This window comes from Gorilla gorilla, chromosome 8, assembly GCF_029281585.2.
Source record: "Gorilla gorilla gorilla isolate KB3781 chromosome 8, NHGRI_mGorGor1-v2.1_pri, whole genome shotgun sequence".
Classification (NCBI taxonomy): domain Eukaryota; kingdom Metazoa; phylum Chordata; class Mammalia; order Primates; family Hominidae; genus Gorilla; species Gorilla gorilla.
In genome coordinates this window covers 128362656-128613098 of record NC_073232.2, presented here as the reverse complement: position 1 = coordinate 128613098, position 250443 = coordinate 128362656, and the positions used below count along the sequence as shown (strand labels likewise).

General features: G+C 43.5%; 1 protein-coding gene across 12 annotated transcripts; it reads left to right on the top strand.

Moving 5' to 3' along the window:
- Positions 1-38141: 38141 nt before the first annotated feature.
- On the top strand, positions 38142-249784 carry GFRA1 (GDNF family receptor alpha 1). 12 transcript variants are annotated; one of them, XM_063710530.1, is made up of 11 exons: positions 38142-38387; positions 39328-39449; positions 40338-40626; positions 41502-41795; positions 43034-43117; positions 186712-187048; positions 215405-215514; positions 218339-218473; positions 222169-222350; positions 246431-246484; positions 247574-249784. In XM_063710530.1, exons 3-11 carry the CDS (start codon positions 40587-40589, stop codon positions 247724-247726), a joined length of 1389 nt encoding a protein of 462 aa, XP_063566600.1. In that variant the 5' UTR covers positions 38142-38387; positions 39328-39449; positions 40338-40586; the 3' UTR covers positions 247727-249784. The 12 variants fall into 12 exon arrangements, with proteins under 12 accessions (XP_063566600.1, XP_055208039.1, XP_063566602.1 ...); XM_063710532.1 differs by lacking the exon at positions 38142-38387 and adding an exon at positions 38432-38586; XM_063710531.1 differs by lacking the exon at positions 38142-38387 and adding an exon at positions 38452-38559.
- The last annotated feature ends 659 nt before the right edge of the window (positions 249785-250443 follow it).

The following is a 250443-nucleotide window of genomic DNA, read 5'->3' as shown; positions in this document are numbered from 1 at the left end:
GAGCAAATGCTGATAAAATATAGAGATTCCCAGTCCCCAAGCCCCCGCCACTCCTACATCCCACCCACCTTGGAATACAGGCACCATTAGTACATCCCTCAGCTTATTGAGAGCCTAAAACTGTAGTAAAATGATTTGATTTCCAGGTCTTTTAGTCAGAGTGTAACGGGTAAGCCCATGCTTTGACATCATCTTCTTCCCTTAAACTGCAATGATGTATTTGTCCTGTCCCAAGATGAGACAATATCCTTTGTAACCAGGGAAGCCTCAGCTTTGGCATTGCTGGAAATGCAATCTAAGTGTTTGCAATCACTGTGCAATGTCAGTACTCAGCAGGAGAGAGGGGAATGGCCTCTTCTGATTCTCTGAATTCCCCACAGTGGCTAGCAGAATGCTGATCACACAGGAGGGGTATGATGAATTCTGTGGCTTGATGTTCAAACTTGAGGGATGCAGTTATTGGCGATGGTCCCACACTGCTGCCTTGCCTCTTCCAGTAGTTGTGGCATTCCCAAGGGAGTGTAACACCGGGAGAAGTGCTCAACACAAATGGCAAGAGGGGCAGCAAAATTTCCAGCAGGCAAGGCTGCTTTTGTGTCCCTCCACAGTTGGGAACAGGTTAAATTCTAGGGCCTTAATGTTCTGGCTTGAAGAATTGTGTTTAGCAATAAAGGGATATTAAAATTGACATGGTTTGTGGCAATGGTTCTTGTCTTAGTTTCCTGTTGTTGCTGTCACAAACTGCTACACACTTAGGGGCTTAAAACAAGACACATGTATTCTCTTACAGTTCTAAAGGGGTCAGAAGTTGAAAATCAGTTTCACTGGGCTGACGTCAAGGTATTAGCAGGGCTGCTTCCTTCTGGAGGCTCTGGAAGAGAATCTTTTTCCTTGCATTTTCACACTTTAAAGTCTACCTATATCCATTGGCTCATGGGCTCTTCCTCCATCTTCAAAGTCAACTTCATAGCATCCTGCATCTATCATCACTTTGCCTTCTTCTTCCACAGTCAAATCTTTCTCTGCCTCCCTCTTGTACACTTTGATTACATTTAGGGCCCACCCAGATAATCCAGGATAACCCCTCCATCCCAAGATTCTTCGTGTAATCACATCTGCAACCTCCTTTTTGCCGTGTAAGGTATTTTGCCATTCACAGGTTCCAGGATTTAGAACACAGGTATCTTTGGAGACCATTGTTCAACCTACAACAGTTCCCAAACTTGGATGATCACCACTTGGAAAGCTTTTCAAAAATAGATTACCCAGCCCTGCATTAGATGCGTCCTATCAGAATTTCTTAGGAGGATGGGGGACCTGGGAATCTCTGTTTAAGACTCTCCCAGGAGATTCTGTTGAAAACCTTTGTTAAGAGTTTTTTCAGGCTCCTTCCCAAACAGGTGCAGTGATGATTTAGTGACACTGTGATTTTGTTCTGTGTATCATGTTCAGGGTCAGTGAATGTGTAGGGGAGGTTTTGAAAAGGCATTTATTTAGAAGCTTGGAAGGTCATACCGTCATCCTCTGAGGTTTACAACACTCCCACAGAATAGCTTCGGCAAATGACTGCGTCACGTGAACTGAGCCTAGCAACCCTTCAATTTAATGGTAAGGATACCAAAATTGTTTGCTAATGCCTCCCTAGACCTTCAACCATATGAAATATGCATCTTGATAGCTGGGATCAGCTGGCATTTCTTTTCCTCATGGAGACTTTTCCATATACTGCCTTGGACCATTCTTCTCCTTCGTAGATGGTTCTCTGTCGCTCTCAGAGCCCTTGAAGTTGCCTATTTTGCCTACTTCAAGAAAAATGGCTGTGGCAGAGGAAAAAATCCATACAGTATCTTTAGAAAAACTGTAAATATTTTATCATTTCTTACTAAACATACATTATTTACTCTGTAATGTAAATATTTTATGGCCTGCAACTAGCAATTTTGGAATATTGGTATGTTTGGAGAATTGCGGTTCAGTTAAAAATCCTACACCACACACCCAGCTCATATTTAAATTACACAACTCTTTAAAAAGCATTTAACTCTCAGAAATGGGGGAGTAATAAAATCTTATTTTTCAAAGAAGGCTTAGGGACCTGACTCAGACCTGAGACAGCATGTTTGTGTGAAAAAGAAAGTTGGAGCTGCAGCAGCCTGGGACTTCCATCCTCTGTGGGCTGACAAGATACAGTTACCTACGCCTAAGTGTCTAATTTCATCGAGTGACGAGAAGGGGCAAACATGCCCATAACCAGCTCATTAGAGAAGAGTTTCACCACACACAAAAGGCAGAAAAGCTTCCCCAGCTTTAGGAAAAGCACGTGGAGTTGTACATAGGACAAGAAAATTCTTTCATTAAATAAAATGGCTACGTATCAGAACATTTAAACCAGGTTTTCAAATATAGACCTCAACTGTTTGGAGAATTTTTTCTGTTTTAATCCCAGTGACTCTCTAATACAGAGGTCATAGAAGCTGCCATCATCCTAAATTACAGCCCATTTTAGAGGTTGGCTGTAATCCAAGAGGTTGCATTATTCCAAACTGCCTGTCAAAAACTGTCAAAACACTGCCATTTTCCAAAAGTAGTCCTTTTAAATAATTTTCTCACTCTTTTCTCTGAAACTTTACTGGCATTGAGCTTTAATATCATAGCTTATAGGCATAGTAAGTGAAAGCCTTTCAAATGAGAAATGGCAAAAAAAAATACCCATATTCTAGGCATATAACAACATACAAAATTCTAGGTGGAAAATTGAGTCCAATTTGCAGATGCTTTCTGCCCCCAAAGCAATAGCCATTGCTAATCTACATGTGAAATGGTAACCAAAGAATAAAGAAAATATGAGTCCTAGCAGTATTACTGATTTTTCACATTTAGCATGTGGAAAGAATTCTATAGTTGCTAGAGTCCATATTTTTTCTTTTTGTTCTTTCCTTCTATACCAAATTTCTAATGAAAAATGTTTTATCTCACAGTTTACTGATGTCTATTTTCTTCATTTTATAAATGAAGAAACTGACACCTGGACAGCCGCCTGCCTGATTTCCCCAAGGCTTCATGGTGAATCTGAACCTAAATCCTTCACTCTTTTTCCCCAGCTTTATTGGCATATATTAGACAAATAAAAATTGTGTATATTTAAGGTGAACAACCTGATAATTGTGTTCACATTTGATAATGTGATGTGATTACCACAATCAAGCTTGTTGACATATCCATCACTTTCCATAGGCACCTTTTGCATATGTGTGGTCTGAACACTTAAGATCTACCCTCAAAGCAAATATTAAGTATGTAATACAGTGTTATTAACTATAGTCACTATGCTGCACATTAGATCTCCTGAATTTATTCATCCTGCACAACTGAAATTTTGTACCCTTTGACTATCATCTTCCATTTCTGAAATGCCCAGCCAACTGGCAACTACCATTCTACTGTGTTTTTATGATTTTGACTTTTTTAGATTCCATATATGAGTAAGATCATGTGGTATTTGTTTTTCTACCTTTGGCTTATTTCACTTAACATAATGTCCTTCAGATTCATGCATATTGACACAAATGGTAAGATTTCCTCCTTTTTAAGACTGAATAATATTCCATTTGTGTATATTCTTTACCCATTCATCCGTTGATGGACACTTAGGTTGTTTTCATCTCTTGAATATTGTGAATAATACTGCAAAGAACATATTGTAAATCGGTACAGACATTATGGAAAACAGCATGGATGGATCCTCAAAAAATTAAAAATAGGACTACCATATGATCCAGCAATTCCACTTCTGGGTATATATCCAAAGGAAATGAGATCAGTATCTTCCAGAGAGACTTGCACTCCTTGTACTCTTTTTAATATGCATTCCAGCTCTCTTTTTGACTTGGAAATTCATCTCCTTTATCTTATCTTTTTTACATCAGACTTAACTCCAGAATTTTATGCTACCTGGATTAGAAACACCTCCCTCAAAAAGAAAAATTCCTGCCACCTACATTTTCTCAAATATAGACCTTGAATTTAAAACTTCAGTTCTACAAAGAATTTCAGCAACCACTCCACTTAAGACAATTTATCTTCCAAACAGTATAAGATAACAAAATATTATAAAGAGGCTGCTCTTATTTTGAGGCATTACAATTCAAACAACAAATTAGGAAATCAACAGGATCATTCAGTCCTACAATCACTGTGACAGTTGTATTTGTCAACAACTAGTTTTCAGAAGAAATAGAACTCAAAGAAAATGCATATCTTCCAAATGCCAACAAAGAGATATGTAGAAATACTTTTTAAGACTATCAATAGTTTATTTATAATGAAAAATTAACTCACAGGTGAAGTCTTTTCACAGAAAGACAATGCTTTGAACAAATGTAGCATAAAGATGTTTCAAAATAGAACTGCAGCATCTGAAGATACTAGTAATATATGTAATGTTGCTTGATGTCATTAGCAAGCAACTCAAACTCTTCAGCTACCATAAAATACAAACCACAATCAGCACATTCTCAGGAGCAGTAGATCTGTCTGACCTGACTTCTGCTCTGCAGTTAACAATTTTGTTTTAATTCATAAAAAAGAAATTCTTATCACCTCTAAATTGTGCAACTGGGTTCCCAAAAGATCACACTTAAGTCCAATTTCCACGTTCCGTGTTGTTCTGTGTCTACAGCAATCTCTACGGCTTGGAAAATGTTAAATCACTGACAAGCCATAATTAACTCATTATCAATGAAGACAACCCCACGGTCTTCCAGTGAAGGATGTAAAATTCTAAGAAATCCCCTTCCCAAAGAGTATTTTATTGAATAACTGTGGTTCTTTACCATCCTGTTATGAAAAATGTGCCAGGCTAAAATATCTGAAGTTGAGAAAAATCACATAAAGAAAGATTTTCCTAGATGTGGCTTAAAGAATGCCTAATATTCCTCAAGATTTTCATATTTTCTTTAAAAACAAAAACAGTGATTCCGTGTGAAAACAAGTTGGGAAACTGCATTCTTTAGTCCCCCTGGGGACTCACAATGCACACTGGTTTATTAAAAGTTCTGAGATATCCTGCAATAAAGAAACCTGATTCATTCCATTTAATACGATCTTCCCAAATTTATTTGGCCATAAAGCCCTTTATTTCATGAAGCATCCTTAACCATGTTTGGATCAATGATGTTCTGCAAAATACGATTTGTTTTTCAAACCCTGGTCTGGATTTCTGTTTAGGCTGCTACTGAGGCCTTGGTCACAGGCCATTTAGCTTCCCTCTGGCCAAAAGTTCCAAAATGTGGGATTCAGGTCTAGGCTAGCACTCTGCTAAACTGTTGGCCATCATAGGGACAGACCATGAGTGCATGTCACTATTTTACAGATCAGGAAACTGAAGTTCTAATTTGCTCAAATGCAGAAGTGACAGAACTGGCTCTAGACTCAAAAGCCCCCACTTTATAATGGGCCTTTTCTGAACTGAGAAGCCTAAAAATATATAGCATCTTTGTCCATTTAGAAAAATTCCCTCAATTTCACGATTTTAAGGAAGATGAGAACTCAGTGTAATCATAGCCAAAGACTATTGTAATGTCACATGGAAAATTGACCTAAGAAACCAGTATTTAACTATGAATAGAAATCACGGGTTTTACCCGTTGTGCATAGTCATCCTTACTTGATTTTGTAAAATTGAACATATCTTTTATGATTTTCCAGTCAAATATTTTTCCTCAAATTTCATTGTGAATACAAATCATAATGTGACCCATTCTATTATTCCAACTTCATGCTGCTCTTTTTCTAAACTATAACTTCCTTTATGCTTAATGTTCATTTGGAATGATAGATAAATAGAAGGATCCATATTTTGCAACCATTCAGATGTTTCAGTAACTCATAGTCAACACATCCCTTTAGTGTACATATCCAGCAAAGAGTGAATTTAAATGGCAGGTATGTGAACAAAGTCATGGGGAATTCTGCCCACAGTGTATACAGTCCTAAGTGCTTCCTTCCAAGTATTTATTTTAATTTTATGTCTCTAATCATGCATACCTTATTCCTTGTATAGTAAATGAGATAAATTATGAATATGTTGGAAGAATTTGCTATAAAAATAAGGTACAAGAAGGTTTATTTACTAGGCAGCTTACAGAAAATTGTCATGACTCCTGTTTCTACCTAAATTCATATGTTAGCTCATTTGTAATAAATAAATTCCAAGTCAAAAGCCCAATGGGCAAATACAGTTTAAGGACATGCAACACTGAATTACGTACTTACTTCTTATGTGCAACAGAAAGGGAATGTTCATATTTATTTTTGAACTATAGACACCACCACTGTTACCCACACTACAGTTCAGCAGGAAGCTTAGACTTCCTTCTACTTATAAAGAGAATACAAAACTCAAGGCCAATGTCAAACATTAGCTAATTCTCAAACTTAATGCCCATAAGATGATGTGTTATATCTGAGGTATATTTTCAGATACCAGAAGTTTTGCCATGGGGTAGGGAAAAGGTCTGTATCATGGCCTTTTGGACCAAGTGTTAATATCATATTAGGACTCCTTCCTTTTCTCTTAAGAATCAAACTCTTGTACTGCCAAATGGCCAAGGTTTTCAGGGAAGGGAGACCAATGCCTCCCCCGCTTTTATTCTCTGTAAATAACAGGAGGGTCAAAAGCACTGGCAGTCATTCCTTGGACCTTGGATGGTATCCAACATGGATCAATGTCATAATAGCAGTCTCCAAATCATGTTAATATCAACATTTTGGTGAAGGAACAAAAATGGTGAAGATGGGATCAATGGTATCCAATTACAATCTTGAGATAACGTCTGCTCTGTGGTTAGTACCAATGGTGGAACAATTTTTTGTACAGGCACATGTTGTTTTACTGTACTTCACTTTACTGGGTTTCCCAGATATTGTGCTTTTTACAAAATGAAGGTTTGTGGCAACCCTGCATTAAGCAATTCTACTGGTGTCATTTTTCCAACACCACAGGCTCACTTCATGCCTCTGTGTCATATTTTGGTAATTCTTGCAATATATCAAACTTTCAAATTATTATATCTGTGATGGTGATCTGTGACCAGTAATTTTTGGTGTTATTATTGTAATTGTTTGTGAGCACCATGACTAATGCCTATATAAAACAGTGAACTTAAGCTATCAACATTGTGTATGTTCCGACTGCTCCAACCACCAACTAGTCCCCTGTCTCTCTTCCCCTCCTCAGGCCTCCCTATTGCTTGAGACACAATAATATTAACATTAGGCCAATTAATAACCATACAATGGCTTCTAAGTGTTCAAGTGAAAGGAAGAATCTCACATCTCCCACTTTAAATACAAAGCTAGAAATGATTAAGATTTTTGAGAAAGGCATACCAAAAGTTAAGCCAAAAGCCAGATCTCTTGCACCAAACAGTTAGCTAAGTTGTGAATGCAAAGGAAAAGTTCTTGAAGGAAGTTAAAAATGCTACTCCAGTGAACACTTGAATGATAAGAATGAAGAAAAAAAAACCCAAAAAAGCCTTTTTTGCTGACGTAGAGAAAGCTTTAGTGGTCTGGATAGAAGATCAAACCAGCCACAACATTCTCTTAAGCCAAAGTCTAATCCAGGGCAAGGCCTTAACTCTCTCCAATTCTGTGAAGGCTAAGACAGGTGAGAAAGCTACAGGAGAATAGTTTGAAGCTAGCAGAGTTTGGTTCATGAAGTTTTAGGAAGAAGTCATCTCTGTAAAATAAAAGTGCAAGGTGAAGTGCTGATGGAGAGGCTGCAGCGAGTTATCCAGAAGACCTAGCTAAGATAATTGATGAAAGTGGCAACATTAATCAACTGATTTTCAATGTAGACAAAACAGTCTTATATGGGAAGCAGATGCCATTTAGAATTTACATAGCTATGGAGGAAAAGTCAATACCTGACTTCAAGACTTCAAAGGACAGGCTGATTCTTGTTAATGCAGCTGGCCACTTTAAGTTCACGCCAATGCTTACTTACATTCCAAAAATTCTTGGCCCCTTAAGAATTATGTTAAAGTTACTCTGCTTGTGCTTTTAAAGTGGAAAAACAAAGCCTAGATGACGGCATATCTGTTTATAATATGGTTTACGGAATATTTTAAGCCCAATGTTGAAATCTACTCCTCAGAAAAAAAAAAATTCTTTTCAAAGTATTACTGCTCATTTTCAATGCACCTTATTACCCAAGAGCCTTGATGGAGATGTACAAAGAGATGAATGTTGTTTTCATGCCTGATAACAAAACATCTATTCTGTAGTCCACAGATCAAGGAGTAATTTTGACTCTCAAGTCTTAACTGCTCGAGAGATACATTTTATAAAGTTATAGCTGCCATAGAGAGTGATTCCTCTGATGGATCTGGGCAAAGTAAATTGAAAACCTTCTGGATTGGTTTCAAGTCTTTGCTATTGTGAATAGTGCCACAATAAACATCCATGTGCATGTGTCTTTATAGCAGAATGATTTATAATCCTTTGGGTATATACCCAGTAATGGGATCACTGGGTCAAATGGTATTTCTAGTTCTAGATCCTTGAGGAATCACCACACTGTCTTCCACAATGGTTGAAGTAGTTTACAGTCCCACCAACAGTGTAAAAGTGTTCCTATTTCTCCACATCCTCTCCAGCACCTGTTGTTTCCTGACTTTTTAATGATCGCCATTCTAACTGGTGTGAGATTGTATCTCATTGTGGTTTTGATTTGCATTTCTCTGATGGCCAGTGGTGATGAGCATTTTTTTATGTGTCTGTTGGCTGCATAAATGTCTTCTTTTGAGAAGTGTCTGTTCATATCCTTCGCCCACTTTTTGATGGGGTTGTTTGATTTTTTTTCTTGTAAATTTGTTTAAGTTCTTTGTAGATTCTGGATATTAGCCCTTTGTCAGATGAGTAGATTGCAAACATTTTCTCCCATTCTATAGGTTGCCTGTTCACTCTGATGGTAGTTTCTTTTGCTGTGCAGAAGCTCTTTAGTTTAATCAGATCCCATTTGTCTATTTTGGCTTTTGTTGCCATTGCTTTTGGTGTCCATGATAGACTGGATTAAGAAAATGTGGCACATATACACCATGGAATACTATGCAGCCTTAAAAAAGGATGAGTTCATGCCCTTTGTAGGGACATGGATGAAGCTGGAAACCATCATTCTGAGCAAACTATTGCAAGGACAGAAAACCAAACACCGCATGTTCTCACTCATAGGTGGGAATTGAACAATGAGAACACTTGGACACAGGGCAGGGAACATCACACACCGGGGCCTGTTGTGGGGTTGGGGGAGGGGCAGGGATAGCATTAAGAGAAATACCTAATGTAAATGACAAGTTAATGGGTGCAGCACACCAACATGGCACATGTATACATATGTGACAAACCTGCACATTGTGCACATGTACCCTAGAACTTAAAGTATAATAATAATAATAAAAAGAAAAAGAAAACCTTCTGGAAAGGATTCACCATTCTAGATGCCACTGAGGACATTTGTGATTCATGGGAGAAGTCAAAATATCAACAGTAACAGGAGTTTAGAAGAAGTTGATTCCAACATTCATGGATGACTTGAAGGGGTTCAAGACTTTAGTGGAGGGAGTTACTATGGATATTGTGGGAAAAGCAAAAGAAGTAGAATTAGAAGTGAAGCCTGAAGATGGGACTGAATTGCTGCAATCTTATGAGAAAACTTGAACGGATGAGGGTTGCTTCGTATGCATGAGTAAAGAAACTGGTTTCTTGAAATGAAGTCTACTCCTGGTAAAAATGCCATGAACATTGTTGAAATGGCAGCAAAAGATGTAGTAGAATATTCCATAAATTTAGTTGATCAAGCAGAGGCGGAGTTTGAGAGGATTGATTCCAATTTTGAAAAAAGTTCTACTACAGGTAAAATGCTACCAAACAGTACAACACACTACAGAGAAATCTTTCCTGAAAGGAAGAGTCAATTGATGCAGCAAAGTTCATTGCTGTCATATTTTAAGAAATTGTCACAGCCACCCCAACCTTCAGCAGCTACCACCCTGATCATTCAGCAGCCATCAACGTTAGAGAAAGACCAATCAGGAAAAAGATTTTGACTCACTGAAGGCTCAGATAATTGTTAGCATTTTTTAGCAATAAAGTATTTTTAAATTAAGGTACTTACATGTTTTAGACATAACGCTATTGCACACTTAATAGACTATAGAATAGTATAAACACAACTTTTTTTTTTTTTTTTTTGAGACGGAGTCTCACTCTCTCACCCAGGCTGGAGTACAGTGGAGCAATCTCGGCTCACTGCAACCTCCGCCTCCCGGGTTCAAGCTATTCTCCTGCCTCAGTCTTCCAGGTAGCTGGGACTATAGGCAAGCGCCACCATGCCTGGCTAATTTTTGTATTTTTAGTAGAGATGGGGTTTCACCATGTTGGCCAGGCTGGTCTTCAACTCCTTACCTCAGGTGATCCACCCGCTAAACATAACTTTTATATGCATTGGGAAACCAAAAAAACATTAATGTAACTTGCTTTATTGTGGTGGTCTGGAACAGAATCTGCAATATCTCAGATGTATGCGTGCATGCCATTGCTCTGCTGATTTTAAGATAAAATTGTGGGCCGGGAACTGTGTGAATCATTTTTGCATGATTATTCCTTTCAATCCTCAAAACAACCCTATGCTGTAGGCACTGTCATTATCCCCATTTTAAAACTGAGATTTAAAGAGGTGAAGCGACTGTCCAAAGCTAAACAGTTCAGAAATCATAGGGCCGAAACTCAAACTGAGTTCCATTTGGTATCTCTGCATTTGCAATGCATTTTGTGGATTTTAAGCTGGAATTTCTCCCTCCGTCATGTTTCTACATGCCTTTCTACCAATGTCTTGTTTCATAAAAATTTATAGTCTCTTTCTTGCAAGACAAACATTTAATGTTATTTAATCTTCAAATCTTATTCAAATCTTATTGCATGCTAACAAGCTTCCCAGACATTTGGGGAGATAGGATAATGGAGAAGAGAGTATGGGGAACAATTCCTGGAGTCGCTCTTCATTTTGATTTTGATTTTGATGTGTGTGTGTGTGTGTGTGTGTGTGTGTGTGTACTTTTTTTTCTTTTTTTTGAAATGGAGCCTCACTTTGTCGCCCAGGCTGGAATGCACTGGCGCTGATCTTAGGTCACTGCAACCTCCACCTCCCGTATTCAAGCGATTTGCCTGCCTCAGCCTCCTGAGTAGCTGGGACTACAGGTGCATACCACCACACCTGGCTAATTTTTGTATTTTTAATAGAGATGGGGTTTCATCATGTTTGCCAGGCTGGTCTCGAACTCCTGACATCAGGTGATCCACCTGCCTTGGCCTCCCAAAGTGCTGGGATTACAGGCATGAGCCACCATACCTGGCCCATGCTAGTATATTCTTGAAAAAATATTTGAATAATTACATCATCCTACTACAAGTATTTACTAAGCTTTTGCAAAGCAGAAAATGTATATATACATATGGTTCTTGCTCAATGAACTTGCTATCTCAAGTCAAACTCCCCCCTAACATAAAAAAAAGGAAAAGGGAAGAATGAATTGAGAGACAAAGACAGAGAAAGATGAGAAAGCTTTTTGTTTTCCTTTCTCACAAAATCTAGTTTTCCCAGTTGAATTCAGGTGCTGTGGTTTTTCTCCATTCTGTCTAAAAAATAATTTTTCTATCACTTAATATTGTGTGGTCTCTGAAATCAAGACTCTTTCTCTTACAAAAGTGCAGCAGTGGCCAAATTTCCACAGCCAGGAGAAAAGGGAAGATTGAGACAGTTTTCTCAATAATTGCTTCAATCCTCCCCCTGGTCTTGGAAACTTGGCCAGCAACTACTAAAAAGATGTGGGATTGATTTTCACCCCTCCTTTTTGTTACTGTTTCCTCTGCCTGAAATGCTGTTCTCCTGCTTCTAAGTTTTCACACTCCCTCTCATTCTTCAGGTCATATGCCACCTCCTCTGGGAACTTCCACTGGTGCCCCGCAATCCCACTGTCCTGATGGTGTTAATTCCCTCCACCCCTGGAAAAATGAATCACTCCTCTCTCTGCTCCTTTAACACTTTGTTAGACCATTCTCATAGCACTAATCACATTGTGTTGTAGTTAGCAGTTTGCTTTTCTGTGATCCCCTACATTTGTGAATTTCCTGAAGGCAGGGAATTTTTTTTTTTTTTTTTGAGATGGACTCTTGCTCTGTCCCCCAGGCTGGAGTGCAGTGGTATGATCTTGGCTCACTGCAACCTCCACCTCCCAGGTTCAAGCGATTCTCCTGCCTCAGCCTCCCGAGTAGCTGGGATTACAGGCACACACCTCCATGCCCGGCTAATTTTTGTATTTTTAGTAGAGACAGGGTTTCACCATGTTGGCCAGGATGGACTCGACCTCCTGACTTCGTGATCCACCCACCTCAGCCTCCCAAAGTGTTTGGATTACAGGCGTGAGCCACCGCGCCTGGCCGGGAATTTTTTTAAAAAAATTCAAGACTATGTCCCCATATTGCCTGATACGTAGAGATGCTCAGTGCATCTTTATTTGACGAGGTTTGTACCAGAATTGCCATATTCACTACCTTAGCCGGATTCCAAGGTAAGAGAATTTTCCCCATGCTGAAGCCTCCTCTCTTGTCCTGCCATAACCACCGGCTTCACTACCCCAAAGCTGGGTGCCCTGTCCACATGTTGAAGCCTAGGTACACACGCAAGTTTGAGCAACATATTACCAGTGAGGTTGGATCTAATGCCACAGCATGAGGAAGAAACAAGCCTTCTTTTCCCCATTTAGCTCCTAGCAAGGGTTTTCAGATTCGACTCATTTCAACTGATTTTATGGCTCTCAGCTAGGCCAGAAATCTAGACTCACGGAAAATCACATAAAACAGAAAGTCCTGATTCTTCCCAATGGTTTCAATAGTTGAGGTGGAGTTTGTTTCTTGTTTGTGTAAGGTAGAACACTTCTTTTTGAGCATTGCTCCCCTTACCCTAATTGTGTGTGTAATTGGTGAGGCTGTATCAAAGTAGACTCTACTTCCCATGGAGATGAGCATGTCCTAGGCCTACTAGAATATTCCACCTTGCCAGGCATAGTGATTGGCCAGAGTTAGGGATACCCAATCAGAGTCAGTGGGTGTAATGCCTTGAAATTTGATATAAATTGGGAGGGGCATGGGAAAGAGACAGACAGACAGAGACAGAGACAGAGACAGTTGCCTAGTGAAATCATAAGTGCAGGACCATGCAAGCCTATGAGCTAGGCCAAGGAGGGGATGGAGTTGGGAGCATGTGTGTTTGGAGGAAGAAGGGGATAGGAAGATAGTACCTGTTACTGGGAGACAGAGTCCAAAGGAGTGTTCTGAACTCCAGTGTAAAGATCAATATAAAGTCAGTTGTAAAGATTGTTTTAAACCAGTTAACCCTTGCTGGAAATGCCTGAAGACAAAACTTTCCTCCAGATCTGCACCAGCTCTCAGCAGCCCTACCTGTTAAGTGTTCTCCACTGGCTACAGCCAGTTTGGGAATGAATCCGTTACAGAGGAAGCACAGCTGAGAGATGGGAAGAAACAGACACATTCCTGAGGACATCATCTGAATCCCTAGATCCAGCCTAATTTGCACTTTCTGATAAGCTGCTACAATAAATTGTCTTTTTGGCCTGAGCTGGTTTGAGTTTGGTTTCTGTCGCTTGCAACTAGAAAAGTTCTGACCAATAGATCTTTTCTAATACACAAATCTGCTTCTTATTTTCTGGTGTTGGAAGGAGCACTTCAAGTGCAACGATGCAGGATTGCTGACTTAATTTTGATGCCGTACTCAACTCTTACTTGTGGGAAGATGTTACCTAAGAACGATTTTGAAGGAGTGGGCAGGTTGAGAGAGCTCAGATTCACACTCTGTTAGAGAACAAGTCTCACCTATACATCAGAAGTTAGTCCCCGAGAAAAATTCTTGCCTGCAGAAATACAGTCTTAGTCCCTCAAGAGTGATTGCTCTGGCCTGCTAGGATTTCCATTAAGGGATGTCATTGACTATTGATTTTGCCCAAATGTGCACTTCTTCTAATGCAAAGTGAGTTTATATTCTGGCTGAACATCTTGGTACTTTTCAAACTACAACAAAGGTGCTTGGTAAAAAAAGGTTTGAAGTTAATGAGATTTCATTTAGTTTGCATTGTATTTTCTATAACCTAAAAAAACCCACCCCAAAAACTTAATAATTTAAAATGACCATTGACCAGTCAAATAGTCCCCATATTTTCAATTTTCCCATAATAGATCATGTCTCTGTTGAAGTGGACTATTATAGCTGCCTGAAAAAGTATTGTTTGATGTCTGTAAGCACAGTCAGCAATCAATAATTTGAAATTTGTACCATTTGTACCTTTAAGTCCTGGCACATCATTTTTTATTTCATTCAATCTGCTTACTGTTGAAGAAAAAGAATTTTGAACTATTGCCACAAAGCACATTTATGTGTGAAACAGAGTTCATTTATATGGCAGGAAGTATATCATTTTGACGTTTATTTGCAATATTAATTGTATATATTGATTTCATTTTTTCAGAAATTGTAAATTTATTATAAATACTACCACTGATGACCTTATTTTGGTGACACTATTCTTCTGCAGAACTTGAAAAGATTTGGCATCTTCATGGCTTTTTAAATTCAGAAAGACAACATATGCTGTAATATTAAATTAAAATTCCGTAATCGGTTGTTAGTTCAAGGACAAACTTCAGTAGGAAGTGCATCTTTTTTCAATGTTGCCTCTTAGCTGTTAGATGAAGAATGAATGACCTTTCATGATCAGCTCATATTTACTTGTCTCTCTAACTCATTTCTCGTGTTTGATCTTAGCCCAAATATAAATATAGTGTGGAAAGTTATCTTTAGCCATTTCTAAGTATCACCAGTGTTTTCAGTTGGTAATCATAAGAGCAGCCTATGATTACTTTCAAAACCTTTCTCTGCCCTCATCAAATATACCGTCCTCTCCACAAACACACAGGGATAGTATTTTTTTTAAAAAAAAAACCTTCTTCCCTACAGGTTTGGGGTTTGAAATAACTGAGTACTCTGAGTAATGAATCCTTACAAAGGACAGCTGAGTTTAGCATGCCCAAGGGAAAAAGAAGGTCAAAGTGTTGCCACCCAAGAATCCTGGGAGCTTCTGCAAAGAAAGGAAGGAAGACCTTAGACTCTTCATGAGGGATGAGATGTTCTCAGGCTTTTCAAGAGGATACAGGATTTAGGCTGGACAGGCCAACTTATCTGTAATAATTGCTGCCTGAAAGAGAGGAACACCCTTCTAAAAGGATGACTACACTTTGGGAGACAGAAAGGTAGTCTGGAGTCTGTTCTTTCACTGACTCGAAAGTACAGTTCAATTACTTTACTTTGCAGACATCATTTTTAAAAATCACATTGAGCAATTTAGTGTTCACATTTTAATTGAGGACCTAGTGTATGATGATGTGATAGACAAGTGAAAGGGGCATTTGAGTTGGATCTTGAAAGATGGGTAAAGACAGATGGAGAAAAGAACGTGAAGCAAAGGGAATAACATAGACAAAAGGTAGAAACATAGATAGATATACAGGAAGCAGTGGAGTGAGTAGTCCAGTACATGTGGCATATCAGATATATGGAGTAGAGAAGTTGAAGTTAGGACTGGAAAAGTTGGAGCCAAACAGAATTTGAACTTTCCTCTACAGACAACCAGAAGCCACTGAATGTTCTCTGGTAGGAGAGCCAGAATCCTAGTTTGAGTCTAGGAAGGTCATCCCCGCAATGAGGGTAGGGGCCAACTGGAGGGAAAAGGCCAGGAGGAAGGGAGTGAGGGCATGATTGGAGTGGGCAGGTGGAAGGAAAAGAAGGGGAGCAATAAAGGAGGAGTGGCGGAAGTGAAACTGTCAGGCTCAGCAGCTGCCTGAGTGGGGGATGCAGTAGACACAAGAGGGCTGAGCCTGGGTAATAAGAGGATGGCCGGAGGCAATGAATTCGATTCTGGACATCATGACTTAAAGTTTCTGGTGTGACATTTACAAGAGTCTGGCAGACAGCTGAAAATTTAGACCTGGACTTTGGAAGAGAAGACGGAGAGAAGATAAAGATCTGGGAGTCAAAGACGAGGAGGTGAGAGTTGAAGCCGTCAAAATGGATGAGATCATCAAGGAAAAACCATATGGAGGGAGGACAGAGGTTGAGCACACAGGAAGCTGAACCAGGACGGAAACAAGAAAATAAAAAAGAAGTACTTTGAAAGGCTAGGGAGTGCCAGAGAAATGCTATGTAATGATCAGGACTTGGAGAATAAAACACGAGGAGGTAGAGGGGCCAAGATTTGAGTCCAGGCTCTCTGGCTCCAAAGTCTTTAAACATTACACTATGCCATGTCTCTAAGAAAAAGCTCCATAAATGTCACTGCTATTAATGTTCTTATAAATAATACAGAAAAAGAGGACAGGCCTGGGAAAGGGAGCTGGGAGGACAGGGAATAGCTTTACCTACTTCTCAGTTTGAGCTAAGGGCAGCCCAGAACCCAGCTGTTGGCCAGCTGTAATGTAACCTTTTTTGAGTCTCTGCCTCCTGTCAAATGTAAAGATTGGACCTGTCACTGGCTGGGTGTGGTGGCTCATGCCTGTAACCCCAGCACTTTAGGAGGCCAAGGTGGGCAGATCACCTGAGGTCAGGAGTTTGAGACCAGCATGGCCAATATGGCTAAACTCCGTCTCTACTAAAAATACAAAAATTAGGCCGGGCACAGTGGCTCACGCCTGTAATCCCAGCACTTGGGGAGGCCGAGGCAGGTGGATCACGAGGTCATGAGATGGAGACCATCCTGGCTAACACGGTGAAACCCCGTCTCTACTAAAAATACAAAAAGTTAGCCGGGCGTGGTGGCGGGCGCCTGTAGTCCCAGCTACTCGGGAGGCTGAGGCAGGAGAATAGCATGAACCCGGGAGGCACAGCTTGCAGTGAGCAAAGATAGCGCCACTGCACTCCAGCCTGGGCGAAAGAGCAAGACTCCCTCTCAAAATAAATAAATAAATAAATAAAAATACAAAAATTATCCGGGCATGGTCACGCACCCCTGTAGTCCCAGCTACTCGGGAGGCTGAGGCAGGAGAATCACTGGAACCCCGGAGGCAGGGGTTGCAGTGAGCCGAGATCACACCACTGCACTCCAGCCTAGGTGACAGAGTGAGACTCTGTCTCAGAAAAAAAAGAATAAATAAATAAATAAACAAAGATTGGACCTGTTGATCACTAAGGTCTCTTTCAGCATAAGTTGAGGGATAATATTAGAACCTACCTCAAAAGATTGAATAAAATAAAGTATATAAACTACTTAGCAAAGTATGTGGACACAGTACACACTCAATAGATAGTGGTAGCTGTTTTTACCATGTAATGATGAATAATTATATAATACCTAAATGGGTAGATAGTTGAACTCTCTGATGTTTTTGGTAGTTAACAGTGTTTGTCCTATACAAATAGCAACCGCATAAGGTTCAACTTACAACTAATATGATAATTAGAATATTAGATTGAACCATATGAAACTGCCATTTGGGAGATCAAAAATGGTCAAGTGTTGGCAATTTCATGTGGTTCAAATTAATCAAAACAATATGTTCTTGGCAACACTGAATTAATCCAAAGAGCTGAGTAATTAACAATTGTTATATTGGGTAATCACTTCACATGGGCAATTGCTTGCTTCACAAATTAGAAGGCTCTCCCTAATTATGTGTCATACAATAATCTGCATAATATCATCGCACTCCATTCCACAAACAGTTATGAAGCTTCCCTATTGTGCCAGGTATGGAGAGATGAATAAGAGACCAGATGCCTGCCACAGCATGGACTTGCTTCAGAGCAGAGTGCTCTGGTGACTGAATCCGCACCTCAGGTTGTGTCCTTTTAGAAACAAGAAATCACTGGAAGTAGATTGCTGCACATGATCATTTTCTTATGTTGATAATTCCCAGATTTTTAAAAAATTCATATTTTAGCAGAGCCAGTGACATACCAGGAATGATATATGAGGTAGCATCAGACAGTGGAGGGAAGTTGTTGCATTGCTGGCTTTAGTCCTGGTTCCATAAGATGCAGCCCAGAACAAGCTGAAATGAAGCCTTTGCACTTGATTTTGATTTTCTGACATACACTGTAAACCCATTCTGTCCAGACTTCTCGAGTCAGCCCCATAAAATGACAGGATTTAAAAATTTATATAGCATTATACTCACCAGAAACAATATGGTTTAAGTTACAGTACATCAGCCAAATTTCATTTTTGCATTTGGGGAGAATCACAGGACTTTGCAAACTCTTTTCTCTGTCTTTCCAAGTCTTCTCTCTTGACTTCTTAGCCTCTCCCTTCACTTTGCTATTTCTGCTTCCCCTAGTTTACAAAGAATTTGACTTCAACTGAAGTTTCTCTAAAAGTAAGTGTTCCAATTAAATGTAGGCCAAAAAACTGGGAATCACTGGGCCATTATGTGTCATACAATAATCTGCATAATATCATCACACTCCCAGGAAGTCAGTTCCCAAGAATCTATAGAAATAAACAGATTCAAAATTTTTCTTGAATTCCTTCCCATGAAAGCCAGCGAAGCAAGTAACTGGGACATGATTTAGCTCTCGGAAATGGTAGATGGGAGATAAGCAGGTATATGTGAGCTTCAACATAAACAACTTTGGTTGCAAGAATTTTCTCCCCAAAATGACCAAATATGAAATTATTTTCAAAAAGGTTATTCCAGAAGAAGATGTTTCAAAGTCATTGAAAATAATAGTTTAAGGCTCATCTTTTGTTTTACTGACTGCTTTGTTTAAGTCATGCTCTTTCTCTGGAAGAGAAGGGAAAGAAAGAGCCTTTCAAATTTAAGTTAAAACTTCCTCCTTCCTTTTCCTCTGCATCCCTTGTTTTCTACCCTCTTCCTCTCTCCTTACCTACCCCTGAAGAAAGCACTCATTAGGTGTCAATCTGAGTCACTGGGCTTGTCAACGCACAAACTACAAAAAATGTCTACTAGTCTTCTTGGATTCCATAGCCCACACCAAGCAGTCTCTGTTTTCCAAGCAGCACAGGGTATTCAACTTCTCTCTGCCTGGTATTTAATCTGGTTTGCCCTTCCAGATCGGAGTACTCACACTTCTGAGAAGGGCTTTTTCTGAAGAATGAACGACAAGCTTCTCAAAGCTTTTTGAAACTCCTTTCCTTTGAAAATAAAGTAAATGTTTTATCTGCAGTATTTTGTTTTTATATTAAATCATCATTTTGCCACCTACTTGCTCTGACACAGAAGTGTGTTTATTTTAAGCAAATGGTAACTCATGTTTGCTTCTTTCCAAATTGCTCTTCCATGAATCATGTTCATTTATTTGTCCAATCATTGAATGTTTATTGGGTATCTATTTTACTATGTAGTGTTCGGTACATGATATACTGTGAGTTATTCAATGCTGGAGGTTACTCAGCGCTAATGCTGAGAGGTATTCAAAGATAAAGATTAAGAAATGGTTCCTACCTTCAAGAAACTTGTACTCTGATAAGGTAAAATAATAATTTTAATACAAGGTAGACTATGATATCAGCTACGTTAAGTGATGTAAATATTCAGAAAAGTGTTCTCCTGAATTTCTTTGAGACCTCTGCAGTCTAAACCTTTTATCTTTGACTTGCACTTTAAAATTATGTATCATTAGACATTCTTTTCATAGTATCAGGCTTTTAAAAAGTAATTTAGTCATAAATGACTTCCTCTATCTTCCCTCTCAAAGAACCACAGCTTTCTATCAACGTGTCAAGATAACTCTTACAGCTTTGATGAACTTTGGTAAATATGCAAGTCATCCTTAAACATGGAAACCCAGAAATCAATGGTAGCAAAAAGATAGATTAACAGTTGAAATAAAGAATGCCTTAAAAACTCAGCAATGATCACCAGTGATAAATTCCATCACTTAGAGCGGAGGAAAAAGAATTCTCATGTCATTAGTTCAGGAGCCTACGGATAAGTGTGTAAGTATTAATTATTTGATGTTCTTAGGGATCAGCACAGAGAAAAATTATTGACAAGTGATATATGTGGATTTTGTAAAACAATTAACAAAATTATATAGTACAACAATTCCTGTAAGTTTTCAACACCTAGCACATCACCTGGCTCACTGTAAGTAAATGGATAAATGGATACATGATATTTCTTATACCTAACAAGGTGCCTGACATATAGGAGACACTTAGCACATAATTATTAAGAGTAATTGATTAGGGACACTTGTTTTAGTTATTCAACTAAGTTATGACACACATTTGCAAACCTCGGTGCTGATGAATGTTCCTGTGGCAATTCCAATATCTCAGTATTTCAGGCAAAGTTCAAAATCTACATTTTCAGGTTTCCAGGATCCGTGCTGTTACCTCCCCTAAATTGGGCAACTCCTATACATGATTTGAGACTCAGTTTCAAGGTCAACTTCTCAGAGAGACTTTCCCTGACTCTTAGATCATCATTTATCAAAGTCTGGCTCACGACCCACCTGTATAAGATTCACCTGGGTTATTGGTAAAAGTGCAGATTCCTCAGCAAAAGAAACTGACATCAGAGTGAACAGACAACCTACAGAATGGGAGAAAATATTTGCAATGTATCAATCTGACAAAGGTCTGATGGACGGGCGCGGTGGCTCATGCCTGTAATCCCAGCACTTTGGGAGGCCGAGGCAGGTGGATCACAAGGTCAGGAGATTGAGACCATCCTGGCTAACACGGTGAAACCTCATCTCTCTAAAAATACAAAACATTAGCTGGGCATGGTGGCAGACGCCGGTAGTCCCAAGTACTCGGGGGGCTGAGACAGGAGAATGGCGTGAACCCGGGAGGCGGAGTTTGCAGTGAGCCAAGGTCACGCCACTGCACTCCAGCCTGGGTGACAGAGCCAGACTCCATCTCAAAAAAAAAGAAAAAGAAAAAGTCTGATATCCAGAATCTACAAGGAACTTAAACAAATTTACAAGAAAAAAAACAAACAACCACATTAAAAAGTGGGGAAAGAACATGAACAGGCACTTCTTGAAAGAAGACATTTATACACCCAACAAACATATGAACAAAAACTCAACATTACTGATCATTAGAGAAATGTAAATCAAAACCACAATGAGATACCATCTCACACCTGTCAGAATGGCAATTATAAAAAGTCAAGAAACAACAGATGCTGGCGAGGCTGTGGAGAAATAGGAACACTTTTACACTGTTGGTGGGGATGTAAATTAGTTCAACCATTGTAGAAGACAGTGTGGTTCATTCCTCAAAGACCTAGAACCAGAAACACCATTTGACCCAGCAATTCCATTACTGGGTATATACCCAAAGGAATATAAATCATCCTACCATAAAGACACATGCATGCATATGTTTATTGCAACACTATTCACAATAGCAAAGACATAGAATGAATCTAAATGCCCATCAATGATAGACTGGATAAAGAAAATGTGGTACATATACACCATGAAATACTATGCATCCATAAAAAAGAATGAGATCACGCCCTTTGCAGGGACATGGATGGAGCTGGAGGCCATTATCCTGCAAATTAACACAGGAACAGAAAACCAAATGCCGCATGTTCTCACTTATAAGCGGGAGCTAAATGATGAGAACATACGGACACAAAGAGGGGAACAACACACTGGGGCATGAGGAGTGGGATTGCGGGGGTAGGGAAAGCATCAGGATAAATAGCTACTGCATAGTAGGCTTAATACCTAAGTGATGGGTTGATAGGTGCCGCAAACCACCATGGCACATGTTTATCTATGCAACAAACCTGCACATCCTGCACATGTAACCCAGAACTTAAAATAAAATTAAAGAAATTCCTAAAAAAGAAAAACAAAGTGTAGACTCCTACTTGAACTGGTATTTCTACACCCATGTTCATAGCAACATTATTCACAGCAGTGCACATCAAGAGATGAATGGATAAAACTTGGCATATACATACAATTGAATATTATCCAGCCTTAAAAAGGAAGGAAATTCTGATACTTGCTACAACCTGGATGAACTTTGAGACATTATGCTGCTGGCAGGCATGAAAATGGGGAGTTTTACGGTGTTTCAGATTCAGAAGAAATTTCAGAAGATCTAGTAAAAGGTTCTAGAGCTGGATGAACATTGAGACATTATGCTGCTGGCAGGCGTGGAAATGGGGAGTTTTATGGTGTTTCAGATTCAGAAGAAGTTTCAGAAGATCTAGAAAAAGGTTCTAGAGATGGTTGGTGCTGATGGCTGCACAACAATGTGAGTGTACTTAATGCTGTTGAATTGCACACTTAAAAATGTCTACGGGGTAAATTTTTTGTTATCTATACTTTACCATAATTTTGAAAAGTACAGATTCCTGGCCACCCAAGCCTAGGTAATCAGAAAACAGAGAGAGAGAGAGAGAGAGAAAGAGAGAGAAGGAGACAGGGAAGCAGGAAGGGAGAGGGAGAGAAGGCAGAAGGCAGGAGAGAGGAAAGGAAGGGAGGGAGGGAGAGAGAGAGGGAGGGAGAGAGAGTGGGGAGGAGGAAGGGAGAGGGAGAGAGAGAAGGAAGGAGGAAGGGAGAGAGAGGGAAAGAGAGAAGGAAGGAGGAAGGCAGAGGGAGAGAGAAGAAAGGAGTGAGACAGAAGGAAGGAGGAAGGGAGAGAGAGGGAGAGAGAGAAGGAAGGAGGAAGGCAGAGGGAGAGAGAAGAAAGGAGGAAGAGAGAGAGGGAGACAGAGAAGGAAGGAGGAAGGGAGAGAGAGGGAAAGAAAGAAGGAAGGAGGAAGGGAGAGAGGGAGAGAGAGAAGGAAGGAGGAAGGGAGAGGGAGAGAGAGAAATGGAACAGGTAGGGATGCAGCTGGAACCTGCAAGCTCTCCGAATGACTCTAATATAAAAATGTGAGGACATTGATACATACCACATTAGATCCCCACTGCTTTATACCTTCACAGCAATCTATACGTTTACTTTGTAACCATGCTTGTAATTCAACTGTAAATTCCATGAGGGCAGGGGCTCTGGCTGCCTTGTTCAGCATTTCATACCCAATGTTTAGTACAATACCTGGGTCAGGGTGGTGCTTTTTTTTTTTTTTTTTTTTTTTGAGACAGAATCTCGCTCTTTCGCCCAGGCCAGAGTGCAGTGGCCTATCTCGGCTCACTGCAAGCTCCGCCTCCCGGGTTCACGCCATTCTCTTGCCTCAGCCTCCCGAGCAGCTGGGACTACAGGCGCCCGCCACCGCACCTGGCTAATTTTTTGTATTTTTTTAGTAGAGATGGGGTTTCACCGTGTTAGCCAGGATGCTCTCGATCTCCTGACCTCGTGATCTGCCTGCCTCGGCCTCCCAAAGTGCTGGGATTACAGGCGTGAGCCACCGCGCCCGGCCAGGGTGGTGCTTTTTATATATTTTTTGAATTATTTAATTTGAACATAAATCTCATATTTTTGTTTACAAAATAAATAATTGTCTCGAATGCTTGATATGAAGACTTGAGACACTGCACACAAAACACCTTCCACTGTGCCTGACTCATAGTAAGTGTTTAATCACTAGAAGCTTGACTATTATTAGTAGTAGGAGGAGGAATAAAATTATTCACAGTTTAGACTAGGAGTTACAGACATAGTTGCCTACAGGCTCCAAGCAGGTTATGTAATTGCACTCAGCATGCTGGTTTTATATTATCCAATATGAAGTGGTGGGAACCGTGGTGGACTAAACTTTTATTCATCATATAAAGTAGATCACCACTACTTAGCCTATCAGTACTGTACGAGTACTCGGGTCCCGAGTTACCAGATCTTTTGATTTTTCAAGAGAAGCTGGAAATATGAATTTTCATCAAAAACTTTCCAGTGTATGTAAATTGCCTTTAAAGAGAACTATGTAAGCTATTTAAAGGTTTTAAAAGCTCTGTGCAAACCAAACAAAACACATTTGTCCATGGGCTGAGAGTTTGTGGCCTCTCATTCATCCCAAGGCTCAGAACTTTCCAGGTTCCTGGGATAGACTCTCCTTCTACCAAAAATGGAATTGAAATGTCTACCTTGATTGAACTCATTGCACTTCTGAGTTTGAGAGACCATCTAGTTCAAACCAATCAAAACAATAGGGTGATAATGGTGTCCTTACAATTGATCTGTCAAGAAGCTCAGGGTGGTGGGGGTGAGGGCCCAGGACAGATGTCTGTGGATGCTCACAGCTGCGCTGACATTGCCACCAGCCTGAAAGGTGGGACAGTAGTGGAGGATCATGTTGTATGCTCTTGTTTAATTGTGTTCCACTAGATTTCTTGGTGTGCTACTTACTGCCTTTGCAATTAGGTTATTTATCTATACCTAGGAGGACGGAATTCTTTCCAGCAGCTAGGGGGCTCTAGCAGTCCATCTTTCAGACACAAATTTGCTAGAATTTGCAAGTCTAAATATGAATGACTCTTTTCACAGTTATCTCTAAATATTACTAGATTAATATAATCTAAACATTTTAAAAATTCATATGCAAAATTACTGATATTCTTGGTCAAAAATTATTCTCTTTATTTCACCTTTTTTCTCCTTTTCATTAAAAGTTCTTTTCCATATAAAATTAAGCTTTCTTGATTTTATGTTCAAAGTGTTCTAAAAATCTAAATTAGAAAGTAAATTTCTACTCATGGGGGAAATTATTGACATGCCTGGTAATCATACTAAGCATTTAGGTTGGTACATATACATATATATATATATATATATACTCCATCTCCCAGGCTCAAGGTATTCTCCTGCCTCAGCCTCCCGAGTAACGGGGATTAGAGGCACCTGCCACCACAACTGGCCTATTTTTGTATTTTTAGTAGAGACGGGATTTCACCATGTTAGCCAGGCTGGTCTTGAACTCCTGACCTCAAATGTGCCTTGGCCTCCCAAAGTGCTAGAATTAAAGGCATAAGCCACCACGCCCAGCTAGGTTGATATAGTTTAACCCAATATTTATCTAGCACATCTAGGGAAAAACCGTTCATTGATACTAATATGATAACTAGCAAAATAAATTCTCGCTCCATAAAAATTATATAATTTGACCACTTAAAAACCAGAACAATGTTTCAGCTTTTTGGGATGCTCAACAGAAGATTTAAGTGGAGCATCTGAAGTTGTATCTGCTTGCCACTCCTGCTATTTTTTCTGACATTTCCACTGTCAAGACATTTAAAAGTAATAATTTCGCTTTAATTCCCAGTTTCTCTTTCTTGTGCCCTGCATTCTGCTCTAGGACATGTTTTGAAAGCACTTAGAGGAACTTAATGGACAGATCTAGCAAAATCTTCATCCTGTTTCCACAGCTCAGTCGCATACAAAAGACTGAATAAACTCTTTCCTCCTCGCGCCTTCATCTCTTAAAAGTATTGATTGTGGTCAAGGGGAGAGGCAGAGGGAGGGAGATTTCTCTTGTCTCAAAGCTACACCAAAAAAAAAAAAATTGTGTTGTTGTTGAATTGGTTCTTTTCAGCTGCTAAATGCCCACTTCCGGTTTCTTATCAGCCACTTTGGTGTAGGATTGGAAATAACGTTACTTAAATAAGTACCCGCCCGTATTTTCAGTGTCTTGAATATCTCAAACATCACCGTTTCCCAAGTATACTGACTTCAGGAAAATAGAAAAGGGATTTTATTCCAAACCCTTTTTTCCAATTTGCAAACCCAAGAGAGTTCAAGGGAAATGCAATCCACATGTTTCTGACCATTTCTATGCAAATATCTAAAGTTTTTTTTTTAATGAAAGTGATTTGATGTCTACAAAGCTTTTAAAATAAATCTTGGTTATCCCCCCATTTTTCTCTAAGAAAGAAGTTTCTTTGGATAAGATTAAGTTAATATGAATCCCTTAAAATCTGACTTTGTCTTTAAATTAAAAAATCATGGCCGGGCACAGTGGCTCACGCCTATAATCCCAGCACTTTGGGAAGCCCAGATGGAAGGATCACGAGGTCAAGAGATTGAGATCATCCTAGCCAACATGGTGAAGCCCCATCTCTACTAAAACTATAAAAAATTAGCTGGGCTTGGTGGTGCGTGCCTGTAGTCCCAGCTAACTTGGGAGGCTGAGGTAGGAGGATCATTTGAACCTAGGAGGCGGAGGTTGCAGTGAGCCAAGATCACGCCACTGTGCTCCAGCCTGGAGACAGAGAGAGACTCTGTCAGAGAGAGACTCTGTCTCAAAAATAAATAAATAAATACATAAATTAATAAAAATTTAAAAAACTCATTTCAGTAAGGGTAGGTTCTAAACTCACTTCTAAATGTATCATGTTATCTAGCCCCTCATCTATTTTTATTGTTTCCTTTATTACATTCTTTCAAGTCCCTTTTATATAGTAAATCATTCATTCATTCAACAGATACAAATGCCTATCTGTCCCAGGCTGTGCTAGGTTCTGGGGATACAACAAGGACATGGTAGACATGCTCCCTGCCTTCATGGCACATAGAGTCCAGCAGAGAAGAAAGAGATTGAACAAGGGTTTGCACATCTGATGAGAGAATGCCAGGATAATAGAGAAGGCTTTCCAAAGGAAGCATCTCGCATACAGCAATCCTCACCCAAGCAAAACGGGGACCATGTCAAAAGCGAGACCAAGGGAACAGCAGGTGCAAAGCTCTGGGGTGGAACACAAAGAAGGTCTATAGGGCTGGAGCTTAAGAAAGTGAGCAGGGAGGGGTGCAGGATGAGGCTGGGGAAGACCATGCAAGACCCTGTTTGCCCATCTGCCTCTTAGAATTCATAGCACACTCAAGGCCACTAACGGGGACAAAACAGGATCTTCCTAGCCTGACACACCTCCAGACTAGCCCTCCGTGAGCATTTCACCCAAACACAGAGTCTGTACTATGTTAATGTACATCCCCAAATCACCAGCAAGGCAAAGCAGCCTCCTCCTCTGAGATTCTTTTAATTATATGGGGATATAGAGATAGATCTTTATTATATATACATATCTATGCATAGATGCGTATCTTAGGTTGGTGCAAAAGTAATTAAACCTCAGTTAATTGTGCACCAAGCTAAGCTAATATGTGGCTATGAATGTGTGTGCACATCTTTTGCATTTTCTACCTTTCAGGCTGAGCCCTCCTTCCTCGCCACGGCCATTACTTTGGCTCAGGCTTCCTTTTCTTCCCTCCGCCAGATATTGAAATGGCCTCTCAGTCTTCCTGCCTCCAGTCTCTCACCTCTCCAATCTCCGAGCTGTGTGCCTCATTTCATAATGCCACTTCCCTCTTAGAAATTCCTGAGAAGTCCTGTGTAAACCTCTGATGAATCTGCTTTGCCCAGAGTACAGAATCTGGAGTAGTTTCTGGCCCAAACCAACCTCAGTGGCCTACCTCCCACCCCTCCTCTCTCCATCTTTCCCCACCTCCCCAACCCTGTACTGCAGCCCCCGCAGCCACATGGACTTTCCTCGCTTCATCTGATGGAGGATCTCTGGTTCTATGCTGTGAAACATTGGTTGCATGAGATATTAATGGTAGTTAGGCCAACCCCCCATAGTCAAATGTGTTGGGAAAATATAATAAAGTTGAATTGTGTCACCCCTAATGTATATGTTGAAATCTTAACCCCCAGTAGCTCAGAATGTGACCTTATTCAGAAATGGGTCTTTACAGAGGTCATCAAGTTAAAATGAGGTCATTAGGGTGGGCCCAGGTCCAATGCCACTGGTGTTCTTATAAAAAGGAAAAGTGGGACACCGACACACACACACACACACACACACACACACACACACACACACGGAAAAGCCCAGGTAAACATGAAGGCACAGATCAGAGCAATCATCTACAAACCAAGAACACCAAAGATTGCCAGCAATCCACCAGGAGAGAGGCATGGAACAGATTCTCCCTCACAGCCCTCAGGAGAGACCAACCCTGCCAACACTGGCCTCCGGAACTGGAACAGTAAATTTCTGTTGTTTAAACCACCCAGTTTATGGCACTTTGCTATGGCAGCCCTGGGAAACGAATACAAAGTTAAACACCTTATTTCAGTGCAAGACTTTTCCGAGTGCGTACTAAGCTCATGTGCCCTAAATCTCCAAGACGGGACAGAGCATCCCAAGCCTACTTGACAACAACATCCCCTCCCCACTTGCATCTCACAAGGATTATTATTCTAAAGAACAGACTTTGGGAAGTACTGACCCAGGATTCTGAACTCAGCTAAGGGTTAAGGACTAGAATATGCAGGGAGGGAATGAGTAAACAGGTTCACCCTAAGTTGTGAATAAGTGACAGCCATTTAACCTTCCTGGGACATTCTCCTCCACAAAGCGAATCTATAATGGGTAGATTTTAGGCCCTGTGGAAAGGTGAGTGAAGAATTCCCAGCAAAGACAGTGTTAGCATCTGAGGCAGTAAGACGTTCCACTCTTTTATCTCTAAGTATCACCATGACTGGGCATCAGTTTTATAATTTGCAGGACCCAGTGCAAAGTGAAAATGCAGGACCCTTTGTTCATAGCTTATTAAGGATTTCAAAATGGTGACAGCAGGGCATGAAACCAAGCTCAGGGACCTTCTAAGCATGGGATGCTGTGTGACTGCACAGGTCTCACGTGTATAAAGCCAGCTACACTCTGGTCAGTCCAACATAATCCTTTACAATCGTACACCGCTGTTTGTTTATTTTATGAACCTTATTAAGAATATTTCTGCATTGTGTGTCCCAAGACCACCCCGAGATTTGATGATTCTCTGGGAGGACTCGCAGGAGTTGGTGTATAGTTATATTGATGGCTATGATTTATTACAGGGAAAGTAGCAAAGCAAGCTCCGCAGAGGAAAGGGCTCATGGAGCAAGGTCCAGGGGAAACCAGGCGCACGCTTCCAAGATGAGTCGTTCCCCCAGCAAGGCGTTTTGGCAACATGTAAAATATTATCTACCGAGGACACTCATTAGAGATTCAGTGTCCAGGCTTTCTACTGGTGGCTGGTCACAGAGTCACCCTGTGCCTGGCATGTGCCAAAATTCTAATTGTGCTCCTCAGTGTTTACACTAACAAGAAATAGCCAGTTCAGGCACAAAACAGCTTCTCTGACACTTTCTCCTGCTCAGGCTCAGTGGATGCACTCAATCAATTCAGATTTCTTCTGTTCAACAATTTAAGGTGATTCTTCTAGAAGGCTTGTAAAAGATGATACACAATGGCATTTCAATTATTTGGCAAAGAAACCTTTCTATCTCTGCTTCTAGAATATACTTTGGCATGAAGTGGAAGTGAATGTTCAATGTACCTTTATTAGAAGTGCTACTTGGAGCATTCGGGTGCTGTGAGACGTGGCTCTTGCACACCAACCCAAGCCTGACCACCAGTTTCCAGAAATGAGTCTCTTTCAGGGAGCTCAGAGCTCATCCACTCTAGAGCATCATGTATGATGGTGCTGTAGCCCTTTCTCCTTCCAACAAAGAGGCTAGAAGCTCGTTCATGCTAAAGTGCTAATAACCAAAAATGCTTCTGCATTAATCGTCCCAAGGATGATTATGTTTTGGCAGGTGACACTAATTATACCAACGTTTTAAAGATAGACCCTCAGTCTGCAAGGTAGGGAGTCATTTTGGTAGGACAATCATTGGGTCAGCCCCTCAACGGACACTCACTGTGGAACCGGAACCACTCAACAGAAGTCTTAGTTAAGTCCATTGAAAGGCTGTAATTGATCTGACATTCTAAATTATGTCCTAGTCTTCACTGTAATTACAGTAAGAATAACTCAGGTTAAGTCAAATATCTACCAATATATTGGAGAGGCAGGAGGGAAAGGGTCTGTGATAACTCTCTAAATTATCCAGATTTCTATTTATATAGATCATGTTTGGTTTTGATCAACCCATATGTAAAAGGTTCCTACCTTAGACTTTCATGAAGACAACAATTAGAGAATTCACCAATAATTTTTCCAAAGATAAATTATTATTTATTTAACATTTATTAATCCAATGTGCTAGCTAGGGGATATGGAATATACAAACTTGGCTTTTGCTTTTCAGGATATTGAGACTCCTGGACATACAGTGTGGCACACAGAAAGGGACCCTGGACTTGGAATTTGGCTCCTTGACTAAGAAGCTGGGTGGCCTTGGGCAAGTAAGTAGACAACTCTGGGCTTCAGTTTCCTCATCTGCTCAATGAAGAAAGTAACCTCTCCTTCATCACAGAGTAGGTATAAAGATCAATAATGTAACTGGATTCATATGAAAGTGGTTGATAAACTATATGTCGTCTGTGTGTGTGTATGGGTGGGTGGGTGGGTGTGGGGGTGTGTGCATGCTTAAAGAATAAGGGAAAACTGCATTTAAGAAAACCAGCACATTTAATAAATGATGGCAATAACCCAGCCCCATTATGGGGAGCAGTTACTGTCATCGTCTGGATCACTGATGGCACAATTAACTGAATTAACACATACCTCTGTGGCAAGTCTGCTGAAATAACACTTTTCCTTTGAACATACCTGAGCCTTGCCAGCAAGGCTTCTCCGAGTCATGCATCTTCCAAGGAGGGAGGCCGCGTGTCAAATGGCTTTTAGCAGGTATGCAGAAAACTGAATTCCAGAATATCCACATCATTAGCAGCTCACATTATTTAGAGAAGTATTAGAAGCCTCACCAAAGTCTTGTAGAAAAGGGCAAAGGCCAGTGTATCCTCAAGCAGAGGTGTGTCTGGGTAGACGAGTATGACCCCATGAGGAAGCCATTCTCACCAAATCCAGAGTGACTTCCCACAGAGAAAGCATCCTCTTCTGCATAAGATTCTGACGAAGGAGGCTTGGGACTTTGGTCTGTCGTGGTGGTGACAGGGTTTTTGACAAGTGAGCATGAGTCCATGTCTAGGTGAAGAGCATGCCTATAGATTCCAGCTTTGCCATAGCATGGACTCCTGCTGATCACCTCGGTTGAGTACTGTTTAGGGCTGGAAAGGGGAGACCTGGGATAAAGCGATGTACCCCTTCTATTTTGGAGGCCTTCAATTTGGTTTAGCTGTCAGGAATGTTCCTCCTACTCTATTACTCTCTCTTTTCCCCTTCTCTCAATGGCATGACTCCATTTCATTTTCTACCTTTCTTCCTATCTCCTCTGACTGTTATTTTTATTTCCACTCATGTTGACAATTATTCCTACACTTCTTTACAATATGGTTTGATTATTTCAGATATGCAGCTCATCTCCCCAGTGAAATTACACTTTCCTTCAGAGTCAATATTCTTCTGTATTTCCCATAGCAGCCTAACAGAGGGCTGGTCCATGATAGATATTCAATGAACAATTGTCTTTTGAATTTATTTTCCTTTACTTCTCTTTCATTATCATTTGGGTGCATGAGTTCTACAAAGACTGTTTGCATGTATCAAAGACCCAATATAATACTGGCTTAAATATGACAAGTTTATTTGTCTCTCACATTATAGTATGTGACACACGGCCCTGAGCAGGCAGACAGCTGTGCTCCAGGCAGTCATCCTGGGACTCAGGCCTCTTCTATCTTGTTGCTCCGCCATCCTTGGTGTGTTGTTCTTGCATGCCTGGTCCGGCGCAGCACAAGGATGCAGGATGGTGGGAACATGTAGAGGGAGGGCACCTCCTCAGAGCTTCTTCGCATCCTTTCTGCCACATCTGATTCATCAGATCTGGCCACATGACCATAACTGGCTGCAGTGGAGGATGGGAAATGTAGCCTTAATATTGAGTGGCAAACGTTTAAATAAAAAATCAGAGTACCATTAATAAAATGCAGTAGCTTTCAAAATTTTAAAACCATGATTCATAATAATAAATATATTTTACCTAATGACTCAATACAGGCACCATGAACACATAGAAAACTTTTATAAAACAATACTTACCACTACTTTGAGTGATGCATTTAATATTTTTATTATTAATTAATTTATTTATTTGAGACAGGGTCTCTCTTTATCGCAGGCTGGAGTGCAGTGGCACCATCTTGGCTCATTGCAACCTCTACTTCCTGGGTTCAAGTGATTCTCGTGCCTCAGCCTTTTGAGTAGCTGGGATTACAGGTGCCTGCCACCATGCCCTGTTAATTTTTGTATTTTTAGTAGAGACGGGGTTTCATCATGTCGGACAGGCTGGTCTCAAACTCCTGGCCTCAAGTGATCTGCCCACCTTGACCTCCCAAAATGCTGGGATTACAGGCATGGGCCATGATGCTTGGCCAACATTTAATATTTTTATAGTTTATAAAATAAATGTTGTTTGTGACCAACAAATGGGGGATGCCTGCAATTTGAAAGGCGCTACTACAGAAGGATGAAAGAAGAAATCGAGAGAGTAACTAGGGGTCTCTACCATGGAGAAGGGAGTACTTGAGCATAGGGAAGATAATTTACCTAAATTCCTTGCAGTGCACATCACAGTATTAGACACTGGACAGATACAAGAAAACAGTCAACCAAAGCAATCAGTCCATAAATCAAACAATCAACGAAATATTATCCAGCAGAGGTGGAGTCTTTACTGATAGTTCAGACAAAAAAAAAAAAATGAAGGCCAGAGGGGCCTTTACAAAGAGATCCTCTAGGGATGTGAGCAGAAGAAATTCTCCTTGTCTCTTAATGTGAGTTGTGTGTAGAAAAAATACGCACAAAAACATCCATCCCATTGATCCTTCTGTACTTTAAGCTTAACAGATAATTCAGATCAAAACCAAATTGATCTAATTTTAATTCTTTGTCATGGCCTCAAATTTACGAAATGCGTCAAGCGCAACCTCATGTATGTATTGTGATAGTGTGTCTCCTAGACTTTCCTAATTCGCTTTTGTGCTAGAAAAATCTATAAAACAGATTTGTCATTCCTTCTATAGACTTCAAATTTGAGGAAAATCTCATATGGTGTGATGTTTTTCCTTGACAGTTTCAACTGACTTTTGTCAGATTTTTGACAGCAGAAAATAAAACCAACAACTCTAAGAACATTATACTGCATTTGTTTTCAGAGGAATAGTTTTGGAGTTTGGAGGAGTTTGAAATGACTTCTAAATGATGTCACAATTGATGCTTTAAAACAGGCCCCAATCTTTTGTGCTACAAGCACCACTGGCTTAATTAGTTCTGGCGGGGGCATCATCATTAACTGCAAGTTAATTGTGTTAGCGGGCTCATACTATAGCGCTTCCAGAGGTTTTGGTTTCGGTAAACAGTGCATTTCCATGGCATTTCTTGAAAGATGCTGGGGTAAGTGGCATGACAAGAACAGTGCTGTGTTACAGAGCCTTCATTGTTGCAGAGGGGCCTAGGGGTCACTTATCCCCACGTCTTTGGTGATCTCTGCTTCTTCTCTTGCTTCATCAGCGGTGGGAGAGGCCCCATCCCACCACTTAGACCAAACGTGCATCAATGGAAATAAGAGGTTGTTGCTGTCTTGGAGGCTGCTAAAAGGCTTCTGAAGAAGTGAGTCAGTGTTTTCAGTCTTGTTTTCATTCCACGTCCCAAAGCTCATCCGGATTGGCATCTGTGTTTGCTGCCTCCAGAGAGAGAGAGGCTAATTACTGGACAAAGCTGGGGATTAAGCTTCCCTCTTGCCCTTATGAAGGAACAATCCCATTGGAACAGGGTTTAGGGCTTATTAGGAGAGTGGTGGAGAGAAAAGATGTTTTCTCCGTGCAGGCGTTCCCCATCCTTCCTGGATGAAGAAGACTGAAATGTACAGGGCTTTTAATCCAACACCTTTGGCAATCACGAGAAAACCCTTGCAAGTCCCCCGAAGATGGGGTATCTTTTGCCATATATTCAGGCAATAAGACATGACAGGCACTTTATTTCATCAGGGCTACACACCTTGAATGCATTTTGTGGCATAAGGCCAAAGTACAAATGACTTCAACTCTCACAAAATGCAATATCCTTCCACAAAGGCATTAAAATCATTGCACTGGCTTATTAGTATAAGAAATAAAAATTACTTGAAAACTAAGGAGGAAGAAAGATTTCCTAAGATAGGTTCCTGGGGGTCAGGCACCCAGATTGCCAATAAGAATCTTTCATTTGCAAATAATGTTCAAAAGACACTTCTTAATATAGTCAGCCTGGAAAAGGGCTCTGAAATCTGAGAGCAACTGGTTCTTCTTGTATTGCCAGAGGGCAAATGTCAAAGTACAGCATTAGAAGGTGAGATCTGTGTCAGCATATAGACCCTTACACCAACTTTCTGGGTGTAGACGATTCCTATTTTCTCATTTCTCCTAAAAGATTGCAAGAGGACTTGTGTGTTTATAAAAGAGTTTTTAACACTTTGGGACCAATTTGCCTTTTAAAAATTTGCCTTTGTGAATGAATGCTCCAGGGTAGTCATAATCTAGCCCTTCTAAATCCCTGCCTCCCAGCCAGAAAGAGGCACATTTCTAGATGATTAGAGAACTTCAGGTGGGAACGTTACTCTGCTTCTGGCTTTATGCCTTAAAATATGACCTAAGGCAAGCTATCATTTCCCAGAAATGAAATATGTCATATGTTACTATTAAAGTGAACCAGAAAAAGAGCACTCTATTACAATAATGGGTTTTGTTTAAAAAAATTCAAATGTCAAATCCCCAAAGGAATAATACATATTTGATACTATTATTAGAACAGCAATACCAGTAATTGTATGAGGTACTTATATTTTGCATTGTTCATCCAGTAAAGGGATTTTATGTAAACCTTTCAGTAAAATTATTGTGTCAGAGGAAAATGAGGAACAGCATCACTCATTATTCATGCAATCAATATACATTTATTGGGGGTGACTGTGTGTTGGTTATCAGTCTAAATGCTGGGGATGAAAAAAAAGACTAGGACAGCTTCCTGCCTTCAAGGAGCACACATTCCAGATGAGGAGACAGATATAGCAACTAACTACAATGCAATGTTACAATAGACATGGTGGAGGCTTCAGTGAGGCCGTGGAGTATACTACAGGGAGCTATGAATTCTGACCAAAGAGGTCCATATTATTGTAGTGTCCTGTTTGAGCTGAGCTGAACCTTGAAATATCAGGATGAAGCACGCATTAGGCAGATGGAAATGAATGGGCAAAGGTATAGCAGTCAAAAATGTCATGGCACACTTAGAGACTGGTGAATAGTTTTTTATTTTTTTTGTAACTACCGCGGTAAATCTGTCAAGCTGTCTGATGTCAAATGTTGAACTTTCATGGACTAGAATGAGTTAAAAAAATCTGAATGCTTTTTAAGCAGTAGAATTTTACAAAATGAAGGGCCAAGGAAGGCAATGAGAGAAACAGACAAAATGCTGCATGGAATAAAACTGTCATTCTCATCCTGACTCATCTGTTAACTTATGAAAATACACTTACATCAAGAAATGCCAGAAAATTGCTCACTTCACGTGCTTATGGGTAGATTGAACCTAATTTTGTGGCATTAAAACCAATTTTCTGCTGAGCAAACATGTCACAGAGGATTACATGAACCTTTATAATTATTAATAATATTTGATACTTTGATGTCACCTTTCATCCTGAGATCAGTCTCATACACACAGGAACAGATAAGCTCCAAGGAAACAGAGATGATATTAATACATTAAGTCACAATGCTTTTCTGTCTTCGATATTCCAAGGGCTTTCTGGCCGTGTGTTTCTCTCACCTTTAGAAGTTAGTGGATGTAGGCTGGGCGCGGTGGCTCACGCCTGTAATCCCAGCACTTTGGGAGGCTGAGGTGGGTGGATCACAAGGTTAGGAGTTTGAGACCAGCCTGGCCAACATACTGAAATCCCGTCTCTACTAAAAATACAAAAAAAAATTAGTTGGTTGTGGTGGTGGGTGCCTGTAATCCCAGCTACTTAGGAGGCTGAGACAGGAGAATTGCTTGAACCCAGGAGGCAGAGGTTGCAGTGAGCTGAGATCACACCACTGCACTCCAGCCACTGCACTCCAGCCCAGGCGACAGTTCGAGACTCTGTCTCAAAAAAAAAAAAGAAAAAAAGAAAAAAAGAGTTAATGGATGTAGTTGTAAAGCAGTGATTTTTTTAATTATTATTAGCTCCTACTGCGAGAAGTCTTAGGCTACAGTATGCGCCACATCTTTCTGTTCATGGCTTTCCTTGGAAGATCAGCTTTTGACATATAGATTCTCCCACTCCCTGGCTTCCTTGCCTGCTGATCTCATCCTGACATACCAGAAGTGGGCTGTGTCTTCATGGATTCTTTGACTTCTACAGGAGACTAACAAGACATCATCATCTTTAGCAACATCATCATCATCATCATCATCATCATCGTTATCATTATCCTTCGAACTACAACCCCCAGTACTGCTGCTGCTTATGAAGTAAGCACTCTATGCACTATTCTACTATTCTAAAAACTTTATATATGTGTATATACCACATTAACTAATTCCACACCAACATTATAGGGTAGTGCTGTCCAGTAGAGCTTGCTGCAATGATGGAAATGTTCTATATTTGTGTTGTCCAATATGGTAGCCACCAGCCACATGTAGCTATTGAGCACTTGAAATATGGTTAATGCTACTGAGGAACTGCATTTTTCTTTTATTTAATTTTAATTAATTTCATTGACATAGCCACATGGCTAGTGACTATTGTATTGGACAACACAGTTACAGCCTCTGGGGGTTTATTGTTACCTTTTTAAAAACAAAGCTCTGTATTCATCAGCAGCACAAACTTAATAAGGACAAGTGTGAGTGAATGGTTCAGAAATACATTATTGAAGCTAAAAATACAGATGATGCTTGACTTCCAATGAGGCTTATGCTCTGATAAACTCATCATAAGTTGAAAACATCATAGGTTGAAAATGCATTTAATACACTTAAACTACCAAGCATCACAGCCTAGCCTAGCCTACTTTAAACATGCTCAAAACACTTACATTAGCTGGCAGTTGGGGAAAAATATCTAACACAAAGCTATTTTATAGTAAAGTGTTGACTATCTCATGAAACTTATTCAATACTAACCTGACAGTGAAAAACAGAATGATTGTATGGTCCATAGTCAAAATACAGTTTCTACTGAATGTATATGGCTTTTGCACCATGGTAAAGTCTAAAAATATAAGTAGAAGCATCATAAGTTGGAGATCATCTGTATTTTAAAAAGGAGTCCCATATTCTACACTGGGAGAGCTTTTAGTTCACCCTTCCCCCACCCTGTTAAAATTTGATTCAAAAGAATTCTGTGGAATATATAGGGTAACATGAAGTCATTTCTAAACAAAGAACATTTACAAAAGATGTGGATGATGTCTTAAACCTCATTGTAATCCAACTATCCCAAGTAATCAGCACCGGTAAGCACTAGTCCCTCTATTGAAAATTGAAATTCCAATTACTGATTTTCCAAAAGAAGACATTCTCCTCCACTTACGAAATGGAACAATGAAAGAGGATTTTCTGTTTGGGGTGACCGGGGAGAAACGGAGTCTTCACACAAAGTCTTACTTCATATTCAGCCCTACTTTCCCTGAAACCACATCCCCAGGATTTATCTGGTTTGTTTGTGAAAATATGGGAAAACATTTTAAGTCGAAGAAACTGATCAGATGACTTAATTACATTTCTGCTTAGTTCAGCCTGTAACTTAGACTGTTAGAGAGAGAGAACTTAAGTAGCCCTTGGTTTGAACCATCTGTCGCGAAAATGTGACATATGTTTGCTTTGTTTACTCAACAACCAAGTGTAAACTGATACACTGAACTAGAGGATCCCTGAATGGTGTGGCTATGGGTGTGTGTGTGTGTGTTGGAGGAGGGGTGTCTGATGAGGGCGTCCGTCTCCTCATACTTACCCTGGAGGAACACGCGTACAGCACAAGAGAAGTGCGGATCCGTAGGATGTCCCCCGGGTTTGGGGCGTGCCCCGAGGCGCAGACCCTCTTTGGCGACTCCACACAATGTGCAGCCCGCCTGCAAGCAGCCGCTGCAGCCGAGGGGCGCGCCTGGCTGATGTGTGATTGAATGGAGAGCGGCCCAACCCTCCTCCTTCCTCCTCTTCTTCTCCCCGCCCTGACACCCGGGCCTCAAACTTCAACCAAAGCCCGTGCCCTTTTCAATTTACGCCCCTCGATCAAAATGAGCCATTCTTTTCTGTCCTCCGCGGCTGCCCATTGTCTGGCGTGATAGATTTGCAGATTTGACAGCTGGGCGCACACAGATTTGATTCAAACTCGGTCTCCCCGAGAGATGAACTTGGACATCAGCAAAGATCCCGAGCACTGCCGGCTGGCTCCTAGACCAGTCTCCGGACCCAGTGTAGACTTCGGTGCCCCGGGCGCCCCCCGGCGTGCGGGAAGGGGAGCGTGTGTCAGGGGTGGGGGGCGGGGGTTGAGCAGCACGACTGGGAACAGCGGTCCCAGGGGTTGGAGCGAAGGGCTGTGTACATGTTAGGCTTTTTTTGTTGTTGTTAATTTACTCTCGAAACAGCCAAGATGGAGGTCAGCTTATAAATTTCCTAAAGCCAGGTCTGGCCGGGTTTAAATGCAGTGGGCTGGGGGCTCCGCTTTTGTCTCCTTGTCGGAGCTCCAGGAGAGAGGTAGAGACTGCGTGTGCATGTGTGCGTGTGAGTGTGAGTGTGCACGCGCTGGCGTGGACGAACGGGTGGGCGCATCCCAGGATCGCCGCTCCGGCGTCCTGGGTCTGAGTGTGTCTTGAACGCACCAAGTCTTGAATCACAGCCACTAGTGACGTGGGGGAAAACTTTGTGTTCCGAAGAAGGGTCTGGCTCGATTGCCCTAAGAAGAAAGAGCCCTTGTGCCCGTGTGTGTATGTATGTGTGTGTGTGTGTGTGAGAGAGAGACAGAGAGACAGAGAGAGAGAGAGAGAGACAGAGAGAGAGAGAGTGTGTGTGTGTCTGGCAGCACCCGCGGCCGGCTGCAGAACACTGCGTGTCCTGTGCGCGCGTGCGGGTCCGGCCGCGGGTCCCACCGCAAGCGGGCGTGTGCAGTTGCGGCTGCCTGGCGGGCGAGCTTAGGAGGGAGCTGGAGCTGCGGGGCGGCGGGAACGGGAGCAGGCCGAGGTCCTCTGGCCGGAAGAAATCTGGCCTCGGAACACGCCATTCTCCGCGCCGCTTCCAATAACCACTAATATCCCTAACGAGCATCCGAGTCGAGGGCTCTGCTCGGAAATCGTCCTGGCCCAACTCGGCCCTTCGAGCTCTCGAAGATTACCGCATCTATTTTTTTTTCTTTTTTTTCTTTTCCTAGCGCAGATAAAGTGAGCCCGGAAAGGGAAGGAGGGGGCGGGGACACCATTCCCCCGAAAGAATAAATAAGTAAATAAACAAACTGGCTCTTCGCCGCAGCTGGACGCGGTCGGTTGAGTCCAGGTTGGTGGCATTTGGAGTTTTTTTCGTTCTGTTTGGGAACCCATTGCCGCTTCCCGTCCCTCTTCCCCACTCCTTCTTCCCCCCTCCTCCGGCCACCCCTTTCCTTTTTGCTGGCGTCTCCCAACTTTAGGGCCCGGGGGGCGCTCGTGGCGCCGGGCTGCACCTGCCGGGGCGCGCCGGGACTGCGGGCCGGCGCGCTCGCCCTGGGCTGGGGTGCGGAAGCGCCCGAGTCCTGGGCACCAGGCGAGGGTGTGAGAGGAGCGGACGCCCAGGAGGGAGCCGAGGACGCGCGGAGGGTAGGGGGTAGGGGCGCAGGAACCGGGTTTCAGCCCCAGTCGGGACATCGGTTCCCCCTGGCTTGGCGGCCTCTGGAGGGAGACGAGTCCCGGGGAGAGGGAGGGCGGCGACTGGGGCTAGGGATTGGCGATCGGAGTGGGGAGGGCCGGCGGCTGAGCGAGCTCGCTGGCTGACGCGAGGAGAGGGAGGCCAACTTCCCGGGAGAAGGGGCTCTTTCGGCGCCAGGGCTGGCTAGGGAGCTGCCGCCGCCGCCGCCGAGGGCTCGGACTCCAGGCAGCTGCAGGCTCCGCTCGCGACGCTCGGAAAGTACCGTTTATTTATTTATTTGCTTGCGTTCAGCGTCTCGGGTTGAACCCAACAGACACCCCCTTGGACTTTAGGAACCCTCTTCAGACCTCTCCAGCCCTCACCCCCATCCCCGTGTCAGCGGCCCCTGGAATACACGCACATGCACTCCGACCTGGGTGGGGGTGGGTCCTCACCCCGGCGTTGGAAATTCCCCAAAGGCGGGAACGGGGGAGGGGAGAGGGTTCTGTGGGGGGAGTCTCCGGCGCTCTCCGCTCTCATCTCAAAGCGCGCCCTCCCTTCCAGGTTGGGTCGGACCTGAACCCCTAAAAGCGGAACCGCCTCCCGCCCTCGCCATCCCGGAGCTGAGTCGCCGGCGGTGGTGGCGGCTGCCAGACCCGGAGTTTCCTCTTTCACTGGATGGAGCTGAACTTTGGGCGGCCAGAGCAGCACAGCTGTCCGGGGATCGCTGCATGCTGAGCTCCCTCGGCAAGACCCAGCGGCGGCTCGGGATTTTTTTGGGGGGGTGGCGGGGACCAGCCCCGCGCCGGCACCATGTTCCTGGCGACCCTGTACTTCGCGCTGCCGCTCTTGGGTAAGTCGAGGCCCGCCGCGGGCGCTTTCTTACCCGCTGAGTCTTTCCTAGGGTCGCTTGCAGCAGCCCACCCCGCCCTCCGCACCAAAATTGGGGCGCGGGTGTGGTGGATGTGGAAGGAAGAAGTTTCGTTTTGGGGAATGGGATCGCGAATCCCCGGGTTAGGGAGGCGGTGGCGGCGCGGCGCTGCCTGAAGCTTTTCGGGCTTGGTTTTGATTTCCTGTGGTTTTTAATGACCCAACTTGGCGGCGGACTAAGAAGCCCTCCAGCCCAGGGCCCTGCACCCCCAGAGAGTCTCTGGGAGCTCGCGGAGCCGCGGCGGGCAGGTGGAGTTGGGGAGCATTGGGGCCGGGAGAGCAAACTTGGAAGAGAAAAGTTTTTCTCGAGTAGCTTCTGGGCGCTCTCCGCCCGGCGGACCGCTGACCACGGCTGGCCTGCCCCGCGCCCAGCGCGCGCCCGGTGCCCATTCCGCCGCCGCACTTCTCCTCGGAAAGCGCCTGAGTTTCAGCCGGGCGGAGCGACTGGCTGGAGCCGGGGGTGGCCCAGGAGCCCGGGTCGTTGCTCAGGCCAGGATGCCCCGGGGCGGAGGGCCGACGTGCGCGGTGGGCAGCGCAGGCTCTGGAGCAAACCCTTGAAGCCCGCGGGCTGAGCCTGCGCCACCCTTCCTTGCGGGCCCGGGAGGAGGAGAGAGGAGCTGGAGTTCCAGGGGGCGGGAAAATGGACTCCCAGATGGTCGAGAGGTGGACCCGTCCCAGAGCAGGGCGCCCCCGAAGGCTGGTCAAGCATCCCTGACCCGGGCGCGCGCCCTCGCCCGGAGCAGGGACGGCCGGGGTCCCCGCCCGCCGCACTCAGGCTCCCTCCCCTCTGCCCCGCAGACTTGCTCCTGTCGGCCGAAGTGAGCGGCGGAGACCGCCTGGATTGCGTGAAAGCCAGTGATCAGTGCCTGAAGGAGCAGAGCTGCAGCACCAAGTACCGCACGCTAAGGCAGTGCGTGGCGGGCAAGGAGACCAACTTCAGCCTGGCATCCGGCCTGGAGGCCAAGGATGAGTGCCGCAGCGCCATGGAGGCCCTGAAGCAGAAGTCGCTCTACAACTGCCGCTGCAAGCGGGGTATGAAGAAGGAGAAGAACTGCCTGCGCATTTACTGGAGCATGTACCAGAGCCTGCAGGGTACGCGTGGAACCTCCCCACCCCACCCCGTGTCCCTCCCCGAAGGCAGGCGGGCCTTTCGTCCCCGGGCCAGCTGATCTCATCCTCCACTCACTTCTCCCCAGCTGCAGAGTGAGGACCTTTCATTGGCCCCCAGGGACAACGGCAGCTGGTGTTTGCTGGGCTGACCAGCATTGTTGGGCCTGTTGTTGGAAAACCCATGAGGAGGTCGGGGGCTGGGGGGAGGGCCACCCCCGGGACCCCGCTGACCTCTCTGAAACCTGGTCGGAGCATGGGAGGAGGATCCCACTAAAGGGCCCCAAGGAACCCACAACTTCTTTCCAAGGAGAGCCAGCCTGGGGCTTTCGCTGGCCTCTCAATAGTAATAGGAAGGCTTGCCCTGCATCTGGTCTGGACTTTCCCCCTGTCTTGTTCCCTTTAACCTGCTCTGATGTAAGATGAAGTATTGTAAAAGGTCCAGGAGAATCCAGTCTATCTTCACCCTCCCCACCTAACGTGATCAAAGGCAGACGTGTGAAAATCCATTTGTCATCTTAGATTAGCTGAGTCTTGAACCAGCTGGTGTGGCTCAACCTTGGTTATCACAGAAGTAGCTCAGGGAGAGAAAGATCCACTGGTCACAACCATCCAGTCCAATGGGAGTGTTTTGGTCCTCGTAAGCCAGAGGGGGCTTATGTTTGTAAACCTAACACAAACATCTTGTGTGTTCATTCTCGACTGAGACTCACACTGGAGATTTGTATTATACAGATTTGACCTGTCAGCGGTCACTTCCTCCAGAGTCTATTAATGAAAACCTGTTTCAGAGGTGGGCTGTTTAATAGCCATGGTACCTGCTTTCCAACCGTATGCCAGGTTTTGGGAGCAAGCAGAAGTAAGGGTCTTTCCTGGGTCACCTTTCTTCCATTGGCTCCTGGAGGCAAGCAGGGCTCGTGACGTCACCGGCTCTTTCCTCTCTGATTTCTGTTCCTTTTGCAAAGAGTGGGAGAGTTTTCTGGCAAGATCGGGTTGGGTTGTTCTCCAATATTTTCATGGCACTCTGGGGAGAACAAGGACAACAAAGGCGGAGGGAATGAAAAGAAATAACCATAGTGAAAGAGATGCATTTGAAATCTTTCAAAGTTTCAGCGTCTTTTTGTTATACAATCATAACATAATTAGAATTCAGATTCAGCAGGAAAAACCTGCTTGAAATATATGTTTTTCTGATCTGAGCCCAATCTTTCTGTTGTTTTCAGGAAATGATCTGCTGGAGGATTCCCCATATGAACCAGTTAACAGCAGATTGTCAGATATATTCCGGGTGGTCCCATTCATATCAGGTAAGCAGATTTATACTTCCATGCTGATGCCTTTGTGTGCTTGAATTCGTTGGCTTGCATTCTCTTTGGCTCTCAAAGAGCGTATAAGTAGATAGTTGAATGGCACAGTGTTTCTGGGAAATTAGAAATAGGATGATGATAATGAAGAGGCATAATGCCTAGAGATGATTGTATGACTTGAAAGTAATTCTAAATGAAGTAATGTGGTGTGGTGGTTTGGAAGAGGTTCGAGGGAGGTGACTTGGTTGAGTTTTTTTTTTTTTTCCACATTAAAATATGATTGGCCATCTCTTGCAAAGGGAGTGCCACTTCTGTCTGTAGGTGGCAATCGTATTCTCTTCTTGCTGCATACCTTACATAGTGCCTCCCTGGAAATGGGATCTGTTCAGATTATGCCACTTTACAAGACGCCCAAAGATAATCTTAGATTGTTGAAAAATTTGGGATGAATTCACTTGTCTGCCTTTGATTTAAAAGATTAAGCTCTGCCATTTGTTAACAATTCTTTTGCTTCTATTTTTTCCTGAGCAAGTGTGTGCATTTATGAGAGAATGTACTCCTGCCCCAATGGCCCTTTTAAATGTAGTCTCGCTTCCCATGGTTTGTTTTGTCTCTCTTTGCAGTTCTACGTGTGGTTTGGAAATGAACTTAGTTTTAGAATTAAGTTTTTTGAAACATCTGCATTCAGACAGCCCATAAATAAGCAAGGCAGTAATTTATCTTTATGACATACAGATTCCAGACTAATGTTGTCTTTATTTATTTACAGTTTAGACATTTTCTCAAGTATATATAGCCACCACAAATTATATGTCTCTCAGTGGTTAAACGTGATGATTAATGTTGAATTTGATTCTATGAGATTATGGTTTGTAACTGGTGAGAGTGTCTCGGTGTTCTAAATGTTTTGTGTTTTTTTGCAGAAAAGCCACAGAATCAAGGGAGTGTATAAATACTGATATTTTATTTGGGTGTGTTATACATGCATTCATCCATTGACCAAACATCCATTGAGAACCTACTGTGTTCTAGCTATTGCGGTTTGGGCAGTGAGCCAGTCATCACCTTGCCTTCATGAATCTTAGAGATAGCCAGGAACTGACATTTATTAAGTCTTATTATTTGCCAAGCAATGTGTTAACAGTGTTACATCATTAACTTAGGTAATCATCAAGTGCTTCCTAGGTATTATTATTTCCATTTTATAGATGATTAAATTGAGGCATAGTGAAGTTAGGGAAACAGCCCCAAATCACAAAAGTCTTAAATGGTAGAACCAGAATTGAAACTCAAATTTGTTTGATTCTAAGCTTTTGTAACATCTACCCTTTGCTACTCAGAGTGTGGTTCTTATACTGGCATCATTGACATTGCCAGGGAATTCATTAGAAATACAGGATCTCATTTGAACTACTGAATCAGAATACACATTTTAACAAGATCCCTGGGCTGGGTGCTTCATATGTACATGAAGCTTGAGAAGCATTTCTCTACATTATTCTGTCTTTTCCTTCAGAGGAAAAGTGTGTGTGTGTGTGTGTGTGTGTGTGCGTGCGTGTGTGTGTGCGTGCGTGCGTGTGTGTGTGCGTGTGTGTGTGTGTGTGCGTGTTAGTCTGTCAGTCTGTTTTGGCATAAGATATAAGGATACGAGTTTAGTATAAGAGGAATTCAAATGTTTCTCTGAGTAATGCCAATAATTTCCACTCCATGTCACTTCTAGTGCTTTCTGTCCCTTTGATCCAGCCAGGACAATGGTTTAAGCAGTGGAGAGATGTACAGACAAACGTATGTGACCACCTAAGCTCTCCTGGGAGCGGATCTGTAGAAACTGGGATGGGGTGTTGCCAGTGGAGTGCTAGGTGCCAGAGGCAAACCTGACCTTCATCCTGCTTTTGAGGGACAATGCCTGTTACCTACTGTCTGCCCTGTGGACTCCTCCTTTGTACTGATGCCTGGAAGGGTATGAACCTCTCCATGGTCATTGATAGTGAGAAAGCAGGCAAGGAAGAAGGGCCATTGGGTTTTAATTTCAGAATTTCTATGAGCAATGGTTTTTGTTTGTTTGTTTGTTTGAGACGAAGACTTGCTTTGCCACCCAGGGCTCAGGCTGGAGTGCAGTGGCATGATCTCGGCACAATGCTACCTTTGCCTCCCGTGTTCAAGTGATTCTCCTGCCTCAGCCTCCCGAGTAGCTGGGATTACCTGCGCCTGCCACCATGCCTGGATAATTTTTGTATGTTTAGTAGAGAAATACATGTCACCATGTTGGCCAGGCTGGTCTTGAACACCTGACCTCAAGAGATCCGCCTGCTTCGGCCTCCCAAACTGCTGGGATTACAGGTGTGAGCCACCATGCCTGGCCGCGATGGAGTTTGTATTATTTTTTTAAAAACTTTTCTTTTTAGAGACAGGATCTTGATCTGTTGCCTAGGCTAGAGTGCAGTGGCCTGATCACAGGTCACTGTTGCCCCAAACTCCTGGGCTCAAGCGATCCTCCTATCTTAGTCTCCCGAGTAGCTGGGACTACAGATATGCCACTACACTGGCTAGCAATGGAGTTTTTTTACACTCATTTTCCCTCTCAGAGTTGCTCTTTCATTTGTATAATGAGGCAATTGGAGTAAATAATCTCTAATCGTTACAGTCCATGGATCTGAGAAAAGGTTGGGCTCATCTCTAGAATTCTTCCACGGTTCTCTTACATCACCTTCTCTACCCTTGCAATCATTTCAACTGTTAAGGAGGCATGGTCATTCTCAGATACCACTGGTTTGTCTGAATTTATGAGTATTGGACATTCTTCTGCACGGGCCAAGTTTCACTTATGCATTCCTTGGATCCCATTCGCAGGCCAGCTTTCTTTTCATAGCAAGTATGATCTGGAGTTTGTGAGCCCTGTCCTGTCTAGAACCCAGAAATCATAATGAATTAGCCAGAGCCAGAAAGGCCTTGTCTAGAGCTCCATTTTCTATCTCAAGGGCATTGGCTTTAGGTTCCAGCACTAATGAGATTTGACCTCTGACAGTGACTGTGTTCCCTAAGTGGGATAGTAAAGCCAAATGGAGACTTGAGAGGCTTTAAGTCATTGAATAATGCATATTATCCAGTTTGGCCTTCGCAGGATGGAAAAGGATGGAGGAAAAGGATGATAAATGTTGCTTTTCATGGTTTGAATCTGAGCTTTCTAGAACATCTCTTCTGTCTTGAAAATTTATCTGAGGAAGCCAGGACAACAGTGTCTCTGCTTTTCACAGATGTGGTAGCAATCAGAGTTTCCATATTTGGATTTCTCTGCCCAACATGAAGAGCATGTTTATCCACATACACTAAGGGTGAGCTGAATCCTCCCAAGGAACAAGACACGTTTGACATTCTTGTGTTTCCATTTTCCTTGGATTCCTCAAACCCACAGTCATTTTAGCCATTGTTTGCTTGCTAACCACATAAAAGGCCTTGCTGAGGTATTATCAGTGGCCCGTTGGGAACAAGGAGAAAAAAAATAAGGTGGAATCTAAAAACCGTCCTGTTTTCAAGCTTGAAATGCAGAAGGGAAACCAAGTAGCCGAGTCAGGAGAGAACTGCAGAGGGAGGGTGGAGGGCTGCTTTCCAGAAACCTGAGAGCGGAAGCCTTTGGCCCCTGGGGCACGATTAAGGGCTTGAGGAGGTGTGTTTCCTGTGGGGTGAGGCTAGTGTGGGTTTTAGGGGCCTGGAACATGAAGTGAGCGGGAGGACACACAGGAAAAAGTGAGCCGGTGCAAGAGGATGTCGGAGGAGAGGCAGGAACACAGAAGTGTCCTAGGATCCCAGAGGGCAGAGCTGTGTGGGCGCTCAGAGGCTCAGAGGCAGAAGCCACCATGCACAATGCACTGTTTAGCATCTGCATCTCTCCCGGCCAAGATCTCTGCTCTTGCAGCTCTGTTCTGCCCCTGCTTTTCTTCCTCAGAAAAGTTCAAGACACAGAAGTAAATAGGGATTTGAAAGGATGATGAACCTGTTGGCAATTTTTTTTTGGACTCTCTGGAGTGGGAGAGCAAAGCAGTGAGAAATTTTGAAAATACAGTGAGTGCTAAGAAAAGCCTGAGGATGGGGAACAGAGGGAGGACAGAAGCACCTCTTTGGCAGCAAGGTTTAAAACTATTGATTGGGAGACTGGATTTTTGTACAGAAGTCAGGAGATGCCAGGCCTTCCTTAAAATACAATCACAGTTGATGATATTGCATGCAAAAATCAAGTGGATAGGTGGTAGGGAAAGAGTAATGTTAGGTTTTGAACATCCTGATTTGCTGGAAGAAAAAGTCCCAGCTTCTGGCGCTCATCATTTTCCTACCAAGTGCTAGGAGTGGCTTTGACCTTTCTGGGAAGCCTTAGGATCTCCAGATTCGTTCCCAAGTAATTGGAAGTGGTCTGCTCCAGGATGAGATGCACCTAAACTCTCTTTTGAGTCTTGCCTCTTTTTTTCTGAGTGATTCTGTGAATAATTAGTCATGTTTAGCATTTCTGTTCAAATGCACCATCATATTTAAGTCATTATTTTTTAAAAAGTTATCACAAAGTCTACATGTTGGAGAAGAGCCTTGTAATATCACCTGCTTTCTTGTCAGGTCATGACGAGAGAAAACCTTGTAAATACCAGCTGTTAGGGGGCGTGGTGGTCCTTTTCTTGCACTCAGCTCTCTAATCCTGGTGTTCCTATATTTGAGAACCCCCATTCGTTTCCTGTTATTTACTCTGGCATATGGTAAACTCCTTAGTGGGCCAGTGAAGGCCCTGCTCTCCATCTTGAAGCCCCACACCCCCTCTCCACTCAAGCTCACTGAGCCAAACAATTCCCCAAGTATTTCATATGCATTCACTTTCCTGTGCCTTTGCACATGGCCTTGCCTTTACTTAGAAAACTTCTATCAGTTCTTTAAGACCAAGATCAAATTTCGCCTCTGAAGGCCTTTGCTGGAATCCCCCCAAACAGGCAATTCTACTCAGGGCTCCCTCATGCTCCATCGTGCTCTTGCCTTTATGGTAGCTATTAATCACAGCATATCGAGAGGACTTATTTATGTGTCTGTTTTTCCCACTGGAAAGTCGGAGACTTGCTTGTTATGCCAGGTGTCAACTCAGCACCAAGCATCTTTCTTGATCCTGGGCCAGCATTCTGTCAATCACGAGTGGTTGAATGTTAGAGAAGAAGGGTCCCTAGAGATCTAGTCCAGTACTCTGTTTTTATAGACTTGAAGCTCAGAGAGGGGAGGGGATTGGACAGAGTCACAGTGCTTGAGGGTGGGCTTGGGGACCTTTGCCAGATCATGGCACTGGTGTAGGGGGAGCCAGTGTTGGTTCCTTTCTGTCTGCATACTCTCTGGACCAGCCTCATTCATTCTGGAGACCTCAGCCACCACTTACATTGATGACTCAGAGCCTTCCTTCCTACTGAAGCCTCTCTTGAGCGCTAAACCAGCATTTCCAGCTGAGTTCTGGACGACTCCATCTGGCGGTGTCTCAGTTAACTCAAACTTAGCATGTCCAGAATGGATCTCACCATCTCTCCTTTGCTCCTTACCCTCTCTCTTCCTGGATCTCCAGTTTTATTTAATAGCATTATTGTCTTCCTAGTGATCTGCACTGTAAGCTGTGGAGTCATCTCCGTCCCTTCCATTGTCTTCAACCCCTTCAGCCTGACCCATCACCAAGTCCTGCTGAAATTACCTGCTGTCTTTTGAATGCTCCCCTCTTTCCACATCATGGATGTAACTGTCTTATCTCTCACTTGAACTCTGCATGGGCTTTCCAGCTGACTTCCCTAGCTTCTCCCAGTCCAACCTGACCTTCTCATTCCCAGGTCTTGTGTACCTTGGTGACTTCCAGTAACACTCTGGCTTCGGTCTTCCTTCACTCTTTTACTAACTGGCTTTTGATCTCGCCCCAGCCACCATGTATCATAGACAAGACAGGTTGAGCAGCTGCCATTCTGCCAGCACTCTGGGCAGCTTCTTCCCTCCATACCTTTGCACCTGCTTGTGCTAGGAGAAAGAACACATGCTCTGGAGTTCCACCAACCTGGGTGAATGAATCCCAGCTCTGCCATTCACCTTATCTTGAGCTCACTGTGCCTCAGGTTCCATGGGTGTAAAATGGGATGATGATAATGCCTACTGTATAGGTTCTTTTGGATTAAAGATGTTATATGTAAAATATCCAGTATAGTGCCTGAAACATACTTGGTCCTCAATAAATCTCAGTCCTTTTTAAAGCTACACTAAGGCGATGTTGGCTTGCTCCTGACTCAAGACTGGGACTCTTTTCAGCAGACCACATTGCCCCATCAGAGAATGATGATTCTATGTCTTGCAAAGGGTAGCAAACCTGAGCCTTCAGGAAGGCTGCTTATAAACTACCTTGGACAAGCAATGAAAAATCTATCCTCTATCCAAAAGGCCCTAGAGCAAAGTCCTGTCTCTTAATCACCCGGCCTGAGGCTTAGCTACCCTGTGGGGAAGGTCTTCCTTATTCCTGCACTGAGTCTCTCCTTTTCCCTTGGACCCCTGTCCTTATGCTCTGTGGTCGGAAGTGAGTTGGTTGCAGCTGGTGATCACCTGGGGTGGGAGCTTTTCCTGTGCTTAAGGATTCTTGTGATCAGCCTTCCCTTCCAAGCTTGGCTGATTCCTATTCCTCTAACCTCTCCCCATAAATCTTTCCAGTACCCTTCATAGCGGCAAGAATTACTGCTCCCTGAGAAGGGCATGCCTTAAACCTAGGAGATGCTTCCGTCTGCAAAGGCTTTGCTAAGTACACTTACATTTCACTTTCACAGACCACTACTTTTGGTTTTTATTCTCTCCCTGTCCTGCCCCTCAGCAATCCATTTTTATTATAGAACAATAGGAAATTGCAAACAGGTAAAAAAGGAAAAGAAATTTCAATCACCCAGCATCCTACCACCCCAAAATAACTGCTGTAAACATGCTAATAGGAGCCTTTTCCAATTTTTCCTATATATATGTAAATATGCATAGATGTGTATGTACATACATGTGTACATATTTTTTTTTACAAAAATGGTGTCATAATCTACATCTACCCTCTGATTACCTGCTTAATGATCTGAAAAACCTATGTCTTTCTGTCTCACTGACCACTTCCTAAAGGCAAGATTTTATTATTTAGATTAAATGTCAACCTCAAGAAGGTCCATGAATACAGGACATGCTAGTATCTGTACACTTGTGGAAAAGACCCAAATGTTCCAGTGAAGGCTGTGAAGGTACAGACAGTTAAATATTTTGCATAGAGTTACTGTAGGTCCTGTTACCAGAAGAAGGGAGATAAAATATCAGTGAGTGACAGATAATTGCATGAACTGAAGATTGTTACAAGGTGCAAATTATTTATAGCCAATATGTCTGTCCTCATTCCTTCTTCTTAGTCCTCTGCAGTATTTCTTTTTGCCATCTCTTGATTTTTCTGCTGTCGAAGCTTGTTCTTTCCAAGGGATGTCCTTTTTGTTTTTTGTTCTCTGGGACACAGTAGCAAATTCTCAAGAAGAGGTATCAAATTGGGGCTTGTTTGGTAAAAGAGTATGGATCCAGGAGTCAGGAGATCTGTGTTCTGCTTCTAGCATCGTTTACCCCTAACTAGCTGGGTGACCTTGGGCCAGTGTCTGCAGGTCCTGAGAGTCATCTGCTCCTTTTGTAATTTGAGGGCAGTGGCCTAGAGTGATCTTTAACATATTAGGTTGGTGCAAAAGTAATTGCTGTTTTTACCATGACTTTTAATATTTTCCTTCCTTTTTGAAGGGCCCGTATATTGAATCTTGCATAGTTATTCAGCAACTATTTTTCTTTCTAGCATTTTATTCATGCCAAGGAAACTTGTGATCTTGGCATATGTCTTTCATGTTCATAACCTTTATAAAGTATGATTTATTCAATGTATACCTTACTTTGAACTAGAATGTATTTAAGGCATCTTATTTGAATACATGGAAGAAGATAAAGTACAAAAGAAAATAAGTAAATGCAGAAAACAGGGGAAAAGAGAAAATGGGAGTAGGAAAGAGAAAATGAAGCCAGGAGTGAGCTCAGTAGACAAATACATGCTACAAAATTATATTTCAATAAATTAAATAATTGGAAGTGCGGCATTTGTTTCACAAAGGGATAAATAAAACCACTGGATTTGTAGAAGCAGTAGGATGTTTGGAGGTCATTCTAGTCCCGTCCCCGTATTTGACTGATAAGAAAGCAGAATTCCATAAATTGATAGGACAATGCAACATAAATTGTCTAGGACAGTGATGACAAGTAAAATTAGGTGTTTGCTTGTAAATGGGTATTTGAAACTCTCCATATCGTGGCATTTCCCCATCTCAGTTCAGTTGTCTTTCACCTGTTCAAATCTGTGCTCCCCCCTTAGGATACTACACTTTATTTTCTTTGTTTCTTTTAGCATGAGAGCCACAGCCATTGACTTTAGTTAAGGAGGTAGTTGTTCATTGTTTTGGAACAAGGGTTAATTAATAGGTCTCTGGCAACAAGAACTAGTGGCTGGAATGTTAATTTTCATATTTCTTGGCACCCTTCAGGGTTGTCTGTAAGGAAAAGTGAGAAATTATTTGTTGCGTTAAGCCCTCAGATTTTTTTTAAAGATAATCTTTCATTCAGAGTTTTTTGTTAAAGGAGCTAACCACTTCCTGTAATTTAGAGACTCAACTAGCTGGGTCAGTGATGAAAATGAATGAGTAATTTGCATAAGAGGCTAATTTATTATGTCTCCTGGGCATTTCTTTCATCTCTCTTTCCATTCTAACTAATGTTCTAAGAGGGTCTATCGCCATATCAGAAATTAGGGGTGAAAGCAGCTATTGTTAACCTTTATTATTATGATTTTTTATCTTCTGTAATCTTTTAACCATTTTCTTTTCATATCCAGGATTTACATAGACAGGGCTGTGGGGTATGTGGAGAGATTTTAGAGGTATACTCTTTTACGATCTTTCTTCAAATAGTAGGCTGTTGTAAAAATAAAAATGACTCAGGATAGCTCTCCAGCCACGGGAGGATTTTCAAAACATATAGAACTATGCAGCCATGGTGGCAGAATTGTTTCTAAATACAAGCTCTCAAAAACATCTTTATAAACATGTATACAGACACATAGGCATACATACATTTGTATATCTGCCTGCTCACATGTGCATATTTTTGTAGAGTGTGTTAAGTGTGGATATGATAAAATATTTTGCCTCAAAAAGATCTTCCTTGACACGTGTTTCAGTTGGTCCTGGCTGTGACAAAGGCAGCTGTGTGTGCGAGTGTGACACAGCTGAGGAAAGGCAAGAGAACAAGCAATTTCTTCGAAAATCAATTGCAATTTACTCCTACTAAATTAGCCGAGGGTCCGCCCCATCCACGCATTAGCATATGACAGACTTTTAATCATTTGGTCAAGTGGCCTATTTTTGGTCAAACTGCAGTTCCCTTTGGAACTCTGCCTATCCCAGAACTGTGTATTCTCCTCATTGAATCCTCAGTCTCTTTAAAGGGGAGGTGAGTGAGCAAAGAGGAGTCCCGCTGGGGAAGCCCCTACCTTGTGTCCCCTTCCCCTGCCGTGTGTCCTGCACTAAGCTGCCTTTTCACAGACTTACGTTCTTCTGGTCCCCCACCATGCTAAAAGGTACGTATTGTGCCCTCTCATTTCTGAGGAGAAAAGCTGGGATCAGAGAGGTTGAGTAACTTTCTTAAGGCCACACAGCTGATACCTGGAAGAGCTCAGATTCACTTCTTGTTCCTGTGACTCCAAAATCTGTGCTCTTTCTACTGTTAGGTGATGAAATTTTAAGCACAGACCAGGATCCTTTATTTAGAAGGCGCTATCTACTCCCTTTTCTCCCTCTTTAATTCCCAGCTTTCTCCTTGTTCTTCCACCCTAAAACACTGTTTGACAAAAGGCCTTTGAAGTTGCAATATACACCACTACCTATTATTTTAATATTTGGACCTGCAGTCTGATGGGTTCTTAATTGACAACCAAAATCCAGAACACGTGTGCTATTAAAACCATTCCTGCGGAACTGCAGAAATATTAACCAAAGAAGCAATTTCTGGATTGTATCTTTTTTCATTTCGGTGTGAGATGGAAGGCTTCTAAAGTGGAGCAGAATGCCTAGGGCCATTTTTTGTCATGTTGTCGTATAAATAGCATTACACAGTGGTTAAAAAAAAAAAAAGGAATACATAGTTTAGTCCCACTTTAAGGTGACCTAATGTGCTATTCATTTGCCTTCCACCATGCTGGTGCCACTTTAGGTCCCTGTGAACTGTGTAAGGAGCACCATGCCAACTGTGATTTCTGTTGTCCTTTGCACATGATTGTTTTGTGTACAGTTAATAATGTATGAAAATAAGTATTGATTGCATTCTTTGTAGGAGAAGGCCAGCAGGTTTCTTAAAGCACATGTTTATGAAATGTTTCATTGATTTCTGTTACTACGCATTTTGAATAAAACACTTGATGAGGAAGATACCAGGAGATCCCTGAATTCCAGAGAGTTCTCAATGGAACCACTATATATATTCTTCTTAGCTTGGGAACGGCAAGTGGCATTTGAATGGCAAAAGAAGTGATCAGGCTGAACATACTCCCAATTCGAAATGGTTGCATTCCCCACGATACTTAAAGAGAAGTAAAAATAATAATTACAGCAGCTGTGAGTTGCAGCGAGCTAGGTGTTTTATATGTCATAACTTGCTTAAGCCTTGTTCAGTTAGAGGTACTCTTAGCCCCATTTGGTTGGTGGATAAGGGAACTGGGGCTCAAGTGAGAAACTTGTCTTGAGGGCACATACTTAATAAGTGGTAGACCCAGCATTCTCATCCAGGAAGGCTGGCTTCAGAACTCATGCAGTAGCACCCATTTCCATGTATATAACATGCATGGGAGAAATAGCCCATGAAAATATCCCATGAAAGTGAAGTGCACGAACTGCATAAAGGATTATTAGATATTTTTTACTGAGTGATACATATGTGGATATATGATGCATATAATATATATAACATATTACATTATATATGTTACATATATTACATATATACATTATATATTACATATTATTTTATTAATTTTATGTTTATTTTATTTAATATATATTATTTTATTAATTAATGTAATATATTATATATTATTTTATTATTATATATTATATATGTTACATTTATACTTATTTTAGAATGAAGAGAAGAAGAGGTAAGTTTTTATAGTCTCTATCAGTTTTCAGTTTTTCAGTATGATAGAATTCCATTTCTGCCAAATTCATTCATCAGATATTTATTAAGAACTTATTATGAGCACAGTGGGAGGCCCAGATGATTCAGAGGTAAATAGGAATTGTCCTCTAAGAATTCCCTTTTTTGCTTTAGAGATGGATATAAACAAGATACATTATGATGTATGAGTAGAACCCATAGAAAGCTCACATATGGCACTATGGTGGGAATAACGGACTGGATGGTGTTGTGGGTCAGAGAAGGCTTGCAAAAGGGGACTTTTAAGCTGGCTTTTGTGGAATGGATAGGAGTTTGGTGAGTAGAGCTGACTGGCGAGAGCATTCCAGGCAGAGGCAACAGCCTGGGCAAAGGCACAGTGTGTCCAGGGTTTGCTGTGGCTGGAGCAGCAGGTATGAGGAGTGGTGTGAGAAGAACTGAGCAGAGAGGCAGGTTTGTCACACTCAGGGGCTTGGCCTTTGTCATCGAAGATGGGAAAGGAAGATGGCTAATTTGTCTCAGCATTGCTGAAATTTTTAGATTGAATCGCATGAAATTGCCATTTTAGTAGGTCAACATGGTAGAATAGCAACAATTTCAAACAGTTCAACTTAATATAGTTTTGTGTCATAAAAGCACACACAGGGGCTCTGGATGCTTCTCGACCAGAGAAGGACATAAGACCTGCTGTGGGTGAGTAACCCCTCATCATAGAAGGCACCTTCTGGGAAAACAAAAAATGAGGCCAGGAGCACTGTGCTATTAGCCTCAGCTCCAGGTGGAAATGGAGCAAGAGCAAGTGTGCGTCAAGTTCAAGCTCCTCCCTTCCAGTTGCACCTTCTTGAGGAGAAAGCATGCACAAGCTCGGAAGGCAAAGGCCAAGTGCACAGAGCCCAGCATTTAGGTGCCGAGGGCAGGGAGGATAGAGGGGCAGGAGTCTCTGAGGCAGGCTGGCTGCATCTCCCTGGGTGGTCCTGGGAAGGTGTGGTGGGGACGGGGTGGGGGGGGGGGGGGTACAGGTAAGCAGAAAGACAGCAGAGCAGACAGGGGCCAGCAGGAATCAATCCAGGAAGCTGGGTCATCCTGAAGGGGCTTGGCTGCTAGGAGGCATTTTGGCTTGTGGTAGGAGAAAGAGGTGGTCTCTGACAACAGTTCATTGGGACCCTGTGGATACTGAGTGGCATGGCTGGTGTTAGGAGGCCACCCCTGGTGGACAGTGGGGATGTGCACAGTATGGGTCCCTGAGAGGATGGCTCCCATCTGCCTTTCTGCAGGGTCCCAGCCCCAACCCCAGCACTGCCCTTTGTCCTGGGCTCAGGGTGGACTTCTGCTCTCTTACTTGGGAGCAGTGGCTCAGGTGTGGATGCCTGGCTCCCTAGGCAGTGTTGTCCTCCTGCCTGGGAGGGATGTGCTGTCCAGCCTTTCTTGGACCTCTGGAACCCTGCTGGGTAGCACCCGTTTGAAGGACTTTGAGGTATGGGCTTGTTTATTCATTTATTTTGTATTCACTGTTTTCTTCCTCTGACTCCCCAGTCTTCTGCCTCGCCTAGCTGTTTTCTGTGCCAAATTCTCAACTCGATTCAGAACATTTTGCAAGAGAATGTCTCAATGAAAACTCAAGTGTTCTAAATGAAGGAAGTTGTGTTAATTGAAAGCAGTGCCCACTCACCCCAGGGAGCACCTGCTTGAGGGGAGAGGATGGGGAGGAAGGGAGGGAGGGCTGGGAGTGCCTATGCAGCTCACAGAGCTGGCTCCTAAGACGCTACTGAACCCTCTCTGTGTGTCCTACCCTGCACCCATGCTGTGTTATGACATTGTTTTTATGACATCAATGGGGCTGGGGTGGGAAGAGGTGGTGCTGCCCTTTTTAGCTGCTGGTGATCCCTGGGAGGAAGGGCAACATGTTCCCAGGGCAGGACCTACCGGGTGGACCCTCTGTATTCATCCCAGAGATAGGGCTGGCAACGGGGAGGGGCAGGGGATGAGGTCATGGTGATCCCAAAAAATATATGTGCTGCAGAGTAGCACGGTGGCAAGGAGCAAAAGCCTTGGAGTTGAGCACACTTGGGTTTGAATTCCATGTTCCAGCACTTAGTAGCTGTGAGACCACAGGTAAATAGTTACTTGCAACGTTCTAGGTCCTGTATGTGTAAATGGGGCCAATAATAGTATCCAGTTCATAAGGTTGCTAGAAGTAACACTTAGGGAATGTTTCATTTGTTTTTCGCCCTCCTGAGCTGTGCAGGAAGCAGGGGTGGGTAGGTGGATGACTGCCAGCGCCTTCCTTTCCTACGCATTCTCACTCCCTTTCTCCTCCTCCCTCAATATATTAGCATGAAACAGGAATAGTAGATGATTTGAGTGCATGCAGATCTCTTCTGCTCTGAAAAGAAAAACAACAATAGCCATACCCGAAATTCCAATTACCAGTCAGTCCAAAACACTGATTTTCTACTCTACACTTAAGCAGTAACTCAGGTTTTTTGCGAACTTACTGTGTGCCAGGGAATGTGCTAGCTGCTGGGGAGATGGTGGTGAGCCAGAAAGTGCAGAGTGCAATGCCATGTAAAGAAGGGGAGAAGGAGAGAGGAAGAGAACGAGGATGCAGGAAGGAAAGTTCTGGAAGGGGATGGCAGAGGCCGGAATGTGGGGATGTGGGGAGTGGATTCCAGGTGAGCTAACACATCAGTGGAAAAGGAAAGGGCGTGTACCCAGCCAGCAGAGAAAATTAATACTGAATATGCTAGTCCTGTGTTGAGTGGATGTGAACATGGTGGAAACCTAGTGTTTTTTTTGTTGTTGTTTTTTTCCTGATGATTCTCAAGAATGTTTAAAAAAATTCAATGTTTGCAAACAAAGTAGAAACAGTTGAAGCATTGTTTTCTATTAGCAGTATAAGATTCACTGGCTACGGGTATTTTTTCCTTCTTGCTTTCCAAATTGTAATTTTAAAAGATGAGGCATTTCATATTCAGGAGTTTCCTTTGTCTGAAATAAATTATTCATTTCTACTCAGTTTCAGAAACAATGAACATAATACTTAATGCATCACAATTAAGCGGGTGCAGCTTCACATAAAATTATGTTCCATGCATTTTGGTGGCAAACAGAGCAGCATATCCTATATCTTGTCGACATTTGTTCCTCATAAGCAAAATATAAAGAAGTCGAAGCCCAGAAATGTGTTTTCTTTCCTCTCATGGTGGAGGGGGGTAACTTTAGACCTAGGCAGCCTTGTTTTTGACATTCCACAGCTGTTGGTGGCTTTGTCAGTCTGTAGAGAAAGTGAACTTACTGCAACTGTCTTGTTCGTGGGGTCAGGTGAGGGTCAGAATTCTTGAGCACCACACATTTATCTCAGTCTTCTTTGTCTGGGTTTGAGATCTGTCTAGAATCCTCTTATGGAAGGGCATTGCCTGGAAATGACTTCCTTTGGGGTTTGGTGGCAGCTGTTTTTTTGAATACTGGCTGGTTGGTCATGTGGCGGTTTTCTGAGGATCTGGCCCTGAGATATTCTTCCTGTGACAAGGTTTCTCTTTAGGAAAATAGGCATTGCCAGCAAGGATCAAGATGTCCGTGGACGTCCACTTTAGTCTTGAAGATTTAGCTATACTGGTTCCCAGGAGCATTTTTTGGGATGCCTCTGACTTAAGTCCCAGCCCTGAGGTCAGAGTGAAAGCTGGCTCTGGTTGCCAAAGGGCAGTTGTCAAAGGACATTAATTGTGAAATGTCTGCTGGCCTCCCATCAGTAGGGCAGGAGATGCTTTCTTTCTTTTTTTCTTCTTCTTCTTTTTTTTTTAATAGAGTCAGGGTCTCACTATGCTGCTTAGGATGGTCTCGAACTTCTGTTTCAAGCAATCCTCCTGCCTTGGCCTCTCAAAGTGTTGGGATTATAGGCATAAGCCACCATGTCTAACCAGGAGATGCTTTCATAGGCTATTTCTTTTTTCTTTTCTTTTCTTTCTTTCTTTTTTTTTTTTTTGACAGAGGCTCTCTTTGTTGCTCAGGCTGGAATGCAGTGGCACGATCTTGGCTCACTGCAGCCTCTGCCTCCCAGGTTCACGAAATTATCCTGCCTCAGCCTCCTGAGTAGCTGGGATTACAGGCACCTGCCACCACACCTAGCTAATTTTTTTTATTTTTAGTAGAGACGGGGTTTCACCATTTTGGCCAGGCTGGTCTCAAACTCCTGACCTCAGGTGATCTGCCTGCTTCGGCCTCCCAAAGTACTGGGATTACAGGCATGAGCCATTGCACCCGGTCTCATAGGCTATTTCATTTAATCTTCATAAAAGCCTGAGTGTTAGCCTTGAGTATGCGTGAGGGGCATTATTCACATTTTGCATAAGAGGAAACCAAAACTCATAGAAGTCCAGTGACCTGCCTAAGGCCACATAGCTAGTTGGTGGCAAATCCTGAATTCAAGCCAAGTTTGTCCAGCTGCAAAGGCCTAGCCCTTTGCATGCTACCCCTGCTTATTGCCTTTTTGATTGTCAAGAACAAAAGTAGCTAGATGCAACATGGATCCTCAGCTACCTCTGGCCTAAGCACCCTTTGTATTTGAACAGAAAAAAAAGTACATGCTTTTTATTTTAGAGAGGCTTAGGAAGAAGGCCCTGGACTTGGCCAGAAGTTTTCCTGGATGCCTCCCTGTCCTTGACCCTGGTTTCTTTCTTATTTTTTTTTTTTTCTCTTGTGAGAGAGAGTCTCACTCTCTCACCCAGGCTGCAGTGCAGTGGTGCGATCTTGGCTCACTGCAACCTCAGCCTCCCAGGTTCACACGATTCTCCTGCCTCAGCCTCCCCAGTAGTGGGACTACAGGCATGCACCCCAACACCTGGCTAATTTTTTTATTTTTAGTAGAGATGGGATTTCACCATGTTGGTCAGGCTGCTTTTGAACTCCTGACTTCAAATGATTCACCCATCTTGGCTTCCTAAAGTGCTGGGTTTACAGGCATGAGCCACCGCAACTGGTCTTGACCCTGGTTTCTGTCCGGTGCCTGCCCTGGCTGACTGGACTCCCTGCAGAGCCCTCCAGGTATCCTGGCGCTCTGTGCTTCCACTTAGGTGTCCATGACCTCCAGTTCTGCAGTTTCTGTGGCATCTCTTGCTCTGGTATTTCCTATGTGGCAAAGGCCCTGGGGAATTGGTGGATGAACTCTGATTTTTGCGATGCCCTCCTTTAGAATAGGTCCATCCAGCTGCCTGCTGGGTAGTCCCATCTAGATATCCTGGCCATAACTCAAACATGGTCTGTATTGAACTTGCTTTCTCTTTTAATCTTGTGGCCTGAGGAAGAGGCACATTAGAACCTTAGGGAGATATTTTTATATTGGCCGGGGGGTGCAGTGCTATAGTAGAAAGGATGTAGATTTGGAGTCAGACTAAGTTTGCATCCTGACTTCATCCTTTCATAACTTAGGCAGGTTGTTTAATACCTTTAAGCCTCAGTTTCCTGATTTGTAAAATGTAGACAGTATCTGCTGTGCCGTGTCATTGTAAGGACTGGATCTGTGTTATGAGACAGCATGTTGAAGCCTTTCCCCCAGTCACAGTGATAGAAGTTCTTAGTTAAAGACGAGAATCTGTTTACTGGCCTCGAGACATTGCACTGCACCTGGGAAGGGCAGGTAGTCCGTGTGCTCGTCCTTCCAGCTTTCCAGGGCGGAAGTGGTGAGGGTGCGTTTCTGACTTCGTGGCTGCTCTCTGGAGACTGCTCAGTATATTTGCACATGCCACCCTGAGATGCATGACCACTGATAGCCTGGTTTGCCTGTAAGACAAAGCAGCCCCACCATGCGGTAGGCGCCAGCTGTATACCTCACTTGGTATCACCTGCAGCCTTGCCTTAGGGTTACTACATTTTCCCACACTTTCTCGCAGCCTGGCGGAGCTGAGGCAGATGCACCTGAGTGTGAGGGCGGCAATTGACCTGTTCCTCCACGTGCCCTGTTCCTACCACCTGAAGGGTAACTTCATTAAGTTCCTACCTGTTCCTACCACGTGAAGGGTAACTTCATTAAGAGAAAGTGCAGTCGAGGTAGATAGAAACAGCCTCTCAGAAATGGCTCTCATGCGGATCCGGCTTGCTGCTCGTATTGTGGGCGAGCCTTGGAGACTGAGGGAAGGTGAGTACTTGTGAGTTCCTAGGCAGAGTGAGTACCCTGCGTTGAATGTAGAATTTTCTTATTAAGAGCAGAACAAAACAGGTTTTTAGATAAGCACTCTGACGTGGGCTGGAAATGCCTGGCAAATATTTACCCTAGATGTAAAACACTGACAAAGTCAAATGTTGTTTAGAAAACCCTAAAATAGAAAACTTTTACTCAGGGTTTTATATTTGGTAATTGTAAAAAAAAAAAAAAAAAAAAAAAAAGAGGCCTATTGTCGTCTGTGTCCTCTAAGCTGGCTTTTACAACATGGAATGACGACAAAGCCTCCTTTGCCCTCCCTCCTGCCCACTTCTGCAACTCTGCCCTTACTCAGCCTCATGACTGCATTCCCAGCCCCTTTTCAGATGTGTACCTCCTCCGCCCATCCAGGTGACTGTGGCGTGTTTTGTTTGGTAAGCCCTGACTCTGGGCCTGGCACCATTTCACCTGCTTCTCCTCTTGAAACTGAGCCTGGGATGCTGGAATTGACAGATTTGCCTCCCCAGCAGCTCCCAGGAGTAAAGGAACTCTACTGGCTGAAGTGTTTAAACTCCTGGAAGGCTGGCATTGGACTTGAGATATCCTTTGTATGCATCAGACACCTGAGTTAGAGTCTCTGAATGTCCCATTATACGTTTTTTGCTAGACCCTTCTGTTCCTCTCTGGTAAAGCAGAGTGTTTGGACCATACCAGTGGTTCTAACCTGGCAACCTCACACATTTTGTGCATCAGTGTCTCGTGGGGGAGGTGTATGATATTCTGATACATCCACCCCCACTCTTACGCCAGATGTGCTGTCTTGGGTGAAAATTGCTGTGCTATGGTGGATGATTTCCCCAGGAACTTTCTGGCTCTGACCTGCCATGTGCTCTTCGGAGCTTTGTCAAGATTCTTTGGATGACTTCTTCCTTTGGTCCATCAACAAATGTCTACTGAGCCAACTTTTGTGGACTGGACATTGTGCTAGGGTCCTAGGGACATTGGCATGGACAGGATGAACTCATGAAACTTATAGTCTAGTACAGGAGGCATATGAATTAAAATGCACGTGTTTTGATAGCAGTCAGTACTCTGAAGAAGAAAACTGACCAATATGATACAGAAGGGAACAGAGGGGAGAAGGGGACCCTTTTACACGTGGAAGTCAGAATGTGCCTCTCTGAGGAGGTGACTTTGAGCTGGGACCTAAATGACAAGGGGGAACTGGCTATTCTGAGCACCTGCTGAAGAGCATTGTGGCAGAGCTCCGAGGACCCCAGGCGGGGCAAGCCTGGTGCATTCCCCAGAAACAGTGGAGCTAGTAAGGTGGGAGCCTGGTCCCTTTTTACCAGTGATTATCTCCTTCCACTGCCCTGTGCAGAGGGGCCAGCAATGGGACCAGGCCACCACCAGGGCTCAGGAGGGAGCTATGGCCAGGGGTCCTGAGGACACCAGGAAGCTTCAAATCCATGGCACCTGCTTTTTGGGTGGTGGGACTCATGAACTGTACCCAGAAAAGTATCTGGCTGCGTTTCACTATCCTAGAATTCTGAGACATGAGCAAAACAGCCATCTGGACCAGAGACTTTGTGCTCGAGTGTGACTTGGAGGGGCCAGCTTTGCCCTGTTGCACTTCGGATGTACGCTTTGAAAATGTAATCCTTAAATGATAGCACTCCTCTAGTGCTAGGCTCATGTTTTATATTGATTTATCTCATTCTTTTAAAAAAGGAAGATAATTATAGAATCCTGATGTTGAAAGAGTCTTTTGTGATCCCCAAGTTCATCATCAAGTCCTTACTTGATGGATGGATAACAGAATTAAAGACCAGAATGGTTGAGGCCTGTGTTAGGAGAAAAAATGGGGCTAGAGTGGGGACTTAGCGCCCTGGGTCCTCTCTCCTTAGTTGACATACGTAGTGTCCACGTAGGACAGGCCCGAAGAATGGCGATGCCCTAGGAGATGAAGGTTCAACCTGTGAACACATCTGTACTATTGTCAGAGAAATTCTTAAAGAATCAGGTCCTTGCCCACTTTTCTGGCCTCATCGAGCCCCATTTCCCATGATGGGTCATAGATCTGAAGACACTCTGCCTTTCTCCTCCCTAGCACACACATCGCTCTTGTTCTGCCTCGAAGCCTTTGCCCTTGCCTTCCCCCGTCATCTGGAATGTTCTCTATGATCTTCACTTAGCTGGCTCCTCTTTGTCATTTTCAACCAGAGGTCTTCCATAAAAAGGAGACCACTTCGCTAAATATCACTCCCTCCTCGTTCATTCTGTATTACATTTCCTGTTTCGTTATCTGCACAGACCCTACCACTGTCCTCAGCTATTTTGTAGATTTACTTGTGTTGTGTGTCTGTTTCTCTAATGTTAGGTTGTGTACAAGCAAGGACACCATCTGGCTTGTTCAATTCTCTGCACTTGGGTAGTTTTCCCAAGAAAACTATGTAGTAGGTGCTGAGTAGACATTTGTTGAATGAATGAATGAATGAACAAATGCATAGTAAGTGAGAGCTAGGTAGGTAGAAGATGCTTACTAAATAGCTATTTGGTGCCCAGCACTTAGTTGAAGCAGGGCAGAGGTGTACAGGTCATGACATGAGGGAGCCTACGGTCTTGCCAGGGAGGTACATCTGTCAGGAGTCTTTCTTTCATGAAGGACAGAAAACTCATCTCAAGCAGACTTGGATGACAAAGAAAATTTGTCAGCACTTAGGACGTATCAGAAGGCCAGAAGTAGGACAGGATTCTGGCAAATTGCTGTTACCAGGACCATGCCTCCTGGACCTCCAGTTCTTGGATGTGCTGTTTGTGTTGGGGGCGACATCCGCAGTGCCAACAGGGTGGGACCTCCCAACAGCGCCACACTCATCTCTTGTGTTCAGAAATGGACCCAAGCAATTGCAGGCCTCACAGCCTCATGTACACCATCCTGGACTGAGTACTTGGCTGTAGAATGGTGACCAAAGTCAGATTGGCCCCTCCCCCATGGAGCTTATAGTCAAGCAGAGGTGAGAGACACAAATACATAGAAAATCCAAGTGTAAAAAGTGATCCCAAAGAGAAGCAGATGATGCTCTGAGCACCGGTGATGAGGCTTAAGGTGGGAAGAATGTTCCAGCAAAGGAAAGGCCAAGGTTGTGTGGGGCGAAGGGGCGGGCCAGAGTGGTCAGTGTGAGATGAGACCGGACATGTCATCTTTAGCTGGTTAGGAACTGGGGGAAGGAGTGGGGCCATGTGGCAGCCCTGGAGCTGGCCTGCAGACTCAGCCTGGATGCCTAAATCTTGGAATTCACCGTGGCAGGAATTGCAGGGTGTGCATGGTTTTCTCAGCCCACTGTCGTCATTGTCACATTTGAGAAGGACCAACTACACCCATCTGGGGAAAAGAGGCCCTTGGAGCATTAGTGCTGGTATGCTAGAGATTTAATTCGCTGCTTTTCAAACAGACCCAATGCTCTTGGGCCAGCCCTTTAACTGCCCCCACCAGCCTCAGTTTTCTCAACTGTGAACTGGGGTTATGGACTTGGTGCAGGCCTACAGGAGTTGACACATAACAAAGTGCTTTGCAAACTCCACAGTTCTAAAGCAAGTCACTTTCGGTTGTTTTGATTTTCCTTCAACTGTGGGAAGAGAATGAATTCAAGATAATTAGAAACAATGAGCCCTAGCACTTTGGAACTGGAAGAAGCCTGAGGGACCTTCTAGTGAAAGTGCAGAAGGTGAGTTGTGACTCGTTGTGGGGCCTGTTGGAGATTTGAAGTTGTCTGGAGATCAGCTGCTTCTCCTCCCTGAGCATCCCCTTCATGCCCTGTAAGGCTCCAGGGAAAGGAACAGCGCTCCCTTTCCCACCTGATTGCATTGAGCCTGGCATGGTGGAGGCGCAGCTCAGGTCTAGTGGGTGCAGGCCTCTATAAGACTTGGCCCAGCCTCATAGCAAGTGGCAGGCAAAGCCCCATGAGCCTGTGATCTCCAGCTCTGAGGCTGCTCCCTTGCTCTCACCTTTTGCCCTTGCCACACCCAGGCCACATTCTGCAAGAAGTTCAGGGCCACAGATCTGGTCGGATTCAGCCTGTGGAACACACAGTCGGCTCTCCAGTTGGCAGGGAATTTTGGTCTCATGTCAAATACCCAGAAAGTCAAGAGGACAGCAAACCCCTGTGTACCCACCACCCAGAATGAACCAATGTAACCATTTGCCTTTTAAAACCATATCATTTTAAAACAGAAACTATTACAGGGAAAGCTGAAGTCTACTTAAAGTATCATGGCATAAGTGATTCATTCTACAAGTATTTTCAGAGTGCCTTCTGTGGGCTGAGTATATTGGAGATACGATGGGGAACCAGCCATTAAAAGCCTTCACCCTCAAGGAGGCTGCATTCTGTCTAGAGCAGGGCAGATGATACATGAATATATAATGAAGGTAAATAGGAGGAGGGTAGGGGGTAGAGAGTGATAGGAGTGGGTACTATTTTAGATAGGGGAAGTCTTCTCTGCTGAGACATTTGACACAGTGAAATGAAGGTCCCAAGCTTGTGAAGTCTCAGAAAGAGGCTTTGAGACGGAGGGACCAGTCAGTGCCCAGCCTCAGAGGTGGGAAGAGGCTGGTGAGTCCAAGGAGCAAGCTGAGCAGTGGAAATGCACTCCAGTAAGTCAGGGCTGGGAGAGCCAGCCAGGGGCCCCAGCACATGGCCACAGGGCCTTAGAGACCACGGGATAAGGACTCTGGGGTTTGTTCCAAAACTAGTGAGAAGCTCTTTGAAGGACTGGGGGTTTTGAAGAAGACAATGTCATGATCTCACTTATGTTTTAGAAGAATCTCTTAACTGTAAATAGGCAAGAGGAGAAACAGCAAAAGAAGTTTGTTGTAGCATCAGCTCCAGAACTGTTAGGGGCTTACACTTGGGTTAGTGATGAGAAGCAGTTAGATTCAGGGGACCCACAGGTCATACTGATGAATTGAGGACATGGAGTGAGAGAAGGAGAGAAACCAGGGATGGCTTCTAGGAATTTTGATGTTGTCATTTACCTGGGTGAATGACAGTGCCATTTTCTGAGATGGGGCAGGGGTCGGGGACCAGAACTATTTTTGCATATAGGGGTGTAGACTTAGAGTTCCGTTTTGGACACATTGAAATACTTTTTGTAAATCTGAACATCTTTGCCTCTGCAGAGCTGTTGTTCATGCTATCCTCATTTTATCTTTTACCATGTACACTTCCACGAACAATATTCCACTCTTGATGGGCATTCCTTGTTTTTGAAATTACAAATAATACTGCTGTTTTTATTCTGGTTTCTCTGTGCATATCGAGGAAATTGATAATTAGAAATAGGACTACTGGGTTATGAGGCATGCACATTTTATTTTATTTTTTTTTGGTAACAGCTTTATTGAGATATAATTCACATACCATATAAGGGGATATGCATTTTCACCTTGTTTTGAAATCCTTCAAAATTCACTTTTGCTATTAAGTAGTCAAGTCATCTTTTAATTTACTAATTGCTATTTTGCTTTTAAGTTACTATTTTATTAACCTGTTTCTTTGCTTATGGCTCCGTGTTGAGTGTCCTTTTTGCTGATGCATATCTTTTAATAGTCCATTCAGTGTCTAGGGACAGTAATCACTGTCTTTTTCTTTTCCTTTTCATTTTTTTCTAATTACTAGCCTATGTTATATAGAACAGTTTTAAATCTACAGAAAAATTGATCAGGTAGTACTCAGTGTTCTCATATACTGTCTGACCCAACAGTTTCTCTATTTATTTATTTAGAGATGGAGTCTTGCTCTTGTTGCCCAGGCTGGAGTGCAATGGCGCAACCTCGTCTCACTGCAACCTCTGCCTCCCAGGTTCAAGCGATTCTCCTGCCTCAGTCTCCTGAGTACCTGGGATTACAGGTGCCCACCACCATGCCTGGCTAGTTTTTTGTATTTTTAGTAGAGACAGGATTTCACTGTGTTGGCCAGGCTGGTCTTGAACTCCTGACTTCAGGTGATCGGCCTCCCAAAGTGCTGGGATTACAGGCATGAACCAACATGCCCAGTTCTTCCTATTATTAACATGTCTCTTTAGTGTGGTGCATTTGTTACAATTAATGAGTCATTGATGCATTATCATTAACCAAAGTTCATAGTTTACAGTAGTGTTCCCTCTTTATGTTAAACAGTTCTATGAGTTTTGACAAATGTACAGTGCCATGTATCCACCATTACAGTATCACACAGAAGAGTGTCACTGCCCTAAAACCTCCTGGGCTTCCCCTGTTTATCCCTCCTCTTCTCCTAAGCCTCTGGCAGCCACTGATCTTTTTACTGTCTTCATAGTTTTCTTTTTCCAGAATGTGATATGGTTGGAATCATAGAACCCTACAGACAGGTTTCTTTCATCTAGTAATATGCACTTAAGGTTTCTCTGTCTTTTTGTGGCTTGATAGTTCACTTTTTTCAACTGCTGAATAATTGTGTTCCATTGTATGGATGGACCACACTTTGTTTATCCATTCACTTACTGAAGGATGTCTTCTTTCCAGTTTTGGCTGTTGTCCGTTTTATTATGAATAAAGCTATAAACATTTGTGTTTCGTTTTTTGTGTGGACCTAACTTTTCAACTCAGTTGGGTAAGTACCTAAGAGTGTGATTGCTGGATCATATTTAAAGTCTATGTTTAGCTTTGTAAAAACTGTCCAAACTGTCTTGCAAAGCGGCTGTACCATTTTGCATTCCCACTAGCCTTGAGGGAAAGTCCCTGGTGCTCTGTGCCCTCATCAGCATTTGGTGTTGTCAGGCTTTTGGATTTTAGCCATTCTAATAGGTGTGTAGGGGTATTTCATGGTTGTTTTTATTTTACTTTGTAAGTCCCTCATGGCATATGGTGTGAAACATCTTTTCATATGCTTATTTGCCATCTGTGTATCTTCTTTGGTGAGATGTCTGTTCAGATCTCTTACTCATTTTAAAAATTGAGTCGTTTTCTTAATGTCACATTTTAAGAGTTCTTTGTATATTTTGGATACAAACTCATTTTCAGATACGTATTTCACTGGGTCTTTTCAGTTTGAAAATGTCTCCATTTGGTCTTCATTCTTGAATAATTATTTACTTGGGTGTAATATTCTAGTTTGGCAATTATTTTCTTTTAGCATTTTTACAATATTATTCCACTGCCAGCTGGCATCTGTAGTTGCTGGTAGAGTCTAGAATGTCTAACTATTGTTTCTTTAAGCTCTCTTTTTAGCTTTCTTTCTCATACTTTAAGGTTTCCCTGTTGGCTTATGTTTACTGATTTCACTGGTATTTAGGTGTGATTTTTAAAAACATTCCTCAGTTTTGGCATTAGGTATGATTTTATTTTTCCTATGTGAATACGTGTATTTTTGTTTACTTCTGGAAAATTTTGCAATTACCCTCTTCTAATACTTCTCTATTCTTTCACTTCTCTTCCTTTTGAACTTCTGTCAGACAAAGCTTCTTCCTCTTTCCTCTATTTCCCTCAACTTTGGAATCCTATTTTCAATTTCCTTATTTCTCTGACATACATCTGGGGTCAGGTGTTCAGGTCTGTCCTCCTAGTCACTAATCCTCTCTCCTTCTATGTTTTGTTGAACCCATATATTGAATTTTTAAAATTTTAACGCCTGTATATTTTAGTTTTAGAATTCCTATATATTTTTATATATAGGATTATATATTAAATTGTTATTAAAATTTATTATATATTAAAATTAAATTAAATTAAATTAAAATTATTAAAATTAAATGAAATAAAATTAAATTTTAATTATTAAAATTATATATTATATATTATAATTTTTCTTCTTTTTGATGAGATAAGTTTCTATAGTTTCTATTCTTTTATATCACTGAAAATATTTACTATAAGGCAGTTTTTCAGATTGATCTGTAATAAATCTGTAATAGATCAATAGATCCGTAATAGATCAATCGGAAAGATTCTCCCATATCTTGTTCATGTAGGCTCTTTCATGACTGTTTTTTTCTTGTGTGTTTTATTATTTCAACAATAGGTTCATCTTTAGTAACAGTGATTTTCTCTAGTGTTCCTACATAGAGTCTTTAAGGCAACCTTATGCAGTCATCTATATTTTCTTTGCTGGGCCTTTCATGGATGCTGGGCCATTTTTAAGTTAATTCCTCACTCCATGGAGGAATATCTTTGGGACCCCACTCTTACAAGCTTCATGTTTCTTTATGTTTCTTGTCCCCAGGCCAGTGAGCAGAGATACTCTGAGCCTATTTTCAAGATATGTGTCTTCTGGGCTGCTGGTTTTATGCAGGGAGCTCTGTGAGAGTTTCCTTGACCAGGGCCTGTGGCCATAGTGGCTACTCTCTCAAGGCCTTGTCACAGTGGTTCTCAGGACAGGCTGTACACTGGAATCAAATGGCAGCTCCAGTGCCCTGATACCTGAACCCCACTCCCAGATATATATTTTTTAAAGCTCCTAGGTGATTCTAAATGTGCAGCCCAGCTTGAAAATTATTGCCTTATAGACACGTGCCCAGTTTCCCAGTTTTTTTTCTTAAAAAAAAAAAAAAACAAAAACCCTTTTTGTTATATCACATTTACTATTCTCTATTTTTTCTTTTCTTTTTCTCTTTTTTGGGGGGCAGGGTTGGGGGAAGATTGTCTATATACCTGTATCATTTCCGGTTACCATACTGACCAGAAGAAATGAGAAGTACCAAATTCTAACCAGCATGCTTAGATAAAAGGATTCAAATGGAAGGTTTCTACATGCCTTCTTGGGTTATTGAATACTTCCTGTGATTTTTAATTTCTCTGTAAAAGATAACTCTTTTTTTTGGCATCCTCCCTCCCCACTTCATTTCTTTCAGCATGGGTGCTTATCAAATATCTTTAATTAAAATGAATTTATAGTTTGGGGCTGCATTGGAGTTAGTGGCATTCTCTGCTTCTCCTTTGTGATACAAATATTTGAATATATTCTATAGCTGGAGAATATATTCAAAAATAAGTTAAATTTGAGACACATAAATGTAGTAAGATTTTAAATGCAATATAAGAAATGACGTAAATATTTTCCTTGGTGGGGATAACGTAGATCATTCAAAAGTGAAGCTGAAAAGAAGTGGTATTTGGAAGGGAGGTAGTTTTTCTAGCTGATTTGAGAAAACAGATGGATATATTAATTTGGTTGACTGTTGTAGGAATTTCACTATGTTTATGCATATCAAAACATCATGTTGTACACCTTAAATATAAAAAAGAAAGAAAACATATTTGACGGAAATGTGGTTTCTGAAGCCAAAAGGGGCCAATTTGGGTAAGGACTCTGTTATTAAAAATTCTGTTTTTGGCCAGGCGCAGTGCCTTATGCCTGTAATCCCAGCACTTTGGGAGGCTGAGGCAGGCGGATCACCTGAGGTCAGGAGTTCAAGACCAGCCTGGCCAACATAGTGAAACCCCATCTCTACTAAAAGTACAAAAATTAGCTAGGCGTGGAGGCGGGCACCTGTAGTCTCAGCTACTTGGGAGGCTGAGGCAGAAGAATTGCTTGAACCTGGGAGTCAGAGGTTGCAGTGAGCCAAGACCGCACCACTGCACTCCAGCCTGGGCGACACACCACGATTCTGTTTAAAAAAAAAAAAAAAAAATATTTTTATGGATACCTTCTCTTCTCAAAATCAAAATAGGACAGTTTTAAGGAAATGATTTAGTGTATATTGTTTAGCTTTTTGGGAACAAATTATCGTTACCTGCTTATGTGACTTTTTATAGAATATTGCATTTAAAAAGAAGTATCTCTGCTTATGGTCACATTTTCAAAACAGGCTTCCAAAACTTTAAAGTTGAAGCCAGTCTCTGCTGAGTTACATCTGCACATAATTGTAACCAGAGACACTTGTCTCCCTAAATATGCGCATCTGCAAATAATTGTGCTTTCAATTGCCAACGCACAAGGTTTCAGACTGTGTCTAAACAAGAATAGTGGAGAGATGAAGCAGTTATCTGAATAATTCCAGCCGAAAAATAAGAATGCCCCCATATTATATCTTCAATTTTCTGGGTATTTCAGTTGAGGGGATGTTTTGATTAAAATCATCTGGGTAACTGCCTGAGTTTTCTACTTCATTTTGTATGTGTAAACACAGCTGTTTTATGATTGACAACTTTTTTTTAATAGCTGCCTTTTGGAAATGACCATTTTTTCAAGACCACAACTCTTGCTTAGGGTTTGGCAGCTCACTTTTAGGATCCTTGGCTACTATGTGCTGCCTTCCAGTAAGAATGGCTGGGTAGCAAGTTGATTCTCCTATTCTTAGTGTTGAAACTTCCTTCTGCATCTAGTGATATTTCTAGCTAGCCTGCAGAACAAATACATCAGTAGTCCAGCCAGTGCAGCCCAATCCTGTACATAACAACAAAAGCGTCAGTCTCCACCTGTGTCTGAAAATCACAAGTAGCATGGCAAATGCTTCCATGTTTAGAAAAATATCCAATTTGACCATCCTATCAGTTTCAGATGAACCTCTGTTTCCTGCCAAAGTGGAACTTCAGCCAATGCATTTTATTTCCATTCCCAAACTCATCTGCATCATGTGGCAATACGTATTAATGCCCATCGAGCTACCACTTGGATCAGGTGAGGATGCTCACGTTGGGAAGGAAGACATTGCAGAGACACTCAGCTGAGAGGCTTCTGAGACCACGCATTTTTATGTCAGGATGAACGAAGCAGCACACGAACTGTGAAGTTGTGTGGTTGAGATTTGTTTTGACAGATTCGGTTCTCCAAAGCCTCTCTGTTTTCTCAGCTTCTTCCAGGAAATTTGAAATGCTTGCAAGATAGTTGGACGAAAGTATGGGGACCATGAACCTCTTGGTGACAGGTTCTTGGACATGTGTGAATTGGTTTTCTCCCCATGTTGTTGGTTTTTAAAGTTCCTTAAGTTCTGGCAAAACACACTATCACTATTACTGGCTTGCAAAAACACACATGTTTTAGAAATCTAATGTATTATGAAATTCTAAATTATCCACTATGTGAAAATACATGAATCTTAACTAAGGGTTTGTTTTTGAGGATTGAGATTCATCTGTTATGCACTTTAGTACATTGGTTGAGAGCTTAAGGTCTAGAGCAGATGATTTGGTTTCAGATGTCAACTCTGCAAGTCTTAGCTGGGTAACCGCGCAAGCCTCAGTTTCATTCTCTGTAAAATGGGATGATCATAACTACAGCTACCTGTTAGGATTGTTTTGAAGATTAAAATTCTCAGTATCATCCCTCACAAAGAGTGCGCACCCTGTGTGTTAGCTGCTATTCATTCGTTTATTCCTTTCAGTCTGCAGATGTTTGTCGAGACAGCCCACTCTATGCCAAGCACTGTGTGGAATGCCAGGTGGCTAAGATGCGTACGGTTTAGTTTCCCTCCTTCATCCAGCAGTTGAGGGGCGGGTGAATGGGTTAGAGAGTTAACTGTGATGCCATGTTGGAGGGCAGATCATGCTGGAGTTCTTAAGACATAATCCTTTCTAGTCATTTCCCACATATTTAAGGGCCTTCGTTTCACTCCGCCCAAGTAAAAAGTTCAAAATGATTCATTTTCTCTTTAGATGCTTTGGTTTTTGAGAAATGGTAGGACTCACACCCTTCAAAAGAAATCCATCTCTAGAAAATACTTCTTTGCAAATGTGATTTTGTTACAGCTTATGAGAAAGAAACTAGTCAGTGGGTGCCAAGGATTCGGTCTTAATTTTCACTGCATAGGGAGATGGGTGGAGCGCCAGCTGAGCTACAGGAAGGGTGATGCTAGGATGAAGTTCAGCCATGGAGCACGGTGTTGAGAGGTCATCTCCTCCAGCAAGAACTCAAGCCGTGGAGTAGTTGGGTCACCATAATGGGAGTAGGAGGCTGGTGCCTTAGGTCAGCCTGTGGAACAACAGTGGGGGCTTTGTCCTGAGGATTTAAGATTATACCAGCTGCTTCCTAAAGCTCAACAGTCACTTGAATTTTCTTGGTGGCTTGATGAACCAGATATGAAATTTGAAAATGCAATGATTTCCGTTTTTTTAATAATACATCATAGAGAAATCGACGAACACCTGCTTGTAGATATCCTTTCTCCCTCTGTGAATTGCTGTGATTTCCTGGGTCCAGTTAAGTTCTGAGGGACACGTTGTAACCTTTCAGTCTGATGAACCTCCACTGGTGTAACAAGGAGCTATGTTAACAGGGCACTATTGTGAACATGTTCAAAATTGCTTTGATAGTTTTGCTCAAATTTAACTCTCAAAAATTTTGGTAAATCCTAGGAGACTCAGTTATCAGCTTAAGGCTTTTGTTGTTAAATTTTTTAAAAACCCAAGTATAAATTATCTTTTAATGAAGATCAGCAACCTCCTTTTGTTGAAGATGATACGTGTCTATCACAAGATAAATAATAATTTTAATTATTACTGTGGCATGGGAAACTACTTTTTAAAAAGAATTTCATTCTAAATGTATGACAGACAAAATTAGTGTTTAGGAAGTACTGAAAGGAATTCATTGTTAAGTTACGTTCTTATCTTCCATTTTATCTGGCTTTCTTTATTTAATTGAATGTTATTATTTTGGACCTCATAATATTTGCTGTGGGTAGAATAACAATAACTCATTAGATTCACTGCCTCTGCGTGAGATCAATAACAAAATTTCCATTATTTATTTTCCCAAAAGACCTTTAGACACTGCACTTCCAGCATGGTATAAAGGAAAGGGATTTTCTAATGATTTACTTTAAAAAGATTTTTACTTCTGATATATATCCGGCAAAGCCCCGCTGGAATTTCACTGTTATAATAATAATTATAAAACAAAAATGTCAAGGAATTGTTCCATCATGATCTGTATTTTGACTATATATGAGAAATACAAGTCATGAAATGCCTAACAGTGTTTAGACACCAGCTTTGAACAGAATTTATCAATGTGTTAGGAAGAACCAAAAATATAAACATTTTAAATGAAAACTCACAAATGAAGATGAGATTTTTGTTCGTTAGTTGGCTAGCTGATGTCTTTTTCTCTGTCTCTGGTCACCTTGGGAAAAATGCATGTTCCTATTTGCTTCCAATATAGCTGGACATGGCTGATGATACTCTTGCTTTGAGATTTCTATTTCACGTATTTCAGTGTGAACCCAGACGAGGGAACTGAAAAACAAACATACAAGCTTTAAAATTTTCTCACTTCAGGGGAATTGCAAATGCTATGCTAATCCTATAGCTAATAAGCCAGCCTTCAACGTGGGCAAAAATTAGATTTTTTTTGGCATTGTAGCATTTAAAAAAAATGACCATTTGTTTTGCATGTCAATAGTTGAAAGTTAAACATGGAGGAAGAGATTTAAATATTCTCTCTTGGAGAAATCTGTAATATCCCATAGATTTTAGATTAAATGGATTAGATTGGAATAATTGCAGAGGACATTATTGCTTCATTGAGCGGATTACAACCAATTAAGTCGTAATTCTGAGGCCTTGTTAAATAAATATTGCTTATTATCCATCAAGAAAGCAAAACATCAGAGGAAAGATGGGTGTGCATTTTCCGATCAGTCCCTTGTTCTCTAGAAATTCCATATATATGGAACATTCACAGACAATGTGGACAGGGAATGGTGTATGTTGAGTGTGTAAATATATGTGACGTGCACATTCTGAGTTGTTTTAAGTCTGGCCCTTCGGAAGGCAGGACTTCCATGTCTTTTGAGGGTCTTGGAGGCTGAATGCAGATGGTAAAGTTTGCAATGTTCTTCTAACACTTAGAAGTCAGATGAAGTAAACCTTTCTGATACCTTGCGAGGTCACTGGGAGGTTACCTGGCAGGCGGCGTTTCCCAGGGCCTGCCACATTGAAAGACACGGCTTTCCTGTTGTCAAACGCTGCACCTTCCCGGCAGCTGCGCACAAAAGAGCCTGTGAAGAAATCAGCTGGGTTTGCGTGCACTTAAAGTTGTATATAATTCCGGTGTTAAATTTATTGGAAGACTGAGCGTAATATAAAACACAGAGTAAAAACGAGGCTCCGTGTGTCAGCTTTACGGCGCATTTGGAAGCAGTTGAAGGTTTTCAGAATGTCTGCTTGGTCGAGGAAGAGCTGTGCTGCAAGCCCCCAAGAAAGGAGTGAAAGTTGGCTGTCTAATCAGCGCTGATGCTCAGCTTGGATGTGTCCCTGTGATGCCTGGAGGTGGAAGCACAGGTGTTGTTTGCCCCTAGGAACCCTTTTTCCCACTTCCTTGTGACCTTTTTGCGCAGAGCTTTGGTGCTTTTGGCCAGCAAAGGCAAAGCTTGCGTACATTCTGGGATGTCCTTTATCCAGGGCTTAGTTGGGATTAAATAAGTATGGAAAATCAGTAGGACCCAGGTCTTTGCAGGATGACAAATGGCTGAAAACTTTGTTCTACTGCTTTGATAATACACGGGGGGTGGGTGCTTGTGGATGTAGCTATCTAGAGAGGAAGAACAGGAAGTACCGAAGAAAGAGAGCAGAGTCGTTCTTCTTGCCTTTTTTTTTTTTGCCTTTAGTTTATTGGTTCATTAATCTATTCGAGTATGTACTCAGTGTCTGCTGCATAACAGGCATCATGCCAGGCAGTAAATATAGCAAATTGCTTAAGAGCTTTGGCTGGAATCTAACCCACTTCAGCCTCAATCCTTCCTCTGCCACATAGCAGCTGTGTGACTTTGCACAAGACACTTAACCTCTCTGAGCCTCATTTTTCTCATCTGTAAATTACAGTAACAGAAGAACTCATGTGTTCATCATCAAGAGGTGTGGTTAAATGTTTTATGGTTCAACCACAGAGCTGAATGCTACACAGCTGTATAAAGGTATGAGATAGCTGTCTATGTAAAGACCTTCAAGATAAGTGAACATTTCAAAGTGCAGAGCAGTTTGTATAGCTTGCTACCTTTTGTAAATAAAAAAGACGCTTATGTATACACAAAGAAACTATGGATGGATTCATAAGACACTAATAATAATAGTAATTGTATGTGAAGGCAGTGTGGGAACCTGGCGTATGTATAGTACATATATTACATGTAGTGCATATACATATATTACTTCTTATAAAATAATAATAGCACAGTTTTGCAAGTTTGTTGTGACTATTCAATGAGATAATGCACTTTCTTATTTGAAGGCCTGGCTCAAAAATAAGCATCAGGGTTACATTTTTGCTATTATTGTTGTCCTGGTAGTATTGAAACAAAGTTGCATATAAGAAGTAATATTTTCCTGTTTAATGGAGAAGACAGATAATCACAGGATCTCACCAAGGCGGTTGCAGAGGAAGGTACAAAATGCTGGGGGAGCCCAGATGAGGTTGTACCCCAGCTTTTGGGGGGAAGACAGGAAATCTTTCTGTGAGGTGGTGAACTTCCATTCTCCTTCTTCAACCCCATTCTTGGTTAAATAAATATGTTCTTTAATCCTAACAGTTACCCCTTCCCTCATGTGAGAGACACATGGTGTATGTTTAATTTGTATATACATTAGGGGTTTATCCAATATTTTTTCATCAGTTGCCTGCTTCTAATCTTTTTCTCTTTTTTCTGGGTCTGTTTTTTCTCAGATCGCCTGCTTCCTGGGAGGCAGGGACCGTATTAATTTAGCTCTTATTCACAGTGTTTTGTTCTTTCTGGGTGATTTTTATAAATATGGAACTTTTCTCCTTTTGCATCTGAGAAAGTCCTGGTAACCTTTTTGAGCATGGAGGGGAAATTTTCCACCTCAGGCACCTTTCTCTGCTGAAAGGGGGTTGTTGTTTCCAGTTCTGTGGTTCCTGGCAGAGGCAGTGTCTTCAGGGCCTATAGGAAGTGATTTGGGCAGAGCAAAGCTGGCGAGGCATGGAAGGGAGTGCAGGTCCCCCTTGGGCACCACGGGCTGGGGTTGTTATCCTCAGAGGGCACTAGGGGTTGTCCATGTTCAGGGCCAGTTGGTTATGTGCTTGTAGCAATCGCCAAAGCAAGGGTGAATTTTAGTCAGAACAGTGGTGGCACCTTTGTTGTTCCCATCCTTGAATTCTTCTGTCATTGTGCTGAGGGTAGTGACAAGGCTCACAGAGATAGGCTGTGTCTTAGTCTGTGCAGGCTGCCATAACAAAGTACCATAAACTGGGTGGCTAAAACAATGGAAAATTATTTCTCATAGTTTTGGAGGCTGGAAGTCCAAGATCAGTGTGCCAGCAAGGCGAATTTCATTCTGAGGCCTTTCCTACAAGATGGCGGCCACCATCTTGCTGTGTGCTCACATGACCTCTTATTCATGTGGACTCAGAAAATGAGAGATAAGTCAAGCTCTCTGGTATCCAATCTTGACGGCCACACCCTTATGACCCCATCTAACTCTAAATGCTGCCGAAAGGCTCCACTTCCAAATACCATCACATTAGGGTTAGGGCTTCAACATATGACTTAAAAGGGGGAACACAGACCTCCAGTCTGTGACAGGAGGGATGGGGATTTGTCAGCTTTAGGGAGGGGCATTTGCTGGAGCTGAATTATGGTGGACCACCCCCCACAGTCTCAACCCAATGTGGGGCAGTCACAGGCAGAATCTTCCAGGGGTTGGGGGTGGGTGATGGTGGTGGGTGGTGATGATGGGTGATTTCTTGGTGCTTAGAGGGGCAGCAGCTTTGGTGCAGGACTTTAGCAAGGCATTTGGATATCCAATCAGATATTGTCAATACCGTTTTATTCATTGTTAGGCGAAGAGAGAATAGGCACCTCAAGATTCGTTTCCTGTGAAAGGAAACTCATAGGTCAGAAACCCAAACTTCAACAGCCTAAAAATACTCTAGCTAACCATAAGTTTTGGGCAAGCCACAGTGGCCATTTCAACCACATGTGTCTTCCCTCTGTCTGGCCTTGGCAAACCAGTTTCAGGGATATCCCTGGGTTTGGTTGCTCGCTGAGAGAGGCACAGATATTCCTGACTCAGTCGATCTGGTGCCGCATTAGTCCATTCTCACAGTGCTAATAAAAACATACCTGCGACTGAGTAATTTATAAAGAAAAGATTTAATTGACTCACAGTTCGACATGGCTGGGGAGGCCTCAGGAAACTTACAATCATGACAGAAGGGGAAGCAAATACGTTCTTCTTCACATGGCAACAGCAAGGAGAAGTGCCGAACAAAAGGGGAAAAAGCCTCGTATAAAACCATCAGATCTTATGAGAACTCACTCACTATCATGAGAATAGCATGAGGGAACCCCCCCACCCATGATTAAATTACCTCCCATCGGGTCCCTCCCATGAAATGTGGGGATTATGGGAACTACAATTCAAGATGAGATTTGGGTAGGGACACAGCCAAACCATATCAGGTGCTCACATATTGAGAGTGTCCCAGTTCTACTCCAGATTAGTGGCACAGGTCTATGTTCCACCCCAGAGCTCTGTTCAGTAGCCCTGAGTAGTACATTTTTTGTATATATGTAATGTAATTTACATTATAGAATGTTCGTATATACTAGAGAAACATTAAGAGGCCAAATGTGCTGCCCAAGGCCACGGAGTGATCCACCGGAGGGCCATGACTAGGTTTACAGTCCCACGTCTGTGATGAGTTGGCTAAATTGGATCCAAATGAATGGACCTTCTTTGAGTGAGGTCTCTTTTGCTGTGTATCCTAAGTTGAAGCTATATTCTATGGATTCAAAAACACCTGTTCCAGGTGAAAAACACTGGCTGCATTTTAGGATTCTAGGCCCTGTTTCCCCTCACCAGCTGGAGCTGGTTTCTTCTTTACACTTGTCCCTTCATTTCACTGGATCCCCAAGATGCTGTCCAGTTAAGAGTAGGTTTGACCCAAGCCAGATGAGAATTGAATAGGTTTCCATATCTAGTTTTTCCAGGGACTTTAAAAGTTTCACTGAAGGGGAAAAAAAGGCAAACTATTATAGGTATTTTCCTTAAAAAGGTAACAACAACAACAACAAAGACAGTTGAATAGCTGAGCTCTGTTCTGATTTAGCACAAAAAACCTGCATTTATCAGGGTTGTAAACATAAGTACAGTTCAGCCGTCTCCCAAAAAGTAGAGATAATTTGAAATGCTCATTCAACCCAGGGGCTGAGGAAAGAGAAAAAAGGAACCATATCCAAAAGTGAATCGATTTGCAGCTGCCTGTTCCCGATATCCCTGGCAAGAAGCATCAATTATAGTAAATGACAGAGTCTTTCCCAAAGCCATATTCAGTGGAGTCTAAGGAAAATCATTGGTTTTTTTCCCTTTTATGTAAGATGGGCCTTTAGACATAATTTGTATTGGGGGGAAACATCAAGTGTGTTTGTTAAAAGGAATCAGGCAAAGTATTTAGATCGCCCAGTTTTGAAAGAATAAGCCAGTTGAGCAGAACAGATGACCTTGAAAGAGGAAGATCCTGATAGATGGGGAGCACCTGATGAGTCACAGCACTGCGGGGAGCTGGGACAGCTGACTGAGGGAAGTAGGCAGGCTCTGCCTCCAGGGAGCTTCTAGTCTACCAGGCCACAAGGAGAGTGTTGGGGAGAGGGCCATGGGTTGTGGGTGCTCAAAACAAGGGGCCTTGCATCCAGGCTGGACCAGGCCAGGCTGCAATAGTATCTGCCTAGGGTGTCTGTGCAGGAAATCATAAACTTGATTGCTCTGAGATGCTGGGAATTAATCCTGAGAACTCCCTAAGGCAGGGAATCCTTATATTTTAATATGCTTACACATTTCCAAGTGTACTCAGAAAGCTGATTAACTCAATTAAAATTTTTTTTTTTTTTTTTTTTTTTTTTTTGAGATGGAGTCTCACTCTGTCACCCAGGCTGGTGTGCCGTGGTGCAATCTTGGCTCACTGCAACATCTGCCTCCCAGGTTCAAGGGATGCTCCTGCCTCAGCCTCCTGAGTAGCTGGGATTACAGGTGTGCACCACCATTCCCAGCTAATTTTTTGTATTTTAAGTAGAGACAGGGTTTTGCCATGTTGACCAGGCTGGTCTCGAACTCCTGACCGCAAGTGATCTGCCTGCCTCGGCCTCCTACAGTGCTGGAATTACAGATGTGAGCCACTGCTCCTGGCCCAAACATACCTTTTAAATAACAAGAAAGAAGTAAAGGTGGCTTGTTAGAATCCTGATTTAGGCCTGCACTTAAAATAACTTGTTCTTTGGCCTGAACTAGCAATCTATATTTAATTAAAGGTCAGAGATCTCTGTGCCCCCCATTAAGTGTTCCCAAAGCAGAAAAACACATGAGAAGTGGGCTTCCCTGCAGTTATCTCTGAATGGGCTTATCAAAGGCGGGGCCTCAGCCTGGCAACAGTGCTTAGCTGGAGACCCTGGCAAGATCTGAGGTTTTGGAGCCCTGGAATTGGAGGTTATCACATAACAATTCTGATTGCTTTTTAACACCTCTGAGGAGTTTAATGATTAAAATATGTTCTACTTCAGAAAACTTCAGAACAAGCTGTAAAAAGTAATTTGCAATTCTCCTTTTCTCTCTATCTATGCCGAATGTGGTGTTTAATTACTCCATAATAGCTTTTTGTTCTGGTGATTTGTTACAAAATTAGACAAGCCCTTTATCATCATTAAACACCAGGATTAGTATTTTTTTTTTTTTGTATGAGGAAACATTCAAGTATCTTAAAAGGTTCAAAGAAAAATGGCCGAGAACTTTTTTTAGGTATAAAAATATAAACACAATGCCTTGATATTTACAATAAATGGATTCATTCAAATGGTGTATATTTAAAGGAAGTCGAGGCACTAAAATACTCATCTTTTAAGATCACCCAACTGCTATCTCTGAGACAAGATTCTGGAGGGATGCCAAATTACACCCTGTAAGGCATATTCCTTGGGAGGATGAAATCACTGGTGTTTTTGCTCACATTAATTCTGAGTAGTATGGAATATGTTTAATTTTTAACATGTTTGTTTTAGTAGGTTGCAGAGTCCAACTATCCAAGTACGGATGGTTTGACATAAAAGGGTGGCACTCTTACCTGAAACTCTCACCAGTCTGAATTATCAGATTTTTTTGTTGGAGAGAAGAGAATGTAAGCCATGGAGGAAGAAGAAGATGATCAGTTTGCTTCTCCTTTCTTTCTCTCCTTTTTGCCCTCTCCATACTGCGCTCTTGATTTGATCCCAGGAATAACATCTACTTGTTCAACTCTAGACAGGGCCATATTTTAAGGAGATTCTTCTGCGATAGTCCTACTTGCCGAAGGAAGTGCAGTTGATTCACAACTTGGTTGAATTCATTTTAAATAAGCTTGTGTGCCCAGGTCTTGATTTAGGTGTTGTGGAAATGTGAAGTAATGCCTGTCACAGAGCATTAGCTTTTATATTGTAGTTAGAATTTAAATTTATGGTGTATTACAACAGATTATTTTTCTTCACTAAGCAGGTGAATCTGGAAAAGGCTGGCAGCTGTTTTTAGTTAAAACAAAAGACAAAGGTCTAGAATTTGGGAAAAGGAAAAGGAGAATGCTTTTTAAGAATGGAAAGCATTGTTTAATCTAAATCTAATGTAGAATTCAGAAAAAAAGCTTTACCTTGTATTTACCTAACATAGGCACACTTTAAAAAATGCTTTGTATCGATTATATAATTTGAATTCAAAATGAGATTCAAGTAATTTTAGGAATACTTATCCCCATGCCTTATATGAGGTCATTTCTCTGTCTTGTGTATAAATTTATGACTTTTAATTATAATATTTTGGAGGAAGACATGATTTGAGCCACTATTTAGTTTAACCTTATCATGTAAGACATGAAGAAACTGAGTCTCAGGAAATTCATATAACTGAATTCATGACACAGAGCCAGCCTAGAAACCTAGGTCGTCTGTCAGACCTGGCTGACTCCTGGGACAAAGTCATTAGGACAGGTCTTGTGCCTGGTTGGTCGTCTTCTCGGGGACCCATCTGCCCCTGCCAATCCCTGCATCTGTTTCAGGCATCGGCTTAAAGCCCAGCTGTGAACATTTCACTTCTCTGCTAAGAAGTGTTCATGACCCCTCATGACATGAATTCAAAATATGTAGTAATGTTTTTTAAATAGAAAATAAAGTCTCAGCTTTCCTTAACATGATATTCAAAGCCCTTTTCCCCATCAGTAAGCTAGCCCTGTCCTACCCACCTTTCCAGATTCCTCCTCATTCTCTTCTCTCCTAAGAACACTAGGATGCTCCACCCATCCAGAGATGTTCTGTCTTTCCACAGCCACATATTTTCCTTCTGCTTCTACTTTGAGTGTTCCTCCTCTCTGGAACTTATTGAAATAATTGCCATGGTTGCTACTTATTTCCATAACAGTTTACTCATTGATAGCTTTGATAAAGCACTTATTGTTTTTCTTGTGTTAAATTGTCTGTGTGTGTGTGTGTGTGTGTGTGTGTGTGTGTGTGTCCACATGTGCCTAGTTTCTTTAATAGAAGGGGGCACTGGCCTGTTTGTACGTATGGCCTCTGTCTAACAGTTACTCAATAAATACTTTCAGAGTTGAAACCAGTCTTGTTTATATCATCAAGAACTCTTCCCTACACTAGCTGGAAAAGCTAGATTTCTACTGAGAATCGACTTGTAACAGCCTTTATATCTATATATGTGTGTGTCTTCACTGTAGCACGTTCCCAGGAACTTACGAGGAGCAGATAATTTCCATCTTGGAAAGCCACTCAACATAGTGAGAAGAGCTTGGCCTTTGGCATGAGAGAGACTAATTTGGAATCCAGCTCCTTCATTTGCTATCACTGTGATCTTGAACAAGTTGTCAGCATCAGTTTCCTCAGCTCTAAAATGAGATAACAGTACTCATCTTTCAGGCATAGCATAAGAATTACATCAGAAAAATACACGGGAGGTGCTTGGAATAGAGGAGCCACTAAGGCCATCACGATGTATCAGGTATCCTTTTGGTTAGGAACCATACTTTGGACAGATTTCCAAGTCCTCAGATACCCTGTTTCTTTTTTGATGATGCCCTTTGGGTTGATGAGATTAAACACTGCTGAGACCTTCAGAAAGTGGTCAAATGGGTGGGTGATTACGCTCTTGGATGGATGCTATGGTAAAATAGAAAAGGGTAACAAGAAGCTCTTTGGGAAGCTTGAATCAAAGACACAGCAGGGATTTGCTCAGGTAACAACCCAGGGAAACCCATGGAGAAGGCAGCTCCCCAAAGGGTGCCTGGTAGGAATACGTGACACCGCAGGGCAGTCTCCTTTCCAACACGACTGCCTGTACCAAGTGAGAGCTGGTTAAAATAAACTATTTTCTCATCTGTCAGTAAAAGGAAGGAGAAGGAGGCCCAGCCATCCCTCCCACCACCCAGCCTTCCATCATTGACTGAGTCCCAACAGTGTAACATATTTCCTTAAAATGTGGATGTATTAGGGGAAGGGCAGCCCTACAGCTGACTGTCCATACGGAAGCATCATAGGTCTGTTTTAACCTAGCAGGGGAGCCACCTCCTCACCTTCATGTGCTCCAAATACCTGTTCTTCACAGAACATCATGCAGCTCCTAAGGAGGGGTGGGAAGAGTTGCACTCTTAGGAATAAGATTCTGGGAACATCATCCTTCATTTCCCTTATCTCCTTCCACCTGAGAGAAGAGTTCTTGCTGATGCTATTGTTGGTATTGGGTGAGCCCCAAATGAAGGAGGACTGAGGATTCCGTAGGGCCTACAAGAACAAACAGAATTTCAGTGGCCCCGTGCTTTGATGTAATTTGTACTTGCACTCTCATCTTAGACTGGGTCATTCTATAGAAATACTTGAGTTTTCTTTTGGATAAAATTGACTAGTTAGTTAAGATGGCTGTTTTTCTGTGTAATCACTTTCCTTGTCACTTGCCCTCATTGCCTGACCACCCCACTGTTTGGTTGTGTGTAACCAGTGTATTAATTTCCTACTGCTTCTGCAGCAAATTACCCTAAATGCAGTGGCTTAACCAATACAAATTTATTAGTGTATAGTTCTGTAGGCCAGAGGTCCAACATGGGTCTCACTAGACTAAACTCGAGGAGTCGGCAAGACTGTGTTCCTTCTGGAGGCCCTGGTGGAGAATCTGTCTCCTTGCCTTTTCCGTTTTCTAGAAGCCACCTGCCTTTCTTTCTTTCTTTCTTTCTTTTTTTTTTTTTTTTTGAGATGGAGTCTTGGTCTGTCATCAAGTCTGGAGTGCAGTGGCGCGATCTTGGCTCACTGCAACCTGCATCTCCCGGGTTCAAGCAATTCTCTGCCTCAGCCTCTTGAGTAGCTGGGATTACAGGTGCTCACCACCACTCCTGGCTAATTGTTTGTATTTTTAGTAGAGATGGGGTTTCACCATCTTGGCCAGGCTGGTCTTGAACTCCTGACCTCGTGATCTGCCCACCTTGGCCTCCCAAAGTGTTAGGATTACAGGCGTGAGCCACCGTGCCCGGCCCCACCTGCCTTTCTTGACTTGTGGCTTCCCTCCCCATCTTCAAAGTCAGCAACACAGCACCTCTCTGACCCTTTTTTCACCATTATAACTCTCTGGGGGAAGATTATCCAACTTTAGGGATTCATTTGATTAGGCTGGGCCCACCTAAGTAATACAGGAAAACATCCTCATCTCCAGATCCTTAATTTAATCGTATCTGCAAAGTCTCATTTGCCATGTAAAGTAACCTCTTCACAGATTCCAGGGATTAGAACATGGGCATCTTGGGCAGGGGGCATTGGTCTGCCCACCATAGCCAGAAATAGAGAGTGGGTTAGACTTCCTGGCCATCTTTTGGAGCAATCCTGGCTGTCTTCTTAGGCATCTCCAGCTGGAAGATGATGAAGACACCTTTAAACTTCTTTATCAGAAGCCTCCAGACTTTTGGTGGTTTGCAGTGACATTTTCATCATAATTCCCTTAACTTTCCAAATCACACCATGCGGGCATGCAAAGCCAGCCAATTGCTTACTGACTACCAGGCCCGGGAGATAATGGGGTGGTGGGAGGAGAGTGGAAAATGAGGGCTTTGATTACCCAAGCCCTGAACAAGTCCATCTAGAAATAGCCATGTTCCAGCCAGTTCTTTTGAAACGCGAAGTCAGGTACATTTTGTAACAACTGCTATAATTTGAAGATGCCTCAAGCCACAAACTGGCTCCAGAAATGAGCTTTGTTCTTTACAGCACACTTTGTCCAAAACATAGGCACTTTAAAATAACTTGATAGCCTCTAACTGAGGAACATTCCAGAGGGCAGAGATTGTGGTATATCATCTTTGGATATGCCCAGTACTGAGCAGGTTGCATGGCCCATTCTAAGTGCCACAACAAGCATGATACTTGGTACACTCTCTCATTTATGAGCATGTGGAGAAAATGGATCTGACATGACAGGAGATGGAATTAAGCTCTGTTTCCCACCTGCACCCACTGTGTGTCCAGAAGAGATTAAGAACTCTTAGATATCTTGTCTGTGTTTCCATAATACACAGAACAGAGATGAGCAAATGACACTGCCTTCTACTTCAGTTTACTGGAGATGCTGAACAAAAGTAGATACAGGAATTTAAGAGTGTCTCATTTGAGAAGGCAGGATGCTAGTTGATATAAATCGCTCTAATCTTCTATTCCCACAGCACCCAGCAGGGAATAATGTTTGTAGAAGGAAATAATGACAATATAGCTCTGTGCTTATTAAAGGCATTAGCTTTGGGATCAGGCAAATCCAAGTTTGAATCATGGCTGTGCCACTTGCCAGCACCATGACTCTGGCCACATTACTTCATCTCCACTTCTTTCTTAGCTCCAAAGAATAAGTTTGAAAAAGGCAGTAAACATAGTCCCCTGGGCATTGGCTGGCTACAGAAGCAACCTGACAGTTTGGTAGGGGTTCTTGGCCCAGCTACTTAATGATAACAGTTTGATCCCTAGAGCCTGCCACATCTAAGGTCCATTTCTGTTTCCTCTCTTTGGGTACAGACATACCTGTGGATTCTTTATAAAGTTCCAGCTGGGCCAGAGGTTTAGAGCTTGCTGCTGCCTATAGGCCCTGTTTGCCTTGCCCTGGACATGTGGCTCAAAGAGTAATTTAGAGCAGGAGTTCCCAACCCTGGACAGTAGGAACTGGGCTGCAGAGCAGGAGGTGAGTAGCAGGCAAGTGAGTGAAGCTTCATCTGTATTTACAGCTGCTCCCCATTGCTCACATTACCGCCTGAGCTCTGCCACCTGTCAGATTAGAGGCAGCATTAGATTCTCATAGGAGCGCGAACCCTTTTGTGAACTGCGCATGAGAGGGATCTATGTTGCGTGCTCCTTATGAGAATCGAATACCTGATGATGTGTCACTGTCTCCCATCACTCCCAGGTAGGACCCTCTAGTTGCAGGAAAACAAGGTCAGGGCTCCCACTGGTTCTATAATACATTATGGTGAGTTGTATAACTATTTCATTATATATTACAATGTAGTAATAATAGAAATAAAGTGCACAATAAATGTAATGCACTTTATCACCCAGAACCATCCCCCCACTCACATACACCCCCTGCCTGTGGAAAAATTGTCTTCCATGAAACCAGTCCCTGGTGCCAAAAAGGTTTGGGACTGCTGATCTAGAGAAGGAGAAGCAAAAGCCCCTCTGAACCATACAGAGCTCACAAATGCGGAGCTAAAGGGGGATGCCCTCACAGATGACATGCAAAGCCCCTTGTCAATGAAATCCCTTTTAGAAGAACTTTCCTTTCTGTGAATAGTGGTCTGTCATCTTAGCCTCATCTTTCATCATTTTCAAAAGGCAGCCCTTTGATCGTGACTCTTCGAGGGTACAGTCATCGTTTTCTGGGCCTGGCTTATTTGGGAAACATTAGTGCTTTGTAAGGACTTGGGGCATGCCAGTATTTAAAAGGCCATGCCGACCATCTTCTACCCTAGTTCAAGGATCCAGTTGGCAGAGGGCAGCAAACAAGGGACTGTTTGTGCCTCTGTAATCACAGAGCAGAGGGCATTTTATAACTGCTGAGTGGACTTCAAAGTTAATTACCATTGAGAAGTCTGAATAAAGTACCCCTCCAAAACCTTGGGGATCAAGAACATTTCATTTATTTATTTTTAAAGATCAGTACTAGATCTGAAAGTACTTTAAAGATCACTACTAGACCAGCACTGTCCAATAGAAACATAATATGAGCCACATCTGTAACTGGACATTTTCCAGTACCACATTCAAAATATAGCAACAGCACAGGTGAAATTAATTTTAATGATAATATTTAATTTCGGTCGGGTGCAGTGACTCATGCCTGTAATCCCAGCACTTTGGGAGGCTGAGGCAGGTGGATCACTTGAAGCCAGGAGTTTGAGACCAGGCTGGCCAACATGGTGAAACCCCATATCTACTAAAAATATAAAATTAGCTGGGTGTGGTGGTGGGCGCCTGTAATCCCAGCTACTTGGGGAGCTGAGGCAGGAGAATTGCTTCAAGTTGGGAGGCAGAGGCTGCTATGAGCCGAGATCACACCACTGCATTCCAGCCTGGACAATAGAGCAAGACTCCATCTCAAAAAAAAATTAATTTCACCCAGCTCATTCAAAATATCATTTTACTTTTTTTTTTTTTTTTTTTTTTTTTTGAGACAGACTCTTGCTCTGTCACCAGGCTGGAGTGCAGTGGCATGATCTTGGCTCTTTGCAACCTCCCCCTCCCAGGTTCAAGCAGTTCTCATGCCTCAGCCTCCCGAGTAGCAGGGACTATAAGTGTGTGCCACCACACCCAGCTAATTTTTGTGTTTTTAGTAGAGACAGTGTTTCACCTCGCTGGCCAGGATGGTCTCGATCTCATGACCTCGTGTTCCGCTTGCCTCGGCCTCCCAAAGTGCTGGGATTACAGGTGTGAGCCACCACGCCTGGCCCCAAAATATCATTTTAGCATGTAATTTAATATAAAAAATTATGAACAAGCAATTTTACCTTTTTTGGTGACCTAAGTTTTTGTAATCTGGTGTCTGAGTTTTACTTAGATCATATTACAATTCCCACTCACCACTTTTCAAGGGCTGAGTGGGTACATGTGGCTGGGGGCTACTGTATTAAACAGCACAGATGTCCATAGAGGCACCAGGCTGTGACCCCCTGAGGAGAGGAGATGCTGTCTTTCATCTGAGCATAGTTTTCTCTAGCTATAGTGTCTAGCATCTGAGTGTGTTCTTCAGATGTGTTCATAGGATAAAGAGCTGGATGCATTTGTGAGACTGGCTTGCCTAGCTGTGGCTCAGAGAGGCAGGGGTTGTCATTCCTAGTCATTTGAAATGTATTCACAACCCAGGACTTCACACACTGTACAATTCACCCATTTAAAGTGTACAGTTAAATGGATTTTAGTATATTCAGAGTTTTCTATTCATCATACAGTCAATTTTGGAGTGTTTCGTTACCTCCTTAAAAATCTGGCACATCCTTAGCTGTCACCCCCTCATCCCCTTCACCTCTAGGCAACCATTACTCTATTTTCTGTCTCTTGATTTACCAATTCTGGATATTTCATATAAATAGAACCACACAATACGTGGTCTTTGTGTCTGGCTTCTTTCACTTAGGATCATGCTTTCAAGGTTCATCCATGTTGTAGCATGTATCAATACTTCATGTCTTCCTATTGCCAAATATTATTTCATTGTGTGGATGTGCTACATTTTATTTATCCATTCGTCAGTTGATGGACATTTGTATTATTTCCACTTTTTGGTTATTATGACTAATGCTTCTATGAACTCTTGTGTACAGATTTTTGCATGGACATGTTTTCATTTCTCTCGGGTATATACCCAGGAGTGGAATTGCTGGATCATATGATAAACTCTATACGTAACTATTTGAGGACCTGCCAGACTGTTTTCCAAAGTGGCTATACCATTTGACAGTCCCATTAGCAGTGTATGTGCTTCCAGTTTCTCTACATAATCACCAGCACTTGTCATTATCTTTTTGAGTATAGCCATCTCTCTTTGTTTGTGCTGCTATAACAAAATACCCAAGGCTGGGTAATTTACAAAGAACAGAGACTTATTTTCTCACAGTTCTGGAGGCTGAGAGGTTCAAGATTGAGGAGCCAGCAGGTGCGATTGCCTAGTGAGCGATGCTCTGTTTCCAAGATGGCACCCCTTATTGCCATATTCTCCTGAGGGAAGGAACGCTGTGTCCACTGTGATGCTTGAAGAAATATATATATATAAAGGAAAATTAACATTTTTTAAGCTCTGTAAGATGCTGGAATCCCTTTTTTTCAGGGAACTCCTGGCAAGCCTGCCACCTAAATTCTTCATGAAAATGACATTTACATTTCATGATTGTGTTGAGTCAGTGAATGATATCATACAGATTTAAAAGAATCTTAAACTGCCAGATGAACTTTCCCGTCTATTTTGCAAAGGCACTCAGTGGGGTATGAACTGTGGTAATCACATTTACTGCTTGCTGACTGTTCTTCACAAGGAGGGAAACATTTTTTCTGGTGGTCCTCCCTGTGTACAGCTGCCAAGGTTTTTGCAAGGTGTTCTCAGCTCTCTGGTTACTCTCCATTTCTGAAATGCTTGGCTTCAATGTAGAGGAGCCCAGCCCAGTGTGCGGTCCTGCCATGCACAGCCATGACATGGGACGATGGAGAGAGAGGAGCCACATAGGCTATCTAAGCCTGTAAGTGGGTGACTCTAGAAAATGTACTACCTTCTGGCAGAAAGGCCTGTGCTCTGAAAGATTGATGAAATACCTGTAGTTCACATTTAATTACTTGCTTCCAACTACCTCTGAAAAATACTAGCATTTATGTGATATAGAGTGTAGGATAATATGTCTAGTTTTAGTATTTGTTCACATGGTAAACATTGATCCTGCTTCCAGAGAAACAAATATGACTAGGAGAATATGAATGTTCTATTGCTAGAGATGTTCTCTCACATTTTTTTCCTGGATGACGTCATTCCATGCTGGGGGGCTGGTGGGTAGAGGGAGTGGGCTGTGATATTTTGCTGCACACCTCTGATTTTTTATTTTTGAGTTTTAGAATCCAGGCAAGTATAGTCATTCCTCGGTATCCACGGGCTATTGATTCCAGGACCCCTTATATAAAATGGTGTGGGATTTGCATTTAATTACTTGCATATGCACATCCTTCTGTATACAGTTAATTTAAATAATCTATAGGTTACCTATAATACATGATACAGTGTAAATACTATGTAAATGTTGTTATACTTTATTGTTTTTAGTTTGTATTATTTTTATTACAGTATTATTAATTTTACTTTTTATTTTTTCAAATATTTTCAATCCGTGGTTGGTTGAATCTGTGGATGCAAAACTTGTGGATATGGAGGTCTGACTGTATATTTTATTCATCAGGACAAGCACAGTTGCCAGCATGCCAAAGAATTTGGTTGATCTTGATGATATCCTGCAACTAGATTTCTTATAAATCTCTGTCTAATTGCCTGCTTCTGTGAAGTGCCTTCTATGTGTCAGGCGCTGTGTGAAGTCTTTATTAGCTTGATTTCCTGTAATCTTCACAACAGCCCCATATCACTGTTGCCCCACTCAATCAAATGGAGATGTTGAGGCTTAGAGCAGAAAGATTGCTTTCCCAGTGGCAGAGCCAGGATCAAAATGCAATGCATGGCTGGGAACGGTGGTTCACGCCTGTAATCCCAGCACTTTGGGAGCCTGAAGGGGGCGGATCACCTGAGGTCAGGAGTTTGTGACCAGCCTGGCCAACATGGCAAAATCCCCTCTCTACTAAAAATACAAAAATTAGCCAGGTGTGGTGGCGGGCACCTGTAATCTCAGCTACTTTGGAGGCTGAGGCAGGAGAATAGCTTGAACCTAGAAGACGGAGGTTGCAGTGAGCCGAGATCACGCCGCTGCACTCCAGCCTGGGCGACAGGGCAAGACTTTATCTCCAAAAAAAAAAATAATAAATAAATAAAGAAGAAGAAAAGAAAGCCCTCTGGCTGCTGCACCTATATGTGCATTGCCTGCACTGCATTACCTCCCACCTGGCTCTTTCCCCTTCTACCACCTCTCATACCGTCCTTTTCATAAACCCAAGTAGGACGGCCCTGGATCAGGGCAGCTGCATAGATCTTTGCAGCTCGGTCATATTTCCTTGTATTGTATTGTTCTCCCCTTCCTTACTCTCTTCTTGGAATTCTCATTTTTTAATCCAGCAGGACGTCCTTTCCCCATGTCCTTACCTTACCTTAACAATTGCCATAAACCTATTGAAACAGTTGCAATATTTTAGAAAAAGAATTTGTAAAGTTTTAAAAAAGTGAATGTGTATCTAGGCAGTTTCTGCAATTGGACCCAAAATCCACAGATAGAAAAGTTATAGAAAAAAATGTGGCTGGGGATCGAGAAACATGGGGATTATTATATTAAAAGTATTATGAACACAGACCAGGTGCGGTGATTCACACCTGTAATCCCAGCACTTTGAGAGGCCAGGGTGGGCAGATCACCTGAGGTCAGGAGTTCGAGACCAGCCTGGCCAACATAGTGAAACCACATCTCTGCTAAAATCACAAAAATTAGCTGGGCGTGGTGGCACCTGCCAGTAATGCCAGCTACTTGGGAGGCTGAGACATAAGAACTGCTTGAACCTGGGAGAGAGAGGTTGCAGTGAGCTGAGATCGCACCCCTGCACTCCAGCCTAGGCAACAGAGTGAGACTCTGTCTTTAAAAAAAGGTATTATGAACATGAATTCTCTTCTCTCTCTGGGGTGTCTTAGAAGGGACGAGGCCTATTTATTTGTTCCTTCTTCCTTCCACATGTCTATCAATGGTGTGTTCATTGAGAGACAGTGTAGCAAAGTGGTTAAGAGTTTGGATTCTGAAGCCAGACTGCTTGGGTTGAATTCCAGCTCACTTGCTTCCCTTTGACCTTTGGCAGCTTTAGTTAACCTTTGTGGGCCTGTGTTTCTTTATCTGTAAAATGAGGATAATGAGAATAGCTACCTTTTAGGGTGATTGAGAGGATTCAGGCAGTCTATGTGAAGTATTTAAAATAGTGCCTGATGTACAGAAAACTCTGAAAGCATATTAGTTATTATTAATATTAATAAGTATCTTTTATGCTCTAATATTCTGCCCTGGGCTGTGGGACTACAGTGGACAGAATGTCCCTGACATCATGGTCCTTTCAGCTTAGTTAGAGAGAAAGAGAGAGAAAGAAAATAACAGGTGTATGTTAGGGCACCAAGTTGATTTGGGAGCATATAGCAGGGAGTTCTAATGAAAGGTCCTGGTAGTGTTCATTACAGTTTTAGAACTGGAAAAGATTGCAGCTATTTTCTTGTCAATCGCTCCTTTGAAACCCAAAGTGCTTAAATGATTTGTTTAAGTTCCTTCAGGTGATTTATAGCAGAGCCAGGCCAGAACCTGTACCTCCTAAAACTGAGGTCAAGCTAGAGTGTATTACATCATCAAAGCTCCTCCTAGGAGCCTTGGGCCCATTTCATGATGATCAACAATGCTTGATTTTAGAACAGCTTCTTAGAATTCAAGCTTGAATTGTCTCTGACTCCTGGGAGCTGTCCTGATGGTTATTTGTGCCAAGCATCAAGTAATGATGATAATCATTGTCTTCTGTTTACTTTAAAGTTGTCCATCCTGATAATGATCTCCTGGTAAAGAGAGAGATTTATTCTGCTGGACATTTGTAAACATCCAGTTTGAATTTTGGAAACTGGGTAACCAACCTGATTAAAACCTGGATCACACAGAGCTGGCTGAGGAATACATGTGCGTTAAAATGTATCATTTGACTTGGAAATGGAGATGAAAAAGCATCTTTCAGGAAGTGTATGTTGGGTGGGTGGGTCGGGGGATTAAAACTTGATTCAAGAAGGTAATAGAAACTTAAAGATTTCAGATGGCTTATAATTTATCTGTAATGGGAAAAATAGTTTAAAACTGAGATAATATCTTGGAATAAATTTGAAATCACAGGCTGTATTATGGATGTGTTTGTGGATGTATGTGAATTGCAAAGAATGAAATTTTTTTGTGAATGTAATTTAGCATGCATAATATTACAAATAAGCTATGTGCAGTAAGAGTCCATTTGATACAATGTGTGTAATTTTAAACTTAAAAACATCGTGCTTTAGAACTGGAAGGGACCTTAGAGATCATCTAGTAGAAATCATTTTGCAAATGGAAGAATGGAATCCCAGGGAAGGTGAATGGCTTTGCCTGCACTGCAAACTAGAATCCAGATGTTTACACAACTGTGTTTGGAGACTTTTTAAAATGTAAAGCTTGATATCCAGGGGGTCACTTTTAGTATTTTACCAGTAGTAGTGTTACGTCATTGCTAATCACAGCTATAATGTAATTTCTTCTGGAAGATGGACCATCTCTTCAGCCCTTTGCATATATGGATGCTTAATACAAATACTTTTTGTGACTCCTAATTAACACTCCAATTAATACCCAATGATAGAAGTTTAGGAAAATTAAAGCAATGTTACTTGTCAACTTCTTTTGTTTAGGCTTTTAATGTGGCTTCTTCTGATTTCTCAGCTGATTCAAAAGAATTCAGAGAAGGTCATGTATGCGGCTCTTTTCAAAGGAAAACACTGGTTGCTAGAGGGATCGATTTTAATATAGTTTCATATCATAGAGATTTTAATAATGCAGTCTAAAATATTTGTACATGAATTCATTAAGCCCAGATTAGTCTTATTATAATTACTCAAAAAGTAATCCAATTTAAGAGAAAACATTTTAAATGGATATAAAATACACTGTGAGCTGGGAAGCCATACTGTTCTACTTTATCAGTTCTATAAAGTACTAGCAGACTGGAACATAACTTTCATAGTATACAGAATGCAATCATAAAAAGTATTATTCCTAAATCTATTTTTTTATGTTCTTTCAGTAGTTAAGAGCTTTATCCCTCTGTGCTAGGAATGAGATATACTAGGGATAGGATGTCGTAAAAATGATAGGGGCTCACCAGCTCATGTCTCTTGCACTGCTTTTCCAAGTCAGCGCAGGCCGATGGGTTATAAGCACACAGCCCAAGATTGATGTTGGTAGCACATTCCCTAGTAAATGTAGCAGGAAGATTCTTCGAGGCTTTTTAAAAATTTTTTTCTTATCCACAAATAAAAGACATTTACTGAGCACTGTGTGCCTTCAGAGGTACAACAGTGACAGGCAAAGTATTGGTCTTCATTTCTAATATGACAAAAGGTGAAGGGAGGCCAGCAGCAATGAAAACGAGAGAACTTTCTCCGGCCTACATCCAAACCCAGGTAGAGAAGAAAAGGCAGAGTGAGATAAAAGATCTTGCAGCATTAAAGAGCGGTTGTCATTTTTGGCTTAGAAGGCTGGAGATGCGGAGTGAGGCCTTCCAGTTAGTCCTTAAAGCTATTACCAAGCCTCACCGGGGCTCTGTTCAGTTTGAGCAACCTTATTGTGCCTGGAGGAAGCAGGAGGGTCATGAATATTGGCCGTGTGGCTACACGGTTGCCTGAGCTGTCTGGCTTTGGAGACACAGAAAACTAATCACAGTCCCTATGTGGTGCCACTGAGGCTGAGCGGGGACTCTGGAGGAGCTCTGGACTCTGGCCATGCTCCGGGAGAGACAGACCTGCACCTGGGCAGGAAGGGGCTCTGCTTCAGTGGTTTGTTGTGCTCAAACTTTATTTAATAAAGCAATGGAACCCTTTTCTCAGGCAAATTCTCCGTAGAACCCCGCTATAGAGAACAGAACAGCTCTCTTTGCAGTGCTGCCAATTCAGCTGCCCCCATACAGTTCTACCTCTTTTGACCCTTACCCACCAGGGAGTGTGGCTTGAGATGCTGATCAAAGCCCAGGACAGGGCTAGCTGAGCCCCCTAAATGGTGGTCTTGAGAAACGAAGGCAGGTCCAGAGGAGACGGGCAGTGTTAAAGGAATGAGTGGTACCTGAAACAAAGGTCAGGCCTTGGGTTTCTGGCACCTATGGGTTCTAACCACAACCTCTTAGATCACTGGTGTTTGAAGGTAGGATACCATTGGATCACTGATGTCAAGGCTTAAAAATAATTCATTCATAGGTAATATCTGAAAATTGATTTGGGGCTTCTGAATGGCATATAGCTACAGGATGACAAGAAGGAATTAGAAGGATCATTTTATTCTCATGAATTTTCCTCTCATGATTCCTTTACAATCCTATGCAAGTCGCAGAGGTTTTTCAAATAGTAGACAATCAATAACTGTTTTTTGAATAATAATACTATAATTTATAGAAGACTTTCTGGGTACCAGTTATCGTGTTCTCTTATAGGCAATCTCTCATTCAGTCTCCATAGCAAATTTTGTCCCCGCAAAAATTACCTATTGTTACTGGCATGTTGCTGATGAGAAAATCAAGGCTTGGGGAGATAAAATAATTTGCCCAAGATCACACAGGCAGACATAGGACCAGCTCTGACTTCAGAACCTGAGTTTTTATGACCCTGTTTCTATTGCTTATTATTATACCATTGACTTTCACCTATTGAACATGCAGCATAAACCAGCCACCATGTGCTAAGTGCTTTACATATATGCTTTTGACTGTCCTCCTAGGCATTCTGCAAGATAAATTTTATTATCCTCATTTTACAAGTGAGGAAATGAAGACTCATAGAGTTTAAATAGCTAGTCCAGTATGGCTAGGATGCTGGCCTTTGCCAGGATTGAACAAATATTATTTGACTACAAAGTACTTGTGTCCTGTGCTGATTAAATTATCCCACTTGATCCTCATGATATTCCTATGGTAGGGAAAAAGCTTATCCCTACTGTTGCCATTTTATAGATAGGAATGTAAGCTACAATATGTTGAGTGATTACTCCGGGTGTCCACTTGGTAAGGGGTTGGGACTTGATCCCAGGTCGTTGAGATCCGGTGGGCATAATCCTTTGGTGCCACAGCACTGGATCATATAAGGACGCATCCTGTCACCTTTGGAGAGCCCACCTGCAGGTCTGGACCTGGGCTTTGTCAACTGAAAACAGAACTGCCCTGGAGTGCCGCGGGTACTCAACAAGTAGGGAGGCATTAATGGGCCCCACTTTTCAACATAAAAAGAAAAAATTCACTCCATTCACAGAGATTTGCAGAAGAAATGTACCAACTGAATTCTTGTTACTCTTCATGTCTATGTACAGAGCTTGCTGGTTTTTTAACCTTGGTGAGGGGGCAGCTCAGCTGATTGTGAAATTGACTTTGGTTAATGGTGAACTGACTCCATTCAAGAAAACCACGTTCATTCCAGCTGTTCCCTTCCTTGGCCCTCGTTAGTTAGGTCCCAGTAAAATTCGCAGTGCTTTACTGTAAAAGCACTTGTACTTGAAAGAGAATTTTCTTTCTGTAGCTCAAACCACAGGAGGACTCGCAAGACAGCTGTCTCCCCAGGTGAGACTTCTTAAATGGGAGTTAAGTGCATGCATTTCAAGAAACTAAACTCCCCTCATATATAATTTAACCTAGAAAAGAAAGCAAAATTGAGAGAGTAGTATGATTACATTGTTTGAGAACTAATAACTTTACCTCCCCCAGTTTTATGAAAGTCACGCACAGTTTCACTGTTTGCCATACCTTTAATACTGTGGGGTGTGGGCTAAGTGTGATATTGTAATAATAGTGAGGGTTTCTCTAACCATAGTTATGGACTATGGATTGAAATAGTAAATTATTCCTAGCAGACTGAATGGGCAATAAGACTGCCATCCAGTTCTCCTCATAAAACAAAGCAATAGATAAATAAAGCAGAGCCAACTCACTTAACCTGCGTGGCTCTGTGCACTGCTAATTACTAACCCAGGCGCAAGAGAGGGGTTCACCCAGAGTGTAGTTAAGTCATTTTTAATCGAGGTAAACACTAGTCATGTGGATGAGTAGCACTCAAGAAAGTTTAATCAGCAACATTTAGGAATCACCCAGCCTAATTGCCATAACTTATTAATAATAATAAATAATCGAGTCTTTTTATGGCCCCTGTCTCTGGAGGACTCAGTGCATTAAAGATCTCTAGGGTGTGAATCTCTTAGTAGCTGTGGGGGAAGGGGCAAGTATCCTCGATGCTCATTCCTAACTGAAGAAATTGGACAGCAGGGCTAAGAAAGGCAATCTGAGTCCCTTCTTTCTTATTTTCTTCCTCCCACATCTGAATCACCAACTTATACATGCCCTTTCATCTATCTATAGGACCAGAATGGTTCCAGGGGCTGGTGGGGAGAGGGGGCGGTGGTGGGCAGGAGAACAGGCTTTCCTTTGTCCATGTGAATGACTGGGGTTGGGGTTTTCTCCCTTGGGAAGTGAGTATGAGCAGAGCTTTGTCTGAAGGAGTTCATTTCCTCTTTACAAGTGTCTCTGGTGCCCTTTGGGCTCAACCTGATTGTGGCTAGAGCGGCCACTGGCAATTCCCCACTCCATACTGGCATGATTTCCAATTCCTGCAAGAGCAGAAAAGATGGCCCCGAGTCTTATTCTCAGAGTAATTCCCCACAGCAACCAATGGAATGGGAAAACATTTGTATAAATCATCTAACTTTACCTTCTCAGCCCCGTGACAGGGGTATTAGAATATGCCTGGGTTTTCAGCAAGGAAACTCAAGCTCAGCAGGTGTAATAGATTGACTCCTGACTTTGTGGTTGGTTAGATTGAAAGGAGAATATCACACTCAAATTTGAGGCCTTTTGATTTGTGTAAATGACTACTCCCTATAGTTTAGGAGATGGAGGTGGCGGACAGGAACACCAGGGTAGCGAATGGTAGGAATATCTCAATGGCTAATATCCTTTGACATCCACAATTTGGGAGAGGAAGTTAAAATGTAGCCAACAGAACAGAAACCACCTTCTTCTCCTTTATTTCCCGTTTGTCTGTCCATGAATCATTTGTGCCTGAGCTACGATCGCTGTTTCATTCTGGAAAAGTGAAATTTTAAAGAAGGTACCCAAACCATTATTACACCAAAAAGATAAATAATAATAAGAATGGAATGATTTATACCTCAGACCACAAAAGACATAAACTTCGAGTGTTCCAAGATAATTCATGTGCAAAATTGTTGCAATATTTGTGCTAGTATTTATTAAAATTTACATTTGAATAAAATGGTGCAAAATGTAAACGAAGCTGAAAAAGAGTTTTTGGAAAAATCTAAAATAGCTACTGTGAGTTTTTGGAATCGAAGATACAAATAGTTACTCCATGTATATTTGTCTGCTAAAGTGTGAAATATACAATGGAAGTGGACAGAATAAGGTCACTAAATCCCTGCCCGAATTTCCATCCTCCCTGTCCACTGATACTTTTCAGTGATTCAAATCAGTACTGAATTTTGAAGGAAGTGCTCCTCGTCAAAACCACGCAGAGGAGGTTGAGGATTCTGGACGGATGTCGAGACTGAATCCGTATTTCAAAGACTAATCTTATTTCACTAATGTTTTCAGGGTTGGAAATTTTTGTCTGTATTCATTAGAGGGGAATGATAAATCTCTAATATGTACTTTGCTAATAATAGTGATGAGCTTTTGTGCTTCATTAAGGTTAAATGAATCTCACGTGGTCTGGCTCAGCCTTTAACTCCATGTGTGATCTTGAGAAAAATCTCTGAACTGTCTGGGACTCAGTTTCCTCACCTGTAAAATGAGGGGGTTGGATTGGATGAGTGCTAGGACAGACCAGCCCTCTTTCCCTCCCTCGCAGGTAGGAGCTTGCCATGGCCAGGAAGGTAGGACCCACAAAGGTGATTAAGAGACACTGCTCTTGTCCTCAGGAGCTCATGGTCTATATAAATAACTCATTATAATATGAGCTATAATTGCAACATGCACAAATTACTCCAGGAGCACAGAAGTGGAAACAGTGAATTCCCTCTCTGTGGGAATAAACTTCACAGTGGCTGTGACATTTGAAGGCTGAGTAGGAGGGCTCCTCCAGGTGTGCCGGCTGGTCAGAGGGTGGTTGGTGCAGACTATGGGTTCCAGGAAGCAAGCGCATGTGAAAGTGGTATATTTAGGGAGCTGCACACGGTTCTCACAGTCTCTGGGCAGTGGCATCCCATACACTGCTGGATCAGAATTTGTACTAATGATGAATTACTGAGGTTAGAGCCTACTGTATAGTGTGTATCAATTAGAGCAGAGTCAAGGTTTCCTTTAGTGGGACTGATAGGACCCATTTACATCCCAGTTGGCTTTGCTGAGTGTAAAAGAAATGGTGATGTTTTTGCCAATTCCCTGGGAATTATGAGCCTGCAATCTGTTTTACCTGCACCACAACCACTGGCCTCAGTGTGCCCTTGGGAGTATGAACGACTCCCTGTGGGGTCATATGTGCCCAAGTGGAGTGAAAACTGCCACCATAGATCTTCTCTTCTTGCGGTCTGTTAACCTATGAGGTGCATGTCTCAGCCACACCACTGATGGACCCTTGGTTCTTTGTGGTTTTGTAGGAGCTGATGTTTCTGGTGATGACAGAGAACAAAATTAGATGTTGATGATATAGTTCCTACTTAGTTTTTAAGATGAAAATAACTTTAGTTTTAAAATTTGGGTTGCAAATGTAAGGCGTGTTCATTGCTAAAAATTAATACAGAAATGCTTGCATAAAATGTAAAAAGGTGACCCTGAATTCCATCTCCTGAAAATAAGCAATATTTCTGTGACCATTGTCACAGTTCTGTCTTCATACAGGGGGCACAAATGGGCTCAGGATTATATGTGCCATTTTGCTATCTGATATTTTCATTCAAAATAATCAAGGTCTTTATATAGCCATTTAAAACAGCTGCACAATAATCCACTGTGTGAGATATATTATATTTGGCTTGATTCCTTATTGCCAAACAATCAGGCAACATCCAGTGTTTTGCCAGTATAAACAATGCTATGATGAACATTCGTGTAGATTTCTTTTATACATTTCATTATTTCATTAGATTAGAGTCCTAGAAGTGGTATTGTTGGGTCAAGGAATGCATATTTAATCTTTTTTTATATACCATCAAACTATCTTCTAGAAGTTTCATTCCTTTTTACAATCCTACCGTCAGAGCAGGAACTGGCTCACATCTGAGTGGTACTGTCTGTATCTCTGCTGGTCTTTTGTCTTTAAGTTATTGAGTGAGAAAGCATGAGCAAATGAGCGTACTTTTGTAGTGAGTGGGAGGCGGTATAAGCAGGGTGAACCTGAATCCATGTGGGAGATGTCAAAAAGTACTTGGCATTTGTACATAAGTTTGTGAAACGATATGTATGAAAATGTTCATCACAATTCCTAATTGCCAAACGTGGAGAAAAACCCAATGTCCAGCAACATTCGAGTGGAGAAATAAACTGTAGTATAACCCCACAGTGAAATACTACATGGCAGTGAGAATGAATGAGCTACCGTGTGCTACAGTATGGATGACTCCAAAAGAAGCCAAGAAAAGAATTCATGTTGTATCAGTCCATTTACATAAAATTCAAAACCAGGCCATTGAATTTCTGGTGGGGGTGGTAGTTAGTGACTGCTTGTTTATTTTTTTAACTAGATGTGTGTGTGTGTGTGTGTGCGTGTGTGTGTGTTTTGAGACGGAATTTTGCTCTTGTTGCCCAGGCTGGAGTGCAATGGAGCGATCTCGGCTTACTGCAACCTCCTCCTCCTGGGTTCAAGTGATTCTCCTGCCTCAGCCTCCCGAGTAGCTGGGATTACAGGCACCCACCACTGCATCTGGCTAATTTTTGTATTTTTAGTAGAGATGGGGTTTCACCATGTTAGCCAGGCTGGTCTTGAACTCCTGACCTCAGGTGATCCGCCTGCCTCAGCCTCTCAAAGTGCTGGGATTACAGGCATGAGCCACCGTGCCTGGCCCTAGATGTGTGTTTCCTGGTGTCAGTGTAATTGGCATTTAGGGTATTTAGTAGCTTCTCAATATTTGTTGAAAAAAATACATTAATTTTTTTAACCTTTCTAACACACTTTGACCATGCTTGTTCCTCTGTGGCCTTGAATGAGTTATTTAACTTTCTGGATCCTCAGTTTCCCCATCTATAAAATGAGAACTATAATAAAACTTACTTTATAAGATTGTTGTGAAAGTAGTATTAATATAAATAATAGCTGCTGATTTTTCTATGTTTACTATGTACTGGGCACTGGTCTAAGCTCTTAAAATGCATGACATTATTTGTTTAATTTTTCCCGTACTTAGATCTATTTTGTGGTTTAGGGAACTGTAAGTCACAGAGTTAGTAAGTGTGAGGCCAGGATTGAAATGCAAGCAGCCTCATTCCAGAGCTTGAGCTCTTAAGCACTGCCTCCTCAGTTAAAGGAAATATGCATAGAGTGCTTAGCAAAGTCAGCATATGTCATCATCATACTGTCCTTTTCAACATTATTATTAATATTTTTTCTCCTCTCTTTCTCCCCTCTCCCCTCCCCTGTTTTTCTTCTTTCTTGGCAGATGTTTTTCAGCAAGGTAAGTTCACTGTTTCCTGCCTGCTTTTTCACTGGCTGTGCTCTTTGGGGAACATGGGTATGGTCTGTGTACAGAGGGTTATGGGGTTTCCCATTCTCTATGGACATGTCATTTGGGCCCTCAGGGACACCATGAGGACAGTGGCTTAAAGTGCCATCAGCCTCCCTGGGCCTCTGCTGTCCAACCTCTGCTTCTTCCTCTGAACCATGCTTGGGGGTAGGATGTAGACTGGACAGCTGGGCAGGGACGCTTGGAGAGGGGTCTGTGGCTGGGCCCTGGAAGGAGAGAGGGATCCTGTGGGCCTGGTGAGGACTGATACTCTGGAGGGGAGTCTTGGGGAAGGCCACTGTCCGTTGGGGCTCCTGCATCCAGCTCAGCTGCTGCTCCTTATACCAGTGCCAGTGGAGATTCCTTTGCCAAGCAAACATGCCACTGTTGTAGAGGTGTGGCAAGGCCATGGATGGCTGGTCACTTCATGCTTTTCAACCTCGCCAGCTGGGTCTGACTGAGATAGTGTCACCCAGGTGAGGGTGTGCAGTGTCATCTGTTTTACCAGGCAAGGTCATGTGCTCTGAGGAGCTGGAGGTGAAATCCTAACCCCACATTGGCCCATGTTTTAGTTCCCACTTAGGATGCAGAGCAGTTGTGCTCTGGGTTGCAGCAGGAGACTCATGGGTCATGGCCTCCTTGAACCTTCTGGATATACGTCAAGGGGGAATTGGCTTTTTATCACAGCTTGACACTACTGGGTAAAAGTAGCAGGGCATCACTGTTTGTAGTCAAGCTGGGAAATATGTTGGTAGCACACATCTGCTGTGTCTTTCTGGAATCTAAGGCTGGCTTTACAATAAAAGAGACTGGTTTAAAAATACACCCAGGCATTCCATAAATAGCTTCCAAATAATCTTACAGGCTTGGTATTTTCACAACTGTTATTTCACCCCAAACATGCAGCGTGTGTTATGGAGAATATCTGCTTTCTCTGATAGAAGTGTAGTTGTGGATAACAATGAGGGTACTGTCGTATTGTCTTTTAAGAGTCTGGAGTCATAGACTTACTTTTATAAATAATTCATAAATCCCAACAAGCTATAAGTAATAAGTTCCATTTGGCTAGAGACTAAGCGATGAGCAAAATTGAAAAGGTGTCGTGACTGTTCGTGTAATGAAAGTGCTGCTGTCAGGGCCTGTTGCTGCAGTGAGTTTTCTTCCTTGACAAACTGGGGGGTCAGTGGGGCACTCTAGGCAGATCATTTTTTTTCTGTGAACTAGAATGTAAGCAACCCCACACTGAATTGCATTTTTCCTCTTGAAACACAAAACATTTGAGTTTGGAAAGTCTTTCTGGAACATGTGTGTTGAGGTTACTGGAGAATGGGGAGAGGGGAGGCTGGTGTCAGATCTGGCTTTTCTACACACAATGGTGAGCGTTCATGGTGGTTGTAATTGGCAGAAAAAAATGGCTTACCAGACTGCCTCTGTCAAGTTTGCCTTCTTTTTTAATCAGTCATGCCATTCGATTGATGGGATTTGCCTGTCAGTAACAATGATATGCAGAGCAAAAGTTATAATCATCTACAAATCACTGGCTATCGAGACTTAATAACATCTGCCAGAGATGGAAGCTGCTAGCTACCCATTGCTCTGTGTGTCAGTGGGCGGCAGCTCCCTTATAAGGTATTACTTGGATTTCAAATGGAAGGAACTGAACTTGCTTTTGTGAATTATTTACATGGCTCTGGCCATATTGGACCATTTTGTATGGAGACATATTCTCTAAAATAATGGCAAAGAACTCGCCTGCTGGTACCCCCTCCTTACCTTTGTTTCTGGCCATCCTGCTTATGAAAATATTGCTCCGTAAAATGTTCAACTGGTGACAGTTACATCAGCTCTGTGTCTTACAGACGGAATCTAAAACCGTGATCTCCACAAGGTCTTCTGTGGTTGAAACTCAGGGCCAGAATTGTACCATTAAGTTGAAATATGGGGATGATAAATTGTGCTAGAAATCAACAAGCAGAAAACGACTTAGCTTCAAGTGAACAGACGCCACTGCGTTGTCTGAGGCCCATGCACACAATGGCAACATTGAGTAGCCCTGCCTTCCTGGACATGCCATGGGCATCCAGGCCCTGCTTGCTTTGACTTGGCCAAGAAGTCATGGGCAATTGGGGGAACACCACTTGATAAATGTGTGCTTCTGTCAGTGAGGGAGGGAGGACTCTGCCCAGTGGAGTCCCTGCCTGTTTGGGCTGCTGTGCATTGTGGCAGGCAGAAGAGGGAAGCAGGCTTGCAGTTGACAACATCAGACGTTCTCAGAGGAAACAGAAGTTATTTCCTCTGGATTGCATTACCTTATATTTCACTACAGATCAATCTTGTTATAGTAGGTGACAGCACAGCAGTTATTGCTGGGTTTTTCTCTGCTGTGTCTGTGGCATGTGCACGTGAGAGTGTGCGTCTACCCTGCTCTCATGTCATTTTATAGCTGCTTTCTGTTCTTTCATCTGTAAATGCCACTTGCTGTGATGCTTAGACCACAGAGTCTGAGGACAGTCAAGGACCGGTGGGCTTGCAGCTGGGCCTTCTTACATACGAGTTCCAGGGCCACGGGGCCATGTTTTCAAGGAGCCTTAATTGACCTACATTCCCTGTTGTCCACAGAGACATTGGGTAGCTCTCAGGAATTCCAAAGTGCCATAGAATTGCTCTTCACAATTTCAAATGCAATTGAAAATTCTGTATGTGCATGTGTGTCTAGGGTCTTGAGTTTTAGGGTACTTTAATACCAATCATTTACTAATGATGAAGTCAGGACCACACAAACACACATGCACGCCTCATTTGAGGCACGTTTTGAATGCTCATCCGTTGCCTCAACCTTGATTCTGAAATCGAACAGAAACTGAGCAAGCCGCTTGGAAATCACAACAATACCACTCAGCAGAGCATTTTAAAGCGTAAGTGGGTGCAGTATAAAGATTTCACCATTTAGTTAATTCTCCCTGCGCTGTCAACTGAAGTCCCTTGAAGACTCTGAGCCCAGAGACGGTATAGCCTTTCCTCCTCCTTTGTTCTCATCTGGAGCCAGGATCTTGTTAATGGAGAGATTTTTCTTCTGACTCCAGTAATTTGCCATACCCCTCAAACACAGGGCATGACATGTTTATTCTGCAGCCAGTACATATGTGCAGGGCACTTTCTAGACCTTGAGAATAAGTGAAAAAGACAGCAAAGGGTCCTGTTTTCGTGGAACTTATAGTCTAGCTTGAGGGGCATTCTGTAGTCAAGTTTACAAATAAGGTGAATTCAAACAGGGATGAATGAAGAAAATATCTCAGGGTGATGTGCTAGTGGCTACTAGGGCCACTGCAGAAGGAGTGGCCAGAGAATGACAAGTAGGGTCAGTTATTGAAGTATCTGGGGGAGGACAGAAGGATTTACAAGGTAGGAACACCCCCATGTTCCAGGTTCAGAAGAAAGCCTGGGGTGTGTCTGGAGCTCGTGAGTGAAGGAGAAAGTTGTGTGAAATGAGCAAGGAGAAAAGGGCATCTAGGGAGCTGAGAGAAAGGGAGTCAGAGGTGAATTTTAAACAGGAGAATGGCATGGTCTTATTCACATTTAAAAATGACCACTCTGGATGCTGTGAAAACACACAGAACAGTACATGAGAAGTGCAGATCAGGACCAGCGCTGAGGGCTGAGTGGGAGGCTCTAACTGCCGTGCTTCGTGAGTCTAAGCTGTCTCGGGCAGTGAGAACGAGTAGCCCCATTCTTAGCCAGCTCACCTCTGCTGAGTGCTCACTTTCTGCTCGCTTTGCCTGAAGAGGGTCTTGTGCCTATGACTTACATCTGCTGTCCTTAAGGCTGGCAAATTATGCTCATCAAGACATTATTAAAATATTCCTATATGTGTCTTCAGATTTTAAAAAGCCACTTTTCTGCAACACATACATACATGTGTGTATCATATGTATTACAGGCATATGATATATATATATCAATCATATATTTTTAAGCCTCAGCTGAGTACGATGCAGAGGAAAGACACCAAATTCGAAGGTCTCCAGGACCACTGGCAAGAAAGAAAAAGGGGGTTTTTGTAGGACTGTGTCTCCCTCGACACCACATGCCCATTTGCCATGGGTGGCTACTCCCCAGCTCTGCAGAGTGAGGCCAGGCAGGAATTTGGACCCACAATTGCCACATAGCCAGGATTTTCTAGAGAAGCCAGGAATCTAGAATGGTGTGCCGGACCTTACAATGTTTAAGCTTTTAGTTAAAGGTTAAACAAACAAACTGAACTCATCTATGGCCAGAATGGCCTCTGATCTCAGATTGGTGACAGGTGATTAGGAAACCTCAGTTTTTCTCCAGCAGGGTTGCAACCTTTGCAGGGGGAGTTTGGCCAGGTGCTTTGGCCTCTGTCCTCAGTTTTCTCATCTGTAAAATGAGAGAATTGGAGAGATCCCTGACCCTGTTTGTCTTTCTGTAGATGCTCTATCTTGAGAAGTTTTAAGTGGACTTGAGTTAATAAAGTACAGTAATATCCCTTGTGCAGGTTTTGGCTATGCACTAGATAACCTGGCTGAAAGCAGAGGCTTCTCTCATGGTGGTGAATTAAGGTTAAAAGAATGTGGTTTCAGGCCGGGTGCGGTGGTTCACGCCTGTAATCCCAGCACTTTGGGAGGCCGAGGCAGGTGGATCACGAGGTCAGGAGATCGAGACCATTCTGGCTAGCACAGTGAAACCCCATCTCTACTAAAAATACAAAAAATTAGCCGGGCGTCGTGGCAGGCGCCTGTAGTCCCAGCTACTCGGGAGGCTGAGGCAGGAGAATGGCGTGAACCCGGGAGGCGGAGCTTGCAGTGAGCCGAGATCGCGCCACTGCACTCCAGCCCAGCCTGGGCGACAGAGTGAGACTACGTCTCAAAAAAAAAAAAAAAAAAAAAAAAAGAATGTGGTTTCAGAAGTGTAACCTGTTCACATGGCCATTTTGAAACATCAGCTCTTTCCCATATGGATAAATACTGGAATCCACAATGGATGGCATTGCTTTTATTAATTTGAAGAGAACAATAAATCATAGTTTGGTTTCTGGCAGCCGAGCCAAGCCTGTTAATTGTTGGGGTGGGCTTGTGGTGACGGGCCCACTGCCATTTATCAGGAGCTTGACTTGAGCTCTTTTGTGTATTTCAAACTTATGGGTCAAACTGCTCGGCCTTCGTCTTAGGTTTACTCAGCCACTTCTGAAAACCCATCTATTATAAAGCTGCGACCCCTTAGCCATGAATTATGCTCCCCCTGATAATGTCTTACATTATGAAAGATTGTTTTCTTTATGAGTGTGGGATTTGAGTGAATAAATGAAATCTATTTTTACCACTTCCAGGTAAACATTCCAAGTCGTTATGTGATGGCAAACTAGGAAATGAGAAAAATGCATGAACACTTTTATGGTGGAAACTGGTTGGCTCCCCAGTCACACTCCTCTGTGCAAATGTTTCAGTAGAATCAGTAAAATATTCGAAGTCATGTAGAAAATGCATCCATCTTTCCGGCACAAACGGAACAACATTACCATTTAATTTTGCATAGATTCACTGTGTGTGTGTGTGTGTGTGTCTGTGATGTATGAGAAAAATGATAACCAGATTTAAATAATCACTTTCTCTGAGATGTTGTATCGCATTCTACGGGGGCTGTGCGAGGCTGCCTCTTCCCTGCCAGGTGACCTTGGGGTGGAGCTTTCCTTGTCACAGGTTCATTGTGTGCCCACTCCCATCTGAGAGCATGAGTTTGGGGTGAGGTTTTAAAGGGTCTCCCACCGCTAACTTGTCTTTCAAAATTCCTTATCAGGAAAGAAGGAAACTTTTAGATTTTTTTGTTGAGGTCGTGGCTATAAAAGAAGAGCAGTTTGTCCTTTTAAAGAATATATATATATATATATATATTTTTTCTTTCTTTCTTTCTTTTTTGAGATGAAGTCTAGCTCTGTCGCCAGGCTGGAGTGCAGTGGTGCATTCTCGGCTCACTGCAACCTCTGCCTCCCAGGTTCAAGCAATTCTCCTGCCTCAGCCTCCTGAGTATCTGGGATTACAGGCATGGGCTGCTACGCCCAGCTAATTTTTTTATTTTTACTAGAAATGGGGTTTCACCTTGTTGGCGAGATGGTCTTGATCTCCTGACCTCGTGATCCACCCACCTTGGCCTTCTAAAGTGTTGGGATTACAGGTGTGAGTCACCGTGCCCGGCCCCTTTTAAAATTTTTATTGGGATAATAATAATGCTAGTATTTGTGTGCCCCTGTATTCCAGACATTGAGCTAAGTATTTTGCACACATTTCCTCACTGAATCTGCCCCCAAACTTTATAAGGTACAGTCGTGTGCTACATGACAGTGGTTCAGTCAATGACAGCATTAAATGATGGTGGTCCCATAAGATTATAATATTGGATTTTTTAATGCATTTTCTATGTTTATATATACTTAGATTCTTACCATTGTGTCACATCATATCAAGGGCACATTCTATCAATGTGATTTATGACAGCTGATGTTGATCTTGATCACTTGGCTGAAATAGTGTGTGTCAAGTTTCTCCACTGGTGTGGTTACTTTCCTCCTCCTTTCCATACTATACTCTTTGGAAGGAAATCTATGCACAGCCTACCTTTAAGGAGTGAGGAGTTATGCTCCACCTCATTGAGGGTCGCCTGTCTACATAAATTATTCTTCTGCACTGGAGACTTGCCACTTATCCCTCATGTATGTATTTATTCAATAACTTACATCAATATGAACTCATAGGTATTTATGTTATGCTTTGAGTTCTAACCTATTACTATTTTATTTATTTTGTTGCTCAAATTGTTCCCGTTTTGGCCACTTGGAGCTCTTTCAGCTGGCTTCTATGCCCCTTTGACATATTCCTTAACAAAAGTAACCTTTTGAGCACTTCTGTAATACTTATGGCACTAGAAGACGCTCCAGGCTCATCATTTATATTTCCCACCACAATCCCACAATCAATACGACTGTACAATCACTTCTCCAAGGAGTTCTGGTTCTGATCATTGAAGAATGATACGAGAAACCAAGATCTGGGTGTTAGGTGTGCTTATTGCTACCGGGGTGTCCTTTCTTTTAGGCCCTCCTAGCTGACAGAGCAAATAAGTATATGCATGTACACTGACCCGTGCATATACACATATCTGTAAATATTTATATATATAACCAGGTGTATAAATATTAAATTAAGCATGAGTTCCTCTTGATGTGTTCAACTCTAACCCATCACCACATGGATCATTCTAGCCTCCTCTCACTGGTTATTTGTAAATTCCCACTCCCATGGTAAGACACCTGGACCAGGATTTTGACTTCAGGTCAGTCTACCTGGGTTCAGTCTGCTTTCTTGACACCTAGAGAAGGGCTTTCATCTACCCACAGTGGGACAGAGTCACAGATCCTTGACACTTTCCAAGGCCAGACATGACTGCTCAGATGTAGAAGTACAAGTTTATTGCATGCCCTTCTGCTTCTACGCCAGACCCAGGCTTGTTCTCAGGACTTCTCAGCCAGTTCTAGCTTTGCTAGTTTCTCAGTGGGTTTGCCTTATCTAGAGCAGAGGCCAATTGCATAGTGTCTTGTTTCTATGCAAAGGCATTTGTGCTTTTCCCATAGCGTAGGCAAGCCAGGGACAAAACAACAGAACTGTTTACAATACTCCAGCTGTTGAGTGCTTAAACCCTCTGTACCTTCCCTAATTGATTGAGTGCTTAAACCCTCTGTACCTTTTTCCCAATTGAGATTGTTGCTCACTGGGGACCAGGATAGAGCCATCTTTTAAGTCTCTATGAGTTTGTCCTCGGGCTAGATTATGAGGCTTCTGGGAATCTCCTGCTTGGGCAGGAGGGTGGTCGTGTTCATGAATGGTTGAGCATGTTTGTCTGTTTGGGCTGGTGCCCATGTGCCAACTTCCCCCAGCTGCCTCTCTCTGATGTCCCTTCCCAGATGCCTGTGCTGGTGCACAGTCCCCTCTAGCCAGAGCTGTTATTATTTGGAGACCTGCTGTGAAGGCTGCATCTATCAGCCAGCTGACGGGTGCCTGTGGAGATATGTGGAGCCTATTTTCTGATTCTTTCTGCAGCCTCTGATGCACCTGGTTCCCTTCAGCCCAGCAGTCAGAGAGTGGGGGCTGCTTGAACCCCTGATGTCTGGGAGCACCACTCGCATTGTTTTTGGAGTCTGGCTTGCTGGAAGTCACAGAGAATTACAAACGATTGTAGTTGATTCATACGAATTTTTTGTTAGCAGCTGAAGTGATCTTTTGGAATGCAATTTGTGAGTTCATAGAAATGTGTTCTTTACACTTGACAGTAGGTTTGGTAATGTTCTGCTGATGGCTGGGTGTGGCCACTCATTGACAAGTGGCTTTCTTCTAGGGGATACTGGGCCAGACCTCCTCGAGCCCTGATACCTGCCTTCATTTCTAGCACCCCTCCCCCATCTCACCCCATTCATCTCCATAAGGCTTGGACAGATTGATCCCTGTTCTTCAAAATGCTCATCCACGGCTGCCCCTATGCCTTTGGATGGATTGATTCCTCTACCTGGAGTTCTTTTACCTCTTTTCAGCACCCCATCCTCAGAAAAGTAGCCAGGGTCTGCCATGAAGGGGGCTGGCCCAGCTGGGGATGTAACATGATTTGGATTTGTGTCCTCCCCTTAATCCCAAATCTCATATCAAATTGGAGGGGGGGCCTGGTGGGAGGTGATTAGATCATGAGGGTGGATTTCCCCATTGCTGTTCTCATGATAGTGAGTAAGTTCTCACGAGATCTAATGGTTTAAAAGAGTGTGGCATGTCCCCCTTAGCTCTCTCTCTCTCCTGCTCCACCATGGTAAGACATGCTTGCTTCCCCTTCCACCATGATAGTAAGTTTCCTAAAGCCTCCCAGCCATGCTTCCTGTTAAGCCTGTGGGTCAATGAAAGTCTTTTCTTTATGAATTACCCAGTCTCGGTTAGTTCTTTATAGCAGGGTGAGAATGGACCAATACAAGGTGCTTGTCTCTGGTGTGTGTGGGGAGAGGCAGACTCTCATTTCCACACGGTCTTCTACTGTCTTATTATGACCATATTCACAGCCACTGTGACATCTTCCTTTGAAATCTTTGAGAAGGTGCCGCCCAATGCCCCTTATAGATATACTGCTGCTTTTGCTTATTCTTCAAAACTCAGCCCAAATCCTTTCTGCTGGAAGTCAGGTTGCCTCTGACTCACCCCACCCCTCAAGTGGGAGTTCTGCCTACCCTTCTGTTAGCACTTTTCTCCCACTGTCAGAATGATCTGTCTACACATCTGGCTTCCCACACCCAATTGAGCTCCTAGAGAGGATGGAGCTTGTCTTTTATTTTGAATCCCTGGCATCCAGTGCAGTGTTGAGCACATAGTAGGGGCTCAATAGATGTTTGATGAATGAAAGTGGAAAAGAGGACAAAGCTCGGAGGAATTGGTGTTTTGTGTGGACTGAGTGTATGTACATGCTTCTCGTATGTTCGTATTTGATAGCCTAGGTCCTTTTATGAGGTTGAGGCAGAACTCTGGTAGTGTAATCAATGATCATGTTGACAGTGAATCCAAATCTTACCTTATTCTTGAATCCAAAAATCTTTCTCTCTTTTGTTCCCTCACTACCATTCTTTGGAGTAGGTGGCAGAGGTGAGGGGGGTGGGGACAGTGTTTGGACTTAGAATGAATCAGCAAGTATTTACTTGCCCAGGTTTGTACAAGGCATGGTCAGGGACCCCGGGGGACTTAGCAGATACTGCCTCTGTTTTCTAAGCACCAACAGTTTCACTGGAGACCCAAGCCTGGTTGGTCTGTGGGTGCTGTCCTCTTCCAGTGCAGGAGGAAGCTTTACAGATAGGTGCTCCTGAAGGAGAGGCTACTAGAAGAATGGTTTAGGAGGTGGTTTTGAAGGAAACTGAATGTCTAATTGGGCAGGATAAGGGCAACCCTGGGGAGTGAGGGGTGGGAGGAGGACAGTCTGAATGGAGGTGGAGACCAAAACAAGTATGGTGTTGTTTTTATGGGATGTTGAGAGGGCAGCAAACCTGGCAGACTCTGGGTTGAGATTGGATGGAGCCAGTTATGGAGCCTTTGCAATGTGCTTACTGCAAAAAACCCTCTGTTTTCTTCTGCCCCTTAACACTCTCAGTATGATTGAAGAGATTTTTGTCTACCAAGTGAATAGTATTGGCTATTGAGTTTTCCCATTTACATTACTCATTTTTATTACTCCTTTCATTACTCAAGGACTACTAGTCAGTGACTCAGCACTCCCAATCAGCATGAATATTATACCCCTGAGTGGATGGAATTCCACCTCCTTAAGAAGAAAAAAAATGTTATTTTAGATAGCTTGAACAATGATTTTCTTGGTTATTTAAAAACCTAGGCAGCAGAGTTTAGACTTGTTCTAGAAAGCCCAAGGAAGTCATTGCAGCTCTTTAAGCAGAGAAATAGCATGCACTGTGAGCACACCATAAAACTGTCCATATTGTTTGTGGGGTGGCAGAAGATAATGGTTGTTTCTGCTAACTAACTGACTTACTGTGTGCCAGGCATGTCAATGAGTGCTCCACATACATTAACTCGCTTTCTCCCCAGAATGATCCTGGTATAAACTTAAATGTTTTTGTTTCCCCCAAAGTCATATGTTAAAATCCTAACCCCAATGTGTGCATTAGAAAGTGGGGCCTTTGGGGATAATTAGGTCATAGGGTAGAGCTCTTATGAATGAGATTAGCACCCTTATGAAAAAAGACCAGAGACCTTCAGCTTTCTGCTCTTTGCCATGTGAGGACACAGGAAGAAAGCCTCCATCTGCAAGCCAGGAAGAGAGTCCTCACCAAGATCCCCACCCCGTTGGCACCAGGATCTTGGACTTCCAATCTCCAGAACTGTGAGAAATAAGTATTTGTCGCTAAATAAATCTTTGTGGTTTCAGATATTTTGCTATAGCAGATCAGGCTGACTAAGAGAAACCCCATAAGAGTTACATACTCACTAATCTCCATTTCTATCCCCAGGTCTCAGATGCTGAAATAGATTCCCAAAACTTAAGTAGAAGTTAAGAAGTCAAACTTTGCAGAAGGTCTTACAGCTAGTGAAGGACTGAATCTGAGTTCAGACCCAGGAAATTGGTCTGAATTCTTTATGAGTACATTACATAGTCATCTTGAAGGGAACAGTAAACTGAGTGGGGCTTGCCACTGGATCAAGATAGACAGTGCCATAATCGGGCCAGAGATCTCACCCAGGCCCCAGAGAAATGAAAGCATGTGTCTAAGAAGGAGACTTGTACACAAATCTTCATAGCAGCTTTATTCATAATAGCCTCAAACTGGAAATAGTCCAGGTGTCCATCAGTAGGAGAAAGGACAAACTGTGATACTCATCAAATGGAACACTACTCAACTATAAAAAGCAACAAAGGTTGCACACAACAACATGATGAATTTCAGAAACATTACACTGAGTGAAGGCAGTCCTTCGCAAAAGAGAGCAACATTCTATATGGTTCCATTTATGTGAAATTCTTAAAACTAAAATATGATGAAAAAAACTCAACATCATTTCCTTCTGGGGAAATGAAAGTAGAGATTGACTTGAAAGGCAAGAGGGAATCTTCTGGGATGATGGTAGTGTTCTCTATCTTAGTAGGGTTTTGGCTATACAGGTGTATACATTTGTCAAAACTCAGCGAATATACACTTAAGATTTGTGCATTTCACTGTATGTAAATTTCACTTTAAAAGGAAAAAAAAATGAAACAAATACCAACCCTGGTCAACGATGTGTTCACTGAAATATTTAGGGACAAGTGTACTGGTATCTGCCATTTATTTTGAAATGCATATGAAATAAAATGTATTTATATTTACTGCTGGATGGATAGAAAGGTGGATAGATGGATACATTTGTGGTAAAGCAAGTATAGATTTGTGGTAAAGCAACATTAGTGGTAGAGTCTGGGGGTAGGAGTATGAGTGTTCATTGTAAAATTCAACTTTGCTACATATTTGAAAACTTTATAATAAAATGTTGAGGAAAAAGAGATCCCACCCACTTGGAGTCCTTTAGATAAAGAGAGCTTATGTGGCCTCCATAGGGATAAATGCAGAGGTCTGTCAGAGGTGGACCACCCCAGAGGAGGAGGCAGGTTTGGGGTCCGGCTGCAGCGCGTCAGGTGAGAAGAAGGCTTAGGGCCAGAATGTCTGAGGGATGGCTGCAGAGTAGGCTCTGGACTTGGATGCTGCAGTTACTTAGGATGCTATAATAAAGGATTACAAACGAGGTGGTGTAAAGCAACAGAAATCTATTCCCTCACTGTCCTGGAGATTGGAAGTCTGAAATCAAGGTGTCAGCAGGCCATGCTCTCTGTGAAGGCTCTAGAAGAGGATCTGTCCCGGCCGCTTCCAGCTCCTGGGGATTCTCAGCAGTCCATAGTATTCCCTGGCCTGTGGCTGCATCACTCCCATCTCTGTCTCCATCATCACATGGTCTTTATCTCTGTATGTCTCTGGATATCTTCTTTTCTTATGAGGGCACCAGTCATTTGGGATTTAGGGCTTACCCTAATCCATCGTGACCGCATTTTAACTTAATTACCTTGGTAAAGACCCTATTTCCAAATAAGGTCACGTTCTGAGGTTCGAGGGGAGAAGAATTTTGGGAAAGAATTATTCAACCACTACAGATGGATGACCAGCCAACCTGGGTGGCCCACAATAAAAGAGAAGCATCAAGGGAGGACTGGGGCAAGAAAGAGAGTCCGGGGCTGGTGGACAGGGAGGACACCCTGAGGAAGATAGAAAAGGAAACCAGTTTACATTTGGCAACAGAAGGAAACCAGGGCTTGGGAGAGAGGAAAACAAGGCGAGTAGCTTTGCAGGAAAGGGCTGTGTCTCAACCTGGGCCTCTCTATCCATTTATCTCCTGCATATCTTAAAGAATTAAAATGTAAATCTCGGAAATTAAATCCATGGGTACAGTGTAAATAGAGGAGGCTTTTACAGAACAGACAAAGCTGTTCTTTTTCCTTATTAAACAGCCATGGGTGGGAAAGCACGTCTGTATGCACAGGTTTTATTTGAGATGGATTAAGGTTCGTGATGAGTGAATCTCTGAAGGATTGCAGGTGCAGTTCTCATAAGCCTGCAAAAGTTCAGCTCCTTATCTGAGGCTTATCCAAACCTGATGAAACCTTTTAGGCCAGCGTGGAGGTTTGGGACCTCCAGCAGCTGAAAGTTAATATCCTGCATCAGGAAACCACCTGTATCGTGTGGGGGCGTTGGGGAGAGAGGTCTATAAATTAATGCAGACTCCGATCAGAAGCCTGCTGTGGTTTGGGGCTTCCTAGGCTTGGACCACCCACTCTCTTTGGTGGATGGATTACAAGTTCAGCCCTTTTAGCCCTTGCGGAGGAGGAGTTAATGCACCCTAGTTCTTGGGATCTTTTACCACATTTAGTTCTCACATCAGCTTATAGGATCTGGCCCCGTGACCTGCCGCTGCTGTCACCACACTGGCCTTCCTGCAGTGTGACTCCCTCACCTGCTCACTCACTTCCACGGGCCTCCATCTGGTCCCTGGGACCTGTTGTCCAAGCCCACGCATGCCTCAGCACTCCGGAATAATCCGCCTGTAGCTGGCCACTCTTCATTAGGCAGTCACCTCCTCAGAGATGCTTGCTGTAGCCATCGTGGCTAAAGTATAACCTCAACACACTGCCCCAAAACTCTACCCCATGTCCCTGTTTAATTTCTTTGTAGCACTTCTAGTGGGTTTAGTTGTATCCCCCACAAAATTCATGTCCACCTGGAACCTCAGAACGTGACCTCATTTGGAAATACGGTTAGTCAATGTCTTAGTTCATCTGGAACTGTGTGTGTGTCTGTGTGTGTACACGTGTATTATACATAAAATACACAGATATACACACATACATATGCCGATGCACGTGCACACACATGTATAAATGATAGACACATATATATACATAAACAATATACACACATACATTCCAAACTACGATAAAATACCATAAATTGGGTAGCTTATAAACAACTGAGCTTTATTTCTGACAGTTCTAGAGGCTGGGAGGTCCAAGATCAAGGTGCTGGCAGATTCCGTGTTTGGTAAGGGCTTAATATCTGGTTCAGAGGTGGCACCTTCTACCTGTGTCCTTATGTGGTGGAAGGAGTAAAGCAGGTCTCTGGTGCCTTTTTGTAGCCCTAAGGGCCCTAATCTCATTCCTGAAGGCTCCGCTTCCATGACTTAATCACCTCCCAAAGCCCCCACCTCCTAATACTATTGCCTTGGTGATTAGGTTTCAACCTGTGAACTTCAGGGAGACACCAACATTCAGACCCTAGCAATGAAGGATCTTGAGAGGAAATCATCCAGGATTTAGGATAGGCCACAAATCCAGTGACTGGTTGTTCTTCTAAGAGGAGAGGACATGGAGAGAAGGCCACATGAAGACACAGGCAGAGACTAGAGATGTGCTGGCACCAGAAGCAGGAAGAAGCAAAGAAGAGTGACTTCCTAGAACCTTCAGAGAAACCTTCAGCATGGCCCTCCTGACACCTTAATTTTGATCTTCTGGACTCCAGAACTGTGGGGGGGAAGAATATATATATATATATATTTTTTATATATTTATAAATATATTTATATTTATATTATATATTATATATAGTATTATATATTATATATTATATATAGTATTATATATTATATATAAAAATATATATAAATTTATAAATATATATTATATATATATATTTTTCGAGACAGAGTCTCACACCATCACCCTGGCTGGAGTACAGTGGCACAGTCTCATCTCACTGCAACCTCCACCTCTCAGGTTCAAGCGATTCTCCTGCCTCAGCCTCCCTAGTAGCTGGGATTACAGACACCTGCCACCACGTCCGGCAAATTTTTTGTATTTTTAGTAGAGATGAGGTTTCACTATGTTGGCCAGGTTGGTCTCGAACTCCTGACCTTGTGATCCACTCACCTCAGCCTCCCAAAGTGCTGGGATTACAGGTGTAAGCCACCACGCCCAGCTGTTTTTTTTTTTTAAGACATCAAATTTGTAGTAATTTGTTGCAATAGTCCTATTAAGCAAATACAGTACTCAACACTGTCTGAAATTACTTTTCATTTTTTTTACTTGTTCCTTGCTGGAATACAAGCTACAGAAGTGCAGGGCCCTGGCTGTGATATTCATCCCCACATCCCAGTGTCTAGAACAGGGCCAGGTGTTATTGAATCAGGTATATTGAACCTTACGAGTGTTCAATAAATATTTATCAAAATAATTAACCTTGTGAGATAGGATTTGTTGTCTTCATCTCTGGCTGATGAAACATACATTCAGAGAAGTTTAGTAACCCACCCCAAATCAAATGGGGACAGAGTCAAGATTCAAACTCAGATTTTCTGTTCTTAGGTTTCACTGAATAGGGTTTGCAAGTTTGGGCCTGAGCTGAATTGCTGGGAACCAGGCAGGAAAATCTGAGTGCCCAAATGCTGATTTCTGTTACCTTTCCCTGATATAGCAATCAGTTTGTCCTCTACAACAGGAGTTGGAGATCCCTGGGCCATGGACTGGTACCGGTCCATGGCCTGTTAGAAACCAGGCTGCACAGCAGGAGGTGAGCGACCAACAAAAGAGCATTACCGCCAGAGCTTCACCTCCTGTCAGATCAGCAGTGGCATTAGATTCATATAAGAGCATGAACCCGATTGTGAACTGCACATGTGAGGGATCTAGGTTGCACACTCCTTATGAGAATTGTCTGATTATCTGAGGTAGAATAGTTTCATCCTTAAGCAATACCCCCACCCCTTGCATGGAAAAGTTGTCTTCCAAGAAACCTATCTCTGGTGCCAAAAAGGTTGGTGACCACTGCTTTACAAGAATGTTAAGCAGATATTAAAAGGCTGTGAGTTTGAAGGACACAGAATTAGCAGTCTGGCATGCTGTGTCTCAGTCTGGCTGTGAAAGCATCACAAAAAAAATAGTACTAAGTTAACAGGGCAATTTAAAACAAAGGGAGTTCTTTGTGAAGGTATTAAAGAAAGCTCAATGGGGGAGGTTTTCCTATACTTGGCCATGAAGGAAAAGAAAACATTACTTTCACACAGGGGTTGGCAAACTATGGCCTAAATGCTGACCACGTATTTTTGCAAATAAAGTTTTATTGAAACACAGCCACACCCATTCATTTACATATTGTTTCCGGCTACTTTTGCACTACTGTGGCAGAGTTGAATGGTTTCCACAGAGACTGTATGGCCTGCACGATAAACGCTGAAAACATTTACTGCCTGGCTCTTTACAGAAAATGCCAGGGAAATATCTCTTGTTCCTTGTCTGACTTCTTTCCTGTGTCTTGATAGCAGTTTTTAATCAGAAGTCATAATGAGTGGAAATTTCGGAAATGGTTCTCAGTCTGTGTGGGGAATTAAGATGAAGATATTGATGATGAAATGAGCTGACCAATGGCGCAAAGATGCTCCTAAATGCTGATGTATCTTCTTAATTCAGGCATGTAGCAAACACTTATTGATGTCCTGCTATGTGTGAATCAGTAGGCCAAGGGTTGAATCATCAAAAAAAAATTAAAGTTGCTCGGTGGGTTTGTTTCTTTTCTAATTATTGAACATTGGTAATCCATAGATGTAGGGTAATTCTATATCAACCAGAATACTTAATCATTCAGAAACCCAGCTCTCGATCTAGCTAACTATTGTGTACTTAGTTGCATATCGACAAAATCTATACCAGAAATTTTAATTAACCTTTCAAACTCCCTTTCGATTTCTTCAGGATAAATTAGAAAACACAGAGTGTCTACTGGGTTCATCTGCAGACAGGGGTAGTTTATAGTTGACCCAGCAAGGTGAGGGTGGGGGTCAGGAATGATTCACTGGAAATGGCCTTGTTTGCTTGCCTATCTGGTGGGGAAGAATTCATGGGTTATTTTTAGATATTGTGTTTTCATTTATCAGTCCACTTTGGCAACATTGATTTACCTAAGAGACTCAATTTGTAAATAGTAAAACAAACTCATGGGATATTTAGAAACTACTTTCTGCATATTCAGCAGGTCAAGAGACTGCAAAGTATTAGTAACTCACCAGCTATCCTGAGGCTCCTCATTTAAGGTTTTATCATGAGCCACCTTTTTTTTTTTTTTATTTTTATTGAGACGGAGTCTCCTTCTGTGGCCCAGGCTGGAGTGCAGTGGCGCGATCTCGGCTCACTGCAAGCTCCGCCTTCCGGGTTCACACCATTCTCTTGCCTCAGTCTCCGGAGTAGCTGGGACTACAGGCGCCCGCCACCACGCCCAGCTAACTTCTTTTTGTATTTTTAGAGAGCCAGGATGGTCTCCATCTCCTGACCTCGTGATCCACCCGCCTAGGCCTCCCAAAGTGCTGGGATTACAGGCATGAGCCACCGCGCCCGGCCCATGAGCCAGCTTTTTTAGAAGGTTGACTCTCCTTGGCTCAGGTCCAGGGCTGGCACAGGTAATTTGGGGAGGCAGGTTGGTCTGGAAGCAAGTCTAAATGCAAGAATACCTCCTTCAAGGTTGGGTTAGAGAGGGTCTGCATCCCTCTCTGTCTCTTCTCAGGTAACAGGACACAGAATTTCCCCAACAAAAGCAGGATTTGTGTCTCTTAGGAGACCGGTTCTTCTCTGCTGGCTACATCAGAAAATACAACACAGATGTGATTGATGGTGAGGGATTAGTGACATTTCCGTGAACTTGGGACCTGATGAAACCCTTTATCTTTTATTCGCAAAGTGTGGTTTTGTTCACCTCATCTCCCCAAAGTGTGTTTGGTTTTATTTCCCTTTGAATGGTAAAGGATATGTTAATAGATTTTTAAGAATCAGCTCAAAAAACCCCAAAGTCTTAAAAACGCTTTCTGTTTCTTTTCCCTCCCCAAACTTTAATAGCCCCTGGAGTGGGTGTGGAGGTGGCAGGGGTCCTTTGTATTTTCCAAACCCGCTGTTTGCAGAAATGGCTGTTATGACTGCAGCAACATAATTGCTCTTAAAATGCCTCAATAATAAAAAAAATCTATTTTTATTTTGTAATCTTGAGGCTCCTTGGCTTCCATTTTTCCAGGCCACTTTAGTAACTTCTGAAAATTAGCCTGAGAAATACAGTTTCCCAGCTTGACCAAGGAACAGTTGTTTGTTGGAGGGGTTGGCTGTGTGTGTGGAGGGGCCTGGGAGAGATGGAGGTGGTAAGAGTTGTACAAAGCCGGTGGGGATTTGATTCCTAGATGGCAGCTGTTTCTGCCTTCTCTTGACCACTTCAAAGGAAGCATAAAGTATAGAAAATGCACTTTCCAACACTCCCCCGGGACTGCCTCTGTTTCCCCAGCCTTGGCTGAAAATGAAAGGGAATCATCCCTGATTCCTGTTCTGTCCTTGGTGCCCATAACTGCTTGTAGGGCTGGCCGGGTGGGGTTTCCAGCACTGTGGAGGGTTCAGCCTCACACTCCCATGGAATTGTCTTTGCTTTTCTGAAACCACGCTTTTAAGAGGATGTGCTCAGGGTCACACCAGATGGGCAGGAGCTGGTCAGCTTTGAGACAGGGTGTTGCTACAGGGGCGAAGGTGCTCTAGGCAGCCTCTTTCAATTCTCAGAGTCTACAGTTTGACTCTGTGGATTCAGCCTCCAAACAAAGCGAGCTCTGTGTTTGCCTTGGACGATTCATTCACCCTTCACCAGGCCATGAATCGTGTTGATGTGATTTGGAATGACCCTGAAAGTGGGGCCTCTTGGGGAGAACCATTCAGATGGGTTTTCTGGAGCTGGTGGTGATGCTGAGGGCAGGTCTGTGGAACACCCCTGACACCTGGGGTTCCCCAGCAGCCTATGCTACCCCCTTTCTGCAGGCAAAAGGCCTCATATGCACACCTGTGCACACCCAACGGGCAAACCTAAACTCTTAGTCTTTGGTAGGAATGAAGATTTATTTGTGTGCATTCAGGTAGATACTCCTGGCCCATAGAGACAAGGAATGGTGATGGGGGTGCCCATTCAAAGCTGGGGCATTGATATCAGAGCAGGTAAAAAGCCCCAAACCACTAAGAAATTAAATTACTTCTTAAGTCACACACAAGGACGAAAGAAATAATTCATTTGGACTATGTAGTGTTAGCCAGGCAACTCCTAACCTTTTTATTTTATTTTATTTTATTTTATTTTTTAGATGAAGTCTCACTCTTGTCCCCGAGGCTGGAGTGCAATGGCGCGACCTCAGCTCACTGCAACCTCTGCCTCCTGGGTTCAAGCTATTCTCGTGTCTCAGCCTCCACAGTAGCTGGGATTACAGGTGGCTGCCACCACGCCCGGCTAATTTTTGTATTTTTAGTAGAGATGGGGTTTCACCATGTTGGCCAGGCTGGTCTCAAACTCCTGACCTTAGGTGATCCGCCTGCCTCGGCCTCCCAAAGTCCTGGGATTACAGGCATGAGCCACTGCGCCCAGCCACCTAATCTACCTTTAACTGAAAACTAACTCAGACTTGCTTACACTGCCCTGATCCCTGAATAATCAGGTCTTTATTTTTCTTTTACATGCTTTAGCTCGCTTTAAAATGTTTTGAGGATATTTGGAGACTTGAGGAGACAGTCTAGTTAAAAGCTTGTGCTTTTTTTTCCCCTGGCAATTTGTAAGTTGCCCTTTCTTATAGACAGAAAAGGTAGAGTTACAATTAAGTCAGTCTGTGTGATGCTGTGTACAGCGTCAGTTTTTCACAATGTGCTGAAAAGTTTATTGCCTGGTGACAAAAAAGTCACTCTGATTTCATTTTCAAAAGTTGAATTTAAAACTCAGAATCTAGTTTCTTTATAATTATGCTTCTTATTTGGCAACATATGGTGAAAATGTATACGGCCCATCAATGTGAAAGAACAGAGCCGAGACTCTAGCCTTTTATGGTGATTACATCTACCTGTATGGGGGCTTTATGTGCTTACAATTTGAATCATTTATAGATGCACACTCAACAGAGTTCTAGCATAACTAGTACTGTGGGGTTTTTTTTGCTGACTAAATGATAGGCAAAGCAATTTTCAACAAATGTCTCCCAGTAGGCTGTCATCATAGAAGGCTTGTAATATTGCTTTTTAACCTTAGCATTGGCAGCTATCCAGAAATTATTGCATTGATACCAAACTGCCTTGCACCAGGCAATTGCCCTTTTCTCCATGGGAACCCGGTGAACTCTTAAGTAGGTGCCTGCTCCCCTCCCCTCGGGTTCTCTTGTTTTTTATTTCAGGGAGATCTTTTACCTGTTCTTGTTCAGCTGTAGGTAGCCAAGCACATTGAAAGTTTAAAAATACAGCAAAATAATTCTCTGGATTGTGTTATTATGCCTTTAATGCATTCAATTAACATTTGGAGCTTTGTCACCAAATAAACGGTGCACATTGGTGCACAAAGAGAAAAGGAAGGGCTTTGTTTCCCACCCCGCTTAGACAGAGACAGATCTAGCTTTCTTCTCTCTTTCTCCTTCTCTTCTTTTCCTTTCTTTCACTTTCAGAACCTCTTGAAATGTCTTTGGGTGATTGGTAGATCACGAGTCTGGGGTTTTGGGAAGGATTTGTTGAGACTTCTGGGAAAGAACTTGAAGGAAGCAAATGTCCTGGGGTTGTCCCAAAGAGGAGATGGAGTGGAGGGTGGGATCCTGGCAGCATTCTTCCGGCTTCTGCAGGACCTTTAGTTTCTGGGCCTGTACCTTTAGGGGAGCTCTGGGGAAGGCCACGTACCCAGGCTCCCTTTCCTTCTCCTGTCTGTAGAGCACTGGCTTGGGATGGAGGCCGACTTCTTGAGAGCACATTGCTCTTTGTGAATTTCAGCAAGTGGAGTGCGTTGATCCACTCTCATGTCCAGGTAGTGAGAGGAGCCATCTGGTGACTACTGACCTCTAGAAGTTGGATTTCAAACACCCTCTAAGTGTTGACTACACCTGCTCTGTGCCATGTTGAGCACCAAGCACTTGAAAGGTTTGGCTTTGTGAGTGCAGGGGAATTGCCAGCAGTTGGCACAGGGCTTATTGAAGAGAAGTACAGTCAATGTGTTGAATGAATGATGGCTTCTCATTCGGTGGGAGAATGCTGTTGTGTCCAGTGCCATGTTGGCTGCAGGCTTGGCTCATGAAGCATTCCCCAGCTGCATCCCAGTTGCTGTGCTTTGGTTTTCTCCTGAGTTCTGGTCCTGCTCTCTGCCTCGCCTGGGGCTCTCATCAGGCCGGAAATACCTCCCTAGGGAGCATTTGTCTTCTCATAGAGAGCTTTGACCATCTTCACCTTCATCAGGAAAAGAGACCTTAAAAAAAAAACCCTGGCCTAATGCATTTGCCTTGACCTTCTATAATGATGAGTGTTATAAATGGAGAAATAGATAACTATTCTATATCGATGGTTCAAAGAAAATTCTGTCTTTGGCTAAGAAAAAAAGCATTTTACTGCATAACACTGGAAATATAAACTGTAATAGAAAATCAAACTCAAAGCATTAAATAAAATAGTGGAAGTCAGTGGTTCTCAACCTCCTCTTATTTCCATTGCTTAAAAGAGATTTCATTCAATAATAATGAATGAATGAATGAATGAATGAATGAATTTCAGAACCTGTTTATGTAATAATTCTGCTATGATGGACACTTAAAGATAATTAAACTTAAGATAGTTCATTTATCTAGTGACAAATGTAAATGTTGCACGAAAGTGTGAAACGTGTTTGGAGCGTAGCTGGAGTGAAGGTGGTAGGGGAATCAAAAAAGGAGGGAAGAAGGGATGAGTGTCACTTCTCTAAGACATTTGGGAAAAGAAACATACATGAATACACCAAAGAGCATGCTGGGGCTCAGGGGACGTTATTCCTTGGGTAAACAGGACGTGTTGGTCAAGGAATTTCCTTGGAAATAGTGTTTCTTGAGTTATGATTTGGATGAACGAAGGCACTGTGGCATTAGGTGCCACCTGATAAGATCTGCCCCCCAAAACAGTTGCCCTTCGTGGAGGAAGAAGGTGTATCCCCCCTTTAAGTCTATTGAGGCATAACCATTTTTCTGCTTGCAGGTAATTCATTTTCTGGCCCAGGAAGAATGCTGTGATCACTTGCCTATTTTTTTTTTTTTTTTTAAGAGACAAGGTCTCCCTGTGTTGGCCAGGATGGCCTGGAATTCCTGGCCTCAAGCAATCCTCCTGCCCCAGCCTCCCAAAGTGCTGGGATTAGAGGCATGAGCCACTATGCCTGCCCCCACCCTTATTTTTTTTAAATTGTGATAATAAATACTGTAGATAACATAACATTTACCTTTTTTTTTTTTTTTTTTTTTTTTTTAGACAGAGTCTCACTCTGTCACTCAGACTGGAGTGCAGTGGCACTATCTTAGCTCACGGCAACCTCTGCCTCCCAGGTTCAAGTGATTCTCGTGCCTCAGCCTCCATGTAGCTGGGATTACAGGCATGCACCACCACGCCCGGCTAACTTTTTTGTATTTTTAGCAGGGTTTCACCATGTTGGCCAAGCTGGTCTCAAACTCCTTACCTCAAATGATCTGCCCGCCTCGGCCTCCCAAAGTGTTGGGATTACAGGTGTGAGCCACCGTGCCCGGCCCAACATTGACCATTTTAATACGCTCGTGAGTGGACAATTCAGTGGCATTAAGTATATTCACATTGTTGTGCAGCCATCACCACCATCCATCTCCAGGACTTTTTCATCATCCCAAACTGAAACTCTATACCCATTGAACAGAGAGCCCTCATTCTCCCCTCCACCCAAACGCTGGCAACCACTGTTCTACTTTCTAGCTCCAAGAATTGGACTGTTCTAAATACCTCTTCTAAGTGGAATAATAAACTATTTGTCCTTTTGTGTCCAGCCTGTTCCACTATTGCCCACCTTTTTAAGACAGATTTATCACAGATAAAGAGACTGCATGCCAGAGAGCAGGGACGCAGGTCCTCATTCCTCCAAACCCTCAGATCCCATGGGCACCTCTGCATGGGGTTGACCCCCCATCCCACAGGTCTCAGCTTAAATACTGCTGCTGTGGAGAGGTCCCTCCCCCAACCATTCCACCTGAACAAGTCCGCTTCCCTCTTCTACTGGCCCCTACATCCTGCGTGCTCCCTTTCATTTCCTCTGTCCCAGTATGTATTATATATAGGGTTATGGTTTCCTCCTGACTGGCTGACTGGGCAACCAGATTATAAGATCTGAGAGGCCTGGGATGTCTACTGTCTAGATTCATATCTGCCAGTTACACTCAGTGCTTACCACCCAGTCAGTGCTCAGTAAGTACTTGCAGGGCGTGGGGAGGGGTGAAGAATGCATCTCTGTCTCCAGCCCTGGCCAGGGCTCTGCTCTGGGGGCCTCAGAGGTCAACGCAAACTTACTGCTGCCTTTTTTACTAGAATCCTCACTGCCTTCATCTAGATTTTCCATGGCCAATGTTGAGATTTCAACAGTTACATTTCAACTGCTGCCCTTTCATAGCCTGACAAGGGTCTGGATGCTTTCTTTGTGCCTTTCTGTGGATGGGTGCTCAGGGAAGATAAATGAATTTTAATATTAACCTAAAGAAAACACAGTTAAAAGCTAAAACTTGCATAGAAAAGTCAACCCTTGCGTTCTTGGGCCAGATAAAATGGCTTTTGGGTGAGTTCCTTCATTGGATTATCGGTGCCACTAACTCCTAGATTATTATGTTAATTTGGCTTTATTAATATTAAAAATAAGATAGTTCTCAAGCCTGGAGAATTAGAACATAACTCCTTGAATAAGGCTGATGTCTTAGACTGTTAGTTTTAGAAGGGATGTCACTGAGCACTTCGTCCAACTTACTGCATGAAGGAGAAAATTGCAGGCAGGTGACATCAGGGGCCACACAGGGTCCCGCAGAGACGCTGGCCGAGCAGACACTGGAGCTTAGGGCTCCAGCCTCATGACCTCAAATGGACATTTTTGAATGAAAAAATAATAGACAAATACGAAGTATTCACAGAATATTTGCATTCAGGAGGAGTTAAGCCTTTTTCTAGACTACTTGGTGCTTTTATTAACTGATGCAAGTATTGCATTCATCATTTTTTTCTACTTTGTTGCCTTTAAAACCCTGTCTTCCATTCAAATGTAATGCTTTGATCATTTAAATAGCACAGTTATCTGAACACAACTGTGAAAAACCTCACGTTATTCCTTCATTGAGTTTTAACATTAAAATTCCCAGGAACATTAGTGGTTCTTGAAAAAGGGACCCGAGACGTGACCCTGTGTGAGCAGGTCGCCTTCCAGTTTTCACCATAGCAGGATGGAGGGGCACTAGCTTGAGCTGAGATGCAAGAAGCACTTGAAGTTTGCTTTCAAGCTCACAAGGGCCGAGGTATGAATTGCAGTGAAAATTGTTCCATTTTTTTGGGGAGAAAGTCCTAGTCCTTATAAATATGGTATTCTCATTTGTCAAGAGAATCTTATTTCTTTTATGTTATGTTCACCTGAAATACAGTAGGAGTTTGCTTGTGATTAATTAAGCAGATGATAAATGGCACTTAAAATGAACATTCAGCACCTCCCACCGCCCCCCATGTGTAGACAGAAAACAGAGGTAATTGCATGGGAAACAGTATGGCATTTAAACCTTGCCTTTTTTTTTCTTTTTAAGAGCCTTTCCTCTGCCTTATGCAGATAAAGAGAGACTGGCCTTTCAGAATTGTGTAATGTCCCAGACATATGTGGAAACCAATCAGTTGTGCCTGCTCCATGCCCTCATTTTGTAAGTGTGCCTGCTCAATTGACTGTTGGCAAAACTTTGCTCAGTGGCACATCAGTCGTTAGGAGCTGCCACCACCTCTGTGTGAAGTAACGTGGCTTTTCTCTCTTGCCACTTAGTTCCTTGGGGAGATTGCTTCGGGGAGTTACATTTCACCACTGGTGAAACACAAACCTGTTTGGAAAAGGCAAGGTTGTCTGGGACTGTGTTAACCACATGAACCCTCAGAAGCACCTCTCCTTCCCAAGGACTGTCACTGGTACAGTGAAGCCTGGTGCCATCTCTGGTGAGCGCTGGGGGCTCTCCTCCCTGTGCTGCCACTCTGGGCCCTGCACTAAGGGTCTGGGCAAGCTATAGAATAGCTGCCGCAGGCTGGTCCTGTGTTCCAAAGCTCTGGGAAGAAATTCCCCTTGGTTCTTGCTCTCCCACCTACTACCCCCCAACCTCCCAAAAATAGTAAAGTAAAATAAAATTTAAAAGATAAAAAGGGCAGCTTTCCTGGAGGTATACCAGACTCCATGTCTGGATATCCACTTGGGGTGCAGCAGAGTCCATGCCTAGATATCAATCCAGTCCTGTGGGACATTGTGAGCAGCACAATTATAATTAAAACAGCGACAATAATAATGGCACCTAGGCTTCATTGCCCTGCTAGTGTTCCACAGACTCTGAGATTAGAATTCCTCTGCAAATGATTTATTAAGGAAGCGCTCTCTGAAGAAACTAATAACGGAGTCGGGGTGGGGAGCAGGACAGGGAGGGGGAGAAGCTACGCATGGGAGCAGATTCAAATGAGGCCCTGTCTGATCCCAGGAGGGGCTCCAGAGCATAAATAATCCCTGAGATGTATCCTGCCCAGAGGCAAAGAGCTGGGCTTCTGAATCCAACACTAGTCAGTCATTGGTTTTGGGGCACCTGGCCTCAGTGGGGAGTGGAGGTGTAAACAGGCTGGGCAGCTTGGTGCCAGGGGTGCTCCTTTGAGGCTCACAGGTGCAGGCTCTGAGCAGCAACACGCATGGAAGCTGGTGAGTGGGTTCAAAGGAGGTGCGCCGGGATGGGGTGCTGTCTTATGTATCATCACAATGAATGTGGGTGGCACTGTTAATAGCCTGTCTTACAGATCATCAGCCGAGCACCTCTGTGCATCAAATACACAGCTCCTCCAAAGCCTGGAGATTTCATAAAGCAGGTGAGGAAACTGAGGCTATGAGAGGTTAGGTAAGGCATCCAAGATCACAAAGTTAGGAAGTAGCAGAGCTGGGATTTAAGCCCAGGTCCTGTCTCCTCTCAGTCTCTCTCTGTCTGCCTCCCTTGCCGACGCATTCTCATACCACCATGCTGTATGTTACATTGCAGTAATTACAGCCCTTCACTAGAACAAGATTCTTTCCTTACATTCAGAACAGCTAGGCTCTGCAGACTTTAAAAGCCTCAAGGAAAAAAATATATTTTTCGATGGAAAAACACACACAAAAAAGCTTGTATTTTGAGGCACAGAGGTGCTGGATTGATGATGCCACCTCTGGAGCTACATGAGGGCCTAAAAAAGGCCTGTGTCCTGCACTGCCCTACAGATGAACCGTGTCTGTTGGGGACATGTGGGCCCTTGGTGAGAGCTGTCCCACCAGGGAGACTCTACCCAGGGCTCTGGTTAAACAGCCAGGAACACCGGTGACCAATGTGACCTATTTTCCCAGGACCTCCTGCCTTGAGAACTGGAACTAGCCTTATGTCCAGGCAGAGAAATTGCCCTGAGACAGGCCCCAGATCTCTGCTGTGACCCTCTGATGAGACATGTTAAATAGAGCCTGAGCAGCTGGCCGGGAGGCCCACCTGTAGTGCCACCTCCTCTTGAGGTCAGAGCCTGGTGAGCAAAGCAGCTTTTTCTGGTGGCCAGATGTCACCCCTGGCCTGCTGGGAGTTGGTTTGGGGCTGTACCCAGGGCTGCAGGTCCCTGCCAGGCATCATGAAGGAAGATGTGTTGCTCCACTGGGGAAGCACAGTCATTCGTCATTAGCATGGAGAGAGAGGGAATCTCTGGGAACGGGACACTGATGGATGCTGGCATGTGGGCCCAGGGATAAGGCTGTCACCTGCCCTCCTCCAAGCTGCGTGGACCTCTCCATTGGCAGCTGGCCAGGAGATAACTGGCCTGGGCAGCCCATAACATTTGAGGCCTCCCCTATGCCATCTGGAGGCTTTGGTGGGCAGCTCCTCTGATGCCTGGAGATTTCATAAGCCAGTTGCTAGAGGGTCAGGAAAGCTGCCTGTCTGAGTCAGTCTTTACAGTGTAGGGAGAATCACAGGGTCTGTTACTATGCATTTCATGAACAATTGGGCTGATGCAAAAACAAATGACTTTCTTAGAAGACTTCCAGAGGGAGTGGGTACCACATTTTGTGAAAATGTTCCATGCAGCCTCGGGAAGCACTTCCAGCAGCCAGTGCCCTGGAGTGCTCCCAAGCAGTGCTGTGCAGGGTAGCTGGCCGAGTCAGTGACCTTCACCTAGTAAATTCCAAGGCAGGCAGTGGAGTGATTCATCTGGGGAACTGGAGACCTGTCCCAGGTCCTGATAGTGAGACTGAAGCATTTCCCTGGGGATAATGAGAGGGACCAAACACTCTCTCAGCCTTCAGGAGCTTAGACGGAAGTTGGGATCGGTAAGTGGGCAGAGATGCTGTCCTGCCCTGTTACAGAGGAGCCTGGGAGCAAGGTGCTGAGTGTTAAGAGTAGGTGAGTGAGCAAGAGGCAGAGAAGGAGGAGGAAGCAAAAGAAGAGAGAAGACCAAGTGTCCCAACCTGCCAGAGCCCAGGGCCTTTCTGGAGAGGAGAGGGCTGGGGAAAGGGAGAACCAGCAGTGCTGTTCTCTACCCTCCCTGTGCCATGCCTTGGTCTTCATCCATCAGGCTCTGCCCTCTTGGTGCCTAAAACTACTCAGGGGTGGGAGTGGGGCCATGATTTCAGGCCAACCAGGTTTCACATTCACATAACTTGCTCTTGATTTTGAGGAAGTGAACCTCTGTGAGCCTGAGACTCCCCGAGGAATGGATATAATAGAGGGAAGCTCATTGGGGCTGTGGAGATGATTCCCTGACAAACACATTTAAAGTCTCAGTGAGGATAGGCTGTTAGAATTGGGTTGGACCCATTGTGGTAAGCTCCCTGAATGGGAGTTGATTTCCAGTGTGGGGTACTGTCTTTACTCATCAAGTCTTGTCTGACTGAGGAGAATCAACCTTGAACCCCAGGCCCAGTGGGTAAAACAACTTTCCTCATGCTTCTGGAGTGCACTGAGGAATGATGAAAGGAAAGGAAATTGATCAACACTTGCTGTACTTGTTCCCTCTGAGGAAAAGAATGCATGTTTCCTTTCAATATTCAAGACTTGGGAAACATCAAGAAGGCAAAGAGAAATGAAGAGGGCAACATGTGTCTGTCCAGCCAGACATTTGGGAAGGCCCTTGGGTAGCCTTGATTCCAAAAGGTCAGTTACACTGTGCCAGGTCATCACAGACACCTGGACTGCCTTTGGCTGGATGGACGCATGGGGAAACCAGCATCTGGAGATGTCTTCCTGGAGTGCTTAGCTCTGGCTGATACTTGAAGGGGATGTCATTGTTTGATACCTTAGTGACTGTAACTTTCAGACCTGGGCTTTGCTCACTTCCTGCTGCCCATCTAAGAAGGGACCTGGGCATCTCTTGGAACTGGCAAAGAGAGTCAGGTTCATTGCGTTTATCTCCTTTGCTGATATTTGGGAATGGGATGAGCTGGATTTCTAGCGCTCCTAGAAATCTGACATGAAGCAGATGGCAGTTTGTTGACACCTGTGTCACTGAGCTGCTTTTTGGGTCATTTCTGATTTAGAAGATGGGAACAGCTTGATCTGGTTGGAACCAGTCTTAGCATCTAGGGAGTTCCTTAATGTAGTTTGGTGAATGTTACTGGCCACAGTATCAAGGGCTCTCCAGATCTGCTCATTCTGCAACTTTCACAAGTGTTTGTTTAGGCTTTTGACTTCTGGGGGCTGGGGGTATGGAAGAGAGTGATTACAAAAAGAGTAATATTCAGTCCAAGCTCTGCCACTTAAAACATTTGCTCTTAACTAAATATGCAATACGTGTTTTCTTTGTATGGTTTCTGGACAAAATGTAGTTCCAGCAAGTTAGTTGTTGTGTTAATTACTATTATTGTTATCATTAGGTCAGTTAGTCATTCCCCTTGGTTTATGGAACACTGTCATCATTGCACTGTACAAGGGACAGTCCTTTTCATTGGTTTATCTGGATTTTTCTCCCTGCACTCCCCATTTCTGCCCTCCCAACCTTTGCCCTCCCCATCTCTGCCCTCCCCACCACCCCCAGCCCCCAGTTACATATGTTAAATCTGTGTTCTTTAATATATATGCATTCTTGAGCAAGATACTCATGTGCCCATCTTTGAAAAAATGCAAATGATATTTCACTACAGAGCTTGCTGAGTTTCTTTCCATTTTTACTCAAAACAAAAAGATCAACTTGGCCAGGTCCAGTGGCTCACGCCTGTAATCCCAGCACTTTGGGAGGCCGAGGCAGGTGGATCACGAGGTCAGGAGATCGAGACCATCCTGGCTAACACAGTGAAACCCTGTCTCTACTATAAATACAAAAAATTAGCCAGGCATAGTAGCGGGTGCGGGCGCCTGTAGTCCCAGCTATTCAGGAGGCAGAGGCAAGAGAATGGTGTGAACCTGGGAGGCGAAGCTTGCAGTGAGCCGAGATCATGCCACTGTACTCCAGCCTGGCTGACACAGTGAGACTCTGTCTCAAAAAAAAAAAAAAAAAAAAAAAAAAAAAAAAAAAAAAACTCATATTTTTGTGTATATAGCTAGCTCACTGCCTCTGCTTCAGAAAGTTTTTGATAAATTCTTAAAAGAAAAAATTGTGGCCATTTTATAGATAACTAAACTAAGAAGCTCAGTCCTCCAGCATGAGGACACGTGTTGAGATGGATGGCAGAGCTGGGCCTTCCTCCTGACTCCTGGCCCAGGGTCCTTTCCATTGTGAGGCCAGCAGTGGTGACTTGTGTCTGTAAGAGTCTGGCCTTCGTGGTCCTGTGGGTGCATCTTTTTCAACTCGTTGGGCCAGAGGCTGAGCACCTGGGCCTTTGGCATCTCCTTGCCCCATTCTCTCATTCTGCATAGATGACTGCCTACAAGCATTTCTACCCCCACTTCCTGATGTCTGCTTTTCAACAAGAGATAGCAGTACCTCCCACACACCAGAGCAGAAAGTAATATCACAAGCACCTTATTATACCTATAGGCATAAGAATAATAACATCTTTGTACCTGGGTTCCCAGAAATGGAGTCCAGTAGGCTTATTTAAGCTCATTATTGTCATCCACCTCAAGAGTGTCATCAAAATTGACTCTCTACCAGGAACAACATTATTTATGGACTGTAACTTCGTGGGGTGATTTAGAAGGATGGAGAAGATTGGGCTTCTGAACCCAGTCCCTTTTCTGGCTAAAATTATGGATCCATAAAAGGCTTATAGAAGGTATTCAGAAATAGAACAAAGATCTCAGGAAAAGGTTGCTTTCCAGAAAAAGAGACTGCAGACACAGCTTATAGAAGGGTCTAGAAAGAACGTTATTTGGAGGGGTGGTGGAGGGGTGGTGGAAACCCAGAGGGGATGGAAAGTCCAAATGAAATGAAGAGCTCCAACCCCAGATTCAAAACCCAAACAGAGCACTTAAAAAGAAACCATGAAAGAAAGGGATAGAAGGAACCTAGAAACAGGCAGAGGGGCCAATGATTGGCCGTGGGTGGGTGTAGAATCTAGGAAGTGAGGATAGGATAATTAGTTGTAGAGAGAAAAGTTACGAAGTTGCTGACAGAATTGGTAGTGACTGAATATTGAGTGAAGGTTGATACATAACTTTAATCATATCATTCTGTTATTTGTTACTCTGTTACCATCCTTTTTATTTAGTAACTGAATAATGAGCAAGAGAGTTGATATTGATGAAGACCTTCAAGGCACAGTATTTATCATGGGACCCAGCTTTCTTGGAATATGTGTCAGGGAGCATAGATTCACAAAAGAAAGTTTTATATTTGTGAGGACAGTATAAGTATTTGGCTTGTATTTATGTCCTCACACGCTACACAAATAGGTTTTCTGTCCAGTGTGCCACAATTTATGCTGCAGAGTCGTATTACAATATTGTAAATTGAGCTATGTATGAATTTTCCTTTGGAAATACCATTATTTTTTCTGAATGTTCACCTCAGCCAGGCACTTTAAAACCTTTGAGTCAAAAAGGTGGTACCTGAATTATATATTTGTTCAGAAAGAAATATTTGCTGACTGGCATGGTTTGTAATAATGATTATTAAGGAATCTAATTCATTTGACAAATTGCGGATTGCCGGAGATACAAAATTCTCAGTGTGGGAAACAAAATATCTCCTTTGCTAGGTCTTGCTTGGTGGGTGACACCAAGCATCCCTGTTTCATTTCCAGAGGATGGTGTGCAGGACCAATCTCTCTGGGCTAATGACCCTGGAAACTCTAGAATTTGCACCTTGCCTTTCTGTAGGCACAAAACGTGCATCTCTGTATACAGCATCTGCTCGCTTCCAAAGCCCTGCTGATTCTTCAGAACCTTCAAGAATGGGACAGTTCACCTCTAGCCACTATTTAGAGGTTTTCCTAGTGCTGTCTTTGTGTGGAGTGTCCTTTCCAAGCCCTCTCTTCCTATCAAAAACTCATTTATCATTCTATGCCCAAAGCACATCTCTGTGTCCCAAACCACTCAACCCAAAAGGCCCACCATATCTTCTGTCCCCAGTGTCCAGCTCAGGTGTCTGTGTAAACGAAAGGCAGTATATTGAGACGGTGAAGAGCATGGATTCTGGAACGAGAACACCCAGGTTTAAATCTTGGCACTACCACTTACCAGCTATGAGACCTTGGGCTAGTCACTTCATCTCCATACTTCAGTTTTCTTATTGTAGTAAAACTCTGCAGCATAAATTCTGGCACACTGGTCAGAAAACTTATTTGTGTAGTGGGTGAGGACATAAATAAAAGCCAAATACTTATGCTGTCCTCACAAATGTAAATTTTTCTTTTGTGAATCTATGCTCCCTGACAATGGTGATGAAAATAGTGATGAAAGTACTTACCTCGTAGGGTTTGTATGAAGACTTAATTAGTTACCATTTTCAAGGTGCTTAGATCAGTGCCTTCCAGACAGCAGGTTTAATGTATGAAATAAAATCCAGAGAATGTAGCCATTTGGTGCTGAGGCTGTGATTGTCTGGGTTTTGGGTTGTATTTGGTCTTCTCGTCTGGACTGTATGTTGCTGAGGGGCTGGCCAGCCTCTGCTTCTGCTGTGTAACTTCCTCTGCATGAACACTACACCGTGCGCACCAGGAGTCGGTAACCGGGGGAGCAGATGGGATCCAACCAGGTAGCAGGTACCTGGCTTGGGGAGAGCTCCAGGCTCCTGAAGCAGGTGCTCTCCACCACAGGACAGAGTGCTTCGATGCACACCGGGCCTTCAGAGGACCGACTGAGATTCTTCTCTTAGTGCCCCAGAGAAGATGATCCCAGCAGAGAAGGACCCTAAAAGAGAATGAGAGAGAAGGCCCTTGGTCTTTAGAAGAGACCAGATGGTATTTTTCTGTTAGAGTACCACTCTTCCTTCTGGAGTATGTTTCTCCAACCTCGCTCAGGGCTCCCTTGGTTTGAGTGTATTTGCCGATGCTGGCGAAGACACACACTGTGGGTGACCCCAGTCAGATCAGAGTGGGGATTCATCTCTGCCCTCTTCTGGGCATCCACTGCACGGTATTCACCTCTTCTAGAACTCTTAGTGAAGTTGTTCATTGGATATGAATGTGTTTTCTGCACCCAATTTTGAAAGCATAGATTGCATCCCTAAACTGCTGCATTCGATTTTTGAAGTGGTACACTCGCCGAGTACCTACTTTGTAACACACAGAAAAGTGTAACTCAGCCTGTTCTCAACAAGCTTGGCATCTGGCCAAGAGACATTCAAATAACAAACTCAAGACGTAGTTAATGAACAGTACAAGACAGTACAGACAGGACGTACTGTAGGAGTTTGAGGGGAGTAAAAGTCCCCCCTGGCCCCTTGTGGGCTCACATGCTCCAGGGAAGGGCTCTTGGCACAGCCAGCATCCTTGTGTTTAGGGGATGTAAAACAAATAGTTCCTAATTCAGCTTTATTTGAAAACCTCCCAGTTTCCCAGTTGGGAAAAAGCCAAGCCCAAACAAGATCTGCATGTAGTTCAACCTTAGGAACACGACAGGCAGAACTGTCGCCTGCTTTTCAAAGTGTGCATTTTATACATCTAATTTTATATGTCAACTGCGCATACTCAGAGAAAGATACCAAAGTCTAGATTTTGAAAATGCAGCTGAAGCAGTAACTGTTGGACTCTGCCGTTAGTGGATATGGCAGAATTAGCTCAGGGGCCTAGGGTCTCTAGAGGGTTTGCTTCTGGCTTTGAGTTTGTACCATGGCCCTGGCTCTCTGGTGGACACTTTCATGGCACATTCCCTTTCCAGCTCAGGTGCTGGGACACTTGGCTTTGTCCTCAGTGGGCCAAAGTGTGCAAGTGCATACACTTCTTTGTCAGTAGGGAGAAATAGCAGGGAATGGGCAAGTTGTTGATTATTAAGTTATAGGGATATTTCTTGGATATTCAGGAAGTATGTTTATGTTTCTTCTGCATGTGTTTCTTTTTCCCAGCTAATTGCCGTCTCCTCGATGGTACATCCTGCTCCTTTGGAGAATGGGAGTGGAGAATTTGTGCCTCCTTTCCCCATTCTTCATACTCTCATCTGCTCCCAGGGTTTCAGTTACCCACCTGTGTTATGACAACAGCCAACACTAGCCAAGACCCTCCTCCCAAGCTCCAGGTCCTTATTTCTAATGCTTCTCTCTGAGCCTCCCAAGCTCATGAGCACCCCTAACCCCAAGGCCTGCCCTGTTGCTGTGTTTCCTATTGCAGATAGTGATGCCACCTTGGCCTGAGCTTGTCTGCCATTCCTGTATCTGTTCTCTTAGCCCAGGGCCTCATTATTTTGCCTAGACCATTGCATAAGCCTCCTAATGGGCCATTTTCTCTCTGTCTCCTGCATCCTGTCTTCTACACCGTCACTCAGGTCGCCTTTCTAATTCATAGATGTGCTCCTGTCATTGTCTAGTCAGAAGACCCTGGATGACTCCTCATTGTCTGAGTAGGGAGCCTGCATTTCTTATCAGAGCCTGTGATATTCATCATAGTCAGGCCTCCACCTTTCTTTTCAGCCTCACTTTCTGCCCCATCCTCTGTGTTCTAGACACACTTGACTTTTTACCTGGCCCTAAACAAGCCAGGTAAATTACAGCCTCTCTGTTTTTGTTCCCATTGTCCATTGGTCTCTGTCTCCCTTGTTTACCTAATGAAGGCCAGTTCATTCTTCAAGACCAGCTTAAAAGTTCCTTCTCTGCAAAGTCCTGTGCCTGGACCACCACTCCACTGCAGCGTCTGCCACTGCCACACTGCATGGTGATCTCTTGCTTGTCTATTTGTTCATGGAAGTTAACTTCCTGAGGACTGTCACAGAGTCTTATCTTTTTAACTCCAAAGCCTTGTCCATGGTAGGCCCAACATTGCTGGTTGTGAGAAAGGAAGGAAGGAAGGAGGGAGGGAGGGAGGGAGAAAGGGGTGTGTTAGGCCATTCTTGTGTTGCTATAAAGAAATATGTGAGGCTGGGTAATTTATAAAGAAAAGATATTTTCATGGTTCTGGGGGCTGTACAGGAAGCATGGTGCTGGGCATAGGCTCGGCTTCTGTGAGGCCTCAGGAAGCTTTCAATCATGGCAGAAGGTAAAGGGGGAGCAGCATTTGATGTGGCAAGAGATAGAGTGGTGGGGGGAGGTGCCACACACTCTTAAACAACCAGATCTCCTGAGAACACCATTGCAAGGACAGCACCGAGCCATCAGGGATCTGTCCCCTTGACCCAAACACCTCACACCAGGCTGCACCTCCAGCATGGGGTTTACATCTCAAAATGGGATTTGGAGTGGAGGTCCAAACTATGTCAAGAAGTGAAAGATGGAAGAGAGGAATGAGTGGATGCCTTTGAGAGTCCGTAAGTGTTCATGCAGGCACTTTTGTTCCATCTTCCCAAGGTCTAAACATGTCACATACTTTTTTCAGAGCGCCGACACATAGTAGGCTCTTAGTACATATTGGCAGATCGACATTTTTCACAAACATGTGACATTTATAGCTTTAAAATCCTTGGGCTATAAAAGCATAGGTTGATACTCTTTCTGCTGATAAATTAACAATTCTGTTTGTCATCTTTTCCAAATAATACTGCATTTGCTGCATTGTTTGTGGCGGAAACGATCAGCCTGCATCAGACATTAGTAGCCCCTATTTTTTTTTTAATTCACTTAGGAAAAAGCTGAAGACAGATCATTTGGTAACCAGCTGGGAACTCCACCTCACATGCAGGCCTGCTTTTCGACTTCATGCTTAGGTCCTGCAAAGTTGAAATGGGTAGGTCCCTTTGGAAAATAAGGCAATACACATAAAAGGAGAATAACCAAGACTTTCATTTCCTCCTGAATTTGAAAAGCAGTGCAGCTGAATGCTTTGTTTCCTTTTATTACCATATTGACATTTACATTTTGTCACTATGGTCATGGAGCAGTCCCTTGGTGAGGGGTGGGAGGTCACCCTTTCCCCATGATAGGACAATGCCAAACAAAGGGACCCTGACGATGGTAGAGGTCTGGGCTGGCTACCTTGCCGATTTTTCTGAAGCTTTGAATGTAGCTTACAAAGCAAAGCTAGCAAGGAAATTCTGATGGGGTTCCCAGGCGAGGATTGTAACGAGCGTAAAATCAACTAACATTAATCTCACCCTTTAATGATCTATGCATGGTAATCTAACATTGCATTTTTTCCTCCTCCTTCTGTCCTTGGCGGAAGGCAGCCTGCTGAGCTCCTGCTTGCTCAGGCTTCCTGATAAATGTCAAGCCATCTCTTGGAGCTGGCACGTAGTTAGACAGCTAAGAAGTCACATATTTCCTCCAAGTTATCCTCTTTCCCAAGGATATGGCACCATGTTGAGGGTAAAGCATTCCACACTAGGCACAGAACAAACACTATTAACCTGGAGGAAAGCTGACATTTCTGCCGGCTGCCGCAGTGTTGGTATTTTATTTGCTTCCCTTGGGGCCTGACTGCATCCTTCGTCTTCCTGGTGATGTGCCCAGGTGAAGCTTAAATGCCATGTACAGGGTTTCTAACAGGTTGCAGAAGAAAGAAGCCCCAACACACGGGGTATGCCTGAGTGAGATTTCATTTTGAGTCCTACGATAGAGGGAGCAAGGACTGTGCACCTGCCCCTTTAAACTGATTAGGACAGCGCATTTGCAGGCAGGATCTGTGGTGGGGCATTTCTCATCAGTTATAAGGAATGGTGGTGCATATCTTTTGGAAAAAATACAATAAATCCATAGCTCACTCAGAGCCAATTCTATGTTATATTTTGCTTTCAGTGTTGAGAGAGAAAAATCATGTTTTAAAGCTTATTAAAATGTTACCCATATAGATAGTTTTTAAAGATAATTTATATTAGCACTGGTGCATAACCTTTTAAATTAACAATTCAGAGCTGTGACTAGAGGTTTCAGTAATCTCTAGTAGTATATTATCTGACTGTTCCACTGAGAAATTAGCACTTATGGACTAAGGTATAAAATTGAAAAATCTAACCCATTTGGTAGTCTGTTGTCAGCTATGAGAGCCTTCTTAAATGGAAGCCTATTAGTGTGAGAATTCTGATTTCTAGAATCAAATCTGTTTTAGGTCATTATGGAGTTTTATAAAGAAAGGCCTCTGCTGCCTAACAACACATTGAAGTCTTAAAAGTAGGCAGACTATTGATTTTTAGCAAGAGTTTTACTGCCCCAGACGCTGAAGAATGATTCTCGTGACTAAAATTTATAGGTTATTAAAGAGAAGAATGCAGGGAAAAGACTAGTTGGAAGATTCACAAAATTAGCTCATTTTGTCCGTTAGATTCCACTTAGCACTCTTTTCTGAAATATAGACATATCTGAAGCTGAAAAGTGTTACTTGGTTACATGGCAAATTTATATAGACCAAAAATATACTGGAATCATATTTTAGCTCACAAGGACACAATCACTTTTTGTAGGCTTGCAGAGAAAGGGCAAAGCAATTTTTTTTTTTTTTTGAGAAGGCCTAATTTGTTGAAAAGACCAGGGTTGGCAGACCTAGCCACTGACTGACTTTTTTTTTGAAATGGAGTTTCGCTCTTGTTGCCCAGGCTGGAGTGCAATGGTGCAATCTTGGCTCACCACAACCTCCGCCTCCCGGGTCAAGAGATTCTCCTGCCTCAGCCTCCCAAGTAGCTGGGATTACAGGCATGCACCACCATGCCCGGCTAGTTTTGTATTTTTAGTAGAGACAGGGTTTCTCTATGTTGGTCAGTCTGGTCTCGAACTCCCGACCTTAGGTGATCCGCCCGCCTTGGCCTCTCAAAGTGCTGGGATTACAGGCGTAAGCCACCGCGCCGGGCCAACTGACTTTTTTTTACCTGGGGAAAAAAAACCTGTTCGGCCCAACTAAACAGATATGTATCAGAAAATTTCTCTAGTTTGAGTTGGTATTTAAGGCAGCGGTTCTGTTCGGTTTGGTTTTGAATCAGTTTCTAGGCCTCCGTTTAGAATAGAGGAGACTTTCTGAATCCCTTGGGAGTTATAGTCCTATCTTGTGCCCTTAAAAACGATGAATAGTTACTGGAAAGGCATACGGTGAAAGCAATAGGTATACTCTTCATCATATATGGGTTAAAATATAAAGTGTACCATATGCCAGAGGCAATGATGTGTAGGAGAGATGGCGGAACTAGGAAAATTAGAAGGGGGCATGTTGCCTCAGCCCCCTTGGCAGGTGTGACACTGGACACTTCGTGCCTCATTGTCTTTATCTGTCAAATGAAAGCCACATCATACCCCCATCAACCCTCCAATCAACACAGCCTTAGGACTGTCATTCAGCCTCTCCCATACTGGGACGGCAGACAGCATGAGCTCAGCCACCAGGAAAAGCAGTGGTCCCACAGCACTGGCCCCCAGGTTCTGAGGTATGCCCAGTCTCCATGGCTGCTCAGGTGAGGACGAGATGGAATCATCGATGTGGAAGTGCTTTTAAATGTGTATTGATGTAAGACACTTAACATACAGCAATTTCCAATTTAAAAAAGAAATACTTGCTTTCAATACCAGGCACATAGAATATATTCCACAAATGTGTGTGTTGTGAGAGGAGAATTTCTGTATCCAGATTACTGTTGTCTCCTTTAAAGCAGACCTCCGCTCGAAGCCCATTCAGGATGATTTCATGTCAGTTTTATATTCTTATACCTCTGGGTGTCTGCAGCAGTCTTGCAAGGGGCTCTTGGCTTCTGACTATGCATTTTCTTAGACCTACCTCCCCATGACTGCCAGAGATGTCCCAAAGTGCAAACTGAGTCAGCGGGTCTGTTCCCACTGTGAGGTGCTGGGGTGTGGGCACCCTCAGGTGGCGACTGCCCCACTCGGTGAGGATAAGGCCCCCACACCTCGGCCTGGACACACAGCCGTATATCTGCTGAGTCCTTCTGACCCTCCACTTTCCCCTTACACATGCCCGTCCCCCAGCCAGCGGGAGCTACTAGAATTCCCCACACGTGCCCTGCCTGGCTGCCTCCTGCATTCATCCCCTTCAGCCTAGCCCTCCTTCTCTGAACCCTCTGCCCTCCAACCCATTCTTCCTTCAAGAAGGGACTCAAGTGCCGTTTCCTCTTGGAAGCCTTTGCATCCCCTCTTCCGACTGAATCTGGAGTTCCTCCTCATCTCTCATTGACAACCTTACTATTTGTACAGTAATTTTTAGTCTCTATATCTGCCTTCCTTAATGGACTCTGACCCTATTGAGAGTAGGGTTCCTGGGCCTTCATTGCTCTCCCATACCACTTCAATGGGCAACAGATCATAGGCTCTTGGTAAATATTTCCCGAGTAGGTGGGCAGATGGATGGGTGGGTATACGTCAGCTCCCTTGTCTTACCTCTAATGTCTAGTGTGTCAGTTGTCATGAGCGAACGGCACAGCAGAGGGATTAGGAATTGTATATTTTATTAATATTCATAAGTAATACTGGCTCCTGCTCATCTTCCAGCAAAGCTCCAAAGGCTTTGTAAAGATGATAGAATTGGGAACATTTAACCGGGTCTCATCTTCTGAAGAGTTCTCAGGGCTGAGGGTAAACACCGTGGAAGGACTTGATATCTATCCTAGGGACAAGGGAAGCATTCAGAATGGAGCTTTGGGGATCTGAGTGATTACAGGACAGGGAAGAAGAAAAACCACTAAGCTGGGCATGCAATGATTGTATCGGGGCAAAACAGGGTTCCTTTGCTGCGCCTCCCTCTGCTGATACCACACTGATACCAGCAGAGTGACCTCTCATGAGGACTCCTCTTTAAATTGTGAGCAGGAGTGACTCAGTAGGTAGTAGCCTTCAGAATCTCAGAGACCATGGGAGATGGCAGGTGAAACCAATGACTGCTTGATCTGAGCAGAAGGAAAATTCAAGGAAAGCCACTGCCAAGATGTGCTTCTGTCTCAGCAGCTGCTAACAGTCACCATCATTCCAGCTGTGTATGTGCTGTTTCAGGAAGCCTAATAAATCTGGTGATTTAATTACACAAAATTACTTAATCAGAGAAATTTTATGCTACAAATTATTACTTTAATAAACCAGAGAGAATAAAGAAAAATTTCTTGAATATCTTTGCCAAATCAGTCTAGGCATCCATTTTCAATTTAATAACTAATAGCAGAGGAGATTGAAATAGATGTTATTACAGATCTTTACAAGGCAAAATATATTTAAGCAGGATCAGAAGGTTAATTAAAATTATAGTTGGGTCTTGTCATTACCAAGCTACTCTTTTTCTTTGGTACAGTTGCTCCGAGTTTAGCGTCTGTTTGATAAAAATGCTTAAAATGGAATCCTCATTTAAAAGAGAATTATACTCCGTATTATTTCTGAGCCTGATCTCATGTACCTACGTCAGAAATAAATGCACAATTAACCCTTTTTCATGATAAATTAACATTCATTTTCCTAGGATTAGTCGGAAATAGCATAATCCAGGGCAGGGTTTGCTTTCATTCTAACAGTCCCCTGGGTCCTCTAACACTCTTAAAGGATTAGTAAAGCCTGTGATTCATTGTGTGTCTATGTACATGAAAATAGGATGCAGTTCCTGACTGTCAGGGAGAGAGGTTTTCCTAATTGACAGCTTTTATAAGTAAACGTAGAAAAATTAGCCTGCAAATACTGTGAGGGTGACTTTGGAGACCTGGCTGGGATGTGTTAGCAAAAGGATGTGTCCTGTGAATATTGAAAATTCCAAATGCATTCTACCAGGATTTTTAGACAGGAGGTTACAGCAGCTGTTGAAATCAAGGCCCCTGGAGAACAGATAAGCTTTTAGGGGAAGTTCTTTGTCTGGTCTAAACTCTTGGGATTTTCTTGCTTATCTGAGCCCACTTTTATGAACCAATAGGTTTACATTTACATAAACAGTGTGGGTTATTTTATTTGATTTATTAAGACCGGGTTGAAAAAAGCGGAGGCTTATTGGAGAATTGAATCTGAGCTTCCCTGAGTTTTTAATTCAAAATTCCCAAAGCCTTAATGAATGTGAATAAATTTCCATGAAAAGTCATGGGGTAGGGAGCCTGTATTTTAAATGCTTAGAGGGGAAAATGGAGTCCAAAGAGACTTCTGCTCCATTACTTAGTAACAAATAGGGTATAGGTTTCCTTTGGTTTGGTCCAAAACACAGAAATTTAGAAGAGCAAATTGAAACACCATCTGTTGAGTAGGTATGATACCTGGTCATATTACGGGCATTTTACATGAATTATCTCAATAGAGAACTTGAAAGTAAAGAGAAGACATTTGTGAGTAGTGTAACCCAGAGAGAGAATGGAGTTCATTGCCCCACTTCCTTTTCAATGACACACACCTAGTAGATGCTTAAAACATGTTAAGAATTCTCCTTGGATTTGTCCTTTTAGTGGAATTCCTATCAAGATAGGCTCAGCATCACATAGCAGATAACCGTGGTGGTGAGTCTCTTCCTGTCCTACACTTCCATGTTGCTCATGGAGGCCTTTGATTAGCAACTGAGACAGGAGAGTTCCCTTTACCCTCTGGTGGGACTTGCAGCAGGGGTGGCTCCTTTGCTCAGCTGCTTCCACGTGCTCAAACCCCTTATGGTGGGTGGTGCATGCATGTGAGTGGGTGCAGGAGCTGGGGCGAGTGCCTTTGGGCACTGGCAGGAACAAACCCCCATACCAGCCCACAGTAATGTCTAGGGGTTGCCAGCAACCTCTGGAGCCCCAGAGGTTGTGTGTTACAATCAGTGCTCTTTTAGTATGTGCTGTCTGTGGATGGCTAAGTGTTACACAGCTCAGTGGAGGGTCACTGTGACAGCTTCTTGCACCCACACCTGGGTCCTTGTCTAGTGCCCAAGAGGAATGAGGTCACATGGACTTGAAGGATGGTGAATGTGGAGATTTTATTGAGTGGCGGAAGTGGCTTTCAGTGGGGTGGGGAGCTGGAAAGGGGATGGAGTGGGAAGATAATCTTCCCTGGAGTTCAGCTGGGGACTGAACTCTTCTCCAACTGACCTTGGCCAAATTCTATGACCGTAGTCTCTGACATCCAGCTGCCTCTTCTCCTCTTGACGTTTGGACACTTCTTCTCTTCTCTCCTTTTCTGCCACAGCGCTCTGCTCCTCTGCCAGTGGAGCTTTGGGTTTTTATGAGCACAGGATATGGGCCATGGTAGGCCAAAAGGCAACATTCGGGCGGGAAAACAGGGATGTGAAGTTCTCGTTTAGGTCCACAGGTTAAGCTTGAGGGTGGAGCCCTCGCCAGGGACCCCACCATCTTCTACCTAGTATTTCCCTGCCTCCTGTGCATATCAAAATGATTAGGATCAGCTTTTGGGGAAGGTACTTTTTAGTTTATGTTTTAACATTTAAGATCTAGCATAGCCTTTGGAAGGCAAAAAGTGAACTCTTATTCATCAAGTCAGGGGATCTTGATGTTCTCAGGGGCACTGGATGAGTTTGTCAGATTCTTGTCCCATAAAGACAGTGGTCCCTCTTGGCAAGTGACCCTGGAGTTAGTCCTGTGTCCTGGAGTTGGAGGCAGCATTCAGGGGTGATGAGGGAAATCAGTGGGAGGTGACAGAGGGGATGGGGCCCAGCCCACTGCCCTTGCTGCAGAGAAACTTCCCGGGGGCAAGGTATACTTAATTAACTGCCCTGTCTGGAACCCATGTCTAAATATCACTAAGGGTTTTGTTTTCAAAGAGAAGCTATTAAAGTTATCGGAAGTACTGAGAAATTGTTTACATAGCAGAGTTCATTGTGGGTTTTATATTTGAAAGAAAATCTGATACGAGTATAATCTGCATGCTGGATGTTCATGGCTTCAAGAACAGTTGGATCAAATAAAACTAATGATGAATAAAATAATCATAGCAGCAGACAATATATATGAAATATTCAGCAGAGCCCATGGCCTCTGCTGGACAGACGGTGGGAAGGGGAAGCTCTGTGGGGGCCCTAAAAGAATTTCTTGTTAACCCCCCGAGGTTGGCCCTTCCTCTCCACTGGCCATGATCCACCTGAAGGGAACTTGAGCATTTAATTCAACAGACCAGCATGATACCCTTCCTCCTGTGGCCTGATGAGCAAGTGGAGTGAGCCCAGGCCTGCGGGGTGACACAACAGTAGGTAGACAGTTGCAGAAGGAAATAACTGACCCAGAAGGACTCTGGGCCAGGGCCACCCAGCATGGGAACTGGTTTACACATGCTGTGGAAACTCTGTTTTGATCACATGGGAAACTTCAGGAGCTGATTTTTCCCTGCCTTGCTCAATCCTCTTTTGAACCCTATCTTAATGGTAACATGGTAGCGGGAGGGGGCAGCTCTTTCAGAAGGCAAACCCCAGGAAGGCAGACATTTCTGCTTTGTCTGTGTAATTCACTGCCCTATTCCAAGAACCTAGAGCAGTGCCTTGTACTTAGCAGGTCCTCAATAAATGATTGTTGAATGACAATCACACTTGCCTGTCTGACCTAAAAAAAAAAAAAAAAAAAAAAATTCACCGGTTTTTGAAGGTTTAACCACTGACTCTTATTTATGTTATTATTTATTATTTTAATAGGATACAAGTGGTTTTTGGTTGCATTGATGAATTTTATAGCAGTGAATTCTGAGATTTCAGTGCAGTCATCACGGAAGCAGTGTACACCGTACCCAATATGTTGTCTATATTCCTCACCCTCCTCCCAATCTTCCCTACCAAGTCCCCAAAGTCCATTATATGGACTCTTAACATTTTAAGAATTTCATGAATCAGGACTGGATTTTGCACTTGACATGAAGGCTGACTCTCATGAGTATTTCATAGCAGTGCTTCTTTGAGGATCAGGGATGTAAAGCAGCATTCCTCAGGTTGTGTCCTGGTCACTTAGAATGCTTGATTAAAATGCTATCTCCTGGGATCCTCTCTAGACCTGCAACTTGAAAGTATCTAAGGTTGGAGCCTGGGGACCTATATTTCAAAAGTCAGGCTCTCTGGACTGTTCTGCACGTTAAAACTGAGAGCTTTGGTCCTAGGCTTGTGCCAAATGAGTCTAGTGCAGAAACTGGGAAGGAAAAAAAAAAAGGACTTTGGTTACAATTAATTTTGAAAATGAACTCATTCAGCATTCTGCAGACATTACATGCCAGGCATTGGGCCCAATCCACAGGGATTTTAACAGGATTGAGACAGTCTTCACCCTCCGTAAGCTTAGGATCTGGCCAGAGAGAGATGAAACTAGGGATCGCCATCAAGGAGAAAGTAAGAGGCTTATGCCAGACCATGTGTTAGAGTTGTTCCAAGGAGAAAATACGGAGGGGCAAAGGGAAGGCCTAATGGAGCCCCACCTGCAATGCTAAGTAGGATTTAAATCATTGGTGATGGGAGGTTTGAATCCTGGGAAGTATTCATTTGGGAAAGACTTTTGGAGCCGTTGGCAAATTAGGAAAACCTTGAAAGTCTGATGTTGGGGAGGAAGTTCTTCTGCTATTTAAAGGTTAAAGAAAATATGGCTTGAGAAGACACAGTTGGATTTGAGATTAAGAAGATTGTGGCGGGCCGGGCACGGTGGCTCGCGCCTGTAATCCCAGCACTTTGGGAGGCCGAGACGGGCGGATCACGAGGTCAGGAGATTGAGACCATCCTGGCTAACATGATGAAACCCCATCTCTACTAAAAATACAAAAAATTAGCCGGGTGTGGAGGCGGGCGCCTGTAGTCCCAGCTACTCGGGAGGCTGAGGCAGGAGAATGGCGTGAAACCGGGAGGCGGAGCTTGCAGTGAGCCGAGATCGCACCGCTGCACTCTAGCCTGGGCGACAGAGTGAGACTCCGTCTCAAAAAAAAAAAAAAAAAAAAAAAAAAAAGATTGTTGCTACCCTTCAAGGGAGGAAATTTCCATGTTTTGGCTGGAATCAGAGTTTAAGGAGTGGGAGGAACTGGCAGGGAAGGAAAGGAGACTGAAGTGCACTGGAGCCTCCTCCCTTCCTGTCTCTAGGGTGTGGTAGAAGACACTTGGCGGTGGGATGGCATTCACAGTAAGACTGAGGCTCAGGGTCACATAGTAGAGGCTGCGCGGCCCGGGGAAGGTGTTGTTGGGAAAAGGAGATCCGAATGTGTTTATGCCCAGAAGAAAACTGTGGAGAGAGATGTGTTGAAGATGCAAGAGAGAAGTGAAGTGGTCCCACGGAACGGTTGTAGACCCAGGAGCAGTGGTGTGGTGGATTTAAATAGCCACAAGGTAAATTAGTTCAGCCATTGTGGAAGACAGTGCGGTGACTCCTCAAAGAACTAAAGACAAAAATACCATTTGACTCAACATTCCCACTACTGGGTATGTACCCAAAGGAATATAAATCATTCTCCCATAAAGACACATGCATGTGTATGTTCATTGCAACACTACTCACAATAGCAAAGACATGGGATCAACCCAAATGCCCATCAGTGATAGACTGGATAAAGAAAATGTTGTACACATATACCATGGAATATTATGCACCCATAAACAAGACTGAGATCATGTCCTTTGAAGGGGCATGGATGGAGCTGGAGGCCATTATCCTTAGCAAACTAATGCAGGAACAGAAAACCAAATACCGCATGTTCTCACTTGTAAGTGGGAGCTAAATGAAAAGAACACATAAACACACAGAGGGGAACAACACACAATGGGACCTTTTAGAGGGTGGAGAGTGAGAAGAGGGAGAAGATCAGGAAAAATAACCAATGGATACTAGGCTTAACACCTGGGTGATGAAATAATCTGTACAACAAACCCCCATGACACAAGTTTATCTGTGTAACAAACATGCACTTGTACCCTAGAACTTAAAAGTAAAAAATAGAATAAAATAAAAATAAATCGCCACAAGGTCCTATTTTCCTCTCCCTTCAAGCCCCTCTCTCTGTCTCTCTCTTTCTCTCATGAGAGAGAATGTGAGTTTCTCTCTTGTGTGTGTGTGTGTGTGTGTGTGAGAGAGAGAGAGAGAAAGAGTGCATGAAAGAGACAGAGACAGAGACACCAAGGCAGAACAACTAGAAACCTCATAAGTACACAGTGAGGGCCAAGGTTTCCTGAGCTTGGAGAGTAACAGCAATTCACCAGGTTGATTCCTGATTGGAAGTGATTTCAGGGACCAAGGAAAATGCTGTTTATGGCCATGATTGGGTAGCTGATCTACATTATCATGTGAAAGAGCAGGAAGTAAGTTTCATGTGAGTTATATCCTGGCCCTGTGCTTGAATAAGAGTTTTTCCCTTGGGACAGCCTCAGTTTTATAAGGAGAGAAATGGACCCAACATTTCAAACATATGCAAGTGTCTTCTTATTATCCACAATAGGGGGAGGATAGTTGAGAGATGGAGACAAAATGTCACCACACAGTCTCCATGTGTCTGCTATTTTGAGCATTCCTGAGCTGTGTTTGGGGACTAGGACGTGTTAAAGGCAGAATGAGACTTAGAATTGCTGAAGACACTGAGGCTCTGCTTGATTCAAAATTCACCTCAGACTCAGAGATTTCAGGACCCAAAGCTCTTAGAAGCTCCGTGTTTCCAGAGAATACAAAGTCTGAAGAATAGTTCTAAAATTCAATAACACGTTATTAAGAACTGTCTGTCCCTTGCAAGGTGGAATGAGAAGGCACAATATTGGAAAGGAGTGCTGGTTACATACTTAAAAAGAACAACAGTTATTATGAAAAACTTGTTTTAAAAATCGTATAAATGGTTTCACAGGTGGAGGACAAAATGCCTGTGATACTTTGCAGTGACCTCTGCAACTGGAAAGAAAATAAGAAAACCAGGGCCGGCTTCAGGGGGATGGCAGGGTCTGGTAGGGCTCAAACTCCGCTAAAGGCAACACTGAGTTGCTGCTAAAGTGAAGGAAAGACCTTATTTTTCAAGTGCAAATCATGTGTGACTTTAACAGTAAGAATTCCGTCAAGTAGTCCATAGAATAAATTTGCACACAGTTTAACATAACACAAGTATATTCAATAGGATCTGGCATTAAAAGACCCAACACTGAATGAGAATCCGAAAATAAATGCCCACGTTCTCTCCAGAAGACCGTTCACCCTGAGGCCTTGGGCATTAATTTAACTGAATGAGGAAGCCACTGGGGCAGCTGCCCGGAGCTTATTTGATTTGTGAATAAACAATGCCTTCATTTCAAATGCTGTTCACTCTTACCCAAACCAAAGCAAGACCAAGAGCACAAAAGAGACTAATTGGTTACACAGAAACTACTGAAAAACAAAACAATATGAGATTTTGGGGGTTAGTGTTGGACTGGGTTTTTTTTTTTTTAGGAAAATGCAGAACTTGGCAAGTACTGCTAATTTTTAAGCCCGGTGAGTGGAAGGATGCGGCAGGTTATGTCTTGCAGTTAATTCGTATGGAACATTCAAACATCCAGCAATGAGGAGTTGGGGTATGAAGGCCATCCAGCAAAGTCTAGTCTGTGGGCTTGTCAGCTTGAGTTAGCCAGCATTCCATCTGTGGCAAGCAGGGCCTGTGTGACATTGGAGAAGGGCTGAGAAGAGTGGCCGTCCTTTGCTGGTTCCCTTAGGGAGCTCCTGACCTCCTGCTGCCACAGGCCTCTTCGGGAGTGGGAATGGTGTCAGTGCAAAGCAAGCACCAAGGGGTTCGATGGGACCATTTATGAAGCATGTCCAGCAAGGACTTCCTGACATTGCACAAGATCTGGTGGCATCCCATGTCTAACATCTCCGTGGTGCTGGGACAGACAGATCAAACTCGGGGACACAGACCCTTGGAGGTTCACTCAAGTTAGAACCCCTCAATGAGTGGAGCGATGGGGAGGAAATATGTGGCCAGCACTGGCGGAGAGTATGACCTTATGGCTCATCCAGATCCCCTCCCTCCGTGGCTCACAAACTTACCGTGTGCATTCCACTCTGAAAAGGGAAGCTGAAGACCAGGCCGTGCGAGAAGGGACTGTGTTCTCTGGGTCTGTGGGCCTGCTGCAGGCCACCCCATGCTGGGGGAGTGACCACAGCACAGCCCGCGGGGATGGTGGCCTTGTGGAAAAGGCGAAGGCATGCTTCCAATGAGCAAATTGTATTTATTCATGAATTTGCATGAATTTCAAGATGCTGCTTGGAGTTTGCACTTAGCAACTGACAGCCCAAGAAGAAATGGGCCTTGAAGGCACCACAGTGATGCTGGAAATCTGAGTCTGTGAATAAATTGTTTCCCAACAACATCTTCAATGGGTTGAGAACAAAAAGGCTTGTCTGCAATGTCGAGCTATGCTTTGGCTTCTTGTGTTTCTCGAGTAAGTGCCTGGCATGTGGGCACTTGGTGTGGACAGGAATGAGGAAGAAAATGTTGGCCTGAGCTCCCATGAGTCTTTTTCCTCCCCAAATCATATGTGTTAATGGAGCATGGGGTTATGCCCTACCCATAGATTTTTATGGTATTTTCTTTCCTTAGAGCCAGAGAATAACTAGAGGTGTTTAGTGACCTTCTTTTTGAACAGATTCCTCTTATGGGTCATTACATCGATTTTCCTCATCCAGGCCTGGGGTGATTAAGAGTGAGGCAGGTGGCCTTTCCCACACTATGGACCAGGGGTTGCCTGCCAGCAGCAGCATGTGACATTAAAATGGTCAGGAGCACATGTGACTGTTACAGAGAATGAGGTGCCATCTTCCCATCCTGTTCTGCATGCAGGTATATGTTCAGACAGACGACTGGAAGCCCAAATCTGTCCTTGTGACTCAAGTCATATTTCTCATCTGCCAAAGGCAGGCACAACTCTTGCAAGGACTTTTTTCTAAGTCATAGTCCTTTTTTTTTCTTTCTTTTATGCTGAGATATCATCTACATACCATAGAACCCACCCTTTAAAGTGTTTTTTAAGTATATTCATAAGGTTGTGCAACCATCACAACACAAAGTTCTTTGGAACAATGTATAATTGTCTTTTAAAAAGTCTATCCTGTTAGTGGAAAGTTTTCAACACGGATTTTTGGCTGTGAGCTCCTCCATTAAGTACAGTGTCCGAGTGCATGTGTATGTGCACACGCGTCCCTGTGCACTCACATGCTCCAGAGTCTCCGCAGACCAACCTCTTTGGAATGGACTGTGAGGCCTGATCATGGGAGCCTGGCAAGAAGGGACCCCAGAGCCAGTTGAGGGTGGGAAGTCCTGCAAAAGATGCGAGTACCGCTTGGAGAGGTGGTCGGGGAGGCCCCAGTCCTCCAGCCACCCCATGACCACCATTAACATGGCTTTGGCCTGTGGAGAGATACATCCCCTGGACTCTGAGACTAGTTAATGCTCTCGTGGGTCCTTTCGGATCTCTGGTCTCTTTCTCCCTAGACTCTAGTCCATGTCTCTTCTCCAGCTTGACACTGCCTGCTTAGATCCATGATATGGGTCAAATCAGGCCTGGCTCGGCTGCCTCCAGGTCCAACTACTGCTGGTGAACCCAGTCTTGGTGCCGTTTAGATTCTGGGAGAGCTGATGAAACATGATATGGGCTGCATTTGGGAAAATTCCCGCAAACAAAGTCAGGAAAGAGAATGTTGTTCAGAAAGCTTGAGCTTGAATAAGAGCTGGCAAATAGAAAACACTCTGGAAGACTATCCTCTTCTCAGCAAGGGGGTTATTATCTGAGATTGAAGCCTGAAATAATTCTTAATGTTATAAATGGCTGTAAATGGTGCTTCTTGTTTGTACAGGGCCAAGTGGCCCATTTGAACATTGGCCTATAATTTTTTCTTTTGCACAAATGGCAGTAAAATTGTATATAGGTGTGTTTGTCTGTTTTCACACTGCTAATAAAACATAGCCAAGACTGAGTAATTTATAAAGGAAAGAAGTTTAATGGGCTCACAGTTCCACATGGCTGAGGGAGCCTCACAATCATGGCAGATGAAGGAAGAACAAAGGGACATCTTCCATGGCGGCAAGCAAGAGAACTTGTGCAGGGGAGCTCCCATATATAAAACCATCATATCTCATGAGACTTACTACCAAGAGAACAGTATGGGGGAAACCGCTCCCATGATTCAATTATCTCCACCTGGCCCCACCCTTGACATTTGGGGGTTATTACAATTCAAGGTGAAATTTGGGTGGGGACACAGACAAACCATATCAATAGGATATACATTTTCATGCCAAAGTTGGCGTCAACTTCCTTTCTGATGCAAGAAGCTTCCCATGCTCTTTTTATTGTGGAAACGCTGCTGCTTCCAAATTGGTTCTTGCAGAACATGGTGGACCTCATCATAAATGAGAATCTCCATATTTGGGAGTTAGAAAGTGAGGATCTTGGAAAAACATAGCACATCAAATACTGTGTGTTGGGGCAGAAGCACTGGGCTGGAGAACTGACCTTCCAGGGACCACACGGAGAAAGTCTAGAGTTTCAGAAAATTGTGGAGCATCTGTTTCCCAGACTGTGCTTCAAGATGCCTGTCCTACCCCTTCTGTCTATCCAGTCACCCTCAAAGATGAAGCCCAGCACCAGGGCTCACCTCTCACCTCCCAGTTGGCATCCCAACTCTGTTTTCTACTCCTGAGTTCTGCCTCCCAGGCTCCTCCTCCAGGTTGAAAGCCATCTGGTCTCTCTGGCTTTCTTTCTCATACTGAGAAAGGAGTATGTCCTGGTTTCTGCTTTTGCATGGATTTCCTTTGAGGAGTTGAGCAGTAAATTAAGATCGTGTAACCCAAGAATTAAGAATTTATTGTTGTTATTGACAGGTGCCCTCCTTTCTAAGTAGTTGAGGAACCCACACTGGCTTGCATAGAATTGGATGTGGCATGTGAGTGGATATTCAGATGTATTCATGGCTGTGTGCCTGGTGGTCCCCGCCACTTGGGGGTTGTCTAAATGCATGATTTGTTAAAGGCAATGCATCCTTTTGTGAAACTTATATTGCCCATTAATTGGTCATTGATCTCCAACCCATTTAGGACAGTTATTCTTGCAGATAATTGTATGCCTTTGTCATGTTGTATAACACTGGATCTTAGTTTATTGCTTATGGATTATGGTTTCATCCCAGGCACTTGAATGATGTCTAATGATTTCTTACTGACATTCATTCAGCAAATATTCCTTGAGCATCTACTGTGAGTGAGAAGAAATACCAAGGACGTGAATACACAGAGATGGATAAGTGATGTTTGCTGCCTTCAGGGCATTTTCTGACTGATTGCAGAAACAAGACATATACCGAAATAACTATTATGGGAAAGTGCTAAACACCCTTCTTTTGTCATGTTGGTGGGAATGTAAAATAGTTATAAGAGTTTTGGAGTATAATTAGACAATATCTTTTGAAATTAAAAATATCTTTCCTTTGACTCTGTAGTGCTGTTTCTAGAAATTTAGTGTACAGAAATGTGGTACATAAAGACACAAATTCCAGAATGTTTCCTGCCACATTATTTGTAACAACTAATAATAAAAACCAAAAGACAAAAACCAAAAGGCTTTTATATCCTGCAATAGGAGACTGGGGAATAAATGACAGTTCTCACAATGGATTCGAATGAAGCTGATAGCAGGGATTAGGCAGTTTTATATGTTGGCCAGGAAAAATGTCCCTGATATACTGGTTAGTGAAGAAAAAGTAAATTTCACGTGATTTTGTTTTGGTAAAGAAAAGAACCTCTGTATATTGGAATCCTTATGGTTCGGTTATCAGTGGGAGGTGGGATTAATGACCATTTTATATGATTGATAAGCTGTGGAATGATAGGTGGTCTTCACGTTTTGTTTTCTGAATTGACCTAAGAGCAGCTCTGGTGGGTGGGAAGACAAGGGGGATGTGCTATCCCTTCACACCTCTGTGTGTGGTCACCTGTGGCCCACACGCCACAGGGCTTCTGACCTCAGCCTTCCATGCAGCCACAGTCTCCCACTTCACTTGTCCATGGTGGGCTGTGAACCTAACAAAAGCAGTGCAGGATGTAGTGCAAGGTCAGAGTGTTTGTTTCCAGCCAGCCCTCCACATTCACATCCAGACCCAGGGCCCATGAAACACTGAACCTTACACTTTGAAATGAGGGCCTTGCTGTGGGGACACCCTGACACCAAGCTCTGTGTGTGGCATCAGATCAGTACTTCCCCTGTTCTGTGACATGTTCTGTGAAGTAAGAGTGGGGAACACAGCAGACTGCATAGTGTGGCCTGCACGAGGATCCACTACATGGTAGCATGTAAAGGCTCTGATAAGTTCTGCAGTGATGAAAAGTGCTCAGCTTTCTTGAAACCAGAATGACCCAGTGACCTCTTTATTCAATTCCAAGGGACACACTTGGAAACTGCTGGGTTAGGGGATAGATGAGACTAGAACGAGCTGGGCCAGTGTGGGGTCCTGGTGACACTGCCCTCCTCAGAGAGGTAGGGTCAGAAGGTAACTAAAGTGGTCTACTAGGGATCCTGACTTTAGTAACTCTGAAGTCAGGTGAGAAACTGGTTTGTGTTTTGGTCCCTACTCATTGATTTTGGTTCTCAGTTGGATTGTCCATAGTTGAATATAGCCAGGATGCATGTTGGCACTTTTTAAAAAAAATGTGGCTGTATCACGCCTGATGACTTAGAGGATGGTAAAGCACCGTTTCCTTCAAATGCAAAGCCTTTGCTGCGGAGGATGGTTTGGTGAGACCCAGGGGTCCAGTCTGTGTGCTGTGATTGGAAGGACCATGTGCATGGCTCACAGGGGCTGAGACTGTGTTGAGGCCTCAGCGCTGCTGGCAGAGCTGTCCCTGTGCCCCTGTAAGCTTGACTTGGCACCCACTGCCTTTGCAGCCAGGGTGACCCCCCTCTGGTACTGGGCTCCAGCTTTCTGCAGAGCACCTCATTGTTTTGCTCACTGTGAGTACCTCTTGCAGTGGGGAGAATCTCCCGGACTTCCTTGTTTGTGGTGGCCTCCAGCATCCTGCTGAGCAGTGGCTAGACATCACTGTCCCCAGGCTGATCCTGTCCTCCCAGCACTGCTGGCTTTTTCTCTGGAATAATGGTGTCCCTTCCTGTGGTCTGGCCTTACTCCACATTCCACGGCCTTCCCCCTCCTCCTGACCTGTCACCGGAGGCTTGAAGTGTAATTCTAGGTTGCATAGAGCAATCTCTTTGGGCCTGCAGAGTTTTCTCATGAATAAAATGGGGAAGCCACCTTTTCTACCCTTTCCTAAGGTTTTTTCCTGAATCATTCATTCATTCACTCAACAAGTATCTTTTGAGCTAGGCACTATGCCCATCCACAGTGCCAGCCCTCATGGAGTTTACAATCTATTTATAGTTGTATATTTTCTCTATGTACTTGGTGATCCTGGCAGCAGGGAAACCTTCAATCCTGGGGTGACTCTCTCGCTAAATTGCCTTCTGGGCAGCTTACCAACCAGGAATAATGATTCTGCTTTCCAGCCGCATGGCCATTTACTCTTTGCAGAGAACATCTTACTTCCTTTGCTGGTGAGGGGAAGTGATTTGATGGGAGTTCTGCATCAACACAGTTCAGGGACTATTCCTGAGGAAGCAGGAATGACAAGCCATGTACCACTAGGACTAGATAGTGAGATTAACCCAGAGACCAGGAACCTTCCTACAAGGAAGGCTTCTGACCCACCAGGCTTAGAGTAAGGAATGGAGGACTTTGTGTGTTCACGTTGCAGTGTTTGTACAAAGCCAGGGGATCATCAGAGCATCTAAGAGATGCTCCTCTCACCCCATCACCAGCTCTGAGGTTCAGGACAAAAAATTGGACAGTGGCAGTCCATTCATTCATTCCTTTATTCCTCTGTCAGGCTGTCATTCATCGTATACAGTGCTGGAAATAGGAAGCTTACTAAGGTAGTTCTATAGCAAGGAACTCCCAGTTTCACATTCAATTCATGTGAACAGATACTGTGACAAGTACCACTGACCATGTGATGGTGTTGTGCACAGGAGGAGGGGGAGGAGGAGTCTCATGGGAGTAGAGGGTGGATTGGTGAGGACAGGCGGGAGATGCTTCTTTCTTCAAGGATGAATAGGAAATTACCTGGGGATGTTCAAGGCATGGGGACAGCACATGCGGAAACATGAAGGCTTGAATGAACAGAGAGCTCTATCCCTTCTGAGGGGCTGGAAGGCACAGATTCGTGGGCATTGTGGTGGGTAGGATGGTGCTTTTAGCTGCCAGTCACCGGACTGCTGGTGTGCTGGGTATGCCCAAGCATTGCCAAGCAGCTGGTTCCACAGAGTGCGATCAGCAGTGTTTCTGCCCCTTCTGGACATTTGATACCCAGATCTAGCAGCTTTTGAGTATTAGGCCCTTAAAAGAAGTCATTAAAATTCTACTTTGGCATAGACATTGAAGACAATTTGATTTCAAGTCAGCCAGCAGCATTTCCTCAATAAATGACTTCCAAATATTCTACTTCCAGACTTCACTGTCCACTCACAAATGGCGCCCAGAGAGCTAATGCCAGAGGAAATGTTTGGATTAACCTTTCCTTTAAATTCTTAATGTTTAAAAGCACCTTTTCACGGAGTTCTTACCTTATTCCTTGTATCTGGGAGAGCAATGCGGGTTGCAGCTGAGTCCATTGTTGTCTGATCATTTGAAGACAGCTCTGTTGCTAGACTCTGCAAAGGAGTTATTTCGGCAGTTGAGAGTAGCTAGTTATAATTAGCTGGCATTGGCAATGTTAAATTTATAAATGAGGGCACCCCCTTGCAACGCGTTGGGGGAGGAGATAATGAACCCTCCCCCTAGTTTGGAAACACAATGGGTACAGCTCAAATTAAAGAACAAAAGAGAAACAGTGTAAAGCCTGCAATGAAATATCATCTCTAATTGGGTTTTCCTTCCACAATAGCACAGATTAAATGCAGAGTATCAACTTAACCTTTCCATTTGCTGCTTTTGTCAGCCAAAAACAGATGGTTAACATGATTTATATTTTTGTTCTTATTGTAGATCTTCACCATTTAATTGGAATCAGATTATCAGACTATTTTGTAAACAACCTGGAATTGAGGTGTTTGTTTTATCACTGAATATCATAAATAAAGAATGAGTGGGGATGGATAACATGTTTGGCTGAACCAGAAACACATTGCATGGGCCATGTTGGGGCAAAACAGATTTTTGAAGCAGTTCTAGTTGTACTCCAGAATTCAGGCCTCCACACTGTTTGGGGTATGTGAAAGGTTTGTAAAAGCATGTAAATATCATTTGTTCCCTGAATGAAACATGCAAAATAAAATTCTGTTTAAATTCTTCACAAAACTGAAGAAAATCGTTTAAACCCATAACTTCGTTTGAAATTCCTCCTAATGACCTGTCATTTCCTCCTTTTGAAATGATCCTATTACATTAATCAGATTGATGTAGTGGTGATAGATTATTCTCATTCAAAGGAATACTCTTCTGTTGTCCTTCCCAATCTACCATCTAGAATCTCTAACCAAGAAGAGTTCAGAAAGTGATGGCTCTGTTCCCTGCCTTTAGGAACACACAGTTTTGCTTGGTTTGATTGGAGCTTTGCGTTGCCTCCTTTCAGTGGCGAAAGAGGCCCATTTGTGAATGGAAATATCGTCTCCTTCAGTACCTGCTCCAAGTAAGGCTGATTCACATGGGCCACTCAGGCCTGCACGGGACTGATCGTGGCCTTCTTTGTTTTCTAGCGTTTGCTTTTGGTGGGTGTGCTGGAGAGCCTGTTCCGGGAGAGGGCTTCTCCCTCCCTTACTAGCCAGATTCATAAAGCAGAGTTGGTTTTACAACCACCTATTTTTCACCAAGCCCATAAACATCCATGTCTCTGGCACTGCCTGTGGCTCCGGCGTGTGTCCAGCATGATGATTTGGTGGCACAGAGAGGGGCTGTTTACACCCCAACAGCCAAACCTTCCATTTTCATGAGGCAGTAGGAAAATAATTGTGCTCCTTCCCATTTTCCTCAGCATTGGTTTCCAAGCTTTGCCTTTGTTACCATATTTTGCTGAACCTGACCATGCTTTAAGGATAAAATGTGCTCAGAAAAATTGGTGAATTTTGTGGTGATATGTACAATCATCTTTTATAATTTAAAAAAATTCCATTAATATGTATCTGTTCTGGGTTGTGGGAGACAAGCCTTTGTTTTCCTTGAGGCCTTCTCTAGCTGCTTGCAGGTGACTTGCAGCAAATCATTTTCATCTTGGGACCTTCTGTCAGCACCCCATGAGGAAAAACAGGTGACAGGTGGCATCAGCTGCTTGCTTCTTCCTTCCCTCTGCTAGAGGGGGAAAGATTTAGAAGGAGCGTTATGTGGCTGTGTTTGGCATAGCTCTGTTAATTGCTAACAGGTTATGAGAGCCCAAGAGACTGGATGAAGTAATTTTGCTCCACCAGTCATCAGCTTTGTGACCTTGGCAAGTTATTTTGCCTGTTTTAAATCTATTTCCCTATTTTTAATATGGGAATTATAATACATAACCATAGGATTGTCATGAGTATTAAATGAGATAAAGTTCTTGACACATTAGACTTCTGGAAAGCTATTCACAGTGTCATTATTTTTAAATGGGGCTAAAAATGGCAAGAGTTTTTGCTTTACTATTAATACATGTGTCACATAAATACCCTCCTCCAGAAAGTAGGTAAGGTCTCAAGCAGTCAATTGTATTTTCTGAAGAAGCCCTAGCAGGGTTCCTTTGAGTAGGGGATCCCTGTGCATGGAATCATCTCCACTGATGAGTCAGCAGTGGCCAAGAGCACAGAGGCACAGAGACCTCAAAGCTGGAAGGCCCACTCTGGCCGGGACCTGGTCTAATATACAGGCAGATACCCATTCCTCTCTGTGCCAGCCTAGGACCTGGTATACTGTAGGTGCTCAATAAGGGCTTGTGATGAAGGCATTAGGAGTCACTATTTTTAAAGTTAACTTCAGTTGCCACTCACAGAATAGTGAACAAATCATAACTATACAGCTAGATGCAGTTTTACAAAGTGAACACAGCTGTTGAAGCCCAGCCAATGGAGAAATAAAGCATGACCAGGATCCAGAAGCACCCTCCTAACTCCTTCTAGTCACTTTCCCCACAAAGGTAGCCACGATTCTGCCTTCTGTCAGCATGGATTAAGTTTGCCTGTTTGAACTTTATATAAATGGAATAATAAAATACATACTTTTTGAGACTGGCTTCTTTTGCCCAACATGAGTTCATAGGACTCAGCCATGTTGTTGCATATAGCAATAATTTGTTAATTTTAATTGCTGTATGTTTTTCTGTCGTATGACTACATTGCAGTTTATCCTTTCTACAGTTGGATATTTGGTCGTATCCAGTTTGGGGCTATAAATCAAGCAGCAATGAAAATTCTCATTTGTGTCTTTTGGTGAACGTATAGACACATTCCTGTTGAGTAAAATTGCCAGGTCGTAAGAGAATGCTTATATTCAGCTTTAGTACTGCCAGACAGTTTAGACTTCCGAAGTGGTCCTACCAATTGGCACTCCCACCAGCAGATTGTAAGAGTGATGGATGGACACACTCATGTTTGTTTTTGTCTCATTTTAGCCATCTTGGTGGGTGTGTAGTGGTATCTCACTATGGTTTTATTTTACATTTCCCTGATGTAATGATGTTAAGCACATTTCTGCATGTTTCTTTGCCCATTTAAATGTTCTCTTTTTGAAATGCATGTTTGAGTGCTTTCCTTATTATTATTTCTTTTTATTGGGTTGCTTGTCTTTTTCTGATTGATTTATAGAGTGCTTATAAAATCTGGATATAAGTCCTTTGTCAGATAAATGTATTACAAATGTCTCCTCCTATGTGGTAGCTTGCCTTTCACTTTTCAAATGGTATCATTTGATGAACAGAAGTTTGTTTACTTAATGCAGTCCAATTTATCAGTTTTCCCTTATGCTAGGCATTCTTTGAGTTTTATTGAAGAAATTTTTGCTTACTCCAAGTCATTAATATAGTTTCTCATTTCTTAGAAGCTATATTGTTTATTTCCACACTTGGTCAAGCCACTACTTTTTAAAGGGTTCTCAAATAAATGGAAGCTAGCCAAAAACTAATGTTTTAAGGCAGTGGTGGTTTAATTTCTAAACCAGCAGACAGCACTCAACCTGTCAGGAACTCTGGGGTCATTTAAGTGGGATGTAGTTGACAAAGCCTGTTGCTCTGCAAAGGCTTGACCCTGACCAGGTAACCATGGGAGGTTGATCACTTTTCACATGTATCCTAGTCCTCACGTGCACAAACCTACTCCTGCTCTAGAAATTCCAGAAAGATGTATAAAGGGAGGAAGGATGGTGAAATTGTAACCCTGGGTGCTCTGGGAAATGCTTCATTCTTTGTTTATCAGTCAGAGTGTAGCTCATTCTGTCCCTGCAACATTTGATAACCTTCGTGTCCAACCTCTAAACCCAGTCTCCTGGCTCTAGAACTTCATAGGCTTTGTAGTGTTAAACAAATATCTTAACTACCTCAGCCTATTTCTTGATCTGTAAAATTGGGACAATAAGGAGGCCCCCTCGGAGTTTTTATTTGTTGGATGGATGAATGGATGGATGGATAGATGGATGCATGGATGGATGGATGGTTGGTTGCTCTAACCATTAAATAAGATCAGGTTTATAACACACTTAGTCCAGCTCTGACACACAGTTCAGTGCTCAATAAAAGCACTTGTCATCTACTGTCTTCCTAATAAACAGTAATTACATGCTGAATACTAAAATGTCATCAGCTTAGCAAATCTAATGTAGCAGATACTAAAAGAAACCCAAATTCTTTTAAGAAGTTCACAGCACATCTTTGCCTTGTGATCATGGTCACAAATGTGTGTGAGTTTGAAACATCATCAAAACAAAAGACACTTCCTTGGATATTTAAATCGGAGCATACCCAACTGCTGCTGAGGGCATGTGATATAGTTTGGATGTTTGTTCTGACTGAATCGCATGTTGAAATGTGATTTCCAATATTGGAGGTGGGGCCTGGTGGGAGGTGATTGGGTCAGGCAGGCAGATCCCTCGTGAATGGTTTAGCACCATCCCCTTGGTGATGAGTGAGTTGTCACTCAGTACACATGAAATCTGGTTGCTTAAGATTCTGGTCCCTGCCCTCTGCTGGGTCTCTTGCCCCTATTCCCACCATGTTGACACCACCTGCTCCCCTTTGCCTTCCACCATAACTGTAAGCTTCCTGAGCCCAGCCTCAGGTACTTCTTTATAGCAACACGAGAACAGATGGATACAGTGTGCATGTGCTTTCTGGTGAACGTTTCTAAAAGGTCGTGAAGATGGTGATGTGTGATTCCACAGCGTGGTGGGGTACTGGCTTATTGCAATACCCTCCAAACTGGTGCTCCTGCTTCCTCTCTGGTCCATCTTACATCATCATTCCCATCCATTAAAATTATCTCTTTAAAACATGAATCGAATCGTGATTTCCCATTGCACTTAGAATCATATCCAAACTCCTTTCCATACAGATGAATCAGTGTCTAATCTTGCCCCATCAGCTTTTCCCACCTGGTTTCCTACCACTGTCCACTCACACGCTATGCTCCAGACACAGCAGTCTCCTTACTCATTTCTTCAAATCACCAAGCTTTTCCCTGCCCTAGGGCTTGCCTCAACTCACTCCACCTCTCAACTCACCTCTCAGGGAGCTCTTCCCTGATTACTCTCCCTAAAGTGGAGTAGAAGAGTCAACTCCTCATTTATCATATTATTCCCTCCATAAAATGAATCTTGTTCATTTATTTGCTTGTTTGCCTGGCTTCTCTCTTCCACTAGTATCTAAACTGTATGCCTTATTTCAGGAACACAGTCGATCCTCAATAAACAAAGAAATGAATGGCCATTGGCTATCCTTAAGGCCAATGGTCTGCCAGGTCTTCACTGTGTGGTGCGTATCCTCCTGCTTCCTCCCCTTGGTAACCATCAGTTCCCGGTGCCCCATTCTATGTCATTTGCAAATTCCACATGGGCTCTCCCTCTTCCCTCTATTTTCCCATGGGAGCTTACAGCCCCTCAACTCCCCAGCAGATCTATGTTTTCATTCAAGTCTCTCCTTAAATTCCATTTTATCCAATGACTAAAGTTACTTCTCTAGTCTCTAGTTAATGATCATTGGCTACATCCCCCCAAGAGAAGAGTCAGTGGTTGTGATGTAGTGGGGTGCCCCTTCCCCATTTGGCCTTCTAACACGTGTGGGGGTTCCTGACATCTCTGCCAGGGGTTTCCTCATGTCACCAATTCAGTAACATAAACTGCCAGAGTGTCCCCTTGGAATGTTTCTTAGTCACTGGTTTCTTGATTGTGGCTAACAGAGGCCAACCCAACTTGCTTCATTCACAGAGAGGAGTAAGAACCTAGGCATGTCTCTGGAAACCTAGGAGCAGAAAGCATACCTGGAGCTTGTACAGATGCTTGCCTTGATATCTGTTCCAACAGTAAGCAGTCCACAGAGAGTAGCAGTACCAGGTTTCTGGGAGAACAGTATTCCATTGATCCAGGTGGTGAGCCCAGTTTAGTCAGATGTGGCTCATGGGAAGGACTCCCAGGGGATGCTCTTTAACCCTTTTTCCTGTTTAGAAAAAAAAAAAAAGTGCAGCTCAATGCCAGTGCTCATTTAATCCTACATAAACATGCTCTTTGAGGCTGAAGCAAATCTGACGGATTTTCGATGTGAAAATAAAATATAAAAACTGTTCCTGGAGTTATTTCTAAACAGAACTAACATCTGAATCATCTGAATCATCTATTTCAGAAAAAAATCAGATTCATCAAATGAATTTTTGGCCAACGACTGTTCGGGAACAATGTTAACATCACGTGTAGGGATGCTACATTTTCTAGGATTTGGCATTTTTCAGCAATTGAGAATTACTATATTTTGTAAATGGAAATTCCACTACTAAAAACAGAATGCTATAAATAAAACGATGTTTTGTTTCCAAAGTCAATATACTAGAGTGATGCAAAAATCATAATAAAAGCAAGATATTTCATGGCAAAGTTATCTCAGGGTAAACGCTGCAGCCACAAGTGCCACTGGTGAATATTCTTGGGGCAGACAGGAAAACAGTTACATGGGAAACCGTTCTTAGAAAGGCATGGGCTGTTCAAACACCCAGAGGGGCATGTCCTATGAGACCCCTCAGAAGCATTTCCATGACTCCCACCTAAGAGATCACATATTGGCCAGGAACTGCAGCAGGAAAGGCTGACCAGCCTGATCTGGGAATGTTCCTGATGGAAATGAAGTAGGGCCAGAGTTTTTCTTTAAGGAAGAGCAATGTGACAGCAAGGACATTAGTTAGAGGAAGCTCGATTATCAAGGTGGAAGGAGGAGGCGCCATCTGGACTCCAAGGACCACTATTGGGATGGCTTGGAGGATGGTGGTAGTGGGAGAGGAGGAGTAACTTGGCCTTCAGGAATGCAGCAGACCCAGAGGTTAGTGCTGGTGTTCATCTGCCTGAATTCAAACCGCAGCCCTACCACTTAGCCTTTCTGGGCCTCCATTTCCTTGCTTTGAAAATGGAGGAACAGTGTCGAAAGAAGAATCCATGAAGAGTGGTGAGTTGGTACTATGTTGGACATATAGTAAGCCATCAGCAAATATTAATAATTAAGCTCTAGAAGGATATAACTGCGTCTGCCTTCCAGGGATCCTTTGTGGAGTGCTTGGAACATACTAAGAAGGAGCGTTTCTGCATGAGTCTCTCCCAGCCCTTGGGACCCTGATTTCAAGCTTTAAAATAATAGTGGTCTTGTTTTTAATCATAATGGTTTGATAATAGGAAGCCACACTCATATCCTACCCAGCCTGAGGAATTAAGGGACTGGTACTTGTTTTTATATAACTAAAATGTACATAGGAGGGAAAGTCCTACATCAATTCCTTCATGGATGTCCTCAATTAAATCATTGGAATCTGTATCATTAAGCTAGACTGAGTCCATTAGGTAGACAGGCAGGTGAAATCTACCTGAACTTATTCAAAATGCTTGGAAATTGTTCATCAGTAATGATGTATCAACGAGATAATACGTTTTATATTTCTAAAATTATAGGTGTCTTCCTGCAGGGGGGAATGTGTCTTCTTCCTCCAGTGTGTAGTGAGCAGTTTTCGTGAACACAGCTTAACACCCCTTCAGCTATGTGTTCCCTTTGATCCCTAGCTTATTAAAAAATGCAAATCCAAATTGTATCTTATTAATGTGAGCTTTTGTGTTAAAGCTGTGGGGGCTAAAAATCCCTGTTTCTCTAACATGTTTGGATTTTTAATGTGCAAAGAGCTTGATTTTCTGCAGGCCATATTTTCTAATCAACTGTTATGAAGGATTTTTTATTGTGCTGCTATTTCTTGCTCTCTTGGAATTGAAGGAGATAAAGAGTAATGACTTCATTGTTATACCCTAAGTATTCTCGAGCATGTTGAGATCCTCAGTAATTGGCTATAACATCTCCTGTTTTCCAGGAGCATCCTGGAAGCATATTTTAAAGATGTGTCTAATGTTGGAGGTAGTTGATCCAGAGAACCCACAGGCTTGTGGGGCATATGGGAGGTGACAGTGTCCAGACAGTCCCTTTTCTGAATGTGTACAACAGTCCTTAGACCCAGTGTGCTCTTGTTATTAAAACAATTTCTTTTCTTTAAAAAATAAGGCGCTTGAAATTTAATTTGAATCAAGTTAAAAATTGATCCCATTAGAATACAGCTGCATTTTTCTCACTTGTCCCATTTTTAGTTCAGCCAGCTCTTTATTCTCTCATCCTTCTTCTCTTTTCTTCATGCCCTGGAATAAGCTTCTTCTTGTATTTAATGATTATTCTTCTTAAGATCAAAGCCAATTACTTCAAAAAAGCCATCACATGGAAATGATCATTTTATATTTATGAGGCTGTCCGTATGTACCCCCTAGTAAAGCTCGTTCTGGAACAGTCTTTTCAGCGTGGGAGTCCTGGCAGGGTGGAAGAAGCAAGTGACTGGTGAATGGTAAAACTAACAACAGCCAAGACTATTGGCGTCTGCTGTGTGCTAGGCATATATTATCTCATTTAATCATTAAACCAACCCCCTGAGGTTTGTACTGTTATTATCATATCCCCACTTCACAGATGAGGAAATGGAGGCACAGAGGTGAATGACTTGCTCACATTTGCATGATCACAGGGGTCAGAAGTGGGGTACAGCCCTGGGAGTCCTGTTGAGAGTCTTCACCCTTAATAACTGCACACCACACATGCTTCCAGCTATGGGAAGAAGTGCTGGGTTCTTCTCCTGACTCTGCTATTAGCTAGCTAACTGCTGTGCCTCACCTTTAAATTAGAATATTGGACTAGATTCTCTCTGAGGTCACATTTGGCCCTGAAGTTTTTAATTCTTAGTAACTATTTTAAAGTGTTGTAAGGTGAAACCGGAAGACAAAAGGCAAAATTCTCAACAGTCCCTACTCCCCATCCCACACACATGCACACACACACACGTGCACACGCGCATGCACCCACGCATGCACACACGCATGCACCCACACATGCACACATGCACACACTCATGCACACACTCATGCACACACGCACGCACACACGCACACATGCATCCACACACGCACGCACACGCACGCACACGCATGCGCACATGCATGCGCACACACGTTCTTTGCCTTCACACTAGATAAAACCACAGTAAAAAGAATCTCAACTATCACATCCTACTGTACTTCATTTTAGGCAGAAAATGTTACAACTTGTATTCCAAAAAAAAGCCACCTGCGGCTTTCTGACACCTCCACTGGGGTCCCCAGGAAGCGGATATCTGGGGGAGGAGCGTGCGTGAGGTTTGAGTGAGAATAGTGGAGGGTCTATTTTTAACATGAGACCTTTTGCAGAGTCGCTGCCTCTTCTGTTGTCTCCAGTTCTAGGAAAGGAGCTTTCACCTCCGTTCTCATTCAGAGATGGCTCTGTGGTTCATAAAGGAAATTTTCTCTTGGTTGCTGTTGAAGTGTTTTACAAAAAGAAGTTTGATGTGCTCTGTGTGAGGATGGCAGGTGGCAGCTTTCTGTGTCATTCTTTGACATGTGCCAGCTGACGTGAAGTGACTTGTGGTGACAGAGTCACACTAGGCGCTAGCGCTTTCTTTTTTCTTGATAAAACAGGTAGCCCTTTCTGTGGGGAGTCAAGAGCTGGGGCATAAGCTAGTGTCTTCCAGAAAAAAAAAAGGACTCATCACCATGCGTGTTTTTAGATGAGATGGTGCAGTGTGAACCACCAGCTCCAACCAACTGTGCAGATGCGCTTGACCTTTGGTGACTGACAGCTGCCACAGGATCTGTCAGGCTGCCCCTCCTACTACTCCCCTCCCCCTAGGGCCAAAGGGCTCTCTCAAAGCTATTTCTGCAGAACTCCCATTAGCTGTTCCCCAGGAGATTTCGGGACACAAGCGCACTCAGCGCGTTCTCTGTTTCTGTCTCTGTTTCTATCTCTTTCTCTATCTCTACCTCTTAATGGAACATCTCAAATATGCAAGCAAATGTAAACAACAATAATAGAAATGTATGTACAAGCCCACCTTTATCAAATGTTAGCATTTTGACATATTTGCATCTGATCTCTCTCTCTCTCTCTCTCTCTCTCTCTCTCTCACACACACACACACACACACACACACACAAATAAATAAATAAATTCACTACAGATCCTTTTTCATCCCATGATCCCCAGGGGTGTATTTCCTGTGAAGCTAATGAAGTTTAAGATTGTGGCACCTCCCTTCCACAAGCCCTAGGAGAGGCTCGTGTAGTGCATTTACATGAATATATGTTTTTATAAAAATTTGTAAAATTTGCAAAAGTAAGAGATTTAACTGCAATTGGTGAAGATCACTGTCGCTTTTCACTCTGAGCTCTCTTCCCTCCACGTTCCCTTCTGTCCAGCAGGATTGGACAGGTCTCAGATATGTGAGCATCTGGCTAAGGGGCAGTTGATGTTGGGGATACATTTGGCTTTGGTTTAGCAGGATAGGATTATAGGGTTCCCAGTTACTTTCGTGTATTGTTAAGTTATTGCTAGATGTCCCTGTGGAGTGGTGGATGGCTTCCAGGAATACTCCCACTGTCTATGGTTCTGATTCACCAGCAACATGACATGGAGGAACAGGATTAGAGGTCATACAGGGATGTGAATGTGTCCTGTGGTGCCCACACTGGATGCTTGAGAAGCAGAGTTTGAAATGTATAGAGCCATTAGCTTGTCTACGGAAAATAAATCAAATCATTAAACATGTCAAATTATAAGCAAATGATTCTAGTCTCATTGACAATTACTCAAACTAATATGGTTCTCCTATCAGGAATGTACTCGATGATGTAGCATATACAATTATAAACACATCATATTTTTTTCTGTTTAAATTTCTCTATTCTTTTTCTTAAAGAGAGTCCCCTAAATTGTAAATGCTTCTATCCCCACAAAACCTGGGATCTGCTCAGATAGTGAATTCTGTTTCTCTCCTGATTTGTTGGTGTTTATCATTCTCTTGCATGTTTTAATACCTTCGTATGTATGAAAAAGATAAAATTATCATATATACTCACATGTGTGTATAAATATATATGTGAATATATAAATATATAGTAACTATATATTATTTATACGCAAATGTGAGTGGAGTGTGTGTGTGTACACTTTGTTTCTAGGTTTTTATTCTTTATATAAATGTTACCATTCAGTACAAATACTTCTACAACTTGCCTCATTTCCAAACATTGTTTTGAGATTTATCCATCTTGATATACTATAGCTCTTGTTCATTCATTTTCATTGCCATTTGTAGTATTTCATTGTGTGAATATACCATAGTTTATTTATCCTGTCTTCCATCACTGGGCATTTGGGTTATAATAGCGACTAATTTGAAGTAAACGATGTACAATAAAAATCTTGTACATACTAATATGTGTGAGAAGTTCTCTATAGCTATTGTCTTTAAATTCTTTCGCTCAGGTATTCTGTAAGAGAATTTTGGAAAGCTGCCTCCTCTCATACATTTTTACATTAACTTATAAAATATTTTAACATAAGTTTATGTAGTTGGAAAGGATGTAATTTGCATGATATTGTAATACAGATATTTAAAGATAAAACTAAAGATCACCCTTCTCAATGCAACCAGTGAAAATAGTGTAATGATTCGACTCTCACTAGCATCCATTTAAATAATACACTGCTAAGTTTTTCCTTAATAATTAAGTTCCCTTTGTTCTTTGAAATTGAAATTCTACTCTTTCCTGTCCTCAGAATTTTCTCTTAGTGCAACATATTTTTAAGCTTGACAGTCTTTTTTATTGATTAGCTCCTCATATTTCTCTCCTTCATATTGATTCATAGGAGTTCTATGTGATTTCTGGAAATCATTATTTTGTCACTTTGTGAGTCCATCTATCTTTTCCTAGGCTGTGGCTTATCTTTTTACTTTGTCTTTAGAATTTTTTGTTGTTGTTGTTGTAAGTTTTTAATCTTTTTTTTTTTTGAGACAGAGTCTTGTTCTGTCGCCCAGGCTGGAGTGCAGTGGCACGATCTCAACTCACTGCAACCTCCACCTCCCGGGTTCAAGTGATTCTCCTGTCTCAGCCTCCCGAGTAGCTGGGACTACAGGTGCGCGCCACCATGCCCGGCTAATTTTTGTATTTTTAGTAGAGATGGGGTTTTGTCATGTTGACCAGGTTGGTCTCGAACTCCTGACCTCAGATGATCCGCCCTCCTCAGCCTCCCAAAGTGCTGGGATTACAAGTGTGTGCCACCAACCTTGGCCAAAATTTTAACCTTAATGTGATTAATTTATCAGTCTTTTCTTTATGGTGTGGAGGTATTATATGTCTTGTTTAAAAATTGCTTTACTATCTCAAAATCGTAATCTCCTATGTTTTCTTCTAAAAGTTTTAACATTTTGTTTTTCACATTTTAATTTGTTAATTTATTTAGAATTTATTTTCATGTACGGATACCTTATGAATCTAATTTTTTTTCAAGGGAATACTCAGTTGTCACAGGGCTGTTTTTAAGTAGTTCATTCTTTGCCAGCTGATAGTATTTGTCAATTCATACATATAAATTATGAATATTATGATATCTATATCATTCCTTGGGTGTATTTGCTTCTTTAGTTTTAAACAAGAAAGGAGTACGTTTTGCTTAGCTGACATTGTCTCGTATTCCTCATAGGTAACTAGCACAGCATTTATATCCCATATCATTTGTTTAGTTAATATTCACTAGCTTGAATTGAATTTCAATGTGTAGTTTGGAATATAGGGTCAAAATTTATATGGCCTGGCATGTTAGTAAACACTATGAATGAATGAATGAGTTAATGTGATAGAATTATTGAAACATACTTGTTATAACTTAGATTATTATTGTGCTATCCTGTGCTTTTATATACAGAAAATATATCTCTATCTCATTAATGAACTTAGCTTTCTAGAAAGTCATTTTCTTTCAGCAGTACAATATTTCTTAAAACATGGTCTAGCAGAATCACGTGCAAAGTGTGTTAAAATGCAGATTTCAAGGTCTCACCTCAGACCAACTCACTAAATCAGTCTATGTGGGAGTCAGATGCAAGCTCCCCAGGGGACTGTTATGCTCAAAAAAATTTAAGCATCACTAGTTTAATGGGATGTCATTCAGAGCCTCTATTCAGATGTTCTACCAAACCGAGCAGTGACAAAGAACATTTAGGCCAGCACACCTCTTTTAGCAAAGCCGTCGACACTTGCAGGTCATAACACATTAGAGTGGAGAGAACATTGGCCTAGGACCAGGATACTTGAGCCTTATATTACAGCCCCCTTCTAAGGTCACTGATAATTTCATGGTGTGACCCCCTGCAAATTTCTTAGTTCTCTGTATGTTAATTTCCCATCTGTGGCTCTTCCAGCTTGTTAGAGAGTTAGAGTTAAATTCGCCATGTTCATTGCATGGGAGAGAGAGAGAATGAATTAAACTAGGACAAGGAACCCTGCCAGCTGGTATCTTTTTCTCTCTCCATAAATCTAAATAACATTCAGGTAGCAGTTGCAATGTATGGATATTTTGTCATCGGCTCAGAGCAAAGTGACCCTTTCAGAAATTTGGCTTGGGCAACTGCCATTGCTGCTGTTTGTAGATTGTCTTGGGCACTCAGACAGTTGTTTACACAGACTGCCTGGAGGTTAGGGTATCTGTCATCCTATACTAAAGACAACCAAGGAATTTTATTTAAACCAACCACCTCTGTAGTAGAGTCTTCAAGCCTTCTAGGTCCTTTTTTTTTTTTTTAATTAAAAAAAAATTGAACTGACAGTTCCAGTTTGTTTGAGAAGTGCTCTGCCCAGTATCCTAAAACCCAGCCTCAGGAAATGGTTCATCACAAGTCTCTGAAATACTCCAGCTTTCCCTCTTTGTAGTAATTCAATTTGAGTGAACATACACTTGGAGTATATGAACCGTACAACTGGTTTTAAGTAGGGACAAAGCTGGGATCGTCCCCACCTCCATCCTGTATGGCACAATCATTTCTTATTTCATTCTGTTCAGCACTGGCAGCAATTAAAGCTCCCAAAATATGGAGTGTTTTCATCAAGTAAAGCATTAAAAATACTGGCCCGTCAGAGTGGGAAGTGGACCTGTGCTTTACTGCAACTATTCTTCAGCTGCAATAGGGCATGAAGTCGTGAATAGCATTCATTTCATGCAGTGGAAAAATAAGGCCAATTTCAGCTTTAATCTTTATTATGAGGAGTCTAGTCCCTGTTGGAATGTAATGAGTGGATGCACCTCATTTAGCTTAAAGTAACAGATCTATATAGAGTTGTTAATTTGTAGATAAATATGGGTTTTCTACTGTTGATGTTTCTTGATCCACACAAAGTGGTTATATTAATACTGAAACATTATTAATCAATAGTTTGCTCTTTAAAAATACATCAGTTAGACTACCCAATTACCTTTAAGTATATATCAAAGGGCACAAAGCAATCTGATGTACACGCAAAGTCCATTAGAAGCTACCAGACATATTAATTAAAATTTTTAGTTACAATGAACCTTACAGTGTGGGGACACATTTCTACTTTTGGTAATAAACAATTACTGGCTAACCGAAACGCTGAAATTTGCAAATAACATTTTGGAGCACGGAAAGGTCTTGGGGATTTTTGTGAAAATGAAATCCACAGATGACTTTATTTTACTTGAATCCAACTTATAAAAGGGCTTTAACTCAGGACTGTGAACTGAAAGATGCACAGGGCTTTTCTCCTATTTGTTGAAGGGGAAACGAGAATTCTCATATTTTGAAATTAAACATGACCAGAGTGGAAGTGGCTTTCAAGGAGTGCAGGCAAAACCTCCTTTGAGATTAAAACACAACACACCAAAATACCGAGATGTGTATAACAAACACAACCATTTTTCTCTCCTGCTGCATGGCGGGGCATTGTTGATCAATGTACTTGTGACAAATGTCCACAATGAATAATCCTGCACTGCTTGGTCCACGTCCATTGAGCAACCATTCGTACTAATGGAAAGCTCTGAATTTGTGCCAAGAGGTAAGTAATCTTTTGTTTGGTCATCTAGCAACAGCAATAAGCTTTCCTTTCAAACTTCAATTCTCATTGCTAACAGCCCAGCTACACATCTCTTGTCTAAGAAGATCTGCCTAACCAACTTATTTACCAGCCTGGCACCTAGCATTCACAGATGTTCTTAGAGCTTAAAAAAAAAGAGGTCGGGCACGGTGGCTTATGCCTGTAATCCCAGCAATTTGGGAGGCTGAGACGGGTGGATCCCCTGAGGTCAGGAGTTTGAGACCAGCCTGGACAACTTGGCAAAACCCCGTCTCTACTAAAAATACAAAAACTAGCCAGGCATGGTGGCGGGTGCCTGTAATCCCAGCTACTCAGGAGGCTGAGGCAGGAGACTCGCTTGAACCCGGGAGGCGGAGGTTGCAGTGAGCCGAGATTGCACCACTGCATTCCAGCCTGGGTGACAGAGCAAGACTCTGCTTCCCGTCCCCCCCCCCCCCAAAAAAAGAAGAGGACAGAGGTCCAAAATCTGTGAATGCTGTTTCCCCATCTCTCCCCCAACCCCCTCGGTTTCCCTGCCTCTAGTTACTCATTGCCAGGAGGCAGAGCATATACTCTCAAGGTACAGGAATGTGATTAATAGTACTAGGCTCACTAAACAAAGCTCGCAACTAAGACCTGGATGCCCTGAGGAGCTTGCTATAATGGTGCTGGACTTTGCAGCCTCTTACATTTCTAATTGAGTTACTTTGTCAGAAAGTGGCAGCCTCATCACATCTAAAGGAGGTGGCCAAGAAGAAACATACCCGAGACCCACATTTAAACATCATGTACCTGCATTGTTCATTTTGGGATATACTCTCCCTCTCCACCTTGGTGTCTGTCCCTGGGCCATTATCCGGCGCAAGCCATTTACTGAATCGTGTGAGGTGTAACTGTCATTCAACACAAGTGAAATCTTTACGTGAACATTAGTCACTGTTTTAGACATGTTAGCTTCAAGTGGAAGCAGTCAATTATAGACTAGAGGTTTTATGGCTACATTATTACCATCATACTATTAGGTTTTCAGCAGTAGCATTCTGTTTGATCGATCTGTGCCAGGACATTGATGCATAGCTTTGTTCTTCAAATGTCAAATATGTGGGACTTCTGAACTTTATGCATTTACTGACACACTAATCTCCTGTAGATATCTTTTCCCCCTCTGCAGTGTTCAGCTTCAGCAGGTGATTGTGATTCCTTTCCTTAGAAGACCATGTAGGGCTTGTAATCACATTTATAATTTCCTTTCTATTCTCTCTCAAATGCGGAAGCACTCCTGAGTTATTGACAGTTTAAAGAAGTCTTTAGCACACAAAGGGGACCACTTGCTGGTGTCAAGAAATAGATTTAGACATTTTTTTTTCTTTCTAACATGCAGACCTCATACCAGAAATGAATTACCAATTTCAGAGTATATGTTAGATTTCCAGAACTTTGGCTTTCTGTGAAATTATGCTATTTCACCTGTCTTTCCTAATGCCACATTTAATTTTCAATTTTTTTACAAATTTATTTCTAAGCCAAATCTTTGAACCGCATACACTTCAACCACTACCATTTCAATCTCCAAACATCACTAAATATGGTCCCACTTATACTATCAAATAGAACTTCTCATGTGCAGTACTTGAAGGCTTGCAGAAGATTCTAAGGGATGGATTTCCTTTCAGTTAAACTAGTAGCTCGTAAATCTGCCATTGGAGATCATCTGTTTCACATAATGGATCAAACAGAAACTCTGAGAAAGCCTTGCCCTCCACAAAAAAGCCACTGGACTTCCATTTTGTTTTTATTCAAGAACTTCCCGGAAGTCTCACTACAGTCCTTGTAAATGCCGGTTTCCTTCCTGAGTCAAGCCAGTCCCCACTTCCACCTTCACACTTCTACCTTAGGAACTATTCTACCATATTTCCTACCTTAGGACTCTCTAGGTTCTCTTGGTTCAGTTCATTAGCTAATGCCATGGGAAGAAGATTGCCCAATCTTTCCTGGCACTGGAGGCAGCTCTAGACACACCAGGAGAAATTCTCAGGAACCATTTATCATTCACTTTTTGAAGGCCAAAGGGTAAAAGGCTAATTAGTATCTGTGTTGGCAATATCATGGTGAGAATGCTAAATCACAGAAATCTGGCTTCGTATAAGTCTTTGTGTGTCTTAAAATGGGACCTCCTGCAATAGAGAGCCTCATCCATTTAGTGCAAGGACAGGGACCCAGGCTGTGCTCCGATGGAGCAGGAATCCACTGCTGCTGTCAGCCCTCTATCGCTTCCCCACTGAAGGGCAGCATGGCTGGCCATTCTGAGGCCAGTAGTCCTCATTCCTCTCATCCCTGAATGCCCTACCCAAAGGGGCACCCTTGCCCTCTGTCATGTCCCGGGGTGCTGCAGGAAGCATTAGCAGCTGGACTGAGCCCAGGCACTTGTGCTGAATGTGATTCTGATCTCTCCAGGCACAAAGCGAGGGAATCATCTTGACCCCAACACTCACATTCAGCTTCAGCCTCACACATGCTTAAATGGAACCATTCAAGCAAGCGTTTCTCACAAAAACTAGCTAGTGTACAAGTCCAAATCTCTATTAGAAAAGGCACACTTTGAAGCCTGGAGTCCTTGGTAGAATGCATGCATTTTACCTAAACCTACTTTTTATTGAGCAAATAGCTAGGTGGAAATGTCAGTTCTGGATGCTAGGCTTGTTCTCATTTAGCCCTGGGATCTTATTTGATGTAGTGCTCATGTAATCAGGGACACAACAACCCCAAAACCAACATGCTTGTGTGAAAAGCTCAGGAATGCCACGTTCTATTAGGTTGGTGCAAAAGTAATGGCAAAAACCACAAGTACTTTTGCACCATCCTATAGAAGTAACCTGAGAGTGCTGGATTACTCACCTGCTTCTACCTGCCTCAGCAAACTCTCAGCCACAGTCGATGGACAGGAGCCAGGTGGAAGAGCACCTCCTGTGGAGAGGTGGCTTGGTGCCCAACACCACGAGAATACTGCTGAATTTACTCCGCAATTCCTGTGGGAGACAGAGTGGCAGATTAAGCTGCAGAGATGCAATGGAGGTCCTGACTAAGGAATTTTAATGTAAAAATTCTGGGGCTTAAACTTCATTCTTCAGCTAACTGGTGTCGTCCTTCCAATGGGAATCTAACAAGAGTTATACCAGGGCTTGAAGAGCAAGTGTGTGAATGTATTGGAACCAATTTAAAGCTCAAAACAAAATGAACAGGAAGACTCACCAACACTCCATTAAAATAAAACATGAAGGCTCACTGAGGCATGCAGCTGAGCCGCCAGTTCTTTTGTTCTTCCTTTGTCTCAAGCTCATGAGAGACCATGGTGGGTTGGTGGGGCAGTTGTGAAGGTGTGTGTTGGGTGGGGGGGGTGGTTCCTACCATCTTGCTTTGTTTTAATCTACCTTGGAAGTATGTGTTCTAGGGCCCCCTGGTAAATCTAGTCTAGCCTTAATTATGAAGTCACACATAAAACATGGGCAAAGAAAACCTTCCTGTCAACAAGATCTTCATGGAATGAGGACGGAATATACTGTCCACTAGCAGGCAGCTCTTAAGGACCACATTCCTGAAAATCAAATAGAAAGCCGGGATTTAGTAAGAAAATAAGGAAGAGTGCAGGTGGGTATAAAAAGAAAGGTTTAACCTACAGAAAGTCAGCGAATTCCAAGTCTGATCATCGGAAGTGCCTGGAAGTTGTGTAAAAATACACATTTTCAGATGGTGGCCAGGCTTGGTCACTGAAGGAACCAAATTTTGGTTTTGGAACACTTAAAACCTGTTTCCATGAACGAGAAATAATGTACTAGTAGGTGACCAAAAAGCCCTTAACCAAACAAAGTTTTATTAACCCAATGGGACAGGAAGCACCTTCATGAATGAAGCAAAACACCATTAAAAAATACATACAGGCCGGGCACGGTGACTCAGGCCTGTAATCCCAGCACTTTGGGAGGCTGAGGCGGATAGATCACAAGGTCAGGAGTTTGAGACCAGCCTGACCAACGTGGAGAAACCCCATCTCTACTAAAAATACAAAAAATTAGCCAGGTGTAGTGTTGGGCATCCGTAATCCCAGCTACTGGGAAGGCTGAGGCAGGAGAATTGCTTGAACCCTGGAAGTGGAGGTTGCAGTGAGCCAAGATCGTACCGTTGCACTCTAGCCTGGGCAACAGAGCGAGACTCCATCTCAAAAATAATAATAATAATAAATACACACACAGAGCCCAGAATTCACATATCTGACTATTAAGATGGACATTTCTTCTTCCTTGGTCCTCTTGAGTGCAGCTCCATTTACTGTAGACTTTCTGCCCAGCTCCTGGCTCTCTTCTCACAAACTGGCCAAGCTTTTGGCTACTGTCTTTTAAGAACCCTGTAAATGTGAAGCACTGCAATTATTATTCATGCAGCTTTTGTTTATCTTTCCAGAAGAAACAATTGAGCTGTAGCAGATGAGTGATGGTTGCAGGGCTGTGGTGACGGTAAAAGCCACTGCAGGTGGAGTGGCTTAATGGGGTATTAATTGGGAAGCAGGTGAAGGCAAATAGGTAGCACAGCAGGTATGTAAATAGGCTCGTGGGAGGAAAGGCATTGAATTTTATGCTCTTTAACTAAAAATAAAGACCTGATATTTAGCTTATCTTTGCTGAAATCCACACTGTGAGGGCCCTGACAACCGCCGACATCATCAATGATTCATTATTATCTCAGCATCATCTAGGCTACTTAATAGGATCTTCAGCCTCTTCATTTTTCATTGTTTCAGCTGATTCTTTGGCTTTAGAATGTATGCTTTTCCTTCTCTCTATGCATACCGAGGCCAGAACAATGTTTGTAGATTGTGTAGTAGAAGTGCCATTCGGACCTGTAGCCTGCCTTCTGGTGGCATCTTTTTGCTCTAGCTGTTGGGAGGAACAGAGCAAATGTACAGTGTGACTATGGATAATGAGCCTACGAAGAACACATACATTCAAATGAATATTCTCCTTCAAAGTAGTCACCTTGAGAAGCGAAACACTTATTCCTGGACCATCTTTGGCGCGATGGCTTTTTGGGAAAGCCAATGATTATTTTCAGAGCTGACATCTCAGTCACCCACAGGAAAAAATCCTTACATATATTCATTCCTTATTTTCTACTCCTGAGTATTGTCCAACATCATGGCCTCCTTTATTCATCACACTTAGTGCTAAATGATATTTGGCTTTTAAAGTCCCATCCTCAATGCAGGGGACTGGATGTTGCTCAGGGATTCCAAACAACATGCCTCAGGCTTCCAGGAAAGAGTTCCGTGAAATGTCCCAAGCACTGGCAGCCTCTTTGGGACAAGTGTTGACTAGCTACTCAGCACGGCACACACAGAGATAATCTGAAAGCTGGGTATGCTAGTTGACAAGTGCATACACATTATTTTAAGGATACCTTTTTATTTAATAGCAACTTAGAAAATTGTTAAAAACAAATCACTCCATATTTCTCTTCCAATTAGTCTTCTCCATGGCAATACACTGGTGGAAAGCGGAGGGGGAAGAGGGGGGTTTTGGATTCTTTGTTACTCGGCTGGCTCACATTTGTTGTTTTCTCTGGGGAGAAGCAGCGTCGGTTTTGAAGACATGTTTAGCCTTTTACTGTTGAAATAGCTAAATATCAGTGGAGCTCGCACAGGCTAAATATTAGTGGAGCTACAGTTTGTACCCCATAAAATGAGTTAGGTTTATATTATCATGCAGATCTTTTCCTGTAGTTGAAGTGCTCATTAATTTTACTGCTAATGAGATGTTAGCAATTAAATACCTTTAATTAATGAAAATCAGACAAAAGCAAGGGCTGCTCTCTGTGCCTTCATAAAAACAGGGGAAATGTTTGTAGATCTCATTGTGAATTTTGTCTGTAGAAGGACCACAAATCTGAGCTATTTTTTCTGGTCCAGAGAAAGTCATTAAAAGATTTCACTTTAGAAAATTAAACGAATAGGCATTTTGGGATGTTATAAAGATTATCTGAGATTGGGGGAAAAAAAAGTATCCATAACTGAGAGCCAGTCCTACATGTAATAGCAAATTTCATGGTTGAAGATGCAACAGGATTGAGTACAATTAATAGTTCTGTAGCCGTTGTAGAGTTCTGGGTAGGCCCTGAACACATAATTAGATTATTAAAAATGGCCTGTCTTAGACTGACTATTACTAAATTGAAATCCAATTATGGTTTTATGATTTTGCTGAAAAATATTTAGCTGTTTTGCTTGAGTCCTCCTAGAAGATCATTTCCTCTTTGCATCACCATTTGCTCATGTCACAATACATTTTCCAAACAAATCTGACCCCAATTATCTTGGAATCAATCTTACATTAGATAAAATACATTTTAATGAGTGTTTTTATGTCTAATATTATAATTGTGCCTCTCTATACTTGAGGAATTAAAAGATGGCGATAGAAGTCTTTGCAAAATATCTTTTTAATGGGAGACATGCATATTTTAGAAATAACTAAATTGTGCCATCTTAATACACAGAAAGGCATTATGCTCAAATATGTGCCTGAGTGTGTGGTAAGACAAACTTGATTCGGTTTTCAGTAATTGGCAGTGGAACTGTAATAAAGCAGTTGTTTGCGAAGAGACAGGCTCAGAAATTTCATGCACTCCTGCAGTGTGGATTTAAATGCTAAGTTAAATATTTATGAACCCGAGATTTTTATAATTGATCATTGTATGATTTATACACCGTAATTATAATTAGGTTGAAAGAGATTTTTAAAAGCCAGTTTCCTGGTAGCCAAGGCCATTAAATAACGCTAAGCTGCCAAAACAAAAATTAGGTGGGAACCCAGCCACCAAGTTCCAAACGCCTGTCCCTCCATCTGATGTACAATGAGGCACTACACCTTACCAGGCGTCTCACCTGAAGCATCAACTCCTGTATCATCTGCAACCATTTTTCATGCCTTTGTTTCAAAGCTGGTTGAACACAAACAAGTAGAAAACTTCAGAGATCCGATGTATAACAAAAGGAAAAGGTGGAGGAGGTTGGAAAGGTTAATTAAAAATGTAATGATCCCATTTTCTGGGACAGCACTATTAATCATTGTGCAGCAGCAAGCATGTGACTTGCACACCACTTACAGGAGACATCCAATTTTTTAAGGTTTGCACAGCAGAGGGTGCAGGCAAGCGACAGAATGTGCATTAAGGAAATGGAAGCGCTAATGGATAAGGCTAGCCCATGACTTGTGGTTAACAAGGGGAACTGTCTTTACCAGACCAAAGAATTATTTGCAAACTTACAGGTATTCAAAATAATTCAGTCACTGTGAGCCCCAGAGAAAACTTGGGTATGGCTTGCAGCTTAATGTAGTTGTGTAAGGTATGAAAAAACAGAACTAGGAGGAATTTCATCATCATGTAATACAATATGTCTGAAACAGTGTACGAATGACAAAATGGGTTCCAAACAGCCAACATGTGCTTTTTAAATGTAATTTTTAGCACCCTAGCTGGAAAAAGCCAAGCTCTTGAAGGATCAGTTACAAGGGTCACAACCTGTGTGATCAAATTTACCATACGATCCGTGTGGATATCAGAAGCCCAGACTGTCACTGTGAGCTTCCAGAAAAGTTTGCCTACACCTGTGAAGATTTGGCATCTTTTACCCATTTTTTAATTTTCTGGGAAAACACATTAGAGGGAGCCTATTAGAAGAAGAACAGTAGTTATATTAACATAGTAATTAATCAAGTCAGAAAGAAAAAGAGGAAACAAGTTGTGAATTCAATTCTGCAGCCTTAAAAAGAAAGGCAGAAAGATACCCAGAAATTGGCAAGCATGTGCAAACAAACGTTCTTTTATTGTCTTGTGAATTTTTGCTTCGTAAATCATATCTCTTGCAGGCCATGCAGATTTTAATATATTTACTGTTTTATTCTACCTCATAATCTATAGAAATGGATTTCTAGTTGCTTGCATCTGTGTTGCATCCTGAATCGTTTCAACTGGTTAGCTGGCCCTGGTGTTTGCCAATAACGGTGGCATTTTCTAAGTGTAAATAATCAGGGCTGCTGGCCACACTGATAGCCTCTTACTTGGGACAGTGTGAGGATTGTATTTGAGATAAAGGCAGTTCCTTGCTCCAGAGGAATTTAGAATATGAAAGCTTCTCCCATTACATAATTCATCCCTGACACTTCCACATCTCGCTGTGTTGGAGGGACCTTTTACATTTGCTCTGCCTGCAGGTCAGGGCTGAAATCACTGGTCCGTGTACTCCTTTGGAGCAGCAGACCGCGGAGAGGCCAGCGCCTTCAAGTGCATAGACCCTCTGGCTGGGGTTTTACATTCTGTCCCTCATCACCACATTTTATTCTAAATATGTGACGTTATAGTCAGAAAAGGCAGATTATATTAGAACCATCAAATCAAAGAGCCTTAAGGCTTGAAGGGACCTTAGATATATCATCTCACAAATAGGGAAACTGACGCCCATGGGGGGAAAGCTGACTTGTACGAAAACGCTCAGATGATTGGACCACATTTAAAACCCAGATGCTCCTCACTCCTAATCCATGGCTCCTTCAGCAGCACCTGACCCTTTTTATCCTAGGTTTTGGGATCTCACCCTCGGGTTGCCATGAATGTTATACCTCCCATGGCCAAGAAAACAAGAAACAAGTCACCACCAGATGTGATCACAGCCAGAGAGGCTTAGAATGATGGTAAAGAAAGCAATACGGAACCTGCGAAGTAACAACATGGCTGTGTGGAATTTGAAGTGAAAATCTGGTTAAATGGCATTCTCCGTAATACAGAGCCGAGGCTGGAGAGGAGCACATTAGCTGAGCACAACCCACTCGCATACGCACTCCCCCAAGAAAAAAGGATTTCTAGTAAACAGCGTTCATTCTGAGAATACTTCCCATTCAGACAGCGTCCCAGACATTCCACCAAGTTAAAGAATGAATAACAGCAGATGGAGGGAGAGATTAGAGGGGGAGGGGAGGGGAGAAAGCAACATTTTAATGCTGAGCTCTAAAATGAGCTGTGGAGAGGATGGCAGTTAGAGTTATGGTAAAGCTGTTCAGAAGCCTTCCCACGCAGGCGAGAAGGCGCTTGTGCCCAGACCGTAAAACACAGGCGGGCTCCTGATCCTCCGTGCGGTGTGTGAGCTGATGGAGGGCTGGCTTTGACTCCAAGGGTGTAAATTGAATCATTCTCCCCTCTCCTCCCTGTGCCCTCAAGTCATTGAGGTAGTATTTTCGTGCACTGGGGGATCCATTCAATAGATATAGAGGATCAATCTTCTTACCGGGTGAAAACTCAACCCTAATTTATATATCCTGTGATTTCAGCAGTGTTTATTTTGAACTTCATTGCAGTAGGATCCGCAGCATCAGGGCCCCGGAGAGAGCTGCAGGTGGATTTGTGAGGGACTAAGTTAGCGGGCGAAAGGAGGGGAGGGGCCAAGAGTGATTTCCCATGTGCCGTGCACAATTGCCCGTGTGAAACTTTTTGAAAAGAGTAATAATAAGGTAGGCATGAATTTATTTTTTCCAATATTTTATTATGAACATTTTCGAACATACAGAACAGTGGAAAAAAAATATGGTTGATGCATATACTCAGCACCTGGATTCCATATTCACATCTGAATGTGCTGTATGAGCGCCCGTATGTCCGTCCTCTAAGTTTTTAAAATTCATTTATGAATATACTGCCCCTAAACGCTTCAGCACACATATGACTAACCAGGGTTCAATATTTGTTTAGGCTGTTTCTTTTTGTGTTTTGTTGTTGTTTGTTTGTTTGTTCTTTGAGACGCAGTTTCGCTCTTGTCACCCAGGCTGGAGTGCAGTGGTGTGGATCATGGCTCACTGCAGCCTTGACCTTCTGGGCTCAAGTAATCCTCCCACCTCAGCCTCCCGAGTAGCTAGGACTACAGGCACATGCCACCATGCCTGGGTGATTTTTAAATATTTTTGTAGCGACAGTGCCTCCTTATATTGCTCAAGCTGGTCTCGATCTTCTGGTCTCAAGCAATCCTCCCACCTCAGCCTCCCAAAGTGCTGGGATTACAAGCATGAGCCACTGTGCCTGGCCTTTTTTTTTTTTTCCTTTTGAGATAATGTTTACATAGGCACAAACCTTAAGCATACTATCTCTGAGTTTTGGCCCAAACTGTGCAACACAAGCCGTTATCAAGGTAGAGAACATTACCATCACCCCCAGAAAGTTATCTCTTATTCCTTCCTAGCCAATCCTCACCCCCATTCCCTGGAAGCAGCCAGTCTTTTAATATTTTAAAAATCGTAAATTAGTTTTGCCTATTCCCGAACTACATATATAATCATACTGTGCGTACTTCTGTGTGTAGTCTTTTATTTTTATTTTTTGAGATTCATCGATGCTATTTTGTGTATCAACAGTTCATCTCTTCTTATTTCTGAGTAGCAGTCCACGTGGATAACTGTGGATAGATCACAGTTTGTTGAGCCATTTTCCTATTGATGGATACATGGGCTGTCTCCAGTTTTGATTATTATCAATATGCTGGTATAATATTCTTGTCCAAGTCTTTTGTGGACATATGTTCAAGTTCTCTTGGATAAAAACCTAAAAGTAGAATTTCTGGGCCATAGGGTAATTGTATGTTTAGTTTTATAAAAAGCTACCGAACGTTTTTCCACAGTGGTTGAACCATTTTCCATTCCCACCAACAATGTATGAGAATTCTAGGAACATCACATTTTGTTAAATAACATTTGATGTCAAATTTTAACCATTGTGGTGAGTGTAGAGTGTATCTCATTGTGGTTTCATTTTGCATTTCTCTGATAACTAATGATGTTGAACACATTTCAGATGCTACTTGGCCATTCATTTATCTTATTCTGTGAAGTGTCTGTTCAAAGATTTGGCCCATGTTTAATTGGGTTGTTTTCTTATATTGAGATTTGGGCATTTTTAATATATTTTAGATACCAGTCCTTTGTCAGACGTTATGTTTTGTGAATATTTTCTCCAGTCTGTGGTTTGTCTATTCATTTTCTTAGCAGTGTCTTTTGTGACCAGAAGTTTTTAATTTTGATGAACGCTACCTTACCAACCTTTTATCTTTTATGGTTATTGCTTTCTGCGGTCCTGTCTCAGAAATATTTGTCTAGCTCCAAGATTATCTTATGTTTCTTCTAAAAGCTTTATGATTTTAGCTTTTATGTTTAAGTCTGTGATCCATATTACATTAGTTTTTGTGTATGGTGTGAAGTAGGGATTGAGGTTTTTTGTTTTATTTGGGTTTTTCTTTTTTAAAAATTATTATCCAATTATTCTAGTATCGTATGTTGAAAAGACTCTCTTCCCCCATTGGATTTCTTCAGTGTTGCTTTCAAAAAAATCAAATGACTGTAGATGTGTGGGATATTTATGAGTTCTCTCTTCTTTTCCATTGTTCAATTTGTCTATGCCTATACTGTACCACACTATCTTGATAACTTAAGCTTTATAGTAAACCTTGAGAAAGGTTAGTGTGAATCCTTCAACTTTGTTTTCCTTGTTCCAATTGCTTTAGTTATTCTGTGTCCTTTGCATTTCCATATAAGCTTTAGAATCTGCTTGACAATTTCAAAACATTTTACGATTTGGAGATAATTGTCTATAAGCTTATATATGAGTTTAAAAAATTGGCCTAGTATATACCTTCTTTGTTGTAATAATATTAGTTGTCTTTTTAAAGTTGTTAAAACTATATAAGCTATTAAGTTTTAATAATATTGAGCCTCAATAATCATAAAGTATTGAGTATTTTGATCCATGAACATGGTATATATTTCCATTTATCAGGTCTTCAATTTTTATTAGCAGTGTTTTTAGTTTTCAGTGTAGAGGTCTTGCATGTCTTTTGTTATATTCGTTTTAAGTGCTTTTTTTTTATTCATTGATCCTGCTGTAAATAAAACTATTTTTTAAAATTTCATTTTCTAATTTTTTTGCAGCTAACATATGAAAGTGATGGCTATGTTAATTAGCTTGATTTAGTCATTCTATAACATTAAACATATATCAAAGCATCACATTTTACTTCATTATATATATAATTATTATTTGCTAATTACAAATAAAACTCTTAAAAATGAAGCTTGTAGACTCAAAAAAATCCTAAATACTCTGACTTGATCATTACACATTTTATGCATTAAGGAAAAATCACATATGCCTTATAAATGTGTGCAAACACTATGTATCAATAAAAATAGTATGTATTTTTCAAAGTACAATTACTTTTTGTATATTTGTACCCTGTGACCGCTAAACTCACTTATTATTTCTAGTAGTTGTTTTGTAGATTCTTTAGAGATGTATAGGACATCCAATACAACATTGACTATAAGCAGTAAAAGGGGAATCCTTTGTTCTTGATCTTAGTATTTGACTATGAAATATGACTTTAGTTATAGGTTTTTCATAGCTGCTCTGTATCAGATTGAGGAGATTCTTTTCTATTCTTAATTTGCTGAACTTTTTTCTATCATGGATGAGTATTGAAATTTATTGAATGATTTTTCTTTAATGAAATATGTGGTTTTCCTACTGTATTCTGTTAGTGTGGTGAATTACATATATTTTTAAATATTAAACTAACCTTGCATTCTTGAGATAAACCCAAGTTGGTCACGATGCATTAGCCTTTTAAGATATTGCTAAATACAGTTTACTAAAGTTTGGGGAATATTGTTGCATCTGTATTCGTAAGCAATATCAGTCTATTATTTTCTTCTTTTGTCTTTGTTCAGTTCTGGTATTTGGGTAATGCTGACCTCAAATGTCAAGTTCGGAAAGGTTATAAAAATATTTTGTGTGAATGAGAATCTGAAATAAAAAGGAAGTCAGATGTTCACCTGTGAGCTATGAATTAATAGTTTTTTCCCCTTTGAATACTCCAGGTTGCGGATTCTAGAATTTGTCACAGGCTCTGAAATAATGTAAGGAGATGGTGCTCTGGCAAGAATTATATATAGATGAAAATAGAATCAGTAGAAAGTGAGGCTAAGTCACACCTACTGCTATATGAAGTAAACTTTGAGCAATTGGTTTAGACATAAAATGATTCACCCTGTTCCAACTTTGTACAAAGCCTTTTTAAAAAAATACTGCTTTTCTAATAACATTAAGAGGAAAACCTTAACAGCATATGTAGTTTTAACAACTTTAAAAAGGTATTATTATAACAAAGAAGGTATAACCTAGGCCAATTTTTTTTTTTTTTTTTTTTTTTTTGAGACAGAGTCTCACTCTGTCCCCCAGGCTGGAGTGCAGTGGCACAATCTTGGCTCACTGCAAGCTCTGCCTCCCAGGTTCACGCCATTCTCCTGCCTCAGCCTCCCAAGTAGCTGGGACTACAGGCACCCGCCACCAAGCCTGGCTAATGTTTTTGTATTTTTAATAGAGACGGGGTTTCACTGTGTTAGCCAGGGTGGTCTCGATCTCCTGACCTTGTGATGGGTCCACCTCGGCCTCTCAAAGTGCTGGGATTACAGGCGTGAGCCACCGCACCTGGCACACTAGGCCATTTTTTTTTTAAGCCTGTGTATAAGCTTGTGGACTCCTTACAGAGAAAAATAAATTTCCTAGATGTTACGTGTTGACTTTCATTATTTTTATTATGATGCTATTTGAAACTTATAAACATAAAACTGTAAGCTCTTATTCTTGGCTTTTACACAACTATGAAGACAACACACATAAATACAAACAGAACTTTGAAAACAATGAAATGCAGGCTAATAACATTAATTGAGTGTAAGAGATAACATTATTTTGCTGAAACTAAATTGGTGCTTACAGTCTGAATGTAGTGCTCGGCTTCTCCATGGGTTCTTTTGAGTTTGGCAGGCCTGTATTACTGGGTGCCATGTATTGACTCGATTCTTCAGGCATTTTCCTCCATTTGAACTGTTAGTTCTTATCTCACTGACCACTTCCTTGAAGTATTAATCTAGCTCTGTGTCTCTGTTCTTTCCCTTTTAGCCAGAGATTATAAAGTGCCATTCAATATCAATACAAATGTTAAGTGTAGGTAGTGAAATTGTGTACCAGTACCTAGCCTTAAAAGTCTGATCCAGAATATGGTCATATTAATTTGTTTTAGATTATCATCAAAAATGCATAATTTAGAAATCTAGAGAACTGTTGACTTTCAAGAATATAAATCACTGCCCTTGGGCTCAATAGCAAAATATTAGAAGTCTCAAAAGAGGAGAAGGCTAGAAGTGTCACCAAGGCCCAGAGGCCCTGGTGGCCCTGTCAGGGCACATGGTGACTACTTCACTCCTGAGTCCTGAGAAGCCTGAGTGTGGAAATAGAGGAGCTAGAGAGGAGCAGGCATAGAAAGAGCGAGATGGAGAAACAGTACCAGGTGTGCTTGTTAAAGCTGGGATGGATGTGCAGCTGCCAACTTCCTGTACTCCACACCCAAGAAGGGCTCCTGTCTTGCTTATTGCCTTCTACAGCAAATTTCTTGGACTCTGATGTCACAGGAAGACACATGAACCAAGAGCACAATAAAATATGACTCATGGCGCCAGGGAATAATGGTGTGATTTCAGATATTTACATATGGGTTTTCTGAAAGCAAGACGCATCTTCAGTAGAACAGGGAGAATTGTTCTTTTCCTAAAATGTTGGACTTGCTCTGTGTGCCCTTTGTCTATTTATGTACAATATTTTTAATCGTAGCAAGAACATTTTGCATGCAATCTACCCTCTTAACAAAGTTTTAAGTGTACAATAGAATATTGATAACAATCGGCACAGTGTTATAGAGCAGATCTCTAGAACTTATTCATCTTGCATGACTCAAACTTTATTCCCTTTGAAGAGCAACTCCCCATTTTTTTTTTTCATTTTCTTCTCCAGCCCCTGGCAACCATCATTCCACTCTCCGCTTCTTTGAGTTTGACTATTTTAGATTCCTCCTACACGTGGAATCAGGCAGTATTTGTCCTCCTGTGACTGGTTTATTTCACGTAGCATAATGTCCTCGAGGTTTATCCATGTTACGCATTGGAGGATTCCCTTCTTTTTCTAAGGCTGAATAATAGACCGTGTGCCTTTTAGACGTGCAGCAAATGCACTGCCCTATCTTTCAGTCCTACCTAACCGAACTGTGCCTTCTCTCTTGTCAATTCTTTCGCCTTTTGTCATTTCCTAACCTTCCTGGCCCCTATCAACTGGGGGCACATAAGCAGAATGAGAAAGGAGGTCATAGAATCCATGAAGGGGCTAAGGCCTGAGGAGGAGCTTGCCGGGGTGTCTCATCCCACAGCTGTGCAGTGCTTGTCCAACACCTCCCTGCCCGCTCCAGAGAATCACTACTACACCTCATCATCACTACTCCATGGACCACCTTATATGTTGTTTCTGGAAGGTTTTTTCCATCACTTCCCTCTCCCTGCAGAAACATCCCTCTATTGGGGACGGGGCTGAATTCTTGTTGTCCATTCATCCTTTAACCTCGCTGTTGGGCTTGGCCTTGGCCTGCCTGCCCAGGCACCGAGTGGGCCCTGCCTCCACCATGCTCTCGCTGCAGACAGCAGAGGGCAGGCGGTGTGGACAGCACAGAGCAGGCAGTGTGGACAGCACTGGCTTCCCTGGTGGTGTGAGTGCACAGGGCTTGGGCAGAAGGCAGCATATGCTCTGTGAGCTTCCGGGAGCCCATTGAAATTCTATTCAAAATACAAGCTGAATTTTTCTAATCTAGAACCTCAGTACTCATAGAGCCCACGTGTTGTCTGTGGTGAGTTAAGTGATAATTGAGAGGTTTGCAGATTTTTATGTGATTTATCCTGGTTTTCTTCCAACGCCCTGCGAGCTAAAATTTAAATACAGCTTCGTTGTGGTGGCTTCTTCCTGTTTAGAGAATCTGGCATAATATTTTGTCTTCTGGGCTCAAATAACCATGTAATTACTGTGTAATCATATAGTAATTAGCATGTACTATGTGCATTTATTACATAATTACATTCTTGGAGGATTGTATGGCAATTATACTTGCATTCAGCATATCATGAACAAGTATATAATTTGTTGTTTTTTTCTTTTATCCTAATTTCAGTTTACTAACCAGGGGCTGGAAGCTTATTCTCCTGTTGCCTCATTTGCATGTAGTGGGGCAGGTGCCCGAGTTTTGGCCTCACCTAGCACCTCCTAATTCTACATCTGTGGGAATATTAGGGGCTTTTGTGCTGCTGTAGACTCCTGGTATTTGTACTCCTAGCACTTTCTCTTGTCATGAAGTCATTAAGTTATTAGCTTCAAAACTCATTAAGTTCTAGAGCCGCTGGCAATGCCAGATAAATGGCAGGATCTCAATTAAAACAGAGTAGGTGAGAACACAGAGCCGAGCACTGTGACCATGCCTGTCTTTCTCTGCATTTGCAGTGGAGCACATTCCCAAAGGGAACAACTGCCTGGATGCAGCGAAGGCCTGCAACCTCGACGACATTTGCAAGAAGTACAGATCGGCGTACATCACCCCGTGCACCACCAGCGTGTCCAATGATGTCTGCAACCGCCGCAAGTGCCACAAGGCCCTCCGGCAGTTCTTTGACAAGGTCCCGGCCAAGCACAGCTACGGAATGCTCTTCTGCTCCTGCCGGGACATCGCCTGCACAGAGCGGAGGCGACAGACCATCGTGCCTGTGTGCTCCTATGAAGAGAGGGAGAAGCCCAACTGTTTGAATTTGCAGGACTCCTGCAAGACAAATTACATCTGCAGGTAAGTGGGCACTGGCAGCTGGTGATTAATGAGGTGACAGGGAAAGTCTTGGCGGCTCCTTCGGCTGCCAAGCTCCCTTTTCTGTGTTCTACCAAGGTAGAGGAGAGAGGGGAGCCCAGTCCATTTGAATGGATTGGCGAAAATCTGACCTCTGTGTCTGCCACGGGGCTCTTCAGAAGCTATTCAGGCCTCCCTGCTGGGGAAAGTTCCCATCTTTAACCTGAGAATGCTTTGAGGGATGCTGGAATGAGGTAAAATACCACTGCCTTTCCTGGATACCTCTCAGGTGAGAGGGTCACCTGGGGTGAGGTGACCTTAAGGCACACACCTGCTGCTCAAGTCCTGAGGGCTGCCAGTGATTAAGTCGAGAGGAGCTGGCTGGAGCTTTGGAGGCTTTTGACCTTCAGGGGCAGAAACCTGGAAGAGACCAGTGAGAGGGACTGAGCAGTGTCCAGCCTTGGGGAGAACTTTGAATGCCTGGGTCTGTTCTGGACTGTTCTGTCGCTGTGAAGAGGTCACCTTCCCACTTAGCTCATCTCCCAGATCTCAGCCTCCACCAGAAACCTGCTGAGCCTGGATGATGATGTTGAAAGCATTCACTTCTTTTTGCTTTTTGGCCATTTCTGAATTTACTTTGATATCTGAAGGAGTCCATGAATACATTTTCTGTGTTTAAAAAAGAAAAAACTGGCCAGGTGTGGTGGCTCACGCCTGAAATCTCAGCACTTTGGGAGGCTGAGGCGGGTGGATCACCTGAGGTCAGGAGTTTGAGACCAGCCTGGCCAACATGGCAAAACCCCATCTCTAGTAAAAATACAAAAAATTAGCCGGGCGTGGTGGCAGGCGCCTGTAATCCCAGCTACTTGGGAGGCTGAGACAGGAGAATCGCTTGAACCTGGGAGGTGGAGGTTGCAGTGAGGCGAGATGGCACCACTGCACTCCAGCCTGGGCGACAAGAGTGAAAATCTGTCTTAAAAAAAAAAAAGAAGAAGAAGAAGAAGAAAAGAAAAACCACAGGCCTGGTGCGGTGGCTCACGCCTGTAATCCCAACGCTTTGGGAGGCTAAGGCAGGCAGATCGCTTGAGGTCGGGAGTTCGAGACCTGCCTGGCCAACATGGTGAAACCCTGCCTTTACTAAAAATACAAACAATAGCCAGGCGTGGTAGTGCATGCCTTTGGTCCCAGCTACTCAGGAGGCTGAGGCAGGAGAATTGCTTGAACCTGGGAAGTAAAGGTTGCAGTGAGCAGAGATCATGCCACTGACCTACAGCCTGGGTGAGTGAGACCCTGTCTCAAAACAAACAAACCAACAAACATAAACCACAAACAGCAATATAGACGTAGGTAGAGTGAAAAGATAAAGTTACCCTTCACTCTGCTCCCATTCACCCCCAAGCTTCAGGCAGTCACTGTTAACCATTTCATGTGTGTCCTTCCAGAACTTAGTGTTGAATTCAATTGCTGATTGAAGCAGGTAGATTTGGGGTATCATATTGAAAAACAGCTGTACTTTGTCCCCAGGTAGAAGCCCTCAATATATGCTAAGCCAGTGGACAAGCAGATGGGTTTATGACCATGTACTTGTTTCCTATTGGTTCCCCATTTCTAAAAAGCCAAGAGCAGAAAAAAAAATGTCTGTGATGTTGAAGATTCTGAGTTTCTGTTCAACTTAAGTTTTATTCTGGTAGAATGGGAACCCACTCTTTCCTTAAACCAGCTGTAATAATGACCAAAGAAAACTGTAAGTCCTTGTCATCTGTATAACCCTCTCATGCTGAAGACTTTTTGGGAGTAATGTTTCTCCTCCTTTCTAAAAAAAGTTGGAAGCAAGTGACCTGCTGTATGAGGAAGGACTCGGATGACCAAGCGTCTTATGAACTGAGTTTGCATCTTGGGAAGAAACAGGTGTTCCAGCAATGCAATACAAGGACCCTTCCTCACTTCCAAGCCCCTGTTTCATTGAGGCCCTCTTAGCTGTGGGCTAGGAGCAGGGATGGGTGTGCCAGAAGGGTCCTGAGAAAGAGGCAGAGCCTCAGCAAGCCAGGAACCTGGGGAAGCCAATCAATTAGGGTGTCGAAGCACCCTCTGCTGAAGATGAATAAAATGAATGCAGCCAAGAAGCTGCAGGGAGCTTTGCTCAGGGTCCAGCGATGGGATGGAGCAGAGATCCTGAAGATCTCTGGATGTGAAACTCCAATTCCTGGCCCCCTTTAGTCTCTAAGCAGAAGGGATCCCCCTTCTGGGAGTAGGACTGGATTTCTAGGGTCTTACTTGGCTTAATGCCAGACAGCTCCTCCCTGTCTCTATAATAAGATGTGATCTTGTCCACTGATGGGTCCAAGCCAGGAGACCTGGGCTTTTGTTCCTGCCTCAAGATGGGAAGCTGTATGGGGTAGAAATGGAGCTGTGGATGAGTCTTCCATCTATTGAACGATGGCTGGGAGGTGGGAGAGGTGGTGGTGATGGAGCCTTTCCTTCCTCTTCTCCCAGGTTTATCTTACACAGGATGGCCAGAGGTCTGAGACCTCCCCCACACATATTGAGAAAGCCCATATTGAGCAGATAATTTGCATTCTCTGGCTTGTTCTTCTAAAAAGAGAGTATCCTTTGAGGGTTGGTGAGAATTCATTAGATCAAATTGCTTTCCTGCTAAGCTGTGGTGAGAATAGCTGGGAGTTGAGAACTTAGAGGGCCCTGGGGGAGGCGATGGGAGGAACCTGCAGATAACAGGATGGTTTAGGTGATGTCTAGGGCCTCAGACTGAGGAAGGAACAAGTTTCAGGAACTGTTTGTGACATCCCTGATAGCAGGGAGTGGACTCAGCTGACGGCACAGAAATGTACAACAGGAAGCAGACAGCCCTTGTCTATGTATTGACTTTGCCCGATCTTCCTGGAGTGGACAGCAGCCACCATGCAGTGGGGTGAAGGATCCCTGGGCTGGATGGTGGGACTAGTGGCGTGTCTGTGCTGCTGCCACATTTCTGGCTCTGGGAGAAGCTCAGAGGCTGTTTAGGAATCCAGATCTAGACTGTCCTGGGGCCCTACCCAGTGAAATTTGTCTCAGTGTGATCGATGGGTTTTGTACACTGTCTTGAGCCTTTCCTGGGAAGGTGAATCCGTGACTTCCCTGGTGTTACCCATTGTCAAGTGATTTAGCCCATAATTTCTTTCCAGAGCCTGGATTTATTACTTATGATTACCCCCTCCCTCTCAGAGGTGCTAAATGTAATTTGAGCTGCTAGGTTGGCTAGCAGTGTTTGCTTCCATCAGATTTTATTACTCATGTCTTTAATTTTATGCCTTTTATCCCATCCCTTCTCAGTCCATCTCTGTGAGGCTGTTGTTGTTCTACCCAGAGTAGCAGCTGGTACTGGCTGGAGCTGGAGGTTCTTTGGATCTCACATTACAGTTGCTATAACCCTAACCTCACCACTGATGTGATGATGACTTGAGGTCTCATTTGAATAGCCCCAAAGGGAAGGGATGGCAAGGGGGAAACTTGCTTCCTAAAAACCATATTCTTGGAAAGCTCACACTTTCAAATGCTCCATTTCCATCTTAACATCAGCAACCATCAAAGAGCTGTTCAAGCTCATTAAAAGCTCCCTGAATTTAATAGTTTCCAACTCAGGGCCTACAGGTTTCCTTCCCCAGGGTCCGACAGTGCCTGTGCACAGAACCTGTCTCTCTTCTGCCTCATGCCTTCAAACAGATGAGAAGCAACATTAGCTTTTCCGTTTGACTTTGTTTTCCTTTTTCCTTTTCCGTTTTAGGGAAGCTGACAGATTCCTTTCCCCTTCAGGTAGTTGGGGAGAGTCAGAGCCTGACTGTTTGGGCCTCCAAGCTTGTCTACAGAAAAGCAAATGCAGAGGTATTATTAGAAGGGTGTGATGGAATTTCAAAGCCTCACAGTCTTCCCCCGAAGCAGTGCCTCCCCTGCCAGGTTTCCTCTGGTTGCTTTTCTTAGTGCCTGGAAGGATGTCAGGACTGGTTTGGGCCGAATGGAAGCATAACCTTTTGTGCCTGATGCAAATCTGTGTCATTTAAACTTATACTTTCCCTCCTGTCTGAGCGCTGGCTCGGGTGCCACAAATATGTTCCTCTCTACTGTTTTAATTAACAGCTCAGGTACCTCAGCTATTCTTCATTGCCAGGCGGTCCAGCACCTTCCCCTTGGGCATGCTCCCTCATGTTTTCATCGAAGAACCACAGAGGTAGACTCCAAAACGCCTTCTGCTTCCAGTGCCAAGCAAAGAGGGACCCCCAAGCCTGCGAAGCAGCCCGCTTGCCGGTAGCTTTAGCTGCTGCCACATGGGGTCGCTGTTGAGAAAAAACTCAGGGTGTGCTTGGTGGTTTAGTGGCCTTGCCCTTCTGGGGCGTTCAGCACGTGCAGCAGAGCTGCTGCATCCTTGGGTGCCTGAGTGACAACACCTAGTTTATACTCACCTATGCAGCCATTGTTTCCAAAGCATGACATTTTGCTCTGGGGAGCTACATCCTAAGGGGTTCCAATCAGAGCCAGCCCTCCACCTTGAACACCAGTAATCCAGGCTCTACGTTTTCTGGCAGTATGTTACTAGGTAGAATTGAGTGCTTCTCTTTTTTCTTTTATTTAATTATTATTTTTTAGAGACAGAGTCTCATTCTGTTACCTAGGCTGGAGTGCAGTGTTGCAGTTGAGGCTCTCTGTAGCCTCTAACTCCTGGGCTCTAGCGATCCCCTCATCTCAGCCTCCCATGTAGCTGGGACTACAGGTGCATGCTACCATGCCTGGCTAATTTCTTTTAATTAATTATTTATTTATTTATTTATTTTTAGAGACAGGGTCTTGCTATGTTGCCCAGGCTGCTCTTGGGCTCCTGGCCTGGAGTGATCCTCCTGCCTCAGCCTCCCAAGAGCTGGAAATTGAATGTTACATTTGCATTCCTCTTTGCCAACAGTGCTGGGTCAAGGGTATCTCACTCCTTTTAGAAAGATTCTGATAATGCTGAACCTCAAAAGGAAATTGGTCAGGGGCTCTATGTCCTCAGTCCCCAAGGTTCTCTTGACCGTGCTGGAGATATGATACAGTTGTTCTTCCTGGTGTCCAACTCTCTGTCCCCGTAGTCTCCAAGAGTGGTGGCTTTGATGAAATCACCATATATGGTTCTACCATTCCCCAGGGATCAAGGACCCTATAATTGTATCTTGGAGGCCTGGGGGATTTTTAGCAGAACCAAGAAGGCTTCCCTTGGCACAGCTCCAGGAGAACAGCACATGCAATTTCCAAAATTCTGCCCTTGTCAGCCCCACATTTGCCACACTGGGGGTGACCCCGTGACACTTAGAGGAAATGTAATGTTGTTAGTTGGTCGATCAGGCAACTGGGGAAACGTGTCATAAAACCATGCAGCGAATTTCTGCTCCCATAATTTATTTGGTCTGACAGTGTTAGTGCACCTTTAAAAGGTGAGAAATGTGTTTCATTTGCCTGGAATGAGACCCCCTTCACACAATAAACTGTGGATCTTAGAGATCAAGGACATCTTCTACTGTTTGGGCTTAAATTCCTGAGTCAAAAACTGGATCCCACATCACTATATGCGGGCTTGCCTTGACATGCAGCAAGCACAGGAGAAAATGGCTCAGAGGATAATTAATGCCTAAAACTAGATGGGTAGATTAATTTGGCACTTAATTTTATTTTACGCTGATTCATTCACAAATGGAAATCAGCAATTAGACAATGCAAACTTTTGAACCATGGAAAGAAAGTTTCGGGAATATGAGAAAATACAAGTAAAACATTTTCCAGTTCATTTGAGCAGTTTTCATTTCAAATGATTACATGGGTGTCTTTAGCAATGCATTCGGAGTGCTGAATGGCTCGTTTTTAATATGCCCCACCTGCACAAGCTGCCTGCTACCCTGTCTGCTCCGGGGGCCGCTGGACTCCTATGTGCCTACAGCAGATTCATCAAGACCCTGAGAGAAGGGCAAGCAGGTTCTCTGACATCTGCTGCTGCCCACCCTGGTGTTCTTTGACTCCATCCCATGGGCAGGGGCACCTTCCTGCTGGCTCTTCCAGAGTGCCCCTTCTGCCTGCGCCACCTCCTGATGTGCATGTGTGGCCCTTCAGCTCCACTCAGCAGCGGCAGAGCTCTATCAGCTCGGGCTCTCAGAGGTAACCTGAGCCCTGGACCAGGCAGGAGCCAGCTATGACCTGCCTTCTGTCTCATTCATTATCTCTCTGTTGGCAGAGGTGGGTGTGAAGCCATTTGTCTGCCCCTGCTGGAGCCTGTCCCTGTCTAGTTTTACTCCCTGTTCTCCCTCTCTCCAGCCGGTCCCCTCCCTGCATCTGCCCAAGCTCAGGGTCTCTGCCTCGTTTTCCTCACCACGTCTTTCTTCACCTGCCCAAGTCCTACCAATCACTTTTTCCACTCTTGGCTCAGAGAGAGAAAAAAGCAGGGACTCCTTGTCTTTGCATTTGCATATTGTGTTGATCATTGTGGACAGATGGACTCTTGGCACCAGACCATCTTTTATCGTCTTCGAGTGTGAATGCGGATGGAAAAGGAATGGAATGGAATCCACCTAGGAGGCCCAAACAGAGAGCCTGTATTGCTTTGGGGAAGCAGTGTCACAGCGGAGGGTCTCAGGAGCCATGTTCAGATCAGGCCTTGGTGGACAAGGAGCAGGGAAGTGAAGCAGAAGAAGGGGAGCTTAGTTTGGAGGGGACACAGTGGTTGAGGTGGGAAGGGGCCTTGGGGACTGTCATGGCATCAGAGGAAGAAAACTCGGTGCCATAGAAAGGCAAGATATTGGGGCCTCCTCTGTCAGAGGGGTGCTGGATTTTATCCATCAAAGGTTTAGGAGAGCATCAGAGAACTCCCAGGTGGGAGCAACATGGAGGCAGAGTTGGAGTGGTAGAGATAGTGGCTGCAATCAAGTTGGGAAGCTCTTGCAGTTGACCCATGAGAAGCGATGAGCGCAGAGTCCCACAAGAACAGGACAGGAATTTGGGAGACCCGCTGGACACCATGGAGGGTACTGACTAAATCTTTACTGAATGAATACATTTAAAACATGACTAAATCTCAGAGAAGGGGCTGGGATATAGGGGTGGGGTTACAATCATTCACACAGAGGTTGTTGTTAAAGATGCTTGGTAAGATTTGTTCTCTAGAGAAAGTGGGTGAGAAGAGAAATGGACCAAAGGCTGAATCTTGGGAGCACCAGGTGTGTGGTGGAGGTGTCTGAAGAGGACTTAGAAGTTGGGGAGTTGGAGAACCCAGCAAAGGGCCTTGAAAAGCCAAAGGGGAACAGAGTCTTAGGAAGAAAAGGGAGATGGTCATTGGTGTCAATCACTCAGAGAGCAGAGGAGAACTCAGAGGGACACAATTTAGTACATAGGAAGTATATCCTTCCATCTGTTTCTCCGCCCATTTCTCTCTCCTTCCATTCATCCATTCAGTTTTCCATTCATCCATCTGTCCATCATCCATCTATCTTTGTTCCTCTCTCCATCAATCTATCTCTACTTCCATCCCCCATCCCACCATCTATCCATCCATTCATCCATCCACTCATCCATTTATCCATCCACCCATCCACCCATCCATCCACCCACCCACCCACCCATCCATCCATCTGGCCTGCACTTACTGTGCCAGGAATAACAACCTGATATTTCACCTACAGTGCAGAGAGGAAGGCAAGCACACACACAGTCATGACAGCATGGTGTGGCAGTCTCTGGCAGGAAGGGACAAAGTGCTATGGGAGGTGAGAACAGCCAGCTTAGAGTGGCTGTTAGCAAGGCTTCCTGGAGAAGCTGCCATCTGAGCTGGACTGGCCAATGACTGGCATGGAAGAGAGTCACAAGACAAAGGCCCAGGACTGTGGGTTTGAGGAAGGCACATAGGAAGTAAAAAAACAAAACAAAACAACAACAACGCATTCACTGGGTGCTGATGATGATCACTACTGAGGTACACCCACACAAATGTGATCTCTCATCAGACCAGCCACCCTGCAAGGGGATGATCAGTGGAGTGGCCAGCCCAAGGGTCACCCTGCTTCCACACAGAGGACGTAGGAATCAGCTCAGTCTTCCTAACTCTGAAACCTGGTTTCTGTCACTATTTCCAGATGACTGTCTTTCATGATAGGAACACAATGTTCTTACACTGTTCAGCCTTTACTACCTTTAGTTCCAGACAGCCAGAATGATAATTCTGGCCAGCCTCTGAATCCAGACACTCTTTACAGCTCAGCAACTAAGACAGCATCAGTGTTAAAGACAGTTTTTAAACAGAGGTAGAACATCATGTCCATAAGAGCCTCTTAGCATCGTTTAAAAAATAAAACAAAAGCTACTCAGGTAATACAAGCTCATTAAGTTCTAATTTCCTTTTGAACACTCATTGCTTATAATAGAGTGGTTTCTCTGTGACAGCTTACTGATTTCAAAAGAGTCGTTTCTACAAATAGGAAAAAAATACCCTTCCAGGCCACGCTGGCTTTACTATTAACATTATTAGCTCAATTATTCAGTCCAGGCATATTTATTGGGCACAATCTGCTGGACAGTGAGGGTCCTTCATGTGTGGGTGGTGCACCCCCTCCCAGGCATGTACACTCACCTGATTTGGATTCCTTAACTCCCTGCTGAACCATCACTGGCAGTCAGTGTCCTCAACCCTCACCTACCTGAAGGCAGTGGACATCAGGGATCTGGCTGTGTCTCACAGAGCAGATGAATTCTTTGCTGTCACAGAGCAACAACCAGCTCTAAATAATCCACGGTGTCCCCAGTTTGGGGTCATCCAGGTGTTTCACCTTCCTGCCTTCTCCCCGGCTTGTGGCCATTATGTTAATCATCAGGAGGCCCTCCATTTTGTGGATTGCATCTTGAGAGTACATTGCTGCGCCTGTAATCCCAACTACTCCAGAGGCTGAGGTAGGAGAATCGCTTGAACCTGGGAGGTGGAGGCTGCAGTGAGCGGAGATCGCACCATTGCCCTCCAGCCTGGGCAACAAGCGCTAAACTCAATCTCAAAAAAGAAAAAAGAGAGAGAGAGAGTACAGTGCTGGTGAAAGGTGTGATGGATGCAAGACCTCTGGATCTTTACCAGACATGAAGAAGAGGAGGTGGGCGGGGGTACTCAAAGGGGGTCTATTGGTCCCTGGACTTCAGACCACCTTGTTCAACTGCAGGTGGCTGAGGGAGACCTCAGCTGATCTCCTCTACTGCTCTGTGCAGCTTGTCTCTCTTCAAAGAGGATGCTTCTGCTCTGTCCACCAGCCACCTCCTGCTAGCACTCGTGAAGTTCACAGGCATACTACACCAGCTGCAAGCCCCTCAAGCCCAGGCCTGAACTAACCCAACTGGATAAATTTCATGATCATTTTTTTTTCTAATTTCCAGGGAAGGGGGTGTTTCTGTTTCCTACAGCTCTGTTTTCAAAGGTGTTTCATCCACGGAGCAACAAATGGGGTGCAAAAGAATGGGGAGAAGGAAGACGTCAATAGCCTGTAACCCAGAGCAGTCTCATCTTCGCGTGGGGAAATCTGTCCCCTTAGTTACAGGCTGGCTGTATTTAAGGAGAGGAGCATGTCCTGTGTTTAATTAGCATTCAGTGACTTAAGGAGGGCTCCCTGGAGGGCAGGGCAGGGCTGGGCTGGGAAGGGAAGTGCGACATCAGAGAACCTCCTCCCATGCATGGGCTCATCTCACCCCAGGAACCTGACTCTGGGAACCTGCCAGGACCCTCTTCCATGCTGCCAGGAGGGTCCTCTGGCAGTCACCTCTTCCCTTGGCCTCCCCACCTCCTAGGCCAGTGTGGGCCTGGGTCTCACAGCCAGGCTTAGAGTCCTGCTCCACCCAGGGAGACTCCACACTCCCCCACACCCATCCCAGGCATTACCCCAAGTGAGGATCCTGCAGTCACATTGGCATTTACATTTCTACAGGGCATTTCCAACTCAGTGAATGGGAAATTGCTCGTCATTTCCAAAGGCAATTAATTATGCAGGAAATTTTGCATCCAAGAAAAACAAGAATTTAAAAGAACCATCAATGTGAAAAAGTACCATACCATGCTGGAGTCTTGGGATTGTTTTCCCTTCCCCAGTAGTTGTCAGTGTAAGCGTTTGCGAGTTAGGCAGACCTGGGCTTGCATTATGGTTTGGTTAGTTCTATGACACCAGCCACTGGAGGCCTCAGTTTCCCATCCATAAATGGATATAATGACTCCATCTTCACAGGGATGCAGTGAGGAGTAAATGAGATATTTTTGTGCTAGTACATCAGCATGTGCCTGCCATCTAACCCTGAAAATTCTCAATAAATATGTCCTTGTTTCTCTTTCACTTTTCCAACCAGTTTTTATCAGGGAGGACAAAGCTTAAGATTTTAAATGTGATACCCCCCAGAACAGAGAGAGATCTTTGAAGTAGAACTTGTGAGCTGGTGTGGTGGTATGTGCTTGTAGTCTCAGCTGCTCAGGAGGCTGAGAGGTGGGAGGATCACTTGTGTCCAGGAGTTCAAGTCCAGCCTGGACTACACAGCAAGACCCTCTCTCTAAAAAAATAAAAAATAAAAATTAAAGTAGGATTTATGAGGGGGCAGATTCCCATTGCTCTACACTTCTCTGCACCCACAGCACTAAACGTCATGTGGAAATGCCACATGGCTAAGCTTGATAGTCATCCTCTTTCAGCCTTTGTACCATTAGGGAAAACGGAGGGGCGGAGGCGGAGGCAGAGTCTAGAGGTGTTTGGAGCATGTGTCATCTCAAGAACATTTCTGTCCAGAATATACAATTATTGGCACACAGATACACAGTAAGATGTGAGCAGAGCTGGCCCTGAGACTGCTGGGCACAGAGTGGGGAGATTCACTATTGTCTGGACTGAATAGGCAGTGGGAGCCCTCTGGCAGCCTCTTGGCCACGTGCTTCTTCTGTGACCTGGAGTAACTGTGAATAAGGGGCTCTCAGAGGTGCTTGTGTCTGAGTCAGTGATGTGAGGGATCCAGCAAAGGGCAGCCACTGACTCAGTGAGACTGAATCCATAGCCCCCTCCCTCTGGATGTTTCCATGTTGTGAATCACCCCATCTTCCCCTTAGGAAGCAAAGCCACACCCGGGGGCAGAGTGGCTCGTCATATAGGAGTCAGGGAGCTTAGAATGCACAGAGCCGGGGACATGGTTGTAGGAACGAGTGGATGGCGGTGACGGTGGTGCGGGTGATGATGAGGCGAGCAACACGTACTTGGCATTTACTTTGTGCCAGGCCCTGGGCTGAGCTCTTTGCAGCAACCTTGGAAGTGGGAGCTGTCGTTACCCTCCCTGTCACTGGATGAGGAGGTGAGATCTTGAACAACTTCCACCTCACCCAAGTGGTGCCGCTGGAAAAGGCAATGAATTATGCAGCAGGTGCAGCCCCTTTCTGCTGTCCCACTCCATAGTCAAGGAACCCAGAGGGTCTGTGGGGCTGCGGAGCTCATGTTGCCGAATGCTGCACTGGCCATTTCTGTACACAATGTGCCTGTCTTGTAAACCACCCACAGAACTTCCAGAGACACCCAGGGAGAGTGGAATTGGATACCGGCGGTGACTTTACTTTTTACTTCTTATTTATGTTAAAACAAAAATTTTAAAGTAAGGGACCTTTGGATCTTGTCAAGATAGGGCTTAAGTGCTCTTTGGCAAACATAGTTCATTTATCATTAAAACCGCGGGTTTCAAACTTTTTGGTTTCTGGACTCCTTTATGCTCTTAGAAAATTACTGAGGATCTCAATGGGCTTTTGTTTATGTGGGCTAAATCTATAGGTGCTTACCACACTGGATTGCAGGTGAAAAGAGGTTTACATATTTATTACTTCATTTAAAAATAACATCGAGCAGCTCATTACATGTTACCATAAATAACAGAACATACTTTTATTAACAATCACTATATTTTCCAAAACAAAAAAAAATTAGGGAGAAGTGTGGCATTGTTTTTACATTTTTACAAATTTAGCATCTGGCTGGAAGGTGGCTGGGAGAGAGAGAGAGTGAGAGAAAAGTCATTAAGGTCTTAGTATGACTACGAAAATAGTTATGGTCTCACTGACCCCCTACGAGGTTCCCTGAGACTGCCAGGATCCCTAGACCTCACTTTGAGAACTGCTGTGCTAGATGGACCAGAGTAATCTTGGGCTGGAAGACTTGTGTGTGCACCAGCGCTCCTGAGGTCTCGTTGAACCAAGACAGTCTGGGGTGTGCGCCTGCCTTGCACCCAGCTCGTTTAGCCACAGTGGGTCAGGATGCTGAGGCTGTGGGATGTCTGCCCCAGCCAAGTGCTGGAGCCCCTCCAGGTGGAAATGGGTTGAGTAATTAGAGAACCTTGGAGCATCTACCGTCAGCTGTGCAGTTGCTCCGGGGCTGCTTGGCAGGCTGGAGCACTGAGCCCAGCTTGGTTTCTTGCTCTGAGAGATGCCCTCCTGACAGCTCCTTTGTAGATGGTTCCTCTCTTTTCTAGCATGCCAATGGATTTCACCGTCATATTCAGCTCAGTCAGGCAGAACTCTGGGCTGCTGTGTAAAAACCCTTTGTGTCCAGAAGCGTTCAGTGGAGCTTTTCTCTTACCAAGTAGGGGCTTGGGGAGAGTGCCACAGGTCAACCTCTGGTGCTTAGAATGCTGGCTGGTGCCTTGATGTGGGCCATCTCAGGGGCAGCCCCCTCTGCTCTTTCTGATACGTAATCATTTGCCACAGGGAGAACTAAATGATGACAATGACAGTGTCCCTGGGCTAACCCTTAGAATCAGAAAAGCCGGCAAGCTGGAAGTTTCAGGTCCCGGGAAGCACCCAGCAGTCGAAATTCCTATTGGAGAGTTAGCTGGCTTCATCTAACAGCTTGGAGAAGGAATGCCACCTCTCCAAGAACGTTCACTCCAGCAAAGGAGCTTGACACTGTCCCAGGAAACCTTTCAGTGGAAATAAGGCAAAATCGAATGGACAAAATCGAATGGAAAAAGACAAAATCTTTCACATTCAAAAATTCAAGCTCAAACATGTTTAGCTACAAATACAGTATTATGGCTTGAGAACATTTGCTTTTTTCCTATTGGACCAGCTGGTGTTTTGTCATTGCTGGAGATTGGTTTGTTCACTGGTTCAGTAGGACCAGACTTCCAGGTGCTCTGTAGGGCCCCGAGGGCCAGAGATGAGGGAGGCACCTGTGCCCACAGAGCGCACATGCAGGGACAGTCACCGGTGCTGTGCCAGCCCGGCCTCGTGGGGAAGGGTGGGCTCAGGGACCTCTCAGAGGTGCCTTTGCTCTGGGGCCGTGGATCTCCAGCTTTTGCCTGTGTTGGGATTTGTTTTCTATTCATGAGGTCTAGGGTGAGGCCTGAGAATTTGCATTTCTAAAGCATTCCCAGTGCTGCTGCTGCTGGTCTGGGCTCACCATTCCCTGCTGCCTTAGAGAATGTTGGCCAGGTGATCTAGGCTGATGGCTTCACCCTCCTCTCAACTGGGTCTGCAAAGCTGAAAATGAGGAGTAGGCACCAGATGGGAGTAGGCTTAGGGGAGGACACGGGAGAGGGAGCCCCTGCTGTGGCTGGGTGTGAGCTGGCAGCCCAGGTCGGATATGGGGCACAGAGGGCGCATCGCAGCCCAGGAAGTTAGAGCTGCGGGCAGGGACAACACATGGAAAGCTTCCATGCTGCATTAAGGCTGGGCTCTATTTGGAAGGCTGTGGGGACCACTGGAAGGGCTCTATTGCCTGCTGATAGTTCTTCAGACACAAAGGATACTGAGACAAGCTGATGGTATCTCTAGTCACTGCCTGGACTGGCCCCACCGCAGTTGGGACCTTGCCCTCACTGCACATGAAGAAGTAGACAGTCTGTTGTCTCTAAGTTGACCTTGGCCTCAGATTGGAATCCGTTTGGCTGCATTATATCTGAACATGCAAAGCAAAACAGAGGGTTTTAAGGTAATTAAATCCTCCTCCTAAAATGGCCTTTGGAGCAGTCTTTGGCCTGGGCTATTCAAATAAGGAAGCTGCCATGTTTGCTCCACTCTTCTTGTCACTTTTTGCATGTAGAAGCACCCTTGGTTGTCAGGAGGGAATGTGGGATGGACAGGGTCTATCCTCAGTGCCTGCAGTGGAGCTAGGATGCAGATGACTCAAGCAAACACACGTGTGTTCAAGATCCAAAAGTGCTGTGATTCTGTGAACCAAGGTTGCTATGAACCCTTGACTGTACAAGTACATGGTACGTCTCACCCCTCAGTCCACAGATGGGTCATAGGCAAGGGCAGGTGGTAGATGCAGGTGGTAGGAGGTTGGATTCCATATCCTAAAGGGACTGCACCTTCTCCTTCTTTGTTCCTGTCCCACCACGGCCACCACCTTTTACACAGCATCTTACATTGTGGGTGCTTAGTGATCATGGTAATTGAACGGTTTGTTGCCTTTTGAACCCTGGGCCAGGCATGTGCTAGGTGCCAGGCTACAAAGCTGAAGATGAACAGTCTCTGTCCTGGGTTCCTGCATGCTGAGGTATTTTATGAGTCCATCCTGGAAGCCTTGGGCTGAGGACTCTCTCTAGGTGGCTCCCCAGTATTCCCAGGCTTAGAGAAAGCCGGAAGGGGTGTGTTCTGGTGTATAAGAGATGCCACCAAATACTGCCTGTGCATGGGATTTTATTACCAACCCATGAGGGAGAGTGTCCTCTCCTACTGGTGGGCAGGAACCCTGATGTCAGACTAAACCCCAGCTGCCCTGCAGGCGTGTTTCTTCTCTCTGCATCTCAGTCTCCCTGCATGTAAAACACAGACACTACCAGCACCTCCTCCACAGGCAGTGGTGAGGATTAAAGCCCGTAGCCCAGTGCCTGGCACAGAGTTTAATGCTCAGTGAAATCCCTTGTCATCATGGGCAGCAGAGGGTACTGACCTCAGATGCATCCAGAACTTAGCTGAAGTCTCATCCTCCTGCCAGGTCAGCTCCCAGGCTGAGGATTCCAAAGTCTGCCTGATTCCTCTGCACTTGACCCCCCTTGGGAAGGAGGCGACACCTGCTGCATCCCTGCCTCTCAGGGCTGTGGTTGGAGAGAGGCAGCGGGCACAGGGAGCACCTTGAGTGTGGTAACAGCAATATTCACAGCTAGCACTTCACTGAGCACTGAACTCTGTGCCAGACACTGGGATATGGGCTCTAATCCTCACCCCTGCCTGTGGAGGAGATACTGGAAGTGTCTGTGTTTTATACAGGGGGAGACTGAGATGCAGAGAGACCAGACACCCCTGCAGGGCAGTTGGGATTTGGCCTGACATTGGCGCTCATGCCCACCAGCTCTGGGAAGGTTCTGCACATATGTCTGCTCTTCCAGGGCAGGTCCCCATGATGGTCATCCCGGCCAGGCCAGCCCCTACTGGGTCACTCTGTCTCCAGCCTCAGGAGTGGTCCCTGCGGTGAAGGAAGGCTGCTTGGGGATGCGGGTTTCTCCCCGTGGGCCCGGGGAGCCCTACTTCTCAGTGTATGGGGAAGACTTTTGTGTCCTCACTTCTTGACTTCTGGGTGCCCTCTGGGGGAACACAGCCTGGGGAAGGGGTACCCAGAGAGGCAAGGCCTAGGCCCAGATGATTTCCCCTCCTAGCTGTGTCGCAGGACTGCATTTGAGCCCTACTGAACAGTAACAACAGATATTATTTTTTTTTATGTTTTTAAACTACAAGCGCTATTAACCAAAAAGAATGCCCACTAATTCTGTCATTCTTTTATTGGGCCTAGTAAACATCACATATCCACCTAAATCAGATGTGGGCTTCTGCAGCACATACTTCACATTAAAATGGCAGCCAAAGTCCAAGAACTAAAATGAAAAGAGGGAACATTAATTCTTTTTCAGTGCTGTGTGGGTGCGTATGAGCTCAAGAAGCTGCGGCTTCTTTCCAAAACCTGGCTCTGACTCTGGCCTGCTCCATGACTTTGGGCTGGTCGTGGACCTCTCTGGGACCTCGTGTCCTCAACTGTAAAATAAGGCAAACCTGGCTAGTACGGTTACTGCACAAAAATGACACAGGTTTGAAAGCACTGGGCACAGTGACAGGTTCTATGTGAATGTAGTTGGAGCATTTAGAGTTGGGCTGCTGCTGTTCCTCCTCTGCACCTGGTAATGTTGCTGAACCTTCAGCACCGAGTGTCCGTGATGAGTGTTGATCTGTAGGTGATTGGAGCCTTACTCTATGGCAGTCAGATTCGTTCATTCATTAACTCATTTATTCAACAGTTATTTAAAGAATACCTGCTCTGTGTAAGGCATAATTCTAGGTGCTCTCCTTCTCTGCCTGGTGTAGGCAAGACCATCAGCAATGTGAAGATATAGAATAGAAAGTGACGGAGATGAGGTGTGGGCAGCAAGGCTGAAGCTGGCACCCTGCTCGGGGTGCAGAGCCAGTGAGGGGACTTGGTGGGAGGGCTCTGGGAGACCTTTGAGATCACCGTGAATGGGTTAAAATAAGCCTTGGGATCACTCAGCTGGGAGGAGATGTGGAGGGGTCAGTTTATTAAAAAATGGCTTATGTGGACCCTGGAAATCAGCTTCTTTGCCCTAAAGAAATAAAACAAGGAGAAATGTTAAATGCAGCACTAAGAGCTTTAGTTAAAATGTAGAAAATGGGGTTGGGGCTGAGGTGCTGTTGACAAGAGGATGCTGAGTGTGAGAATGGGTTACTAATAGGAGTTACGGAATTTCCCCAAAAGGGGAAATTGCCATCTGGTGACAATGGAGTGATTTATTCATTTGATGTCTAATGCCACAATTCCCTGTCTCCTGAGCAATAGTGATATTCTCAATGTCCTATCTAAGAAGGAAGATATTAGGAACTAGTTGTTTGCTAAGCTCAAAGTCTCTGTTGACCTTAAAACAACTTTCCTGAAAGAAAAATGACCTAGTGTATATTTACTATTGAATATAATTTTCCTTAGGAAGTCTGCAAGCCTATTAAAGATTAATAGGGAATCTCATTTTCATGTGTTTCTGTTGAAAGCGAACTTGTGCAAGTGTAGGTTGTTAGCCATTCAGAAATCCATTCACCACCCCCTTTCCCCACCCCCTCCCAGGGCTCTCAGAAACTAGGCTCCTTTAATGAGTGGAAGGTAAATTAATATTCCAAGGAGCGGAACTTGGGGCTTATGTACACAGAGATATTTAGCTCTTGTCGTTTGGGGACTGGAGAAAGTAGGGGGTTTCACAAATTATTAAAGTCAAGAGAACCCATGCCATTTTAATTCTGCATATTCGGGGAACCTCCAAAGAAGCAAAGTTTGACTGAGGAAGACCAGGTAGCATTAGGGATAATTTCTATAATTTACCTGTGTTTTTTCCTAAGCTCATAAGAGTTCAGTTCCTCTGACTATAAACATCAAGATGCTGTGATACCTACCTCAACACTTCCTTCTGAGGGTACAGACAGCACCTTCTTAAATGAACACAGGCTTGATGCTTCAATTGCCAGACCAGTAGAGGGTCCACAGGTAGTGGCCTGTAGAATTGCTTAGACCTGTTTAGGGAGTATGATTTCATTGGTCTATAAAAAAAGGGAGTATGATTTCATTGGTCTATAAAAACTTGAGGATGTTTGAAGACTCACAGGAGAAATTTCTCTTTGGTCTTAATGGTGGGAATAAAGCTGATATTCATCATGACTTTCCTGAACACATGCAGACCTTCAAAAAGTGGATCAATTGTCCTTAGGACAAAGCATTTCATATGCCAAGTTATTTGATGAATTCTAAGGGAATTCATCCAGCATGGTCATCTCTCCCTAGGATTTCATAAGGTCTCAGGGTCAGTGTGGACCCCCTGGGCTGGTCCAGAGAAGAAGAGAAGACACCAGCTGTGATGAGGTACTGTTCCTCTAGGAATCAGGAATAGATGTCAACAGGTGCTAAGGTGCCAGGTATATTTAACCCTACCAGGAACATTTTGAGGGACTTATTATCATTCAGCCTGAGTATATTAGGTGTGTTAGGCCATTCTTGCATTGCTATAAAGAGATAACCTGAGGCTAGGTAATTTATAAAGAAAAGGTGTTTAATTGGCTCATGGTTCTACAGGCTGTACAGGAAGCATGGTGCTGGCATTTGCTCAGCTTCTGCAGAGGCCTCAGCAACCTTATAATCATGGCAGCAGGCAAAGCGAGTGCCAGTGTCTCACATGGCAAGAGCCACAGCAAGAGAGAGAGTGGAGGAAGAGGTGCCACACACTTTTAAATAACTGACCTCCCAAGAACACTATCACAAGGACAGCACCAAGCCATGAGGGATCTGTCCCTGTGTCCCAGACACATCCCACCAGGCCCCACCTCCAACACTGGGAGTTCCATCTCAACATGAGATTTGGAGGGGATGTCCAAACTACATCAAGTGGTGAAAGATGGAAGACAGGAATGAGATAATTCCTTTGAGAGTCCGAAAGTATTCCTCATGCAGACATGTCACATGATCAGAGCAGAACCAAGAGAAAGTGGAGGGAGGTGCCACACACTTGTAAAGGATCAGATCTCACAAGAACCTACTCGCTACCCAAGAGGATGGTGCTAAACCATTCATGAGAAGCCCGCCCCCAGGATCCAATCACCTCCCACCAGGCCCCACCTCCAACACTGGGGATCACGTTTCAGCATGAGATTTGGGTGGGAACACACATCCAAACTATATCACTAGGCTTCAGAGAAGCTAAGATACTTGCCCAGAATGTCATGGCTAGTAAGCGATTGAGCTGAAATTTAAGTCCTAGTACATCTTCAAGTTCTGTATGAAAACCCCCTACTGTTTACTGCTTTTTAGTAGTTCTTTAGTTTTCTATTGGTGCTGTTAACAAATTACCACAAACAACTTCAAACAACACACATTTATTCTCTTACTGATCTATAGGGTCAGAAGTCTGACTCGGGTCTCACTGGGCTGAAATCAAGGTGTCAGCAGGGCTGAGTTCTTTCTGGAGGCTGCAGAGGAGAATCCATTTCTTTGCCTTTCCCCACGCAGGCTCATGGCCCCTTCCTCCATTTTCAGAACCAGCAAGGGCCAGGTGGAGTCTCACATGACATCACGATGACACCCTCACTTGCCTCCCTATTCCACTTTTAAAGACTCCTGTGATTCTATTGGTCCTACCGGGAAAATCCGGGATACTCTCCCTACTTCAAGATCCATGACCATAATTATATCTGCAAAGTCCATTTTGCCATGAACTGTAATGGTCTCAGGTTTCAGGAATTCAGGTCCAGATGCCTTTGAGAGCCTACCCAAAGGTAGGCATTCTGCCTGCCGCAAGCAGTTTTTCTTCTGAGCATCTATCTTGTTTTTAATTTGTGGGTATCATGAGCTAGTTGTGGAATTAGTTATGAATATCTTAACCCCCTTCCCAGTGGTTGCTGGAAATCTCTGAACCAAATATGTAGTTTTCATCCAGCCAGGGACATGTGTACATTTTGTACTAGCTAAACCACTGCCTCTATCTTACCTTTCTGTGGTCCCCAATTCTCTCACTAATTTTTATATTTATTCTGCCACATCACAGCTACATCTGAATGCACTCCAAAATTCCTTCTGAAGACAGGGTGTGCATAAATAATTAAATGAAGCCATGGTGGGTGACCTTTGCTGCCCAGGATTCCTGAGCAGTTGACATGGAGCCTCTTAGCGTTCCAGAATAAATACCAGGCAACTTCAGGCATTTACTTCTGAAGGTGGAGGTGCTGCTGAATTCTGCATGAAGCAAGCTCACACTGTGTTGGTCTAGAGTTTTAAGGTGTGGTTCTGCTGGTGAAAGATTCATTGAACATCTAGATTTCCATTTTTTCTTGTAGCCAAAAGCCACAAAACTGATTTCTAAAGTTTGCCTGCAGAAATATAAAAGACTTGTTGGATAAGGTTTACTCTTAGAGTTTTAACATATTTGTCACCTGCAGTTGTCCCACTGAATATCTGAGAGCTTTATGATCCTTTCATCATCCACAAAACTTTCCATTTCTTTTCTTCTTCAATTTCTTCCCTTAAAAACAAGTACTACCAAAGCTAAAGCTAGGTTTTCTGCGTGAATGGACATAGCATAGTATGGGTAATATAAAACAATTTTATTTGATTTCGTGATGCAGCACAGGGTTGTTGGAGATCTTTCTGTGCTCCCATTACTACTTAGAGTTTTCTTGTACCATGACCATCAGTTTGCGCATTGGGAGAAATAGGTGGAGGGCAGTGGATTCCTGGCAAAAGGGCAGTTCAGGGACATCTGATCTAAGGCTGCTGAAAGCCCCTTCCAAGTTGGAATGGATTTTCTTGCCAACTACCATGACTTGCTTTTCAAATTTGCCAGGTAGAGAGTACCTGTCAAGCCCTGTCAACTGCTCTGTCAATGTTGACTGATGGCTGTCAATGTTCATGCAAGGTGGCTTCGGGAGGGATGCCAAAATTGATCAGATGCCAACCTAGACTTCCCTCGGGGGGCTACTGCAGTTTGATGCAATCAGAAAGGCTAAGGAAGCATCACCTCTGTGCCCTGCAGCCTGCTTTTGCTGAACCCTCAACCTGCAGAGATACCCAAGGCAGGACGCAGGGACTGAAATAATGGGGGATTCCATCTGCATTGCCGGAACTCCATTCTCAGCCCATGAAGCTTTGCCAGAGCCCCTGTGAGTCAGGCTCAGAGTGCAGTGACAGCAGCCTCCATGGCCCATGTGCTGGGCAAACCACAAGGAGAACCCTCGCAGCCGAGAGCTGCCAAGGAGCCAGAGGAGTGATCGGGGAAGCCCCATGTATCAGGATGAGGCTGAGCAGGGATTTGAGGGGAGCAGGAAATGATCTGTACTTGGCCACAGGGGCTTTTCTGTCCCAGGAAACAAAGGCATTAGGAAAGGCTTGAAGGCTGCTTAGACCTTATGGTATTGTTTCTCACCAACATGTGGCCGCTGTCGTGCTAAACTGCCATATGCACATCAGTTGGCGAGGCTTTAATAATCCCACTACCAGTGGGAACCTGTGTTAAGGGGCTGATGAACGCAAGATGCACAGAGCTTTGCGCATCTGCACCTGGGGCATGTGGACCTCCCCAGACCCTTTGCGTCTCCACACTCAGTCCTAGGCGGGGAGAGAATCGCAGCTCAGCTCCTCAGCTCCCCAGCTCCGCAGCCTACTCCTAGGCAAATACTAGGCCTTTGCTCCAGGAAGCCAGATGCACAGCACAGACAGCAATAGCAACACAAAATAACACCCCCTGCAAAATGTATTTAATACAGGCCCTGGTTTCCTGAAGGATGCTTTCCAGATGTGTGTTACGGCAGACTGCGGGAGAATAGGGGCTAAGGTAATTTTCTAAAAACAGAAAGAGGAAAAATCTGTTTTGTGTCACTATACCAGACAATTACCTTTCCAGTGTTTTAGCCTTTTCATTCCTGGTCTAATATTAGCAGCATGTTTTTCTAATTGTTTTTATTCTGCAAAAGGTATTAGCAGTTTTAACAAACTTACTGATATTTAGTCCTTTTAAAAATATATCCCTTTGCTCTAAGTCCCTGGGAAAAAGTAGCTTTTCTTAAAGTGCCTTTATTTTATGAGTTCATGTAACAGAGAGGCTTTAAGTAACACCACAGATTCCTCACTTCAGATTTCTCAAATTTGTTTTGGTCAAAGTTGATGCCTTTAGTTACATAGATGTAGCCTGTTGAAAGTATGTAATATAAGGGCCACCAAAGATAGACTAAGACACAGTGTATGTTTCTCTTTATTGAGCTTGTTGTGTGTTTTTCCAGCAAAGGCTGAACATTAGAATGAATCAGGAATTGGGGAGAACATATGAAGGGATAGAAGTAAAAATTTTGGGGGCAACTGGTGTATTCTGGGTTCTGGGTGAGGAGCTTTATATAATTGTCATTTAAGTCTCCCAGCAGACATTTAAAGTGACTGTACATAGCAACTGATATGGCACCATAGCACTGGTGCCATTTTCCAGGTAAGGAAACTGAGACTTGGAGAAGTTGAATAATTTGCTAAGATGTGAGAGGCTGCGTGAAAAGTGGAGCTGGGATAAGACACAAGATTGTGTCACTCCCAAGCCTGTGCATCTTCTCATCTACCATACTTTCTTTCCTCTAACTGACCCGCTGAGAAAGCTTTCAGAAACTAAATGGTTTGAAGTGAAAGCCAAGACTTTGAATCTCTAATGTCCACACTGGGTTTAGAGAAAAACTCCAGCGACTTATACAAGTAGATTGATAAGGGGATCCTGTCCCAAAGTTCTGGGTTCCTCCTGAGTGGTCGATATGGTCTGGCTGTGTCCTCACCCAAATCTCATCTTGAATCGTAGCTTCCATAATCCCCATGTGTTGTGGGAAGGACCCAGTGGGAGATAATTGAATCATGGGGGCAGTTTCCCCCATACTCTTCTCATGGTAGTGAATAAGTCTCACGAGATCTGATAGTTTTATAAGGGGAAACCACTTTTGCTTGGTTCTCATTCTTCTCTTGCCTGCCACCATGTAAGATGTGCCTTTCACCTTCTGCCATGATTGTGAGACCTCCGCACCATGTGGAACTGTGAATGCATTAAACCTCTTTTTCTTTATAAATTATCCAGTCTCAGGTATGTCTTTTCCAGCAGCATAAAAACGGACTAATACAGTGGTCAAGCCCTGCAGTGCTGTGCAGTCCCTGGTGGGGTACAACAGACTCCTTTATAAAGGGGGGCCTAATTCACTGATAGACTCACTACCCTCTTGTCCCATCTGCATCCTCTGGCACCTGCTGTGCTCTTGCAATACATTCAAAGTACCTGTCACGTCTCTAAGGCCAGTGGAACATTAGGAAGAACAATGTAGTCAATGGTGGCAGGGGAAAGCAGGTATACACTTGATGACTGTAATAAAATCCCAGAGAAATTAAAGTCAGCCCCCACACTTCTACCCTCCAGAGCCATTATGGGCGGTTGGCAGTTCCTGTTCCTGTGAATGCCATCTGTGGCCACCTGCCATGTGACTCTGAGCAAGGCTTAATCTCTTTGGCCCTCAGCTGTCTTGTATGTGAGACAAGGGATCCACTAGAAGAATCTTATTCTCAAGACTCGAAGAAAACCAAGTCCCTTGACACTGAAATCATAACAGTAGGATGGAATATGGGTAAGAATAATAATGCTATGAAAACAAGTGGGTTTTCCACCCCTCTACATTGCTTTGAGCATTCTCCATAGACTGTATTTCTGAGGTGGAAGGGAAAGCTAGGAGCTTAAACATGAAGCAACGCACTCAGGAACTTTGGTTTATGAGTCGGAGCCTGGATCCCATTCAACATCTTACAATTCTCAGTCCAAGGCTCAATTCCACCAACCACATGGCTTATGTCCAAGTATGGGATTTGTTCTGGAAGAATATTTAAAGGATTATGGTAATCCAGGATGAGTTAAATTGGGCATTACTGGTATGTTTTTACCTGTTTTCCATCACACTACTTTCCTAAAACTGTTGCAGAGAAAGTAGGTAAATAATTTTCTCCCCACTGTCAGAAGACCATCTGCTGTTTGAGACAATTCTCCTAGATATTATTATTATTATTTTTCTATTTCCAATTAGCAGTGTACTTCCTTTAATATGATGCTTTCTGCATAAACCATGGTTTCTGCAGATTTCCTAAGGCCATCTTTGTATTTTGTCTGCCTTTTTCCTCTTCTTTAAGGGTGGGAGATTTTCTCTTACTGAGAACGATACATTTCTACATTAGTACCTATTCATTTCCTTTTCATTTTCTCGGAGAAAAACAATCAGAGCTCATCATTGCTGTCATCATGGAGATTTCATGTCTCCAGAAGAAATCCAGTTGAGGAGTTTCTTTGTTAATCCCATACTGGACATTCAAGCTTTCTTGTTTGTATCCCAGCAGCCCAGGCAGGGAAGCCATTGACATTGATTACAGTGTGATTCATAACCCAGGGTGGGCAGGGGGAAGTGTGTGCAAAAGGAGCTGTCCTGGCGCACTGGAGCTGTGCATACAGTAGGTGCTCAGGCAGCAGTTGGTGACTGGACAGAAGCAGCAGCCAGAGCTCTAACAACATGTCAGCATCTTGGCTGTCCACAGCATCATGAACTCAACACAGCCACCGCCAGCCTCATTATCTTCCTGGTAAACCTGTCCTCCCCTATCTTTCCCACCAGGGCCCCACTGTCTGCTGAGCTGTCCTCATCTTGATTCTGTTCTTACCCCTCCAGTCCGAAGTTTTGACTTTCATTCTATTGATATCCACATTTCCGGGCATCCTCCTTTCTTTCTCCTCTTCCGGCCCTCAGTTCTTTGCTCTGGTTCATGGCCACGGTCTCCTAGGGAACCATCCCTTCCCCTCCTGGCAAATTTCTTGCTCTTCCCATTGCTGCTGGAACAGTGAGGGCACACAGTAGGTCTGAAGCATATCTTTGCCGAACAATGGTGAGATCGAAGAGTCTTCCTAATATGCAAATCTGATCATGTTACTTCTCGGTTTAAAATCCTTCAGTGGCTTCCACTGCTTTTAAGATAAAAACCTAAACCCTTGGATCATTCAAAGACTTTCAAGACCTCATCAGCATATTTTCCCATCACTACTCATTTGGATCTTGTGGCCTGGGCATCCTGAGTGAGTGACCAGTGATGTTCTGGGCGATGCACCTGTTAAGTGCAGCGGTTGAGAATGATCTCCGGCTCTGGCATCAGATTGAATGTGGTCATGTTCTAGCTCCATCACAGAGCTCTGCAACCTAGAAGGAGTTGCTTAAAGGCTCCGTGCCTCAGTTTCCTCATCTGTAAAATGGGCTTGATTGGAAGTATCACCTAATAAGGTTGTTGGGAGAATCCAATGTATGAATACATGTTAAGTCATTAAATCAGTACCTGGCATGTACAAATACTTCGTAGTTGTTATGCAGGTCTTACTGTGAGTGCGATTACTTTATACTTTGCTGCTTCCTTCTGTCTGGAATACCCTGCTCTACCTTTACCTAACCAATTCTACCCATCCTTTAAGTCTCAGTCCCAATATCACAGCCTCTTGTAAACCAGCTTCTGCAGCTGTGTAATAGTAAAACCTTAAGTGGTAGAGTCAGAATGTATGACTTTAAATCCTCGTTCTGCTACTGACTCTTTTATTCTAGTCTAACCTCACTAAGCCTTGGTTTCCTTGTCTACAGAATTAGGATAATAAAATAACAATAACAATTATTTTGCTGTCATACAAAGTAAAAGTTTGTAAAGATATAGCTAACATGTACTGAACACTTCATTCATGCTAGGTATTGTTTTTGTTAGCGGCCATTCATTCTTACCTTTTATCAAGAACAAATCACTGTATTATAATAATCTTTTTACTTGTTTTTCTTGGCACCTAGATTGTGGGTTATATAAGTTCAAGGACAGGGTCTTTTTCATCATTATATCATGGCACTTGACACATCAGTCAGTGGGATGGACAGGAATCCAGCTGTTGTGTCAATACATGTGACCATTTGCATGCATAATTTAGGAGATGTTAGAGGATTGTGATGGTAGGAGAAGGAGATGTTGGGAAGGAAGGATGTTTTAGTGGGATGGGAGAGTGGAGCTGTTTTCTTTCTTTGGAAAGTACTGAAGACCGGAGGTTAATTGCTATTGCCCCATTTCATTTGGCACAAGGGTGACTGGGGATGGGAGAGGAAGCCTGTCCCAGAAGGGTTGGGACTCAACTGGAGACATGATGCATGCTTTATCAGTGGGATTTACTAACATCATACTGGTTCTTAAGTAGAGTCATGCCAGTAAATATTTAACAACCAGTGCTCCAAGAATAACACAAAGCCCTGATTTAGAGTGTTTGCTGGTTACCGTGGTGTAAATTCCCCCACCATGGCCGCTTTCAAACTACCACTGCAATGTTATTAACCAACCTGCAAAATTCCTGAAATTGTACCAATTCACCAGTGATGAGCTGGCCCCAGCATAGCACTGTATAAACTTCTTACTTCATGTGTTTCCATCCGTAACATGTGAATCCTATAATGTGAGCATCCTGTCTCCAAGTATAGCTTCCAGGGGGAGGTGGTCAAATGTGATAAAACGTGGAAATGTTAGTGTTTTAACAGTGCCGCATGCGCTCACCCTTACATCAAAACTCTTCCCATCCACTGGCTGTGTGTCATAGGGCCAGGATATGTGCCAATGATCTCTCAAAAAGCAGCCTGTCCAGAGTTCTGCTCAGAGCAGTATATTTTGTTTTATCCTCCCAATCGGGGCTATGCTTTCTACAGCAGACTGACTCAATTAGCCTTTCATTCCAGAGTCCAATTGTGAGTCAATTCCGAGGTTGTTAAGCAAAATGAGTCTGGTGGCATTAGTCTCTCACTGAAGGACAGTAATCCTCATCACAGTGTTGTTCAGTTAATAGTCTGCTGGAGAGACTGTGAGAAACAGGAGACGTGGAGAGGGAGCGACCTTTTGTCTGTCTCTGGGGGACAGGCCGGGAGCGTGGGGCTGCCAGGTCAGAGAGCTGTTCAGCAGCCAGGTTGTGTGCAGAACCGGAGCCCCAGCTGCCTGAACTTGCAGTTGGCCTTTGCAAAGTTAGAAACCCAGTGTCACTAGATCATTAACTTTCATGACCAGGAAAATTCTTTTGAAATTAACACTCAATCCAAGCTGGATGCCATTGGAGCCAGTTGAGTAAGCCCGAGCCATCTTTAGGGATTTCCTCTGAAAAACAAATCCTTTAGCCAGGCTACAGAAAATAGGCAGGTTTTATATCTTTCAGTGTGTTCAATTAAAGTCAGGAAACACCAGCGAGGCACGGACCGTGGTTGCCACTCAGGTGCGTACACATGCGCACACCCCAGCCACATTCGCAGGATTTTGCCAAAGCACTTAGCTTCGGCACATGGCCCTGTCTGGGGAGACTTATACAGGAGCTCTCTGAGTGTCAGGTGCTGTGCAAAGGAAATAAAGCAGATCTCCAGCATCTGCTCCGGGCATTCACTGCAATGGAGTCAGGCCCCCAGAACATAGAGAGCACACAAGATGGGATCAGATAGGGAAGCCTGGGCAAGCCTTGTTTACAAGGGTTCAAGGAGAGAACCCCACACGAACATGCCTTTGCAGCGAACTGCGGACTTGGATAATTCCATCAGGTCTTTGAATGCCCTTTCTAGTTAAAATTGCAGGAAAGGGATGCATAATGCGCTTCCTTAGAAACCTTTGTGGTCCCCACACATCCTATCCGTCTTGGTTCCACCAAACCAAACTCGTTTATATCATAAAGTGTGCCAAGAAAATACAGTCTCTTAGGTGGAAAGAAGTAAAACAGCTCTGGGTATGTCGACAGCCAATTCTGGGGTGAGCTAAAGACAGAAGAGAACTGAGACAGCCTCCCATTGTCTCCCATAATTGCCAGATAATGTAAATTCTTGTGAAGTCCATTGTGTTCTTCCATAGAAACAGAGCAGTTGTCTGCCGAGATGACCTCAGAGGTGGCCCAGCTCTCATTCAGGATTTCTCCAACAATATCCTCTTCAGATGGAAAAACAGCCAGTTGGCCACAAAGGGCCCTCTTCTCCGCAGACCAGAGTGTCTGCGGCTTCTGTCCCCTTCTGGGCTGCTGCATCTTCACTGCCACCCAGGGCTTCTGGGTGGGCTGCGCTGGCCCCTGGAGAGATTCCAACCTGCAGGCAGCTGTCGCATCTTGCAGCAGCCTCTCCAGGCACAGCCTTGACCACAGGCCCACCCACCTAGAGCAAGCCTCTCTGTCCCTCTTGCCTTCCCCTTCTGTTCCCCAAAGGCAGGCTCCTCCTCAGTGCCACTCGGCTGGAATAAATCACTACCCCTGGGCTGGTGGATGACAGGTGACTTAGAAGACAGAAACACACATTCTTAAAGCCAGTAGGAATTACAGGAGCAGATGGGCTGTAGGATCCTATTTTGATGCCAGGGACACGTTTCTGTATAAAGTAAATATTTTCCCAGTGTGGATCTCCGGTGAGTGTGTAGAGAAGCATATTTCCTAAAGATGCAAATAAGTCTAGTCAGAAATAAATATTGAATGGAAACTTCAAAGCCTCTAGATTCCTCCAGTTATAGGCCCTGAAGACTTCTCTCTGAATAAACAGAGACACACAGGTGGGCGAGGGCTGGGGAAAGGGACATGAGGGGGTTGAATGAGAAAGGATGCCAACAGTTTCTTAGCTCACGTTTTCTATGTATTTTGTGTGTATGTGTGTGTGTGCGTGTGCAGAAAAAGGCATATCAACAAAGGAATAAAGAAAACATGTCTGTCCGGAGGCTTAGGATGTTTTAAAGCACATTTCCACCCCCCACCCCTTTTTTCCTATTGTAGATCTCGCCTTGCAGATTTTTTTACCAACTGCCAGCCAGAGTCAAGGTCTGTCAGCAGCTGTCTAAAGGAAAACTACGCTGACTGCCTCCTCGCCTACTCGGGGCTTATTGGTAAGATCCGGGAGAAGCAGGATGGGAGAAGAGTGTGGTTTGCATATACCTGCGTTCTTTCCATTGCACCTTGCTGATGTCTGCAGAAGTGAAAATCTCACAGTAACCTCTGGGCTGGGGTTTGGATGTTAAATCCTTGAGGACATGCCTGTAAAAAAAATGAAAAAAAAAAGAAGAAAAAAATGGGATAATGGATGCGTGAAAGGCAGAGGCAGGAAGCGGGGATTACTAAGGAGTGGGGAGGCTGCAAGTGCGCAGACGGGCGAGGCGTCTCAGTTGGGAAACTGACCACGCAGAACAAAAGCAGAGAGAAAAAATGTTTGGTTATGGAAGAAGAAAGCGAGTCAAACAAAGTTAATTGAATTAGGGAACTTTGGAGAAAGGGAAGTCATTCAGGCTAGGGAAATCAAAAAGGCTGCTTCCCAGAAATGGCCCTTTGGAAATAAAAACCCTAAATACAGGGGCCCTGCTTGCTGTTAATGTTCTTGGTAATTCAACTCCCAGTGTGCAGTGGGTGATTTAGGCTAAATTTTTTTTCCTGAAAACAGACGTAGCAGTAACCATATTTTCTGTCTTTCAAGACCCAAGCCTTTAGAAGAACCATGTTCTCAGCATTCTGAGCAGTGTGATTACGCATGACTGCCGTGAGAGTCAGAAGGGAAGCAAACTTGGACCCCTGGATACCAGGGGCTGTCAGGGGGAAAGGCAGGTGTCCCAGGTACCAGGGACAGCAGAAGCCTTGGTGGCAGGGCTCATCTCAATTGGCATTTGAGAAGGAATATGCAGTGAAGGCTGTGGAAGGGTGAGGAAAATCACAGTTGTCAGAAGCACGATGGCTCAGCCAGGGTGTGTGTTCCTGCCGGCTGTCTGTGTCAGGGTCACACACGTCACCACTAGGAAGAACCTCTCCCGGAGAATGACAGCACAGACTACATTCTTTGTCACCAGAGCATCTTCAGCAGGCGGCTTTGGGAAAATCAATAATGGTACTTAATGCAGGGATGGACAGGTTCCTGGTACATTCTTTACTCCCAACTTTTTGGAGGGATACCTGCGCTGCTGTGGGTAATAGCTTTCCCTGGATCCCCAAGTATTTTCTATTTTTATTGATTGGGCCAATGAGTGTACCTTCCTTAAGCCAATACTCCAAACTTGCATTCACTCTCTCCTTTTCCCGAGTAAGTTAATCTCTACTAGGGATGATGTATCAACTATGGAATTGCAGAAATAACAAAAGTAGTCAAGGCATTCTCACTGTATTGTAAAAAGTGTTTTAAAAATACAGAGAAGCCCACAGAAGAAAATGTTGAGTATCTCCAACTGAACTCTAGCTGCATCTGCTAACAGTGTCTACATCTTATGGATGTGAGATGTAATAGGTGGTCAGTAATCCACAGAATGTATTTGGTTCACAAACCGAAAAGCAGTTTTTTTCCAAGCTCCTGTAAGTCAATGGATGTAGTCCCTGTTAACACTTCAGTCAGTGACCTTCCCAGGTGTACCTGCTCCTTAACCTCTTTATGAGGGGCCAAGGTCAGGTACTGCCAGCATTTCCGTGAAGTTATTCCTAGGCTTGGCAAACCCTTAAATCCTTACGCACCTAAGGATGATGAATGGAGGGCCCAATGGCAGAGGCAATGCATTGCATAGACCAAAATGTCTTTCTCTTTTGGGTCTGGATCTCCTCTCCAACTTCTTTCTGGACAAGGCTTATTCCTACTTCTTCCATGTATGCCAGGGGCCCACCATGGCACCAGGCATATCCAATGGCCTTAACCTCCTCCCCTAGTGTTTAGGGTGCCTGTTCCTTTCTCAACCAAAGTTAGGAGTTCCCTCTATGCAGTAGGTTAAAATGTTCACCCCAAGGTATAATGCGATGTTATTTAGTTCAAGTCAGTAAAGAATATAGGGCAAAGACAGTATGCCCTTGACTCAGAGAAGTTTAGAACAAAATTATTTTTCTGTTTGTGATCCAAATACACCCTGCGGACTACTGACCACCTATTACTTCTTACATCCAGAAAATATATAAAAACAAAAGGCTTCTTGTCATCAGCGGGCATTGCCTGGTGTCAGCCACCCAGGAGAAGACATTTGGTTTGGATTAAGTATAAATACTTTGTGTGTTTGTGCCAGTTTAGAACTCATCAGAAATATCACGACAAGATGTAGGCAGGAAGGACCACCCAGCATTTCTTTGAGCACCATTGAGAGTCCACAGGCAATACTCTAGGAGCCGTTGGCTTAGAGAATTTCCAGTGTTTGTTTCCAGTTCTTTCACTACATGGAAGACTTTATTTAGATCAGTTGAGAAGACCCCATATATATGTATATACATTCAGGGTGCAGGCTAACCGCTAGGAAGCTTCTAGCTTCCCTATGTCACTCTAAAGAAACCATTTGCTTCTGGGGGAAGTGGATTCAAAGTCCTAAACAAAATTGTTTAAGATATGTAAACCCAGCTCTATCTATTTATGAAGATTAATGACATTTTCAAGAAAATGCAAGGGATTTGGCAACTCATGCGTTCTCTAAGTTAATTCTTTCCTACTCCACGACATCCATACCATTTGTGCAGGAAGGAATACCCTAAGTGCAGCTCAAGGAGTTCTGTTATAATTTTTAAAGTAAATGTGTAAATTATTTTATGTGCTCAAGATAAATTGCCGAGAAAATGCACTGCTTAACATAATTTCCCACTCAGCAAATACAATGTTTGTAATTATCCACGGTGCATCCGCCATCAGAGGAATATTGGTTTCTTTTTAGGCCATGGAAAAGTATCATCATACAACAATAAAATGCCTTGTTTTTATTCTTTTAGGCACAGTCATGACCCCCAACTACATAGACTCCAGTAGCCTCAGTGTGGCCCCATGGTGTGACTGCAGCAACAGTGGGAACGACCTAGAAGAGTGCTTGAAATTTTTGAATTTCTTCAAGGACAATACATGTCTCAGTGAGTTTGTAAAAAATAAGAAACAAAGGAGCAAACGCATTTTCTTCTCCGAGCTCCAGCTGTACCTCTTGTACCTTGTGCCTGCTTCCTCTCTCTGTCTGTCTTTCTCCCTTTCTGCTTAGTCACTGATGGTAAATCCAGCTCCTTTTGTGGGCCACCCCGTGTAATGCAGCAGGGAACCCAGCAAGTGATGAACTGGGTGCTGCTAAGACTGTGAATCCAAAGGCCTGAGAGAGCAAGAGATTCAAATAACTAAGGGTACGTTATGTGGGAAAGAACGCTTCTACCCGCAGATCAAATTTTGATCTTGGCAGCCTGCGGAGAGTCTGTTCCAAAGGTTCTTGAAACCTGGGCGGAATATACAATGTGAGAAGCTCAGACAAATTAGATGGGGATAGGCCTCCAAGGACTCTCTGAGAAAAATTAGAATGTTAACATCAATAGCCCCTTGGATGCTCAGGGCTGGCTCAGAGGAGAAGCAACAATTCTTGAGTGGGATAAACTGGCGATGCAAGCAGGAGGCTCGGGATGCCCGTTATCTCTGGAGGCGAGATAAGCACTGGGGAGGAGGGAGGGGGCTCCTGCTTGAAAGCAGAATCCGTTCTTATTGCAGTGTCCTTTAAGCAGTTTGGAAACATGTTTCCCAAAGGGACAGGGATAGAGAGAAATGGACGGATGTGAACAATGGGCATTCATCAAACTCCAAAAGCACAGTGCCAGGACTCACGTATATCCACCCAGATATGCACACCCTAGATGACGATCCAGCTGAGATACTTGAAAATTTCAACCCACTCTGTGGCAGCCGCCATTTATTGGGTATCTTCTGTGTGTTCAAACTCACTCTATAGCGAGTGTAAAATATACATTCTCATTTACTGTAATCTACACAAGAGTCCTCATAGACATAGGTGGTTTTATCCTGCCATACAGCTGAGTAAAGCCTGGTAATTCACATAAGCCTCGCATGCCAGAGTTAGGATCTGAAGTGTGAATCCTTTTGCGGCCCCCTATGTTCTAAGAGCTTTGTTCACCCCGATGTTGAAGAGCCTGTTGGATGAGAACATAGGCCTGAAGTTCAGGAACCATGTCAGTCTGACTTCCTGGTGGGAGGGGTGGACTAAGTTTCTAGGAATCAAGGCTCAGCCACCCACCCCTCTGAGAGCCCTGTCTTCAAGTGACAATTTCTCCATGATGCTTGGTTGGTAGCTAATAGTTTACTATGCACAGACACAAAAGCTTTTGTGTGTTACTCTAAAACTTCCTCATCATTTACTTTGTTGATAGGAAAAATTGAGGTCATTTGCTTACTAGACACTTCAAATAATGTGGCTGTAGTCAATTGCTTTGGGCCTCTTAAAAATAAAACAAACTTGGATTCTTAAGTGAAATTCACACCCACAAAAGTAGTGTCAAGTAAGGAGACCTTCACTACGACATTGGGGCATACCAAGGAATCACAACTTGGACCTCTTATTTGGTCTTGACTGAAAATGTGTGTGTGTGTGTGTGTGTGTGTGTGTGTGTGTATGTATATTTCCTCTTTTTCACATCCTTCTGGCAGAATGCAAGTTTTAACGAAGATAAAGCAATGACGATGGAGGTCAGTGCAAGAAAAGCTTTTGCTCATGCTGGCTGGAAAACTTCTCCCTCACAGGGAAATTAAAGTTGTTCCTGCTTTATAACCTTTTTGGTGAAGGAGAGAATAGTCTGGTGTCTCATTGTTAATGACTTTTCAATAAAAATAAATGCATTTTGTCTGCATCAGGGGCCAAAGCCAGCCAGAATTTTTCACAGTCATTCCATTTCCACTATGACTAGATGGGGCACAGAGCCCCAAAGACACAGGGCCATCAGTTCAATCTCTTGTAACTAGAAGGAATTGCAATTTTTAGATTCCAGCCCAAATGTAGAAACTTAATTCCGCTCCGTTCGGATTAAGCCAAACCTCTCCCAGATTCTCCTTTCATGAACACAACTCTAGCCAATTGTTTATTTCTAGTTTGGGGGAGGAAACAGTTGTTTTTAAGCCATGTGCATGACAGATGCATGGGGAAGAGACAAATGGGATGGAGGTGAGGTTAGATATCAGTGGCTTTCACTCAGGTCTTTATTCAGATGGCACCTTCACCAGGAGGCCTTCCTGGATCCGTTTATCTAAGTACCAACTCCCTCTCCCCACTCAATGCCTCTGGCGCTCCCTTGCTTCATTTTCTCCAAGCATTTCTCACTGCCTAGTGTATTATATATTTCACTTATTTGCCTGCAAAACCAGAATGTGACCTCCATGAGGGCATGGACTTTTATCTTTTGTTGATGTTGTTGTTCATTACTGTGTGCCCCATGCATAGTTCAGTGCCTGGCACTTAGTAGATATTCCATTAACATTTGAATGAATGAACGAATGAGCAAGTGAACAACTGAACCGCTGATGTGGCAAGGCAAACACAGTGGGAAAAGCACAGGTAGTTGCAAGAAACTGTGAGTCTCTTGAATCTACATGTTTTAAGCAAAAGCAAGGGTAGCAGTGGTGGTTCTTCTGGGCATTTAAGGGAACTGGTCCCTGTGTGCCTCTTTCTCTGCCTCACACTCACCAGTTAAGCCATGGAACATAGCTGGGAGCATAAAAAGCATGTATATTAATTTGAAGCTGTTTCTTACAGCCCCCAAAAATGTAAAGGTGCAGAAAACAAGCTTCCAATTTACTGAACTTAAAGGATAACAATTTTAGAACAAAATGTCACTTCTAAGAGGAAGATTAGGCTTAAATTATTCTGTCTTGTATATAGAAAAATGCCAACTAAGAGTCATATATTAACAATTTGCACATTCAGGTCCCAAATGGAGGAGTTTGGTTTTTTATGCAATGAATATGAAATAAAAAAAAAAATCCTAAATCCAGGCCAAATCCCCGAAGACCTGATTAGAAACTGTTTTTTATTCATTTTGGGGAGGGGAACAACACACAACCAATTTACTCTTGCCATAAAAACAATCTAATCCTATGAAATTGTAATAAGCTTTTGAAGTTTTACATTTTAAACTTTTCATTTAAGCAGGGCTGCTCCTACCTAATTATGCAGATTTTGCTTGGAAGACTGGAGCAGAAAGAGAAAAAATAATCTTACTTAAATTTTCACTAGATACTGATGAGATTTGGGGTAGTTTTTTTTTTTTTTTTTTTTTTAAAGAAACTGGTTCCATTTTGCCTGCCATATTAATGTGAATGCCATGGAATTGCCTCAGTCTCATGATTAGGATTTTTTTAAAAAGCACTAATTAGTTTCCTTTTAATATAGAATATTGACAGAGCACAAGAATTTTCTGGAAAATGGGACAGTTATGATCCCAAGTAACAGTACTGAGGCTGGGTTTCAAAGGGCTTGACTGATGGATATTTTAGGGCAAGGATCTTGCTCAGCACCTGGCACATAAACAGGAACACAATAAATATTTGTTGCATTCTGAGCATAGCTAAGTGTCCAGCTCAGGGTTTAATGACTGAACTGATTTTTGAGCACCTGACCCCAAAGACTGGCTCTCAGCATGTATAGGGCAAATGGATGAATGCGTTTTGTTCAGAGAAGTCCAATGCTATAATCAGAATTTCTAGTGTGCGTCTCTGGCTGTGTATATCCTGTCTGTTACATTTGCTGCTTGACTTTGAAATTGGATTTCCTCCTGTTTTACTGCAGAAAATGCAATTCAAGCCTTTGGCAATGGCTCCGATGTGACCGTGTGGCAGCCAGCCTTCCCAGTACAGACCACCACTGCCACTACCACCACTGCCCTCCGGGTTAAGAACAAGCCCCTGGGGCCAGCAGGGTCTGAGAATGAAATTCCCACTCATGTTTTGCCACCGTGTGCAAATTTACAGGTGAGAACTGCGTCCAGATTCCTTGCTGGGGCTCCCTTCCTGGTAGGTGGGGGAAACACGGGCAGACTCATTTTCTGAAATGTATGCAGAGAGAGAGATGACGAATGCTGCTCGGGTTTGAGTCTCAAAACTGCATTTTAAACACAACCAGTGAAGATTGTGACCTGTCATATAGTGCAGAGAAAGTCCGACTATGGAACTGACTCTGTCGTTTACTGGGAGTGTGGCTTGTTTCTGGCCCTACTTTCTTTACCTATACAATGAGGGTTCTGGGGAGATGCATCTCTGAAGTTTTTTGTGCGTGGGGTTGTCAAGTTGGCTTGGTTACATATTTATTATGCTGATTCTGTGTTCTCTGCAAAGCAGCAGCATAATGAAAGGAAAGGAGCTCTTGAGTTTGTCATCATCACATGGCATGGAGTATTTAACTGTCTCTAAAGGTAAACCAGAGACAGTGTTGCTGGTTAATTCCCATGCAGACTGCTTGACGGGTTGGTTCTTCAGAAGCAAAAGCAAGTGCTCTTTGGCAGTAGGAGGAGCCGTGAGGAGGCACAAGCTGCCCTGCAAACCCCCGCATGTGGATACAGTCCAGTGAGAACGGTCAAGAACATTCTTTGGGGTTAATCCAGGTCTGCGAGGGCAGAACCACAGCAAGATAGAAGTGGTGATTTCCTATCTTCAGTCAAAAGCAGAGTCTTTATCCTGCTTTTTTATTGATTTTTCATAGTAATAAGTACTCAGCTATTTGGCAAGACATCTCCTATTTGTATGTTCACAGGGTATGTTCACATTCTTTTGTTTTTTTTTGAGACAGAGTCTCGCTGTTTCACCCAGGCTGGAGTGCAGTGGTGCAATCTCGTCTCACTGCAAGCTCCGCCTCCCGGGTTCACGCCATTCTCCTGCCTCAGCCTCCCGCGTAGCTGGGACTACAGGCACCCACCACCACGCCTGGCTAATTTTTTGTATTTTTTAGTAGAGACGTGGTTTCACCATATTAGCCAGGATGGTCTTGATCTCCTGACCTTGTGATCCACCCGCCTCAGCCTCCCAAAGTGCTGGGATTACAGGCTTGTGCCACCGCGCCCAGTGGTACCCTCACATTCTTTACCCCTTTGGGTGTTATCCTCCTGATGCCTGCAGGAGAGATGCTATCACTATAGTATTGTAGCTTCTTTCGTTTGAGGACACGGGGGCTCAGAGAAGGATCACTCTTGCTCAAGTCTGCAGAGCTAATGGGTCACAGAGTCAGCACTGGGAACCCAGGAGCCTCGTTCTTTCCATGATTTTTCCTGTATTTTGAGGGTAATGGTGACCACATGGTGGCTTCTGCCTCCCGCTATGCTGGAGAAGGGGATGTTCGGTGGCCTATGTGCCAAGCACTGTGCTGTCGCCTCATGCTTATCACCGGAGCATGTTGAGGCCCCCAGCCCCCATCAAGGGTCAGCCTCGCTAGAATTCTCCCAAGATGCCTTCTTTCACCAAATACCAGCTTGACCCACAACCCACTTCATTCCCTAGAAAGTTTCAGAAACTTGTTGTGATTTGCTTGGTATCTCGAGACCCCTCTTCATCTTGGATGTCCTCCACGCCATTCATCTGAGCTTGTGTCTCTGTCCTTTGTCCTTCTGGTTCTACACCCCAGACACACAGTCTTCAGAGACACTCACACACAAAAACACTAAGGAGAGGCTGATAACGAAATGGCACAGCCCAAGGTCAACCAGATGTGCTTCATACTTCTAAAGCATTTCCTGGGCATTTACTCTCTGCAAAGCACTGTGCAGAGAAAGCCAGAGCCAGGAGGAGCTCTGGGAAATACTATGGCGTGGAACTGCTCCATCCTGCAGCGAGGCCCTGAGTTTCAGAGCAGGGAAATGATGTGTTCAGAGTCCTCCAGCGAGTTGAAAGCAGGCCTAGAGCCAGAAAGGGAACAGGGTCTTTTTTCCATCTCCAGCGGGTGCTCTGCACCCTGCTTCCTCCTAGGTCAGCCTTCCAAGCTTCTTGGGCCCATTCAGATTCTGGTGTCAGTAAAGACAAGTGGTCAGGTGAGGGGCAGGATCCTATTATCATAAGGTGATCACGGGAAGCCAGTGGTGGTTTCTGGAAAGAAAAGGCAAGTTCTGGCTACAGCAAAACCAGCTTCTTTTCTGCACGTGTCTCAGTGCACAGAGGGTGACGGCAGAGGCAGCGCTCAGTGTTCAGCCTGTTTATTAAGTCCCTTCTCTGTTTTAGAAACTTTGTGGAGATGGGCATTCAAAAACAAAAGTTGCCTTGTCAGTAAACTGAGAATACTGGGCAAGATGCAACTTGTCAACATTTTTGGAAGTTAATAGGTGACATCTCAGAATAGTCATCATTGGAAACTCCATGAAATTGGAGTTTCCCCCATGAGAGGAGAGGGGTCTGTCAGCCACAGGAGGTGTTCTTTTCCACACCGCCCCCTGTCCTCCACCCCCCGCCCAAATCCTGACTTGGGCTCCCCATGGTACAGTGCAGTATGTGGCTTGGCCACATAGACAGCCAAGGCTTTGCCCCCAACACAGATCTGTCCAAACACCTTTCCCTGCAAGGAGGATCTGTACTGCCTCAGGGTTGTCCCGGCAACATCAGGGAACACAGGCGCTCTATTCCCCAGAAACCATGCCTTTCCTTTCCTGTTAGTGATAGGAACTCTGCTTTCTAAACAGAAGGACAAAAGTAAAATTTAGGAGTTTGTGACTGCCTGGCCAATATGGTAAAATCGTTTCTAATAAAAATACAAAAATTAGCTGGGCGTGGTGGTGCACGCCTGTAATCCCAGCTACTTGGGAGGCTGAGGCAAGAGAATCCCTTGAACCCTGGAGGCGGAGGTTGCAGTGGGCCGTGATTGCACCACTGCACTCTGGCCTGGGTGACAGAGCAAGATTCTGTCTCAAAACAAAAACAGAAAACAAAAAGTGAAGCATGACGTTTATCTCTGGGCTGCTGTTTAACTCCTTGGCAGAGGGGGACATGAAGGCGTGGGGCTGTGGAGGAACAAAAGGTGGCTCTAGCCACACCTCTCTTCCCTGTGATATGCACAGTCTCCACATATCCTGGAGCTAAACAGCATTTGACTCCCAGGGAGCCCTTAGGGTTCCATGGAACCTCACTTTGACTCTTAAGATGACAACCTGCATGAGCCCCTTTTTGCACAAATGAGGCAGGGAATAAGGGATAAGGGCAGGGGAGGCAGCCAAGCCCATTTCAGACCCTGCTCTTGTCCTCACCAGTATGGTGGCCTCTGCAAGCATGCTAACTTCTCTAAGCCTCAGCTTCCTCATCTACAAAGCACATAATATGGCTTAGCTGCCGGAGTTGAGAGGATTAAATGGAGCAGAGTAAACGTTCCAGAATGGTGCTTTATGAATGTCACATGCAGTTTGGTGTCTGATCCCAAGTCAGTGGCCACTTGGTTCCTTTACAACAGATGGAAGGTGGTGCTATGCTTTCTTGGGGGTGGGGTGTTGGGTGTGTGCTAGGGAACATTGGTGGGAGGTTACACTAACAGGTGTGTAGTTTTATTTTTCAAAACCTTCTGTGTGCTTTGCCGTCTGCACTCCTCACAGCAGCCCCATGACTCAGGTGTGGCAGACATCCTTGCCTTTTACAAATGGAGCAACTGAGCCAGGGAGAGGCTTGTGACATATCCAGAATCACACAGTAATTCTCTAGCAGACTAAGATTTCTAACTTTGAGGCCAAGGCACTTTTGCCTTGTTCCATGACCCTTGGACAGCTGGGATTCTTTCTCTGGATTAAGAATAGACAGTGAGGAAGAAGGAAAGAATAAGAAAGGAGAAGCTGGTTTTGAGAGAGCCGCATGTCCTAGTTCCTTGTGAGGTTCACTGATGCAAATAAGGGGGACAGAGGCAAAGCTCCAACTTCAGACTGGCTTTCTTTCTTCATGCCTCAATTCCAGGAGAGAACATAGGGGAAGGACTGACAGTTTGCCAGTAACATTTTTGCAGCTTGCTGATTTTCTAGGGTGACCTCTATGAAGAATGGTTGAAAGGATCATCTGAGGCTAGAGGATGGGGGGGAATGAGAGAGTGATGAGTGAAGGGCCTTCATCCCGAGAATGTGGTCCCTCCAGCTGATTTAGGATTCTTGTCTGGGCGGAGGGCTCCCAGGAGACTAATTCTCCCCATCTGACCCTCCTCTGCCTGCATGGCTGTCTCCAGATGAATTATCATTTGCCGGGGAGGAGGGTGGGGGTCCTAGAAATATCTTAGAATGGCGTTTGTCCCAGCCACATGTGTCATGACTCAGAATAGAACTGACTTTAACCAGCTTGGGATCCATTGGTAACAGATTCAGAGAAAGTCAACTATCTTTGGCAGCTCTAAAGTTCACTTCCCTTGAGAAGCGCCCTCTTGTAATATTTTAAAATATACAATAATATGAGAAAACTCTTGGGGACTTGAGTTTCAGTCTTAACATTTGAGATAGATTTCCCCCTTGGAAGGGAAGAAACACGAATAAACATTTTCCAAAGTCTGCTCCGAAGTGTAATTATCAACAAACCAAACGCAGTTCTGTTTGGGGAACTAGGTGGCTATGGATGTGGTGAATATAGGACACATCCACGGTTCCTATGAAAGGCTTTGCTTTAAAAAAGGAAAGTTGATTGATTAGTGTAAAATGTTACAGAAATGTCCAAGTGCTAACCCCCTGAGGTGATAAAATACCGGGTTTTGGGTTACCCGCCAAGCTCCCATTTCAGGATTAATTGGCAGTCATATTAGTGACAAGCATGGCACAGGCTGTGCTATTGTTGGCCTATTCCTTCGACTTATACGAAATGGTCATATGGAAAACAAAGAAACATTAATAATCCTATCAATTACTTCATCTTCCGTGCACTGGAGCGGTCTGGTAGCTGGAAAAAGCTCAGGATATTTAAACCAAATGGGCTGTATGTGTGTGTTACTTATTTAAAGTAAATATCTTTGGAACATTAGAAAAATTCTCTATTTTGCATCACTGTACGCTGCTTAACTCTGGTGGCTTACAGTGAAGACATCTTAACGTGGTGTTTGTCGACCTCTGATTTCTGTGGTCAAATAGAGTAACAAGGATTGGGAGCTATAGCCTTGGGACTCAGGACTCCTAAGAAGGTTTCACTACCTCTGCCCTCCTTCAGCCCCTTGCCCCTGGAAATGCGTGACAGACCGTGGGGCACACGCTCAGCCCCAGGGCGAGCAGGGTAGGTGAGGATAGCTGTGGGCACTTGGCACAGGCTCCAGTAAACAGCACAAGCCACATTCAGAGTTAGAGATTACTTTTGTGAGTCACATGAAACACATCTGTGGGTGAGACATGGAGGACCAGTGTGACAGATCTCATCCTGGTGGGACTTTTAAAACAGCATTCTAGAAGGAAACCACAAAGCAGCTTGCCTAGTCGTGAAAGAGATGAAGGGTCCATGTGGATAATCTTTGAAAGCATGCTTCCTGTTAAAATCAACCATGCAGAGGGCAGCCGTCCTGCCCCCAACCACTCCACCAGTAGCTGCCTGGTCTTCTCTGGCCATCAGACCATGCTAGCCCTAAGGGGTTCACAGTAGAGACACTGTGGGCCCCTCTTTGTGTGGGGTGGGGGCAGAGGCCTTGGGGTGGGCAGAGGCTCTGCCTGGAGCAGAGAACCTGCCACATTCACTGGATTTCAGCCTAGGTTCACACCTTGCCAGCCTCCCAGCAAAGCCTCAATACATTTCCTTATCTCCCCAGAGTCATGTCAAGCTTAGAAAACAGGTACTTGTAGGATGCAGCCTAATGTTTGCAGAGTGGCAGGAGGGATGGAGGGCAGACCTAATCTGTTTAACTCCTACATCTTCTGCATTCGAATATTGAAAATAATCTATATTTAGATGGTCCCTTCCACCCTCTCCCCACGGCCCCAGTATCTCCTCAGATCCAAAGTCCATTTGTTCCAGATGGGGCCAGACCAGACCAGAAATGATTTCAAAACTCTTCTTTGTGGGGGCAAACCCCCAAAGTCTAGATGCGGCAGGAAGGCGATTATCCAAGCCTACCAAATACCCAGGACTCCACTGGCTGTGACCAAGTGAAAATTTTAAGTGTCGAGTTTTAAAAGGAAAGCTGCCAATGGGTGTTCTGTAAATCATTTGTGCCAGCAGACTGACCCCATTATGTCAGCTAATCCTGGAAATACAGGAGGTAAATTTCAATCTTCTAGCACGGAGCACTTAATCAATATTCTAAATGTTTTTCTTGCAATTTATGCTAGCAGAGCAATGGGGTGCTTTGGCTGCCCGTTAATCTTCCACCAGAGAAGAGGCGCTTGAGAGCCAGTCCAGGGTGCTGGGATTTTGCACAGGATGATAGACTGGGAGGAGAGGAGGCCTGGGAAGATGGAAGCGAGGAAAGAGAGGTGCTTATTTCCATACCAGACTCCTGGCTCCGGGAAGGGGGTTCACCCCCTGTCCTTACCCCACCCCTCCAAGTAGGGTGAAGTAACCCTGAGAGCAGTTCTTCTGCACTTTCCTTTTCACCCATGGTTAACGGTCTAAGAGTTGGTTTTCCAGGAAAAGCTTGAGCTTTGGAGTTAGTTGGACCTGAGTGAGAATCCTGGCTCGCCTCCTGTGGCTCCATGACTATTGCTTGGTTTTTACCCTGAATCTCTGCTGTAAAACACCACTGAGCTCTTGGTTTTTTGTGAGGGATAAAGAACAGTGCAAGTATGCAAAGAGCCAGGCACAACAACAGGCTGACCCTTGGACTGGGGGAAGCGGCCTCCACTATTGGCATGGTTGGTGAGATGCATTAGAGATTTTGACACAGGAGGCTGGGGCCAGAAAGGCAGAGCTGCTCTCAGGAGCAGGGGGGCCACAGAGGAAGAAAGATGGAGCTCTTTAGATTGTATTGTGTCTTCTTAATTAATAAGAAGGGTTTGAGGCTGGGTGTGGTGGCTCACACCTGTAATCCCAGCAGTTTGGGAAGCCAAGGCAGCAGATCACCTGAGGTCAGGAGTTTGAGACCTGCCTGACCAACATGGAGAAACCCCATCGCTACTAAAAATACAAAATTAGCCAGCATGGTGGCACATGCCTGTAATCCCAGCTACTCAGGAGGCTGAAGCAGGAGAATCACTTGAACCCAGGAGGCGGAGGTTGTGGTGAGCCAAGATCGCACCATTACGCTCTCGCACTCTAGCCTGGGCAGCAAGAGCAAAAGTCCGTCTCAAAAAAAAAAAAAAAAAAAAAAAAAGCAAGGGGTGGTTTGAGCTGAATGATATCCTGCCAGTTCTAAGATGTGGTCTTGGTGGAAAGTCCCAGGGAGGAGGGGAAGGGGGAGAATGTTCTTTGGACACCAGGCCAAGAAGGAAGGGAAACCAAAGGCAATAAAAGGACTAGGTCTTGAGGGATTAGAACTGATCCAAATTCCATCTCTCCGCACATCTCCTGGGAGCTTCATCTGACTTACCTGCCTCTTGGAGCTGTGACTTGGAGCTGCCACTCTGGTCAGATCTTGGTCCAGCCTGGTGACCAGAGTGGAACTAGCTGCCACGGTCCCTGCCACATCTCTTTAACCAATGCTGACATTAGGAAGAGGTGATGCAGTTGTTAACATGAAACATTCTTGGTTGCAGAAAAGACGGTATTTGAGAACTAGTCCTGCCTCTTAGCCTCAAATCCCAGGACTTTGCAGTCTTTGCCATATCTGCACTCCACTGATCCTATTATTTGCTTCATCTTTGTCTTTAAATTCAATTATGAGCTATACTTATTTATATGCACACTACTGCCTTTGAGACTCATCTGAAGCTGTTACTAACATGTGAAAGCATGAGTTCAGTGTGCTTTCTCTATATTAAAATCAATATACAAATATTAAAATTAAAACCATAAAAAAGTTTGCATGCTACCTAAAATGATGTCGTATACCACCAGTAGTCCCCAAGCCCCACTTTGGAAAACATTATAAACCATCTCATTCTATGACAGATCCCAGAACAATTTGCTTTGATAACTTAGGTCACCCCAGCTTTTTATGGCCAGGCATTAATAAAACAAATGCATACACAGTGCCTCCCCTGAGTAATCCTCACAGTAACCTCAGAAGGTCAGTACTGTTATCATTCCCATTTTTCAGACAAGAGACCCGAGGCACAGAGATACTTGATCAGGAGAGGAGCAAGGGCAAAGCAGTGTTCCTCCCTGCCCCCATTATAAATGGCTACACTGTATTACCGAAACCAGAGCACTTTAAACATTGTGTTTCTGGGTAACATTTTTCATCGCTATAGATTAAATCAGTCCCTAAATTCTTGTTGAACATCTGGCAGACTGAAGTGTCAGATTGGTTCATAAATGAGCATAAAGAAAAGTAATGATGCCTATTCTGACACCAACTGGTAGACCGCAGTACAACTCAATTCCGAGCTAACCACTCAGGGTGTCAGACTCCATAGTTTATGGGCGTGGTCCCCAACAAGACGGCCCTTGCTTCAGATGCCAGCCACACTTTGGGGTTCCCAGGCCACCTGCACTTCTGACCAACTAGTTACAAATCCAGGGGTTCCTATGACCCCCTCAAGTTCATTTCACTGGAATGATTCACAGAAATCAGGAAAGTGCTGCAAGACCTAAGATTACAACTTTATTATCAGGGTACAGATCAGAACCAGCTAGACAAAGAGATGCCTAGGGCAAGGTCTGGGGGCGTTTCCAATGGAGAGCTTCTCTGCCTTCTCCCCATGGAATCAGGGCATGTCGCCCCCTTGCCGCATTAATGTATTTGCTGCCCAGGAAGCTCCAGGAGCTCAGTCTCCAAAGTTTTTGTTAGAGTTTTATTAAGTAGGCACTATTGATTGAATCATTGACCACGTGACTGGCTGTCTTCAGCCCTCCTCCCCACACCATGGGGATCAGGAAGTCAGGCTGACCTACTGTGGCTCAAGTCCCAACCCTGTGACCCATGGTTGGTCTTTGTGGTAACCTGACCTAATCCTGAGTCATCCCATTACTCGGACACTCAGGTGTGATCCAAAGAACTCATGAATAACAGGTACTCAAGAAATTCCAAGGATTTAGAGGTTATCTCTCAGGAACCAAGGACAAAGTCCAGTCAAATTCTTAATTACACAACAATGCCTCATCAGAGTTGGTTGTTTTAAAATATAATTTTAATTCTAGAGATGCACCGTGAAACTTCTTTTATTTTTTAAATGTTTTATTCCCATAGGTTACTGGGGAACAGGTCATATTTGGTTACACAAGTACTTTAATGGTGATTTGTGAGATTTTTGGTGCACCCATCACCCAGGCAGTATACACTGCACCCAATTTGTAGCACTGTGAAACTTCTCATAAGGAAGCCGGAGTTGAAACTGTGCACTCCACCACTTAGCCATTAAACTTTGGGCAAATTACTTATCTTTTCTGCCTCAATTTCCTCATCTTTAACATGCAGATGACAGTAGAAAAGCCTCCTGGGGTGTTTGCGGATTAAATGTGTTTGTGAGTGTAAAGCATGCTCAGAATGGTGCCCAGCTCAAAAATGGTACTATGTAAGTTTTTATTAGTTGTAAGTTTCAAGAGGCTTTCGGCCCAGCAATTGGATATCACTGTCCGCCTTCGTCCCACCTTCAGTGTCAGAGAAGTGCCCTGAAGGATCAGGTTGGGTTATGGGACTCAGGAGGCATTGCTTTATGGGGCATTTTTTCCAGCAGGCTTTCTGGTCTTTGTGGCCTGTGGAGCTCCAGTGTGTGGAGTGGAACTTGTTATGGATAAGACAAAGGATGAGGTCTTGTTAGAGTGGGGGTTTTGAAATGGAGTTTGGAGATAGGTGCTTCTTCATGAGAAGTCACTTGCTTCCCCTGGTATTCTCTGCTGAGGGTGGGCTGCACACCCCCCTGTGCCAACCCTGTCGATTTCAGTGAGGACTGTCCAGTAACCTCTTGGCTGTGAGTTGAACGGTTCTTCCAGGCCAGGCTTCCTCAACATTGGCACTATTGACATTTTGGTCTGCAAAATTGTTACAGGGGGCTGTCCTGTGCATTGCAGGGTATTTAGCAGCATCCCTGGCCTCTACCGTCCGGATGCCAGTAGCACCTTTCCTCAACTATGACAGCCAAAAATGTCCTTTCAGCATTGCCAAATGTCTCCAGGGGGCAGAAGCGCACCTGCTTGACAACCACTGCCCGAAGCGAAAGGTGCCTCGGAGACCCCCTTTTCCTTTATACTAACAAGGAAAATGGAGGCTTTTGAGAATCCTCATGTTTCTTCCTCCTTCTGTAGCAAGGAGCATAGGGAGATATAAGTGTAAACTGGTGCATTGGACCAAATCTTTCCTAGGTAGTGCAGGCAGGGACAAGGAAAGGAAGCTGTGGTTACTACTTGTCTTAGTCCATTTGGGCTGTCATAACAAAATACTGTAGACTGGGTGGCTTAAGCAACAGAAATTTATTTCGCATAGCTCTGGAGGCTGGAAAGTTCAAGGTCAATGTGTGGGCGGATTGGGTTCCCAGTGAGCGCTCTCTTCCAGGTTGCAGATGGCCGCCTTCCTACCGTATCCTCACAGGGAGGAGAGAGACCTCTGGTGTCTCATCCTCACACCATCACCTTCTGGTGTTTTTACGCATCCAGCGCGCTGGATGATTACCCTGCAGAGAACATCTCAAAGGAGACTTTTGCCCAACGACCATAGTGGATGGAAGTGTTGTGCCAAAGCATGGTCAGGCTTCTCACACATGGCTTTGAGGACGGAGGAGCTTTAGGAGGCGTGGGATTGAATGGGATTAGAAAACTAGCACCGGACATGTCAACGCTGAGCCCATAGCACAGGCATAGAATCTAAATGACTGTAGCAACGTGGATACCATTGCCTGGGCCTTTTATCTAAGAGAATGGTCTTGGGGCTGCGTGTTATTTGTGGTGTTTGGTTTATGGTCTTTGTGACGTTTTCATCGTCTCTGTGTGATACAGACTGTTTTCTAGCACCCGCTGTTATTTTTGTCACATAGAAAAAATCCAAACCTTGGCTATATCTAACCTTGGCTATACCCAGCATTTTCTCTGCGTAATGGTCTCCTGCTCTGGCTGAGTTTATTTCCCCACTCTAGGAGGAATGAGCTGTTGGAGGGGGATCTTCCCTTAGCAGAAGTGTTAAGCTGCAGGGCCCCTCACCTAGACTACATCCTTCTGGGCCCTCCTGGAAGCTTTACCACAGAGCTCTGGACCAGGCTGCCAAGTGGTTCCAGGCCCTGTGTGGTGAACCTGCTTCTCCCAGCATGGACAGGCTACCAGTGACCTCCTTGGACTTCATCTTCTTGGCTCCAAGTGCCAGCAGAGGATCTTAGAGGGAAGCTGCATCCCAGAATCCACCCATGTGAGCCTTGGGAGGAAAGAGGCTGTTGTAAAAACACCTTTTATAATAACTGCTTATACAGCATTTTCAAAGCCCTTCAGCCAAGAAAGTGCTTGAATTCAGAGCGCAAAATTGTGTATTACCCTGTTAAGGCTGCCATACAAGCCAGCATGCTCAACTACATTTTCAATTGTGTATTCAACTCGATTGGAAATGGACACATGCAGGGTATAACTGGTACAAAAAAATAGGGATTTAATCTTGGGGGCCAGGCCTTATGATAGGTACGTATGTGTGGCACCCTACATCCTAGGTATCGTACATGTAAGTGGCAGCTATTCCGTAACTAAGCATTTTGCATTTACAAAATCTCACTCATGGGGAGACGTTAAGGGAAAACAGTGCTGTTCCTGCAAGCCTTTTCTTAATCTCCGGGGCCCTACTAAGTGTCGCTTGTGCAGACTTTAACATAGGAAGCTGACTCTTAGTTCTGTGGTTGCAGGAACTTGGCAAAAGGCAGCTGCCATGGAGGACAAGCTGTCCCCCTCAGCCTGCCGACATCAGGTGCTGGGCTGCCTTGCTGAAGCAGCTGTTATCATATTGCCAGCTTCTGCAAACTTAATTCAAAAAATGATTTCTTTGTGATTGGCATGTTTGCATTGTAGCAAACTTTGGTTCAACATATTGTTAGAATACATAATACTGTAATTTAAGATTATTTTATCAGCAGTAAAGGGTTTTATAATTCATTTTAAAAGTTGTAATGGGCTTGAGCATCTTCAGTATAGTTTAATAATACAGCATTTTATAGCTGGCTGTAAAATTTCAGATTACGGTTTTAGCAATTGTGCAATTCTATTTTATAGTTTAATAATTGTTCAAATGAAGGAGAGTGTAAAGTTCCTAAAAACCAATTTAATGACTTAGAAAAATAGCTTTTATCAAAATCTATTGCACACCTTTAATGAACCCAGATGTCACCTTTTCAACAAAGGCAGGTCATGGGATCTATTTTTCTCAGCAACAATGTAGCAAGATGCCCTCTCAATTAAGCACATACAGTGCGGTATCTCTAAATTATAATTTTTCTCTTTTTAAAAACTCTTTTATCCCTAATCTCCTATAGCTAGAATAAGCCTATTTTCCAAGCACTAGGTGAACACCAGTGAGGCCAGGAGAACTCCAGCTTAAACAGGCGATAAATTGGTTCTCTCCAGAGAAGATTTTCATTTTACAGATGGCCTCTTGATCACACTGCCTGAACCCCAGCTCCTAACTCTTAGAAAGTCTGTTATGAATACATACAAATAACTCATAGTTTACTATTCTATAAAGTGAATGGCAGAAAGGGAGCCCTACCTGATAATTTAATTATATATTCTCATTACGAGTAATACAAGTGTTATCATATATTATAGCATCTGGAAGAAGGCATGATCTCATTGTCATTGGAATTATAGTTCATGTTATTTATATTTCTGGAATTTGCCATGGGTATGTTTTGAGGCAACAAAAGCCAGTAAAAGCGGTGGCCCAGGGATACAAATGCAGTTATCACATAGCTTAGGGAGCACACCATGGGGAATTACGTCCCAGGACCCTTGAAAACAAGTGTGATTATTGAGCGAACCAGCTCTGGCTCAGAGCCATGTTTCTGCTACACAGAAATAGAAAAGGTCAAAGGAAGTCCCATGTGGCTGGGCTGTTTCCTCTCTGAGGTGCAGTCTGGTGACCTGGGGTTCACGGCCCATTACCACTCTGTGCTATAAGCAGTGTGGTACCTTTATGTGAACAAAGGGCAGGCTGATTTTGAACTCTCCACCCGGTAAATACTTTGGGAGGAGGTCACCTGCAGTGCCTAGAACCCCTTTCTTCTATCACCCCGAAATGACACAGGCTTCCTTTTTTTTTTGTTTCTCATTCAGTTCTCTAGTCGTCTGACCCATCTTTGTCAGCTTGGCTCCAGGGTGTTTCTGTGGAAATTTGGTGTTCCTTGGGAACAATGTAAGCCTGTCCGTGCCTGCCATTTGGATATCTTTTGGCAGGTTTCAGTCATCTCAGCAAAGATGCCACAGCTGGAAGACATTCTTGCTGCCTTCAGACAGGCATTAGCTCTGGGCTTCAGCTGTTGTCTCCTCTTATTCCTCATCCCAGAACACCCCAGTACTATGTTATAGTACCCCAGTACTATGTTATAGTACCCCAGTACTATGTTAGTACTATGTAGTGGACAGCACTTAGTGATTCTGTGGTCCCATGGAGAATGGAGGCAATACCATCCTTTGTTTTGCTCCAGTCCGACACTCACTTTAAGATAATAGAGCTTGGCCGGGCACGGTGGTCACGCCTGTAATCCCAGCACTTTGGGAGGCCAAGGTGGGTGGGTCACGAGTTCAGGAGATCGAGACCATCTTGGCTAACATGGTGAAACCCCGTCTCTACTAAAAATACAAAAAATTAGCCGGGCACAGTGGTGGGCACCTGTAGTCCCAGCTACTTGGGAGGCTGAGGCAGGAGAATGGCGTGAACCCGGGAGGCGGAGCTTGCAGTGAGCCGAGACAGCACCACTGCAGTCCGGCCTGGGTGAAAGAGCAAGACTCCGTCTCAGGAAAAAAAAAAAAAAAAAAAAGAAAAAAGATAATAGAGCTCAAGCAAAACACAGCATCAATTGTACTGATGCCTGACAAGTGATCATGCAAACAAGTGCAGGGTGGTTAGTTTCCAGTGTTGATTTTTTAAGAAAAGGAGACTATCATACTTAGGAGAAGATGCTGAAGGGCCAGGCCTCTTGATACAATAAAATTCAAACCCTCTGCAGGCTAAGATGGAGAGTAGCTTAATCTCTTTGGTCCTTGGATTTATCATCTAAAATATGAGAATGATAAATGCTACTGCCCAGGAGTGTTATAATTATTAAACAAATTAAATCCTTCATCACAGTAACTCAGCCTCCAGGACAGTAACATTTATACCATTATTTTATTCTCCTGGGTGGTCTTTGCTGATGATGACATAGGAGGAGCCTGTGCCGAGGCGGCATCCGGTGACCTTTACCCCCAAATTCATCTGAGAAATGAACTTGAGCATCATATAGGTGTGCTACCTTGCAAAAATAGACCAATTGTTTGATCACCCACTTATGATGTCTTCTCCTAAGCACTTTTTTTTTTAAACCACTATTCTCAAAAAAGGAGAAAGACTTAGAGAGAGGATGGGAAGATAAGGTCCTCCTCAGTGCATTATGGGAAAAGCCATTAGGCCACCTGCACCTGTGGTCCAGAGGGCAGTAAGGCCAGCCCATCAGAAGGACAGTAATTCAGCCCTTGGACAATTGCTTAACCCAATTGCTGGGTAATAAACATGCTTAATAAAAAGGAATAGGACGTCTGCACCATCTTGGCTATAAATATGCTCTCTTGTTCTGGGTAACCTGTGAGAATACCTCTGAGCACACTTAGATCACATACTATAAATAAATCCAATTTCTTATATCCCCTACTGACCTTTTATCCTTAGGACTTCTAGCCAACCATGTTCCCCTGAATAATAGGTTCTGCATGTTCTTGAACAATGGAACTCCCTTATGTGGAAGCAAACAGCCGTGGTTCTCTTACTGGGTAAAATTCAACCAAGAGCATCCCTCCTCTCTGCCCCTTATATTTCAAACCCAAGAAAATGAGACTCTCTGGAGAGGAAACTCAAGACAGTGGGCACTGAGTCAACATTTTGGGAGTTTTCCCCAGGGTGGCTGTCCCCTGCCTGCCCCTCTGCTGCAGGGGCCTGAGAGAGGCACTCACCACTGGCATCTTGGAGGAGCAGAAACCTCCTGGCCTGGCTTGACCTCTGACTTCCTACAGAAGCTGCATTTGCAGAAGTTGCTCCTGGTTTCTGGGGTGAAGCTTGGGAGGACACCCTTGGGCTCTGTATTCCTTTTCAGACTGTTGATTCTGTGCTGCCTGAGCTGTCTCTGTCCATGCTGGCTGTGTGAGCCTGGGCTTATGACTGCACCTCTCAGAACCTTCCTTAGCTGTCACCAGGATAATGAGCTGTTTCTGAGGGTTGATGTAAGATATGAGAGATAATGGACAGCCTGTCTAGCATGGAGTCAATATGCATTGATTTTTAGAGTCAGAGTGACTGGGTTCAAATCTCAGCGCAGCCTCTTCAAGCTGTGGAAACCTGAGCAAGTCATCACCTCTCGGAACCCCCGTTTCTGACCCATATGAAAGGGGAGCACGCCCCTCAGAAAGTAGTTTCAGCGATGGGTGTATTTGGTAAAAGGCAGATGGGATCATCATCGGGCGAAGGCTATTTGTGACAGTAATGATCACAGTCATCATCACTATTCATCTACTTGGTTTTCCTATACTTTCTAGAATATTTTTCTCTAAAAGCAGGTATTCTAAAAAAATTTTAAAGGTTTTTTGCTTTTACCTTGTTTTTTTGCAACACCAACCGTGTTCTGTCTTCTGAACCAGAGGATGAACAAAAGCCCCTGGTCCGTTATGTCTCCAAACCGTGGTGTTTTATATCAAACCTTAGTTACCACCATAAGTCACAGAGCCATTACGGGGCCGCACTCAGCTGCACATAAATGCACGGGAGAATGAGAGGCTTAATAAATATTATCTGATGGTGATGAGGATGCGTGTCTGATGAGATAGGCTTCATGCACTTCTCATCAGGGACAACAATGAATCTTTTCTGTTGCTCTTGCACATTTGCATTCCCAACTGCACATTCTGAGAAAACAAATGTTTCATTTTAGGGCCGTCCCTCCTAGCTGCCTTTATACCATTAATGCTGAATGTTCGCTATACAAAACAGCCGCCCTCACCCCAAACCAAAACGTCTTCAAAATGTCTTTCACACATTTTTGTCATTATCTTATTGTTAATTGTGCATAATTTTCTAAAATACAGCTCATAATTGCTTCTTGTCTGAATATTTTACTAATCAAGCAAGTTAACCATGAATGAAAACAAACAGTTCTCTAATGTATTTCTGCAACTTATGTCTGCCTCAGCGTGGGGAAAAGCAAAAAGGATGTAAGGTGATCCTGTGAAGGTATGAAAAGAAGAAGTAAGCCCAGCCAGGGCACCCTGTGAAGCTCTATGCTGTAGACAGAGTCTGCACGCAGCACTCCTTGCCATCTTGCCATTAGTGTTAAATTACAAGTACAAAGCTGCAGGCATCCTTTTATGGTGCGCTGGAGACTGACAGGGAAGCCCGAGGGAATGCTTAGCTAATGGAGGGCTGTTGATATATCTTACTGGACTGTGTCTCTTTCATTGCATTCATTTTTAAATCTGAGGAATCACAGATGATCACAAGCCAGTTCTCTTCAATACAATGTTCGCAGGCCCGATTAGCGTGAGGTTTTGCATTTCCCACTTTTGCCTCGATCAAAGAATGACCATCAACCACAGAGAGGCTAAGAGATTGTCCACAGCAACTTGAATTTTGAAAGGACTTCCATCTAGAGTATCACATTAGATTTTCACAACCCTGTGATTTGGACAGTAGGGCAGGAATGACTGGAATCATGGATGATGGTTGGAAAGCTAGGACTAGGAACCTTGTAACCTGTGCTCTTTTATTTTATTTTTTTGTTTTGTTTTGTTTCGAGATGGAGTCTGTCTCTGTCACCCAGGCTGGAGTGCAGTGGTGTGATCTCAACTCACTGCAACCTCCCCTTCCCGAGTTCAAGCAATTCTCCTGCCTCAGCCTCCTGAGTAGCTGGGATTACAGGTGCGCGCCAACATGCCCGGCTAATTTTTTGTATTTTTAGGAGAGATGGGTTTTCACCATGCTGGCCAGGCTGGTCTCGAACTCCTGACCTCATGATCCACCCACCTCGGCCTTCCAAAGTGCTGGGATTACAGTAGTGAGCCACCGTGCCTGGCCAACCTGTGCTCTTTTTACCATAGCATATCAGTCAAGCCAGTACCAGGAGCAAGTTCTAAATTGTAGCAGAAGTTCTCTTAACTGAGACTCATTTAGCCAGCTCACCATAGAAGCCAACCTGTCCCTTTCCCTGCAAACATACTGGCTACTGCACAAGACCTACTCCACGGGCCACACTAGTGGACTTCGCTTCTTCTACCCACAAGTGCCCCTCACTCTCTCCAGCTTGGATGCAGGCTTAACAGGCATCAAATATATTTTGTGCTGGTTGTAGTTGGTATTTTTGCTTACATCATTTGCTAAATATTACATAAATCACTGAAATAGGAGCACAAAAAAAGGACAATTGCTTCAATGCAAACTAAGTTGAATATACCTGAAAAGGCAAATTCCTGAAAAAAAAAAAAAGCCTTTGGATTAGGTGTGGGTGAGATGACTATAAAGGACCGAGTGCAATTATACAAACACAGGATTATTGTGTACTGAGATTCTTCTGCGGGTGTCAAACGTCACTCGTGTTTTTAGGAAACTGAAACCAGGAACTGTAGACCAGGAATTATAGGCGTGGCTTATGCAAAACATAAGCCAGGGAACTCCAATCAATAGACTCTTTAAAAAAAAATAAAGATGGTCCTGGTCACATAATCCAAAAATCAGTAAAGGAGTGATATTTAGATGGTAAAGTTTCATATAGACATACCATTTCTAAGTGATTTTGCTCTTTAATTTAATTTCCCAATTGACCACCTATGGGCCCAGTCCCCAATCAGGTCAATTAAGAGGGTTTCTGATCTAGGCTTGGCACTAAGCTCAAACTAAATTGCACAGTTCAACTCTGACTGTCCCATTGGTGCCAGGAATCTAAGACCTTTGCTGCTGGAGCCTGTCTGTCAGCTTCAAGGCTAGGATCCCCACACTCAAACACAGACATCTGGAATCTGGCTTTATTTCAACTCACTATGCACCCATTATTGGAGGCTTCACCTAAATGTAGCCCAACCTGTCTGAGCTATGCCTCCTCCGAATAAGAAAGTATGACTACAGGTCCCTCATCCTGTGACTCGACCTGCCCAGACTAATGAAAGTTGGCACCCCTGGGCCTTCCTGAAACCTGTGCTGAGTGAAATACCTTTACAAGGCCTTCTAAGAGTTTAATGTAATGAAAGCCTCTGGCTGAGGTTCAGGCAACACAGAGACAAAGCGTCTTCACGGGGAGCAGGTAGAGGAGACCAGACGGTCCCAGGCTCGGTGGTAGAAGAGTCACCCAGGGCTACTCCAGCCCCTTCTCAGAAGCACGCTTGCCCAGCCTCACCCTGGCTGCCCTCACAGCCCCTGGTTTTCTTCCTGGCCTGGGCCAGGGTCCGTGGGGCTTGGCAGAATTAAGCTTGGAGGAAATGGATCCCTTCGTTGCTGAGCTCAGGCTCTGGAAGAAAAACACCCCAGCTCACAGGCTCAGAACAGGTTTTATTTATGTGTCCACTTGTTTTAGGCAGCTGACTTTACTGGACATTATTCAGACCAGTGGTTGCAAGTGATTGTTACCAAGTTTGTAGGAAAAGCAAACCTCCAGGAAGGTGAGTTTCAAAATAGAGAGTGGCAGATGTTTTCGAAAGGCTGGCCAACTGCTTGGGACCAGACCAGCAATAAAACTTCTCCCAGCAATCCCAGATGTCAATAGGCAAAATCCAAAGCCAAAAAAATTAAAAAAGGCTCCAGACTTCTAGGTGGGCCACCGTTACTTAGCTTGGATTCACTAACAAGGAGCTTCTTTCTTCTGTCTTCTTTTTATATACAGAAATTAATTTGGGCAAGTTGGTATCACGTACACAATAGAATTGTTATATAGTAAGTATTACCTATTGAAGTCTTTAAGCAGGTGAGTCTATCTATTAAAATACAGTGTGAATGATGCTTACTTGGAAGCAGGTTCCTCTGCTCAGTTAACCTCGATTAGGCACATACTCTTCTTCCCATGGCTTGTCTTACAACGGAACATAAAATATGTAGATTTAAACTGAGAAATGGCTTTGAGTTCTGGACTTCTGCTTCTGGACTGTTTTGGGATGAACTCATACAGTGGTTTTCCCTAGCAAAGGTCCAGTTTGTGCTGCAGAAGAGACTCGTATGCTAATAAACGGGTATTGACAAGTGTGATAGATGCAGCTAGGTACTTAGTGAGTGCTGGAGAGCAAAGTTGATTGCATTTTACAGTCTGTGTATTTCTCTGTTTATTGCTTGTATTCTGTCATTAAGCAAACAGGTTCCTAATATAGCAAATCTCTCTAATCAGTAAAGCAAGGAAGAAAAGAACCAGAGCATCATTAATTATGACTATTTGGCTGCAGACTGGACAGTCTGTTGCTATTGGATTGGGCAACTTCCCCTGGTTTTACTTTCTGGAGGTAGAGCAGAAACTGGCTTTTCTTATGCGTGGAGGAGGAGAGAGAAATGTTCCATCCCTGCTGGCTGACAGCTGCCTAAAATCTGGAGCTTAAATACTGGCTTCTCTACAGAAATGGAGTCCTAGGGCAGCAAGGCCAGGCTCCGGGCGAGTGCACTTTTAAGTCTCCAATTCCATAATCAGAGTGAGCATGCTGCTCGCAAGCCTGACCTGTCCCCAGAGCTTGGGGAGAGCCTGCTGTGGGCAGAACCCGCGTAGGGACTGGGCTGAGAGCTATAAATGATGTGTGCATCTCTGCATTCTGCACAGGAAAGCTGCTGGCACCACGGCAGGCTTTCCAAATGCTAATCACTGGGGTAAAAAGCAGGAGAGGCACTGCTCTGACTCCAGGTAACAGAGGTTAACAGCCTTTAATGCATTTATTAACCCTCTGGTGCCAGGGACTAGCGAGGTCTGTCCCCCCACAATTACAGTGCCCTGAAAATTCATTTATGCGACGTGCCTGGACTTGGGGATTACCACCAGTGACACTTTTATAATATGAGAGCAACAGCTGCTGGAGAGACAAAGCTTTACGTGCCTAAAAAACAGGTTTCCCTGGTTTTCCAGAATGTAGGGAAGGCGTTTGGTTTGGGGACAGGCTTCTCTAGTATAATTTTCATCTTCCCGTTCTCAAGATGAAAACTTCAAGGTACTATATTTCAGTGGTGGTGTTTCCCCCAACTTAGAGTCAGGCAGCTTCCCCTAAACCTTATAGCTATAAATTAGAGTTAAGAAACACCCTTTCTTAAAAAGGATTACATAATTCATTTTTCAACATACTGTAAGAATAGTTTGAATTGATTTTTCGAAAAATAAAACGCATCTTCTCTTCTTCATCTCTTGTTAAAAGACATATCATGTTAAAACCACAAACTGTAAGGCATGGTGTCTGCATAGGTACCAGCTGGCTGAGCTCTTTGTCGGCTCTCTGCATTTCTCATAATCATCAGGGCTGTGAGGCTCACTGAAGGGCCCCCGAACACTGTGCCAGCCCTTCTATTATTGCACCCTTGGTTTTACCAGTTGGTAACTCAGGAATAAAAGGTGCTTTTCCAGTTTCTAATTTACCTTATACCTTACAAAGTCTCAGGAGTTTGGGGTTTATTTTTTCCTTCTAATTTTCCTGGGACGTCCCCATTTGCAGCAACTGAGACAGCATTTAAAGTGTGTAAGTACTTTTTTGTGATAGCTGAAAGCGGGAGACGCCCTGCAATTTTATCTGTTTGCATTCATCATACCTGACTAGCGAGACAGTGATAGCTTGATGATGTTTTCAGAAATGCTTGGGATAAAAGCCTTTAAAATGTGGAAATAACAGGTTTCTCAGGCTTCCAAAGTGGGTTTTAAGACGCAGATTTTCTTAAGTAGACTCTGGATCTGCAGAGGTAGATTTCTGACCCTCAGTAGTCACAGGAAGTTCACACTGCATACAGGACTCATAAGCATGCAACTAGCCAGAAGTTCACAGGTCTACATCCCAGGCTCTGACCCTGTCTCTGCAGCATGCCCACTGTGAGAGGTCCTGGACTCCCAGCCTGATGATGTCTGTTGTTGACCCCATCCAGTCTAGACAGCCGACACACTCTGGCCCTCATCTCATTTGGTGTGAGATTTAAAGAGATCTCAAACCTATATGCAATCTTTTGATTCTGCTAATCAGACTCACAGAGCTGACAGTGGCCCGTGCCAGGTTTAGGTGGAACTCCAGAGCCTCTCTGCTCAACCTCTGCTGCTGTAGGGCTTTCCGGAGCACCCAGACTGCTCTGTAGGAAGCTTGTTAACACACAATGTAAGCAGTGTCTTTAGAGTCCTGTGTGTGGACTGCTAAGCCTCTGGAGTGCTGAGTGCCTCTGTGGGTTGGGAAGATGTTTAACGGGAGAGAAGGCATTTTCTCAGAGCATCCCCTGTAGGGATCTGGCTGCGTATTCTTACTTGGACTCAGCAGTTCTTCCAGTTATGCCAATCGGAATGGTCCCCCAGGCAAGATGAGCTTGAGAGGTGCTGCTTCCAGCTTTAGCCAATGGGACTACATGGAGACAAGGCCAGAAACTAAGCTTTTCCTTTATACAAAGGCCAATGGGATACCCGCTTTGGGGGAACAAGAACTTGGCAACTGCACAGACGTGGAGCTGATCTAAATGCATTTTCCTGTGAAATTGAAGTTATGCCTGCCATTTCCAGGTAGAAGACAAGATCCTTGGAGTTTACACCTGTGCGTGTCTCCCTGGTTGAAAGCTTATAAATTCGGAATGTAGTGTGAAACCCTCCGTGACTAATGAGGGTCAGAAATCTACCTATGCAGGCAGAGTCCACTTAAGAAAACCTGTTAAGATAGAGGCCTTTTCAAGTCCATTGATGAAAACCCCTTTCTAATCATTTAATAGTGGTAGGATTATACTCCTGCAGTATAGCTAATGAGTGTCACAGATTGAGTATACAATGAATAAAACACTGTCTGCTAGTGCTAATCATACTGAACAAAGTAGAAAGGAGGCCTTCCCAGCCCTTGGAACTCTTAGAAGCTACTGTGGTCTAGGACACTCAGGTGCAACTTGGCTGTGACCATGAGCATAGGAAGAACTTGAGGACATAATGCATCCCAGTCTAGAAATCACGCTGCCTTCCCTGTGCAATTCAGTAAATTTGTTAGTTATGCAAAGGCCCTTAGCAAGGGCTTATGTCTTTTGTAGATTATGGCCTAGAAAAGGCAGAATGTGATGTTTTAGGGCCATTTTGGTATCTGGGCACAATTCCAAACTTGAACAGAAATAAAACATGTAAAGCACTACACATTACTCTCTGTAGGTGACAATGCGGTGGACCAGATTTGCTATTAATATAGATTAAAAGTAGGCTTTTGAATCAGGTTCAATTCCTCTTCCAATTTCCCCTCTGATCTTCTTATACATAACATTTAGTGACCTTTGAACAGCCCAGGGATGCTTCACAGTGTCTTATTCTTGATGCTTGTTTAAAGGTTTCTATTTCATATTCACAGCTGGCATATGCAAATATAGGTAAAGATTATGATGCCTCCCAAGTAGCATTATGGTCAATAAATTACTCTTTGGGTGAACATGCTATCATTTTAGCTTAGCGTGTCTTCCAGGAGTTGCAGAAGTCACAACAGGCAGCCTGCCAGTGCCATCCACACAGAGCTGGTTGCCCAGGTCCTCCTTGATTCAAGTGTAACGCTTAACCAGGGCTCAGCCCGTTGACAAGCTCTCTGTCTGTCAGTGCCAAACAGCTCCTGTTGCTGGGGATGAGGAAGGAGCATTGTGGGAGTTCTTTGTGTGGATTTTGGGGAGAACCACTGTGATGCAGGAGGTAGCACATTTTCATTTAGGAATTGAAGAGACTGGGTCTCCATCCTGACTTTGTAAGTAAATTGTTGTGTGACCTTGAATTAGTCACTTAACTTCTCTGGGCTCTGTTTTCCTTTGTAAAATGAGAGGGTTGTACCAGGTCAGTTTTCACATGCATTTTCACTGTAATTATTTGAGCAATGGGACCTTTCCTATAATGAAATTATCAGGTAGAAGCCCAGTGGAGGGTTGTTCCAGTTGAGGAGAAACAGGGAGCTCAATGCTTTCACAGCTCAGTCCCCTTGCAACTGCTCGGGAAGCCATTTTCAAATGGCTGGATTGAGTATCTGTACTGCTCTGTGTGATTCTTTGAGGATGCCCATCGGAAAGGGTCCCTGTCCTGTGCCTTAGCCCCGGATTCTATGTGATCCTAAACAGCGACTAGTGAGTGGTTTCCTCACTAGAGAGGAGCCCCAAGAACCCAGGGACCAGGTCCTTTTTTGTTCATCACTATATACCCAGCATTGGTAAACAGTAGGTGCTCAGTAAGGGTTTGTTGACTGAAGCAATGAATGAACAAACAAACAAGCCCAGGAAGGTCTCTGTCTGTATCACTAATAAATGCAGGTGTTTATTGCAACATTTTTACCTAGAAGGAGGTACTTCCCAAAAATTAACTTTAAGAAATGAGGGATTACTTCAAAACATTTTCTTTAGTAACCTAGTCCTGGGCTGCTCCTTCAGGAGCCACTCGGCTTTGAAATGGGGTAAGTCTGAATTGAGATGTGCCATGCCAAACACACCAGATTTTGAACACTTTGTAAAGTATCTTATTAATATTGAGTACGTTTTGAAATGGTAATATATTGGGTTACATAATATATATTATTAAAATTAACTTCACCTGATATCTCTTTATTACATGGCTACTAGAAAATGTTCAATTATATATGGAGCTCACAGCTGTGTCTCACATATTTATCAGAGAGCATTGCCCTAGACAGCTGATTGATGGATCATCAGTAATTACTCTTCTGTATTATGTTTGAGCATTTTTTTTCTTGTCCCTCTCCAGGCACAGAAGCTGAAATCCAATGTGTCGGGCAATACACACCTCTGTATTTCCAATGTAAGTATGTTTCTTTTGGAGGCTTTGTGCATTTATAGAAACATAGCCTTTGGGCCCCTGGGGGCAGGGTATCATATAAAGCATTCAAAGACAAGAAGGTATCCAGTCCACAAGAAATCTAAGCCACCCTCCATGACCGTCTGCCCTTTGAGCAAGGTGAAGACTTTGAATTCCAGTTCACAAAGGTGGAAGTAAGCATGGGACCTGGAATCTTTGTCCAAGGATTAATGCAAGTGTTCCAGGGCCCTGAGCCTCTCTGTGATCACAGTCATGTAAAATCATCCAGCACAGAGATGATACATAGCAAATCTCACTGCTTACCAGATGTTCTCTATCTGTGGTGCCTCTGACCTCCACAGGCCCCCATGGGTAGATTAGAGCAGATACATTCCTCTCTCCAGTTTACAGGTGAGGAGACCGATAATTCTGCTGTGTGTGGGCCCTGGTTCCTTGTGTAGGAGGGTGGCATTATGGGATTAAGCAGGTGCTGGTGACAGGGATGGAGGACTCTATCCTGGGCTGGTGACAGGGATGGAGGACTCTATCCTGGGCTGGTGACAGGGATGGAGGACTCTATCCTGGGGAAGGACAGCTGTGCTGGCTGGGAATCCAGAAGCCAGAGTTCTGGTTTAGTTCTCCCAGCAACGAGCAGGGCAAGCTCTTGCTCTCTCCAACTCCTCATCTATAAAATCTGGGCTTGAACTGGCTCATGTAGGGAGAGGCTGCTCTGCCTGTCTCCAATGCTGTCAGTTACCTGTGCAACATGGAACCCTGGAGAGAGGGGTAAAGAATGACAGGGGTAGCTGAACTCAGATATCTTCCCCCAAAATGAATTTAATAATCCCTAATGGAAGAGCAAGCAGTAAGCATTGGCCAGACGCTTTATCAAAAGTATCTGGTTCTAACCCAGGTTCATGGTTTCTTCCCATAAAACTACAAGTCAGTGTATGTAAGTCTCAGTGGTAAAATCTTGGTTAGCTTTGGTGAGTTGGTCAGCCAGTGGGGAGTCGGGGGGAGAGAGAGTGTAAAGTATACTGTGGTAGAATGAAGACATGCAGTGGATGATAATGAAACCATTCTTCCTTACAGGGTAATTATGAAAAAGAAGGTCTCGGTGCTTCCAGCCACATAACCACAAAATCAATGGCTGCTCCTCCAAGCTGTGGTCTGAGCCCACTGCTGGTCCTGGTGGTAACCGCTCTGTCCACCCTATTATCTTTATCTTTAACAGAAACATCATAGCTGCATTAAAAAAATACAATATGGACATGTAAAAAGACAAAAACCAAGTTATCTGTTTCCTGTTCTCTTGCATAGCTGAAATTCCAGTTTAATTCCAGTTTAGGAGCTCAGTTGAGAAACAGTTCCATTCAACTGGAACATTTTTTTTTTTTTCCTTTTAAGAAAGCTTCTTGTGATCCTTTGGGGCTTCTGTGAAAAACCTGATGCAGTGCTCCATTCCAAACTCAGAAGGCTTTGGGATATGCTGTATTTTAAAGGGACAGTTTGTAACTGGCTGTAAAGCAAACTGGGGCTGTGTTTTCGATGATGATGATGACAATGATGGTGATGATGATCATGATGATTTTAACAGTTTTACTTCTGGCCTTTCCTAGCTAGAGAAGGAGTTAATATTTCTAAGGTAACTCCCATATCTCCTTTAATGACATTGATTTCTAATGATATAAATTTCAGCCTACATTGATGCCAAGCTTTTTTGCCACAAAGAAGATTCTTACCAAGAGTGGGCTTTGTGGAAACAGCTGGTACTGATGTTCACCTTTATATATGTACTAGCATTTTCCACGCTGATGTTTATGTACTGTAAACAGTTCTGCACTCTTGTACAAAAGAAAAAAACACCTGTCACATCCAAATATAGTATCTGTCTTTTAGTCAACATAGAGAGTGGGGAATGAGTGTGCCGATTCAATACCTCAATCCCTGAACGACACTCTCCTAATCCTAAGCCTTACCTGAGTGAGAAGCCCTTTACCTAACAAGAGTCCAATATAGCTGAAATGTCGCTCTAATACTCTTTACACATATGAGGTTATATGTAGAAAAAAATTTTACTACTAAATGATTTCAACTATTGGCTTTCTATATTTTGAAAGTAATGATATTGTCTCATTTTTTTACTGATGGTTTAATACAAAATACACACAGCTTGTTTCCCCTCATAAGTAGTGTTCGCTCTGATATGAACTTCACAAATACAGCTCGTCAAAAGCAGATCTGAGAAGCCTCGTGCTGTAGCAGAAAGTTCTGCATCATGTGACTATGGACAGGCAGGAGGAAACAGAACAGACAAGCATTGTCTTTTGTCATTGCTCGAAGTGCAAGCGTGCATACCTGTGGAGGGAACTGGTGGCTGCTTGTAAATGTTCTGCAGCATCTCTTGACACTCTTGTCATGACACAATCCAGTACCTTGGTTTTCAGGTTATCTGACAAAGGCAGCTTTGATTGGGACATGGAGGCATGGGCAGGTTGTCCTTTCTTTGGAAGCACATCCATGCTGGGATGCACAGTTCTTTTCCTAAGGATTGTGTTTACTCCTGACTGCAATGTCTTGGCCACTGTTTGGAGCAGTTTGGTCTGAAGGTCATTAAGGATCTGCTTGCATCTTGTTTCATGTCCTCCGTGACAGACTGCAGACCATGTTAGAAGAGAAGGAAGGTTTGTGGATCAAGAGGGTTGACATTAGGTTTGGTGAGATGAGTTGGTTGGCACAGATCAGAACAGGACCCTGGTGATAAGGCATCTGGCTTTGCTAACCACATATCATCTTCCATTATTCTCTTTCTTAACTAAGTAGACCCGAAAGTGCACTTTCGAAGTCTGGTTTAGATGGTGAGATTCCGAATCTACAATGATCGAGTACTGGTGGCCACTTTTCCTCCAATATTAAGTAAAGAGGAGGAGATTCCACCTTGAGAAAGTGCTGGGAAGCACTGGCTTTCTTCCCACATTGGTAGAAGAGATGGAGGAGGAAACCAGGGTGCACGTTTCTACAGATCCCCTCTGCCTGCTGATGTTTGCCTTGTAAGATAAGTCACTGGGGGGAAGGGGAAATCTATGAAATCCAAGATAAAGGCATAGTCTTTCAGCTCTTTTGGTGTTCAAAGTATATTTGTGTCCAAATGTTAATCAACACAAATGTACAGTACTCAGTACTGACTTTTTTCACTTCAAAATGTTTTCAAGGGAAATTCAGCAGACACCCGACTGTATTTAATTAGTGAAAAGATCTATAAAGACTCTTACTTTGAATAAACACATTAAGTGTGTCAAAATATTTGGAATGCCAGTTATCTATGAGCGCATATCTCTTACAGAGTGTATTTTGTTTTCATTAAGGTATCTCTGTGTATCTACGCTGGACTAATTGCATAGGGATCTGATTCTATGTGATCCACTGTAGAAAGCTATTGATTACTTCTGCAGTAACGGCAGCTCTAATTAGCTTCAGATGACCAAAGAGGAAATGGGAGTTTCAGTGCTAACAAGGGCAGCCTTCATTGAAGAATGCATGGGTAGGCAATATATAAATTAAATTTTGAAAAGCCTCATCTGTCACCAACAAATATCTCATTTTTCTTCAGTGATAAAAGCATATTCAAGTTACCAGATCCTCAATTTGAAAATCAGTTGCTGATTAAATAAATAGGGGGAAGCATCTTGTTCAGGGACAACACGTTAGAGAGATTCTTATCAAAGCAAGCCAAGCAAGGTTTCCGCCATTCAGTGTGATCTTAGTTTGACACGGTGACCCTAAAACACCATCATTTGCCCCAGAACTGGAGCACAATAAGTTAAATCATTTACCTGTAAATCATTTACCTGTCTCACTTCTTCTTGGCGTGCTTAAAAGCAAAAATGATTCGCTACTTCCTGTCCTTCAGTCCGGGCATTTGGGGTGCCACTGAAGACAGGGGTTATCTGCTGAGGTTTGGG

What these genes read in the sequence shown, in the direction of transcription:
- GFRA1 (XM_055352062.2), top strand. Translation starts at nt 40,587, where the DNA reads ATGTTCCTGGCGACCCTGTACTTCGCGCTGCCGCTCTTGG. An exon ending in CTTCGCGCTGCCGCTCTTGG is followed by an intron (nt 40,627 to 41,501) that starts GTAAGTCGAGGC and finishes TCTGCCCCGCAG; the next exon opens with ACTTGCTCCTGTCGGCCGAA. An exon ending in CGCCTACTCGGGGCTTATTG is followed by an intron (nt 215,515 to 218,338) that starts GTAAGATCCGGG and finishes TTATTCTTTTAG; the next exon opens with GCACAGTCATGACCCCCAAC.